The 232,052-nt window shown below is 52.2% G+C and overlaps 10 protein-coding genes across 22 annotated transcripts; 6 read left to right on the forward strand and 4 right to left on the reverse strand.

Moving 5' to 3' along the window:
* The first annotated feature begins 7,212 nt into the window (after positions 1 to 7,212).
* AGXT (alanine--glyoxylate aminotransferase) lies at positions 7,213 to 12,326 on the forward strand. Of its 2 annotated transcripts, XR_001292116.2 has the most exons (12): positions 7,213 to 7,520; positions 7,696 to 7,888; positions 8,218 to 8,282; positions 8,370 to 8,470; positions 8,676 to 8,746; positions 9,135 to 9,219; positions 9,605 to 9,700; positions 10,108 to 10,177; positions 10,349 to 10,444; positions 10,686 to 10,814; positions 11,337 to 11,513; positions 11,972 to 12,326. XR_001292116.2 is itself a non-coding variant. In XM_013939703.2 (11 exons), the coding sequence occupies exons 1-11, from the start codon at positions 7,266 to 7,268 to the stop codon at positions 11,442 to 11,444; spliced, it is 1,269 nt and encodes a 422-aa protein (XP_013795157.2). In that variant the 5' UTR covers positions 7,213 to 7,265; the 3' UTR covers positions 11,445 to 12,326. The 2 variants fall into 2 exon arrangements, 1 of the variants encoding a protein (XP_013795157.2); XM_013939703.2 differs by having other exon boundaries at positions 11,337 to 12,326.
* A 338-nt stretch (positions 12,327 to 12,664) lies between these two features.
* Positions 12,665 to 18,732, reverse strand: MAB21L4 (mab-21 like 4). The gene is given in 7 exon segments (XM_067302203.1): positions 12,665 to 12,757; positions 13,023 to 13,379; positions 14,982 to 15,135; positions 16,784 to 17,006; positions 17,844 to 18,375; positions 18,377 to 18,483; positions 18,624 to 18,732. Coding segments are annotated over 7 exon segments (1,575 nt in total).
* A 428-nt stretch (positions 18,733 to 19,160) lies between these two features.
* On the forward strand, positions 19,161 to 48,427 carry CROCC2 (ciliary rootlet coiled-coil, rootletin family member 2). The gene is made up of 34 exons (XM_067302204.1): positions 19,161 to 19,224; positions 19,564 to 19,740; positions 20,111 to 20,256; positions 21,769 to 21,942; positions 22,107 to 22,190; positions 22,832 to 22,896; positions 23,649 to 23,799; positions 24,459 to 24,718; positions 25,198 to 25,294; positions 25,677 to 25,838; positions 26,019 to 26,218; positions 26,311 to 26,493; positions 26,727 to 26,871; positions 27,293 to 27,439; positions 27,566 to 27,796; positions 27,874 to 28,067; positions 28,325 to 28,452; positions 28,542 to 28,711; positions 28,978 to 29,145; positions 29,410 to 29,544; positions 32,181 to 32,324; positions 34,313 to 34,551; positions 34,696 to 34,855; positions 35,235 to 35,402; positions 35,634 to 35,985; positions 36,091 to 36,227; positions 38,398 to 38,518; positions 38,802 to 38,965; positions 39,671 to 40,111; positions 40,183 to 40,332; positions 41,408 to 41,599; positions 46,305 to 46,475; positions 47,190 to 47,309; positions 47,394 to 48,427. Exons 1-33 carry the CDS (start codon positions 19,161 to 19,163, stop codon positions 47,271 to 47,273), a joined length of 5,604 nt encoding a protein of 1,867 aa, XP_067158305.1. The 3' UTR covers positions 47,274 to 47,309; positions 47,394 to 48,427.
* Positions 48,428 to 51,339: 2,912 nt separating this feature from the next.
* On the forward strand, positions 51,340 to 91,617 carry SNED1 (sushi, nidogen and EGF like domains 1). Of its 6 annotated transcripts, none has more exons than XM_067302077.1 (33): positions 51,340 to 51,603; positions 66,197 to 66,484; positions 68,494 to 68,634; positions 70,077 to 70,239; positions 71,938 to 72,063; positions 72,321 to 72,434; positions 74,303 to 74,416; positions 75,261 to 75,374; positions 75,523 to 75,639; positions 76,094 to 76,219; positions 76,545 to 76,649; positions 77,174 to 77,287; positions 77,700 to 77,816; positions 78,507 to 78,623; positions 78,738 to 78,854; positions 79,166 to 79,279; positions 79,362 to 79,535; positions 79,752 to 79,865; positions 81,042 to 81,155; positions 81,807 to 81,920; positions 82,043 to 82,156; positions 83,049 to 83,345; positions 85,014 to 85,197; positions 85,308 to 85,420; positions 86,514 to 86,792; positions 87,307 to 87,451; positions 87,790 to 87,872; positions 88,770 to 88,856; positions 89,211 to 89,327; positions 89,861 to 89,951; positions 90,300 to 90,383; positions 90,657 to 90,694; positions 91,133 to 91,617. In XM_067302077.1, exons 1-32 carry the CDS (start codon positions 51,397 to 51,399, stop codon positions 90,691 to 90,693), a joined length of 4,341 nt encoding a protein of 1,446 aa, XP_067158178.1. In that variant the 5' UTR covers positions 51,340 to 51,396; the 3' UTR covers position 90,694; positions 91,133 to 91,617. The 6 variants fall into 6 exon arrangements, with proteins under 6 accessions (XP_067158178.1, XP_067158179.1, XP_067158181.1 ...); XM_067302078.1 differs by having other exon boundaries at positions 89,864 to 89,951; XM_067302080.1 differs by having other exon boundaries at positions 83,283 to 83,345.
* Positions 91,618 to 91,782: 165 nt separating this feature from the next.
* On the reverse strand, positions 91,783 to 95,124 carry MTERF4 (mitochondrial transcription termination factor 4). The gene is made up of 3 exons (XM_067302205.1): positions 94,740 to 95,124; positions 94,459 to 94,643; positions 91,783 to 94,272 (listed from the first exon to the last, which is right to left on the reverse strand). The coding sequence occupies exons 1-3, from the start codon at positions 95,122 to 95,124 to the stop codon at positions 93,859 to 93,861; spliced, it is 984 nt and encodes a 327-aa protein (XP_067158306.1). The 3' UTR covers positions 91,783 to 93,858.
* A 1,983-nt stretch (positions 95,125 to 97,107) lies between these two features.
* Positions 97,108 to 117,379, reverse strand: PASK (PAS domain containing serine/threonine kinase). The gene is made up of 17 exons (XM_013939697.2): positions 117,129 to 117,379; positions 115,784 to 116,019; positions 114,583 to 114,753; positions 113,030 to 113,170; positions 112,325 to 112,459; positions 111,329 to 111,622; positions 110,799 to 110,961; positions 109,698 to 109,872; positions 107,202 to 108,511; positions 106,359 to 106,540; positions 104,185 to 104,352; positions 103,254 to 103,379; positions 102,536 to 102,670; positions 100,823 to 101,022; positions 99,304 to 99,437; positions 98,147 to 98,293; positions 97,108 to 97,669 (listed from the first exon to the last, which is right to left on the reverse strand). Exons 1-17 carry the CDS (start codon positions 117,298 to 117,300, stop codon positions 97,470 to 97,472), a joined length of 4,089 nt encoding a protein of 1,362 aa, XP_013795151.2. The 5' UTR covers positions 117,301 to 117,379; the 3' UTR covers positions 97,108 to 97,469.
* Positions 117,380 to 118,683: 1,304 nt separating this feature from the next.
* Positions 118,684 to 136,852, forward strand: PPP1R7 (protein phosphatase 1 regulatory subunit 7). Of its 3 annotated transcripts, XM_013939688.2 has the most exons (11): positions 118,695 to 118,758; positions 119,406 to 119,483; positions 119,646 to 119,768; positions 124,876 to 124,931; positions 125,891 to 125,956; positions 126,577 to 126,707; positions 127,616 to 127,778; positions 131,583 to 131,699; positions 132,713 to 132,817; positions 133,772 to 133,858; positions 136,473 to 136,852. In XM_013939688.2, exons 4-11 carry the CDS (start codon positions 124,899 to 124,901, stop codon positions 136,647 to 136,649), a joined length of 879 nt encoding a protein of 292 aa, XP_013795142.1. In that variant the 5' UTR covers positions 118,695 to 118,758; positions 119,406 to 119,483; positions 119,646 to 119,768; positions 124,876 to 124,898; the 3' UTR covers positions 136,650 to 136,852. The 3 variants fall into 3 exon arrangements, with proteins under 3 accessions (XP_013795140.1, XP_013795141.1, XP_013795142.1); XM_013939686.2 differs by lacking the exon at positions 119,406 to 119,483 and having other exon boundaries at positions 118,684 to 118,758; XM_013939687.2 differs by lacking the exons at positions 119,406 to 119,483; positions 133,772 to 133,858 and having other exon boundaries at positions 118,684 to 118,758.
* Positions 136,853 to 141,269: 4,417 nt separating this feature from the next.
* Positions 141,270 to 159,805, forward strand: ANO7 (anoctamin 7). Of its 2 annotated transcripts, XM_013939682.2 has the most exons (25): positions 141,272 to 141,450; positions 144,995 to 145,155; positions 145,369 to 145,515; positions 146,462 to 146,528; positions 147,047 to 147,204; positions 147,549 to 147,656; positions 148,091 to 148,227; positions 148,825 to 148,882; positions 149,263 to 149,373; positions 149,611 to 149,776; positions 150,503 to 150,593; positions 151,220 to 151,316; positions 152,031 to 152,174; positions 152,262 to 152,399; positions 152,767 to 152,865; positions 152,968 to 153,070; positions 154,053 to 154,164; positions 154,784 to 154,838; positions 155,143 to 155,240; positions 155,499 to 155,650; positions 156,434 to 156,639; positions 157,059 to 157,201; positions 157,879 to 157,969; positions 158,082 to 158,201; positions 158,462 to 159,805. In XM_013939682.2, exons 3-25 carry the CDS (start codon positions 145,402 to 145,404, stop codon positions 158,555 to 158,557), a joined length of 2,664 nt encoding a protein of 887 aa, XP_013795136.2. In that variant the 5' UTR covers positions 141,272 to 141,450; positions 144,995 to 145,155; positions 145,369 to 145,401; the 3' UTR covers positions 158,558 to 159,805. The 2 variants fall into 2 exon arrangements, with proteins under 2 accessions (XP_067158189.1, XP_013795136.2); XM_067302088.1 differs by lacking the exon at positions 152,767 to 152,865 and having other exon boundaries at positions 141,270 to 141,450.
* HDLBP (high density lipoprotein binding protein) lies at positions 159,650 to 201,384 on the reverse strand. Of its 3 annotated transcripts, none has more exons than XM_067302085.1 (28): positions 201,293 to 201,384; positions 181,904 to 181,971; positions 181,238 to 181,350; positions 180,140 to 180,288; positions 179,369 to 179,584; positions 177,506 to 177,712; positions 176,810 to 177,025; positions 175,769 to 175,975; positions 175,446 to 175,553; positions 174,795 to 174,899; positions 174,280 to 174,358; positions 173,442 to 173,581; positions 173,035 to 173,139; positions 172,662 to 172,775; positions 172,237 to 172,323; positions 171,950 to 172,081; positions 170,852 to 171,070; positions 169,782 to 170,003; positions 169,332 to 169,550; positions 168,524 to 168,662; positions 167,563 to 167,717; positions 166,816 to 166,920; positions 166,071 to 166,205; positions 165,466 to 165,609; positions 165,095 to 165,280; positions 163,451 to 163,567; positions 162,879 to 163,007; positions 159,650 to 162,163 (listed from the first exon to the last, which is right to left on the reverse strand). In XM_067302085.1, the coding sequence occupies exons 3-28, from the start codon at positions 181,311 to 181,313 to the stop codon at positions 162,077 to 162,079; spliced, it is 3,798 nt and encodes a 1,265-aa protein (XP_067158186.1). In that variant the 5' UTR covers positions 181,314 to 181,350; positions 181,904 to 181,971; positions 201,293 to 201,384; the 3' UTR covers positions 159,650 to 162,076. The 3 variants fall into 3 exon arrangements, with proteins under 3 accessions (XP_067158186.1, XP_067158184.1, XP_067158185.1); XM_067302083.1 differs by having other exon boundaries at positions 180,140 to 180,294; XM_067302084.1 differs by lacking the exon at positions 201,293 to 201,384 and adding an exon at positions 186,505 to 186,536 and having other exon boundaries at positions 180,140 to 180,294.
* A 176-nt stretch (positions 201,385 to 201,560) lies between these two features.
* SEPTIN2 (septin 2) lies at positions 201,561 to 224,483 on the forward strand. Of its 2 annotated transcripts, none has more exons than XM_067302089.1 (13): positions 201,561 to 201,637; positions 204,242 to 204,275; positions 205,652 to 205,772; positions 209,016 to 209,102; positions 209,977 to 210,100; positions 211,651 to 211,785; positions 212,109 to 212,226; positions 214,420 to 214,521; positions 214,837 to 214,982; positions 216,302 to 216,385; positions 218,994 to 219,051; positions 220,949 to 221,061; positions 221,474 to 224,483. In XM_067302089.1, the coding sequence occupies exons 2-12, from the start codon at positions 204,267 to 204,269 to the stop codon at positions 221,051 to 221,053; spliced, it is 1,089 nt and encodes a 362-aa protein (XP_067158190.1). In that variant the 5' UTR covers positions 201,561 to 201,637; positions 204,242 to 204,266; the 3' UTR covers positions 221,054 to 221,061; positions 221,474 to 224,483. The 2 variants fall into 2 exon arrangements, with proteins under 2 accessions (XP_067158190.1, XP_067158191.1); XM_067302090.1 differs by having other exon boundaries at positions 201,570 to 201,627.
* The last annotated feature ends 7,569 nt before the right edge of the window (positions 224,484 to 232,052 follow it).

Raw genomic sequence — 232,052 nt, forward strand, 5'->3', positions numbered from 1 at the left:
CGCCGCCCGCGCTCGGGGCGCCGCGCCCGGCCCCCCCGGCCGAGCCTCGGGGTCCCGCAAAATGGCCGCCGCCCCCCCCGGGACCCCCGGCGCGGACCGACACGGCGGCGCAGCCCCGCCGCTCGCCGAGGGCCGCGGCGGCAGCAGCAGCGACCGCGCCGCGCCGCCCCCGCCCCGCCCCGCCCGCCGCATCGCGGGCGGCTCCGCAGCGGCGCGGCCGCGCAGCCACCGCCCCGGGCGCGGCGCGGAGCGGAGCTGTCCTCCGCGGCACGCCCTTACCTGTGCCCGGCTCAGCGGGTCGCTGCGCTCAGCCGCGGGCGGGGGGCGCCGGCATGGGGCCGCGCCGAGCCGAGCCGAGCCGACCCGAACTGCGCCGAGCCGAGCCGAGCCGCGCCGCGCCGAACCGCGGTGCCCGGCGGCTGCGGGCTGGCAGCGGCTCCGTCCCTGCGGGTCCCCGCCCGCCCCGCCCCCCGCGCGCTGGTTGGCTGCGGCCGCGCTGCCGCCAGAGGGGGGAGCGGGGGGGGCGGGGGGATGGAGGGGAACGGAGGGGGGGGGGCGCGAGCCGGTGATGGAGCGGTGACGTCAGCGCCCCCCGCCCGGCCCGCGCTGCGGAACCGCCGCAAGGGCGAGGGAGCGGGGCGGGGCGGGGCCCCCTGCGGCGCGCGCGCCCCCCCCCCCCCCGCCCCGCGGCGTCACCTGGCAACCGCCCCCCGCCCGGCAACCGCCCCCCGGGCTGGGCCCGGCCGCGGCGCCGGGAGGGAGCCGCCGGTGCCTCAGCGGGGCGGCGGGGTCGCACCCTCGGCCCCTCCCGCAGCCGTGGCACAGCCCGGCTCCTCCGGCTGCTTTGGGGGTCCTGCCGGGGGGGGAGCAGCCTCACCTGCCCCCCGCCCCTGGGCCGCACCCCGGCCCGCCGGTCGGCGCGGAGCTGAAGAGCATCACGGATGTGCCAGCGGCCAGTGACGCTGCTGACTGCGGGCCCTCCCGCGTGCAGGGCAGAAGCACCAGCGGCTAAAAATAGCTGAAAGCTCCAGCTTTTCCGTCGTTTTCCCAGGGATGAGCCGTGCCACAGCTGCTCTGGACCAGCCTCCTCCAGCCAAAGCAAAGGCCTCCGCGGGGCCAGCGCTGCCACAGGCCCCTCACCCGCAGCCGCGGGCAGGGGGGCCGCCGCCTATATGCTCCCCTCGCGCCTGGGGCCTGGCCGGCCGCACACGGCACCCGGGCTGCGAGGTGGCTGTTGGCCGCGTGCTGCGACGGCCGGTGTGGCAGCCGAGGCAGGGGGAGGCCAGCTTTCGGCAGCGGCACGGCCGGCTGAGGGGCTGCCCAGCTCCCTTAGGGTGCTCTGGGCCAGGGCCAACCAGCGTGGGGAGAGCGGGGCAGGGCTTTCCGCCCGCCTCTCCTTGCGGAGGTGACGCCTGAGCATCCGCTGTGGGGATGGAGACCTAGCACCCCCGTCCTCCTTGCCGTGATCATCCTGCTCCCTCAGCTCCTCGCCTGGAGCTGCCCCTCACCCTCGCCAACGCCAGTGTCCTCCAAACCCGGCAGCTTGCCAGCGGTTGCTTCTTTTAGCATCTGTTAAAGATTTTCTTCCACTGAAATAACTGATTAAACCTGATAAAACCACCCTGCCCCTCTCTCCCATGGAGCTGTCCCCAATCTGCACAGGCAGCTGTCAGCGTGCACTGTCCCCCTGGCTGGACAAGTTCTCCTGGGCCACCCACTTGCATTTGGAAGTGAAAATGCCGGCACCCCAGCCATCTGGATGGAGGTATTTAGACCGACAAGGAAAGATTGTATCTTCACTGCCAGCTGTTTTGAGTAGCACATCACAGCTTTTCTATTTCCAAGAACAGCGCCGCTGCTCCTGCTCAACCCGTAATGGTGGTCAAGAAATAAAGTGCCCCACTTCCCTGCCTCTTCACAGTGCTTAGAGGTGGGAAGGTGCTTTGTAGCACAAGCCACGCATCTCCTCCCCTGTCTTTTCTGGAAGACTCTCTGGAGGACAGGCAGGAGAAAGGTCCTTCAGCTGCCTGCCTATATATCAGGGCTTTCGTTTCTGTGATTAAGTGTTTCAGGGCAGAACTTGCAGTGCTGCAAGCCTGGATCTAGCAGTGACCCCAAAGCTGGAGACTCCCCTCAGCGGAGGGAACCAGTCCTGGCTGGAAGGGGCAAACAGCCTGGGCACGGCACCAGTGCCACATCCTGCACTGGGCAAACCTCCAGCTAGCGAGGCTTTTTGCTAGGCGGATGAAGAGGAAGGATATGAGACAACCAGCGTTATTGGACTAGCGTCTTTGAGATCCCAGCGCGCTCCCAAGAAATCATCCATCAGACATCTGTTGCAAGATTGTTCATATCAGAGCAGTCTGACCCACTGGTCCCCAGCAGAGGCTGGAGAGGGGATTGATTATTACTCACTTGGCAAAGAGCAGCCGCTCGGCAATGGGAAGAAAGGGAGGGCGGAAGAAAGAGGCTTGAACGGACCACTCTGAAATCACACCAGCTTGACTCTTGCCTCCCCTTGACTGCCTGCTTCAGATGCGAGCTGCTGCTGAGCCTCCCCTGCCTGAGGCAGGGAGACATTTACAGGAGGAGACAATTTAACAAACCTGGAAAACATCTTCTTGCCTACACCCCCTGCCTAGAAATCAATGGCAGAAGTTGCCCCTCTCCTGACATTTCTCATTAAGCATTTATCGAGATGCTGTTGTTTCTCTTTTTCAGGTTTTCCATCCTCCAAGTTGAGTCCCCGTGGGATCCTCACAGTTCCTGGGTCTGACTTCGTTCCTGAAAACCTTGGCTTCTTCCCCCTTTTTTGCACTATGGGGTGACCCAGGGCAGGGGGAGTGAGCGAGCACTCCCGAACCAGGCTGGGGGTAAATCTGCTCTGCTTTGACACCACTGCTTCTGCTGCACACCCACAGCATGGATCCAGAAGCCATGACACGCATGTGGACCTGCATGTGAACACATGCCAGTTATAACCCGTCCGATGGCAGTCCTGACATGGCCAGCCCACAGTTCTGGCACAGGACATGGGGTTGGTACCTCACCAGGGGATCTGTTATAATAAAGGACTTCAGACTACCCCTCTTTCCCTGGAGTACAAGGTGAGGTTCACATTTGCACAGAAGCCCCCGATAAAGGCACAGCAAGCAAGAGCTTGACAGTCAGCAAACAGATACAGGGGCCCCAATGTGCAAGCCCTTCCCAGCAACATTTCCTTCCAGAAACCACCAGCTCATTTGTATTTTAAATCATGATATTGTCCCAGAGTGCCCTGGTGCGAAGGCCAGGAAGGCCGATGGGGAGGAGAAGCCTGCCCTTCCCTGGTGAGCGAGGCTCTGTCCACCCCGAACTCCCTCCTTGCTGCAGCCCAAGGCGTGAGGGCACAGTGGGGAGGTGAGTGTTACTCAGGTGCCAGCTGTGTTTTTGTCTCCACTGATGATGGCTTTAGCCGCACGGCCCTGTCACACCCCATTGCCAGCCGTGTATTTGGCCAAGCTGGGTCCTGGTGCCCCACAACAAATTCACATAGCAGAAGGCACCTGAGCACCACTCTGCCTCTCGTTGCTGGCCAAGGGACAGGTTTTCTCTCCCAGCCCTACCTTCCTACCTCCATACTTGCTTCCTGCCTTGAAGGAGCCGCAGCAAGGTGGGGGACATTGGGACTTCTCCTGGCAACCCAGAGCTATGGAGAAGGCAGAGCAGTATGAAAAAGGAGGTGGGACAGTGTTCCCTACATGGCTTCCACCATCCATTTTTTACAAGCAGAGTGGAGCCTCAGGCTAGGTCTCTCCAGCCTGGGTGCCAGGGGACATTGCACATGCTCTACACTCTTTTGTTGGCCTTTGGGATGTGACAAGGTGTTGTTCCTCAACAACCCCTCTCATCCTCACTTCTGTAAATGAGGAACCAGCAGCAACTGCCAGGCTAGTAGCTATTTCCACCATCTGTGCAGCAACACAAGCTCTCTGCTCCGACCTGCTCCAAGCTCCTCTCGGAGAAGAGCAGCTGGCCGGTCACAGCACGCCTCAGGCAGCAGCACTCTCACCATTCAAAGAGGCGCAGTCACCTAGCCCATTAAAGGCCCCACGATGCAGCTGCCTGATGGGGTTTGGGCTGAACTTTTTGCCCCCAAGCCCCAATGCAGGAGCACCTAAGCACATACCAAAGTCTTGTACCTAAACAGGTCTGAAACATATGCCAGCACGCTCTGCTGAACAGGTAAAGCCATGCAAAGTGACGGATGCTGTGCAGATCTCATCTCTTAACCAAGGAGAAATCTAGCTGGTGAATCTGGAAGCAGAACTGAGCAGAGCTTGTTCTCCACAGCTTATTGTACCTGCCCCAATGCAGGAGGCAGAGGCAGTCTTCAAGGCCAACAGAGCTAGTCAGCTATAGACAGATCGTTTCTAGACACGCTTTGGTTTGAGTTGAAGCAGAGTTTAGTACATCCCACTAAGGCAAAGCCTGCACGTTTTTTCATCTTCATTAATCTCAGCAGATAAGGGCAATAGTCTGCAGGGAAAGGCCTGGCCGAAACTGCATTTGCAGAGGATAATAAACGGGATCGTGTGTTTGCATGGCGGGGGGCAATGTGCCAGCAGCAATCGCAGTGGCACAGCTGATCCTGCCCCAGACACCTCCTTTGGCACCAGCAGCCCCAGGCATCACCCCCTGCCCTGCAGGCCAGGAGAAGGGGCCGGATGGGCTGCCCTTACTGGGACACACGGACACGTAAGGGGAAGGGGCTCCCTGCCTCCTGCTGCAGATCAAAATGCCAGCCCCAGGCACATGCCATTGAGCCATGCTGCCACAGGGAGCCCTGACCAAGCAGTGTGACTGCTTACGGTTGCACTCACAACTCAGGGAGAAGAGTTCCTCAAGTGTCATCTTAGCCAGCCACCCATGGCAGGGAGATGGACAGCCCCAGCAGGGGCCAGGGCCATGGCAGCCTGGTAACACCGAGTGACAAGTCACCTCTCCTGCACCAAACCAGCAAGCTTTTGGGGACTTTCCACCTCATAAGCATCATCTCCAGCCCTGAGTTGTTGGCTCACAACTCTTCAGGGAAGCACCTGTAGAGCTCGGGGCAGGGGGAAGGGATGGGCAGAGGTTCATGGAGAGATGCAGCCAGTTGCTGCAAAAAGCACATCTCTTAGCATCTTTTTACAAGACAACACGCAGGTCCGCGCTACTCTGGGTTACTCCTGCCCGCTGCTGGCTGAGCAGGGACAATACTGGTCCCAGAGGAGATCAGATCAGGAAGCTGGAAGGTGGCCAGGGAGCGAGCGCCTGGCTCTGAGCCACAGTCCATTCATCTGCCGGAAATGCAGGAGCCTTGCCAGCTCCTCGCGGCCGGGGACCCGCTCCCAGACCTGCCGAGAGCCTGCAACGGGCAGCTCTCAGGGTCATGGCATTTGCGTTTTGGAGTTGATATGACCCATGATTCTCATTTGTGCGAGGAACATTATGGGCTTCAGCAGAGCCGTAGTCCTTCACCCAGCTTTGGGCTGCATAAAGGAGATCAGAATCACTCATGTGGAAATCTGGCACAGCTAAGAGGGAGCTGCCTTGGCTGTTGACAGGCATGGCATGACGGACGAGATGCACGTGTGATGGACCATGAGCATACGCGATGGACAACAGGCACACGCGCTGGATGATGGGCACACATGACGGATAACAGGCACAGCATGCTGAACAGCAGGCACAGCATGATGGAGGACAGGCACACACGATGGAAGACAGACACAGCATGATGAAGGATGGTCACAGTGTGATGGATGGTGGGCACAATGTGATGGACCCCAGGCACACATGATGGATGACAGACACAACGTGACAGATAATGGGCACACAGGACAGAGGATGGGCATGCTGCGATGGACCATGGGCACACATGACAGATGACAGTCACAGCATGACGGACAATGGGCATGGTTTGATGGACCACAGGCACACTTGACAGGTGTGGTACGTTGAACAACAGGCATGCTTGTCATGCAACATCAGAGTGTACTGTAGGACATGTCACAAGACCAGTGAGCTGGGCCGAGCCTGCAGGAGCATGGCTTGCTCCAGGAGGGTCTGTGGCTGCTGCAGAGGCATGTCCGACCTCATGGCTCTGCTCTTGGGCAAATCATCCCAACACCCAGTCTCCTCTGAGTGGATGGCACTTGGCCAGGCATCCTTCTGCAAGGCTGATCCTTGGGCATGGGTCAATGATTGATAGACCTGTCTTACAGTGAGGTTAATGCAGAATATGATTCTGTTTTGGGTTGGATGTAGTGGTCACACTGGCTGTTAGAGACTCATGTCCACGTCAGTGAGCAGAGGTTCACAGCCTGGGAGGGCTACACGCCTGCAATGCTGGAGGTGTCCCGACAGTGGCGGCTGTGCCAGGGCCAGTCCTGGGGTGCATTTCCCTGGGCATGGTGGCAGGGACCCTGTGAGCAGGGGAGCCTCTCTCTGCCTCCTCTCACAGCAGGGCTCCCACCAATAAGGCGTTGGAAGTCCATCAACCATCTTCTGCTGCCCCCTCAATCTGCCTCCCCATCTCAGTGGGACATCCCCTCTGTGGACACCTGGTGCCCAGATCCCACTGGAAGACCCCAGTACCTTCCCTCCCTCTTCCTCTTGCAGGTGAAGAAAAATGGGATTGCCCATCAAAGTAAAGTACAAGAGCTGCTCAACTTCCCCCAGCTCGTGGAGCACATGAGCGGCTCATGCCATGCCTTGCTGGGACACGGCGCAGGGAGGCACGACCTGCCCTGAGCCCTGGGGTGGACAACATGCTCGGTGTGCACGCTGTGTCTGGCAGCATGGAGACAAGGGGGTGGACTGCAGCCCCGGGCATTCATCGACCTGGGGCCAGAGAGAGCCACCTCGACCCATGCTGAGCGGTGGCTTATGCCATGGCTGTCGCAAGGGGCAGGCAGGGGGACCGGCTGTGCTGCCAAGGTGGCTGGAAAATGCTGGGGACATTTGTCTGTGGTAGCCAGCCCTGCAGGCAAGTGTTTCCCGGGGTGTCTGCCAATGGTGCCACCAACGTGCAGGGCGGATGCACGGAGTCAATGAGGGGCAGATGCGGCCCCAGAGGGAGATCACCTGCAATGAGAGGGCTGAGGCGGTGGGGCTGGTGTTAGTGGCACATTAACCAGGAGATGAGGCGGCCGGGGGCAGAGTCCGTGCTGGTGGCGGGGAGAGCACCCTGCCCCGGGGTCGGGGTCCGCGGGGGTTGCCGGACTCTTCTGGCCGCGGCGATGCACAGCGCAGCGGTGCGGGGTGCCGCGCGGGCCGTGCCTGCTGCTCCTCTCCTCCCGGCTCGGCTCCGGGGGCCACCGCAGCGCACCATGGCTGCCAGCCCGCTGCGCATTGCCCCTCCAGAGCGGCTGCGCCAGCCTCTGGCCGTGCCACAGAGGCTGCTGCTGGGGCCAGGGCCCAGCAATGTGCCCCCTCGCGTCCTGGCCGCGGGGGGCCAGCAGCTCCTGGGCCCCATGCACCCCGAGACACTGCAGGTGAGTTGCCTCCTGGCCCTGCCTGCCTCCCCTCCCCTCCTCATCCTCAGCGTAACCCCGCTACGCAGCCCCTCACCCATGCCGGAGAGCCTGTCCTGCAGTGGTGAGGTGCCTACAGGGCTCAGCCGGGACAAGGGCTTTCGTAACGGCACCGGTCTCTTGCTGCCCACCACAGATCATGGACGAGATCAAGGCAGGCATCCAGTACGCCTTCCAGACGCACAACCCGCTGACCCTGGCCATCAGCGGCACCGGTCACTGTGCCATGGAGGCTGCCCTCCTCAACCTGGCCGAGCAGGGCGACGCCGTGCTGGTGGCCGTCAACGGCATCTGGGGCGAGCGCGCAGCCGACATCGCCGGGAGATTGGGTATGCCGGGGGGCAGCCGGGCTCCAAACCGCACCAGCGTTGCTCAGGGTTTAACTGACTGCTCACGGGGTGGGATGCCCTCGCCCAGGAGATCCTGCCCGCTGTCCCTGTCCTGGGCTGCCATGGCTGGAGACACTGCTCGGGGGTCAGCAAAAAGCCCCGAGTGATGCCTCTCTGCTTATGGTAGTTCATGGGTTTTCCACTGGGCAAATTCCCAGGAGGCCAGACCCTGGCCAGTGGCTCCACTCCTGGTTAATATGTGACTTATTCCCCTGTGGAGCAGGAGGAAGGGCCGAGTCTCACTCTCGCTCTGCCCAAATCCCTTCCAGGAGCCAATGTCCATAAGGTGCTGAAGCCCCCAGGCGAGTACTTCACCCTGCAGGACATTGAGGAGGTGAGTGCTGGTCGCGGACAGCAGGGTTCCTCCTGGCCCACCAGCCCCGGAGCTGAGCAGTTCATCTCCGTCTCTCTTTCCGTGCAGGGCCTGGTGCGGCACAAGCCCTTGGTGCTATTCATCACCCACGGCGAGTCCTCCACTGGCGTGCTGCAGCCACTGGAGGGGCTGGGCGAGCTGTGCCACCGGTCAGTGGGCAGCGGGTGTCTGTGGGACCCCAAGGTGGCAGCCCGTGCCCAGCTGGGCATCTGGGACTGGAGCAGGGGGATTGATTCGTGACACATGGCCTTGGGGGGCTGGGACACCCTCAGCTGGAGGAAGAGGGGAGGGAGGAAGGGCGCAAGAGCAGGAGGAGGTGGCAGGAGGCCAAGGCTGAACTCTGTCCTCCCTCAGGCATGGCTGCCTGCTTCTCGTGGACTCAGTGGCATCGCTCGGAGGGGCACCCATCCTCATGGACCAGCAGGGTAAGAGCCATGGGTGCTGTTGGGGGCACCTGGGTAGACAAGAGGGTCCCGCACACTGGGGGTTCAAGCTGGGGTGCAGAGGGGGAGATTGAAGCAGGATCAGCTCCGCCACCTGTCAATCCATTCCAGTGACACTAGAAACTGGTCTGGCTGTGGCCAGACACCTTGTGGCCATTTCCACCCCTCGGTGGGTATGGCCAGAGGTGCCAAGGTGTCCCTCAAAGGGGGCCAAACACAACTAGGACCCCGCAGCACCTGTGACCCACCCCATGCTCCCCGCACACCACTCACGGCAAGGCAAAACGCAAGCAAGACCTGGGGGACTCAACACACGTCTCCCGCCAGGGAGTCCCTGGGTCTCTGAGGAGTTTTCTCTCCTTTTGTGCAGAGATTGACATCTTGTACTCAGGGTCTCAGAAAGTCCTCAGCGCCCCCCCTGGCAGTGCCCCCATCTCCTTCAGTGAGCGAGCCAGGTAAGCGCAGCCCCGTCCCCTCCATGGGCACTGGCCGTGGAGAGCGGGAATGGGGCAGGCCATAATCCCCTCTCCCTTGCCACCCATCTGATCCAGCCCTGCTAAGGAGAGCTCTCCCAGCACCGGGTCTGCTGGGCTCAGATCCAGGACCTGTGCCGGCTACATCTCCACACAGCGATGCCGGCCCTGGGGCTGGCACTGAGAGCTCTGCAAAAGCCGCTCCCTGCTCCATGCTGGCCCTGGGCCCGGAGCTGCCCTGGTATTCATTTTGAGGAGGCCCTGACACAAGGCAGACCCACAGCCTGGAGCTGGCATGGGGAGATGGGGTGGTCCTTGCTGGGGGATCCCCAGGGTCCAGCTCAGGCCTTGTGTTCTGCTCCACCAGGGAGAAGATGCTGAGGAGAAAGACGAAGCCTCCCTCCTTCTACCTAGACATGGGCTGGCTGGCAAACTACTGGGGCTGCGATGGCAAGCCACGAATGTGAGGGGAGGCCATCCCGGGACAGACGGCCATGGGCATCCCAATGCATGTTGCTTCCCTTCTCCCAAGATCCTCCCAGTTTGCACCCCCTCTTCTACCAAAAGAGCTCTTTCCCCCCACCCCTGGTGCCCAGCATGGGTCCCCTCCCCAGCACAGCCTTCGCCCAGCTGGCGGGTCACCTGCCCTGCAGGGATCGGTCACGCCGGCTCCTCCACGCAGGGCTCTGCCCCCTTTCCCTGTCACCCCCACCCTTCTCGCGGGCTGCCCTGGGTGCTTCGCTCCCCTCCATGCTGGCTGCAGTGGAGGTGGCAGAGCCTGGCTGCACCTCAGGCCCTGCCACGAGCTGGAAGTGCTGCTCCGCGACATGCCAGGGACGAGCCCACCAGGGTGCTGCTTGGGTTTTGCAGGTACCACCACACGGCGCCAATCAACAGCTTCTTCAGCCTGCGGGAGGGCTTGGCGATGCTGGCTGAGCTGGTGAGCAGCACCCAGGCTCGGCGCGGGGAGAGGGAGAGGGCAAAGCCCCAGGGGATGGCAGAGCCCGGCACTGCTTTCATTACTGGAAGAGTCTGGGTGAAAGAGCGCGCACCTGGAGGTCTTCGGCAGCAGTGGTGACCTTCTCTCTCTTTTATGGCCACACCGGCACAGGGCCTGGAAAGCTCGTGGGAGCGCCACCAGACCAACTGTGCCTACCTGTGCAAGGGGCTGCAGGACCTGGGGCTCGAGCTCTTCGTGAAGGAAGAGGTAGGTCTGGGGCAAGCCCATCCTGCTGGGACTGGGTGCATGAGGACACAGCATCATTCCTCTACCAGAGACTTGGCCTGGGTGGGTTTTGATGCAAATACCCCAGTGGTTTCACAGATGGAGAAGAATATCCCAAATTTTCCCTGCCCCGAGATGCTTTCTCCTCCCAGGCTGCAGGGCTCCTGGGGGACTGGAAAGTGGCCAGAAGCTGCAGATTTGACCCTGTTTCTATCTTCTCCAGAAGGCAAGACTTCCCACTATCACCACCGTCAAAGTGCCCGAGGGCTATGACTGGAAGGAGATCACGGCCTTTGTCATGAACAAACATGCCATCGAGATCGCTGGGGGCCTGGGCCCCTCAGCAGGCAAGGTGGGAAGGGTGCTCCTCTCCCCACTCCACTGCTCCAAATTCACGCTGTGGTCCCCTGGCAGACATTGAACCCAGATGCTGCCAGAACCCAGATTCCGCACTGCCAGAAACAGGCTGCATCCATCAGTAGTGCGCTCCGAGATGAACTGATGGTCCTTGGATGCTAGCTACATACACCTAATATACGGTCATATCCAATTGCCTGCAGCAGGGCACATGAGTTCTTAACCCTACAGAACTGCTGCAACATGATTGAATAACTGCACACATAACTAGTGGGGTGACATCTTTATCATCGCTGAGAGGAAATGCACATTAAATACAAATGAACAGGAGGTGCACGTGCATGCACACACGCCCCCATGCACAGCTGCTCCCTTGCACGCCCCTCGCTCTGCACCGTGGCTGGAGGGAGCCTTTGCTCTGCTGCCAGCGTTTCTGCTCTGCAGAGGGGAGACGGGGGGCCAGGGCACAGCCCTGAAGGTCTGTGCTGCAGTGAGAAACCTGTCTGTCTCCTCCCAGGTTCTTCGAATTGGCATCATGGGCTACAACTCGACCAGAGCCAATGTGGACCAGGTGCTCCGCGCCCTGCGAGACGCCCTCCAGCACTGTCGCCAGAGCAGGCTGTGAGCGCCCCGTGCCGCGGCTGCAGACGGGGTCCAGCCAAGGTGTTGCTCCCTCCACTCCCGTCCTCGGATGGTGAGTGGGCAGAGGGGCTCCTCTGGCTCCCCAGGAACCCGGCAGCAAATGCTGCAGCACCCGGCAGCCAAAGCGGAGTGGCACAGACTGAAGGGGAAGGAGAAGCTGGCGACGATGGCAGGATCTGCCAGGGGAGGCAAGAGCTGCAGCTCGGCAGCCAGACAGCCAGGGCTGTGTGGGACCTGTAGGGCTGGGAGGGAAGAAGGACAATATGGCCAGTCCTTGGCCCCAGTGCCGTCAGCTGCACCGGCTGGCAATGTCTCCCAGCATTGCAGCGCAGGACACTGGGCCTGCATGTGTGGGTGGAGGGGTGGACAGCGCAGGGGACCCCGAACCCGCACCCACGCTGCCCGGGGAGCCATCGGGCAGGGTGAGGCCCACAAGAGCAGCATGTCAGTAGGACACTGCGCAGGTGTGTGAGATGTGGTTACATATCCTTCTTCCTGTCCCTCTTGTAGGGTTGCTTCTCACACCCAATGCCCTGGCCCCCTCACCTCCTCCGTTCACCCTTGCCCCAGGGCATGACAGCCCCACTGCAAGCTGACTCTCAGGCCAGAGGCAGGATCCACCTTCTGGTCCCTTCCCCTCCTGTCCCTTTCATCACCATCGCCCTTGGCTGGTCCTTTCCTGAAGCGCAGCAGTGCAGAACAGCCATATTCTCAACAGCAAGTACCCAGTGATGTGAAACACCTGTTCCAGAGCCCAGCTGTAACTGGGGGAGCTGACAGGCCATGCACCCACACCCAGCTGTGACGAACATGTGCTCGTTCCCTGGTACCATCTTTCCTGAATAAAGTGACATAGCACCATGGGGCTCCCTGACTCCTGTAGCTTGCTTGGGCTCTCCGAGCTGTGAGACGAAAGGTGCAGTCAAAAGAAGCACCACAAGGGCACACCCTTGCCCAGCACAGGGCAGCTTGAGAGCCGTCTGCAGGAAGGAGGCAGAGAGCTGGCTCAGGCTCTCCAGCTGTCAGAGGAGAGAAAGGTTTCTTGCCTGTGATCTTTCCTCTTCTGGTGACAATGTATTAAGGTCAGCCACAGCCTGATTTCCCTTCTCCCTGCAGGGAGCTCGGGGTGCTGGCAGAGAAGGGCCTATGTGGTGAGGAAGGCAAATGGGGAGACACTCGGATGGGCTGGCAGTGGGGCCCCACTCAGCTCTGGACGGGCACTTCTCTCTGGGCCTTGGACAGGAGCTGGGACATGGCCGAGCAGCGCGCATGGTCCTGGATCCGGTACACCTGGAACTGAGCAGACACATGCTGGGAGTGAGGGGAGAGGGTTTGCTGCTCTGCTTGAGCACAGAGCACTCTGGGTGAGTCCCTCTGCAGCCTCCCACAGCTGCCAAATGCCACAGTGGGCTGGGCAGCACATGCCAGCGATGGCCAAGGGCAGGGGAGCTCTTGGAAGCAAATTCCAGCACACCCTAAACTGCCCAGCCGTGCACTGCCTCATTTTGGCAACACCAGCCAAGCAAAACCCCTGGGGTCTCTGGTGTCCCCTCCCAGTTACCTTGCTGAGCAGGATGTCGAAATAGGCTGTGCCCCAGTAGGCCTTGTCCTTGGCTGGGAGCTCCAGGAGGGCTCTGATGCCGGGATCTGCCCGCAGGCCATCAGTGTGCACAGGGAGGCCAAAGTGGAAGCGGAGGAAGCGACGGGGGTCCCAGGCAAAGCCCTCCACCTTGCAGTACAGCAAGCTGAGGTCCAGAGGCTCTCCTTGGAACAGGTTCTCCTCTGGGTGCAGAAAGTGGGGTAAGCATCGAGTGGCCAAGCAGCAGAGGAGGATCACCAAAAGCCTGTAGACCGAGCCCTCCAGGTCCTGCCAGTCCTCTGGCGAGGGAAACAGCTCTGTGCTCCACAGCAGCACCATCTGTGGGGAGCGAGAGTGGCAAGGGGAAGCTGTGGAGTGCGGGCAGGGCTGGGCTGCAGTGCCAAGGGGACTTAGGCACTCTCTACAAAGACTGTGCCTTCAAATCCCTTGAGTCACCATGCAACCATCCCCACACGCATGGAGCTGAGCTCTCAACACAGATATCGCATCTGGCTGTGCTCAGCATCCCAGTGACATGATAGGACTGTACAGTCTCTCTGAGCTGTTGCTTCAGCTGCCTGCAGACTCAGGCTGACGTCCCTGCATCCCCCTACTCTCTGCTCACCTTCTGAAGTGTTTCTTCATCCCGCAAAGAGCCTCTGTTTTGGCTCTGAGGCAGACAAGACTCTACATCTCAGCTGTGCAGCAGCTCTGAAATGATGCGCACAAGCCTTCCACAGACAGGAAACAACATTAAAGCACGGGGACTGCTCACAGTTTCCATGTCACATCAGCTGTCCACAGTGTATGTGAACCCTCTGCAATTACCACATCAGTTACCTTGTCACTGTGCTGAGAAGTGGCCCAATGACCGATACTTTCTGGTGCCAGATTGTAACAGAAAACACATACAGGGACAAAGCCCAGCATGGCCTGGACCAGGTACATCCCTGCTAGCTCAGGGAGGTCTGTTTGTCCAGCCAGGTTTGTCGGAAGGAGTTGCCTTCTCCATTCTATGGTCCCAGGGCTGTAGCATATCCACATGACAACAGGGATGTCTTAGCGCTGCTGCCTTTACTTCCTCACTCAGTTCAAGAAAACTTTCAAGGCTCCGGCCAAGTAGAAGAACTAGGGGGAAACCCTGCACGTGGTGGTGGGGCAGCCTGCATTTGATCAGAAATCAAAAGAAGATGCTTTTTGAAGGAAAAAGGCATACTGTGTCCTTTCTTAATTGCAAAAAACACAATCTAAAATAGAACCCAAGGGATTTGGGTTACTTTCAGCTGAAACCATTCTCTTGGCAGAAGACAGCTTTGCCTGCTTCTCCACCTCCACCCCAGCGAGACACCACGAGACGGAGCACACCTCGATTGTGACACCAGGTGCCACCCCCGGCACAGCCCTTCCTGACCTGGCAGTGGCCCAGAGTGCTGCAAACAGGTTCAGTAGGGAGAGAGGGTTTGGTCAGAGAAGGAAATGCCACCCTCAGCCACGCGCAGGCACCTCCCGGCATGCCAGGACACAGGACAGCGTGTGGCATGGCAGGCACAGCAATGCCATCCCCAGCACTGTCCCTGAAGACATAAACTGTGCCAGAGGAGCTCTTAACACTCCAGGGTCTTTTGCACTGGAGGTTGCTGGTTCAATCCCCCAAGTGCCTGCTGTCTCCAGAGAGGGTAGCGTGCACTGGAGAAGGATCAAAGCACTCTAATCGTGGCCAGCAGCGTGCATCCTCTCTGGATGTAGCCATGGGCTGATATGTTCCAATATACTTAAATTGCTCTGGCTTTTTGTTTGGGCTCCTCTTCCAGTGGCAAGACCTCACTCAGCCTCAGTGAGGTCTGAGCCTCACCTCTGGCCAGGGAGCAGTTCTGGCTCTGCCCACACCATGCGTTTAGCTGGGAGAGCTACACTCCCACAAGCTCTGGAGGAAGAACCTACCTTCAGGTGGTTGAACGTGAGGCCGCCTTTCTCGCCCTCCTCCCTCCAGTCCTCACAGTTGACCTGGTCGAGCAGACGGAGGCTGTCTAGACGGGGACCCTTCAGAGTGCCCACTGCATGGAGCAGCTTCAGGACTGGAAGGTGATTGGAGGATCTGTGGAGAGAGGAAGGCAGAAGGCTGCTTTTTGGCACTGACGAATGCAGCATCCCATTTGGGTGCCTTGGGAGACAAGATACCTCAGAGCAGAGACCAAGTGTCGAGATATTGGCCTGGCTGCAACCAACAGCCAGCACAGCCAGGCCCCCAGCAGCTCTGGGGACAGAGGTTTGAAGCAGGAGCCTCCTGGGGGCTGGCTCCCCCACAGATCACAGGAGCCGAGGGCAGTTTGCCCCCAGCAGCCATCCAGCCCCAAGAGTCGCATGTGGCTTTGCCACAGCCTGGGCTCCGTCCCAAACCTCCCAGGAGGATGGATCTTGGCCTTGCACCATATGAAGTGCAGGGACAGGCTCACCACGGGCACCAAAGGACCCAAGACCCCAGCCAGCTCCAGCCCAGCAGCTCAACATCACCAAGCCCCGCAGACTCCCTCAGCCACCCGGTGTGGTCCCAACCACATAGCGTCCCTAAGCCACTTTCTGCAGCCAGCCCTGGCGAGAAAGGAGGGTGGAAGGGAGGACCCAGGAGATCTGCAGCGTAACCAGGGTGCTGCCGAGCAGCTCCTGCATTCCCAGGAGGGACCAGGGGGTGAGGTGAAGCAGGGCTGTGTTTCCTTATACAGCAGCTCTGCGTGTTTTGGGGAGTGCTGCAGGCTGTCCCAGGGGTGAGGCTGACCAGGCGGGGTTGGGCTGGACACCCAGCTTGCGCCCAGAATAATTTGGGCTAGTGCAGGCGGTTGCTCAGCCCCTCCTCGGGGCTGGGTAACTGTGCTTGCAGGCGAGGTGTGTGTCACCCCAGCTCTTTTCCCTCCCACAGCCCACACTGGGACGCATCTCTGCCTGCTGCTATGAGATGCCTGGACTTGTTCGCAAAGCCCTAGCAAGATAGTTACCACCCTCTGCACTGCTCCTTCTGAGGCTCAGCTTCCGGGAGCAATTTGGGGGCCTCCCCGGATGTCTGAACACCCTGTGTGGCATGTCCTGTCTTGGGAGGGTTCGGCGTGAGAGCCCAGCCTCTTGGGAATGTATCATACACCCCATGTCCCCCAAGGCCAGCACAGCCCCCACCAAGGGCTTTGGGGGAGCTCTGCAGAGCCCAGAGCTCGTCCTCCTTCCCAGGCCACCAGGCAGGAAAATCACCCTGCACAAGGCTGAGAGCATCAAACCTACCCTGGAAAGAGGGGTGTGCTAGGGAGGGACTCCACAAGGAAAGGTTCCCCCATGTACTCCCCCACCCTGGGGGATTTCCCAGGACCCTGGAATAGCTCCCAAAGTCATGGAGGGCCTGGCCTTACCCTGAGCTGCACCTGAGCTTGGGTGTTTGAGCTCAGCCAAAGATCTTGGCATGTTCCTGGTACTGAGCCCTCCGGTGCGGATTGCATTGCCCTCTTTCCTGGTGTTGCCTGAAATTTGGCTAATGTTTTTTGCACTGTCTCCGCCAAAACGGGACAGTGGTTTTGATCACAATTTTAATGATGAGGGGGTGAATTCACCCCAGCTGGCCACAGCATACTTCTACTTTCCCACTCATTTCTGCATGCTCCCGGGAGCGCTGCCAGCCAGGGGCCCCCAGGACAGATGGGACATAAGCATGGTCACCGTGTGCTGTGCATGTGACCCCATACAACCTGCTGTGCGCCACTCACCTCCAGCAATAGGGAGAGGCAGGGACGAAGTGGGCCTCTTGCATGGCCTTCCGGAGGCTGCCTTCAGGGAAGCCCCTGTCACTCCGCTGCCTGCCGAGCTCAAGCCACTCCTGCTGCCTCCTCACCACAGGGATGATGTTGAAGCAGATGGTTTTCCACCCGCCACGGACCAGCAGGGACAGCTCCATGGCATCTTCCTTTAAATTTTCAGCATTGAGGTCACCTAGACACAGAGAGTTCAGCCACATCAGAGGAGAAGGCCAGGTTCTCCTGCAGGAGGTTACCACAGCCAGTCCTGCAGGCTGAACCAGGTGCATGCCGCAGCACCCACAGGCTCGTCCCACCCCATTCAGGTCACTCCTTGCCAGTGCTGTGGTTTGGCTGCAGTTCCCAAGAGAAGGCCATTGATCAAACCCCTGTGTGGCCCTTGCTCGGGAAGGATGAGCCTCGCTGCAGCAAGGCTCGGGGTCAGGCACAGCAGGAACCCAGGCAAGCCCCAGTCAGCAGAACAGTTTGGTGGCAGAACGGTGCCGAGAAAGACAACATGATCCAAGAAAAACCAATCAGGAGAAGGTCTCAGGCTGTGGGGATAGAGGAAAATCATGAAGGGCTCTGACTTGGCCAAGGAGACAGGAGGGGATGGTGGACTGCCTGGTGGGGCTGGGTTAAGAGTTTTTGAGACCCTCTAGTCCTCTAACATCACCTCTTCTCCATCAGAGCCAAGACTTACGTGAAAAAGAGCATTCAGAGACGGAAAATGTGTAAAGATGCCAATATGATCCCCACGGGCGTTCCCGGTGGGGCCCTTCCCCACCACATCCTTCCCAGAGACAGTGCTCCCGGCTGGGGCCCACTTGTGTGCAGGACCAGACCTGCGCCCCAGCCCCGGTCCAGCTCCGACACCCTTCCAGCTCACCCTCTGAGCAGCCTCCTCCAGGGACCGGAGCGATCTGCTGCCAAGGAGCTTGAGGTAATGCACAGGGACCACCACGGAGCCCAGGCCCCTCCATCCCGGCCGGAGGCGGCTCCCGGCCAGGGAAGCCCCCGCTAGCTTACACACCTGGCTGAAGGAGGAAGTGGCGCTGGCAGTGCACGATGGCCGAAACAAGGAGCTCTTTCAGGCGCCGGAGGACTTTGCCCGGTACCAGGCACCCTGTGCCACCTGCCTGCTCCATCACACCCGAGGCATCTGCACTGGTCCAGTCCTTCAAACCGGTCTCCTGAGAGGGCACTTCGAGGTAACAGGCGCCCGCCACTGGACGGTGCCCGGGTACCGCGCTCTCGCCTGGGCTGTCTCCGGGCCGGCATGCCTGCGCCCGCAGGGCGTTGCCATCAATCCGCAGGGGCACCTCCAGGGTGACGGCATCCTCGGAGGCGCGGAGGGCGAACTCGAAGGCTTCCAGGTTCCTGCAGTAATCCACGAGGAAGCGGGGGTCCCGCTCGTGGACGTGCTCCAGCAGGGTCAGCAGGATGTCCTCGGCCTGCTGGAAGCGTTCCACCCGCTGCCCCTCGCGGGACAGGATGACGCCGAGGTAGCTACGCCAGCGGGACACGGGTGCTGCCATGGCCGGGAGCCGGCACGGCTCTGCGACGTTTCTGCTCCGAGCAGGAGCGGAAATATGTGGGCAGGGCGGGGAGCAGGCGCCGGGCGGGCGGGCGGAGGGAAGCTCCAGCGGGTGTTTGCCCGCGCCACGGCACTGCTGCAGGAGCACTGGGGCCAGCCGTGGGGTCCCAGCACAGGTGTCCCCCCCCCCGGCAGCGCCGAGCTGCCGCCTTGGCCAGCCTGTGCCGCCCGTGGGCCGACCGCCACGCTGAGGGGTGCCCGGCTGGTGGGTCGCACCGGTAGGACGCCGTGACCTGCCGGCCGTGGCTCTGCAGAGCACCGGGGGCGACACGCGGCCCCCAACGCCCCACGCTCGCCCCGACCCCTGAGTGCCGGCAGGCGCCATCCCTCCCCCCGTGGGGGCCTCAGGCCTCCCCTGCTGCCCTCCCACCTCTCCTCCCTCCTCTGCCAGGGGGAAGGGGCGAGGGGCCGGGCCGGGGGCGCCGAGGGTGGGAGACACCGGGCTGCCCAGCCCGGCCCCACGCGTGGGCTCGGAGGGGGGCGCTGGCGGCCCCGCGTGTAGGCCCCGCCGTCCCCATGGCAACGCCGCGGCCTCGCGGTCGTCAGGGCAACGGCCGCGGGCACGCCGTCTCCACGGCAACGGCCGCGCGCACGCCGTCTCCACGGCAACGGCCGCGCGCACGCCGTCTCCACGGCAACGCGGCGGTTTCCCCCCCCCCCCCCCCCCCCGCGGCCGCCAGGGCACCGGCGCGGCCTCGCGGTCGCCACGGCAACGCGGCGGCCCCCGGCGGCAGCGGCGCGGCGCGGCGGGCGATGGGCGAGCGGGACGGCGGGGCCGCGGCGCTGCGGCTGGAGGCGGCCGTGCAGGTCGGTGAGGGTGAGGCTCGGGCTGGGTGAGGCCCCCCTGCCCCCGGCGGGGTGTCGAGGGGCCGCGCTCGGCCCAGCAGGGTCCTCCAGGGCCCGGGCCGGGTCTGTGCGAGGGGGCATCGCGCACGCCGTGAAACGTGTCCTGAACAGGGGGGGGAAAAGCTTTGCTCTGCTTTCTCCGGTGACGCGTTTGCTCGGCTCCAGCCCCTTCTCGTGCCCGGGACGGCAGCCGCAGCAAAGATTCGGTTGCGACAAACCAGCACGTTCAGACCCCAAAACACTTGGCTGAAAAACTCGGAGCAGCAGGGTAGCCACGTCGCGGCAGCGCGAGGGCCAGTGCTCCCGCCAGCCAGGGCTTTGCTCTTTCAGAAGCTGGAGGACACGGTGCTGAGCCCCGCGGCCAGCAAGGACGACAAGGCGCTGCTGGTGCGGGCAGAGGGAGGCCGCGCTGCCCCCACGCCCATCCCTGCGAGGATTCGCCAGATCCTCACGGAGAGCCTGGCCGAGGAGGCCGCCCCGGGTACGGGCCCGGGGGGAGGCTTGGGCAGGAGTTTCGGGCAGGCGTCCAGCCGGGGGGCACCTTGCAGGCGGCTTTTTCTGGGGTCTCTTCTCCACCCCCACCGTGCACATCCTCCCTCCCTGCCTGCTGCTGAAAGCATCACTTACACCGTTGACACCGGGCAGATCAGCTCAGAGGCTCGCCGGCTGTGCAGGAGACAGGGTGCCACCGTCTCCTGGGCCACCCCTTTGATGGTGGTGTGTGTGCAGAGGCTGGGAAAGGCCCTTAACCCCAGGGAAAAGCTGTGCTGCCTCTCCAGGGCACCCGCTCTCCTGCTGAAGCTCTGTGCGCACCATGGGAGCTCGAGCATCCTTCATCCCTTTCCCTCCCTCCCCAGTGATGTGGGAAACCCCTTCTGCAGCCAACATGCAAGAGGAGAACCGGCTGCTGCAGAAGGAGCTGTCACGCCTGGAGGACCTGCTGGCGCACACCCGTGCAGAGAGGGACGAGATGGCCAGCAAGCACCAGGCCATCAGCGAGCGGGTAAGTGCAGGGGCGCAGCAGTTCCTGGGGCAAGGAGTGGTACCTGGGCCATCCCAGAGACATGCGGGGCTGTGCATCGGCACCGTCCCCCTGGAGCAGGCAGAGAGGGAGCACTGGGTGTGGAAATACATGTGCTTGGCTTTCCAGCACTAGCAAGGACAGTCCCAGCTCCACATTCCTGCCGGCAGCACCTGGAAGAGAGGAGAGGGTGGTGGGGACAGCAGGTAGCTGTGGCTGGAGGACATGTGGGCATTACCGGGTCCTGTCTGGAGCTGGGCTTTTCATCCTCATCGGGAAGCTGGGGAAGAGCTGCATCTCCAGTGAAACCAAATGACCCCAAGGGGTATCTGGTACTCTACAGCCCCTTGGGAGCAGTGTCGCCCCTCGCCTCGCAACCACCTACCCCACATAGCACCAGCCAGGGCCTCTCTGAATTTATCCCCTCGCCACAGCAGCTACACCAAACACAAGTGACGTGCCTCCAGGGCTCTGTCCTTGCTAAGCAGCAACCCAAACATGCTCTGGCCCCTGCGCTGCACCTAGCTCACACGCTGCACATCCCCTCCCACGCCGCAGGCCTTTCTGTGTCAGCTCCAGACATCCTAGCTGGGCATCACACACATGTGGTCTTAGAGGGGGCATCTCTGGTTTTCATAAAAGACTGGGGGAAAGGCCCTGGCAAGGTCACGTATGGCCATACACCTCTTAGCAGTAGCTCAGCACACAGGCATCACCTCCATGGCCAAGGAACTGGGCGCAGCCAGTTGCCAGTAAGGTCTAAAGTGAGTCCAGTAGAGCGGAGCTTGTCCCCGCTAATGGATCTGACTGGGCTAGGACCTGTTGTCTGTGCCTGCTCCTTGCTGGAGCACGCATCCATAAATCATCTGGGAACACAAACAGCCCAAGGGCCCTGCTCCACCACCCTCCTCCTGCCGCAGCAGCCCGGGGTATTTGCGCTGTGTGCTGCTTTTAACCCTGGCGCTGCCCATCCAGGCTGTGTTTTGTGGCTGTGCTCTGACCATAAAGGGTCTTGTTCACCTTTCCAGGCCTGAGAGCTTCCTCAGACAGGCCTGAACCTCAGGGCTGCCCTGCCTGTTTGCGTTTGTACAGTAGCTATCACAGCTAGGGCTCCTCAGCAGGGCAGAGACTCCCCTTTGTTTCCAGACAGCCTTCCTGGCTTGCTGGCTGCATCTTTCTACATGCCCTCAGTCCTCCGGCGTCTGCCAGGATTACCCTTGCATGCCGGGAAAGGGAGGCGCGTTCTGCGCCGTTCCCTTGGAAGGAACCTCGGGTGGCTCGGCTCCCCAGGAGCAGCGCCAGGTCCCAGGCACCTCGCTCACCTCGCCAGCCACGCTGCTCCCCAGCTCCGCAGCGCGTCCCCTCCTTCCGTCGTGACTGAGCGCAGGAAGGGGCTGGTCGTGCCGCGAGGGCGGTGGTGGAGGCCCCGCCATGCCCGTTTGCAGGGTGCCTGCCTGTGCACACCCTGAGCTCTGGCCATCTCCATGTGGGCAGCTGGAGAAGGCGTTGAGAGCAGAGGCGGCCCAGCGCGGGGGACAAGGCAGCCTGGCCCTGCAGGAGCTGAGGCAACGCTTCGAGGGCGACAAGAAGGCCTACAAACGCAAGCTCCAGGCTTACCAGGATGGCCAGCAGCGCCAGGCTCAGCTCGTCCAGCGGCTCCAGAGCAAGGTACGGACTCAAACCCTGCACCGCAACCAATACAGCACCACAAACACAGCCTCAGCTGTTGGCCAGGGGAGGCGTGGAGCCAATGCCTACTCTCTCCTCCACCTCTTTCTCCTCTCCACCTCCTTTTTTCCCCTCTCCTTTCCTGCCTGTCCCTTTTGGCCAAGGTTTTGCAGTACAAGAGGAGATGTGGGGAGCTGGAGCAGCAGCTTCTAGAGAAAACCTCAGAGTCGGAGCCTCGAGAAGAGCTGGTCAGTACAGATGGGCTGCCCCGGCAGGGGTGCAGAGCAAGGCGGGAGGCGTGCTAAGCCCTGACCCCAGCTCTGCCACTGCCCCGCATAGCACCATCCTCACGTACACTGTGTGCCTCAGTTCAGCTAGAGAAAATGGCCTTGCTGTTAATAATTACAGCCTGTGGGCTGAAGGCAGGCTCTCCAAGCAGGTCAGGATGGTTGGATAGTGCCCAGGCCCCCTGCAAACTGTTCCTGCCCGTGGTCAGAGCAGGAAAGGGAATGGGGGAGGCTCTATGGCAGTGGGAAGTCCCCTTCCAGGAATCAGTGTGGGAAGGAAATCACAGCAGAGCACAGGCACGGGCTGTCTGGGATCCTGGGAACACTTCTGGGGAGGGGAGAGAGAGGCATGGGCCTCAGAGTTGGGTCCTCAGGGTTTGCCCAGGCTTTATATGGCTCAGGTTGTTTGCAGCCCTTTTATATAGCCCAGACAAGATTTTTGGATTTCCTGCAGTGGTTTCCAGTTCCTCTCCATGCCTCCTACAGTCTAGCCTGGCTGAGGAGACACCCTTGGGGCAGGGGTCTGTCCCTCATTGCCTCCCTTTCCTTCTCGTGCCTTCTCCTGCCAGCTGGAGTCCAGGGAGCCCGGGGTGCTTTCGGAGCGGGACCAAGGCCGCAGCTCCAACCTGGAGATCACCCTCATGCATCTGGAGGATGAGAAGCAGAGGTGAGCAGGGCCCAGACCGCAGGCACGGGGCTCCTCACAGCCTGGTAGATGGCAACGCCAGGGGCTGGTGAGCCCCCAGTAGGTGGGCAACAGGCTCTGCATCTCCTTGCCCAAGCCCTGTATCCCCAGCCAGGTGTATCTGTTTCCAGTTTCCAGTCCCACCCGGGCAGACTGTCTGGTTCCTCGGCGCTGTCCTCAGCCCCATTCGGGGCTGCATGCTCAGCTTGTTCTCACCCTCGTGTGGGGAAGACAAGCTGGCTTGTGTCCCTCAGAGCTGAACGTCACATCCACGTGCAGGTGCTGCCCCGCAACAGGGACCCCCTGCAGCCAGCCAGCAAGAGGCAGAAAGGGGACTCTTCTCTGTCATGCTCCTGGGTCTAAACCCTCCCTGCCTGGACTCAGCACAAGCCTGTAGGGGTCCAGGCAAGACAGAAAAAGCTCCTCAAGCTACTGGGACCTGCAGCTCTGCTTCACACCGCTGAGCAGTTGCAAAATCCACATGGGGTCTTCCCTGCCTCTGGCATTAGGATGTTTGAGGAGCAAGGCAGGCCCCAGAGCAAAGATGCCCCTTCTGGAGAGTGCAGACCCCAAGCCAGGCAACAGAGATGATTGCCCCAGGTGCATCAGGGTGAGGAAAAGAGGGCAAATTCTGAAGACCGCCAGGGTTTCTCTCCCAGGGTGGCAGACCATGGCTGACCACAGAGCTCGGACTCTTGACATTCACATGCTGGTGGGGCTGGTCTGTGCACTAGGAGCGCCGGTTTGTCACAGATGAACTCACTCCTGCGGGAGCAGCTGGAACAGATAAAATCCTCCAACCAGCGCCTGGCAGGGGAGCTGGAGAAGGCCACAGTGGACGTCCACCGCTTGAGAGGCGAGCTGGAGCAGTACCACAGCAGAGAGGTGAGGCCCTGCTCTGGCTCATTCTCTAACCTGGGCTGAAACCTTCCTGAATCACAGGGACCTCGCGGGTCTGTGAGGTGATGCAAAGACAGTTATTGGACAGGGAGAGACAGGACAGTGCCCGGTGGGCAGATTGGCAGCTGGTGCGGAGGGCAGCTGGGGAGCCATGCCCTCTCTTGGCACGGTGCTAACTCACCCTGCAACTTGATCCTCGCATCCTGCTCCCATCCCTGTCAGAGCTCTGGCACCTCTTGGAGGAGCGAACGCGGCGAGACCCTCCTGCTCTGGCACCAGGCAGCCTCGCTGCGCGGGCGCTTCATGGACCTCCGGGCTGTCACAGAGAGGTGGGTGCCTCAAAACACCCCTCCAGGGAAGACAGCCGCACAGGAGTCCTGCTGAGGATGGCCTTGACACATGGAGCCTGGGGAGGGTGGGAGGCAGGGCCTGTGGGTGCCAGGCAGGGCAGACAGACCCCAAGTCCAGCCTCGAAGCATATTTCCTACCCTGACCCAAAGAGGGACCTCTCTGTCCTACACCTCAGGGTGAGGACACAGCCAGGGCTGAGGGAGTCACAACCTGCTGCAGGGGAGCAAGAGCAGAGCAGGGGTGCAGAGCCCTGTGCAACTGAACAAGCTGGGGATGTTGCACCAGCACTGCAGAAAGCCAAGAGGATGTTCTCTCCCATCACCAGAGATCTGGCTGAGGCAAGGACAGACATGGCCAGGATGGCACGACGCCTCCACACAGCCTGCCTTAACCTGGACTCCAACCTCCGCTTGTCCCAGAGCCACACCGCCTGCTCCCTGGAGAAACAGACCCTGCACGGGGCGCGCTTGGAGCAGCAGCTCCGGGACAAGGTCCAGGAGATGATACAGCTCCAGAGCCACTGGGATGGAGAGAAAGTGGAGCTGAACTCCAGGTAAAAGAGCACTGACTGTGGTCTCTCTCCATGTGGGTTGTCTGGAGGATCTGAGCAGCAGGTACTAGGGCAGAGCTCAGGCAACAGGCCTGGGACTTTGGCAGTGAAACTCCTGACTCACTGCCGTCCAACGTGTGGGGAACTGGGTGTGCATTATGGACAGCACGTTTCTCTATGGGCCAATGTCTCCGAAACAGGCCCCTTAGAGCTGCTGACACCTCCTTACATGTTCTTCCTGGAAATGACAAAACAGCGGCCCTGCAAAATAGCCTCGCATTACTCAGGAGATGGCTGTTTACAGGAGCTGCCAGCAGCGGGTGATTCATTTTCCTGCGGTGCGATGTCCTCATACGCTATGCCTGGCCCATCGTCCCGTTCCATCCCTTTGTGCAGAAGTTGTCGCCTCTATGCCAGGGGCTTGCGCGATCCCGCCTGCCAGGCCCCTGCACGTGGCATTCACGGGGCCCCCTCTCTTTCAGGATAACAGAGCTGAGCCTGCTAGCGGAGCGGCTGAAAGAGCAAAACATGGAGAAGGATGAGTCCCTCGCCCGCCTCAAACTAGACATCCAGAAGCTGGTGCGCCCGCCTGCGCCCTCTCCGTCCTGCTGGCCCATTCCACGTGCACCCGCTCCCTCTGCCCAACCCTGCCACTGGCCTCTGAGGGCCTCTTTGTCTTTCAACACAGAAAGCTGCTACCGTAAGGGAGGCAAAGGAAGGCGAGAGTGAACCATTGCTGTGGGCACCGAGTGGCTCTGCTCAGGTGCAGGTCTGGCTCCCACTCTCCGCTCTGCGGTGGGGCCTGGGGCGTTCTGGGTTCAGGTCCCCCACCCCTGCTTGAGTGACTTGGGCTGGTTCCTTAGCCTGTCTCCACGCCTCAGGGTGTCTCACAGCTCCTCCCCAGTGAAGCTTCGCGACAAGACCAGGCTGGGACTCATGGCCTTGTCTTCTCTTTCCACAGTGCCTCTCACAGGACGGCAGGGACAGGGCAGCAGAGGAGGGACCCAGCAGACGGCTCTCCCCGCTGCGCTCCAGCTCCCCGCAGCACCGCCAGGTCTCACCTACATGGGAGCATGAGGCAGTCCTGCAGGCAGCTCTCCACCAGCACCAGCAGCTTGAGCAGGTGAGGGGACATGCAGGGAGAAGGGAGCTCCGGGCTGGGCCGGTGGAGCCAGTGTGGTGGCAGCAGGGACAAGATCTGTCAGGCATGGAGCCCCGGGATGGAAGTTTTGCTCCACTTGCCGTGGCAGCCCTGGCACAGGGGACACATCCAGCTGGATCTTCTCTCTCTCTCTGTGGGCAGGAGCTGCGCTCACAGCTGGAGTCATCCCAAGCTGCACTGCAGGCAGCGAGGAAGCGGGCGAGTGAGTGCCAGCGGGAAGCGCAGGAGGCAGAGCGGCGGGCGCAGGAGCAGCAGCGAGGCCGGGAGGAACTGGCAGAGTCCCTAGAGGAGTGCGAGCGGGACCTGCAGCGCTGCAAGGCCTCTGCGGAGATGCTCAGCCAGTGGGTGCTGGGGAGCAGAGCTGTCGGGTGCCCTGGGCGAGCCCATGGAGGGACTGCAGAGCTCAGCCCCGCTCCTGGCCTTGTCTCCTCAGGGAGAAGCAGGCTGTGGAGGCGAGGGTGGGCAGCCTGAATGAGGAGGTGGACTCCTGCCGCCGGGAAGTGGCCAGGCTGACGGCTGCCAACATGGAACTGCACAGGCACGGAGCCCTCCTGGAGGAGCAGAAAGAGGAGTTGGCCAGCGAGTGGGAGAGGAGCCGGAAAGAGCTGGAGCGAGGGTGAGTTCAGCCGGGCCACTTGGCTGCAGCCACCAGCAAGTCAGCACCCACCCATGGGCACAGGGCCACAGCAGGCAGCCCACCCCGAGGGCCCTGTTCCCAGTGACGGGGAGGCCAGCTCTCGCGTGAGTGCCAGCTGACAGCTCACCCTTCCCCAAGCCAGCGGCGCTGCTAGGGACAGGCCTCATGGCAAGGGTTGTGCTCTGCCATTCGCGTTTTGCCGCCCCCTCCAGGCAGCAATCCCTGGAACAACTGGAGGAGAAGGCCTCAGGCCTGAAGAAAGAGCTGCTGGGGGTGAAGGAGTCGCTCAGCCAGGCCACGTTGGCCAGGGAGGTGCTGGAGGGCGAGAAGGACAGCCTGAGCGGCGCACTGAGGAAGGTGAAGCGAAGTGCATCCCAGGAACCTTGGGTGGGCAGCTGAGGAAGAGGCCTCGCAGTCCGGCTGTCCCTAGCATGGCCATTGCTCCTGCCTGCTGTCCCCCCGCATCCTCCTTCCCCAGAAAATGTCTGTCCATGCATCACTTATCTCAGATGCTTTAGATGCGAGGCGTTAGCTGTTGTGGAGCATTTTGTAGGAAACGCACTGTGTCCGAAAGCAGTATATGGCCAGCGTGTGGCAAGGCGTTAAAGCTGTGCCGGCTAGTCCAGGCCTGTGAGGCACAGGGCAACCCCTCGCGCTTGGCTTTGCCTCTGGCAGGCACCAGCCCCTCTACCTTGGCCACTGTGCCATGTGCCATGGCTGCAAGGGAGGGCCCCCGGCTCTCCTGGGTGACAAAGCTGGGCTCTTCCCCCTCCTGCAGGCTGAGGCCACCTGTGCCAAGCTGGAGCTGGCCCTGAACAAGATGCAGCTGGAGGAAGCGGAGCTGAGAGACTCGCTAGCCAAAATGGCTGCCCTGAATGAGGGCCTCGCACAAGACAAGGTCAGCCTGAACGGCACCGTCCTGCAGGTAATGCACACCCGCACGGCCTCGACACCCACACACCTCCTCCGGCAGAGGACGCAGGAACTCTCCTCTGGGACTCCCCGTGTCCTTCGTCTCCCCGGGGTCCTTTTCCCACCACCTTGCTTCTAGCTGGAGGAGGAGAAGAGCTTGCTGATGGAGCGGCAGCAGGAGCTGGAGCAGGAGCGTGCCAGCCTACGGGAGCAACTGGCACAGCTGGAGCGGGAGCAGGCCCAGGCGAGCGCGGCCCACCGGAGCCTCGAGCAGAGCTGGCAGGCAGCGGAGGAGCGCTGGGGGCGGCTGGAAGGAGAGCTGCTGGCCACGCACCGGCACAACGCCCAGCTGCAAGAGCAGCTGCTGCAGGTACAGCAGGGCCCCTTGCCACCACCTCGACCCCGGAGACAGTGGCTCCCACTCTGCCTCTCCTCTCCCACCCACAGGCGAGTGGCCAGGAGCAAGCACTGGCACAGCAGCTAGCTCAGAGCCACCAGGAGACAGAAATGCAGGCTGCAGCTCTGCTCCAGGCCCTGCAGGAGAAGGAGGACCTGGCCAAGGAGATGTCCAGGCTGGCAGTACAGCTCACGGCACTGGAGAGGCAGGAGAAAGGCCTGCTGGAGGAGACAGAGGCTCTACGGTACTGCCTGCCTCCTGGCTCCTGGTGGGAGGGCTGCCCAGGGCTGGCTCTGCCTCTTGGGGTGTGAGGCCATGGCAAGAACCCCCAACACCCCCGCTGCCCACCCAGGCTGTTCCCACCTTTCCCAGGATGCGTCGGGGTACCTGGGGGTGCGTCGCATTGGCACGGCGGAGAAGAGACAGCCTTGGCCCTTCTCTGGGGCATGGAGGCAGGGGTCCCTGGCAGGGCTGCCCGCTGAGCAGGCTGCTGCGTTGCAGGGCCGAGAGGGACTCCCTGGAAAGCAGCCTGTTCGAGGCGCAGGAGCTGGCGGCCCAGCTGGAGGCCCAGAAGGAGCAGCTGGAAGCAGAGAAGCAGAGCAGCGAGCGGTGCAGGCAGCTCCTGCGAGGTACGACGTGGCCTGCTCAGCCCTTGCGCGTCCTCCCCTTGGCGTGGCAGAGCAGCGTCACTGAGCGGGGACACCCACGTGTCCCACAGCTGAGGTGGAGGAGGCGCGGGAGGAGCTGGTGCAGCGGGAGTCCTCGCTGAGGTCCGAGGCTGAGGCGCTGAAGCAGAAGGCCACGCAGGCCGAGCAGGAGAGGCAGGTAGCCCTCAGGGACCAGGCACTAGCCCACGAGGCAGAGCTGGGACGCCTCCGCCAGGAGAAGGTAAGAGCCCTTACCCCTGTCCCTGCAGCGCAGGACCAGCACACGGCTCCTGCCAACCCCGCATAGCAAACAAACAGCCCTGGGCGGAGAGCTCTGTGGCCAGGCCTGGATCCTGCCTGTACTTTGCCTGCCAGACCTTCTCCCCGTGGGGAGTTGTGCTTTGCCCAGTGCTGTGGCTGGGCAAATGCCTCTGTATGGGGAATGCAGGGCACCAGGCCGCCCCGTGCCCTGTGCATCCGCTAGCGGCTTGCTCTGCTGTGCTCCAGGAGGCCCTGACGGAAGCAAAGGCAGAGGCCATTCGCCGCTTGCAGCAGGAGAAAGAAGAGCTGGTGTCCAAGCACAAGGCGGAGAAGGAGGAGCTGACAGAGGCGATGCGGAGCCTGCAGCAAGAGCGGGACGAAAGCCTCCTTCTGCTGGAGAAAGACAAGCAGCAGGTGAGCGGGGCAGCGCTGCCAGCCCACCTCTCAGGCAGCTGGGTGCTGCGGGAGCCCCGTCGTCTGTGCCTGCTCGGGTCCTGGAGTCCACGTGTCAGGGAGAGCAGTGCCACACACCCTCAGCCACCTCCGCTCTCGCCGGAGGTCACCATGGAGGGAGCCATCAGTGGCTTGACCATGGGGCAGGGAGTGAGGCCTGCTCCTACCTGCCACCCCCTCAGCATGTGGCATGTGGCCAAAGGCTCTTCTTGCTGTGGCTTTCAGGCTCTGTCCCGGAAGGAAGCAGAGAAGAGCTTCATGTTGGAGAAGCTGGGCGAAGCCCAGAGGGAGCTTGCGAATGCCAGGATGGAGATGGATCAGGTCAAGCAGGAGGCTCTCACCCGCCAGGAGCAGGATAAGGTGAGCCCAAATCCTTTCCACATTCCCAAAGTGGCTCAGGACCCTTCAGGAAAGGCTTAAGGACCTGCCTTTCTTAGACAGAAGCTTACAGTGGAGAGGACTGGCAAGGTCAAAACTAATAGCGCTCAGTGAATCCACATGGCACCGTCTCCTACGAAAAGATGGTTGGAATTGGAGTTGCAAGTAGAGGCTGCGATAGAAACGCAGAAAAGAAGGAGGCGTGCTTGCGCTGCAGCATGTGCTGTAATCCGCTTGTAAACCCACTGGGAGCTCTCGCAAGCGCTGGGCGGTTTGGCTTGTTTTTCCAATCTGAAATGCGTGCCTGGGAGCAGCAGGGATACAGGGGGGTCAACACTCAAGAGAGAGGTTCAAAGGGGGATGTGCACAGGAAGAACACCCCCCCCAACACAAAACAAACAGTCCGTGGAGGGTAAGGAAATCCAGCCAGAATGAGTTTGCAAAGCGTTGACATCAAAGGTTGTTTGGGAACCAAATGCAACTGCATAAAAAAACGCCTTCCCAAAATTCCTGTAACAGCCCTCCCCACCTCCAGCCTTTTGCAAACCTCAGTGCAGGCTACAAATAGTATGGCAGCAAGCAGGGAGGTTTTGGACCCCGGCTTTCCTCTGTGCAGACCTGCTCTTCTGGCCATCCCTGGCAAAAACCATCCCTTCCGTGAGAGATGATGCTGTGGGCATGAGGAGTCCCCAAAGCATCTGCCTTGCTGTTTGCCACTGCTGCCACACACACCCACACTGTAGGGCATGACATACCTCCAACTGCCAGCAGCAGCCGGCCTTTCAGGGATGAGGACGCAGGCCAGGGAGTGGGAGAATAAAAGCCCATGCACCCACCTCCTCCCTTGGAGGCAATGCCAGGCTGGCAGGAGGGCCTTTCTCTCTGCTTGGGCTTCATCATAGCTCCTCAGCGGGAGATGAGGCAGCAGATGACAAGGGCTGGGACACTCCACCCGGCTCCACACCAAGGAATGCAGCCCCTCTTGCACATCCCAGCCAGGACACGTCTTTCTGATAGTCCATTCGGACCTCGTCCTACCCTGGCCAGGAGCAAGGACAGCTGAAACCACAGGAGACATTATTCTGCGTGACCTGTAGTTCTAACTCTCTAGCACATGTCCAGGGCTTGAAAGGCTGACTTGGCCTCAGCATGAACGCTCCTCAGCCCTGTGCTGAGGCCGAGCATCTGAAGGGCTGAGACATGGATTTCCCCTGTCACTGCTCTGCAGGCTGCTCTTTGTGGATGAGAGCAGCTCTGCTCAGGAGAGAGTGGGCTACAACGGGCGCAAGCCACACCAGCATCTCTGGAGAGAGCAGGCTTTGTAACGGCAGTCCAGAAGCCACCCTCCAGCACTTCACTCTCATGCTGCATGCATAGGCTTGGGCAGAACGTGCATGGAGAAGCTTGCGCCACCAGGAAATATTTCTTTTCCACCTGGTTCAGGAAGCAGCAAGCCCAGGGCAGCCGGAGGGGAGCTGTGCAGAGCCCTTCCTTCCCTCGGCCTCGTGGCAGGGAGGACAGCCATGTGGACAGAAGCATGCTGAGCAAGAACATCTTTTGCCCTAGCTACCGATGGACAGGGCAGTCCAGCAGCAGACCCAACGAGATCTTAATCGGACTGCTCTGAGCTCACTGCTCCGAGCTAAAGTAACTGATTTTACCAGCCCTTGGTGTGCCTGTTCCCCATCCGCTCAGCCTCGGTCATGGTTGTGGGGCTGTGCCTCAGGAAGACTGTAGGAAGCTGGATCCAGTGTAGAGGAAGCAGCAAAACATTGGAGGGATGAACCTGGCTGTGGGGGCAGGCTCACGGGATGGAAACCTTGGCCAGAGCCATGCCAGGGCAGCAGGGCGAGAGCGCGCAGCCAAGCACAGTGAAGGGAAGGGTGTTTAGGGAAGAGCAGGGAAAGGTAACCAAGCAATAGGCTCAAACTTAGCACAGAAACTTTTTAGGCTAGACATCAGGAAAAATTTCCTAACAATAAGGTCAATTAGACCATGGAATAATCTTCTCAGGGAAGTGCTGGAATCCCCATTGCTGGAGACGTTCGTACTTGGTCTAGACAACTCAGCCGGGACGTTCTGTAGGGAACGGCTCGGCGCTGGCAGAGGGGCTGGGCTGGATGAGGTAATAGGTCGTTTTCCATCTCTGCATTTTATGGTTCTACGAATTTTAGCTCCATTAGAAACAGGAGAGAGCAAAAAAAAAAAGAAAAAAGAGCAAGGGCAAGCGAGAGAGAGGGAAAAATGCAGCGACAACTCAGGCACAAGAGAATGGCTCAAACAGCATTCAACATGGAAGAAAGGAGACCCGGCGTTTCCCTTCTGCCTGCACGACCGTCCGCAGGGTGCACCGAGCCTGAACAGCTCCTGCGGCAGGAGTCAGCCCTGCTTCTCCTCCACCTCCCATCCAGCCATGCCGGTTCCCCAGGGCCTGGCAGAGGTGGACACCTGGGTCGCAGCACAGGGGCAAGGGAGGAGCTGGGCCGTGTTGCCCAGGGGGGTAGTGACGCCAGGGGACAGGGTGGCCATGCGTGCGAGCTGTTTGGGGCAGCACAGAGTGGGCGAGGGGACCGCAGCAACCTCCTGATGTCTCTCACCCCAGCTCTCCCCTCCCTTAGGATATGGTGGCCAGCGTCACCAGGGAGCTGAGGAACCTGCAAGCCCGGTTTGAAGACGCCGTGGCTGCCCACCAGCGAGAGGTCAAGGGCTTGAATGAGCGCGTGAAGGAGCTGGTGAAGGAGAAGGCGGCCGGGGCACAAGAGGTATGCGTTGCCCGCCCGCGGCAGGCTGAACACGGTGGCTCTGCCTCACTCCTGGCTCTAACATGAGTCCAGGGGGGCCATGAAGCCGCACGGAGCCCTGCCGCAAGCACCCCGGCGCCTCGAGGGCCCCAAGAGTGGGGATGTGGGCCAACGGGAGGCGAAACGTGATGCCCCTTCCCAGTGGGGCCTGGCTCCTTTGCACGCAGCTCTGGGAAGTCAGGAGTCAGCATCGGAGCAGAACGGCCCCCAAGCAGAAAGGGCAGGAGGGGATGGGGGGAGAGAGGATCAGGGGACTTAAAGAGGAAGAGAGAGTAATTTAACATGACAGGCTGTTTATTTTGGCAAAAATGGTCTCCTTTCAACAGATTTCAAAGCCCAACCCCGGGGTTGGAGGGGGGGACCACACAGACAAGCGAAAGAGTGGGGTTTCGGAGAGGGGGTTAGAGGGGCACCCAGACCCCGGAGCTGGGCCGGGCTCTCCAGGAAGACGGCCCTGCGAGCGAGGCGCGCGGAGGCAGGGTGCGGGCCGGGGGGCAGGCAGGGAGGCGGTGGGTGGAAAGGGAGCGTTTCGGGACTAACAGACTGAGTCAAGGGCAGAGAAACAAAGCGAAATCCTAGCAGGCGCCAGCCCCAGCCTGCTTATCGCCAGGGGAACCGTAAGGTTTTTCGTAGCCTTTTAACCGGAGAAAGGCTCTCGGGAGCCGTGAGGGCACGCACGTGAGTCCCCGCGCTCCGAGCGCACGCCTGCGGGCCCTCGCGTACCCCCGCGCAGCCTCCCTCCTGCGCGCGGTCTCACCGACGCTCCTGCGTTTGCATGTGCGCCCACGCAGTCGCCCAGGCCCGTGCCCCTGCCCGTGCGCACGCACGCCCATGAACGGGCTCGCCCGCCGCTGTGGAGGTACCGAGCCGCGCGCCCGTGCTTGCCGGCACGCGCGTGCGCGCGTGTTCGCTCGCTCCCCTACCCCCTGCTCCTTCCTCCGGGCCAGGGCTCAGCTGGAGTCTTGGCTCCCCCAGCGAAATTTCTAAAGAGACTGTTTATAAAAAAAAAAAAAAAAAAAAATCTAGTAAAGAAATAATTATTATAATCACATTAAGAGCTTTGGCTGTAAAAGCCCTGTGAGCGGGTAGGGCTGCCTTAGCAAGGAAGGAGCCGAGGCTGTTAATGGCAGGGAGTGTGGGGGGTGTTTTCCTGCGTTCTGCTCTTTTTTTCAGTCCCAGTCCACACACACCCCCCTTCCTCCCCTTTATCCTGGGAAATGAAAACAATTTATTTAATGATGGATCGTCCCTTTCTCTGGTCACTGACCTTCTGGGCGAATTTCTGCTGAGCTCAGCGGAAAGCGCGAGGCTCGTTTGTGGATCCCATCTGGGGCTGGGGGAGGGGAGAGGGGAGCTCACCCTCATCCTTCCCGAAAACACAGCAGCAGTCCTGGGGAGCGGGCTGGAGCCGCCGGGCCGGCAGGGAGAGTCTGCACAACATCAGGGCTTTTGTGCGGACGTCGGCTGGGCGTCCCTGCAGCAACGCCCCAGCCCACGTCCCTCGCCTGGCCCCCATCCCGCTGTGCTCCAGGGGCAGGCGCAGGGGGCTGCGATGGCCCCGGGAGTCCCCTCATCCCATCTCCTTCTCTCTCCGTAAGGCCTGGGGGGCTCTGGGAGGCCCGCGGGGGCTCAGGACTGAGTCGGGAGATGCAGGTCTCTCCCCAGGCTGGTCTGCTCCCCGCTCAGCGGTCTTGCCCAGACACACAGTCAGAGGGGACGGGAGCAGACCCTGTGCCCCCCACCTTGGCACACTCCTCAGCTTTCCCCCAGGCGTACATGCAGATCCTGGGCTCGGCACTTCCCTGTCCCAAAAGAGCTTCCCCAAAGCCATTCGTCCCCGCTCTCCTCTCCACTGAGTGGAGGAGCCCGGCTCCAGGCTGGCAGCAGGAGTCTGGCCAAGGACCAGAGTCTGGGAACCTGGGGCTAGGCACGGTGTCTCCCTCCCCAAGGCTGAGCAGCTGAAGGCACAGCTGCGCCTGGCTGAGGATGCCCACACTGGGGCCCGCAAGGAGCTGGCCGACACGCACCGCCGGCTGCGGGAAGGGGAAGAGGCCCGGGAGCGCCAGCGCAAGGAGATACTGGATGTCCGCCGGGCCGCTGAGGATGAGAGCCGGCAGAAGGAAGCACTGCAGAAATCCAACACGGAGCTGCGAGCCGCTGTGGTGAGAGCTGAGAGTGAACGGATCAGGTGGGCTCCTCACACTCGTCGGGCACCGCTGCCTTGTGCCAGGCTCCGCCAGCGCTGCCAGGCACTGGTGCGCAAGAGGCAGGACGGGGCACTGGGCCCCAGCAGGCCCCTTTGCTGGTAAGAAAATGCTCCTCTTGCCCACAGCCTCCAGAGAGCCAAGGAGGAGAAGGAGCAGAAGGTGGCTGTGTTGGAGGAGGCCCGGGCTGCTACTCAGCGAGAGGCAGGCGAGCTTCGGGCCAGCCTGCGGGAGTTGGAGAAGTCACGGCTGGAAGCGCGCCGGGAGCTGCAGGACCTATGCAGGCAGGCAAGTGCCAGCTGGAGACCTGCTGGGGCCCTGCTGTCCCCAGCACATGCATGGTGGCCAGCCCAGCTTAGGAGCATCCCAGCAGGGCCACCAGCACATACTGACAGGCAGCACACTGCAGTCCCACAGTCCCTCTGCCGTCCCTTGCTCTATCCTCATTGAGCCCAGAGAGGGGCAGGCAGGGCCAGACCTTCTCCCTGGGGCCCATGGCTCCACTCAGTGCTGTTTTCCTGGCTCTGGCCAGGAAAGGACTGGAGAGGATCACCAAAGAGTGCTTGCTGAGGGGCTCTGACCCCATTCCTGCTCCTTGTCACTCCCAAGAGCCTGGCACAGCATTTGACCCAGCTGGGCAGCGAGTCTTGAGCCTCTTTGTTTGCAGGTGAAGGCTCTGGAGAGTGAGAACAGCAAGAAGGGCAAAGAGGCCACTGAGCTGCAGGCCCGGATCCTGCAGGAGGAGCAGCACCGGCAGCAGAGCTGCCGGGAGGGCCGGGAGCTGAAGCAGAGGGTGACAGAGCTGGAGAGCAGCCAGGACTGCGCACACAAAGAGGTGGGCATGCCCTGAGGAGGCCACCAGGCTTCCTGGAGAAGGGACATGCTATCGTCCAGCCTGGGGAGGAGAGGAAAAACTCATGCCGCCTGGCAAAGTTACATGCTCTGGGCTCTGTCCAGGTGTGCTGCAGTGTGTCTGCCTCTGGGGAAGCCCCCAGACGCTCCCTGCACGTGCAAGGCAGGGTTCACACACACATTGGTCCGGGCGCTCTGGGTGTTTCCCCACCAGGTGCTGGGCCTGCAGAGGCGGCTAGCAGAGGTGGAGAGAGGGGCCAAGGCCCGAGAGAAGGACCTGCAGGGCAGCCTCAACGAAAGCCGCAGCCGCGAGAAGATGCTGCAGGACGAGCTCCGCAGCCTGGAGCTGAAGCTGCAGCAGGCCAACGGGGCCAGCGATGGCCTCCAGCTGCAGCTCAGCATGGCCGAGGGACGCCTGCGTGGCTTGGAAGCAGAGCTGGAGAGGGCTGAGGCCTCCAGGAGGGCAGCGGAGTCGAAGCTGGGAGGGCTGCGCTCGGCCCTGCGCCGGACCTTGGGGCTGGGCAGGAGAAGCCCCTCTCCGCACCGGGCCAGCTCCCCCACGAAAGGTCAGCGGCAGCCCTGTTGCGGAGCGAAGCCTGTCGCAGCCACGCTTGGGCGCACGGGCTCGGCTTCCCAGGAGGCTGACTCCATCAGTGTCTCCATGTGCACAGGCCCGGAGAGCTCTGCACCCACCCCGGGGCCACCTCCTCCCTTTGGCTCGCCAACGGCGGGTGACATCGACCCCGATCATGTCCACACAGCCTTGAGGGACTTCCTGCAGGAGCTGCGGGACACCCAGCGGGAGAGGGTAAGAGCAGGTCCAGCGCAGGGCTGCCCTTGCTTCAGCCCATTGCTACCCACAGTGTCATGGGCTCTGCACAAGCAGCTGGAGCTGTGTCCCACAGCTGTGGGCGCTGCAGGCCCATGGGGAGCTGGAGGATCATGCTTCCCCCACATGCTTTCTGAAGTAGACTTTAGCCCTGGGGTAGGTTACAGAATATCCAACACGTTGGCGGATGCTACAGTTTTGTTCCTCGTGTCCCCTGCTCCTTTCTCCTGCTCCTCTGTCCTCACCTCTTGCTCCACATGCTCTTACCCTAAAGAGCTGAGCAGCTTCCCAGCACCCACCCTCTCCTGCCTAGCCCTGGTCATGGGAGGGAAGGAGAGGGCTGAGCGCTGGGATGGGGAGCAGGGGGCTGGAGCAGCATTTTCCCCAGCCCACCGGGGAGCTGCGTGTCCTGGCTGCTGCGCACAAGGCAGAGGAACGGTGCTGGCGAGGGAACTGGGGATGCAACATAGTAGGGAAGCAAGGGGAAAGTTGGATCACCCGCTTTCTCAGCTTGGGGTGGCCATGGGAAGTAGTTCTGTGACCTGGCCAGGAAAGCGGGCCAGATACAGGATGCCAGGCCAAATGGGGACACATGAGGGCCTGGATTAGTCCTTCCAGGAACGGCCGTCTCCACACACATCTGAGCCAGGCAGTTTGGCCCCCAGCCAGTCCTGTGGTTTGCCAAGTTTTACCCCCTGGGGAGAGACAAGCCAGGGGAGCAGCCGGGAAGGGGCAGGATCACACCAACAAGCTACATTTCTTTTCATTAAAGAGTCAGCCACTTCCTCTCTGCCACCCTTAAAGTGCCTTGGCCTGCCCCACTCCTAATTTTCACTGCGGGGGAGCAGTGTTAGTGCCAGCAGTGGGTAGCGCTGGTGATTTACACTTGCTGTCAGCACCCAGCCCACACTGAAATGCATCGCCTGTGCCGCCCCAGGGCTCCGCTGAGGCCCCCAGCTCCGGGTGCAGCACCGTGTCCCCATCCCGACCCCGAGCTGACCTTCGAGGCTTGGATGGAGCAATCCATCGTCCGGCCCACTCCCCTTTGGCCCTTCCTCTGTCATGTCCTGTTGCTCAAAACATGGTTCTTGTAAAAATGCATAAATATTTACACAAGAATAATTTAAAAAACATGCTCTGTCAAATAATCAAAGCACCAGAACATCCGAAGAACTTTCAGCCAGATTGGGAAATCAATTATTGCTTTATGACTCCACGCTGTGAAGTTAGAGGTGTTCTCAGTCGTCCCCAGCCCTTCAGGCTGAGGGACTTGCTGGTGCTGGGGAGAACGTCTGTATTCAATTGCATTTCTCCATTAACGCTTACAGAAGTGACGCCACTTGGGTTTGTGGGAGGTTTGATGTCTTAATTAATATCCCAGTTGCTGTTTTTGGGATCACAGCTGAGGGAGGCTTTCACTTGCGCCAGCTGAAGCCTCCTGCTGTCTCGGGCTCAAGGCTGGAAGAGGGTTGCCCTCTCCCAGCTGGCTCCTCTACTCCCCAGAGTCAGCTGGGAGACCTCACCAGGCACCAGTTTCGGTCTCACATCCCAGTTTCTGCCCTGTATCCTGCACCAGGACCTGCAGGAGCCCAGAAACTCCAGCAGTGCCTTGGGCCAAGCGTTGCCTGACAACGCTGTGACACTGAGCCCCCCGTTTTCTCCCAGTGCAAGTCTTGACGCACGCCTGCAGTCAGAGGTGTGCTCAAGCACGTCGAGTTGTGTGATGGGGCCAGGCGAGGCGTGTTGAATGGCAAGGTGGAGGCGTGTGCTAGCCCATGAGTTCCGGATGCTGTGGGATGGTGTGGGGAGCTCCCCGGCAGGATTAGCCAGTGCTCAGTATATCCATAACACCTCGGTGACCTCTCCTTTGTGGGCAGTGGGACATGCCTGCACTCAGAACCGAGGTCAAGCGGGTGCCATGCAGGAGCCAACATGAAGCAATTCAAACTGCTGGGGAGGTGAAGCCACTGTGTAAAGTCTGTGCTCGTGAGCCAACCCCAAGGTGTTGTGCTCCAGCATGGAGACACCACAAACCTCACTCTGCCAGAGGTCTCTGAGCTACTCTGAGAGCCCTCGCTCTACTTCCACCACTGCTTTGGGGGCTACCCTCTTCTCTGCTTGGAGCCTGAAGTTATTTCCTTCCCACCAGGATGATCTGAGGATTCAGGTGATGAACCTGAGCCGGCAGCTGAGCAAGACAGAGCAGGCCCAGGAGCAGACCCATGTGCGCATCCTGCAGCTGCAGAAGTCGCTGGCTGACTCTGAGGAAGGCCAGTCTTTCTCTTCTCCCTCCTCTTCCCCACAACTGCCGGGCACAAGTAGTCCCTGCCTGGCAGGTTGCCACCGGCAGTGGGAGCAGTCAATGAGGCACACAGATGGGGCAGGAGCCCTTGGTCCTGGGGTTGGGGAGGAGCCCCATGCTCACAAGCCACTCTCCATGGAGGGTGGATAGGTCTAGACCACGCTGACCCCATGGGGACACTGTGCGGGGACAGCCACCATCCCTCTTGGAAGCATCTCTGCCAACCCCAGCCTCTCCCCGGCTCCCCACAGGCAAGCGTGGTGCGGCCGGGCGCCTGAGCAGCGTGCAGCTGGCTTTGCGCCTGCAGGACGAGGCCATCCGGAGAGGCGAGAGGGAAAGCCAGAGCTCTGCGGAGCGCGTGGCTGCGCTGGAGCACAGCTTGCAGGCCTGCCGGGACAAGAACCGCGAGCTGGAGGTGGGCAACGGCCGTGGCGAGATAGGCACCCAGGGAGCAGTGCGGTGGGGGACGCGGCGCTGCCTAATGGGCAGAGGACAAGCTGGAGCCCGTTTTATAGGGTGGCTGTGAGCAACAGAGGTCTAAGCAGCCCACATATGCCCCCCATCTTGTTTGCTTAGGGGCAGCAAGTGACCGCACATGGCAACGTTTGTGCTAAAGCTGCCAAACCAGAGGCTAAGAGCAGGAAGTTTTTGCCCTGTGCCTCCCCCTGGCTCCTGGGCTCTGCCCAGCTGGGCCGGGATCGGTTCTTCCCAGGGTAAACGCTGCTGGGCTCAGTGTAAAGGCCCCTGGGCTGCCAGCTGTCCCCATCATGCATCCCATGCATGTCCTGTGCCTGCTACGTGCACTCAGAGCGGTCCCCTTTCTCTCCTTCATGCTGCCAGGGGATGCTGCAAGCACCAAGGTAAGGGGCAGCTCCTCCGGGACAGAGCAGGGCACACGGCTCCTACGGAGCGGGGCCGCCGGCAGGCAGCGTGCCACAGCGTGGGCACGGGCCAGACCGCCATGGCGAGGATGACTGCGGCACAGCTGGGAGGGAGGCAGCGCTGGCACGTAGGGGCTGGTGGAGGTGGGGGCCGTCGTCCGAGCTGGCGACGGTGGGGGTGCGTGGCAGACACGCGGGCATGAGCTGGGCTGGCGCAAGGCACTGTTGGGGCCCCCCAGGACGAGGTGAGAAAGCTGCAGGCCAAGGAGGCCACGCTGGAGAGTGACAAGCAGAGGCTGGAGGAAGTCCTGGAGGCCGCGGAGAGCCGGGCTGGCAGGCTGGAGCTGAGCCAGCGCTCAGCCGCCGGAGAGCTGCAGCGTGCCCGGCTGGGCCTGGCCGACCGCGATGCCGAGGTCCAAGCGCTGCAGGAGCAGGCAGCGCTCCTCCGCCGGCAGCTGGCCCACAGCGAGGCCCGAGCAGGCACCCTGCAGCAGGAGCTGGGCCGCCTGGGCCTCTCGCTGGCCCACACCGAGGGCATCGAGAGCCACCTCAAGGAGAAGGTGCAGAGCCTGGCGCAGGCACTGAGCGAGGCTGCTGCAGGGTCTTCCGCCATGCAAGACAGCATCTCCCAGCTGCAGAAGGCGCTGACAGCTGCTGAGCGGGACCGCCGGGGGCTGCAGGTGAGGAGAACCCGGCTGCAGCCTGGGGAGGTCTCAGCTGCCTGGCCTGAGCAGGACAGTTGTCTCCCCAGGAGCGGCTGGACTCCATGCGGCAGGCACTGGCGGACTGCAAGAGGCAGAACCGCAGCCTGATGGACACCGTGCACATGCTGCAGGGCCGGCTGGCAGAGCTGGAGCCGCGCTGCAGGCACCTGGAGACCCAGCTGGAGCATCTGCAGGAGGTGAGGGGGGACTGTGGGATGGGAGCAGGCTCCCGTCTGCCTGGGGACACCCTGCCTAAGCTCCCTCCCTCCAGGGGAAATGTCCAGAGGCTGGTGGGAATCAGGTGCCAAAGGAGTTGCCTTGTTTTCGCTGCTGCAAAGCAGAGACGATAAATCTGGCACCTTTTCTTGACCTGCCTGGCTCAGCGTGGGGAGTTCATACCGCTCCAAGCACTCTGGGGCTTCTGTCTTGAACTTCAGCTACTGCAGCAGCATGACTTGAAGGCCAGAGTTTGGTTGGGGGAGAAGCAACTCCAGACGGACTGTAGCATAGAAAGGGATCGGGTTCATGTCAAGGAAGGGGAGAGAGTCCAAAACAGGGAACAAGAAGGGCGAATTGGGGTAGAAGGCAGTGGGCAAAGCCCTCCACGGGAGAGCGCCATAAGCTTCTGGGTGCAGAAATGGTGTGCCGGGGAATCAGATTTGCCTCTATCAAAATGCTCCCACATCCACTTTTCCTCCTGCTTAGCCAAGCCACAGGCTGCTAGAGGAATGGCTGTGTTTCCCCCCAGATGTGTCTGCATTTTAGAAATGGGGGGTTAGGCTGTACATGTTTATTAGGAGATAGAAGGCTGCCAGAAGGAAGAGGAGGCACGAGGGGTTAGTTTTTGAGAGGAAGGGCCCAGTTTGCCCTGGTGTAATCAGTCACTGGTAATCAGCATAACTACAGCTCCTGGTCCTACATCTTGGTGGTGCCATGTCCACCTGCCCCACCAGCAAAGCAGTGGGTCCGGAGGCTTTCCTGCCGCTCCTCATAGAGGCAGGGGAAAAGACCCTGAAAGTCTCAGCACCTGGAAAACCCCAGCCCCATTTCTTTCCAATCACTACCTTCCTTTAGGCTTCGACTAGCTTGGCCGGGGCAAGGTGAGGGACACATCCCCACGGAGGGCAATGTTTTCGAGACCTCGTTGCCGTAGCTCAACTGACTCACAGTAACCAGAGCAGCTCGGGCGGGCCTGGTCCCAGGTGTTCGCCCCAGCACCCGCGGCGGTGCTGGGCTGAGCGCCGTGCTGCCTCTCGCCCCTGTGCACTGCAGGTCGTCCGCCGTCAGCAGCAGAGCGAGCAGGAGGCCGTGGCGGCTGCGCGGAGCGCGCAGGGCGAGAGCGGCGCGCTCCAGGAGAGGCTGAGCGCCCTGCAGCGCACCCTCAGCCTCCTGGAGGAGGAGAGCAAGCGCTCGGCCTTCCGCCCGGAGAAGGATGGCTCTTCCCTGAAAAAGACCCTCGCCAAGGTACTGTGCAGGCAGGAAAACCTGCACCCAGAGCGTGACGTGTGATGAGACCCCCGCGCACCCGCACTGCGGCTGGGCTCCGGCGTGCGGGGAAATAAGGAGGCAGATCACGGAGTTCCCATCGCCAGAGGTTTCTAAAGCCAGGGCTGTTTTGGGCAGAGCTCGTGTCCCCGAGCTGATGCAGAGCATCCTGCTTGGCAGTGCGGGCTTCAGAGTGTTTCCCACTCTCCAAAAACCCTGCAGTACTGCACTGCCCGGTGCTGGCCTTGCCTCTGCGCTGTGGTCTGCTCTCTCCTTATCTGTACAGCACTTAGCACCCTGCGGAGGGTCTTTGTGCCAGAAAGCTGTCCCTGCCCGCTGGCCCCAAGCCACAGCTTGGGGCTGAGGCCGGGCACAGGGTTGGGACCCCTCTGCCTGGCGCGTGAGAGCTACCTCGGCCCGGCGCTGGTGGCGGCAGGGAAAGGCGAGGGGTGTGAGAGAGGGGAAGCAGGCTCCGCGTGTTCCCACAGTCACATAAAACCGAACGGACAGAACCACGCAAGCCCGAGAGCTCAGGCAGCGCTTGGGGAGTGGGAGAGGGAGCGCGCGATGTGTGTTACAGTAACCTCTGTATTCTTGGCCACCCTCCAGTCACTTCCCACCACACGCATTTATGTGCATGATTAGTGTTCTTGCATTCTTTGAATGCAGGCCAGATAATGAGTTCAAAACTCTTCATTAAAATATAATCTCTTCCTCAGCTCCCACAAACACACACACACACACACGCATACGCGCATACACACACGTCCCTCGGCTACCTGATTTCCTTTCCTGCCTAGAGACAGAGCTAATAATCCGCTCCCAGGAGCCGATTCCCGTTGGAAGGAATCATTCGTGTCACACATATGTTAGGGATCAGCAGGGACACTCTCTGGACTTGGCCTAATTAGCTGTAGCGAAGGGGGAGAGCAAAATCCAAACCATGTGCTTGGGCCCTCTTCTGAATTTAATACAAGCAATTTTGCGCTGACCTGCTGGACCCTCCACCCAAAAACACTGGCGTATAAAAGTTTCTGGATATTTAATAGGTCCCTGGTCCTTTCTTGCACTCCCCCAAACGCATGGAGCCTTGTCAGGGAGATGTGGGTAGGCCGTGCTTTGTTTTCTTTCCCAGTGATTTTACAGGGTTGGCTTGCTTTTCTCCCCTGTGCTTGGGGGCAGTTGATTTGCTGTGCAGCCCCATGGGCTGTGAGCGGCAGCAGCCTCGTGGGAACTGGCACAAAGGGAGAAAGCCGGGACTCAGCAAAGCAGGAGATTAACTGCTGGCAGGCCCCAGAGTCAGCAAAGGGCTCAGAGCTCTGCCCCCACAGCCAAGGTCTCAGCTGAGCTTTGATCAGGGGCTATGGCTGCTTTGACCCTGCTTCCAGCTCCTCTGCTTGTTTGCCACATGGGACCCTGGACAAGCAGCATCACTTCCCTCGATGTGGCTGTTCTTATTTGGCATAAACAGGTTCAAACAGGCCCTTTGCATCCCACCGCTTCTCCTCAGATGGCAGGGTGACTGCATGGCCCTTGGCTAAAAATCCCCCTTGCAAGCTTTGCTCTGGGCTGGTTGGCCTCTCTCTTCCTCCAAACCACAGATACTTGGATTTACCAGCTCCAGGCTCCTTAGCTGGTCTCTGCTAAGGCCAGGTTTGCTGTGCTGATGCTTGCTGGGAGGCCCCAGAGCTGCTGAAGACCATGGCTAGGCCTGGGCACTCATCGCAGACTACGCCGGCATATCCAGCTCTTTCCTTGGCTAAGTGTCGACTGAGCATTTGGGCCAACCCAGTCCCCTAAAGTCTGGTTTGCCTCAGTGCTGCAAAGACACATTGCGATGTTGATGAGAGACGGGCTCGAGGTCAGCCGAAGGACATCTGCATCCATCCCTCACTCCTGGAGGAAGTATCAGCCTTCCTCCAGAGCAGCTTTACAATGTGCGAGGGTGTCCCATCGCAGAGCCCTCCCCAAGCCAGCGCCTCAGCAAGCACGGCACCCACCGGCCTTGTAAAAACCTGCCTGCGTTCACGTGCTGGAGATGATACTGCGTGTGCAGCGATGGTGTGTGCATGCCAGGGACTGCGGGAGCAAAGGATGTGCCCTGTCTGCTGATTGGGTTGGTGCGTGAAAATCCCAGGAGGAAAAATCAGGCCTGAACACTGCTGGGACTCATTTAGAGAAAGGCATTCCTCTCTGCTCTGCTGATGTCTGGTTGTGTGTGCCAGAAAGGGGCACGAGAAGCCCTCGTGTGAACTGGGCTGCTCATCTGGAGCAGGAGGGGTTGCAGGAGCCACAGTGCCCTCCCAGCTGTGGGTTCACAGCCCTACTCTTGTCCCGCTTGAGGATTTACCTCCACATGGATGTTGATCTCTGTTCTGTCCCAAGCAGAAGAGATGTCCAGGGCCATCTCTGAGTGTTTGGGAGGCTGAGTCACGCATGGCCTTCAAGACTTCCACCTGGGGCTGCCAGGGTGGAAGGTGAGCGATTCCCACCCCAGCATGATGGCCCAAACCCCAGCACATCTCCTCCCTCACGCTTTGCTGCCTGCCAAACCTGGTTGCACTCACCCTCCCACCCTGGGATGGGCACGGAGGGTCCCAGCCCCATTTTGGAGGCCAAGCAGAGGACACATCTCCTGAATGCAGCTCTGTGGCAGTCCTGGGCTGACAAAAGGGGCATTTGCTCCCAGGAAGGGAGCAGGAGGCCATGGCTAGAGCTTGTCCAGATGGTGCGGGAAAGGACTCCCTTTCCCCCCACACTCCTCCCCAGCCTTCCCAACAGTCCAGCTTTGCATCGGGTCCAGCTTTTGACCCAGAGGAAATCACTTCTGGCGGTGGCCAACAGCTGTTTTCCTAACTCAGTTACTGCTTTCAATTTAGCGTCCTGAGGAGTGTAATTCAGACAACATAGTAAGACCATTGTCATGTTTTTCCGTGTGAGATGGAAAGGCTGCTTGGTGGGCCTCGGTGTGTGCCTGCAATTTGGGAACACAGCTCCGCAGAGGCTCTCCCCATGCAGTCGCCTTCCCCTTCCCAAAACCTGCTCTCGCTCTGGCTGAGGGCAGCGGGGTTTGCCACATGGTGCCGGCCCTGCCAGCACCCGTAAGGAAAACCCAGTTCCCATGCAGCCCGCAGACACACGGCCAAGAGAAACGCCATGCGGCTTTCACCAGAGTGCTCTCACAGGTGGACATGAAGCAGAGTTGTGCCCTGAAGGGACCCCTGGGCGAAGGGGACAATGTGGCCAGTGTGTCGCCTGGCTGGAGAAAGCATTTGTGTCCCGTTGGGCATTCCTGTCCCTCATGTTCGAGCTCACAGTAGGGCCCATCTGAGGATGGGGGATTTGGTACCTGCCCTGCAGGACTGCTATGGCTCAGGAATAGATGGCAACAGGACCATGAGATGGGTCTTTCAGGAGCTGGGTTCAACCCCAGCTAACAGTGTTAGCAGGACCAAGCTCACCCTCTCCACTCAGGGCTCAGCTGGGACAACCTGTCCTGAGGAAGGCAGAAGACTGAGCAAACAAGGGGACTAACCAGCAAGTCCTTAGATGAGGTGGGCCCCATTGCCTGCAGCACCCTGCACCTTGGAGCACCAGGCTACTCAGGTCTCCACTGACGTGGGAGGAGGATCTGCCGGAAAAGCTCTGGCCTGCTAGAGCCATGTGGGGATCGGCAGGGCTCTGGAAACCAGGTTTTACATTCCTGCTCCAGCTTGCCAGCAAACAACCGAAGCTTCCCTCCAAGCCGGGGCCCTGGTGGAAGAGGTGGTCAGCCAGCAAGGCGGAGAGGTGGGCTGGTGGCCTGGCACTGCTTGGCGTCTGGCCGTCATGCCTCCGAATGGATTTTCTAAGGGCAGAGCCGAGGGTGATGGGAAACATGAGATGTTCCTGTTGTGGAAAAGCAATGTTGCTGGCTGGAGCCGTGCATCGCAGCGAGCATGAAATAGCTTTGTGTACGGTGCCCCTCCATCGCCTCCTGCGCGGCCCGTCCCCCGGGCCGGGGGAAGGGGAGAAGAGACTAATGTGTTCCAGAAGATCAGCTGTAAATGGCCGGGGAGGGTAATTCATATCAAACTCATAAACCCTTTATTAGTGTCTCAGGGGGGAAATCCGGATGTGGCCGTTTATTTATTTTGGATTTCGCTTTTTTCTCTTTTCCTTTCAACATTTTCTTCCAGGAGATTTTTAAAGGGACAGGGCTGCCTTTCCTTTTTCAGAGCTTTTATCTTTCACCATAGGCTAGCTGGGGACAAAACGGCCAGGCCAGGCCCAGCACAGGTCCCATGGGCTCAGTGCCCACTTGGAACTGGCCTTTGGGGAGGCTGCTCGGCAATGGGACGTTTGCCCAGTGTCACTGCTGGTCTTGGGGCATCCTACCACCCAAGTCCCTTGCCGTGGTGTCTCCATGAGTTGGACATCTCAGCTCCAGCCTCCAGAGGCACGCTGTGGGGCTTTGAGCCTGTAAATGCAGGGAGGGGGCAGGTCCTGGTTTCCCCCGAAAGCTGAGATATTGCTCCCCAGAATTGCAAGTCGGTGTCCCCATATGGGGACCAGGTCAGCCCTGTGCTAGTCCTTGCCCCATGGGGTGGTGACGTGCCAGACCCTACCCATCACCTCCCCTTGCCCTGCAGCATTCAGCATTGATCCCTCTTCGCGGCAGGACTGACCCTTCTCCTCTTGGCAGGCCCGGATCACGGAGCTGGAGCAGAGCCGCCCGCAGCGGCTCATGGGGCCATCCTCTCGCCATGGCCCAGGTCTGGAGCCAGAGGGCCAGAAGTCACGCAGCGCCCAGCTCCAGGCCGATGACATGCTGCAGAGAGCCCACGGGCAGCACCTTGAGGGCTCGGAGGAGCAGGTAGGGCCCTGGCACTGCCGGGGAGGAGGGGTGCCTTGCGGGCGTCCTGCGCCAGGCCAAGGCACAGGGGTGCAGGCCCTCCAGACGGTGCTGCTCTGCCCTCAGGGTGTTTCTGAGCCCCATGGCTTTGCCGCAGGCTGCTCGCTCCCTGAGGTTACAGAGCAGCGCAGCAGAGCAATGCCAGCCCCACAGCATCCCTGCACCACGCGTGGCAGGAACAAGTCCTGCCCCTCTGGCCAAGGATCTAGGTGGCTTGAGTCCTGCTACCTGCGAAGGACTCCTGGGCAAACCCACGCTGTACCTCAGTTTCCCCCAATATACAGAGAGGCAATGGCCCCGTGCACCCACCTCCTGCTGCAGCGTGTGGGTACGCTTGTTGGAAACAGCTGAGCAGAAGATGGGTGCATTTGTAGACGCATCAGTCAAGGTATTTTCTAAAGCTGTTGAGTCTCTGAAGACCTCTGTAGGGCCTTCAGAGCACAGCTCTGGTCACCCACAAAGAGGAGTTCAAGCCAGGACAGGCTCCGAGCAGCTGCCAGGAGGAGCTGGGCTTGCTGGCTCAGCTCTGCAAGGCTCAGCCCCAGCTCCCAAAAGCAGCACTGCAGCACATGAGGGGAGGCCCGCTGCGACGCAGCCAGCCCAACCAGCTCAGCAGAGGCGGGAGCACCGGGCCATCTGTGCCACTGCCTCTCAAAAACCTCCGGTAATCCCCAGGTCAGCCTTCTCAAAGAGCAGCTGGACCAAGACAAGCGGAAGAGGAAGACACCCATCTCTCAGCAGCTCCAGAGAGGGAAATGACCTGGAAATAGCTGTTGTGCCCCTGCATGCTACCTGGTAAGGCCAAGCACCCAGAGCCACCCTTGGGCAGCAGCTCTGTGGGTCCCGCAGGCTGGACTTCTCTGTCTTCTCCTTTGCTAGGATGCCCCAGAGCCTGGCCAGGAATGGGGCAAGCAGGGCGCTGCTCATCAAGGTGCTAACTTCATCTCACGGGAGGATGGAGCTCAGCTTCCCGATCTGTCCAGCTCCCTGTCCCCACTCCAGCCCGTCTGGGGTTTGACCTCTCCAGCCCCTCACACTTTCCCAAATCCCCCCCACCTCTGCTCCAGCTCTTTTTCCCCTGGATTAGGCTCAGGACAACCAGTCCACAGGCAGCCCTGGTGGGCAGGCTGGCAGCGGGGGAATTATTTCCAGCAAGAGGACCCAAAAGCACCCTGTGCACCCCAGCACCCGACGGGAGCAGGACGCAGGCCTGCGTGGAGCCCTGCAGGAACTGCTGGTCTTTTCACGCGGCGGCAGGTGGCTGGGATTAATCCAAGCCAAGGCATCTTGTGATGCGCTGGCCCGAAACATGCAGAAGTGTAAAATCGGGCATCCTATCCACTTGTCGCCTAGAAAATCCCTGTAGAAATCAAAGCGGGGTGGTTCCCCAGCAACCGCGACGGCTGTCTTGGGACTGCTGCACCCTTCACCTGTTAGCATTAATACACATTTTTTCCCCATTAATGTTTGTTGGAAGTGGGGGTGGTAGCTTTTTCCTTACTTTTTTTCTCAAAGCCTGGTTTGTTTAACCTTAAATGAGGGGAGCAGGTTTTCCCAACAGCGTGCATGATGGCAGGCCTGGCCCGCTGGTGCCGGGAGCGGCGGCCACCAGCGCCGGGCTCCCCGGGCATCAGAGGCTGCGAGCAGCCAGGCTCCCAGGACAGCACCACCGCATTTCGGGCCGGGGCCCCTGGGCTGCAAGCAGCGTGTGGGCGAGGATTTGGGAAGCCCGCAGAATACCCTCGCGTTGATGGCAAAGCCGGGTCCCCGTGAGGCAAACTTTCCACGGTGGTATCCACATAATCCCTGGGCTGTTGATCCTAACTGAGTCCTGCTGTTGTTTTCTCCTCTGTTTCAATCCTTACATAATATGTTCCTTGGCCCGTTTTCAGTATTAAAATGTACCTTGCAATAATTACAGTGGAGAATATTTATATTACATTTGTATGGAATAAAACATAAACTCTTTGGAACCGGGGTTCTGATTTCTGTGTCTTCCAAGCATTGGGAGCTGCCGACGTCCCTCCCCAGTTTTACAGATCGCCAGGCCCTTAGAAGTACGCGGCGAGGCTGCGGCTTGTGGCTGCCGGCGTGCCAGGCAGCCACAGGGCACCTGCACCAGCGTGAAGATCGGGCTCTCTCTAGAGCTTTTTCCTCCCGTCTTTCCTCCCTTTCAGCAAGGCCAACATTTACCCCTTGTATCCCCCTGCTTCGCGGGACTGCCCAGGATGGTTATTTCATGCGAGAACACTTTCTCCGGGTAAATCAGAGCAGCTCCATCAGACCAGGAGGGAATTTGGCCCTCTGTCTCCGATGGCACTGTGCCACCAGGGGATGTGACCCCCTGTTTAGTGGGGACAAGCAAACAGGTTACGGGCTGAAGCTGGAGGGGGGCCGAAACACGGCGGGGGACATGGAAGACTTTACACAGAGCTGCGGGAGTGCCTGAAAATGGGGTGCAGGAGGGGATGAAGGGCACAGAGCTTGATGCTGGACGTAGAGTGGAGATTCGCCCAAATCCTCAAGGACAGGGGATAAAACTAATCCTCTCCCCACAGCCTGTCTGGCAGGGAGCGACGTGGAAAGACCACGGTGCCAGCCCATCCAGCAGCTCCTGCGCCGGCAGCGCGCAGCGCCAGCAGCACAGCCAAAATCCTGGCAGCGCTTCTGGTCCCGAGAGCTCGCCCAGGTCCCAGCCATGCAGGACCCCTCGCTGGGGAAACGGCTTCTCCAGGAGAACAGGCAGGAGCCTTCGGCTGAACCAAGTGAGGACACGCCGACACTACGGTGCCCGGCACGGCCCCAGCGCTGAGGGCTAATCCGGGGAAAGGGAAACCTAAGGGGAATTAGGATTCCTTGCTGGTCTGTTGTTTCCAAGATTGTGGGTTTACAACAGCATTTCTTTCTTTCTTTTTCAAGCTCCAGCTCTTGGAGTCAGGTGCCAGGGGAAGGCTCCCAACTCTCATTTAAACTGTAAGAGGCCGTTTCCCAGCTGTCTGGCTGCAGGAAAAGATGCTTCTCCAAGCCAGAGGAAAGTGGGAGCAAAGCAAAAAGGGGCTTGTTTGTTTGTTTGCGTTTTTTGCAGTGGTGATGCTTAGGGCAGCCAAGGTCCGAGGAGTGGTAAGTGGCCGCGTGCATGGAGCTGGTACCACCCTTGCAGCGTGGGCCTGGATTTCAAGCAGCGCAGGCTCGAAGCTGCCTGCTGCCAGGCAGTGATTCCCCCAGGAGCTGCCGGGGGGAGAAAAGGTGACATGTCTTTCTCTTCATTTTAGATTAAGCCAGAGCCTGACTGGGGTGGCTGCTATCTTGAAATAGCCGCTGATTGCTAAAACCCCCTTTTTAAGCACCTGCTTGGCAGCAGCCGAAGCGGAGCAAGGATGTGCAGGCGGGCGAAAGCAACACCCCCGCTTTAGCGATGGGGAAACCGAGGCACGCCACCAGGGCGCAAACACCCTGCGGTGGCCGAGCAGCCCGGGGCAGAGCCGAGCATCCCCCCGCTCACGCACGGTGCCTGGCTTGTACGGACCCCTCCGTGTCCAGCAGCCCGGGGCCGGCCCCAAGGGGGGCTGGGGGGCCGCCTCAGGGCTGCGGTTGTTAACTGCCTCCAAAAGCAGCAGCCATTATTAATAATCAATTAGTGATGCGCAGAGCATACACGAGCTGTGCTTTTTGTACCAAATTAAAGGCATGTTTAGGCCTCTTCACGGCTGGCCTCGCGCAGTTTTTCTAGCTCTCTACCCCTCTTTGCCAGGAGAACTTGAGCTTTCTTGATAAAATGATTTGCTGATGATAAATGTGGCTTTTTTTTCAGCGCAGACAAAGAGGCTCTTGAGCCTAACGCGTAACTTAAAACATCACATTCCTGAAAAGAATTTCCTGATAATATTTTTAGCACCTGAAAAAAAAAAAAAAGGGAAAAAAAAGCAAATAACAGCAGTGCTGCCCCCGCCCCCGCCCCGGCCTCCTTTTTGGCCTTTGCCTGCGGGCTGTTTTATAAGAGCGGAGGAGGAAAGTCGCTGCCCTGGGCAGTTCTGGGAATTACCCTCGGGAGCCGGGCCGGCAAGCCGCGCGGCGCCCGAGGCAGCGGGGCCCAGGCCGCAGCGCAGGCCCCCTCCTCGGCGGGCCGGGCGCGGGCCGCGGCGCGGAGTCAGAGTTTCTTGGGTGGCTGCGTTTTTTTCCACGCCAGAAAGGCGAAACCCTGACGAGCCTTTTCCGACTGCGCGGGCCGCGGGTGAGGAGGGAAGGGGCAGCCGGGCCCAGCGCCTCCCAGCCTGGCCTCTTTCAGCCCGGACCGGTTCTCCCCCCCCCCCCCCGAGGGCTCCCCAGGGGCTCCCGGACCGTGGTGCCGCCTCTGCCCCCCCCCTCCCCCGCCCCGGGCCCCCCGGCGCCCCCCGGGCCCCCGCGCGCCGCCATGACAGGACGAGCCCTGCCCGCCCGCGCGGGGGCGCCCTCCCGCCTCGGCACGGCCCCGCCCCCTCATTTGCGTCTCTCCGCCCTGAGGCGGGCCCCGCCGGGCGAACCGGGCGCCGGTTGGCTGTCGGGGCGGGGATATGCAAATTTGGCGAGGGGCGGGGCGGGCGCCGCGAATGAGCCCCCCGCGCCTGCCCCGCGCGGCCCGGCGCGGGCACAGCGGTGCGAGCTGGCGGCGCGGCGCAGCCCCGGCCCCGCGGCTCCCTCGCGTGGGGCTCCCCGCGCCGCCGCCGCTTCCCCCCGCCCGGGCCCGGGCGCCCTTCTCCGCGGCCGCGCCGCCATGTCGGGGCGGCCCGTGCCGGCGTGAGCGGCGCGGGCGGGACAAGCCGAGCCGCCGGGCGGGAGGCAGGCAGGGCAGGCAGGGCGGCAGGCAGGCAGGCAGGGCGGGCGGGCAGCTCGCGGCGCCGCGGCCATGCGGAGCCTGGCGGGCTGCTGGGCTCTGCTGGTGGCCCTGGGCGACTGGCTGTGGGTGGGCGGCGTCGTGCCGCTGGCGGACTTCTACCCCTTCGGGCCCGAGCAGGGCGACGCCGCCACGCTGAAGCAGGACGACGGCGGCTCCGAGCTGCAGCCCATCTCCGTGCGCTTCCCCTTCTTCGGCGCCGGGCACACGGGGCTCTACGTGAGTACCGGCCGCGGTGGCGCCGGGGCTGCGGCCGCTGAGGTGGCGCCGGGGCGGGCTCAGGCGCGGCGCGCAGGGCTCGCGTCGAGGGCTTCTCTTCCCCGCGGCGGCGACCGCCGGCTCTCGCTGCTAGGAGCTGCGGGGAAGAGGAACCCCGGCAACCGCTGGGCTCCCCCCCCCCCCCAGAAGCCGCCTCCCTCGCGAGGGCGTCCTGCGTGGCCGGGTCGCGGGCGAGCGTTTGGGAGCGGAGCGGAGCGGAGCGTCCGCCTGCAGAGTCGCGCGAAGGGGTCTCGGCTGGGGCGCGGGGAGCGTGAGCCTGTCCCCCCTCGTGCAGCGGGGTCGAAAGAGCCCTTCCCGCCCGGCAGAGCCGCCCCCACCCGTGGATCAGTGACTCCCCGCTAACTGGGACGGGAAGCTTCCCGATTGCCGGTGTGCCTGCTGCATGCCAGGCGGTGGCTGTGGAGCAGCCTCGCAGGCATCGTGCTTCTGTTGCATGTAGCCTTGACGTGGTCTGAAGCCTCTCCCAAGAGAAGCTCCGTGCTCTTGGGGCAGCTTGGAGCCTTGCAGACCTCGGCAGGACTCTGTTGGGAGCGCGGAGAGCCCTTCACATCCATCTGCCGGGATTCTTTCAGCTAGATCAGGCAGAAGCAGGGAAGGGCAGGTGGGTTGAAACGTGGGTGGATGAAGGTGGGAATCGGCTGGGAAGCTGTCAGGCTGCAATGGGCAAGGGCAAACCTGGAGATCCCAAGGTGAGGAGTAGCAAAGGTGCCCCTGGAGGAGGAGAGGAGGATTGGGGGGCAACTTCTAGAGTTTCTTGGCTGTGGAACACTAAGTCACCTGAGAGCCCAGCCTTTGGCGCTGCTAAACCTGCAGATTTGCAGAGGAAAGACTAGAGAAGTGTGGAGGGATGATAGAGCCCCACGGGTTTCCTGTGTAGGGCAGGAGGGAAGGGGAAGGAGAAGAGATGGGAGCAGTTCCTGCAAGCTGTGTGGGGACTGTTCAGTGGGGAAAGAAGAGGTAGCTGATGGCTGCTGAAGGCAAGTGCTGCCACTGCAATGAGGGGTAGACATCGGCAAGGAACAATATTGAGATGAGCCAACTGACAGGTAAAGGCAGCCAGGGGAAAACCTTCCCTCACTGAGGCAGGTGGTTTGGGTGCTAACAAAATGGGTGGCAACACCTCTCTCCTCCTGTGCCAGGCCCCCCTCTGCCTCTGTGGGGCCTGACCCCCTCTGCTTGCACCAGTGGGGCAGGCAGAGTGCTCTGCTCTGCTCTGGGCTTGCTTTGAGTGGCAGCCCATCCGAGAAGCCTTTGTAGTGGGGCTAGGAGCTGAAGCCCCAGCTCCCTGCCCAGATGTGACAGGCCTGTAAGCTGGGCAGCCTGTGTCTCCTCCTCCCTCTTCGTTTTTCTCAAATCTTTCTCTTTTCCTTTTCTTAATATCCAGCCTGAATTGTTCCAAATGCATCTGGATTTAATTGGCGGTCAGCTGGATGGCCACAATTTGATTTGGAGCATCAAAGTACTAACAGGATGCTGAGAATGAGAGTGTGTTTGGTGTGGAGGGAAATCCCAAGTAGGAGACCTGCAGGGTCCTCTTAGGCCAGGGAGCCAGGCTCAGGAAGAACCTACCCCTTTATCAGCTGAATGGCTTGAGACCTCTGGCTTGGCAGAGGCTGGGTCAGGTAGACCTGACAAGGATCCTGGCTCCACTGTGCTTTGGATACTGGACAAAATGCTGACACATGCCGAGGAGATCTCCGGGCTGAGCAGTGGAGTTAGTCATATCTGGGAGCTGGCATCAGAGCCAAAAATACCTGAGCCTCCCAACACCAGTCGACTGGTGAAGCAGACCTCAGGGCTCAGTTCCTGGAGTGGCGCGCCGTGGAGTTAACCTCAGGAATTGCCTGTCCTCCCCGCCAGCAGAGCTTGAGTGTTGGCTTGGCCGCTGGGTAGTGGAGAGAGCCCAGCGTGACCGGAGGAGTGTGCGTTGCGGGGCTGGTGGATGATTCATGTGTGTGAGCTCAGAGCACACATGCTGCAGATTCTGGCTGGAGCGCACCGCTGAGGGGTGGACACAGTAGGGCTTTGGGTGAGATGCAGGATAAACAGAACGGCCCTTTGGGTTTTGTTGTAATGCGATGCCTGGGAGTACTCGGAGCTTGGCTGGTGACTCAGATGCCTTCCGTTCCCTTCCATGCAAGCGCAGCTCGTTTGTCTTCCTTTCTTCTCCTTCCCCTCCCGTGGGCTGCCCCACACCTGGAGGGACTGCCGGGCTGCCGCCTCCCCCTCCCTGCGCGACGCAGGGGAGCGGGCTGCCAGAGGGGGAGAGGCTTCTCCCGTTTCTTCCCAGACTCCAAGCCAAGCAGAGGGGAAAGCAAAAGTGCAAATAGAGAAATAGGGTCTGGAAGCTCTAGTCAGGCCTGGTTCCTCACATCCCCTGCGCTCATTTGCATCTGCCTACCTGGTCCAAGCAGAAGCAATGTCCTCTTCCCCTTATGTGAGGGGAGCTGCTGTCCTGCCTTGCGGCAGTGCATGGCTCTCTTCGTGAAACCAGCCAGCCGGAGATCAGCCCCATCATCAGCAGGGGAGTGTTTCATCGGCAGGGTGACTAACCCCGAGAACTCTGCTGTCCCTGAGGTAGGCTCTCCATCACTTGCAGACTTTGAGACTGGATGTTAATCTGCTGTGGTGGAAAGGTTAACAAATCAGGGCTCCCTGGTGGGAGCCTGGAGCTGCGTATGCTTGGGATTAGATAAAACATTTCCTTCTTGGCCTTCTAACCTCTGAGGCTCACAGGAGGGAGGTTTCTATACGGACTCGATGCGAAGGCCAGCAGCTCACCTTGCGTGCTGAGGTTCCTCTTTCAGAGAGGCAGATCTTTAACTCGGAAGCATGTCTGTGAGTTCAGTTCTTGCCTGGAGTCCTGGGGTGCTCTCCCAAACTTCCCAAAGATTGCCTCGACTCAGAGTAAGCTGTCGGGAGCCCAGGATGGCCTTTGTGGAAGGAGAGCCCTCCCTGGAAATGCAGTGTGCTGCTGCAGCCGGTGAGAGCCTCTGCCTGAGCTCAGTGTTGTTTGAAAGCTCAGGGACTCTCTAAGACTGTGGAAATACCAGTGCTGGAGCAGATGTTGTGAGGCTGCTGGACTGAGAACTGAGCGACAGATGTGGAGCGTGCCTGCTAATCTACATGTGAGAGTCATTAATTGAACTGGGAGGATACATTGGCATCTCCCGAGTTCCTAAAACTCGCGTTTCCTTTGAGGATATTAAAATAGAGCCTTCTGCTTTCCATGCTGTTTCCACCACTGAGCGTGCATCACCACATGGTTGCTGGCATCTCCCCCAGTGCTCTCCCTGCGTGACACCAACCCCACAGGACTACGGCTGCGTGCGGCCAGCACTGCTGCTGTTCCCCAGGGTGCAGGCACAGCGCCTCTGAGCGGACGTGCCAGCATATCCCCGATCGGCTCGGCACAAGGTGGGCTCTGTTGCTGCGTCCGGGTGAGTTCTCAGGAGCTGCGTGGGTCCCTGGCTTGGTGACTGCAGTTGCCTTCAGAGGAACTTAAGCACGTGCTTAAATATTGCCAAGGGAAAGGTATTCTCTGTTGTGTGTCTTGGGCTGGGAGTCTGGGAAGTGGTTGTAAGGAGGAAGGGTGTGACTCAAAGTTAAAAGATAAAGTTTCATGCTCAGCCTGCAGCAGTCTTGCCACAGGACTTGGGAGTCCTCTAGCCTGCTTCTCGACCAGGACAGGCTTTGTTCAGGTTAGAAAATCTTTCAGCAGCCTCCAGCAGAAGGAACCCCGCAAATGCAAAGTCTGATCGTGGAGGCATGTCCTCGTCCCTCCCACCTTGCTGGCCAGCGTCCAAAGAACCTTGTTTCCTGCTGACACCAAAAACACCATGTTTAAACCAGTCCTCCAGGGCGATGCGAGCCAGGATATTTCAGTGATTGTGATGCCTCTGAGCCAGGCTCTGATAACTCCCACCCAAGTCAAGTCGCAAAGCCCTGGCCCTGCTGAAGCCAGCAGGACCTAGCAAATGAGCAACTGCTGCACGTACCCGTCGCCTGCCACTAAGCATTTGCCATGAGTTGAACGGGCAGTGTGCTAGGGAGCTGCCTTTGGCCTCTAGCGCTCCGAAAGCCAATGATGGTGGTCAGGAGGGTCCTTGAGTCAGTGAGGGTAGCCAGAATTTGGGGAACTCCCTTGTTCCGAGAGCAGAACGGTGTTCCTGAAGGATGCGGTAGCTCAGGCTTTAGTGGGGGCAGAAGTGGTGCCTGGTCGTAAAGCCTGTTTTCTTCAACAGGAAAACTTGCCTTTTTTTCTGGCAGGAGCTCTTGGCTGTGGTCCAGCCACACGTTTCCATGGGCCTAGATGGGGCTTGTGCCCTCCTTTGGGGTCTACCCTGAAGATGTCTTTTCTTCCCAGTGACAGGATCATGGAGGAGCTGGTGGGTTTTTCCCCTGAGACTGCAGCTGGCAGGAGGAGATCTCTGTGTTTGCCTGGGAGGTCGGACTGGACAACCTAATGGTCTCCGCTTTGGAGCCGCACCTCGGGGAGGGAGTTAAGCTGACCGTGCGGTTCTGGGCTCTGCTGTGTCAAAGTGAGAGGGAGATTGTGCAGGCTGCTGGGCTCGGGGGGACGAGGTGCCTGAGGAGCTGGGAGCAGCCGGCGGGGCTGGGAGGCTCGCTCGGTTCCCGAGCAGAGCGGACAGGCTACATCTGTTTTCAGAGGCCCTCTCCCAATTCCCTACCGTGAACCGGCCCGGGTGGGGGAGGTGGGAGGCTTCCTCCTCGCTCGCTGCAGCGCCTGGCTTATCGGCTCTCAGGAATTCCTCCAGGCTGCCCCCGTCCCCAGCACTCCTAGGAAGCGTAGCCGGGGGGAAAACAACGCGCTCCTCCCGGAGACCCAGTCCCCCGCTGCAGGCAGAGAGGAGCTGCCTGGGGACGTGCCAGCACTGGGCATGGCCCCGCTCTCCGGAGACGGGGGCATCGGTGTCGGAGGGCTCGCTGGGGATGCGGCGTGTTGGCCTGGAAGGTGTGTGCCTCTACCTGCCAGGCGGTACCAGCGCGGTGCTGGGCTGCCGCTGGCGCCGGTGTGCCTTGAGCATCCTCCAGCACGGCGTGCTGGGGAAGCTGGCTCCTCCAGCTTTCACGGCCAGGACAGCTTCACGCTTGAGGCTCGTGCTGTCATCCCTGTCCTAAGAGAGCAGGAGCTCTCCTTAGCCAGATGTTGTACCCCGTTGCTGTCCCAAGGCACGTCCCTGTGCTAGCATCCTTCTCTTCAAGGACTTCCCAGAGGTGCTAGGCATCTTTTTCTCTTCCTCTGCTTGTCCCGACTCTCTTTCTCTCTTTTTTTTTTTAACCTCAGCCTGCCTTTCCCCGGGAGAAACTTTCCCTACACCGCTTGGTGGCCTGGCCTCGTGTCCTTCACAGCACAAACTCTTTTAGCCTAGGGCTGCCCAGGGAGCAGGATTTATTCTTCCTTAGGGTTTTCCCCATTTCTCTGTTGGGTCCGCTCTCTTTGAACGGCCTCTTGCTGGAAGTGTTACACAGTGTAGTGAAGGCGGGGGTCAGTCCTAAGCCTGATTTTCGCCTGTGGAGTATTTTCAAGGCCTTTCGTTGCAGCCCAAAGCACACGGGGATGCAGCCGTGCCTAGAAGCAGCTGCCTTTCGGCAGCAAAGGCAGAAAGCTCAAGCCAAACACGGTGAGAGTTTGAAAGACGCTGCCCATTTGGAAAAGCCCCTTCCAACAGAAACTGTGTCCGTCATTGCTGCTAATGTCTCGGGCCCCAGCCCTGCTAGCACATACCTCACCTCGAGGTGAGCCGGTCCTGGCAGCTCCAGGCACTGCAGCCAAGCACGTTTTTGTGTCCTTTGTAGGACTGGAGCCTGCAAAGTCGGTAAAGAAGCAAAGTGAAGGAGGTTTGATCTGCCACTGGAGGGTCGTGACTTGCTGTGCTGATAGCACGTGGGATGGGATGCCCCTGGCGTTTGGCCCCTGCCCCTCGTTACGCCCAGCAAGCTCGGCGCCTCAAGGCTTGTGCGTGCAGCGTGTTTCTCCATATAGCTGCTGGCAAAAGACCTTTGTGGACATCCACACGGGGCACAGAAGTGCTTCCACGGCACTGAAAGGAGTCTCGGCTGTCGCGGGCGTGCTAATGGTCCCTGTCCCAGCACAGGCTGGGGAAAGCAGGAGAGGACCTGAGCCCGTGGCTGGTGGGGGCAGTGCTGCTCAGAAGGGGCCCTGCCTCTACCCTCCCGCTGTGTGCCCTTGCTTATCACAATATTTTTCTTCTCCCTTTTGGGAAGGGAGACAGCTAAATCCCTCAGGGCAGACTGGAGGGTGAGGGGTGGAGGAGGAGCCCTGGGAAATGCCGTGGTCCCCTTCGTGTTTTAGGCTGTGTTGACTTTGAGCCCCGGACGACAGGCAAAGCTGCATTGTCTGAGCAGCCGGGGTTGTTCGCGGGGCTCTGCGAAAGGTTGCAAATTCCTGCCCTGTTCGACTCCAGCCCTGGGGGACTCCGAGTCCCTGTTGGTATTGCCCTGCCTGGGGGATAATTGGATTAATCCGCGGGATTAGGGCGTCTGAAGTGGTATGCCAGGAGTCAGCAGGTGGATGCCCGGAGGGCTCTTACTCGGATGGCTTGCGGGGCGCTCCCCGGGGCCAACCTCGACCTGGAGCTTGCCTCCGGGAGCGCCGAGCCGTGTCTTGACGCCTCTAGGACGCGTTAAGGCAGGAGAGCGAGGGAGGACGGGAGGGGTGCTGGAGGAGGAGGAGGTTCCTCTCCCCTTTGCGAGCCTGTCGATTTAACGAGAACTCGAACCCGGCAGACACAATGGGGGCTGTGTGCTCGCAGAGATTAGGAGCCTCTGGCAGCCGCTCAGCCCCTGCAGTTGTGTCAGGGCACGAAAATGCTTCACGGGCCTTTGCGTGTAGCAACATCCCAGCGGGGCTCTGGCCAAAAAGGTGAGGTTCGCAGTGCTCGGCGAGGCGGGCGAGAGGTGTGGATGGGACCCCAAAGGTTTCTCACGGTTGGGTCATGCGCTCCAGGTGGCCAGGATAGTCTTTGGGCTCATGGCCACTTCTAGAGCTGAGCCCTCAGCCCTTAGCTGCTCTCAGGAACTGCAAATAGCCCTGACTTTACTCAGGTGTCCAGGAAGCAAGGTTTCCAGCCTGTTTCATGCAAGGAAATGAGGGAATCGGGTGCTCTCAGAGGCTAGAAGGTGGATGGGGTGATCTTGACTGGGAGAGACAAAGGGGCTCTGGGGCTCCATGTCCGCCTGGAAAGTCTCCAGCCCTTCCCTTCATTCAAGTTAGTGCCTCTGTTTTGGTCCCTGCCAGGGGCTTCTGGTTCTAGTTTTTAATACAACTCAGAAAGTAGGAAGCTGACCACTGTGGAAAGTAGGAAGTGCCACTGTGAGGAGGAAGGACCTTGTCTGTGCCAGCTCGGTGCTTGCGTAGGTATGGAGCTGCCAGCTGCCCAGGGTGGGAACTGCTGTGCCTGTGGGGACAGCGTGATGGGGAGCTGAGCCTCTCCTTTCCCAGCCCTCCTCGCAAACCCCGGAGGGGAGCATGCCTTTCCCACATCGCACGCCTTTGGGGCGCTCTGCCTCCTTATCGGATGCCCGTGTTCAAGCAGCCAAACATCCAGCTGCTTTTGTCCCCTAACGTCTCAGGCCCTGCGTCTCTCTTCCCCCTGCCACCCTGCTTGGGTCTGCAGCAGCCAGGCGGCGAGAGCGGCCGGCAGCTGCAGTGGAGCCAGCTTTGCCGGCGGTTCAGGCTCCGATCCCGGCCAGGGTTGTGTTGTGCTGCTCTGGAAGCATCATGGGGTTAAGCCTGCTCCCGTTGGGATTAGCAGAGCAATTGCCACGGGGCACAAAGCCGACCGCAGCAGCTCGGCCGAGGAAGGAATTTTTGCCCACGCACAGCGTTGCACAACGGGCCAGGTGTGCTGAGAGAAGGGGCCCGGGGAGGAAGGGGGGCACAGTGCACAGGGAGCTTGTTGCATCCTGTTTGCCTCCCTCCCGTTTCTCAGGTGGCTCTCCACGCGACCCACCAGGCCCTCAGCCGTTCCTTGGCCTGGCAGGGATGAGTCTGAACTCGGCAGGCACAGGAACTGGCACCGCACGCAGACACTGCTGCGGAGGGAGCTGGGTGCTGAGCTCGCAGAGCACGAGGAGGAGGCAGGGGCGCGGGCAGCGGGGGAAGCGCGGAGCGATACCGCAGTGTGGCTGCTGCAGTAGAAGCAGCCACCTGAGGTTTTCAAGGGCCTCTCTTGCTCTCTTCCCTTCGTCCCAGGCTTCATGCAGCAGGGTTCGCGAGGTGACGTGCTTGAGGGCAACCTGGCGGTGATCTTGGTCTGCAGCCCAGGCTCAGCCTTCTGCAGCCCCTGGGTGACCTGGGACCATGTTGGTGGGCCATCTCTTCGCCAGGTGCCAAGCCTGCACAGGAACGGCAGGGTCTGGCTCCCCATGGGGGATGGGCAGTGAATCCAGGGTTTGAGGGCAATAAAGAACTGGAGGAAAACATCCAGTTTGGGAGCCTGAAGGTTTCACTCCAGCTCCTGCTTTGGGATGGGGTGAAGTCTTGCCCTCTTGAAAATATGGTGGAAAAGCCAACATCACAAGGGGTATTCACTTTCTTTCGTATGTTACCCATTTTCATGGGCTAAAACACACTCTGCCCAGAGGAGACCTGCTATCTCAGGCATGTGCCAGCCCTGCCCAGCCCTGGTTGTGCTGGACGTTGTGGGGTGCCGTGTTCCATGGGCCTAGGCCCCTCTCTGCCCAGGGGGGCCCAACCAGGCTCCCACCCAGCGCATTCGTGCCCCTGGGCATGTGTCCTTTGGGGATGGAGGAGATGAAGGTGAACTCGCTAGCATACAAGTTGTTCTGTGGGCAGCAGAACCACAGAAACCCGATTTTCTTCTGTTGAGATGGGGGAGAGGGGAAAGTGTGCAGATGTGGACTCTTTTTGGTATCTAGTAAGGGTTGCACTTACTCTCTGTGTGCCCAGTGTTCAAGGGCTATTCAAGGGCAGCTTGATGTGTGTTTCAGTGTCTTGGCAATCTCTTCCCCTCTCCCAGATTTGGCCAAAGTTGACCAGCAATTCAAAACTGGCTTATGGGACAGACCAACAACAGAGAGTTTGGTCTCCCAAGGTCTACTTAGGAAGCCAGGCTAAAACTCCCTTTGCTGAGGCCTCTACATCTATGTATGGCTTTGTAACCCCACCTTGGGTCTTCATGTGTTTGCCATGAGTGCCCATGGTAAGCAGGAGTTTACAGGGGTGCCAGAAGCTGCTTGTTCTGTCCCCAGCTGGAGATGTGGAAATGCCTTTTCTCCTCGAGGACATCTATCTATTCCTTATTCACTCTGTCAGGAGGCATCTGGTCTAGGAAGTGTTGAAATACCAGGTGGGGCTGCTCTTCTATCAGTGCTTCTCCACCAGTTTCCAAGGACTGCTTCACCTGCTGGGTCTGGACTCAATGCACTCGGTTACACACAGTATCTTTGCATGGCCCACAGGCAATGCTGAGCTGACTAGCAAATACCTTTGCATGTGGCACTGGCAGCGAGGGTCTGTCCCACACAGCCCTTCTGCTTAGAAGCATAGGGCTGAGCATCAGCTCGGTGGCATCTGTTTGAGATGAGCCTCATGAACAGTCTCACTACAGGACAAGCCAAGACACTCCGACACATCATCTGGGCTAAGTGCAGGAGTTTGTTTGAACCTCACTTGTCTGTAGCCTGGTGATTTTCCCAAGGAAAAAATACCAGCTCTGCAGTCAGGTGGAAGAGGTCTGCTTGTTTGCAGTGCTCATGCTGTGATGCCATGCTGACTTTGCGCAGGGAGGCTGGGCCACAGAAAACACGAGAAGACCAAGACACAAGGGCCCAGCTAATTTGCGGGGCATTTATTTGATCTTGGACTTCTTGGGTTTGTTTGAGGCTTGTTTGTTGGGATTTTGACTTTTAGAGAAAGATTAGATGGCTGTGCTGCAAGGTACTGTACGAATCCGCAGCAAGAGGAAGGCCAAGTCGAGAGAGAAGAGATTGGGGGAGGAAAGAGAGGCTTGAAGAAGCCAAGTGACATGCCAGCTGTCTCCTAACAAGTCCATAGCGGAACCAAGGCTATACCTAGGTCTTGGAGCTCATCACCCTGCAGCTGAGCTGTGGGGTCCCCTGAGAGTGAGGGGGTGGGTGACGGGCAGAGGGACTCTTACCTGCACAGGCAGCACTGTGTGTTTTGCTGCAGGGCTCTCAGCGCCCTGGCACGGGGCCGGTGCAGAGCTAACCTGCTCTTTCCCAGAGGTCAGGCGCTGGCCCTGGCCTCAGAACATGCCCTAAGCCATGTGCTTGTCACAGGGAGAGGTGACAGTGTTGGGGGAGCACCCCAGGTACAGGACAGGGACCTCAAGCACGCATAAAATAGCCCTGCTTGCCATGAGCCTCCAGGACCAGAGCTGGCGGAGGGGCTGCGGCAAAGGGGTGAGCCTTGCAGTCAGAGGGCGCGAGGTGGCTGCACCTTTGCACCCATGGGACTCCCCGGCGGAGCGTGCGGACGGATGCCCGGCTTTGCAGAGGCAGCTTGCCCCCCACCCCCGGCACAGGCATCTGCACGGCAGGCCTGCTGCTCTGCGAGGAGCCAGCAAGCACGGCTGGCGAAGCGGTGCCCTGGGAAGCCAGCGCCCTGGGAGGGTGGTTTCGCACGCCGATATCTCAGAGGAGCCCAGGGGAGCCGGGTGCCTTCCCTCCGCATGACCGGTGCGTGAATCTCGAGTGCCGAGGACTCACCTGGAAACCTTGACCCTTGAGGCTTGCCTCTAAACCCCTACCCCTCCTTCTTTAAAAGAAGAAACCTTGGCTTCGGCTCTTTCCCATCTTGCTTTAATAATGGGTAGAACGTTCCTCTGCGGACACGAAACGGTTACGAAGGGTTTGTGAAACGGGAACCGTATTCCCCTTGGTCATGGCAACAACTGCCCCGTGCTTGCACGGAGGGCCCGCCTCGCGCGCCCGCTGTCCGGTGGCTCCGCGGCACGCTCCGCTGACGGCAGCCCTCTCGCTGGGAACCTTTGTTAGCAGCCCGGAGAGCCAAGCCAGCGCAAATTAACTGTGTCAAAGCTTCCCGGGGCTGGAAACCCTTCTCGGGGACTGCGCGCGTGGATCCTCTCCAGGCCGCTCCGGGTGGGACTAAGGGGATCAGGAGTGCAGTCGCAGTGAGTTTAGCATGGTTCCTGATGTGACGCGTGTTCCCAGCTCCTTTTGTAGCATCTAAACGTGATGCTGCCTCCTTTCTCTGTGTGTGCCCAAGTCTGTGTTTGCTGTGTGGGCAGGGACTTTGCTTTCCTGGGCAGGGACTTGGGTCTCTGCTTGAGAGCCTCCTCCCCACCCTTCCGCAGGCCACGCGAGAGCCCGTTCCTCCCGCCAGGCACCCATTTCCTACCCCACTAGCCTGGTGCACAGCCCCAGCAGTTGTAAACGCAGCAGGGTCCGTGACCCACTCAGATTTCCATGCTGGAGGCCGCGTGGCCGTGCCGTGTCCCCGCAGAGAGGCCACCTGCCCCAGCAGCGCTCCACGTAGCGCATCTGTGCAACCAAAGCCAGGAAGCACAGCGGGACCCGCTAGCAGAGAGGCAGCCCCTCACAGGCTGGTTAAATCACTCCCGCGCACACTCTGGGCCCTCGGCTGTTCTCGGGGCCAGGAGGAAACTCCCTCATAGCTCAGGTTAGACGTAGCGCGGTGGCACGTGCTGGGGTGCTGTGTGCTCCTGCACGCCTTGCTGCTGGTCGCGGAGAGCCCTGCGGGCAGGGGGAGCAAAGAGGACGTGCCCGTATGCAGCAGCGACCAGGCAGCGCAAGGAGGGTGAAAGCCCTGCAGCGTTTGGTGTGTGGCAAAGAGCTTGTAGGATGTCCTCCCGAGCCAAGTGGGGGCCAGAGCATCTCCCTTTGAGCCCTTTCCCCTTGCTGCCTCTGCTTTTTCACGAGAATTTCCCCATGTCAAGAGAGGTTTTTTCCTGCCTTTCCTCTCTTGCTGCATCCCAAACCCTGAAAATAGCACTCCGACCACATGCGCTGAAGGCAGAGGCTACTTCCTCCAGCTGCATCTTGTCTCCAGGCAAATGTGTTAAAAGCCCAGGGTGATCTCAGCTCCCTTTGGGAACCTCTCCATCCGCTTTCCCCTACCCCCAGGGTGTTGCCTGCATAGGATGTCCCGTGTCTGGATGTTTTCATGCCATTGCAGAGCAGGCGAAACTCTGTTAAGTGTCCTTTTATTTATTTACTTATTTTAATGAACTCTCTGAAGCCTTGAAGATCTGCTTTTGGCCTAAAGGCGCAGATTTGGTACTTTCTCCCCAGCTGCGGCATGTGTCCCCTGTGACCCGCAGCCATAAATCAGGAGCACTGTTGTTGCTTTTGCAGCGGATGCCACGGGTTGGAAGAGGCTGCTGCTAGACACGAGAGCTCCCTTCCTTCTCACCCAGAGCTGACGTTCATGCAGCCTCCGCCGGGCTAAAAAAGGGTCAGGGCTGAGGTCCCGCCTTGGAAAGCCTTTGGGCCTTGAGCTGAAGCAACTCATCTTAATCAATGCCCCTGTGTTGATTTATGCCCGTGGAGGAGCTGTCCCCAGCCCGCTCCTCGCCGGAGCCTGGTGCTTCCCGCACAATGTTCCTGTGATTCATGGGCTGGGCCTGAATTCCTGGGCCATGACCAGCCTCTCGCACACAGAAAATTGCTTGAATCCAAAGTTTGCTCAAAAAGGCAAAACAAAACCCCAAAAATGTAACACCTGCATTTCAGCTCGAATTCCATCTACAAACAGCGTTCAGGCCTATTTCCCCTGGAATATTTTCACTGTGGGTTTTGATTTGGGCCAGAGTTCAGAGCATTCGTGGTTTCTCCTCATTCCTGAGATGTGAGATGATCTTTGTAAAGCACATGGCAGGGAAGGAATTAGCTAAGTAAGAGGGGGCTTCATTCGCAGGGCTGGTGGCAGCTTTCACCCTAGCTGGGGCTGGCTCTCCCGTGCTGCCTTTTCTGCAGCAACTGCCCGGTAGCACATTCGAGCTTGCACCCAGGATCTCGCTGGCTGTTTCCAGCCTGCTCTGCCACTCACTGCTCTGGAAGGCTGAGACATCTCAGCAGTCTGCAGCACAGGGCAGCTTCCCCAAAGGGTCACAAATCCTGTGATTTTAATTGGCACAGCTAATTAGTGCTGGAGAACGGCTTTGCACCAGCTCGGAGCCTGGTTGGGGCCTGAGGACTGCAGAGCACCTTGTTTGCAAGCCTGCGAGGGTGGTTGCTCATCCCCATGTGTCTGGCATCCCCAATTTCAACAAGAGCAGTCTACAGAGGTGCTGCCTGCAGAGGCCAAGCCAGCACCTAGGAGGCTTTTGATGGGATGGTGGTACCTGGTCACGTGGGGAAAATGAGCTGATTAGCTTAGCCGCTCGTTAGCTAGCTTGGAGCACCAGGAGAAGAACCACTGCCCCGTCCCTGCCCCTCAGCCCCAGGGCGGACTGGCTTCACCAGCTGGGTTTATAGCAGGTTCTTCTGCCTGTGGTTTCCTAGGAAGGGTCGCTCAGACACTTGCATCTCTCTCGCCGCTGCTCAGGGCTTTGAGGCCTGGCAGGGAGCCCTGAGGTTGCGCCTGAGAGCTTGGCGTTGCTTTTGTCCCTTCGCTCGGGGAAGGCAAGGGGACCCGTGTCCCCGAAGGAGAGGAAGAGGAAGCGCCTGGCAGGGGCAGCCCGAACGGCCTGGGCGCCGTTTGCTTAAACCGCCGCGGCTGCCCCAGTTTTCTCAGCTGTTCCTGCTTCCTCTGGCCCGTCTCCGGCGGGAGAACAGGGCCCGGCTTGTTCAGGCTGCCTCCGCGGACCCCCAGGCTGGCCGGCCCGCGCCGCCTTCCCGGCGAGCGAGCGAGCGAGCGAAGGCAGGAGGCGGGGGAGGCCGCTTTTCCCGTACGGGCCGTCGGCGCTGAAGCGAGGGGCACGTCTGCGCTTCAAAGGGCAGGAAGGGGAAGCGCTCCAATATTTGTGGAAGGGGGGGGCGGAATAAAAAGGTAAAAAGTGCCTCTAAAATAAGAATTCAGTCCCTCGGCCCCTGACTGCAGAGGGAGGGCAGTGCTGGCGCGTCAGAGCCTGAGAACGTCCCCAAAGAAGTGTTTGTGCTGCTCGGGACTGGCTTGCGTTGTCCTTGGTGTCTGCTCCGGGGATTCAGGCAGCCTCCAGCGCCTCGCCGCGCCCTCTGGACGTGCGGCACGCGCCCTCAGCACAGCCGGTGACAGCCCCGCCGTTGCTTTTGGGTGCCCCTGCCCTTTCGCGAGGGATTTGGCTCTGTCCCGGCTGCCCCATGCCCTGGGGCGAGCCACGGAGAGCGGATCCCGGCGGCCTGGAGGCGACGCCACGTGCGGGAACGGTGCCGGCTCGAGCCCAGGCCCGCTCTGCTCCTCGGAGATCCCACGGAAAGCGCGTGGCGGAGCAGAGCTCCGAGCGAGGGTCCCCTGTTACGCGGTGACTCTTTCGCCACCGGACCGTCCTTCCTGACTCTTCGTTGCTGTCATGCTTGCCTCTTTTTTTTCCCCCCCTCACAGGTTAACAACAACGGGATCATCTCTTTCCTGAAAGAGGTTTCCCAGTTCACGCCAGTCGCGTTCCCGATTTCCAAGGACCGGCGCGTGGTAGCAGCCTTCTGGGCGGATGTGGATAATCGGCGGGCAGGCGATGTGTATTACCGGGAGAGCAAAGACCAGGCCATCTTGGAGCGAGCGACCAAAGACATTGCACAGTATTTCCCCGAGTTCCCCGACTTCTCCGCACAGTGGGTTTTCATTGCTACCTGGTACCGAGTGACCTTCTTCGGGGGAAGTTCGTTCTCTCCAGTGAGTGGTTGGGGCATTAGCGTGGGCACCGGCGGGTGATGGGAAGCAGGTACACCACAAAATCCTGGACGGTCCTGAAGTGCCAGAGGCTGATGCTCTGTCGCTGGCCCTGGGTGAGCCAGGAGAGAAGAAGCTGGAGACATCCTCCTCTCTGTGTGCAAGCCCTTACAAATTAGGGGCAGCTATTTAGGGATTTTTTTTTTTTAAAGGAGTTTCTGGTGGAACCATAGCTTTGGCACCTTTCTTCTACAACAGCTTTGCTCATATAACATCAAATTGCTCCTGTCCCATACCTTCATAATCATGAGTGGGACTAAACTGAATCCAAAGACTCCACTCAGGTTGAGCAACCTGAAGGCTCAGCCCATTGCAAAGAAAGCTTTGTGGCACTTCTCCACTCTCCCCAGCTGGGTGGTTGCATGTAGCTGCCACCAGACTGCTCGGTGTATTCCACTGGCTGACATTCGCCTGCCGCTGCTCGCTGCAAAGGTACGGGGTGAGTGCCAGGTCTCCCAGGCACAAGTGCCCTTGCTCGCTCTTTCTCAGGGTGAGTTTGCATGTGGCCAGACCCAGATTGGGGTCCAAAGGAACTGCAAAACATCCTTGATGGCCTCTGCCTCTTCCCACACTGGACACCCCTTTATATCAACCATTTGCCATGTGGACATCTACAGCTCAGTTAGGTCCTAGCTGAGCAAAAGGGAATGCTCCCCTTTTCGTCTCATCTCCTAGATGTTCGGGTGAGAGGAACCGAATTGTAGAACTGCCTGCATTTTCCCAGTGACTAGTTGGGGGTTAGGGGCAATGAACCTGGTTTCTACTCTTGGCCATTCTGGTGATGCAGTGGTCGTCACCTCAACCCTGTTTGGTTCCTTGCTGCAACAGAACAGCACCTGTAGCACCAGCTTTGCAAAAGTAACTCCCATCCCTGTGCCCTTTTGAGGCTGGGAATCACTGGTGTCCCCCTTCTCAGGCAGCTGGATTGCATTTGCCCACCTTTGACCATGCTGAGGTCATGTGCATGGAGTCCGAATGTTGGACAGCTTACGAAAGTTGGTCTGAAAATTTCTCCCTGAATTCTTGTGCTTTCTGTTCCCCTTCACTGTAACGCATCTCTCCTGGATGAGGCTACCCTGTAGGGCTGAGCGCTTGCAGTAATCCTTCCTGGGAATCAGCTAAAGAGACTCGGCCAACATTATCTAGGACTTATTTCTAAGCTCTAGGGATCCAAAGACAAATGTATGTATTTAAATAAAAGATTTCATATTCACCCTGGAGAACCTAATGAGACCTCTGCCTTTCTTCTAGAGATCTGAGAAAGGCGTTGCAGCCATACACCACTTTTCAGTCCCCTTTCAGACCGAAGTAGCCCCATGCTGGCTGATCTGCCTTTATATGTGATTGCTGCCACTCAAGCTGTTCCTTCAGTAATGCCACTAGAAACTGGAATTTCTCTCCAAAAGGATTTGCTGCTGCCTGGACATTGGGGTCTCTTAGTCCTGAATCCAGATGAAAAGTCCCCAGCTCACAGCTTTCTGCAAACTGAGGAAGTTGGCACAAAAACATGGAAATGCTGCTTTTTGACACCGCAACAGAAGTGAGCCGTTTTGCTGCTCCTGCCCAGGCAGCTGGCAGGAGAGCTGGGACACCAGAACGCAGGCAGGAAGGGCCTAGCGTTGTCACTCCTACCGTGCCTGTGGACACTAATGTCAAGCCAGCCTGAAGCCTCTTGTGTTGGATTCCCGATGGAAAATTCTGCTGAAATCTCTTTCTCTCCTCCTTCCCCAGTCCCTGAGGAAAAAGTAATTAAACCAAACAACCTGCTCTAGTAGAAGAGGATCAGTGCTAAAAGAGACACCCCTCTGCCAAATGTTACCATCTTCCCAGTCAAGATTTCCCTCCTCGATGATTTTATTTTCTGTCCTCTCCTTTTTTGGACCACTCATTCCTTGATCATGTTCCTTTCTCTCCTTCCATCCCCTCACTGCTTTCTCCTCTTCTTCCTGCAGGTAAACACTTTCCAGATAGTCCTCATCACAGATGGCAAGCTCTCCTTCACCATCTTCAACTATGAGTCCATCACCTGGACCACGGGTATGCACGCCAGCAGTGGGGGGGACTTTGCTGGGCTTGGCGGCATCGCAGCTCAGGTAAGCAGTGAATACAGTCCATCGCTCCCAGGTAGCACATGAGCCCTACGAGCCCATTGCTGCTGTATGTTTTTACTACATTTTTTATTTGTTACTGGCAGCACAAAGCAGCCAAGGGATTTTTGGTGGTGACTCTGTTTCTCCCTCCTCTCGCTTTTTTTTTTTTTTTTTTAGTTCTTAAATATCCTTGTGTTCTCTCATTCCCAAAGCTGAGACCATATAGGGCACTTTGTTATAATGAAACCACAGTTCTTTTCCTTGGCTGCTGCCTCTTAGTTCCTTTTCCTTCCTAACCTCAGACTTTAAGAGCAGCTCGGCAGCTGCTGCAGCCAGCACAGCTTTCACTTGTATTTTTATTTCATCATTTTGTGTTGTTGTGTTTAAGAAAAAAAAAAAAAAGCAGTACCCTTTCGGATGTGTGAATTTACCACCAGTTGATGTGTCCTTGGCTCCCTGCCTGCAAGTCTGCAGCAAGCAGGAAATTGCAGGTGTAAAGGAAACGGACACGTTTTGAATCCCAGAATTCAATAGTGCGGATTTTATGGATGTAAACAGAACAGTAACCGCACACCTTGGAAAGTGGACAGCACTTCAGGAACACCCCACCCTCACACCAGCCAAAGAGAAGCGGAAACCTCAAGGGGAAAAAAAAAAACCCTCGCCCAGTGTCAGTCTGTTACCGAGTCTGCAGAAGCGTGCTGCAAGCTGGGCCCGGGGTGGCCAAGCGCCTTTGCTTTTACGCCCAGTTGTTGTCCCTGTGCGTGGATGAGGCTGATCACACGGTCGCCCCGTAGCTGAGGTTGGAAAGGATCTCTGGGGATCGTTTAGTGCAACCCCCCTGCTCCCATTAGGGTCAGCTAGAGCAGGCTGGCGTGGTGCTCCCTCTGCTCGTGGGTGCACCAGATCCCCTCGTGGCAGGGAAGGATCATGTCCCCATGCTGTGCTTTGTACCGCTCTCCCCAGGAAGGCGCTGGTGACGTCCAGGTTGGATCGAGCCTTAGGAGGGAGTTAGGTACCAAAATTCCCAGGCCAGATGAACTGGTCAGGCTGATCCGTGATGCACCTTGCACGAAGGAGCCCTCCCAGGCTGTGCTCCGGCCCTGCCAGCTTGTAGTGTCACCTGGCCACACGTGTCCCCATCACGCACTAAACAGTCCTGCCGTGGCAGGTGGGTCTCCCCACAGAGACAGAAGAAGGTCAAAGAAGTCTGGGTGGTAACAGTCTCGTGTGGTCCCTGCAGATACCCCATCCGAACAAGCCTTGCGCTGGGGATCCCGTGGCCTCGGTGCTAAACGAACAGGTTGGCGAGCCTGTCGAGCAGGGCCATGATGCTGCCAGCAGAGGAGCTGAGCTCCCGCAGTGAAGAGCCCTCTCGCCTCCACCCACCTGAGTTCCCTTTTTATGTACTGATGTCTTTCTACTCTCTGCCCTTGTCCTCCCAGGCAGGTTTTAACGCTGGTGATGGAAAGCGCTACTTCAACATCCCCGGATCCCGCACTGATGACATCGCTGACGTGGAGATGACGACAAATGTGGGTATCCCCGGGCGCTGGGTGTTCAGAATCGATGATGCCCAGGTGCAAGTGGGGGGCTGCAGCAATACAAGTAAGAGGACAGCAGTTAGGTTTATTTAACACCCAACCCAACCCCAAACTGTTCTCCAGCCCTGTCTTTCCCTGCCTCGACCCCCACCCCCATCTCCCTCCCCAAGGGGAGAGAGCAGCAACCCATGGGATGGAGGAGACTCCATCAAAGGGCTTGGGGTGGGAGGGAAGGCAGTGATGGGGAGACCATCCTTGGAGCCGCCAGCCCTGTGCACGGCTGCAGGAAGCCCACAGGGCATCAGTGGCATGACACAACCAGTGGGAGCTGTTTTCCTACTGCTTTATGCCCTGGGATTGCCAAACTTGTTTGGGGCCCGGCCATTTGTGCTGCGGTCAGTCATGTTGGGAGGCCGTGGCTGAGCGTGGCTCTCTGGGGGTGCCGGGTTGGTGACAAGGAGCCCTGGAGAGTGACAGTACAGAGCTGTGCCCGGAGGAGAAACACTGATCTAACTGAGGAAGAGGCAGGGCCATGGTCAACCCCAGCCAAGCCACAGAAGCGGGGAGAACTTCTCCCTTCTTGCTACCGGGCTGAATCGGGCCTGTCTTCATGGTGGGCCTGAAGTGACTGAATGGCCAGCCCTCTTCCCAGGGTCTGAGGAAGAGCTGGGGCTGGGAGGAGGCTGGCCCCGCACGTGCCGTGGCAAGGGGCTGCACCCAAAGGCTACCTCTGTACTGGTACCCCAGGGTGAGAAAGGGGCTGGAAGAGCAAATGGGGAGGGAAGGGAAATCTTCAAGATAAAAGCAGGGGCAGCGATGCCTGAGGAGCAAGGAGGGGTGCTGGGGAGGAGGTTAGGGCGCACGTGTGGCATTTCATGGGCCCCACAGCCAGGGCAAAGCACGTGGGGCCAGCACCCTCAGGGAGGTTGGTCCGCCCCAGCCGTAGATTAGTCCGTCCCGCAGGCCCAGAGACCTCAGAGGTGGCTCCTGCCCGGGGACGCCGGCAGCGAGCAGTGCGGAGGGCAGTGCCTTCAGCCGGCCGCAGGGTCCCGTGCCACCGCGGCAGCCCGCGGGGCTCCAGCGGGGCCGCCTGGCCTCGGCGGGGGATCGGGGAGCGTGGCCACAGGAGGGTGGGTGGGTGGGTGGGCGGGCGTCCTGGGAGGGCCGGGCCGCGCTCTGCGACTGCCTGCCTGCCTGCCTCGGGGCTCTCCCGACACATCCCCCGTGGAGCCACTGACCTCCTGTTCCTTGTCCCTGTTCCACCCTGGCTGTGTTTTCTTACCTGCTAATCTACGTGTGTTTTGTATTACCTGTGGGTTTGCTTTATACAGGTTCCCCCGTCCCTCTTTCCCTTCAGCCCCGTGATAAACAAGGGCTGGCCGTGTAACGCTCCGCGTTTATCCTCTCCTCCGCCGCGCGGGACAGCTCCCCATGGAGCTAACCCCGCGTACCCCCGTGCCTCTCCCCCTGCTGCAGCAGGAGTAAAAGCACTTACCTCCCTCACGGGGAGCCTGTGAGGAGCAAATCCTGCCCCGCCGCGAGGCGCTCGGCCCCTGAGGGCTTCCTAAGCACCCTAGAGAGCCAGGTTACGAGAGCGAACCTCACGCACGGACAACGTGGCGCTGCCGGGGGCCTGCGGATGGTGCTGGCGAAGGGGCCGGAAGGGCACGGGGACGGCCCCCCGGTGCTCGCCTCGCCGCAGGGCAGCGCGTGAGCCCTCCCGAGGGCGTGCTGTTAACGAAGGGCCCGCCTGTCTCCCCAGCCTCCGTGTGCCTGACGCTGCGGCCCTGCCTGCACGGGGGAAAGTGTATTGAGGACTGCATCACGGGGAATCCCTCCTACACCTGCTCTTGCCTAGCAGGCTTTACGGGAAAGAGGTGTCATATAGGTGAGTGCTGCCGCTGAGCCCTCATCTCTGTCCTTCTGCTTCGAGGGCCTCGCTGCAATCTCCCCTACCTGTGTCGCCCCGGCAGTCTGGAGGGAGCAGGGTCCATTCCTGTCTGCCCGGTTCATGCCTTCCAGCCAGCATCACCGCTTGCAGCAGGGTCGCTTGCGGCCGATCTGTGTTTTCCTATGGCTGTTTCTTTCTCTGCCAGGAGGAAGCTCTCCCTGAGCTCCTGTCCTCCCCTCGCTACTCTTTTTCAGATGTGGACGAGTGTCTCTCCCACCCATGCCAAAATGGAGCCACCTGCATCAACAATGTCAACAGCTTCAGCTGCTCCTGCCCTCCGGGCTTCAAGGGTGCCAGCTGCGAGATCGGTGAGTGAAGGGCAGCTGGGCAGCCCTGCACGGAGACGTGGCAGCGGAGCGGAGCGGGTCAGGGCAGGCTCTTCACTGCACTTGAAGAGATCAGTGTCCGTCATCCCAGCAGGTGGGAAGGGTGGGAGTGCTGGGCATCCTGGGTCTGGCTGTAGCGCTGTGTTGCCTCCTGCCTGCAGAGTCTGGGCCTGAGGGCACCTGGAGCCTGGGAGAACGTATCCAGCTGCATGAGAAGGAGATGCGTGCACCTTGGTGCCTCCTCTTTGTAACTGGATGCTGTGCAAATGGATGCAAGGGAAAAGCTCAGGGCTGTGATGCCAGGCTCAGCCCCAGAGGCAGTGGAGAGGCAACCAAATGGCCTGTTCTCAGGTGCCTGCTATTCAAGGGGATTGTGCCCCCTTAATGTCATCTGCCTGCCGTGCCCACTGTTAGTGCCTGCAGGTGGGGAGGGGAGAGCAGGGTTTGTCTGGGCCAGCTGGGGAAGGGTAACTCTTAGACACTTTCTAAGAGTCCAGACTAAGTGATGACAGCCAGATCCTCTCCTGCAGCCTTTCTGCCGTGCGTAGTGGCCAGCTGCTGCTAGACCCATGAGTGCCTGTAGAAAAGGGTCTGCTTGCCATGGGAAGCCCCAGGCTGGGGGGTGCTGCTGCTCTGGAGAGGCTCTTAGATGCCAGGGTTCATGCGGCCGGCGGGAGCCGTGCCGAGCGCTGCGACAGGCACCGAGCGCTGCAATCTTGGATTTCAACTTGCTGAAAGCAAAGGAAACTTTGCTCTGGCTGTGAGTGCTTCCTGCCGCTGGCAGCCTGCTCCGAGGAGAGCTCATCTCGGCATTGCTGCGGGAAACTCTCCCCGCCACCTCTCCCTTATTGAAACAAGCTGGCTGTTAGTACTTAAACAGAAGTCCCAGAGGCCCCGCTCTGTGCGAGGCTTTCGCAGGTGACAGTTTGGTCCCGAGCCCTTTGAAGTCGCTGGGAACTTGCCCAGTCTCCTTACAGCCTCGCGCCCGGCTCATCTCCTGATGAGTCAGTGTTAATCCAGACAGCAACATCACCAGGGAAAAAAAGTCATCTACCCGGCCCTCACAGCACCTCTCCGCTCCTGTGGGCGGGGGGACGGCAGCAAGGGCTGATTTCCAAAGTGCTTGGTGAGCGCTCAGGGAAGCGGGAGCCAGATTTCCACAAGAGCAGATGGAAGTCTAGGTACCACAAATATGGGAGAGGAGAGGCGAGGACAGCGTCTGAGCTCTGCGGCCGGGATTCCCAGGAGCTGCCTCAGAGCCCACAGCCCAGGCCCGCAGTGGCCTGCTTCCCCCACCGTCGGCCTCTGCTTGCCGCCGGGAAGTGCTGCCAAGCGTTTGGCTCCCGGCGAGCCTCTCTTCTGGTGGAGAGGGAGCGCAGAGAGTTTACTTTTGGGGAAGGGAGAGAGAAACACCCAGTGTCTCACACCAGCATCCAAAAAGAGAAGCTGGATGAAAGGGCTGCGCTGTCCAAGGGAGGGTTCTTGTCCCGTTTGTGGTGCCAACTGTGTGCTGTGCCTGGCTCTTCCCACCTTGCACATCCCGAGCCAGCCTTCGCAGGAGCAAGGGCGACGGGGAGAACGTGCTGGGAAGGCACAGAGGTTGCTGGAAAGAGCTCCAGCTCGGGATGCAAGTGCTGTCCCCCACTGCAGTATGTTTTGGGCAGCTCGGATTTGCTCCTTCTGCAGCAAGCAGAGTGGGAGGCACAGCACCTCTCCCCGCTCTCAGGGTCTCTGCTCGTGGTGGGTTCGGTGTTGCGGCCTGGGTGCGTGGCCTCACTAGCAGAAGATGTTTTGCGCTGGTCCTGCGCCTGGATTTATTCCCCCTTCTTTTCTTTGGTGTCCCGCTGCAGAAGAGTCGCCGTGTGAAGCCAAGGTGTGCCAGAATGGCGGGAAGTGCCAGGTGGCAAATGGGACCGCGGTGTGCTTGTGTCAACCGGGATACATGGGAGAAGACTGCGAGACAGGTGGGGACCAGCGGGGCAGGAGCCGGCACGGGAGGGAACGTGACATCTCATGCTTCAGCATGCTACCTTCCCTCCCCAGCTTCACCGTCTGGCCTTGTTCCTCTACCCCCAGCTGTATTTTGGGGAGGGTAGAGGTCTGCATCGCTGTTTACATGGCACTGATTTTGCAGTGCATCACCTTCCCCCCTTCCAGCCTAAAGCACCATCCTTGTCTGCCACCGCTGACAAGTGGAGAGTCCTAGGGGAGAGAAGGGGTAGTGCTTACATCCCATGGATGAGGGTCAGGAGCAAAAGTGATGATGGCTGCCTGAGAGGGACGCGATAAGAAGGACAGGATGGTCCCTAGGAGTGAGAAGGATAGCATCTGGGAAAGGCAGGGCAACGTCTGGGTGCCTCTGCAGGAGCGTTCAGGGTTGTTCCCTTCGAGGCCGTACTGAAAGAGAAGCGGGCTGGAAATCGAGTGCCTGGCAGTTGGTTTAAATTCCAGCAAGAGTTAGGGGAAGTGTGTGTTAACACCCTGCCCCAGCGTGCTGACCAAGCAAGCAACAAAACAGTCCGGAGCTCCATACGTCTGCAGGCAGCTGGTGTTCCTATGGGTAGCGTGCGGAGCAGCGGGGAGGTTCAGCGCTCCCCACGGGCCCTGTGGCACGTGCAGGGCAGGAGGGGAGACCTCAGGGAGGGGGAGGCATTCCCCTGGAATGGGCCTTAGGGCAGCTCCCTGGGAAAGCGCTCTCGTCCGGATATGTCCAGCGGTAAGAGCCAGGATGGGAGCAGCTAGAGAGAGCCGGCAGCTGGCCGATGTCTGAGCGCGTGTCTGATCAGCCCTTCCTGCCTTCCCTTGCAGAGGTGAACGAGTGCGAATCCAGCCCGTGCCTGAACGGAGGGCACTGTGTCAACCTGGTCGATAACTACACGTGCGTGTGCCTGGAGCCCTTCGTGGGACAGCGCTGCGAAATAGGTGCTTGCTCCCTCCTGCTCCCAGGGGCAGCCCATGGCAGGGGCTGAGGCTTCGTCCCCAGGGCGTCTCCGGCCCTCTTGGCCCTTGCAGCCGCTCTGTGGGGATCCAGCCTGCAACCCGGCTCTTCTCACTGCTTTCTCCCTTTTAGATCCTTCCTCCTGCGAGGACCGGAGCTGCAGGAACCGGCAGACGTGCAACTACATCCGTCCCGGACGCTACATCTGCACGTGTTCCCCGGGTTATTACGGCAACAACTGCCAATATGGTGAGCAGAAGAGCACCTCATCGGCTAGCGTGGGCCAAAGCAGCTCGGCTGCAGGCAGTCAGGCCAGACCTGGCTCAGAGGCCCTGGGGCATGGAGATTAGACACCAGGTTTCCTAAGGGAGGTGGTTGTAGCAAAGCTGGGCTTTGTGGCAGGAAGATACAAAGGGCCCGGCCTTCCTGAGAAGGAACTAGAGAGAGGCTGCTTCAGCCATGGGTCCTGCCAAAAGCCTTGGTCGTTGGAGCGCTGGCAGGCAGCAAGCGCAGCGGGGTTGTGGTGGGGCCTGGGGTGAACTTCCTTCCTTCACAGCTGCCCAGTCGTAGTGACCTGCAGACTGTTTGGAAAGAGGCATCCCTGACATTAAGCTGTCAGACCAGATTTGCTCCATGTGCCCTGGAAACAGTGTTGTAGCCCCAGGCTCACGCTTCTCCAGCTCAACCTCTTTTCTGCCGGCAGGTGGGCCCCGGGTGCCCAGCGCCTGCCTCTCCAACCCGTGCCAGAACGAGGGCAGCTGCCTGGAAATGGAGCAGGGCTACGTCTGTGAATGCCGGGAGGGCTACACCGGGCAGGACTGTCGCGACAGTGAGTACCTGGGGTCTTTCCAGTGGGTTGTCGCATCTCTAGGGGAGCCCTCCCAGGTGGGTTTGCCTGTTCCCTAGCAAGAAGCAGCCCCGGCAGAGCCCATACGTAGCTCCTGGGCTGAACAGTGGTCCATGTCTCCGAGAAGAGGCTGCTAGCACAGCACCTCTTAGCAAGGTACCACCTGGACATCTGACAAGGCTTGTGGCAGCAGTTCACCTGAACTCCCCTCCCAGGTGACATCCAACGGTGTCACTCGGCTACCCAGCCCCATGAATACAAGCCCAGCAGACGGGATCCTGGAGAGCTCCCTTCTCATCTCTTCCAGAGCTGTCCGAGGGCTGCGAGTGCCGCAACGGGGGCAGCTGTCTGGAGGGGAACGTCACCATCTGCCAGTGCCCACCAGGGTATTTCGGTCTCCTCTGTGAATTCGGTAGGTGAAGGCTTCTTGCTCAGTGCTCAGACTTTCTGTGTTTGCTCCCTCTCCTGGATGTTAAGGCCAGCCAGACTCCAGGCAAGCACTGGATGGCTCGGCCTGTGCCCAAAGCTAGCATGGTGCCTTGGTGCCATGGGATTGCTCTGAATCTGAGCCACATATGCAAGATGGGGCTGGGGAACACTGTCATAGAAACACCTCCTCGGGGTGAGGAAACAACGCCTCTGTCTCTGTTGCTCCACCTGGAGTCGTGCCTTCCCCAGCTGCTGGACCTAGCCTAGCTTCTCCCCACGGAGAAGGAAACTGTAGCCTAAACACATGCTAGCTCCAGAGCTCTCTGTGCATCCAGAATAGCCCTCGCGATCTGCGTGGGCTGCAGGGTGGGGACACCTCTCCCGACTCCGCAAAGTTAAGAAACTCCTCTTGCTGACCTGTTTCCGGCCAGGAGGCCCTGGCTGCTGCGTTGTTGTTCTACCGCGATTTAGCTAACAGAGGCGGGCTCTTGCCGTGTGTTCTTACAGAAGTGACCGCCACGCCGTGCAATGTGAACACGCAGTGTCCGGACGGCGGGTACTGCATGGAGTATGGCGGGAGCTACCTGTGCGTGTGCCACACCGACTACAGCACCAACCACAGTGAGTCTGCTCGGCAGGGACGCAGCAGCGGGGAGGGGGGTGCGCGCGAAATCCAGGGGTAAGCACAGGGCTTATCCTGCGTGGGGTGAAAGCGGCTGCAGGATCTGTACCAAAGAGAGAGGTGTTGCAGGAGTGGCAGGGTAGAGGGCAGAGCTGAGGTCAGGGAAATCAGGGCTGGTGTTTGCTGGGGGACATGAGTACTTCTTGCTTAGCGCTGACCGCAGCCCACCTCCGTGCCTGCGCCCCCAGCAGCATGGGCTGGCTGGATGAGCTGTGGCCACGTCGGCTGAGGAGCAGGTGAAACGCACCGTGGGCAGGATCCTGTTCAAAACTATCTGCGCGTTACCCCGGGGGAGCAGCTCTCACACGCTGCTCATACGTCCTCTGTGACACCCCGTGTCTGGCTTTGCAGCGATGCCGTCCCCCTGCGACTCGGAGCCCTGCCTGAACGGGGGGTCCTGCGAGGTTCATGACGACTCGTACACCTGCGAGTGTCCTCGAGCCTTCCTCGGCAAGCACTGTGAGAAAGGTACCCAACACAAAGCTCCCCTGTTAGCGTGGGGAACTGCAGGTGGGCGGGAGAAGAGCTTGGCCCCGTGTCGGCATCCGTGGAAAACAAATGACTGCACACCAAACTGAGGCCGGAACAGGGTGCAAAGTGGGTCGTCCCACCTCGCAGAGTGGAGCGAGGATTGCCTGGCTCCTTTCAGGGCCCCTGGTGGTTGCGGCAGCCAGTCCGGCTGCCTGTATTTCCCATACCGTGGGTGACTCTCAACCTTTGGTGTTCAAGCCTTTTACTTGCCTGAGCTACAGGCCTCAGGAGCAGCAAGGAGCCCCCTAGCACCTGCGACGGCTCCGTGGTCCCCGAGGCCCCAGTACACATCGCTACATAGCTGTCGCTTTAGTTGCTGCTGGGGTAGGAGCCAGATGTTGTTTCACAGCACCACTAAGGCCGGGAGGGAGCAGGACTGGCCATGCTTTCAAACCCAAAGGGTGAACTCCGGCGTGCTTGGACCCTTCGCCAGCATGGTCTAGTGTTCCTCGGTGCTGTGAGATTTGGGCGTGCTCAGCTTTCTCTCAGTTAGACCGAGCAAGTCACCAGACGGGTTTCAGCAGGGTGTCTGGGTCGCCGGCTGGAAGAAGTAGCCCTCGAGGTGCGGGAACTGGCCCTTCCTAAAGTGCCAGCGGGCAGCTCCTGCTCTCCATGCTCTCTCTGCAGCCAGGCCGCGGCTCTGCAGCGCTGCGCCTTGCCGCAACGGGGGCACCTGCAAGGAGGCCGACGGCGAATACCACTGCGCCTGCCCCTACCGCTTCACCGGCAAGCACTGCGAGATAGGTACTGCCCTGCAAGGACCTCACCTGGTTCTCCGGCTGCCTCCCTCGCCCGGGGAGGAGGGAGGCGGCATCATCCTGCTCGCTGCTTAACTTTCCTCGTGCCCTGTGCTCGCAGGTAAACCGGACCCCTGCGCCTCGGGGCCCTGCCAGAACGGGGGCACCTGCTTCCACTACATCGGCAAATACAAGTGCGACTGTCCCCCCGGGTACTCCGGACGGCACTGTGAGATCGGTACGTGCGGGGAGACGAGCTGGGTGCCCCAAGCGACGGGGCCTGGGGAGGGAGAAGGGGCCGAAGGGTGAGAGTTATCAGCTTGAGCCAATAGCCGCAATCGGCGCTTTAGCAGCAAGCGAGCCTCATCACTTCATTTGAACCTCCTTCCCTATAACTTAAACCGGGCTGGGGCTGCAGAGACCAGCCCCGCAGACCCTACTCCTGCTGCAGAGCAGGGCGACGCTGGTTTGAGGGGGGAAGGTGATAATTCTCATTTCTGGGCTCTGCCAGCTCTACACCCATAGCAATTCTCTCTGCTCTTCCTGCAGTGCCTTCTCCGTGCTTCCTGAGCCCCTGTGAAAACGGCGCTACCTGCAAGGACCTTGGCGGGGACTACGCTTGCACGTGCCCCGTGGGCTACGTGGGGAAGCACTGCCAGTCTGGTAAGGGCCCCGCTCCTGCCACCGCGAGCCGGGAGCTCGAGGAGCTTCTGCCACATTCGCTCGTGCCCCTGTGTCTCCGCAGAGATCGACTGCGGCGTCCCCAACGAGGTGAAGCATGCCCAGGCCTCCTTCAACTCCACCAAGGTGGGCTCGCTGGCCGAATACCAGTGTGAGCTGGGCTACGCCCTCAGCCAGCACAACAACCCCCGCGTCTGCCGTTTGCAGGGTGTTTGGAGCGACCCGCCAGAGTGTGATGGTAAGGAGCACTGGGAAGTAGCTGAGCGCTTGGGGCACCCGTCCCAGCAGGCTGCTGCCCGGTCCCATGGCCATACTTGTTACCCTGGCCTGGGGAGCAGGGTACTACTCTGGTCCTCCCCTCCCCACGTCTGTGGGCACAGCTTTCGGAGCACCCCACAGCCTCCCAGGTTCTTTCCTCCCTCTGACTGGCTCTCCTCTGCCCCAAATCCTGCAGAGATTGATGAGTGCAGGTCCCAGCCCTGCCTGAACGGCGGCCTGTGCAAGGACCGCGTTGCCGAGTTCCTGTGTGTGTGTGAGCCGGGATACACAGGCCTCCACTGTGAGTTGGGTAAGAGAACATGAAGAATACCCTCCGGGGCCACGATGAGGGGGGGAGGAAGAGTCCCGGCTCCCCTGGGTGACCATAACAAATCCTTCCTCATCCACCGCCCTGTAGGGAACGGTGGCAGCGTGTGAATTACATGTTCAGGAGCTGGGCTGCCTAGCTTGTGTGCACCAGCTTGAATCTCCTGCCTGTGTCTGATTAGCCTGTGGTGAGGCCTCCTCTCCTGGAACCAAAGTGTTCCCCTGTGTGAAGGGATCCTGCAGCCAGCTCCAAGATGTGTTAGCAGGGAGACACTGCTCCAGATCAGGTAGAGGAGTAGCTGAGGCTGTGAAGGGCACATGTGCTACTTGAGTCTTGCCCACCCACGCTAGTGGATGCTGCATGGGCATCTCCATTGCTGACAGGGCTGCAGAGGACAGGGCTGAGCTGCTCAAAGCCTGCGATCCCAGGGGAACTGGGTCCAGATCCCTTGGACAGCTTTAAAGTGCCTCCCTCACCCCCAGATTCCTGCTCCTCACAGCAGAGTTTTCTGGGGAACATTTTCAATGCAATACGCTTCATTAAATGTGCTGAGACTGCTTGAAGAAGCCCCAGATTTCAGGTCTGGGTGAGAAGTGTCCCACATGGCTACGAAGTTATTGGCCAAAGGGGGAGATGCTGGAAAAACAGCTTGAAATGGTACATCTCTGTGGGGCAGAACGAGAGAGCATTCCCACCGTGGCGGTTCCTGAGGCTTGCACGCATGTGTGTGTGCATTTGTGGTCATGTGCATGCTCAGCCGTGCGCTCTTCAGTGCCGGCTGAAGGGGGACACAGAGCACAGTGACTGGTGGGACACTGTTGCAGGTGTCTCTAACAAGGTTCCTATGGGGGCTGTAGGCACCCCGTGATGCCTCTCAGCACCCAGACTTCCTCACGTGTCCTTGCTGGCCCGTTCCCACCTCCTGCCTCGTTATCCAGCTGTGGCCCACACAGGGATGGCCTGCGTGGTGCTGGGGACTTCTGGCAGTCCCAGGAGCAGGGCTGTTCCTGGCCAGCAGGCTCAAGTAACGAGTCATTTGGGGAGGGTCTGTGCCCTGCAGCAGAAACACTGTTTCTCCAAACTCTCCTCCCCTGTCGCTGGCCGGCGCTGGCCCCGTTTCTGCTCTGAACCAGTGCGTTCCCTGCCGCCTCTCAACAGAAATCAATGAATGCCAGTCGGACCCCTGCAAGAACGGCGGGACCTGCAAGGACCTCCCGGGGTCCTTCACTTGCGACTGTCCCGAGGGCTTCGTGGGGAGCCAGTGCGAAACAGGTAGGGACTTCACGGAGCAGGGCCCTTCCTGGGAATGCTAGAGGCTGTAATGTGGGCAAACCCCAGTGAGGGGACGCAGCCAGGGCCTGCAGCAAGGCAAACCGCTGGTAGCTGGTCCTGGGAACCCCACAGCTGGTGTTCAGTCTCAGCCAGCCCGAACAGATGATGCTGGGGGCACCTTGGCCTGAAGGGGCTCCTGTCTCCCCGAGTGCTGGCTGCTTGTGACTACTTACCTGTGGCTTCTGTCCACTCGGAGCATGGCCAAAACCAGTTCAGCTTGCCCTGGAGGGTTCTCCGGTGGGGAGGGAACGGCCCAAGTGAACGGTTCGCTCTGTCGGCTATGGATCTACTTTCAAAGACTTCACTCCCACTCCCGGCATCTGCTGGGGGACAAGGCCACCGCGGCATTGAGCCAGGGACTGGGGGTGCTGTAGCCACGAGTGTGGGCTTCTGCTGCAGGCCTTGCTGTGGGCAGGTGTGAGGGACCAACAGGCTGTCTTTGCGGGCTGTATTTAACCTCGGGTTGCCTGGCTGTCCCTCTGCCGTCTCGGGAGGTCACTGCTATGGCTCATGCTTTGGAGGTGGCCCCCGTGTGCTAGGGCTGAGGGGCCTTCTGCAGGCGCTTCACTGCGTGCGTCCTCTCGCCTCTAGAAGTGAATGCCTGCGAGTCAGGCCCTTGCCAAAACGGAGGGGACTGCGAAAGCTTTGGAGGCTCCTACCTGTGCGTTTGCCCGGAGGGTTTCTTCGGCTATCACTGCGAGACAGGTGAGGCGGGCTGGAGGTGGGCACAGGTACTCGGCAGCTCCCTGCGCCCCGCACGGGTTGGCCGGCAACTGCTCGGGCCTCCGGCGACGTTAACGCCGCCGGGTCTGGCTTTCCTCCCGCAGCCAGCGACCCTTGCTTCTCCAGCCCGTGTGGGAGCAGAGGCTACTGCCTGGCCAGCGACGGGAGCCATAGCTGCACCTGCAAAGTGAGCTACACAGGCAAGAACTGCGAAAAAGGTAAAGGCCCTGAGCAGCGGCGCCAGGACATGGTGAGGGGCTCGACGCCAGCGTGCCCGCCCTGCCCAGCGGTGGCCGTGTCTCCCGCTGCCGAGGGGCTCACGCTGGGGCAGGGCCACCCGTTCTCAGAGACCCGAAAGCTCAGCCATCGGGGACCGGCAGCGCTCCTCAACGTGGGCAGAGCTTGGAGCTCGCTCAGGCCCCATCGATTCCGAGGGCAGATGCCAGCAGGGCCCGATCGTGCTAGGTGCTGGGCAAGTGCTGGAGGTGCTGGGGCGAGCACGAGGGCTTTAGGCACGGGAACACCTGGGACAAATCCCTCTGGGCTCCTGGCAGCGCAAGCGCAGCGTGGGTCAGCCAGGCTGCGCGAGGAACCGGCTGGGCACGTGCTCGCGGTGCGAAGGTGATCCCGCAGGCGTGGAGGCCAAGAAGTGTGATTAAAGCCTCCAGCTGGGAGCAAAAGCATCCCCGTGGGTCTCTAATTTGCTTTAACTGATCCTTGCGGGGAGTTAATCCAGAGGAACGTTGTCTGACGTGTCCCCGTGTAGACCAGGCCGGGAAGATAGCGGACAGCACACATGTGGCGAACGCTCAGTTCTCAGCTCTGCCGCACGCTGGCTGTCCCAGCTCACCTGGGCTTTCCCCGGAGCGTGCCCAAGCCCGCTTGGGTGGCGGGCTCTCCCGGAGCAGCCCCGGCGCTTCCTGCGCGTGCCCAGCACCCAGCACGACAGCCTGTTTGCGGCCGGCGCCCGCAGGGCCTTCTGTAAGGTGCAACGAGAGAAGGAAGGGGCCCCGGCCTTCGTCCCCGCTGCTCTGCATCTCGTTGCCGGGGTCTGTTCTCTAAAGATTTATGGCATTACCTCTCCCCTTTGCTTTTGCCCACACCCTGAAGAATTGCTGCCACCAACCTCATTAAAGGTGGAAAGGGTGGAGGACACTGGTGTGTTGATTTCTTGGCACCCGCCTGAGGACGCAGTCGCCAGGCAACTGATTGACGGCTACGCCGTGACGTACGTATCCTTCGACGGCTCTTACCGCAGGACAGATTTTGTGGACCGAAGTCGTTCTGCCCACCAATTGCGGGCACTAGCCTCCGGCAGAGCCTACAATATTTCTGTCTTTTCAGTCAAACGCAACGTGAACAACAAGAACGATATCAGCAGGCCTGTCGTGCTCACCACGCGCACTAGTGAGTAGCGTCTTCGGGGGAATTCGGTTGTGAGTATGCACGCCCCTCGCAGACACGTAGGCTCGCGCCGGGACGCCGCAGCCTGCCGCGGAGCTGCCGGCCCGCGCGGCCTCCTTGCCGCCTCGGGGCCCGCCGGCTCCCGCCGCAGCCCCGTGCCTCCCCAAACCCCGTGCGGACGGGGGCACGTCTGGGGGTGCTGCCCTGCCACCCCGCTTTTCGTGCCCGGGAGGCCTGCTCCAGCCTAAAGCCGGGCCTCTCCCGCCGGACGCGGCGTCCGTCCGGTGGCGCGGCCCTGGAGTCCGGCCGAGGGCCTTTGGAAGGCCCAGAGGCTTTTCTCGTTGCTTCGGTCAGGAAAAGCAGCGTCTCGGAGAGCGATCAAGCTCCTTAGGGCTCTCCGAGCGCCTCTCCGGAGGCTAAGGCAGGGGGAACACTGCCGAGCCCTGTTTGGCAGGGAGCGCCGGGGACGGTTGGCACCCGCAGCGTCACTTACTGTTTATTACCGGGTGCAGGGAAGCAGCGGGATTTTGCAGCTCCGCGGCGCTGCTCAGTGCCCTGCGCACGCTGCGCCCCGGGGCAGGAAAGCCCCTGCTCACAAAAGTCACGTCCAGCGGGGCTCGGCACGGCAGAACCCCCCAAAAGGGCTGAGGACCCGCACAAGGCGGCAGAGCCCCCCGCTCCTCGGGGCGCGGTGACGTTGGGGCACGGCCAAACCAGCAGGGCGGTGGCGATGCCGCCGCGCGGCAGGGCGAGGGCCCCGCTGTCCTCCCAGTGCTGCCCAGCCCCGTGGGGACAGACAGATACCGCTGTGCCCTTCGTAGCACGTGCGTCGTTCCAGGTCTGACTGCACACGGCTAAAGCAGAAATCGAGGGCAGGCTGAGGATGGAAGGGGTCAGACCTGGAAAAAACCCTCGAACGAGAGGGCGAGGACAGGGGGAAGCGTACGGGCCTTACGGCCTCCCCGGTGGGCTGAGAACGGATAAAGCCACCTGCCCGCCCAGGAGCAGCGAAGCAGACACGAGGCCGAGGTGCTGGGCTGCCGCTGAGGTGCGGGCTCGCGGCCGCAAGGTCTCTCGCAGCCTGCGATGGGGTTTGAGCCAGGCCAGGCCAGGCCAGCGCGCTGTGCTCCGTTCGATCCCGGCCTGCCCGTGGCTGGCACGGAGGCCTGAGGTGGAGGAAGAGGGCACCCCAGCAAGCCCCCGCTGCGGGAAGGCCACGCTCCCAGCTCCTAGACCGGGGGCGCCGAGCATGGCAGGAGGCAGACGGGCAGACAAAAGCTCTTCCATCCTGCCTTCGTCTCCCTTCCACCCGCACAGGGCTGCCTGAGCCAGAGGGGACCGACAGCCGTGGCGGAGGGACGAGGGACCAGGCTGGGAGCGCTCCTGGTTCCCCTCTCGCTTGTGCAGGCAGCAGTGGGGAAAGGCCCAGCAGTTGGTAGCGAGTCCGGCAGCTCAGGTTGAGCGGCACTGAGCTGCTCCCCTCCATCCGAGAGCCTGGAGTGTGACCAGGCTGGCAGCTCCGCGCTAGGAAAGCTGAGCAGGAAAGGCAGGCTAGGACCCCGGTGGCTGGTGTGTGAGAGGCAGGGGACAGGGAAAGGGACGTGACAGCCCACACTTATCAGCTGCTGACCACAACGCTCTCGGCTTCTGCTCCCTGCTTGCTCCGGCCAGGACCGCGTCCGGTGGAAGGCTTTGAGATCACGAACGTGACGGCCAGCACCATCACGGTGCAATGGGCTCTCCACCGGCTCAAGCACTCCACTGTTAGTAGGGTGCGTGTCTCCATCCGCCAGCCTGGTGACCTGGAAGACCGCACTGTGGAGCTGAACAGCAGCGTGGCCAAGTACACCTTCCTGTGAGTGCCGCGGGCAGCCCGGAGGGCAGGGGTGAGCTTGCACTCGCCGAGGGAATGGGTGGTGATGGGATGAGAAACTCATCTCTTCGCATCTCCTTCCTCTTCTCCAGGGACCTGCAGCCAGGAGAGAGGTACATTGTCCATGTCACAACGCTGAGCGGCCTGGGCACTGAAGATCACCCCTCGGAGAGCCTGGCCTCAGCCCCCTTCCACGTGTGGACAAGTGAGTGGGGCCACGTGTGCCCTTAGCCTTGGGGTGGGCACTAGGTGCTCCCTCACCCCTGCAAAGGGGCTGCGCACCAGGGGCTCGTTCCTATGTCCTCCTGGCAGAGCCTGGCTCTGGGCATGGAGCAGGGATCCCAGGGCGCGATGGGTGCTGGGCGGCAGCCAGTAATGGGCAGCAGGAAAGTGCCACTTGCGGCTCAGGGAGGAAAACGTGAGCAAGCTGTCAGCCCGCTGGGCTAGCGTGGCGGGGCAGGTGCCACCAGCCCACGCAGCATCAACTGCCTTTCCGGCCCCTGTGCAGCCTCTTCCTGCCTGTGCCATGATGGCAGGACGCAGCTTGGCACCAGCGCGGGCTGGAAACCACAGGGCACAACAACCCGTGCTGGTGACATCTATCCCAGGCCCTTGGCTAAGCTTGGCCAGGACACCCAGACCAGAGGGGAGACACGCTTGTCCTCTGGCCCCCATGGAGGTGTCTCCACACTACCATCAGCCCCGGGGTAGATCCCAGAACAGCCCAAGGTCTATCAGCACCATCTTGAGCACCCTGGTCTCTACATGGATTGCTGCTTCCCCCAGCACTGGCAGGCCTGGCCCCACAGCCCCGTTGGGTGCCCCCCGCAGCACTGCTTCCAGGGATGCAGGCAGCTGCCATGGCTTGTGTCCCCTGGGAAGGGGAGGCGATGTGCCTGCACAGCCTCCCCCACCGGATGTTGTTTACGGGCCAAAACCAGCACGAGCTCAGCCCTGTGCAGAGCCCATATAGGCCTGACTCATCCCCTGATTTATGGCAGCCTGAGGGCAAGCGCCAAAGCCAGCTGCTAGTGTAGAGCAAGGCTTCTGCCCTGCTCCCTCTCCTTGCTCAGAGCCAGTGCTGGGTGGCCTCCTGGCCCCTCTTCCCAGCTGGAGCAGGGTTGAGGCCTGCTGAGGGGCTTTGCAGGTGAAGAGCTGCTGGGCTGAGGCACAGCCAGGCAAGGTAGGGCCCCGTCAAGCTTGCATGGGCATTGAGGTGGTGTGTAAGCAAACAGGGCGGTCGCTACTCAAGGACCCCAGCTCCAGCCCTCTTTCTCTCCGCTTGCCTTCTCCTCCAGGACCTCTTCCTCCAAGAAACCTCACCGCCTCCCGCGTCAGCGCCACCTCTGTGTACATGACGTGGGAGCAGCCGCCTGCCGGCGCCGTGGAGGGGTACATCATCAACGTCACCACCGCCCAGAGTGTCAAGAGCCGCTACGTGCCCAACGGGAAGCTGGTGTCCTACACTGTGCGGGACCTGCTCCCCGCACAGAGGTACCGCCTGTCTGTGACAGCCGTGCAGAACACGGAGCAAGGCCAGGTGCACAGTGAACCCATCCACCTCTACATCACCACCCGTGAGTGCCCAGCGCGCTTTCCAGCACCCCTGGGGAGCCCTGCACCAGGGCTGGGGTGGAGCAGGGTGGTAGCAGGTTTGCTGTGGTGAGAGGGAGGAGATGGGCTAACGGGAAAGGCAAAACTGGTCAACTGAGAGCAGGCAAAATGGGGCCCGAGGACTTGCTGCTCCAGAAACGGGTGCCTGCGGCAGGCTGTTGGTGTGGGACGTAGGCCCCCTGCAAAGGGAGGCAGCAGGTGCTTGATGCTGCCTCCATCACCAACTCACAGAAGCAGAGTTACAGCTCGGTGATGCTCCATGGGGGGGGGGAAGGACCAGCACTTGCAACCCAGGTGGTGGTGCGGGCACGCGGAGGGTGTGCACGCATTTCAGACGGACATGATGCCTCCTGAGCACGCCCGTCCCCAGAGAGCCCTAAATGGCACGCTGGGGACAGGAGGACCGGCCTGACGCTCTGTGTACTGTGCTGACTCGCTGGCCCCCTCCGGCTAAGCCTAACCCTTTGTGGTCTGCAGTGCAGAGGGATGGGACTGCAGAAAGACGATGGAGCCAAGGTGGACATCCCCGGGTCCTGCGCAACAGGCTGCCCCCAGCCTTCCTGCCTGAGCTCCGCTTGCTAGCAGATCACGACACGGCTGAGGAGCCCTCGCCAGCCCCCAGGTAGGTGCTGGCCTGGCAGCAGCACCCCCAGCCCTTCCATGAACGCTTGGAGCAAGTGTAGTGAGGTGTGGGGGGGGGGCTGCACGATGAGCACAACACACAGAAACCTCATGCCAGCAGGGGACGCATGCGCTCTCCCACTGCCAAAGTACCACCAGAAATGATCTGTCCTTCCTCCTTCTGAATGGTGACAAAGCAGAGCCCCTGGCGCGCTGCTGCCCGTGTCACACCATGCCTGCATCCGCCTGCGAGCGCTTTATCCAGCTGCCTCCCGTGCAGGCCCACAGGGCGCCTGGGGCCCCGCAGCACCTCACAGCCTCGCTGCTGTCCTTTCCCAGGTTCACCGAGCTGGTGGACGGCAGAGGGAGGATCAGCGCCAGGTTCGGCACTTCGCTGAGCAAATCCATCACTGTGAAGACACGTAAGTGTTCTGCTCTCTTTCTAGCCCCGTCTGTCACCCAGTGCCAGCTCCTCCCTGCCTCCCTGCCAGGATAACAGGGCAGGCAGCTGCGGGGTTGGGAGGTGGCAGAGGAGGACAGGGCCCCAGCGCCTCTTCCTGGGCCGACCCAGCGTCTGTGCTGCTCACCAGAGCCCTCCCCAGTGGGACGGGTGACCCATGGCAGGTCAGGGAGCACATGGCCAGAGCCGGGCCGTTGGTGACGGGCAGAGACGCATGTCTGAAGCCAGTGAGGAGGGGAGCTGGGCAGGGAAGCCCAGGAGCAGCCCCCGGTTTGCCGTGCCAGCAACCATGGGGATATGGACACCAGCCCAGGAAGTCCAGCCAGGCCCAGAAGCCCAGCACAGGGGGGGTGGCTGAGGAGCCCAGAACACCTGAGGGCAGCCCAGGGCTCCCTGCGCATCTCAGCTCTGCCCCAGCCCCCTCAGGGGTTAGAAGCTCATGGCCCTCCGGGAAGGGCTGACGGCTGGTGTGCCCAAGGGGCCCCGGGAGAAGGTGAGCAAGAGAGGACGCAAAAGGGCAGCACCCTTGAAGGCAGCCGGGGTGAAGCAGCCGTCTGAGTTGCCAGCTGCAACTGGTGATGCTTTTGGCACAGACGAACTCGGAGGGCTTGTTGGCAGGGCTTGCAGGCAGCTGGGGGGGGGGGGTTGTGCACCTCCGAGCAGCCCGGGCGGCCAGCTGAGCTAAACAGAACGGCTGGGAAGGGCTAAATTGCTGCCTCAGGCCTGAGGAGCCCCTGCTGCCGAGGGCAGGTGGGTCCCCACGTGCCTGCCGCTGCAGAGGGGCTGCCTGGTGGCAGGGCTTGACGGGCTTTAGCTCTGGCCCAGGTTAGAAGTAACGTTTAACCCTTTTATTGCCTAGAGCCCGAGGCTCCAGTGAAGCTGGAGAACATCGAGGAGGCCAACCAGGGCAGCCAAGCACTGCAGCTGCTCGAGGCAAAGAGCAAGAGTAAGTGGGGGGCAGGCACGGGCAGCAGGGACCCAGCTCAGGCCTAATCCCCAGCCCGGCCACTCCCCCCCCCGCTACGAGAGCGGGAGCCCTGCTGCCGTCCCCACGGAGCTGGCTCCGCAGACGGGCCCTCCTGGGGCGGGAGGACAGCCACTGCCCTCGCTACCAGCCTGCCCTCCTGCCCGCTGCTCTCCCTCGAGGCACGCGGGCCACGAGGGGCACTGCGCGGGCCTCTGCCGGCTCCCGGCTCCCTGCTCGCCCCCTCGCCGCTCTCTCCAGGAGCGCCGCGGCTCGCCAGGGTGCAGCTGCGGCTCAGCCCTTGGCCGGCGGCTGACAGCAGCACGTGTTTTGCAGGCAGCAGGCAGAATTGCTCCACAACCCCCTGCAAAAACGGAGGGACTTGCGTGAGGGGCGCCGAGTCCTACCACTGTGACTGCAGGCCAGGCTTCAAGGGCAGGCACTGCGAGCTCGGTGAGTGCTGCGCCGCTGCCAGAGGGCCGGGGCTGCCTTCTGCAGGCTGGGGACGGGGGCCAAGCCTGGCAGCTGTGCCAGCAGTAGGGTCCCCCATGCCACCGGTCACCACGCGCACCCACTGCCAGAGCCCGGCCTCCTTCTGGCTGAACTGATGCTCACGGTGCCCACGGTCTGCCGGAGAAGGCTGCTCGGTGCCAGCAGCAGGGCAAAGGGCTGGGGTCTGCGAGCCCAAATCTGGAAAGAGCGGATGGGGGAGCGCAGGTCCGCTCCCCGACTCTGGCTGAGCCGTTCCCCGCCACCAGGCAGCCTGGGCTGGCAAAGGCGCGTCATGCTCCTGCCCTGCCCCGCAGAGTTAGCCTAGCACCGTAAGGCCGGGGCTCTGCTTCTCCTGGCAGGCCGGCTCCAACTGGTGCCGAGCTCAGCCCTCCAGGACAGCGGTGGGGGAGCCGGGGGGCCTCGCCGGCCCCGGGGCACAGGCAGGCAGGACCAGAGACGGGCTTGCTGATAGCTCCCCTCTCCTGTTCTCCAAGCAGCCTGCAAGAAGGTGCCACACTCGTGCACGCGGCTGTACTCGGAAACCAAGTCATTCCCCGTGTGGGAAGGAGGCATCTGCCACTACCTGTGAGTACTGCCTGCGGGTTGTGCTCCCTCTTCCCCTTGCGCTCGGAGCCCAGGGCTGCGGGTAGCTCCCTGCAGCTCTGCTCCGGGGAAGGGAGAGCGAGCGTGAGGCTGCCCCAGAGCCCAGCTGGCAGCTTCTGCGAGCTGCCTCCCCCCCCAGCGCTGGCTGAGCAGCCTCGCGTGTGCCCTCGAGCACCTCGGGCTCCCCCGCCAGCCGCATTTCAGGGCAGTAACAAGGGAAACGACAGTCCTGTAATGGTGCTGCCCACCCGCGTGGCAGCAAGGTCGGAAGGAACCAGGCAGAGGTCTTGCTGTCGTTCCCTACAACGCGCTCCTCTGCTGTGTGTGCAGGTACAAGAGAGTCTACAAGGTACACCAGGATATCTGCTACAAGGAGAGCTGCGAGAGCACCGGTTCCAAGAAGACAACCAGCAGGTACAGCCAACAACAGTGCTCCGAGCGTGCTGGCCTTCCTCTAACCAGGAGCCAGGCTCGCCGGAGCGCGTGCCTGCCCGGAGCCATCCTGCACGCTCCAGGGTGCTCGGCTGAGGGGTGGGCTGGGAGAGGGCTGCCGGCACCCCATGCAGAGCTGCCGCCGGCAGCCGGTGCGCTGCGTGCTCACCGTGGCATGTGATCATCTGAGCGCCCGGCCGCGGCTCAGACGGCAGCGCAGCAGCTCTGATGGTTCGCTCCTTCCTTCTTTTTCAGAAAACAAAGCAACAGTCACACACTGAAGAAGCCATAGAGTAAGTACCTGCTCCAGGCCCTCCGCAGACATGGGTAGGGACACCTCCTGCCCAGGGTGGCCAAGCCCCGGGCTGCCTGGGCCCCTCGGAGGGAGTCGGGCAGGAAGGGTGGAGGCCACAGTGTAGTCCTCCGGGCTGTCCAGCAACTGTGCTGCTCAGGCTCATGCGCACAGGTGAGGGATCCCGGTTCTGGCTGGTGTTGAGGCTCTACTTGCCTCCATCCCAGCATTGCAGCCCTGCGGCCAAGATATTCCTGCACGGAAAGGGCCTGGGCTCTGGCTCTCCCATGCAAGACAAAGGCTAAAGCCTTGGGGACAGCAGGGCTCCTTGTCCCAGCCCGAGACGGGCACGCGGGGAGGAAAGAGGCACTACTGGGCTTTCGGAGGAACCGCAGTGCATGGGCTGCCGCCAGCTCCTCCTCTTCCTGCTCCTTCACAGGGCTCAAAGCGGTAGGAGCTTCGTCTTTCCACATCTAAAGGCTTTTGAAACACCAGGAAGATCAGCTCTGCTCACCGGGTTGACCACGGCGGGGGAACCTTCCTACCTGGCGTCAGACCTCCCTCTCCTCCAGCCTGTTAGGGACACGCAGCCAGACCGGCACGCCGAGCAGCCGCTTCCTTCCCTCCGCCTGGACCAGCAGTGCCTTCGCTCTGGCTCGCCTCGGTCCGGCCGCCTCTCTGCCCCCCGCGAGGAGCCGAGCGCCAGCGTACCACGGCGGCCGGCTGGCTGCCCCGCGAGGTGGCCGGGCCCCGCTGGACCCCGGCGGCCGCCCTGGGCCACTCGCCGGCTCCTGGCTCCGCTCAGGCACCTGCGGGGCTGGGCCCGGCTCCCCGCCACCAGCATCTGCACCAACCTGTTTCGTAATCCAAGGTTATAAGTTACCTATAACCCCCAAATAAAAACAGTTTAATGCAGACCAAAAAGCCTTAGCCCTGACCTGAAACTTGGCCCACAGAAACCCGGGGGGAGGAGATCTTCCCTACATAGGCGAGTTGGAAATTGTAAGCAACAGGCAGAGCAGCGAGGGCAGCCGAGGCAGCGGCGGCACGGCCCTTTCTCCTGGACTCCAGTGGGGGGGTTGTGGGGGGGGGGGGGGGAACTTAAGGCAGCTTCCACTGCCCTCACTTTTTTTCTTTGCTTTGTCAACAGTCCTTGGTTTTAACCAAATTTCCAGCTCAAAAAAGCAGTCGAGCACCTGAAAAATAATTAAAAGATATCCCCAGAGGAAAGTTAGTCAGTCGAGGCATGAACACCACACTTGCGCTGATACGAGTTGTCACATTAAATGCCAAACCAGTGCTGGGAGCAGCCTCTGCTCTGCAAAGACGAATGCCCCCCCCCCCCCCCAAGCAGCCTGCAGCCTTTGCCTCGCCGGGGTCCCCAAGGGGGGCCAGGAAGCCACCGCTGCGCTGTTAGCGGAGGAGAGGCCCAGCACGTAAGGTACCGCGGCGGCCGCTCCACTGGATGCAGCCGAGCAGGCAAGGAAAAAGTTTAGCTTAGAAATGTTCCTAGTTTTCGCGAGTTTGTATGACCACACTAGTTAAACCATAGATTTGTGTATTAACATACACGGTGTATATGCTAAATTAATACATACCAGAGATATATATATATATCGTAGTTATGGTATAGAGTGTTATTTCCTGAGCAGGGCGGAGGGGTGCGTCCGGCGGGAAGTTACCCGCGGCGGAGGGGCTGCCCGGCCCCGCGTGGCCCTCGGCGCGAGTCAGGCCTCCCCTCCCACTCTCCAGCTAGCGATGCAGGGACCTCTTACAGATATAGTCCTGTAGCCAAGAGGATAATACCGGAGTGGAACAGCTCCAGGAGTTTCACCACTCCTGGCAGGCATCTTTCCCCTCCCGGGAGCTGCGGAGAGCCGCTTGGGCCGGGACAGGAGGAGCAGCTGCCGAGGAATCCCGGCAGCAGCCTGGCTGCGGAGGAGGATGTGCTGGGAAGGCTGGGCCAGCTGGAAAGGGTGAGGCTGCCTCCCCTTGCCGGCTCCGGCCACGCTCCCCACGAGCGATGGGGCCAGCCCCGCCGCCCCGGAGGAGATGTGCGGATTCAGAGCCGAGCCATGCCTCAGCCGCCGCTAAGGTTTCCCGAGCCGCCTTCCCAAAGCTGTCCTCCCACGCTGCCGTCCCACCGGGTGCAGCAAGGCAAGCGCAGGGGTCCTGTCCTCCCACTACCCTTCCTGCGGCCGGGAGGAAGAGGTAACGCTTGCCTGAAAGAGTAGGGCAAGGGGGGGGGGGAGCCTGTATTGGCCAGGAGGGGGGCATTTGGGCCAGATCCTCCTTATTTTGGGGCTCTGGGCAGGAAGCGTTTGTTCCCCCTGCCTCATCCCGCAGGACTGGCTGCAGGGGAGCAGGGAGAGGGCAGCGATGCCGGGGACCTGCACGCGGGAGAGGCCCGTTTCGGGGCAGCCCCTCGGCCAGCGCTGCCACCAGCCTTCCCGCGTAGCAGAAGGGAAGAGCAGCTCCCCAGCGCCGTCCCGTCCGGCGGTGTCGCCAGCTCAGCGCCGCTGCCGGCAGGGGTACTGCAACCCGCGTCCCGGCGGCATGCGGCAGCCCTGCCATCTCCCACGCCAAATCCAGCGCAGCATGTAACGCAGCCAACAGGTTTTAACCGCGTCTTTGAAATAAATGAGTTGTTTTGTTTTGTTTTAAATAAAAAACACTTTATAGAAACTGGGTATTTTTTAAAGCGGCCGGGGAGGGAGGGGAGGGGAGGAGGAAAGCAGGTCATTCGAGTAGCAACAGCAGCGCCCTGGGGTGCGCGGGTTCGCTGCCCCGCTCGGGCCCCTCGACGGCTGGAGCCTGCCCCCCGCCAGGCGCTTTCCCCTGCCAGCTCCGGCCCCAGCTCCTACAAGTCCCCGTGTCCCTGCAGCCCCCCCATTTGCGCCCCACATCGTCACCCCCCCGCCAGCCACCCGCCACAGCAGCGGAGAGAGCGGAAGAGGCACCAGCCGTATAGGGCCTGAGATTTATTGCTGCTCCTCGGCTGGGCACCAGGCGCAGAGCCCCGTGGTTGGCAGGATGGGAGCAGGCCCCCCCCCGGCCCTGTGCAGCCCCCACGGCTCTTGCTCACATTTGGTGGAGGCCCAGCGTGACCAGGGAGCATCGCAGCTCTGGCCTGCGGCATGGGAGACCTCTGGGGCACTTGGAGCATCAACTCCTCGTGCCTTTGTTGTCCGAGTCTTTGTCTCCCTCTGCATATAGCGCATCCCTCGCTTCCTCCTCTTCTTCCTCCTCCTCTTCTTCCTCCTCCTCTTCTTCCTCCTCCTCTTCCTCTTCCTCTTCCTCCTCCTCCTCCTCCTCCTCCTCTCGAGCCAGTAGCTTCTTGAAGACCTCGTACTCCTCTGGGGTGGAGCGGGCCAGGCTGGCCAGGAAGTCTCCTTCCGGGAGGTGAAGGATCGCCTTCAGTTTGGGGTTGTTGTTCTGGGTCTGGCCTTTGTGAGGGGTCTGGTAGAGCCCCAGGCGCTCCAAGAAGACGTGCCGGCTCCTGAGCTCAGCGAAGGGCGTTTGGAAAAGGCGAGCCTTCACCATTGCCTTCTGCTGGACCCCCATCCTGAAGTAGGCATACTGCAGGCAGGAGGCAGCGCTCTCGCACGCAGCCCGGGCCCACGGGAGAGCCCGGCCTCGCACGGCGCTGCCGGCGCGGCGGAGCGGACGAGCCCGCTCAGCCCGGCCGAGCGCAGCCACGGAGCCGGCGGCCCCGAGCGCAGGCAAGCGGGCCCGGAGCGCGGGAGGCCGCGGGCCTCCGCTCACCTGGAAGTGGTGCTGGAGGCGGCGCGGCTCCTGCAGGAGCACGCCGGGGCTGGCGTGCAGCACCTCCGTCAGCTGCGGCGCCGTGAAGAGGCACTTCTCCCTCAGCAGCCGCACCACCGCCTCCATCTGCTTCCTGGGCACGCTGAAGAGCTGCGGGCAGCGGCGCAGCACCCGCAGCAGCCGACCTGGGGGGGGGGGGCACAGCAGGGCATGGGCACCGCGGCCGGGGGCCCCCGAGGCGGGGGCCGGGAGCCCCGAGGGCCGCGCCGGCGCCGCCGTACCTTGGTCGAGCCCCAGGCGCCGCAGGTAGCCGGCGCGGGCCTCCAGCTGCTCCGCCGGCAGCCGCAGCAGGCCCGGGCAGCCCTCCAGCGCCCGCAGCGCGCCCTCGGCGCTGAGGCCCAGCAGCAGCAGCTGCGCCGCCGCCCGCTGAGCGCCGGGGCCCGGCTGCGCGCCCCGGAGCCGCAGCGCCTGCGCCTCGCTGAAGCCCAGCGCCAGCAGCGGGCCCAGCTCGCCGCCGCCCCCCGCCGCGCCGCTCCCGCTCCCGGCCCCGCAGCCGCGGCGCGGGCAGAGCGGGGCGAGCGGAGGCGCCGAGAAGGGCGGCGGTGCCGGGCTTGGCCGCGGCCCGGCCTGCGCCTGCCGGCAGCCGCGCAGCAGCCGTCCCGCCATGGCCCGGCGCGGGGAGGAGCCTGGCGGCGCCGCCCCGCCCCCGCGCCGCGCCCCGGCCCCGCCGCCCCGCCCCGCTATGCTACGCCCCGCCCCTCTCCGCCTCGCCCCGCCCCGCGGCCTCCTCGTCCTCCCCCCTCGCCCACGCGGGCGGAGGCGGCGGGAGCGGAGCCGAGCCGAGCGGAGCCCCCCCCAAGTCGTGCGTCCCCCCACATCGCGTCCCAGTCTTTGCTGCAGGACTCCATAAAGTCTCCGTTCAGTTCCCATCCTCTCCCCTGCTACACCCAGCCGCTTTCCTGCGCCCGTCACCGGCTCCCTCGCTCCGTGCCCTCGTCGCAGAGCGGTTGGGATCGGAAAGGAGCGCTGGAGATCATCTAGCCCGACGCCCCTGCTCGCGCGGGGTCACCTAGCGCACCTTGCCCGGGATCGCGTCCGGGTGGCTTTTGAGTATCTCCAAGGCAGGAGACTCCACAACCTCTCTGGGCAAGCTGTTGCAGCGCTCAGTCACCCTCACAGTGCCGAAATGTTTCCTCCTGTTCAGACAGGACTTCTGCTCACTGGATCAACCTCCCACTTTCATCCCTGCAGCGGGGAAGGTTGCAGATGGATTTCAGGTCGAGAAACAGTGGGAGGGGGGGAGCCGCTTATTTGACCTGCAAGGAAACGGGACGAACAGCAAGCCCCCGCAACCCCTTGTGCTCGGTTCAGAAGGCCCCTGGGGGTGGGAAAGGCTTTCCCAAATTAAATGAGCAGACAGCGCTGCTGAACAGAGCCAGGGGCCATGTCTACTGCTATTAAGCCACATTTAAGAAACATGTACCCTTTCAGACTTTTCAGAAGAGCGTACTGTATCGGGGAACTGGAACCTGAAATCAGTCCTACCTCAGTGCCAAGATTAAGCTCCAGAATACATTTTTCCATGAATTCAAGCAGTTAAGTGTTCGTGTGTAGCTAACAGAAACACAAAAGCTGGATTCAGAGTTGTTCTCTTAATATTTTAGGTGGCATTAAGAGATTTGATTATTTTTATCCAACAAAGTCCTTTTGTTTCTCTGTATCTCATTGTTTCTCCGTATCTCACTACAAAAGTAGATATGAGAAGTGATTTTATTACCTATATGTCAATATTTTGAATGGGTCAAACACAGTTCTCTTTGTTGAATCTAAGTTTTCTTTCCAATATCTTTGTCTTGTCAAAATCAAAGAATATTTTCCTGCAATTCTTTTGAGGACCAAGAGAGGACTTGGACAAAAAATAGAGAGAGAAAAAAAAAATAAACACATCATGAAATTCTGTATCTGTTTTTGAAGTAACAGCAAAAATTTTGTGCACACGAAGTCCAAACAACACCCAAATGGCAGGCAACAAACAAGACTAAGATGTTTATTCATTCACTTTGAGGAAAGAGGGAAACAGTATGTATAAAAGTAAAAACAGCCATTAAAAATATAATCTGAATTCTGAACAATTAAAAACAAGGCATTAAAATCCTTCACTTAGAGCTTTAAAACACAGCCTATATAAACATATATTAGCTAGAAGCTTTTCTCAAGGAATCATGTAAAAGCAAAGCAGTTCAAGGCTGCCCTGCCTAACACCGGGTGCAGAACATCAGAGACGTCAGTGAAGATTTCCTGCTCCCTCCTTGCTTGCCTGCAAATACCAGCGTACACCTTGACCCCTCCAAACTCACAGCACTAGTAATTTGCCCAGGACAAGAAGAAACATTGTTCTCCAACAACCCCATCGCTGCCTGGGGCTCAACAACCAATTTCCCGCTGACTGAACAAGCACACTGAAATGATCCCTTCAAGATGTCTCTGTTCCCTCGGAGCACTGAGGGGCTCCTCAGCAGTGAAAAAGCAACCAGGCCAGATCCTGGACTGTGATGGACCTCAGAAGTCTAGTTTAATAAAAGATAAAGATGGTCAGGACTTACTACTGAGTCCTCAGTTCCCTGGGTCTTCTGCTACAGTCAAAACAATACGTGCAACCAGTATTCAAGACTGCATTTGCCGATTTCTTTATAAGGATTAACAGCAAGTATGCTTTTGTGTGCATCCAAGGATCTTTTCTGGGGAAGAACAGAAACAATTGAGGTAAGATCAACAGTTTCTGCATACCACAGTTTAGAAAAAAAAAATCAGTTTGATTTCAAAGGTTCTCCCATGAGACTACAGAAAATGGTTCACATCACAAGCCTCTCTTACAGTGTTACTGCACTTTGGAGTTCTCAAAAACTCCAATTTTCTACAGAAGGGAAGTGCTTAAAATTAATTTCTGTTAGTTCCTGAGTGACAGTATGTGTCCTGCGGTAAGTGAGCTATCGTTCCACAGGAAGGGACTTCTACTGCAGAGAAAGACTGCAGCGATGCCCACGACCTGAGTCCTGGCCCTCGGAAGCAGCGGCCGCTCCTTCCAGGTGGGGATCTGCATGCTCATGGTCGGAGGCGTTCAAGCGTGGCTCACCCTGCGCACGAGGAGCCGGGAGGGGGTGGCTGTCTCCGTCTGTGCGCTCACCAGAACCATTTCTGAATCCACTGCTTTCTAGGGAGGAAGAGAAGCATATAGGGATGAACTACAAGTCCCACTAGTCAATGGGCATAACTTCAAACTAAGAGCATTTAGGTATCAGAAGATGATTCTTCCTTTGCATTCAGTCAAACGGCTATAATTCCACATCTCCATAAGCGCTATGAGCTCAGCTGAAAGCTGATCTGGTTGGAATATTAGCCAAATGATCGGAAATTGCAGTTCTAGGAGGTCTTCCTTAGCCTAGGCTGTCAATTCCTAACAGCTGCAATTTCACTCACGGGCTAACAGGACACACAATCTGCCCAGTTCATAGCTGAATTGTCAGAGGGAGTGCTGCAGGACACAGGATGGCTCCCCTCCCACCTCCTGAAAGCAAGGTGCTAATGTGAAGTTATCTTGCTAATCCCAGTTAAGCCTTTTCATAGAAATCCTTCTTCTGTGCCTGGAGGGTGTGAGTGGAGGGAGAAAGCCTTCAGAACAGTGTCTCACCTGCCTCAGCAGAGGTGTATACTTCTTCCCAAGTATAATTACCCAGGTTCACAGGCTGCTTCAGCCAAGGATCCTCCACCAACTTCGCTAGAGTTGTGCGCTGCTCTGGAACAGGATGCAAAAGCCCAGCAATCAGACTCATGAGACCTGAGGAGAGGCAGCAGTAAGAGGAAGGGATCAATCTGTATATTAGGTATGCTGGGAATGCAAGACATAATTAAAATCTGAATTGCTTAAATCTGAACTACAAATCCTCCCCATTAATCCCTTGCGCAGCACGGTTCTATTCAGATATATTCACATGTGCTTAGCTCTGGGAATGATCTGAGATTTCCAGGTTGTAAAAAGAGCAAACTGAGAGCAAAGTTATGACACTGGGGGAGACAGGTGTGGAAAGAAATGCCAGGGAGGCAACCCTAACTCACTGTTTCCAAGCCCAGTCTTGTCTTGCAGTCACTTGGGGGGCGGGGGTCACATGGGATCGTGTTTGATCTGTGATTAAAGGTGCACTTAACATTCATGGAAAGCTTCAAGAATTTACCAGTTAACTGGAGCCCACAGAAACCTTATAAACATAGGGCCACAGAGAGAGAATCTATTGATGAAGACTTCATTAGCCTGACATGCAATTAGTTTCCTATACCTCCAATGGATGGCAAGACCAACCGTATTTTTTTCCTGTGAGATCAACCCATACAATTCATTCACAAGTTATGAACATTAACAAATTATCATCACACACAAAAGTAACATACTATTTGTTGGCAAATAGTTCAAGTGAGATGAAACTGGATTAGAATTATGCAAGGGCCATTATAGACCTTCAAGTTATCTACTGGACTGAACCTTCCCATCAGACATTATTTGCTCTGGTTTACTCAGATATAAACCTCACTGAAGTTCAACAAATTGATAGCTCAGTTCATCATAATAAATGAATAGTCTGGAATTTGAAACACTAAAACTATAGTAGATAGCTACTATTGTATGCATAAAGAACTGCAAAGCTTATCTCAAAAGGATATCTTTGCCTCAGGGAACAGCTTTTTAAATCATTGCAGAGCACATTTGGAACGGTTTATCCAGTTTTCCCCTCTTTCTGCTCATACTTTCCTGAGAGATCTGCCCCTTTAGAAGAGGAAATGCAAAGAATTCACCTTCTGACACAACCTGAGGAGGATTCAGGACAGCTGCCATGGCCTCCTCCAGTTCACAGAAGGGATTCTCTCCAAATATTAGGGTATAAAGGGTGACACCAAGTGACCACATCTCCAGCTCCGGTCCTTGGTACCTATGTAGAGATGCACAAGCTTGCATAAATTCAGGCTGCAAATATACAATTGTGTGCTAAAGAATGTAAAAAGAAGAAGAAGAAAAAAACCCAAACAGTTGCTAACCCTTGTTTCCAATTTTTAGCATAGGAAGTTTATGAGAATTCTAATAAGGTTCTCACATGTTTCTGAGAAGTCTGTATTATCTTTCTCCATGAAAGAAAAATAACCAAAGATGGTCAACCAATTTCAGCTGATGAGTATGTACAATACGCACCTAGACTTCTTTACCCAAATGGAGAACCATTTATCTATATGCATAGCAGGTGAAAAGAGGACTTAAGTCTCCTTCTTTTGGATCATCAGCTGAAACTATCATTTAAATATTTGAATGGAAGAGTCGACATTTCAGTGGAGTTCTGTTTGCCATCCCTCTCCAAACAGAAGTTATTTTGAAATAAGTATTGAGATTCCATCTAGTTCCCAGCAGTGGTTTCCTCTCCTCCTTACTTTTCTCACTGTTAAGAGGAACTCCCTGGAGGACCCATGAAAACAGCTGTGAAGGGAGGGAAAGATAACATACTTGCACATACAATTAATATTTACCATCCTGGGATGGTAAAGCTTCCTTTCAAGAGTGGGTATGAGGCTGCCAGCCTCAAGATAGAGAAGAGAATATTTGGAGAGGAGAGAATAGAGAAAAGACAGCTGAGACTTGGGCAGCACATCCAAGATAGCTGCAACAAAAGAATCCTGGACTTTAGAGGAGCACAAAATCAAAGAGGAGACGAACAATGATCAAACTGCAAAATTTCACACAGGGAAGCAAGCAAAAAGACGGGAGCAGAACAGATGAAAGTGTGAGAAGAGAAACAGGATAGACCATCTTTTTCCAGAAATACAAAACACATACATGCTAAGGGGCAGCCACTATACGGCAATACTTGCTTATACCACCTCTCTAAAACAGCATCTACTAGTAGAGACAAATCGGTGTGTTCATACACAGGTATGAAGGGAAGGTTATCAAGCTGATGGGCGTATTGTGAAAGATCAAGGAGGAAAGGACACATTCAAGTCACAACACAACTTGCCTAGACTCTTCTACCAGGCTGGAAATGAAAATCATAAGCTTGCTCTTGCCCTCATCCATGTAGCAGGGCAGACATTAGTACAAGGCTGTGCACAGCAAGAAAGCCTGTCAACAGACTCAGTCAGCAACAACTGTTTGTATTCAAGCCTTTACAAGTAATTTCTGTCACTGCAGTGCTCTAAATCTCACTGCGGTTTTCTGTGGTGTGGTTAGATACTCTAACAGACTACCAATATCGAAGCATTCCAGCCCTGCGCACACGCATTTTTGACGACAAGGGGCACAAGGATGACTTTTCAGAGGGTGACATACGGTTTGCCAGACAGCACTTCTGGTGAGCAGTATTCAATTGTCCCACAGAAGGTGTAAAACAATTTGCCAGGTTCCAGGTAGGCAGCTGAACCAAAGTCCACTAGCTTAATCATGAAGTCTTCAGCAATGACAATGTTTTCATCCTTGATATCTCTGTGAAGGATGTTTCTACAGTGGAGATACCCCACAGCTGATACAAGCTGAAAGAGGAGGAAAGAACCAGGTTTTAGCGCACAGAGATATCCTTCTGGACAATCTACATGGTAACAGAATTCCAATAGCCACATTTTGGGTTAACACTATATAAACAAGATATAGATCCTAATTTTGATAACTGCATTCGAACTCAGGAATGGCTGTCAGCATTGCTGCAATAGGTATTAATCACAGTGCCCTTGGGCTTGGAAAAGCCTTAGTTTGCCTTCATCTCACAAATGGGCAGGATGATGGTGTGCTGTAGTCACCATGTACTTATTGTTTCAGTAAGAAGCATCCGTGCTTACTCTTACAATCCTGCAGGTTATTTTATTTTTATCCCAGCTTTTTTTGGAGGGTCCTTTGATTTTTCCAGAAGGCTATTACTGTATGCCTCAAATACTGCAGGATGACATAGCATTTAAGAGTGAAGTTTCATAATAAACAGTATACTCCTCCTAAATCCCATTCTTCTTTCTGCACGATTCATGCTATAATGCCATAATTAAGAATAGCAGCACAATTACATCACCTTGGAAACAATCTTGATCCCTACCACAATACATCTCAGCAAGAAAAGCAGATAGTTAAGGGAGAAAAGTTTCTATTTATAATACAAAGCTCCCTCTGCAGAGAAATATTGTAGAGGTATGAAGTAACAAAGAACCCCTATAAACTCAAGGCCGGTTTAAGAAAAGGGCTTATCCATCGGAAGTATATAGGGACCACAGACTGCAGTCTGTGAACGCACACTGCACAAGATCACGCAGACACGGAGAAGGTGCAGCAGTTAGGCTGTCGCCAGTGTCACAAGTGAGGGGGTAGAGGTAATTCTTGCATACTTTTCCTTAGAGCAAGGCATTTACCCCAAAACACATGAGGGGGAACTACACGGGGACTGCTGTTGCGAACCACTCTGCAACGAACGAATCACAAGTCAGTTCTCAGGCAGGCTCCTGACTCATAGCAAATTGCTTGAGTTATTTTGCATTATCCCACTTTCAGATCCAAGATAACTCCTTGATTTTAAATTTATTCAAAAGAGCAGAGCTCTTTATTCCTGTAATAAATCTAAAACAAGCATTGATCTAAGTGAAAATGTGACTTTTAGTGAGGCCTGGGGCAACTTCTGTGAGCCTTCCTTCTCTTCTCCAACAGCGAAGTAGATGCAGCTGCCACACGAATGGGCATCTTAGTGACTGGGGGTGTGCGCTGCCACAGGCACTGCCAAGAAGTGATGGCTTTGTAGGAAACCCTCACCTGAAGTAAGACTCTGTAAAGGTTTCTGAGTTACAGGTTTCTAAGTAAACCTTGGAAAGGTTTTGTAGGCAGCATTTCAGTTTACAGAATCGGCCCTACAGACCACTGAAGAAAAGTTGTGCAGTTACTGAGCACAACCCTGGGAATAGACCAGTGCCTACTGATTAGCCAGTAATTCTTTTGAGTGAAATAGGGTCCCAGTTGTAATATTAATGAAATTTTTCCTGCATATAGCAAATGTACATTGCCAGCTCTCACCTGTCTGAACAGATAGCTTGCTAATGGTTCATCCAAGTCAGGCTGATTATCAATGAACGTAAAGAGATCCAGACCAGATCCATGCTTCTCCATCACCAGCTGGAAGAACTGTTCATTTTCAAATACATCCAGTACCTACAAATAACAGACTCTTTTTACTGCGCGCTTCAACCTCAAACTGCTTTTACAAACATTGCTTCCCTCTTGGGAGACTTAGTCAAAGTATATCATAATCTTTGAAGTCTCATTTCACTGAGCACAAATATTTCTTGAAGAGAGCGCAGAATTAAAACTGAAAGCAGAATTAAAATCAAGAGGAATTATTTTTCTGGGGAAAAAAAAAGCAGAGAACAGAAATCAAGATATATATCCAAATTATTTACTGAACTACTAAATGTTCAGACATGACAGCATACTTCCACTGCCAAGGTATATCCTATCATCTTGAAATAATGCATGGGCTTTTTTTTTCTGTTAGACCCACACTTTCGGATCTGTGTTTACATCAAATGCTTTAGGCAAAAGTCCCTGGAAGCAAGTGATAATGCACTGTAACATACCCTCCAAAACAAAGCAGGATAACGAGGTTTCTTCAATTCCTCAAAAGGCAGATGTAATATGAGACACTTCCTCACTCCCGAAGAGGAGCATGAGACACTAAGCATTCAAAGGAACCATCTGATACAGTTCAAACTGCATTTGCTCTGAGTTACTGTACCTTAATGATACTGGGGTGCTGCACCTTCGACAGGATTGCAATCTCTTGAGTAACTCTCCCTAGATCAGGATCATCCACCCAACAGTCCTCAAACACTCTCTCCTTCCAGATGAACTTTACCACAACCTACACAGAAAACAACATTTAATATTGCCTGCAAAAACATGGCTTTAAGTATTTGGTAAGTTAATTTCCCAGAAAAATATTAGTGACCGATATTACTACAAAGCTAGAAGTAAGCCAATACGCACTGTTTATACTATTTCTAAATATACTTGAACTAATTGAGTCCTAGAAGCCAAACACTACACATAAATGGAAGATATCCATCATTCATGTCATTTTTATTGGTGCCCTGAATTCCAAGGACTTTGACAAGCAAGCTCTCTTTTATCAACTCAATTACAGCAGTAGTAACCTCTGGAAGAGATTTACAGTAGAGAGAAATGAGTGGTTAAACATCCATACACAGAAAAAACAGAGCTTGCCTCTCAACACCCAAAATACTTCTGCTGATAAAGAGAAGGGTCCCATAATCTCCACATGACTATTCCACTGTAAAGTAACCACATCCTTAAGTCTTGGCACAAAAAAGACTTCGGAGTTTGTCGTTCTCTTTAGTGAACAAAGATTAAAACGTGTAATTCTGTTAAGCTCAAAGTAGACTTCTTTCAGTGGGTTAAATTAGCTACATGGCCAGCCTCATTCTGTACGCATTGCCTTAGATAACAGCTCATACGTTACATCAATGTGAGCATTTCACTATCCTGTTTTCATAAGGTTAAAGATTTCAGATTCATGTTCTAAACAGAGGAAAACCCCAAACTACCAAATGGCAGGTTTTAATAGCTTAGTTTTTACATGAATGCTCTAACTTTTCAATTTCAATCCTAAATAATCATTACAATGACAGCTAGAAGAAATATTTAACCTCCTCTTGATCTTTCTTGCACCTGGCAGTCCAGACAAAGCCAAAAGATCCTTTGCCGATAAGGCTGAGAGTGTCGTATTTTCTTGCATATTCTCCCTCGCAAGCCTTTAGTCTTTCAAGCTCTTCAGCTCTTCGGGAGTTCTCTAAAAGTGGAGTTGATCTGATGGCCTAGGTATAGATAAAAAATTAGCAAGAACAGGAAAATGAGCAAACCACAGAATATTGTTTGTAAAATGAAGTAAACACTGAAAATTAAATACACAGCCACAAGAACAACTAAAGAGAGCGATCTTTGCTTTTGATAGCAAGAACTGTATATTGACTTAACCATCACCATATAAGATTATTTAATTCAACAGTTTGATTTCAACAGCTACCAAAACCGCTAAATTCAAGAAAAAGGAAAAGAAAACCGGAGAATTTGCACTTTAGGTACTTGCATAAAATTCTCTATGTAAGTAGGAAAATAAAATCATGGATTTTCAGCAAATGAACATTTTATTTGATGAATAAAAAGTAGATTACTTTTGATGCTGTCATTTTTCCAGGTAAGTGTATTCTAAATGGACAGAACTAAAAAGGTGCTTTAAGCCCAGGCAATAAATTTGGCAATTTCTATTTGCTGCACTAACCTAAAATGATTTAGTGTATAAAGGATATTTAACTTCCAGTGTTTAAAGAACTCTCTGGTAAGAGAGCATTTTAGTTCTTTAGAGCCCTCTTAGGGGACAAAGAGAGCAAACGAGTTTAAGGAACACCCCAGTAAAATCCATTATGAGGAAACACCACAAGCCTTCCTACTAAGACCTGCAATTCTGCATGAGAAATTAAACACAACATAATTTTTTCTTGCTTTAAGTATAGGCCTTTGGGTTGTTTGGCTCAGTGATCAGTAAGTTTCTCCACCAGAAGATGGCATCTGAAGTGCCCGAGAACAGAGTATCGTTATGACAATCACATTATTCCATACTAAGAAGAAACATAACAAATGTCATGGGAGAATTTGTTTTCAGTAATGAAATGTGGATCTACATTGCTCCATGAAACAGTGAAAACTTCCAATATTTAATCATACATGTGCATATATATACACATACATACATATATATATATACACACACACACACATATATATATATGGAAAACAATTTTCCAAAGGAAACCCAAGAGCCACCTTGTTACTCAGCTCTCCAAGGTCTTACAAAAAATATTCCAAACAGCAAGACTTGCCAATTGACTTTAGCTTTTCACTCAGATATCTACTTTGTCTTCCAGATCACTGATTAAAGCAGGGAAAACAAAACAAAACAAAATAAAACACAATATATTTCAGTAAAAGGCAGCTTCTCAGAGTATGATATAGTTTGGAACTATCGCCGCTGTACATATTACACATATGATGTCTAAATATGCGTGTGTATGCACACACACGTGTGTATGTACATCTCTGCTAAAGTCATATAAAATCCAGCCACATAAAGATTTAGGGCATGCATATTCAAGGAGTCTAGAAGATCACCTTTACTCATTTCAATTCATCAAAGATACTATTTTCCCTCTACAGCTCTGGTAAAAGTACTGTCAGCTTTACATCCCGTTACTAATTAAAAAGCAGGTCTGAGGAGTTCCATGTTCAGGCTTTATGGCACTGGCACATGCACCACTGTTCACCTACACAGCAGCAGTTCTCTGTACACCACGTTGAATGCAGCGTCCCAGCAGGCAGCTAAAAAATGCCGTTTCCTTTTGTTGACATAAATCGCTCTGAAAGTTTTTTCAGCCTAGTATTTCCTTCTTTAATAATGTCATGTCACTTGTGTCAGTCTGATTACATTGATTTAAAAATTAATCTCATTACACTGGTGCAAATCTCTATTGTAAAGGTACTTAAACCAGTCTAAGAACAAATTGAAAATTAGGTGCTTTTATTGTTCAGATTGGGGAGCTAACCACGCTGAACCGAACACACACTCCCAGAATAGTAATTTGTCCTTTTCATGGCAACCCCCCCCACGCACATTTCTTTTGACATGCAAACAGAAAAATAAGGAAACAGCAATATTCCCTACCAGGCCATGATATTATTACAATGTGGAAAACTTCACAACCTCAGGTTCAGCTTGACAACCAAGCAAGAGAAGCGCTCAACATTATACAATAGTGCAGTTTCTTACTTCTCCAAGACTGTGTGCAGAAAGATCTGCTATAGACTGGGCAGAGCTCGCTAGACTGGAGAACAAAAGCTGAGTCTTTGTTGCTGCTTCTTTCTGGCTCTGTAGAAAGTCTTTCACCACCCAGACACAGAAGAGTACAGCAGGGTCCTGCAGTTCTACCCGTTTCACTTCAAAGGCTATACCTGTAAAAACAGGTGAGTGAGTTAAAATGGTGGAATGAAACTTTATTGTTGAATGAGACCACAGAGCTTCCATTTGATTTGGGATAAAATCCTGAGCTCTTAACAAAATGAATTTCTTCATTTTCTCCATTATTTCCTGGGGGGACACCTACTCACCAAGGAATCAGAGGAAGGCTGCAAAAGTGCAGGTATTCTAGAGATACTTAGAGGTCACCCTTATCATTCCCTCTTTAATGGGGGGGGACGACTTCACATTGTTATACCAGGTGACATAAATTGGGATTTTATACAACCAGCCACTGAATTGCGCTGAAGGAATGAAACAAACACATGCCATTACACAATGAAATACAAGTTTTACAATGGAGTTTAAATTTTTTGTTCAAAACCAGTTCTGAGGTTCAAAGCTTTCAATCATGTTTTAAGAGTATTTTTCATTATTCTATCTGGATTAATTTTTAAAGTAACTTTGTCTTTTGTAACACTTGCTCTTTTATTGCTCTCTGAGTAGACTCAAATGCTGTTTCTCCTCCCAGACGCTAAAGCTTCCTTCCTCCCCACTGTAAGCTTCTAAACCAGAAATGTCTGCCTTCTGCAAAAGAGTGGGTGAAGAAGTGTCCTGGTAAAAGTTTTTGGAAGAGGAGAAATAGGTTTTACTTACTTAATTGAGAACCATCTTTGTGATAGCAATTCCCAAGGTAGCTGCCTTCCAGGATCTCTGAGCTCAAAGGATTCAGCCTTCCTTCTTGTTTCACAGGGGTAGATGTTACTTGTACCTGCACATTTTGCTTCGTATGCAACTGACAGTCTTCTTCAGGATTACCTTTACTGTTCAGTGGATTTTTGTTCAGGTTGTCCACCGCAGTCTCTGCAAGAGTTTCAGGCTTCGCAAGCAATGCTTTGGAGGATTCTTCAGAGTTTTCCAAATGCCTTGTGGAAGCCAGCCACCCAGACCCATCTCCTGTGGCAACACTGTTCAATAGCTGCTTTTCCTGCCCAGCTGAAAAAGCACTGTCCTGAACTAGCAGATCGCCTTCAGCGGAGTCCACTGCATTAGAGGAGGACACACCTGCAAGAGCTGTAGCAGCGCCTGAGCAATTGGCTGAGTTCTCCTCTACACCAATATTCAGATCCAGTTCCTCGAGGCCATAGCAAATGCAGTTCAGCTCAGTGCCTGATTCTTTAACATCTTCAAAGGTTGTGGCAACTCCCGGTGCAGAAGCACCGGAAGCTGTTGTATTTCCTGAACGAACAACATGGATACTATTTCTTCCATTTGTGAGGAAAGATGAAGCATCATTTAGCATGCGGCTTTCAACTACAGTGTGCTCAAGACTGGAATGCTTTGCATCACACGTCAAGTTTGGTTTTGACAGCTGCTCTGTAACCACGTGGCTTTGAAAGTCTTGAATGCAGTCAGGTGCTGCCCCAGACCGTGGTTCATCTAATGTTGGTGTCCCAAATGAGATACAAGTAACATCAGAAGAAGGCTTAACCAAGCTATTGGATTGAGTATCTAACACGTCTTCTAGCCTAGAACAAGCAGGAGACTGGGCAATGTTTGCTGAAGAACCTTTTCCTGAAGTATCAGTGAAGTGCTGATGTTTCAGCAGTTGAGAAGGTAACCTAGAGATCTCCTGACAGTCTACTTCGTTGAGGTCTTGATGATCAACTTGTAGTTGGTTAGGTGAGCTACTAGTCTCACTGGCATTCCCTTGCGGGGTCACAAATGCACCAGATAGTGGACTATCACTGCTTCTTACTGGCATCTTTCTGTTCTGACCTAAATCTAACTGTCCTGAATCAGACGACATGGGAAAAACCCTTGGAGAGGGCATCTTTAGAGAATTATCTGATCCTGCAGTTTCCATGGTTCTGCATTGTTCCACTGCTCTGACTGCGTCAGGCCAGCTTTCAGGTGACATCTCTCTATGGTGGGCTGACAACCCACCAGCAGCAATGCTGTCCTCCCTGCAGGGATTCAAAGTTATTAGTTATATCATGATGACAGAAGAATGAGAAAAGAGTCATCTGTATGCCACCCACTCTTCAGGTACTATGTTGACTATTTAAAACCTGTACCAATCCTTTTCTTTTTAAGCTTAAAAGAAAAAAGGCAGAAAGCACTTGGTACAGGCATCCAAAATCATAACAAATTCCAGCTTTACCAAGCAGCTACACTTGAACGGAACTCTCTCCCTATGGATTACTTCCTCCTCTAACTCAATTTCTAAATATATTTCACAGTTAATTTACCACAACAAAAAGCCACTACATGTGGCAGGACACTTCTAGTCCTGAGAAGAGAAGATCCCAGTTGCTTTCTCAATGAACCATGGTTCATTGGAGCCCACTGCACAAGGCATTTTACCAACATTTTTATTCATAAAAATAAAGAATAGGAAAACAGTCCAGGCAGCAGAGCGCTCACTAGGATATGAGACACATATGCAGAAGAGCACAAGGAAACAATGAGTCAGCATCAGTCTGCTTAAAAAGCAGCAAGGACAGTGCTGTAATAGCTCGTATATTAAGAAAATGCAGTACATGTTTTCCAAGAGTTAGAACTGTTAAAGGTGGAAGGTTTAAAATTTCACTTAAACTAAACCGTGTGCACCATATAGATACTTCCGCAGAATTTCTAATCTTGTAACAGGAAAAAGACCTAGAAAGGTGCAATAAAAATGTCTGCGCTATAGTAACATAAGTACTCTGTTTTAATGGATGACATGACAGTTACACTGACCGTCAGGAGGAATATTGTTTAGAATTCATTCCAGATAGCGTGACTTCAGTGCAGTATTAGCTGGCGGATACCATGGAAGGAGAGAAACATCCATTGTTTCTGATCTAGTGATGACAGGACCTAATTACCTTCCCCAGCCTAGGTGAAGCATTTGCTACCCATTAGGGATGGGACTCCTGTAATTTTACAGTTGTAGACTGTACAGATCTAAACAAAAATCCAAGGTAGGCAAAACTGAACCAGTCTTGCAAATGGCCCTTGGGTTCCAAAAAGAACAAGTGCAGAAGGTTCTTGTTAGACCTTCCTCCCAAATATCACAGAGCTTTAGGAAAAAAAAAAAGTTTTTTTGTTGTTATTTCCATTAGAGGGCTTGAGTTTTGGAGGCGAGCACATAGTCCATGAAATGCCTACCTACTAGTAGTTGTGGATGAGACTTCAGGAGAGGAAGGAGAAGATAAGAAACTGCTCCCACTCTTTCGCTTGGTCCCAGTATTTATTATCTTGTCTTCTCTGTGTCTTCTTTCTAGGTTCTGCTCTTCATCTCTTGACAGAAGGCTTGTTGAAGATGAAACCAAATGGCTGTTTCCTGTACCAAACAAGAAACAAAACCATACCAATTCAGCCCATGCTTATCAGTATATACAGCAGTTAAAAAAAAAAAATCTGGGAACTGCATTGCTTGTGTTATCCCTAAGACATGGGGTATAAAAGACTTGACTGAGGCAACAACATGGCCCGAACATGAGCACTCCACCATAGGAGGAGTCTCATTAGGTCTGAGAAGTCACATCAGGTAGTAAACTAAACGTTTTAGGGCTGCTAAAATTTGCTTTCCTATCAAAGCTATTGGATAGGTATTAGCCTTCTGGGTTAGTTACTTTGATTAAAGTTCAGAGACCTAAGAAAGGCTGATGGCTATACAGAGACTGGAAATAAAGCTATTATACAAATAGCAGCAGCAAAAAAGGTCAAAACACACATACACTCCCCATTCCAAATGCTAAGAAATAAAAAAAAAGTTTTAAACTGCGTTTGCATAACTCACTGAAATTGCAGGACAAAAAAGCAAATAGCATATAGTCCAAACATTTTTAAAAGAAAGACAGAATAAGAAAAGGACTTCCTTCTTTCCTCAGTGACAGAAGATCAAAAAGGAAAAACAGGAGGTTACAAGATGTAGTAAAACAAGTATTGTTATACCTGCAGAAGAGAATAAGTGAACAAATATAGATTAGAACCTAGAACAATCCTTCCATTTGTAAATCTGAGTGCCAACGTTTCCTCACTGAAGAAGTGAATTACCTCTGGAATACAAAGGCTTCACTTCACCAAAGAGTTATTTAAGAATTTGCACATTGTCTGCTAACTCTTCCTTGTTCCAGTAGCAACTGTGCATTGTTTCCAATGCAGCTGTGCATTTCTAGGCAAAGAAAGAACTGCATAGACATAAATTGCTCTTACAAAGCACACTCCCACATTCAGAGGCAACTCTCTCTTCTTTGTTCATTTTACCTTTGTCACAGCAGCCAGAGCCAGTCGTACGGCAGGCAGCAACACCTCCAAAGACACCTGCGCTTTCTGTTCCCATAGAGTCGTCAAGGAGAGGTAATGGCAAGGAGCGGTCATTGCTTCTGTCCATGTTGTTATAGAAACCAGGGATCAGGAATGTAATGTTCTAAAACAGAATGAAACCTTATGAAGCCAAGCTGACTCTCACCTGTTGGGGGCAAATGCTAACACTCCGTGTTGGTGGACCTGATGCTCATGGACAGCCAGGCAAAAACAATCCACCTCACTGGTGGAGAACGTACGAGTGTGCAGCTTGCTTTGGACTGTTTGAAGTTCATTCCAGCTCCTTGGCACTGCAAGACTTAGCAATAGCAGCAAGAGAATTTGTGTGTTATCCCACAATTCACTTGCTGAACAAGTGGAACACCGACTTTTGTGACAGACAGAACTGAGCATTAAGAGACTTTACAGCTCCCATGGATGCGCTGCCTGACATAACAGTCATTTTAGGGAGACTAAAATTCCTGTCTTACCTTTCCCAACAGTTCTTTCTTCTCATAGCCAAACAGTGTCAAAGCAAAACTGTCCTTGATGCCATGGATGGTTCCATCTGGCTGGAGAGTAATAATGCCACTGATGGTGGAAAAAACCCTGACTGTAGCAGAATAACGATAGTCTGTGAAAGAGCCTTCTTTTTCTGTCTGTGGAATGCTGTTTCTCTGCACTGCAGCTTTGTCCTCTTCTGGAAGGCTAGCTTGCAGCTTTAAACTGAGAGGAAACGTGTTACCCTCTCTGGATCGACCTACAGATCTCTGGATCCTGAGGTTCTAAATGCAAGCAGACAAACAAAAAAACCCTAAACAACCATTTTATTTTTATTTTAGTATTCATATAAAGTTACACAGGAAAGTTCTTAGGAAAAAAGGACAGAGAGAAGGAGCAGGCAAAGAAAAATAAACGAATCCTGTGAATATCGAAATCAAAGCCTGTTTTTTTAAGGATTTGTAACCCAGTGTTGAAATCCTGTAAGAGCATCCTGACTCTGAAGACAGGGCAAGTCCATGCTGCAGCCTTTCGGCAAATGAGACATCAATAAGGCCTCTTTCATATACCTAGCTGTCTTTCCCCCGCCCCTGCACACCCCCCACCATGCCATTTGCAAGATCTGCATATTTTTTAAGCTTTCACCCTTCAGACAAACATAACTGAAATTGGCCACAGAATTCAAAGAAGCATTAGGGGGCTGACAGACACAGCACGGTTCCCTAAAGAAGCCAGGCTTCTCATGGAGTGCAAAAAAGCATCTTTCACAAGGACAGATCCCAAAGAGAGAGGTCGGGGCTTGGTCTCATCCTTAGTTAGAAAACATCCAGGCAGCAGCCATCTAAATAAGCAGCACACTCTGTTTCAGGGGACTTGTGCTTCTCTCTGAAAAGGCTTCCTTTTGTTATATAAGGAGGGAAACCACTGTGCACCTATGGCCCAGGTGGGAAGAGTATGGAAGAGCCTGGCTGAAGCTTATACCATACCTTTGGGATTTTTTTGCCCAGAGGAGGGATCTGTACAGAAGGAATCAGGTCCTTTATGTTGAGCCCAATTACTTCTTCCAACGATGGGTAACCATGGAGATGGGCAAAAAGAAGGTCACATGATGTAATCTCTCCCTTGGGAAGAGAATTTACAGGACTATTTTAATTTTAGCATTTTAGACATAATCCAGTCAATCCTCTAACAACAGCTTCTGCAAGCATCTACTCAAATGGCAGGAGACATCCATGAAGAGACAGCAGAATTAAACAATTGACTCAGTAAAAGCAGACATGGTATAACGCAATGCTTCTCTGACACTATCACGCAGAGAACCCACCCCTTGTCAGAGGCGAGAGGCAGGAGAGTCTAAGATTCCTCACAGAATTTTTCCTCAGCAAACTGATTCCCTTCACAAGAAGGGCACCCCTGCCATAAATAACCCCCTGCCAAACTTCCACCGTTCCAATCTAAGATGTCCCTGGAGGAGGGACAGTGTATTTTAATGTGACTAGCTGCATATCAAGGTGAGCAGCATGGGAGAAATTTGCACAGGTCCTGTGCATATGATCCCAATTTGAGGCAGTACTATGCATACACTTAATGTTCATGAGTAATAATGTGCCCATGGAAATTATAAGATGCATCTAATTTGCACAAACTCTGTCACAAACTGCTGTCATTTGATCACTAGAAAAAACACTCACGTCAGCCCTGAAGGAAACAAAAGCTGAGAGTCTTTCCACCGGTTCCAGCACAACCACACAACACTGGTTGTCCTTGCTTCTCATTCGCCTCAGCCACACCGAGACAGGGATCTTCTCTTTGAGACGGCCTATAACATCCACCTTTCCATAGGAAATACAGATGCAATCATAATTTAAGACTGTGGTTATGTATCAAGAGTTTCAACCAAGAATAAGATATTGACCCAAGATCTCTCTCCCTCATTATTAGAAAAACATTGTGTCTTGGCTACTTGCTTTTTTTATTTTTTATTGGAAGAAACATAGCTTTAATACAGAGATGAAAAGGCTGGCAAATAATGCACTGATCATACACAGCATGATGTTGTTGCTTTTGTTTCCTCTCTCTCAACCCCAGGAAGACTCAAGGCATTACCTTCAGCACAGTAAATGTGTTAATCTAATATCTTACATTCAATAATAAGCACCATTCAGAGACATCTTATTTAAAGGAATTCCAGTAACCTGCAGTGTTCAAAACAGCAGCTAGATCCTTGATTTGAGTATATCCTATGATGCTAATGAATACTCCACATTACTAAGATAGTTCTTATTTTCAGCTGCAAGAATACCAGTTTAATTTCTTGTGGGAGAAGATTCTTCTCAAATCAGATGTTTACTCATCTAATAACCTGCAGTGTTCATATCAAGCCTTCTATCATTTTTGTGTGATCTTGACAGAATGGGTTTATGAATTACACAGCAACTCCATGACAGCCTATAAAATATTTGGAATTGCTGTAGTTTAGAGTCTGTGTCTTCATCAGCCATTTAATTTTAATTCTGTATTTCACTACTCAAGCTTGGATTTTTCTTCCCAAACCCAATCAAAGGCTCAGGAATATCAAGCTTTGAGATGCTGACAATTTGAGTACAAAAATAACACACCAGGAAGAATAGGAGCTCATTTTCCAAATATTTTCTAGTGACAGCTCACAATACCAGCAAAACAAAGTAATTTTTAGATGCTTCTCACACAGTTCTCTCATAAATAGCCCCATATAGGCAAAATATCAGTTCTGCTCTTCTGCATCTAAGATGTTTTGTCACAGCCATTTCACGGTCTTTGGTTGATGGGTAACTTTATAACATGTACAATGCAATTTAAGATAATTTTAAGGATATTCTAAAAGACCCAGACAATTGGGAACTTTTCAGTAATAAGTTTTTCTATGTTAAGCAATCTGTATAGTTTTTTGTTTGCTTGTTTTGTTTTTGTCTTTTAAATCTAGTGTCCTTTAAGCATTCATTTGATCACATCATCACGACTATACATGTTTGACAGCTGGAAGGATCTCACGGGTGCCTCCCAAACCATCTTTTAGCCTTTGAGCTCCCATATCTGCACATGTAAACAGTCCTACTTAATTGCCAAACGCCCATAAAGTTAACTATATCAGGAAATAATATTGAAAATGTCAAAAAAAGAAAAAAAGAAAAAAAAGAAAAAACAAACCCCTCAAACCAAAAAACATGTGTATGGTGGGGAATATTTGCCGCAACATTTCACGTACCACAGTTCCTGAAACCACTGATGTACATCCATCAGCTTCTATGTACTCCTCACCCACAGCTTCCACTACATCTTGACCGGATTTTGATATCAGATGGGACAGCTTTTGACCAATGAGTTCCTGACTACTGCATCCAAGCAGTTTGCAGGCTTTGTCATTGGCCACTAGAATCTACAAAAGTAGAAAGGAAAAAGAAGAAGAAAAAAAAAGATCAAACAAAAAAACAAACAGAAAAGCTGCAAGTTTCTTTAATAGATCATCATGCTGTTGCTTTAATGCCTTATAATATCACTTTTTCTCTCAGTGGAAATGGAGAGATCCTTTTTAATTCTGAAATCTTACTACTCAGCTCACTAAAACTTCTTGTTCTAGGACAAACCTCGCCCAGGCCTCTTCTTTGTTAAGAGGGTCTGAGACATTGCTTTCCCTTTAAGATTCCTGATTTCTAACCGCCTACCCCCTCCAGCCTCCTGTGTTGCTTAAATAATTATATCCACAGAGGCAAAACTACAGCGCTGCACTTTGAAGGAAAACCTGGGCTGGCCACAGAATATTATCCAGCCCTGAAAATGTGCAAAAATCACACAAATCGACATCCTTAAGCCTATTTACAGACCAAGTCAGGATTATGTGTCTAGCCTCTATCTCTTTACGATGGGAAAGTCTGAACTGTCAGTTCAAGCCAAAACTGAAGCAATGCTTTAAAGTTCTCAGTATTCAATTTCATACTAATGTTTATGCTCAGGACAAAAACAGAGAAATTCTCTCTTTCCCAGTGCAAAATGCATGATTACTGGGACAGACAGAGACCTCATGTCACCATGAGCCCATCCCAGTGAAGGTGCTTCCTTGTCACAAGGCTCAAAACATTTTCTGCTTTTCTCTTCTCCCCTCATGCCACATCACAGCTGCATTCTTCTTTATTCCCTTCTTCCATCTGAAAAAAGACTCAAGACATCAGTGCTTCTGATATTGTCTTGTGTACTCCACTAACTACAACCTACAGTGGAAATATGTGTGTTGTCAGTCTTTATAGAATTATTGAGCTTGAGCAGACTACAAAATACCTTCACAATTTGGAAACTGCCTACAAATACAAGCCAGGATAACAAGCTTTTGAGCCTGCATGATGTCACACCACCTATACTAGCTATGCATTGCTTTGTTTAGCAGTTAGTACTGCAACAGATCCAGCAAGTACCTCTGTTGTGTTGACATCCACTGTGAAGATGGCTTTGTTCGGATTGCGTGCAGTAGTTAAAAGGTGTTGGCTGGACTCCTCCACAATAAGGGCATGCAAAAAGGAACAAGAAGCAGGACTACCAATGGAACTGGAGAGAGAGGCAGAATCCCACTGAGCCCAAGAGTTCCCAATTTTGCTGGTACAAATGTTATGAGCCGCCAGTGAAGACAAACAGTAAGAGCTCCATTTCTCTCCTGTGAGAAGATAAAGATCAGCTATGTAGCTCTAGCAGTCTGCTACAGAAGTATTTACAGGCATGAATAAAAAAAAATTGTCAGATGAAACAGCCATCAAGTAATTTCATCTCAAAATATATGCTCCTAGAAATTACAAAAAAAAAATCCAAATCAATTAAACTAAAGATAACAGAAACAATTCTAATAAACATGTCTTTTTAAGTCACAGCCACTGGAACAATTAAACTCAGGTCGTGGGCTAGAAAATATTGCCAACATGCATAAAATTCAACCAGACTAGTCAATTTTCCTTTCGCTTAAGATAACAGAGTTTAAAGGATAGGTTTTGAATTCTCTCAAGTTAAAATTGTAACTGTTATTAAATATAATTACTGTAAGTGTTCAAGCTCTTTTTAAATACTGAGTTAGTCAGAAGCCAGTTAATTAACTATTCACAAGAGCTGACACTGAAATACCTATGCCCACACCAATGTTTTATGTTACACAGTGCCAAGGGATTGTGCTAAAATTTTCAGAAGTTCTGCCTGTATAAAATGTTTCTTCAGGTAGTGGCATCAGCAACCAAATGTCAGCACTCCATGCCCAAAAGAGCAAGCAGCTTTCTTGGGTAAGCCGTGCTGGAAGAGGCATTATGAACGAGTCATCATAAGGACACCTCTGCATTTATGCACTGCGTGCCGTATGGATATGTTGACCGTGATAAAACAGAGACATCCATATCTGGACATGTTTGAACTGAGAAGTTCTTCCCCTCCTTAACAGATTCTACTGTAATATCATTTTCCTCCCCATTTGGCAATCTTTCATGTTTTGGAATGTAATATTTAGACCACCAAGTATCCAGCAAGCCCAGGACTGCCTGGTCCAGTAGCAGCCAATAAAGGTTGCCCAGGCACAAGTACCAGTACAGAGGAAGCGTACAACGATGTGTCCCCCCAAAACTCTCCCAGCCTGAACAAGAGCTTCTTCTACAGCTGCTTATTGCTATCACCTCTAGCTTTGGGGAGGGGAAGGAGGGAGAAAGAAGATCTGAAACCATCTGAAAGAATAATCATCTTCTTCATTGACAACACGCGAACTCATTCATCTCAGAATACTCTGCTCACCAGACAGAGACGCTCTACGCCGGCAGAGTTCAGAAAGCTGACTTCTCTTGCTCTTGTTGGCCCAGGGGTAGGATCTACTTAGCTTATCGGAATCACTCAAGCGATGAAGGGCTAAGCCTGCTGATGAAGGCAAAAGGCCCTCTTCAGAGGAGCTGTGCGCCTCGGCTGCCATAGTCAAACCCTGGTTGCCATATCGCGCCTAGAAAGCCACCATCTGCAACAGAAACGTAACAAATTCAGTCAGGCCTACAGTCAGGCATTAACGCTCGCAGTACTGGCAGAATATGCCGTCTAATCCAAAGCACAGCCCTAAAAAGCTACGGCAAGACTAATTTTTGCATGGCCAGTCGGGTCTTTAGGTCTGTGCCGTTAACATCAGTGTGACTGCAATGAACACCAGCACACACGACCCATAGTATAACCCATGGTCCATAGGACTTCCCCACCGCATTTCTGGAGGAGCGACCAAAGCCCCCCACGAGCAGTCTCTCCCGCTTTCCGCTCATTTTCAAAGCAGAAGCAGGTTATTTCGGCAGTAATTCTCAACACCGATTCAGCAAGCGGCGCACGGCCGCCCGCACGGCCACCCTCCCCAGCCCACCCGCGGCGAGGAGCGCGGCGAGGAGCCCGGCCCGGCCCGGCCCACCCGAGTCCTCCCTCGGCCCCTGCACGGGGCAACCCCGGCCGGGCCGCCGCCGCCGCCGCCGCCGCCTCGGAGTAGTTACCACCGAGCCGCGGGCGCGAGGAAGCAGGAGGCGGGACTCTCCGGCCGCGCTGCCCAATAAGCAAAGGCGGTGGGCGAGCGGCACGCAGGGGAACCAATCAGACGCCGAGGCGCGGGGCGGCGGGCCGCTCGAACGGGCTAAGCCGCCCGCCGCGGCCGCCCGCGCGCTGCCGTTGCTACGGACGCCCGGGCCGGCGCCGACAAGCACACTGAGAGAGCCTGAGGGGAATGGGCAGCTCCCTCCGGACTCCCTGTCCCTCGCCGCAGCCCTCTTCGCGCTCCCGGGATGCCCTGTTGCGAGCGACCGCCTGCGGGCAGCGCCGGGGCGGGCCGCCCGCTCTCGCGGCCTGAGAGGAGGTGTGCGGGAGGACCCGAGGACGACAAAGCCCGACAGCCCTGTGCAAGGGCCAGGGTTGCGGCCGCGGCCTAGCAGAGCCGCTGGGCGGGGAAGGCCTGCAGAGCTGGGGCAGGGAACTCCTCCTTGTCGGGGGAGCCGGCCCCTCCGCAGGCTGAGGGCGATCCATGGAAGAGTTTGCAGGCGGCACGAAGAGGCCAGAAACAGCTCGCTGAAGCCCGAGGCGCGCGTGGTGGGCTGGGAACTGGCACCCCACCCCTGCGGCAATGCCAGGCGCAAAGGCGGCGTCCCGCTCCGCCCACGGGGAACTACAACTCCCAGAAAGCAGCGGGGCGCAGACTCGCACGCATGCGCGGGGGCTGACAGGAGGCCGATGCCCCGCCCCTCCCCCCACGGCGCACCGCCTGCAGTGGTGACTGGCTGCGGCGCTTCGCCAGCGGCGGGCTCTGATTGGCCGCGGCGGCCGTTGCGACGGTTTCCGGAAGGGGGCGGGGGGAGGAGAAGCAACATGGCGGCGGAGAGCGGAGAGGGGCCGCAGGAGATGATGGAGGGTGAGAGGCTGCCGGGGGCCGGCACGGCCGCGGCCGCGGCGGGGGCGGCGGGCGGGCCGCGGCTCGGCCGCTGTCGCTCGGCGGGGCGGCTGCTGGGCCCTCCGCGGTGGGGGGGGACGGCGGTGTTTGTCCCCGGGGGCGGCTGCCCGCTGGAGCCGGGGGCCTCCGGGCCGGGGAGGGCCGCCCGCCCGGGGCGGGGGTGCTGTTTGGGGCACGGCGTGATGCCCCCCTTGGGGCTCCACGCGCGGGAGGTGGCAGAAGCGGGTTTGTGGAGATGACCTAAAAAACGACGATAATAACAAGCGGCACCCTGGCATGGCGCTGCCTCTCCTCGGTCGCCCTGTGAGGGGAGTGGGAATGCTGAGGGTGCCTGTGCGCTGCGCAGAGCGAAGAGCCTCAGCTCCCCAGGGCCAGGGTGGTCGCCGGAGTCGTGGCCGGGGAAATGATGGAGCGATCACGCCGGGGAGACGGTTGCTTTATCTGCAGGGATTTTTTTTGAAGCCTTTACTACTTCATGTCATTGGTAGTGTTGTGCGAGATACTGATTTTTTTTTCTCAAATCTCTTTAAATGTAATAAATATAATTCCATCTCCGTAATCTTTGGATTTGCACTCCTTTGATCTAAGAAATTTCCTTTTTCCTCCAGTCTTCTTCCCAGATTGTTGGTTTTAGGAAGATCTGAAGGGAGGAAAAAGTGCATCCAAAATCAAACTAGAAACAAGGGGTAAGAGGCCTTTTATTTAAGACTAAACCTTTAATTTAGTTAACTTAGGATTTCTACTAACTGCATAGTGGTGTATGTGAGTCCTGGTTATTATATCTGCTTGCTGCTTCTCTGCCCCTCTCACAAAAGTAGCCTAAATCTGCTGTTATGTATCTTACGCAGTTGATAAGCGGATTGAATCGGAGGAGTCAGGAGATGAAGAAGGGAAGAAGCAAGCAGCTTGCTTAGTAACAGACCTCAGTCAGCAGAGCCTGAGAGATGAGCAGAATGGCGAGAACTCCACAGGTACCCAGCCAATCTAACTGATCACCCTAGGAAGGGTGGTCTTACTTACAGCAGTATCTGTGCATCAGTCGTGTGTGTTTTTCATAGCTATAATGTGATATGTGTGTTGTTAACTACACGAATCTTCCCTAAGGTAGTCATTGGTGGAACAAAGCTGCCTTCCTTTTATGGAACTGTTGGCATTAGACCTTTGGTTGGATGTTTTTTTTTCTATTATTATTTTTTTAATTTACCCATATGTGGAACCACACTTCTCTCTGAAATTTTTAAGATCAAAATGTGAAATATCTTTGTTAATACTCCTTTTGTGGAAAGGTGGTAGCATCTTTCTCTAGAAAGATGCTGCAAATGTTCATTAAAAACAAACAGAAACGGCTCTTTATATCTCTGCTTTAGTGTATGTAGTTATTTACTTCTAAATCCCCAGATTTGTTTGGAAGGCGAAGGAGACTATTTCTAGATAGAGCGAAGGAAGCTTTCATTTTTTTTGTTTATTTTTTTTAAGACATTTAAAAATTTTAAGATGTATCAAAATACTTGCATCTATGTGTTTGAATCCTCTTCATTTGGAACTCTTACTGCTATTTTTGCTGTTTATATTACTATAGCGTGGTAGAAATTCTGACAGGCTTTTTTTAAGCTTGTGCATGTTTGATAGTTACTGAAAAACAAACCTTTCTTGCTTAGGCTTTATCAAAGCAAATCCATCTCTGAAGACCCCATTTAGCAACATTATCTAAACTTCTGGTGCTGGTTGGTGGGTGTTGGACTAAAAAGAGTTAAATCCCTAATATGTGTAGAATTAGGTCTAGCTAATAAATCGAGATGTAATAGCATCCTTCTGATGCACATGTTCAAGTAACTATTGGTCTGGAAGTGAAAGTGAAATAATACAGCAATTTTTTCTGCTGCATTTTAATCTTTTTGACTGTTCCTCTTTTACAGATCCCTCTTAACCATGTCCCTTGGAATTTGCAAAAATATTTTCCAAACGAGTAAATTATTGTGAGAATTTGAACTCTCATTTTCTACTTAAATGATCTCTATCTAGCTATAGTTCACTGTTAACATATAGTTTTCTATGATTAATCGCAAAATAGTGATGATGTCTGTGAAAGTGCACGAGCACATCTTCCAAATTGTAGAGCCCAAGTACTATATGGCCAGCAAAACCAAGCAGATCAGTCGTTCATTGTTTTTTTTGCACACACAGAGCATTTTGAGTGTTCATTCAGCTAACATAGTTTAGCTGTGCATTTAAAGTTATATTTTGTATGTTGTTTCCTCTGGGAATTATAATATTAAAGGGAAGACTTCAAATGGCGTATTTTCATTACAAATTGAAGCAGGAAGAGAATTCAGATTTGGTGGGTGGATTATATTGGGAACTATTTAATTTAATGACTTTGTTGTCATTTCTTCTTCTTCCAAACTGGTAGGATTCAGGGAACGTCAACTAGAACAGAGACCAAGCAGGGGAAATAATTTTGGAACATCTGAGTTAGTTTTGGTAGCCAGCTTTTGAGTTGCCCAGTTGAAGGAAAATGAACAGTTTTCCACCCTTTCCACAGAAGAACATAAATAGAGAGAACTCAAGCAGCTGCAATTTCAAATTTTTCATTCAGCTAATTCTCTGAGGAATAGCAGCTCTGTTTAGGAAGCTTATAACTTAGCTATATATAATAATTTTCATGCATATGCAGTTAAAAAGTGCAGTTAGGCTTTTGGTTGCATCAATGCTTGTGATACTGTGGAATTACATAACTCCGTAGCTACTGTTCCGTATTGCGGAACTCAGGTTTCCCAGATGTAGCCTTTCCCTGCATCTGCAAAGCTGTGTAGCTTACAGGCATCCGTTGCATAAAAACTCAGTTAAGTAGCTTCACAGCTGGAGCAATGTTTTTTCCCCTTTGAGAAACCCTGCTACATTAAAAATTGTGGACATTAAAAATTTTTTGCCTACTTGAATGCTCGCAAGTGAAACTGCACTTTTGTTTGTAGAAATGTCTGTAGAAGGGTCAGTTTAGGGTTGTTTGTGTTTTGTATTCACTTGGTTCATAACTGAAACAATTTCTGTCTGACAATTCATGGTCAGTAAATCCACTAGAACCATTTTTTGCTTATCTGTTCTTTAGAGTAAAAATGTACATTGATGTTTTTGTACCAATATTGATTTATCTGTGTTATAAGTGTACAAATCTCACTGGTCAGACTGTTAGGTGGAGAGGATTTTATATACTGTACCTAAAGTTTATGAAAATCAGCTTCATTGCAGAAACATTATTGCCTTCGTGTTTAGGTTTAAATTGCTTTTATTGTTGTGAATTCAACGTATATATGTTTGCTATGTGACTCTGACTATTAGGAAGCACTGGGGCTTTGGTTTTGCACCTCTGGAGTTGTGTGCTTCTTGCCCACACTGACTCTGCCAGAACTATTGCTGAGATACCAGTCTTGTTAGAAGACTGCTGTTCTTAAAAGTCAGATAAGTTTTATTTGTCTTGCCTTTGCTATGGTAGCTTTTTAGATCTTTGGGGATTTGCTGGGAGTTTTCTGGAGGCAGTGGAGGTCTTCTATCCCATAATAGTCCTTCAGAGACTATCAGTTCCTTCATAGTAAGAACTAGAGTGGGGACTTGTATGAAGGAGGAGGGAATGAGGGTGTAGCTGCTTGTTTTTTTTTTTTTAATGTACTTGATTTAAAAAAAAATACACTTTTAATTGGATTTTTTTATACTGCCAACTTTTGATCTTTTACAAAAAACAAGTTGCTTTTAGGAGTATGCTTAAGGTATGTAGGACAGTTCAGCTTTGCTAGCAGAGAACTCCTTTCTTGCATTGTATCTGCACTGTTTACTCCTTCAAAGGTTGTGTGTGAAACACGGCATAAGCAGCTCAAGTGTTCTTGTGATGCAGAGTTTTATTGCTCCTTGAGATGCCACAGGTAACTTGACTTGAGTTATAAAGCCAGATGGGCGTTTTGTGCCAGTAAATTCTCTACCCAAATGCAGAGTGACAGCACCGCATATACCCAAGTGTTTGAGGAAAGCAGTGGCTGTAGATCATTGTTATGAAAAATCTCTCTAGAAACTGGTAATGGGCTTTTTCTTTCTAGTTGAGTCTGGACTACATCACCTTTAGTCCAGACTGTGGGTCCAGTCACTCAATATCAAAAGGTGAAAATACAAGGAGGAGGTGGTATTTTACTTGTGTTTCTGAAGTTCTCTCACGCTGAGCTATTCGTCAGCAGATCCTAGCATAATGTATTTAACATACTGCCAAAGCCAAATGCGTACGAGTAGTCTGTAGTGGACTGAGAAATATGTAATTTTGGAGAGAAGCTTGTCATCCAAAAAAGTTTGAAGAATAAGGTTTTTGACCAAATTATCTACTAAGTGCATTACTGGCTTTACTGTTGAACAACTTACAGGTCTCAAAGGGAGAAGTTCCTTTACCATGAACACTGTAACTTACTGCTAGTGCAACTTAATACAAGGGGATTTTTTTGTTTTGTTTTAATGTGATATCTCAGCTCTTGTTCTAAGCTTGGACTGTATTCCTGTTGGCCGTAAATTCAGCTAGGCTGCTTGTTTGTCTTGGAGCGCTCTGTTAGCAGCATCTTGCACCCTAGGAATAGGTCGAACAGGTGCAGCTTTGGTAGCAGCGGAGCAGTATATCCCACTCCTCTGCTGAAGTGCATCACTCCTGATCTGGAAGAATAATAGGGAAAAGAGAAGCTAAAATGCTGATAGGCATACATATTCATGTCAGTTTTGGTGGTGTGCACCACACCCACCAGCTTGTTTCACATCCTCAAAATATGAATTATGCTTCCTGTTAGTTTATGCTATATACAGCATTAAAAGACGAGGACAAAGGATTGCGTTTCACGCTTAAATTCCATGAGTCAGTTCAGTTAGGGCTCTTCCCTGTTTGAATGCCCAGGCAAGAGCAGTAGCCCAAATATAGCAAGGCAAATGACTCTGCGGAGCGACCGAAACTGTTAAGCCCTGCTATGCTATGGAAAATGCCAAGCATCTGGAGGAAAAGCGCTTGTTAAGCGTAGGAGATATTTGGCATTTATGTGGTCTTGTAGCCATGCTGGGCTATAAAAATAGTCATTATTTCCGGGTTAATGGAATGAGCTAGCATGTAGTAATGCAGGAGTTAATTCACAGTCTTTGTGCTTAGGACTGTGACTAAAGATTCTTGCAGTGTTCCCTCAGCGGTACATGCGGAGGCTATGCATAGGAAGTGGAAACAGGCTGCATGTTGTATGTTGGTCTTGCAAAGTCTAATTAGACTTTCCTTCTGAAATTCATGCAACCAGCACACCATCTTCAACAAATGGGAATCGGGCATGAATTATTCAGCATGAATTATTCAACATGAATTTATCCACTAAACTCCACTCCCTCTTGTGCTGTGCTAGAAGCACAGCAAATGTTGGGCTGCTTTCCAGAGCTGTAAAAGCATTTCCCAAGAAAATGTATGCGGTGTGATAAACAGTGTTTTCTAGCATATTAGTGAGTTCATTTAATAAACAAAAAAGGGAGATCCAGGCAGAAGTTTGCACAACAGTGATGTAAACGGGTGATATTAATGAATGAAAAGCTCAAGGGTGGGATTGTTATGGTGCTTGATCATACTTGGTGCTGCTCTAGACGGTATAGGTGTGCTAGGTTCATTCTTGGTAGCACTGCATCGGATTGATGAGAAGAAACACTTTGGATGGTAAATCTTCAGAGGGATGGTGGTGGGATGGTAAGGGAGGCAGGAAAAGGAATCTTGCCAAAAATCAGTCTTAAGCCAGCATTATTTACCCGTCCTACACGCGGGGTGAGTGAATTGCTGTTCTTTCTGTGCTTTGCATCTAGGCACGAAATCCTGTTGTTGAGGAAGCTTTTGTTCATGACTAGATGTCAATGATGAGAGCCAGATAGTCTGCTGCATTAAAAAAAACACTTCACCTGCCTCAACTGTGCATCTCATGTGTTATTTCTTCTGAAGAGCATTTGCTTCCTTTTTCTGTCCAATTGCTAGCCGTTGTAATCTCACCGTTAGCTATCATGGAGCACAAGTTTATAATGTATTTGCTTCTGCTGCAGGAGAAGCAGAGACGCCAGTGGACATGGAGACAATTAGCCTGGACCCAGAAGCTGAGGTGAGATAGATTTTTGCTCGTAAGGGTTTAACACAATATGAAGGAAAGGTAGGCAAAGGAAAGTATGAAACCCGGTTAAAAGGTGCAGTTCTTCTGAAGGTACTGGCTATCCTGATCCTCACCAGAATTGGCTCAGAGCTTTTAGACAAGAAGTAAAGGTGTTTTATTCTTATCCAGCAGCTGAAACCTTTCGTTAGTCATTTTGAACTTTAGAATAAGCATGGAGGCACTGAAAATGGGGGCATGCTGCAAGCATCAGTGGTGTGATACAAGCTTTTGTGCGAATATCTTTAATGAGCTGGTTGCTGCTGAAAGACCCGTGATTCATAACAGGCACAGCCAGTTACCGGCCTTACGCCTTGGTGTAGGCAGCTGCCTGAGCCTGTCAGCTGGTGGGTTGCTGAGCTTGGGTGGTGAGGTGCATTAGTTCTCTTTTCTTGGCTGGCTTGCAACACCAGAATATCTGGGGCTGGACAGTACAGATGTGCATCAGTTGATGCAGAGTTATATTCACAAAACTGTCAGTGGTCCCTGTTGATCTGAGGCCTGGAGCTGGAAATAGCAAAATTTGTCCCAGTTAAGCCCTGGCAAAGCAGGTTTGAGAATTTTATGCAGTACCTTATTCCTTCTGGACATAGAATTTGTCTTTCTAAGTAAATTCAGAATTTATCCCCAAAGATTTCTTTTGTTGAAACAAAACTCATATTCATGAAAGGGTCTCATTCTGTGGCCCTTTCACAGATAGGGTGTTTGCAGTTGAGAAGCTAAGGCCACGAGCTTAACCTGTGATGATAAAATCATCTGCCAAACCAAATCTTTACGAGCCCTTTGAAGGGCAGCTTTAATGAACTACATGGTTTGTAAGCCTATAATTTTCATTAGAACAAGGTGCCAGGTTGGTCTTTGAAGACTATTCTGGAACAGCTGCTGAATCCCTCTGACCTCCATTTCTCTTTCAGGATGTTGACTTGAATCATTTCCGAATTGGGAAGATAGAAGGATTCGAGGTGCTCAAGAAAGTGAAGGTAAGTCCTAAGGAATAAAGAATGTCTCTTGGAGCTGGAGACTTTGCTAAACTGACCTATAAGAAAATCAGTACAGGGTCTCCTTTTGACTGAGATCCTAATGAGTTCACTTTGTATATGACTGAAGAAGGTAGTGTTTACCCATTTGTCAAGTAGTAGTCAAAATCCTGGGGTTTCAGAAGCTGGTGTTGGAAGAGGATGAGATGAGGCAGCAGGGCTCATCCTAAGAGATGCATTCTGCATGTGTACAGCTGGCTTAACGTAGAATAATTTGGATTAGAAAGGACCTCTGGAGATCTTTAGTCAACCCCTGTTCAAAGCACATCCGGTTAGAGCATGTTGCTGAGGGCCTTGTCCAGTCAAGCTTTACTTCCAAAAATGGAGACTCCACAATTTCTCTGGGCCCCTGTTAGTGTTTGACCAACTTAATGTAAGAATTTTTCCTTTGATAGAGTAGGAATAAAACAAGAAAAGATTGTGTAAAAACAAACAAACAGAAAACCCTGACAACAACTTCATGGATAAACCAGAAAGCTTATTGTCTGTATTCCAAAGGGCAGTGTGTGCTGTCATTCTTATCCATTTTCCTGTTTGTTTTTAAACTTTTCCCCAACTATTAGACTCTGTGTCTGCGTCAGAATTTGGTTAAGCGCATTGAGAACCTGGAGCAATTGCAGACCTTGCGGGAGCTGGATCTCTATGATAATCAGATTCGGAAGATCGAGAACTTGGAGGCTCTAGCAGAACTTGAGTGAGTCGAGAGTAATCATTGGGCTTGGGCTGAGGGTTGTTTGTCACTGCCTGAATTACTCATGCTGTACTTACTCCTGGCTTTATCACACAGACCTTTTTTTGAGATTCGTTTGAGTGCTCTGTGAAGGACAATGTCTGTTGTCCATGGGGATTTGACTCGTGCGATAAACTAGTTTCATTATCCTGGAGCTCATTAGGGACAGCCAGCCAGCCAAAAACGAAATGTGCTCTGTGTAAGGCAGCTGGAGTGATAGGTGGTTGCTGTGATTTTCTACTCTGGTGCAGATGAGTTCAGCCGCCCCTTGTTACACAGAGCTCTTGCTGTCAGTACTAGGTTTTTTTATTCCTGCAGGAAATGACAAGGCATTTCAGATGCAATTAGTTTTTGTTTGTTTGGAAGTACTGTTCTGACTCAGCAAAGAAAAGCATGCAAGGAGTTGTGCTTTTCCCGGTTACAAGCACTTGTCTGAAGAAACATAAAATTGTTTCCACTGAGAATGAGGGAGGACTGACCTGCTTCCCACAGTTGTAACTGCTTCATGGTTGTGGGAGGCCTGGGCCTTGTCCTGTTAGAGGCAGATCTTCTGGATGCACGCTTTTCCCAAGAATATGAAGATTGGCTTCCTCCCACAGTGGCAGCTCCATAGCTGGGCATAATGATGGTTTTCTTTTGCATGTGACAGTGGGTTTTCTGTTTGTTCTCCCCTGACATGCCGCAGAAATATTTTGAAGGCTATATTTGTTGTCATTTATAGTAAAAGAAACGCCACTTTGACTCTAGCTTCAAGGGCTAGCAAAGTGCTTGATCTCTGCAGATAGTGAGGTTCCCCACCAATTTACAAGTGCCTCTCCCAAAATCATCTCTTCCTCCTGGACTGAAGAGACCTTTATTTTGTTTCTTCTCAGGATCCTGGACATCTCATTTAATGTTCTGCGACAAATTGAAGGACTAGATCGGCTTACTCAGCTTAAAAAACTCTTCCTCGTCAACAACAAAATCAGCAAAATTGAGAATTTAAGTGACTTACAGGAGTTACAGATGTTAGAGTTGGGATCCAATCGAATCCGGGTAGGTTCACTATACGAGACGTTAGCTGAAGAGTTTTGTGCTCTTTGGCTCGGGGTTAGCCCTTTCTGAAAGTGCACTGCATTGACTTTCACTTGCAGTTTTGCGCTTTTGATTGTTCTAGTCATTTAATGTGTAATTGCTTATTGCTGTGCATGCTGAATCCTCCAATTATGTATGCGTTTAGTGCCTGGCTACTGAATTACTGTTTATGAATTTCTCTTTAATGACCTCATGCAACTCCTGTGTGTTGCCTTTTGCAGATGAGTTTCCTCCTGATAGAGAGCCAAACCTTGTTTTCTCTTACCTTCCTACAGGCTGGCACTCTGCCTGCTTCTGTTTTATAAAACCTATTAAATTCAAATTTAATTCTGGTTTCAGATTTGTATGTATAATTGATAACTTGCTAGTTCAGTCAGTCTCAATCAAGAAAAAAATTATCCTGAGGCTTCACTCTGAAATGCCTCACAAACCTGATACTGCACTGCTGAGTACCCAGTTGGTTTTTTTACAGTATAATTTACGGCCTTTCCGATTGTGTTGATTTGAAACCTGGCCCACTTAAAAAGGGAAGCAGTTCTAGGTACTCTTCCTCCTGTCAATAAGGTATGCTTTTCTGCATTTTCCCTAATTCATAAGAGAATTGGTGAAACAAACAATGCAAAAGTCTTGCAGCATGCAAAGTAAACGATTATTTTTAAGAAACCCTTTCATTTATATTCACTTAAAAGAAATACTTCTAACAAATGAGTGTGTTCCAATCTGAAAATTATCCAAGTTGACATTCTTCAGTTGCAGTCTCATTTTTTGGAAAATTGCTTGTTGTGCTGAAAGAGCAAACTAGGAAAATATCTATTTGTCTTCTGTATTGTAAGGCCCATGGAAGCACACTTCTCTTCCTAGAAAAGAAAGAAGCTTCAGCTACTATAACAGCCTTGCTTCAGCAACTATAACAGTCTTTCTCTATATTAAGGCAGAAATGTTTGCTGCTTTTGTAGAGTGGCTAGAGTTTATCTTGCTCCTAATACTGAGTTGAATCCATTTCTCTTCCAGCTGAAGGAATTATTACTTTGAAATGAAATGACTTAAGGGAATAAATCTAGAGTGAGAGAACCTCAGCCAGAGGAGTGATTAGGAACCTTGTAGTTTGCATAGGCTGCGGGAACATGACCTAGAGAGATCAAGAGAGAGATATGCAGTTTCCTTAGGCAGGAACCCAACAGGCTACTGCTTCTTATATTTTGAAAGCTGTGTTAGACAAAACTTGAACTTTATTCCGTATTTAAGAATCACTACCTTGTGCAAAAAAAAAAAAAAAAAAGAAAGAAAGATTCACCTACGTTTCTGTGTTGATATTTAGGCAGTTCATTGCCTCCCTTGTTGTCAAGCCAAAGAATATCTTTGGAGCAACTTGATTATTTTTACATGTATTTTCTCAGTGTTGAGCCAGTGTATGTAAAAACAAACAAACCCCCAAAGAAATGCAACTCCTGTTGTTTGGGGGCAGCTAGAACTCTTTTGATATTTTCCTGTTGGAAGGGTAACCCAGCTACATGCCCTGCTTTTTGCAGCTGGGCCCGTCCTTAACTCTGCTGGGTAATAACCTACGCACTATCTGCTCAGGCAGTGTTCTCGGTGCAGGAGCGCCTCATATACTAATCTCCTGCGCATCAGCGTTATTGCAGTAATGTTGTCTTAGTCGCTTTGCTGTAAAACTCTAATCTTCCAGCATGCTTTTAGCCTGGAGTCAGTCGTGACTTACTAAACACTCATAGTTCTGTCTTTATTATGCTAATGCTGGGGAAGCAGAATTTTGTGTCTGAGCTGATGCATTTTCATGCCTTTTTTTTTTTTTTTTGCGAAATTGGGCTGAGGCAAGCGTTTCTTTATTTGCTGTCCTAATTCTTTTCCTCACATCTATCTGTTTCACGCTCTCACTTAAGTGTGGCTTTTTTGTAGCTTTAATTAGTGCGCCCCCCCCCTCCCCCCAAGGTTAATTCTTCTCGACATCCTCAGAACCGCAAGCATTTCTTCCCTACTGCCAGGACTGGAGGAGCTCCACTGAGAAACAAATCTACCTTCTTTCAAGGCCAAAACAGGGGTAGTTCCAAAGGCTAGAAAGAGTGCGAATCCCAGTATGTGCTGATAAACGGCTTATGTTGAATCTGTTGGCAATTCTGGGATAGATGTTGAAAAGTTCTTTCCTTTCCAAAGTGCATCTATAATATGTAGTGTGTGTGTGTTTCTGTCCATCTTCCTCTTCTGTCCCCTGTACATGTGTGTACACAGACACATACACATGTAGTGTGTGTGTTTGTGTCCATCTTCTATCCCCCACACGTGTGTACACATGCACACGCGTGTGCAAAGACATTGTCTGGACTTCGTGGCCTGTCTCATTAACACTACTACCCTCTGAAACTCTTTGCCAGGCAAGAAGAGTATGGAAAAACTGAACAGTCAAAAGGTACTTGAGCACAGATGCACAGCTGTGTGCGTATCTATTACTGTTTTTCTGTGAGCTGAAGTCCCTGTTTAAAATTCTCTTCTCTTCCAGCAGTTCTTTGCATTTGAGTTAAAGGAGGCTGTCCCCTGCAAAAATCCATGGTGTTTTCTTTCCTTCTGTTTGCAGGAGTCTTTTCTAAGCCCCTCTCCCTCTTTTTCCCCTTATATTTTCCTCTCTTTTATTCGTGCTTTCTTTTGCCCCTTCCAGTGTAAGTAAAGGATGTGGCTCTTCTGACACCTCACAGAGATTCTTATTGCCTCCCACTGAAGGCTGAGCTCAGGGCTTAGGTTGGTGTAGTGTGTATGTTGTGCTAGTAGCATGTATGTTTAACGTGTGTATCATCCTTACCTTTAGGTACACCCATGAGACAGTTAACCTTGCTATGGCACAGAAACTGATGTGCAGAGAAGCTAAACAGCTTGCCTCTGAGTTATGAGCATTGATGGTCAGGACTAAATTTGGGAATTTTATTTTCTCCTCCCAGATGCTCCTTCCATTCACTAGTAACAGATTTTCTTGTTTCACAAACGAATATCCCCTGCTCTGGATACACCTGATGTCCCTGAGAATGTCATGTCCAGCGCACTCTGAGCCTCTTCATTCTCTGCTCTTGCTGCCTGGATAGTGGAGACAACAGCCAGGACAAGGTGACATGACCCCTGATGAAAGTCAATGAGCAGTAGTGCCACGAGCCAGCTGTCGCTGCACAAAGCCCCGCACTTGCTCTGCTCTTGGGCTCTACCTTGTGCATGCTTTATGTTGTGGAATTGGCAGGCTTGTGTTTTTTCAGGAGTGCAGCTACACGGGTCAGGGTTGTAATGTGCTCTTTGTTGTCATCCTCCACTTGGAAATGCTTTCTTTTTCTTCTCATTGCAGTCCAGATAGTTCGTGTTTCCTCTTCTGAAATTCTGACACTTAGAGAGCACGTGTTCTAGATGTATTCAGATCACTGAGTGAAATGAGATGATGGTCCTCTCTCTGCTCCTGATGTGCTTCTTCAGTAATTGCTAGTAATGTGGATTTCTGTCCAAGTATCTTTATTTTTTGATGCACTGTGAGGATGTAAGGTGCACTTAACGTCTAAGGCTGCCTGTACAATCCAAGCTGGAGAACATCTTGATTATATAGTGTAAGTTTTAGAACCATGCAGATCAGGATAACAGACTGTTTGCAAGAACCAAGACATCTTAAGAAGGATGTCTATGCTTCTGCCATCTTAAAATGCCTCTCTTAGACTTGGTCATCTGTAGGTTGGATTTCATGTCACAGCAATAACACTGTCTCTTTTGGTCATTTCACAGGCAATTGAAAACATTGACACCTTGACTAATCTCGACAGTCTGTTTCTTGGAAAGAATAAAATCACCAAACTCCAGAACTTGGATGCGCTAACAAACTTGTCTGTGCTCAGTATACAGGTATCGATTCTACTTTGAACTCTTATATCTTGAAGGGATACGGGAACCACCTTGTAATTTAAGATGAAGCTCTTCTGAATCACTAGGTCTTCAGTGTTTGAGTCAAACTCCTTTACCTGAAGAAAGTGTGGCATTCTCTGTGCTGTCTTTTCACATCTTTTGATACTAAATGACACTGATAGACACTGATAAAATGAGCAAAACAAATGTCTGATTTTATGTGAGAAGGGACAGGAAATGAATGTCCATTCCAGTTCTTTCCTGAAATACTGTTTTCCAATGTATTACAGTAGCATTAAATGAGTTATGACAGGGAAGTCCTTATAACGGCAGTGGGCTTAATGTTGCTGCCGCCTCCTTGAAAAAGGAAGGTGTTTGAACAAGCCTGTGCTGAGTGAGATCTGTCCTTAATAAGCTTAGGGAAAGTTTATCCCCTTTTAAAGGGTGGGATAAAAGATTCTCAAATAACTTCTTTCCTTGTATGCCCCTCTCCTCTGTATGACAGCCCTAGTGCATTCTAATATTTCTTACAACTGTTGGTAAGAAAGTTATGCTTTCCACATGTTGCACCCTCAGTAAACATTTTATTCTGTATGATATACAGAATTATACATCGCAAAAAGTATTGGGCTCGTGCTTATAAGTGATGCAGCTTCCCTTCTGACCATTCCATTAAAAAGAACTCCAAAACAAATGTTGTAATTTATAAGCCTGTTGTTTCTAAATAGACCAAATGGAAAACTTCCAGGCTGCAGCTTTGGTGGAAAGGTCAGAGTCACATTCTTCCAAACTTGAAGACTTTGGCTTTCCCGGAACTTCTTGTGAGTTGGTAGTACAGAGATCAAACAAACTGAGCATGCTAGATCTGTGTGGGCTATGCTACCTCCTCTCTCCCCAAACACCAGCAGGCCATTTCCCCTTCCCAGTTATACTTCAGAGAAATGCTTTTTCTCAGTAATTCACTTGGGGTTTGATCTGTTTATAGTGGACTTAAACTGCTGTTACAATTTCAGAGCAACCGTCTGACCAAGATTGAGGGTCTGCAGAGCTTGGTGAATTTGCGTGAGTTGTACCTCAGCCACAATGGCATCGAAGTCATCGAGGGACTGGAGAACAATGTGAGCTTCCCACCGGCGCTCGCTAAGAGTGTGTCTGGATTGTTGCCCTAAAGCGCTCCCCGTGGGGGCTGGGCTTTCCTGGAAGTGTTTGTTCCTCAGCTTCCCCAGTTGCATGTTGGGGGCTAGTGAGCCTCTTGAAAAGACCACAGAGATCCAAGTATTTGCTATGTTAAAGTATCTTGCATATGTAAAGCCCTTCCAGATCTTCTGGAATAGAATAGTTTTCATGGTTATCTGGGGTGGGCTGGAGGGACGTACGGAGCATATGGTTAATCAGACAGCCTGGCTGATCTTCAGCAGGGGAAGAGACTGGCAGCTGCTGCTGGCTCTCTCTGCTTCAGTGTTTCAGACAGGACTAACTAACTAGGCGTCTTTCTCAAGAGGTGAGAGAGGCAGGCATCTGGCTTGCCCTCTTATCAGTATACTTTTCTAAGATTTCCGACGAGGATTGCTCAAACAGAAGCCTGTAGTGTTTTTGTTCTCGTTTAACAGTAGGTGGCATTGTAGGAGAGCAGAGAAATCTGTAACTCAGTGGATTGTGTACAAGGCAAAAAAGCTTTTTTTAATCTGTTGAGCTTCCTACTGCAAAGACTTTGTGGGTTGTTTTTAACTCTGCCACTCAAAAGGGCACTTCTGATCTGATTTTTAATGGATTCCTAATCATAACATACTATTGGGAAAGTGCAGGGTTTAGGACCATTTGGTTAGCAATTGCCAGCCAGCCAGTAATTAATTTCATTTGTGTTGCATGGCATCTGGGAGGTCAGTAACCAGCTTAATTGAAAACAGTCTCCCTGCTATATTTAGTCAGTGGGAACTCTCCTTGTGCTGCATGTAAACAGCTGGCAACAATGTGTCGTTTCTTCTAATAACTTTCAATTCTGGGCCTGAAAAAAGTGGGACAGAGAAGATGAAAGGAAATCTGGTCTAAAGTTCTTGTGTTTGCTTGTCTAGAACAAACTTACAATGCTGGACATTGCATCCAATAGAATCAAAAAGATTGAAAATATCAGCCACCTAACAGAACTACAGGAATTCTGGGTAAGTGCAGGCCGGAGCTGGTACCTGAAACGTCTGTGCTATGGCGAAAGGCACCCCTCTGATGGGGAGCGACGGGAGGGTGGTTTATTTCTTGGAGGACAGTGGCCCTTGGGGCTCTTGTAAGCTCTTTGTGTTCTGACGACTGCCTTTAAGATCTTACCAGTCCGCATGGAAAGAGTATGATTGCTTCCCCTGAGAAAAAGTTAAGCCTAACAAGGTTTTTGCAGGGCTTTGATTAGTAGTAACAGGCCTATCTCTACCTAGAATATAGATCCTACCTCCAACCCGTACCTGATAAAGCCCTGCTTATAATGGTTATAAAACATACTGTGTCCTACTTTTGCAGATCTCCCCTTTCTTTAAGTCAGCATGACTGTGAAATGGGAGAAGCTGATACTGGCTCAGCACCGCACCAGAGCACGCTGCCTGTTCAGAGCACATTTAGGGCAGAGTTGATGTGTTCAGGTCATTGTAAATACAAAGAAAACAAAACCATCTCTGGTTTACTTCAGTTCCTAAGTCTGTTTAAGGTTGGTTCTGTTTCCTTGTGGCATCCTAAACTGCTAAGCCCTTTGCTATTCACAACTCCAGTCAGGAAATGTATAGGGACTCCCTTCCTGAAATATCAGTACCCTGCTGTATTTGGGAGCTGCTAGTGTTTGGGGGAAAGATAACAGACCCTCATGAGTTGACAGATGCTTTAGCTCTTGTAGAGCTCCTACAGGTCAGGGCTGAGAATGAGAGTTGTGCTGCTTAATGCTTGTCATCTGGACTTTCAGTTATTTACACTTTTGGGCAAAGGCAGTGATAGAAGAACTAGAAAGCAGTTGCAAATGAAATCTATCTAGAGCCTGGTGTCTAGGCTCCTTGGACTATTTTTCACAACTTGGAGTGCTGCTTAGCAGACTGCTAGTGGTGTTACCTGACACCGTTTGGAAGGAAGGAAGGTCCGGAAGGAACTCTTTATATAACAGGAGCCGAGCAGCCTGTTTAACATGACATCTGCCAGGCAGTAGACCTGAGACAGTGCGGTGTGGCTGCTGTGGGACCAGCTGTGAATCTTTGCAGCTTCCTATAATCTTCCTTTTTGAACTCTGCTGCTGTCCTTATACAAGAAGGAGCTGTGCAGCTGTTTCCATTTGCTTTGCAGAAGGTAAAGGGAGGATCCTATCTTCATTGGACTACTTCTGCAAAAACACTAGTGCTTTAAAAGAGTACTTTGCCAAAGCAGAGCGTTGGCCAAGATCTGGTAGCTGTGTCCAGCTCCTTTCCCCAGCTGGACGTAGAAAATGCTCTCCTGTTCTTTTTGTTTGGGTTTTTTTTTTTCCACTTTAACACTTAAAAAACTTGTATTCTTCTTGATTAAAAAGCTAGGCAGAACTTTCTTTGGTATAGACAAGTGTTGCTTCTATTCATTTGTTTTCACTGACTGAAGAGGTGCAACCACATAACAAAGTTCTTTAACATCTCAAGGAAACAGAATTCCAAATCCTAGGTACTGCAGGAATCGTCTAAATTTTTCCCAGTGTTGTCTCAGTGGAGGAATTCAGACATCGGTCAGGTGACTTGCCTGAAGCAATGCTGGGATGAGCTATAGCAGAGTGAAGAGCTAGTGGATTTTCTTCAGAGTATTAGTCCAGGGTCTTCACTGAAAAAATGTCTTTTGCTGGAACACTGGCAGTCCCAGTGATGGAGCAGTTTTCTTTCACAGAACTAGACAGAAGGAGGCAGCTTGAGAAAATAGAGCTACTTATCTGCCGCACAACCAACAGGGTGCACAAAGTTTTCCATTTACCATGGGTGCCTGATGTGTGGAAGAACAGTTGTTGAGGGAGGCCAGAGCCACTGCACTGATTTTTAAGGTGGTATCTTTGTAGTAACTGCCTCTGCATCCAAGAGCAGAGGATGGCTGAGATCTCTAGGCTGGATAGCACATGGCCACCTCTCACATTTTGCTTCCTTGCTGGGCAGTTGAACTGTTCAGCCCCTTTCATGGCGATCTCTTTGTAGAGCAAGCCAGGAGACAGCTCCCATGCTGATGTGAGGAGAACCTGAATCAGGAAGCTTGGTGCCTTCTCTGGACTGCAGAAACAATTTTTGTGGGGAAATGATGTAAAGGAGAGGGAAAACAATCACTTTCAGATCACTTTTGGATCTTTGCTCACATTCCCAAAGACAAGTCATGGAAGTAAAGATAGATGTCACAATGGAAGAAAATCTTGGCACAAGTGTTTCCAACCCTTAAATGAACAATTTATGGCCTGGGACACTCTGTATAAAGAGAATGTCCTAGCATCTTGCTGGCTCTTTTCAAGTGTACCTGTCAGACCAGGTATGTTGTCTGTAGAGTGGAGCGTTTGACCTGCAGCCCAAGACTGTGCAGAAGTTGGTAAAGATTAGCAAGGCTTGGAGTGTGCAACAGAAAAGATTATTTTGGGTTCCAGAGGGAAAAGGATCATGTAATCAGGGACTTCTTACCTGCATTTGAAGATCGTACAGGTTACTGCCACTGGGTAATACTCCTCATGAGCAGCATTAGTCCAGCTAGGTTCTTGCTGACCAGACTTTGCTGGAAGTATTTGTTTGTGTGAGTGTGTGTATATGTGCTCTGCAGATGAATGATAATCTCATCGAGAGCTGGAGTGACCTGGATGAGCTGAAAGGAGCCAAGAACTTGGAAACTGTATATCTGGAGCGAAACCCCTTGCAGAAGGATCCCCAGTACCGGCGCAAAATCATGTTGGCCCTCCCGTCTGTCCGGCAGATTGATGCCACGTTTGTTCGATTCTGAACCTCCTGCTGCCCTTCTCCTCTCCTGCCCTCCTTGGAGAAATGTCCCTGCTGGGTTTTTTATCCACTTACCACTCCCTAGATCTTCAGTACACTGACGCTCGCAAAACAAATGGTCAATAAAAAGCACTGAATACAAGATCTTGTGTACAATGCACTCATTGTTTTTGAAATGTTGTTATTATTAAATCTTAACACAAGAGACTTCCTTGTGCTTCCGTCTGTTATTTATGTGGGAAGTTTTGGCAGCGAGTGTTTGCAACAGATAGAAGCATTTCTAGCTGGAGCCGCTTGCTGACTTCCATTGATTCTGTGATACATCTCCAGGTCAGTAACATCCTTGCAAACAGTGCTTTCCCTGATCCAACATTCAGATCCGGGTTCAGAGGTGGTCTGTAAAAATATGAAAAGACAGTGACAGTGTTGACGTGAGGAAGAATCTTATAAAGATGCTCAGCCAGCTTAGCAAATATGAGTCAATGCTAAGCATCTGCTTGCAAAACTCCAGGGTGTGTGTGTGTGGGGGGGGGGGGGTTAGACTTTCTATAGCAGTTCTTATCTGTGGGGAAACAGAGCTACAAGCTCATTACAGAGAGGGCTGAGAAAAATAGCTTGAGGTATGAAAGCTGTGTGGGTAAGGACATGCCTGGCTGAACTGCCAGCCTTGAGGAAGCCACCGGTGATATGACTTCCATATTTAAATGTAGAGCTGTAGACTGAGGTGAGAATTGGAGAAGGAATTAAAAAAGCAAGATTAAAAAGGGATCCTACTTGAGGAGATGAGGAATCTGGTCCATTCTTGCATGTTTCTTACTGGTGGTTATGACTCCATTTGCCTCTTGATTTCCTAGGATTTGTTGGAGCTAAGTACAGCAGATAGCAAGGCAGGTATCTCCTGCTTCCTGGGCTGCAGTCAAGGTTGTTTCCAATCTATTCCGGAATATAAGACTGCTGGATGGGGCCTGCAATCTGGAGTTTCAAAGCAGCTCCTTGATGATCACGTTGAATGACACCACTGCCTGAAGTGAAGCTGAAAGGTTCAGTAGACATTGTTGTGCTCTGTTTTGTTGAAAATGAGTGGACCTCCTATAGAGGGAGACAGTGATTTAGTATCTCTTCAAATGTGGCCTTCACCTTATGATTGCTGCCAACATCCCTTCACAGAAAGCCTTTGTAAAGGCCGCCTGTTTGGAGTGCCATGCAGTTGGATTGCAATTTTGAAAGCCCTAGAAGAGTGGAGAGGAATAAGATGTAGTCCTCTGTGAAGGACTCCGAAGTTTAACTGGCATAGCTCAAAAGGGCTTGCCGCTGATGTGGGAGGAGGCAGGAAGATTACCACAGTGTAGTAAAGGCTGCTGCTTATTACGCTGTCATACAATCTGTCATGAGTTGCTTGATCTCTGAAATGACAGTCATCACCTTCAGCAAGATGTTCAGTGCCAGCTAGAGCAGGCCTTATTTCTGACTGGAGTCCCTAAGCGCTTCTGTAAATACAGTCTGTTGCCTAGGGATTAGTCACTCCTCTCGCCGCAGTTGCTTGCAAGGCAGGTATCAAGATGGACTGTTTGGGGGCCAGGGCGGGTATTTGGCATTGTCTTAGTATCATCACTTGCTTATTATTAATACTTTTCAGCAGCTCTTGAGGAGGGAGAAGCTGTATATTCTCATTTAGCCCACTCAGTCGATTAGTATTGTCATTGTGCTCTCTTCCCCTACAGTCTGACTGCAGGAGCTGGGTTTCCTGGTGAGAGGTGTAAAGTAGGGCCGGAGAAGTAAAAGCTTGGTAAGGATAGATGATGAACTGTTGCCAGATGAGTGGGCCAGACTGGCTTGCAGCCACCTGGCCAACAAGGTAAGGGTTTGATGACGTTTTGCTACTGTCAATGTTTGTGCTCGGAAAACAAAATGAATCGTGTCCTGCTGCCATTAAATGCAGAGACGTGGTTTTGTCATTCCTCTACACCCATGCTTGATCTAGGCAATTGACCTTTGTATCTTCAGCATCTGAAAAACCTACTTGGAAGCGGTTACCATCTGCCGACATGTGTTTGTCTGACAGTTCTCTCTCATTGGTCCTGTGGAACAGCTACTGCCTGGGCCAGGTTGGTGTGGATGTTTTAACGTGTGCTAGCTGGATCGAGGCAAAGGCTGGGAGAAAAACTGAGTAAGCAGGAATAACTTGCTCTGCAGCAGGCTTGGGATAGATTTCTGCACAAGTGTATTTTTAACAGTGTTTCTATCCAGTGAACCTGTGAGGTATCTGGGAAACGTTTCACGTGTGGTCCATGGCACTTGTAAAGGAACATAACGGTGAAACATATATTCTACATATGAAAGCTGCTATTGTTAAAAGGACATACAGGTTTATCTGCTTTGCAAGTTCTCCAGTAAAAATGCATATTTTGCTCCTTTTAAAGGAATGGTTCCCTTCTCTCTTTTAGGAATTGGACCAAAACCAGCAGTAATGGGGTATTAGTTAGCGTGAGGTGTGCTGGTTACTGCACATCAGTCTCAAAGGTCTTGTTGGGCCACTGCCCACCAGAGCTGTAAGCCTTGTCCTCCTGCCTTGTTAAACATGGAGAAATATGTGAGAAATAATATGTGAGAAAGAATGAAAGGTGTGCTTGAAAACTTGCTTTTGGTGATGATTTGATTTATTCTAACCTGAACTGGATCTTTAAAAGAGATGGGTGAGTCCCTTCCTCTTCACTATGAGACCAGTAGTATTAAACACAAGTTTGTAGCCCTCTACACAAAGGGACCACTGAGGCACGATGGAGAATGTCCATCATACTGTCACGTAGCTTGTTCAGGTATGCAACTACGCTGAAAAGTGCCTCTTTTTGTCATAACTACGCGGAAGATGAAGATGACTTCATATCCTTACAGCCTGTGTTCACTTCTGGAAATGTGTCTCTTGGAGTCTGCCAATTAATCTTTTTCTGATAAGCTTAAAACACCACCAAGGAACACTGAGATTCGGCAGACCTACTGTCACACGCTTTGCTCTGGGAACTTCAGCTCTGTTGTCTTAGCTCTCTTTTTCTAGTCCTAGCCCAAGACTGCAAGGTAATCAAGGACAAGGGAGCGTGTGCCCAGGCCACTTAAGAGTCGTGATGAAAGTTAAGGCTCTGTTAAACCACTCTGACTTGCTTGCCTCTCAGTCAGCCTTTTTCTAAACTTCAAGAAACTTGCTGAAGCATGGCTGTTTCAGTGAAAGAATTTGGTGGAAGTTCTGCAGGGGCAACTCCTTATGTCTTCTGGCCAGGTAAAGACATGAAGGGGGGACCTGTGAAAGCTTTTGGAGTCTCCTGCTGGAGTTTCTGTTCGTGTGCTGCTTGGTTGGCTTTGGTGTCTCTTAATTCACTCAACGTCACGGTGCGGCTCCATCTGCAATTGTGATGCCACGGAAGCCCCCATCAGAATTCACCACTTGCACGGCCAGAGGGGGTAGGGTGACGCTGGGTCTGCCGGGGTGGGAGGCTGCGCTCGGCCATGACGCTGACTTGGGATTTGGGAGCGTCAGGCCTGCAGTCTGGCTGGGGGGAATCACTAAGGATGCGGGTTCACCTCATCCACCTTTGCACCTGCATCTGAGCTGCTCAGCCTGGGCTCCCTTCATGCTCAGTGGTGGGTTGGGGTAATTCATCTTGTCCTGAAGTAGATGCGTATGTTTGGATGAATTGCTTTCTACACCCCACTGCTATAGGGACTAATCTCTGCTGATTGTAGAAGTAGACTAAGCTGACTAGCTCATGTGTAGACCCCTGTGTTTTGGTGTCTACAGGACAGAGTCCTGAGCTGTAAAATAGCAAAGACGGCTCCTTCCAACCGTCACCTCCTCAGCCAGATCCCAGGGCTGTTGCTTGTCAGGCATGCAGTTGTTTCACTAACATGAGCTGGAGTGATGTGTCTACCTCTTGCTTACGCAGGGCCTTCATCAGGGAGCTGACCTGGGAAAAAGCCACCGCTGTGCGATGAGAGGGGGAGCCAAGTGCTCTGCTGCTTTACTGGGTTGCTGGGTGTGCACCTGATGTGCGGGTCCTTTGGTAAAGCCGCATCTCAGCTGGTTAGTAGCTGCTACCACCGCACACCTGAGGTGCTCTGTTGGCTGCTGGCTGGCAGCATGTAGCTTAGCAGACAGCACTTTCCATCAAATATCCATGAGGCAAAATGAGATGAGCTTTTCCTCTCCTCTCCCCAAAGCTGAAATGACAGCAATAACTCTTCTCTTGCACGTGTTAGATAAACACAGTGCTTAAAGTTTCACTAACACCTCAAAATCATTGTGCCTTGACCAAGTGAAAGAACTGGACCCACTGGAGCGCAAGAAATCTGCCATTCCTTGTTTCTTCTCCATGAAAGGTTGGCTTTTTGTGTGCGTGTCCCTGTGAGCTCTACTGAAACGCAGCAGCTCTGTTTGCTCAGGAACATGTGAGTTCCCACCTCCATCTCAAACAAAGGCAGGGCCTGCTAAAGGCCACTCATAGGAAGGTGCTGGAGACCTGCTTTCCTTCTTCCCCCCTCCCCACAAGCTTTATCCTTCTTGTACATACAGCCTGGCATTTCCCAAGACGGGAAACAGCCGTAAACCACAAGGTTAAAGCAATAACGTAACATTTCCCTATCTCTAGAAACTCAAGGGGAAGCAGGAGGCAAAGAGCCGAACCCAGGGCAGTAGTGCGGAAGGACCCCTTTGCATTCCACCTTGCCAGCACTTGATTCCCGTGTCCTGGGAGGAACCTCTGGAGTCCGACCACAGGGCAGCTGCGCAGTGCGGGTGCAGGGACCCCTGACATCAGGTATGGTAGAATAGCCGTGGTTTCTGATCCTGCTGCCTGCCTCTCAGCAGGGCGCTGGGGCAGGGATCTCGCTCTGGTTGAGCAAGGTTACCGGATGTGATGGAGTGGGTCGCAGGAGTGTCTGTCGCACCGGGTGCTGTAAGCTCCTGAGTGTTAATCCAGCTTTTCAGTGGTTCACCTTGCAGCTACTTCCTCATCACTCTGTTTCTCACCAGCTCCAAAGCAGGGCCAATAAGTGCCTGTTTCATGGACTGTCATGGGGATTGCGTGGAGTTTTTATCACGGTCTTCTTGCAACAAGGCACAGTTACTGCTTGGGAAGGGGCTCTGATGCAAGACACTCCAGAAAGTTATTTCTGGAGTCACTTGTTTTGCAAAGATGTGTGCCCATGTGCTCCAGATGTCAAATTGGCTTCTGGGTGTGCTGGAGGCTTCTTAGAGGGTGTATCAACTCCGGACTTTTCAGGACATTCAGATGCCAAAGAATTTGGCTCAAGGTGTGGAAATTTAGCCTGGATTATCCAAAGGTGCCTAGGGGATTTGGATACTTGAAAGGGAAGTGGAAGTTGGCACCTGCACCCTCTGCCTGGCTTTGCAAGGCTCTGCCCTAATTTCTGAGCACATTTGCATTTTTCCAGTTTGTGTGTGTGGCTGGAGCTTGTTGAGGCTCCAAGGGCTTCACTAGGTTTTTTTCCACTGCCCTTTTGAAATGTTTTTCACAACAAGGAAGCTCTCTGGTCGGAGGACAGAGCTTATGTGGGGAAAAGGCTGGGGCTGGTAGTGAGGCTTTGCATGGTGACTGCCCCACCGCTCGTCTCGTGTGCCGCTACCAGTCCAGAGCACAACAGGAATAAGGAGAGAAATTATTCCCCGGACTCTCCCACTCTTTCCCTGTTATAGCCTGTTATAGGCTGCACTGGCAGGCAACCTTTACTGTCTGCGTTGCTTTTTCTTAAGGGCGCAGCCCATAAATCTCCCTGAGTGCTGGCAGCAGCAGAAGACACGACATAGCTGAAGTCAGCTTCGATCTCAGGTAATACACCTTGGTTTTAAGTTATAGGATATTTTGCGAACTGCAGACCTGCTATTCTCCAGGATTTCTAGTGCTCCCTGTTTTTGTTAATATGGGTGCCCCAGCCAAAGCTTAGCTCTTCTCAGCCTGAGAAATACTGTGGACCTGCTGCAGGGGAACACAGGAAAATGTTACGGCTCTTGGCATTATTGTAGTTTATCCTTGACACTCTCTTATCTGGAGTGAAAAGGGCCTTAAAGCAGGAGAGAACTTCATGCCCTCACCCGAGACCATAGCACCTGGAACAAATGGTCCCTTGCATTTGAAACAGTTGTGCTGTTTTTTTCATCTGATGCTTTACCCAGTGGCCTTCACCGTTTTGTGCCTTGGTGCGCAAAACAGTGTGTACCCTTGTCATGATTAACTTTGTGTTAGCTGTGGTCCAGAAGTGTGTTCATTTTGTAGTAAGGTCCTCTCGTTGGTCGTATCCTGCAATTCATCGGTTGCATGATGGATTTTCACAGCGTGGTCACAGGGCCAAGTCCTCAGAAGTGACTTGGGATTTTTGATGTGCCCAGCTGGAGACATTTGGAATGGGCCTGATAGGTGCTGAGTGCTAATGTTCAGAAACTCAGGCTCTTCATGGCAGCTTTATGGCTCTTTATGGTCTAGGGCAGGAAAGGAGCACATTTTGTCTCCATACTAACTAGTCCTCAGTGTAGGAGTAAGAGGCACATCTTGTTTCCATGCTGCCTTTGCTTTTGAGGAACTGTGTGGTGTTTTGATGCTTTCAGATGAGCTTAGCAGGTTTCTTCCTCATGCTGTGCTGACAGCCAGAAAAAGAAGCTCTTGTGTCAGAAAAGCTATGTTGGTACGGGTTGCCAATGGCTTTTGCAAAGGTGTGTTTTGACCATGTTGCTCTTGGACCAGGATTCTTGGTGCACTGAGATGCCAAGGGCTCCTACAACTGTGCTGCTTACTAGGGCACTTCTAGTACAAACTATGTGCAACTCTGCTAGATGAAGGGGTTTTGTTATAATCTGAAACGAACCAAATCCAAATCCAAACCAGTAACATTGCCATGATTAAATACATATTGAGGAAAAAAAAGTCAAAGTATATATATATATATATATATATATATATATGTATATATATATACATACGCTTTTGAACACCACTGTGGTGTAAAGTGAACTATCAGTGACTCTAGAATAAGCAAGAGTCAGGACTGTAGCAGGTACATATTAGCCGTAACTAATAGTGTAGGTTGTTTTTGATGCAGCCACGCAAACACTTGTGCTAGAAGAAGAAAGCAGCAGCTGGAGGTAAAGGGAGGGTGCGACTGCAGCTTTCAGATGCACATCAGCTTCTGCTGACTTAGAGTGTGCATGAAGTTATTTTATTTGGGAAAGTGGGACTGTCCAGTGTATCTTCTTTTATATTGCCTGTTTTAAAAGTACCGGTAAAGAGCCATGTCTTTTCTGATAAGCAATCTGACCTCGTAACAAAGGCAAGTTCAATTTCCTAACTCTTTAGCAATGAACTCTGAGCCAAAGTATTAAATGCCGTGGTTGGCATGTCATGTGACAGTGGTAAAGAACTGGGCGTTTTGTTCAAACACAGAATCTGAAACTTAGTTAAAATAAGGGAAACAGGATTTCCCAGGGTAAGTCTCTTTTTCTCCTTAACTGAATCTTTTCCAGCCTCCTTGCCTGTTTTCTGATAAAGCCGGAAAGAATGGGGGCATGTTTAATCCACTGTATTACTGATAGAGCCGATTTCTTTGGCTGGCATCCAGTTCTTGCTGCTGGCAGTACTGTTTGCAGATTCTCCCCAGCTCTTTGGAGTGTAACTACCAAGTTAACTAAAACACAGACATCTGAATAGAAGAGAACAAAACTGACCCAGCAGATCTCGCCAGGGATCAACAACTGTCCTCACAATAGTAAAATACATTAACAAAGACCATACCGAGGTCCCCAGGCTCCATTTTTAGGTGGAGTATACACTAGAAGAGAATAATTCTTTCCATTTAGTGCATGTACCATGTTATCTCTGCCTGGTTTTCATTAATGTTAGTTCAGTCAACACCCCTGTGATTTACTGTTGCTGCCAGCTGAAGTAAGCTAACAAGACTGATCTTCCCCTTCCCTGGGTGTACTGTGACTACAGTGGCATCCTTCTGGTCTGTCCACCTCTGCAGAAGGCATCTTTTTTTCTTGTTATTTAAATCCCATATGTCTGAGACGGTGAAAGGCATTGCATGAGGTTATTGTATTCCTGTGTCTGCCACGTGTGAAGGATTTGAAGTGCTTGGGCAATGACTGGACCATGTTTTGGGCCTCTGTCCAGGGAACAGGCTGTGGTAGAGAGGGGATCCCTGGCTTTTGCATCGCTGGGTCGTGCTTGCTGATGGACATGCCTTTGAGCTGGGTAGTTGTGTGGGCAGAGTTATGAAAACTCCTTCCATTTAGTTGCAATGCTGACCAGTGAGGAAAAAATGCAAGAGAACTGGCATTTTCCTTACCAGGTCTTTGCTGGCTGAGCCCTACTTTGCCTTGACTGCGGTGGAGACACAGGCACTTGGACGTGGTCTAGGTAGCGATGTGAAGAAAGGACATTGCGTTTGGCCTAGATGAGACTGCAGACCATTGATTCCTTTCTGTTTTCCACCTGGAAACTTTCTTAATGGTAAGCAAAGTGGGATCCTGCATTTCCAGGGTCTCACAACACATGGGCAGGAGTTTCTGGCTGTGGGGCTGGTGGAGAAAGGAGCAAGACTTACTGCATCTCCAGCATCAGGCCTCTGATATTGTAAGGCTGCTTGGTCCTTTTTAAAGGGGGGGAGCTATGGCTCATCTATGTCATGCTGACACTCTCTCATTGTGTTGATTTGCCTCTCAGCAGCAGGAGGGACTACTGGCGTAAAGGTTCGCCATGCAGCGGAGGAAGACCATGGATGATCTCCACAGCAGCCTGGTAGAACAGGATCAGAGTAGCAGAGAAGCCTACTATGGCAGTCTGAACAAGGAGTCTGTTGAAATCTCCAAGGTAGGTGGCTGTGTCTCCTGTGGCAGCCCAGCCAGAGTCCCTTCACTGCAGCTGGCACTGGGGGAATGGTCACAGGGTGGCTCCTGTGAAGGCCCTGGGAGGATGTGGGACCCCAGCAGCTCTGGCATCCAAGGGCTGGAGCTGCCCCGCCACACTGAGGGTCCCCACTGCACGCTGCCGTTCCTACTGTGTGGCTGCAGCATGCCTTTCAAGTGAGGACCTGGGAACCCTGAGCCATTCCTGCAGGTAGGAGAGACACCAGGGCAGCTGTCAAAAGGGTGTGGTTGCCTTCTTATGCTGGGACAATCCCCTGCCCTTGTTGTTTGCTCTGTACCTCTGGGTTGCCTGGCTGCTGGGTCTGGAGAGATGCCAGCAGAGCACGCGGGCCCAAATAATGCACAAAACTCAGCTACTGCCTCCAAAGTGAATACAAGAACCTGCGTGACTGGGACATGTGAGGTACCATTCCACATGGTCCAAATGCTGGAGGCACCGAGGAATCCCAGTTCCTGAGGAATTTCTGGCTTGAAAGTCAGGCCTTGTGTTTACGTAACTCTCTATTTTGACCCCAAGTTACTTTTCCACCTACCTGCCCCAAATCAAATTATGCCCTTTACTGACAGCAATTTTCAATATTACAAGATTGAACCTCGAAGTAGCATCAAAATAGGATTTTCTGCATGGGAAACTCACCCCTCGCCCTGTCCCAAATCCAGCACAGCTTAAAGCCTTTGCTCTCCGGGAACCTTCTGTGTCCATGGGTTTGTAGGAGGAGGTCTCCAGCCTTGCCAGCAGCCAGCCCTTCTGCAGGGTGAACTGCTGGCTTGCCAAGCTGTGCCCTGTAGTGAGAGGGGTTGAAGGAGGCACAGGACAGGAGAAGCACTCTAGCCAGACTAGCTCTTTGGGGAGATCTGTACTCTTCTTGTCCTGTGTGTCTTATTTTTAGCTCAGCGACTCATCCCTGGACAAGCAGAGCACTGACAATGTCTTCAGCGATGGTCGCACCAGGATAGGTGAGGGAGAAAGGCTGATCTTTGAGGGACTATTTCTTTTCGTCTTGACAGGGAGGTTGTGGCTGCGTGGGGCCTGCTAGGTTGAGAGGGGTGGGAAAGGGCCTCCAATCTCCGTGGTTGGAGCTGGCATTAACAAGTGCTGTTGACTGCAGTTGGTCCATAGAGTGCATAAGACCTCCTGCAAACCTCCAGCAGGCATTGTCCTTCTCAGGAACTCAAGCCTTTCTCCTCTGCCAGATAGTCATGGTCCTGAACTCATAGCAGTAGGGTCTTATACCTTCCTGCTTCCCACACTAGAAACATCCAAGAAAGGTGGCTGGCAGCCCTTTCCAGACCAAGCACATTTTACCCTCTGCTCCTTGTTTTACCCACAAAACAAATGCCCGGCCCAGTGATTGCACTGAATCCTGTGCTAGTGGTGCAGGAGATGGACAAGAAGGATGGGGATGGATCTGGAAATCCTGCCTGCCACCCTGCCCAGCCATGGTGTGGGCATAAGCTCCATTTTCTTGCTGCAGACTTTGTCCTTGTGTGGGAAACAGTTCCCCGGGAACTCATTAAGCAGAAGGACAGCAGCGAGAACAAGGGTTTACGGGAGAGATCTGCCATTATCCACAAGACCTGGCGGAAGAAGTTCCTGGACAAGCTTCTTGATGCTGGGATCCATATGGAAAAGGTACCTGGGGATTTGACCTCAGTTTCTCTCCTGTGTGTTAACCACAGCCTTGCTCTGGAAGTCAGGAGAAGGGGTGCCAGCTCTGTGTCCGTGTTTCCAGGAGGCCTCTGCTGGGAGCCCAGGCCTAGCCGGGAGCAGAGCAGGAGAGCAAGGGTGCTGAAGGCCGTGCGGGATGTGGCACAGGCTTGTGCTGTTCTCCGCGGGTGCTGGGAGGGTCAGTTCTGCCGGGACAGGCACAGGGCCGCTGGGCTGATCCAGAGCAGCAGAGCTGCCTCAGGTGAATCCCACGGGGAGCTGTGCCAGTGCCACCGCAGCCTCCTCTCTGCTGTGGTTGCCCCTCACAGCACACTAGCCGCGTGGAGAAGAAGGTGGTGCATTACCTGCTGCTGAGTGCACCCTGGAGCGTGCTCTGCTACTACGCTGAGGAACTCCAACTCCGTTTACCGCTGCAGGTGAGGTGCTGAGCCGCCGTGGGGCTGCGGTGTCTGAGGCCCAGCGCTCCTTGGAGGTGCACGGTGCCCCCAGCACTCCTGGCTACCCCAGTCCTCTGGGCTACGGGCAGGGCAGCTCGCTGCAGTGAGCCTCCGTGAGGGGTTTGCATCCTCCTCGCTTTCTAGTGGGCCCAGCACTGCCCAGTCCCTTTTGCAAGACTTGTCCTGTGCAACTCTATTGGATCCCACCTCAAACCCCTTCTGAACTTCTTGTCCAGCACGCTGTCGCCTCCCTTGTTTCTGTCCCTTGTCCCCGAAGTGTAGGCTTCGATGTTCCTCACAGCCTCCCGGTGTGTTGTTATTCACCCTTTCTGTCCCATATTTGGAGGGTGGTTTGCTGCTGTCTTGTTACTGCTCCCTCTTCCTCCTGAGATTTCTTTGTCCCTCATGCTCAGGCCCTGCCAAACCAGGCCTCCAACTGGTCAGACAGAGTCCTGGGGAGGCTAGGGATCCGCAACATGATGGTTGAAGAGGTTCCCAACCTGCCGCTGGACTACTACACCTGCCAGTTCAAGGTGAACAAGCTGCAATGGTAAGAGCCCCAGGAGAGCAGGTGTTGGCTGTTCCTGCCACCGCTTGCTCTTTCTCAGGTTGGAATCAGATTCCTTCCTCCCGTACATGAACAACGAGGCCTGGAGCAATAGCTCCTCATCCCCACCAGCCTCTTCCCCGGAGCTTGCTCACTCTTGGAAAAGCTTGTAACCCCTGGGGCTGCTTTACCGCCCTTCCCCGCATGCCTGCGCCGTCGCAGCAGAGGGCCTGTCCGTTTGGCTGTGCGGCAGCAGCTCCATGGCAGCAGCTGCTTGCTGGCGCTGCCTGCAGATGTGGTAGGACCCTGCCAAGGAGAGGATCCCTGGTCAGAGGGGAGCACACAATCACTGACGGGGCGAGGGGTGCAAAGCCAGCATGTGTGTCTGAACAGCGCTGCTGAGCAGTGGCACTAGCTGACGGAGGAGTCGTGCCTGCCAGGACCATACCTTGCCTTCTGCCCTGCCCTGCCCTGCCCTGCCTGGGTGGTGTTGTGGTCATGGGAAGGAATGAGGGAGCAGGGCGGCTCGTTGCGTCTGTGCTGTGCCTGTGGGCCTCACCCAGCAAGTCCGCCCCGAGCTTCTCCTCTGTGTGGTTTCAGGTTCCTAGGGAGTGACAAACAGGATACCTTCTTCTCCACCACCCAGCGGCAGCAAATTGTGAGTATATCGTGTGCCAGAGCTGTGACTGCCTCTCTTCCCTGGTCTCAGATGGTCTGAAGGGTCTGAGGGAGAAGTGCTGTGAGCATAAATATTGTCACTGGTCAAGGGTGGGTGTCAAAGGCAAATGCCTGTTGGCCAGACCTGGGTTGCTGTATGTGAAGAACTACAGAGGGGAAAAAGGCATAAGTAGAAGCCCTCTCTGCTGTTTGGTGTTCGGGGGAAGAACGTGACAATGTTTCTGAGAGCCAGGCTTGGAGGCAGCAGCCAGAAAGCAGCTCTCCTGCAGCGGGTGGTGCAGAGCCCTCTCCCCGTCGCAGGGCTGGCTGTGTGAATTTGGCTGCAGCCCTGCTCATCTTCTCTCGCTTCACCCTGACCAGCTCTATGAGATTCTGGCGACGACACAGTACGGCTGCTCCAAGGAGAGAGAGGCTGGGGTGGACTGGCTGCTGAGCGAGAATGTCTTCACCGCTGCGTTCCCGCTGCATGATGTAAGCCGCGAGCCAGCTCCCTGGTTCTGCTGCAGCGCTGGTGAGATCAGCCCGGGGGAAGGCAGGACGGGGCTGTGCAGGGCATCTGGGCACACTTGTGTCCTGTTCAGGGCCAGTTGCAGAGAGGGGAAAAGCGGAGGCCTCTTCTCGGGCTAGCCACCCTCTGTGATGGGATCCAACACCCTGAACCAGTCCCGCCTCTGCTTCGCCTTGCTCATGCCATGAGTCTCCCTGCAGGGTCCTTTCAAAGTCCCACCAGAGGAACCAGCTCCCAGCAGCCTCAACCAGCGCCAAATCCTCTTCCAGTACTGGGCCAACTGGAGGAAATGGTACAAGTACCAGCCGCTGGATCACATCCGCAAGTACTTTGGGGAGAAGGTCGCTTTCTACTTCGCCTGGCTGGGTGAGTCCTGTATGCTCCAGAGCAGCCGTCAGAGCTCAGGCGGGCCCAGGCCTTTCACTGCTGAGAACAGGTCCCCCCCAAGGCCTGCTGAGGTCTCCTGTGTGATGCTGTCCTCCCTGTTTATGGCCTTAGCTGCAACTTACGGAACCAGTGAGCTGGCCGTGCCAGCCCAGGCTTCACACAGCAGCTCACATCGTAGAGACTAGCCAGAGCCTGACAGATACTTTGCCAGCTCCAGGGTCACCTTCAGGTCCTCCAAGCCCTGTGAGGTTTTAGGCTGGTGGGTATGCGGGGTGCATGGGCAGCAGTCGTCCTCAAGCCTTGCACAGTTGCATGGCTCCAGCACAAGACTTAGTTTTCTGATGTCCTCAGCTGTACCTGCGCTCCCCAGTGATATGCCCCAGTGCCTGAATGCATCCAGGTTCGGATTCAAGCATGACTTTTCGTTGGGCCATGGCAAGGGCTGTTGGTGAGCAGGCTGCACTTTGCACTCTGAAGGGCAGCGAGGGGCTGTCAGAGCTGCTTCTCTGGAGCTGTACTGGGCAATAGTGGCCTGAGAGCAGGCCATGGAGACAAGCTTGCAGGTGGCTTCCTTCCCCTGTAGCAGTAGCCTGACAAGGAAAAATGTTCCATCTATAATTGTAGCTACTCTTAGCTCAGAGCCAAAGGATGCCTCTGCGGAGGCCCACAGGACTTGCACTCTCTGTCTTCCTCCTCTCCCTCCAGGTTTCTACACGGGATGGCTCCTGCCTGCAGCGGTTGTGGGGACCATGGTGTTCATAGCAGGCATTTCCTTGATGTTTGATGACATACCTTCGTAAGTGCCCCCTGATCTCCCTGCTTGCCCCTTCCCCTGGCCTTCTCCAGCCAGACCAACCAGGGCAGGCATGTTCTTAGCTCCTGGAGTGGGGGAAAAGTGGGCCATTTGGGCCAGAGAAGCGTGTACACCCAGTGGCAGTCATGCTTGCTGGCTGCCAGAGCAGCTCTGCAGCTCTCGGTGCAAAAGTCCCGGCGAACGATTGAGTAGGGGGAGGGGGAGAGATGGACAAAGTGGCCCAGCCCAACGGTGTGTGCTTTGGCCTCCTCAGAATACACTGGAGAGACAGTATGGGTAGGTTTCATCAGCCCAATGTGCCCAGCTGGGGTCCGATCACCTGCTGGGTCCAGGCTAACCCTTGGCACCCCAAGACCTGACTCATCAGGGCCAGACTTTAACGAAAGAGAGGAAAGTTCCCATGTTGGGGAGAAACATTGGCTGGCATTGCTGCTCAGTTTGGGGCTAAGCTCCAGAGCCCTAGTGTCCTGTGCTGCTTGGGGGTCTGGGTTGCAGCCCTGCACCCATCCCCGGCTGCCACCCAGGAGGAGCAGGGTCCCCAGAGCTGGGAGGCTGTGCGAAAGGCTGAGCCATGGCAGGCTGCTTGCTGCTCTTCCCTTTGCTCGTAGACAGGAGATCTGTGAAAGCAAAGAGCAGTACAGGATGTGTCCCCTCTGCAAGTCTTGTCCCTACTGGCAGCTCTCCAGCATCTGCAAAACGTTTAAGGTGAGATCCTGGTTCCATGGAGGCATGTAGGGCAGCTTGGGACCAGAAGTGGATTTCTCCATTCCCTTTTTAGCCTGTACCTGACTGCAGGGGATGCTCTGTCTCCAGCAGGGCCAAGGCTGGGAGGGTGCTGGGTGCCTGCAAGGCAGTTCTGCTCTTGGAAGCACTGAGATTTGCCCTCCTCACTCCAACTGACGTTAGAGCATGTCCCAACACATTCACCTGCCACCATCCCATCTTGCCTTTCCCACCACCTTCTCCTTCTCGGCCCCTGCTGTCCTGATGCTTCCTCTACTGCCTGTCTTCCCACCTTTCTTCCCTGGTGGATTCCCCCACCTGGCCCTACTCACGTTCCCTTCCCATCTTTCCCCATTGGTAGGAGACACCAAGCACGCTGGTACTCAGGCTGCCTGGTGCAAGGAGAGACCATGCTCTCTCACTGTGCCTCTCTTTTGTGCTCACACATGGAGATGAGGTGCGGTCCTATATTAGCTGCGTGGGCAAAACAGTGGAGCGTGTACCCCTGTGTGTCAACCTCCCTCAGGGTCACTCGGAGCCGCCTGTGTCACAGGGATCCCAACTCCTCCTGACTCCTCAAGTGCTGCCCACAAAGCAACTGCCCTGCAGTGTGCTTTGGCCAAATTAGACCTGTAGGACAGCAGCTACCGCCACCCTCGCCCTTCCCCTCCCTCATGCCCCTGCTCTGCCCTGTAGGCAGGCCGCCTCTTTGACCATGGTGGGACCATCTTCTTCAGCATTTTCATGTCCCTGTGGGCGGTGATGTTCCTGGAGTACTGGAAGCGGATGAACGCTTCCCTGGCACACCGCTGGGACTGCTCTGACTTTGAGGACATTGAGGTAGGGGCTGGCCCTCTGCAATGCATCCCAGAACTACATTGACCAAAACCACTGGATGCCTTTAACACCTTTTCCCCTCCTTCCTAGGAGCGGCCACGGCCCCAGTTCACTGCCATGGCTCCCATGACAAAAATAAACCCTATTACTGGGGCAGAGGAGCCGTATTTTCCCAAGCGCAGCCGCTGTCATCGGATTTTGGCTGGGTCGATGGTCATTATAATGATGGTAAGATCACAGGAGACTGGAACAGCAGCTCAGGTGGCTGGCAGGGCTGAACAGATGTTTGTCCCAGGGCAGTGGGACATGGTTGAATGGGATCAGTTTGGGAAAAAAGGGTGTGGGTTAAGCTGGGGATGCAAGTGGTCTAAACAGGAGTGTCCCTGTGCCCCAGTCCAGCCTGGCCTTTCCTGGAGCACCTTGGTTCTGTTATGAGTGCGTCTCCCCGCTAGCTCAGGGGGCACCTTCGTGCTGCCCTGGCTTAGCTGCATGCCCTGGACCTCCCTTGTAGCTGTTAATGCCTTAGGGATAACGGCGAGGTTTTCGTTCCCAATGCAAGCTGTGCTCCCTCACACCCAGTGTGCTGTGTTTGCAGATTGCCATAGTGGTGATGTTCGTGGTCTCCGTTATCCTGTACCGGGTGGTTGTTGCCATCCTGCTCTCCAGCTCAGGGTACTTCCGGTTTGTGGCTTCGGTAAGACACGGCCGGAGCCGCTCCTGGATTGAGCGGATCTGCTTTTTTTGCTGTGTTTGTCGGCCTCACTCCTTTGTGCTCTCCATGTTGCTTTTCCTGTAGGCATCTCGTATTGCCAGCATCACAGGCTCTGTGGTGAATCTGTTCTTCATCCTCATCCTCTCCAAGATCTACATTTCACTGGCTCATTTCCTCACCAAGTGGGGTAAGCTGGCACAGCGGGGAAGGCGCAAAGGAATGTGAATCCTTAAAACCCACTTCCCTTTTGCCCTTTGCGCAATAGTGAGACCTCAGAGAGTGTGAGCCGCTGCTGCTCCCATCAGGAGAGTCCAGCACCACTTTGCGAGAGGTGCAAGAAGGTTGGGCCTCTGTGACCAGCCTGGCCTGGGCTCCTGAAGTGGGAGCTGCTTGGAGGACACTCTTCATCAGGGCTGACCGTAGCAAGACCAAGGGACAGTCGCTTGGACAGGGGAGGGAGATGGAAGAGCTCAGGAAAGATGGATATAAGGCAGGGTGGGCAGGGAGAGACCCCGCCACACCCAGACTTCGTGAGACAGCACTTGTTGAGGGTTGGCGAGGGTCCTGCAAGCCAGACAGTGGTGCAAGGGAGCAGTCTTTAAGGGCAAAACAGCAGAAATAGCAACTGTAGTGCTGAGATGTGGTCCCAGAGTAAAGGCTGGCTGATAGTGGGAAAGGAGACAGGAGAGGAGGAGATCTGGGAAAGCAAGACCTCTGAAGTGCTTTGACAGCTGAAAAAAATGGGTTCAGGCTTTAACTTCTGCTCAAGATTTTCTGGTTTTGGGGATGAAAAACAGCAAACTGACTTTTGGGGCTTGGGGGTAAAAATGCACAGAATATTTTAGCTGTTTCTGATGTGATACAAAGCCTTTTTGTGTTGAGGGGAGGGAGAGATAATTATATATTTTTATCGGTGTGGGTCATGGCCCCCGGGTGTTTCTGGACTCCTGCAGTGGGCTGTGGATGTGCGGAGCAGGTTTTGGTGTTACCGCAGCGAGATGTTGGGACTTAGTGGGTACCGCTGGGCTCTGAGAGGTTTGTCAGAGTTCAGCTGGTCGGAGCAACCTCAGCGGTGATGTGGAAGAGCTGCAGGGTCGGCGCGTGGCACCCTGGAGGGCCGGGTGGGCCAGCTGCGTCTGCGAGCTGCTCTGTGCGCTTCCCACCTACAGAGATGCACCGCACCCAGACCAAGTACGAGGATGCCTTCGTCTTCAAAGTGTTCGTCTTCCAGTTTGTCAACTTCTACTCCTCTCCTATTTACATCGCCTTCTTCAAGGGCAAGTAAGGCCTTTTGAGGAAGAATAGGACTTCCCCACCTCCCTCATGTGCCAGGGAACAGCCTGCTCCCACCTATGTCCTCTCCTCTCGGGCACTCTGGGCTCTTGGGTTTTGCAGGGATGGGGACATGTCCTTGTAGGGCTGAAGGCAAGCTGGAGTGCTGCTGCCATCTTCGGGCAAGGAGCACCACAGCGGGGACAGACGGTCCTCCTCGGCTTGCTGGGTGCCCACAAAAGAGCGGGAGCCCTTGGAGGGCTTTTGAGGGGAGCAGGGCACCCAGGAACCCTTTTCCTTCATGGAAACACACTGCCAGGCCCTTTGCCCTCCCTTGGGGAGGGAGAAGAGGGGTCTGAGCACACCAGGAAAAGCCAAATGTCCTTCCTTCTGCGTCCCCTTCGTTGTGTCCAGGGCCCTTTGGATGAGTGGGGCTGCAGCACAGCAGAAAGGTGGGGGTAGGACTGAGCTTTTCTCCTGAGCCCAGTTAACTCCCAGGACTGCTTTGGATGTGTCCGTGGACTCCAGAGTCCTATGGAGAATGGGAAGCATCTGCAGCAGATAGGAGCAAGATGAGGAGAAGGGGGGGGGGGGTCTTGGGCTTATGTCTCTGTCCTGGCTTGCACAGGTTTGTCGGCTACCCCGGGAACTACGTGAACTTTCTGGGGGTCCGCAATGAGGAGGTGAGCATCATGCAGGGAAAGGGGGAGTTGGTGGTGTCCCCGCAGAACGGGGGTCCTTGCTGCGATGCAGGCACCTCTCCTCATGAGCTCCCTGCTCATGGGGTGTCCCTGAGCCACAGCCTGCCCAAAGGAGCAGCTTGCGGGACTGCAGCCCCAACCTGGAGCTGGTGCTCCCTGCTGGGTGCCTTCCCATGCTCAAGGTCCTCTGCTGGGCCTGCCTGGGCATGGAGGGGAGTCCCGAGGCTGGGCTCTTCTGCCTGCTGGATCGGGCTCGCTGAGGGGGCCCCTTGCTCTCCCCGTGCAGTGCAGTCCGGGTGGGTGCCTCATCGAGCTCGCGCAGGAGTTGCTCATCATCATGGTGGGCAAGCAGATCATCAACAACATGCAGGAGGTGGTCATCCCGTAAGTACGCAGCCCCGCGGGAAGCGGGACAGGCAGCGCAGGCTCTGAGCCAGGTGGCAGGAGCCAGCGTTGCCGTGCCTGGGGCCGTGCCAGGGGCACGATGGTGGGGGAGCAGGGTCCATCTCGCGCCCCATCTCAGCGCAGGGCGAGCCCTGAGCACGAGCAGCGCATGGCTGCTGGGCACGGGCACGCTCTCCCTGGCAGTTCAGTCCCCGGCGTGCGGGCAGCCCCACAGCCGACCCTCTCACGTTCCTCCAGGAAACTGAAGTGTTGGTGGCACAAACACAGGCTTGACTCCAGCAAGAAGCTGGACAAGGAGAGGGAATCAGTCCGGGCAAAGGAGGCACCCTGGGAGAAGAACTACCAACTGCTGGTGTTCGAGGGGCTGTTTGATGAGTACCTGGAGATGGGTAGGAACCCTAAGCCTGGCCTCGGGGTGGGGAAGGGTGCTGGGGCCGGTCTGGGACTGGGATGTTGGCACATGGTGAGGGGATGGGAGCAAGCAGTAGTGGGAAAGAAAGAGCAGCAGGGAAGGGCATGTGTCTCCTCATGCCGGCCCAGGAAGGCTACGGAGAAACTCCCTGGAGGACTGGCAGCCCTGGTGTGCCAGGGCAGCCTTGACACAAGGGACCCACTGTGGGAGCTTTCCCCCCTCTCCCTGAGGAGCGCAGGGAATCACAAGGTGGCAGGGGGCAGCGGGACAGGCTGCTCCCCGCTGCAGGGGCGGAAAGGAGAGGGGCTGTCGCCTGCCTTTGCTGGAGACCCGTCCTGGCGAGGGCTGTGTCTGCCTTCTCCCTGCTGGGCTTGGATTAAGAAGCAAAATATTCCACAGGAAGCCTCTGACTTGGGCTAGGCTTTACCCTGGAGCCCGGCCCAGGCTGTTCCATGTCGTGGCTTCCTCTGCCCGGAGGAGGCTCTCCTTCCTTGCCTCCCTTCTCGCAGTGTCTCCTGCTGCGGCTGGGTGGGTTTAACCCTTCCCTGGCAGGGCCCCGGCTTTGTGCCTGCGCAGGGGCGGTGGGGAGCCCTGGAGGGTCTTGCAAAGAGAGAGGGGGGAACCTCTGGGCAGCTCTGGGTGCTGGTGAGGTGGGAGCAGTGGGAAAGGGAGTGGGATTTGAAGCTGCAATCACTGCTGCCACCTCTCAGCACCATCTGCCTGTCCCTCCCCTCTCCTCCTCCTCTTCCTCATGGCCCAGTCATGCAGTTTGGCTTCATCACCATCTTCGTGGCGGCCTGTCCCCTGGCGCCCCTCTTCGCCCTGCTCAACAACTGGGTGGAGATCCGCCTGGACGCCCAGAAGTTTGTCTGTGACTACCGGCGGCCCGTGGCCGAGCGGGCGCAGGGCATCGGCATCTGGTTCTACATCCTGGAGGTCATCACTCACCTGGCCGTCATTAGCAACGTACGCCGGCACCGGGCTTGGGGGGCGCCGCTGCCTGGGCAGGGTGGCTGCGGTGCTGAGGGCTTGCAAACGGCCGCAAGTAGGAGAATTAGGGAGAGCTCGTGTGGCCACTGCTGGAAGCTCAGTGACAAGGGGAGCTGCCCAGCGTCCAAGGGTGGGTCTGCCTTTGCAGAAGGTGCAGTTCTGGCCGCCAACGATGGGAAGCTGTCACCATTCAGGGCGTGCAGCCTTGCTTGGATTTAATTGAGGGGCAAGTGCAGGACAAGGCACTATTGGCAGCGAGCTGCCATCGAAGATGAAGCAGTGTTTGTGTCTGGTTTGTCCAGCTGAGGACAAGGAGAGGCATGGCGGTGGTTTTGCCAGTGGGGTTGGCTTCCCTCAGGCTGCAGGAACCTGCATGAAGCATGTCTCCCTCCCAGGCGTTCCTCATCGCCTTCACTTCTGACTTCCTGCCCCGGACATACTACGAGTACGTCTATGACAGCAGCCTGCGCGGCTATGTGAACTTCACCTTGGCGTACGCGCCATGGGACTTCGTGCTGCACAACAATACCACGTGCAGGTAGGAGCCCCCTTCCCACTTGTCTGGCACCTTTTTCCTTCAGGTTTGTATTTGCATTTCTCTGCCAACGCCGCCTCCTCAGCAAGCAGCGAGTTGAGCACAGCAGCTTTTAGCCAGGTCCAGGTTGCCTACCTGCTCTCCTAAGGTGCTTGGGGCCCTCGGTCATCCCAGGGCTACCTCAGCACATGCCAAAGGCACCTGTGGGCAGACTGCTTGCTTGGCCTGACCTGTGGCTGGATGGGAACCTTCCCCAGATGGGCAGGGCTGTGGCATAAAGCCCATCTCTCCTGTCCCAGCTGGATGATCCCCCCCATCACCTCCTCCTACCCTTGGTGTAATGCACCTGAGCATTTGGTAGCGATGATGATTGCAAAAGCTCCCCAGTCGTGAGGAGAGGCGCTTTGTTTAATTAGGGGAGAAAATGTCACAGCCTCTCTGGGGAGGCAACAGAAAGTCCCCTGGGGCTGAGCTGCCTGCTCCCCTTCGCACAGGACTGTGCCGGCCCTGTGCTGAGGCTGGGAAAGGGCCGGTCTTGCTCTGCTGTGACACATGGGGCTGGGAAGGAGTGCGGGCACTGCTCTCTCGGGGCCGTGATCAGATGGTGCTTGCAGTAATGTATGATGATGAAGCTAGACGGGAACTAAACAGACGCAGTAACGACTGTGTTGTTCCCACAGATACAGGGCATTTAGAGACCAGGATGGCAACTTGTCTTTGACTTACTGGCACCTGCTAGCCATACGCTTGGGCTTCATCATCGTGTTTGAGGTATTGCACGCAAGCTGCTGGCTGCCAGCTTCCGCAGGGTGGCTCAGGGCTGGTGCTGGCGGGGTGCAGACGTGCCAGCTCTGCTAACCTCTGCCGCTCCTCTCCATTCCAGCACGTGGTTTTCTTTATCGCACGTATAATTGAGTTGCTGGTACCTGACATCCCCGAGTCAGTGGAGGTCAAGGTGAAGCGTGAACGGTATCTGGCCAAGGAAGCCCTGGCTGAGAACAAGGTGCGCTGCCCCACATCGTTGTCAACAGCGAGCCCGGCCTGAGCTGGCCTCTGTGAACGAACGCGTGCGCTGCCCCTGGCTCGGAGCCCTGCCTCCGTGCGAGCTGGCTGCCCAGCTGCAGCTGGCTATGCCTCCTCCTGCCCTGCCTTCTTGCTTTGAACGTGCTTAGAGATACAGGCTAAGTAACAGGACAGCCTCGGAAGGAGCCAGAGCAGAAACTCGACTCGTGCGAACACCGACTTCCTCTTTCTTTGACCCAGGTCCTTTTAGAAAGACGAGACACAAGATGCAAGGCCAACGTCTCGGATTCAGCAGCAACCAGGGACTGGGAAACCGAGCAGGACCAAAGCAAGTAAGAAAGAGATGCAGCATGGCCTGAGGCCCTTGGCCCTGTGCCAAGACCGGACTACTTTCCACCCTGCTCCTCCTTGGGACAGCCTGGAGCCACAGGCTGCACGTGAGCCTTCCCTGCTTGTTTGGAAAAGGCCTGTTCCGCCACGTGGGTGTTTTGGGAAGGCTGCTGTTAAAAGTGGCAAGGGGGAGGGGGGGCTGGCTCTGGGTATTTATCCAAGTTCGCAGTGTTACAGTAAGTTAAATCCACTGCTACATAAACGAACTAAGTGAATTAAAGGTGGCTGGACGCAGTTCCTGGGCTAGTGACGCTCACTGATGGCGCTCAGTTAGCCAAGCGAGGGTTTTTTTGCCTGCAGTTGCTGCTAGGTTTGCCGGTACAACTGGGAGTTCAGCTTGCGTCCTTTGGGGGTGAGCGAGCTTAGGGCCGTGTGTTTTTCTGGAGAGGCCATTGCTCCTCCTGCCTGTTGTCCTGGCTGTTTACCTGTAACTCAGACTTGGAGATGGCGGGTTTGCTTCCGTCAGCTCTAGCAGCTACATCAGGAAAGGCTGAGCTGCTGCTGGGAAGTGGAGGGCTATGGAGACACTGTGCGAAGCCTAGAGGTGAGCGGTGACCCTCCCGTACGGCAGCTGAGCGGGAAAAGCCCCCGAGCGCAGGATTGCTGGTGGAGCCCAGCAGCCCGGCAGTCCTGCCCGGTGGGCGCTGGGCAGCAGCGATAGCTGCAGGAGGCAGGCGAGAGGGTCTGGTTAGGGCAGCAGGCGCGTGCCTTGGTGCTACGCAGCAGATCAGCGAGCAAGAGGGATGGCCTGCTAGCGCCTCCCTCTCCTCCCCTACGCTGACAGCACCACCCCACCCAGGTGCTTGCAGATAGCCACCTCACCGCGAGGATGGTGCAGTTTCCACCACTGCTGGGCCCTGCCCTCGCTGCCACCCTTGAGCCAGCTGTTTCTGGTGTTAGTCCCGCCTCAGCAGGGGTACAGCCATAGCACAAGCCCATGCGCGCAAGCTGGAATGCCTCAGCCTGGGCTAAACCCAGCCCGAGAGTGCTGCTTTGGATCTCAACCCACCGGCAGAAAAAATATCCGTGACACTCCAAGCTGTTTCAGGTTTTATTTTAGAATTTATAAAATTCCAGTGTCATCCATACTCATGAGCCTTTTTACATGTTTGCATATAGTCTCCAAATTCCAAAGTTAAGGCCAAGGGATCATTGCTATGGAAACGTACAATATGGAAGACGTCAGAGAGGAAATGGACACATGCCACAGTCTGCTGCGGAAGGAGGGTGGTGGGGGACAGTACTAGGTACAATCACTTCATGACCTTCTTTAGAGTGGAGGGTCGGGCTATGGGGCACAAGCCCAGACGGTGGTGCCCCAAACGTAACTCAAGCCTAGCTGTGCAACTGGTGAGTGGACTGGGGGTGGGGGTGTAAGGGGGGGGGGGGTTGTGATAGGCTTGGTGACATAGGACAGACCTAAGCTACAGGGGTAATAACCATTTTCTGACAGACTCGGAGGGGAGGGTGTTATCCTAGTTCTGTCTAACCCACCCCGTTAGCCATCTCCCGTGCTGGAGGAAGGCCCCCCCCCTCCCCCCGCCCTTCAAGGGGCAGCTTGGGGCCCTGCAACGGGACCTGCTCAGTTGAAGTCATTTCTTAAACTTACTGATAGCGCCGTGAGGTTTTGGTTCTACTTCTGCATAGCAGCCTCTTCCAAGAAAAGCTAGAGCGGGAAGGAGAAGCGTTAGCATTTCAGGCCTGTCTGACACGGGGCTGGGGGGGTTGCGGTGCTGGGAAAGGCAAAAATACGGGGCCCGGCCTTCCAGAATTTGGGCCTTTGCCCTGTAAGCAGCACTAGAGAAGAGAGGCTAGGGACTCCCGCTTGTCCAAGAGCTGAAGCAGCTGGGATAGAGGAATGGCTCAGACTACAACCTCTGTAGGAGCGAGGCAGGGAAGGCAGGAGGCAACGCAGGACCCTCCCCCCCAAGCCTCCTGCCTCTCTCCACAAAGACATGGTTTTCCTCTTACTGGCTGGAGGAGCTTGGACACAGCCTCCTCGGAGCAAGGCATGGCAGTGCCTAGGCGCAAGCAGCCCACAGTACAGAGCACGGATCACCCTCTACTGCCCATACGATGGAGGCCTCAGGGAGGGCTCGACACGCCACACGGTCGGTCTCCCATGGTTTCAGTTCTCCGCTTACACCAGAGCAGATGTCCGGCTCACAACCTCTGCAGCTGGACGCTGCGGCAAGGTTGCTCCTAACACCTCAGGGCTAACTAAGCCCAGATCTCCCAGCTTCACAGCCTGCGTTACCGTAACTGCTCTCATCTTCCTTCCGAAAGAGCTCCTGCAGCCCCTCAGGGGACACAAGACTCCTCTCGCTGCTCCCCTGGTGTTCTGCTCTGGATGGCAGGGTGAGAGCTGGTGCAGCTGCTTACCCACCTCCATCAAGAGGCCACCATCATACTGACTTTTGAGGTAGAAAGAAGGCAACAGTAATAGGTGTCCCTACCGCTCGTGCCTAGATGCCGTAGCACTAGCAGCAGACTACAGCTTCTCACGGCTGTGCTTCCCACCAGCTTCTCCTGAGTCATGTCACCACAGCAACCTCGGTTGACCCAAATCTGTCCCATCCAGTAATTTTGTCATGTGTTGGCTCACCTGCCTACCCACGCGGCTGTTGGGAAGAGCGAACGAGGGAACTAGGAGTGGGGTCCTTAATCACACGTTGGAAGACTCATCAAGCGTGCAGGCTGGGGCTGTGCTCGGTGTGGCGCAGGGGCACGCTTGCTACGCACTGCACTCAGAGGTGTTTCCCTGCCCAGGGCAGCCTTGCGTTGTTCTGGTCCCTTCCTTCTCTGCTGCCTCTACAGCCTACTGAAGGTTTTGTTCCTTTAAAAAGCAACTTTCTGATCTTTTAGATTATTTTTTTAAGCTCTTCCCACAGTCAGCTATCAGCATTAAATGAATTTTTGGCAGTTCAAAGGAAAAAAAGTTGATTGCACTCTACAACGGTAAGGTAAGGCCTGGGATAAACACAAAGGAAAGAGGGCAAACGTTTTGGCTTTAGAAAGTCAAGGAAATTTATTTCCTGAGGTCATGAGACAGGAAGTAGATTCCTAGCCACAGTAAAGGAGGTCTCCTAATGAAGGCGAGAATGCCTAGTAAGACATGCTCAAGAGAGCAGATTGCTCTGCTAGCGCTTGGGAAGCTGCAAATCTTAGCCACTTGGAGTCAATTATGGAGTTTCTAACGAAAACACGCACATTTAGTGTTCGAATCTGAGTGGAAGGCTTGTTCCAAAGGAGGAAAGAATATCCATCAAGAGATGAGGGTGGGTCCTAGCCACGGTGATAGCTGAGGGGAGCAGGATGGGGTCTAGCACTCCAGACACCATTAGGAGACCTCTTGGGGCAATTGACTTGCGCTCCAGCCGCTGGGTCAGATTTCAGACAGGAAGTATTTGTGGCAGGTTAGTGTCAGGTCAGCGGGCTGGAGGAGATGTTTCTGCTTCCAGGTCATTATCGTTTGGGTCCCCAGGGAAGAGTCTTGGGGGCCACTTGAGCCCCAAAGCTGGGGAAGTCTTCAGAACTGCTCATATCTGGGGCCTAAAGCAAACAAAAAGGGAACAAGTTAAGCTCCTGCCCTGCTGCAAACCTGCATCGTGCCCCTGAGCTAAGCAGAATTTCTGACGTCCCATGAGCAGAGATAAGGGGCAAGGGCAGAACAGGATCGTTACGTCCTTCGGGCTGCCCAGGATTGACGGTCAAGCCTTCAGAGACGGCATTGAGCGGAGTGGGGATAGAAGCAAACAGTAGGCGGATCAGGGGCTCTGAGAGCCCAACCTCCGTAGCTTGGTTGCTGGTGCAGGGTTAGGCTGGTCCTGCAGTAGATGTGGCAGCTCCGGGGCAGCTGAGGACGGAGCTGCCACATATCCAGCTGCAAACACTGAGCCAGTTCTGTGCTAGAGCAGAAGAGTCAGAGGTGCTGACCCCTAAAGAGAACGCAACCTGGCAGGACGGTTTTGGATAAGGGCTCCCCACCCGCCTCAGCTCTGCAGTGGAGCAGCCAATACGGGCAAGGCGTTTGGAGGAAGGAGGCAGCAGTGCTCTGGGAGCTGGAGAGGCAGAGCCCACGCCTGCCCTCATGTGCCACAGGCCATGGAATGCAGCGGGGCCTCTCACTGCTTGCTCTGCCTGCCAAGGAAGGGAGAGCGCTCCGTTTCCCCAGCTGAGGCAGGAGGGCCAGATCCCAGAGCAGCTCCTTGGCATAGGGTGCCGCCACTCCCCATGCCCCCGGGTCTTTAGCAGAAGCAGCACTCACCTTTTCGTTGTTGACGGTGGCCCAGGGGGCATCTCTCACCACGAAGCCCTTGGATGGGGCCTTGGACTCTTCATGGGAAGAGGGCTTCATATACACCTGCATTGCCTCATTGTCCACCACATCTGCAAGCTGCAGCCACACAGCCCAGTTAGAGAGGAGATCTTGCTAGTTCTCTGTACTGGTATAAAGCACCCCTAAAGTACATCTCACCCTGCTGCGACCTATCTAAGGTCACTAGCTTGTTCTACAATGGCTGAAAACAGCGTTTCTCTACTAGGTGGAAGCCACCACATCCTAGACTGCGACTGATGCAAGCTGCAGCTGGGCAAGCACTTGCACATGCTGCCAGTTACAGTGGGGCCAGACCTTGCATTGCTTCACAGAACACAGCCCAGGGCTCTGCACCCTGCGGTTTGAGCGACAGTTGCACATGAGGGCTGACTGCCACCTGCACAGGGTCTGAGTTCTCCAAAGCCACAGTAGGAAATACCAGACGGAGCTACTCAGACATCCAGCTCTGCGATAGAGGAAGTCCTTGCTAAGCCCCATGCAGAGATTCGCTAAACACTTACGTATTCTTCCTCCAAGTTCAGGATGTGATCAATAGCTTCTTCCACATTCTCAGGGAGCCCTGTCACAGTCACGCAGTTGGGGTCAGGAGCTCCGCTCTGGGGGAAGCGAATATCCACCTGCAAGACAAGGAACAGGAGAGGACTTACCCCTGCGCATCTGAAAAGCCAGACACTCCCCCAGACCCCCACCAGTAGATCTGCAGGAGAGAAAAGCCCTGATCAGTTCCCTGCTGCAAGTCCATTTAGCAGCTCCACAGTCCAGACAGGGGGGGATGCCCTAGAATATGCCAGGCCCTGGAGCCTGTCTGGTCCCCCCGCAAAGGAAGACAGACGGGAGTCTTCAAGTCTGCAGTAACAACCCACTTCCCCGCAGCCCCTGCTGTTCTCACTGCCCAGGGCCCCGCTGCTCTCCCACCCCACTGCGCAGCACCACTTGCGGCAGAGGCAGAAGATGCTCTCTGCACTTCCAGACGGCATCCTCGCATCACTCCTAGCATCTTTGCCATCAGCATGAGGCACAACAAGCTTTCTAGCTCCTCCAGAGATAGAATGCTTCTGGCTGACAGTCGTTTTATGGAGCTGGCAAAGCGTTCCCCACACACAGCACTCGAGCTCTCTTACAGCTCTGCCTACCAGATGGCTGCGGGGAAGCCATACAAGGGGACCAAAAGCTGCTCACTTGGGAAACAAATGGCCGCAGTCACCAGTTTGAACACTCCTCGGTTCAACAATGAAGCCCAGCCAAGATGCAAGTCCTCCAAAGCCTATTCACTCCCAATTTCCATTACTCACTGCCCTCTAGTAAAACATTCTGCTACTGCCATATTCAGGGGCCCAGGCTCCTGCTTTTTCCAGATTGAGCTGACTTTGACAAAGCCTTCAGCTTCCTGTAGCCAAATCTGGAGCCCCGAGAGTGTCTCAAGAGAATCAAGAGAGAAAAAGAAATCCAGAGGATCTCCTTGAATTCAGCTCAAGCTGAAGGAGTCTCAGTACAGTCCCCTCCCACAGCACCCCAGCAACAGTCCCGACTTTAACTCTGATTACTTTAACTCCAGTAATCGGAGCAGCTGACACAACCATCCCTCTCCCAGGGAGAGGTGATCCCATACCACCTGGGACACCACCTGCAAGAAACCCACTACAAGGGCTTGCACAGAGGGACATGGAGTTCAGTGCTGTTTGCAGGGCTAAGCTAGAGCACAAAGGAAGCATTTCCAGGTTCCTCTTATGACTACACTTCCAAGCAAGACGGGAACAGCTCAGCTCCTCCCTGCCTGACTTCTGGAGAAAGAGTGACTCACAGCAGAGGTTGTGTGGGGATGCTTGAGCTGGTGACTGGGTATGGTGTCCAGACAGCCCAGCTGCCTGGGGCTTACCAGGGTGCCCCAGCCCTGGGAATTCTGCTCACGTGTTTGTAGTGACACAGCTCCAGAGGAACAGGACACCACTGGCTCTTCTTCTGTGCCTGTTCCAGCTGGAGGTACTCAACAGGCACAAGATGTGAGGACCAGAAGGCATGAACCTCACACTCCTGAATGTAGCCTGCAGCACCAAGCTGCTGCCAAGCCTGCAATGCATGAGCAAGCAACACCACTGGGCACCCAGGCCTGGCCCAGCCTGGTGGCCCATGGTCCCACCGCTCACCTTGAACTCATCCATGATTTTGCGGATGGCTTTGCCGCGCGCACCAATGATGCGTGCATGAACACGATGGTCCAGCGTCACATCCTCCGAGACCATCTGCTCCAGCTCACCAACGATCTTCATGATGGCATCCCGGGCAGCCTCGGCATTCTTCTCATAGCCCGTGATGGTGATCTGGTCCTGGGCCTGGGGGCATGGGGAGATGTATGAGTGACCAGGCCCACAAGCAGCTGAGCAATCTCCTTTTTGCTCCCCTTTATTCTCCACCTCTTCCAAAGGCAGCACAGGGAGGTCAGAGCCCTACAGAGGATGCTGTGCTTCCTATGCTCAGAGACTACCAGCAGCCCTCCTTGTGCCCCCTCTGCCCTCACCTGGCTTTCATCATCCTTGTCAGGGAACTGGATGTTGACCTCGTGCTCTGTGCGTATCTGGGTGATCACTGCTCCCTTTCTTCCAATGATTTTAGGGTGATACTTGGAATCCACAGTGACCGTCAGCTTAAAGCTTCGCAAGGCCTGGAATGGGAGAAGCAGAGTGAGGCACAACAGCAGGGAACATGCCACAGCTGGTACAGTCATGTCCCTCCAAGTCCCAACATTTCCTTCTGGCTCAGGTGCCCCCCTGCATGTGCAGGGCAAATTCTGCAGGGTCCTGCCTGAGCATACATGGCTACAGAAAAGTATCCATCTCATCCATCAGCTGGGGCTTTGTGTTTTTGCCAAGCCCAACAGGAAATTCCAAGTGGCAAACAACCACCCAGCTCATCCCTCACCCTCGAAGCTGGGACAAGGATTCACTGAGAGAAGATACAGAAGGACTTCTAGCACCGTGAGGTTCCCACCCTGAAGTGTCTGAAAGGAACATGGGGTTGTGATAAAGCCCTGGGAAGTCCCAAGTTTCCCCTACGGTAGAATCCAAAAGCTCTCCCCTGTCAGTTCATATTAAAGAGGCCTTACCCGATCCTCTTAGGCCTTACCCTATCCTCTTGCTCAGCTTGCAGTTCCTTCACTCTTTCCAGTAGCCCAGCCTTAGCACGGTCCAAGTTGGCGGCCAGCCCAGTGATGGTGATGACATCTGACTGCAGCTCAGGAGCAGGGACTTGGATGTTCACCTGAGCAACAGGTACCGACTGTCATTTTGTACCACTACTCAATGCAGGTCGGCTCCTCACTGATCTCCCCTGCCATCAAGATCAGCCCCCACCCAGAGAGCCTGACCCCTGTTTCTCCAGCCACCACCTACACCAAGCTGCTTTGCTGCAGGGCTTCAGCTCCCAGCAGTTTCTGTGCCAGCCTGGAGAGGCTAGAGAAAGAAACACATCTTCAACAGCGCTGTCTGCAGCCAACCTGCATCAGTCCCAAGAACAAGAGGCCCATGGTAAGCACCATGGGCTTCTGGGGAACTCTCCCAAACAAGCAGGCATCGCAGAGCTGTCTCCCATGGCCAAGGAGGGAAAACAACCCTCACGCTGGTAGGGAATCCCTGCAGACCTCAACAAAATCACACAACATTCATGGCATCACGCAGCTTCAGTGCAAAAAATACCAAACCCCAGAGCCAGGGACTAAATTACACAGTGATCGTTTTCTTATTGCAGAGCCTGCATTGCCATGGTCAAGCCATGACAGTGCTGAATATGTCGCAACTGGTTGCTGACACCACAAACAGTCACTTACTGACGCTCCAGGACAGAGGAGACCACAGGAAGGGCACCGACTTACTTCAAACTCATCCATCATTTTGCGGATTCCACTTCCTTTCTGGCCAATGATGTAACGGTGAAGATCAAAGGGAACTTCCACCTCAATGGTGACAGGAACCAGAGCCTGCAGGGGAGGGAGCACAGTTTAACAGATGAAAGACTTCTCTCATCCCACAGCTTGCCATATACTTGCCCAAAAGAACAGCTTGCTAACCTGAGGTACATTCCCATGTAGTCAAGGCATAAACTCTAAAGGGAGAGAGAGCAGCTGCAAACACGAAAATGACCTGTTGGGTGTTAAAGCACCTTTTCCAAGCAAGCAATCCTATACCTTCTCTGCAGACATAGCCTGTTTTCATATCCCTGGCTTCCACCTAGCAGAGACTCACAGACAACATCACTGCTACGACATGGTACCTTGTCTATGGCAAGGTCTGCTAAAGTTTGAATGATGCAGCCTCAGTCAGACTGTTTCTCTTTCCAACCCTGCTCCATAAAACAAGCATGTCATGCTTTTATGGCAAGTATCTTGGGGCTGCTTACAGCTCTGGCAACTGCTAGGTCAGGCCCCACGATTCAAGCCACCAAGCTAAATTACAGAGCAATAGGAGAACTTCCCCTGGGTGGTCTGCAGTTAGGGTCAGCGACCAGCTCGGTAGCAAACACGGCTGGATAGTTTTATTACCATCACTAAAGCTCACAGTGAGCTTTTTGCATCAGGGCACCATTACATTGCAGGCCTAAGGGGCCTTGGAAAGCCACATACCTGCAGCGCCTCCTTTGCTGCCTCGCACTTCTCCCTGCGGCCAGAGATGATGATGATGTCACACTTCTTCGGAGAGCTGGGGTCTGCATCCTTCCCGTCCTTGCCTTCCCCTCCCTCCTCACCGTTCTCCTGCACAGCTGGCTCTGCAGCAGGGGCTGACAAAACGGAAAACCTCATGTTAAATGCGCAGAGTCCTCTCCTTGCTCAACATCTCCCCCTCCAGATCTGCAGGCTCAGCCTGGTCTTTGCCACAAGAGGTCAGATGCTACAGCCTCTGTGGAAGAGGTCACTCCTGGCACAGGCAGCCTGCCGTGGCTTAGCCTGGACCGAGCAGAACCAAGCAGAACAAGGACATCCATTGAGACAGTCTCCTCTACACAGCACGGATATTGCCTTTGCCTACATGGAGAGGGCCTGCAGCTGCACAGCACAAGTAGAAGCTGCGCTCCTGTGTCAGCAGAGACAACAGGTAAGGCTGGCAGCTTCTTCACCACCAGGGAAGTCGACCAGCACATCACTGGACATTACAGCAGGGCAGCTGATGCTAGGCCAGACTATTCAACAAGAACAGGCAGATCAGGCCCCAGCCAACAGGCCCTGGCTGTGCTGGATTCAAGATACCCAGCAACGAGAGCATGAGAGCTCAGAGAAGCCCTGGCAAGCCTCTACAGCAATGGAGCAGCAGCAGGTTCTGCTTTTTGCCAGGTTAGGTCCTCATGCTCCCTGTGCTGTGTTGAGAACAAGGTCTGCAGTTTCACCTTCCCAAACTGGCCCTTTTTCCCAAGATGACCAGGTTGATGCTGAGCCCGAATTAAGGACACGGCAGGGAACACCTAGGGTTACTTCTCCACAGATTTTAGCTAGAACATCTCCACTGATACGTTAAAAGCCAAGATACTATTCTACACTACACTTATGTGATCTCCCCAATTACCATGTGAACATGCATCCATGGGTATACCTGGGTTCTCCTCCCTGTCAGGGAATTTGATCTGGACACCATAGTCCCGGGTGATCTGCTGGATCCGGGATCCTTTGGGGCCCATAATGGAGCGGTGGAACTTTTGTGGGATGGTGCACTCGATTGTCACTTGAGCTTCCTGCGAGAAAGCAGAGTTGCTCTATCGTGATGCAGCCACTTTCACACCAGAATACAGGATGCTTGCACATGGTGAAATCCATAATGGACACGTGAAGACATAAAAGCTGGTGGCAGGGGAAGAACTGACAGTTTCCTAGAATCTTTCTTACTCTCATAGGAGTTAGTGTAGGATTTCTTAACAAAAGCTGTCTCCAACCCATGATGTTAAGGGCTTTAGAGACCAAAGCTCAAGCTTTCTGTGACCCTGAAGGGGAGGAACAATGCGGAGAAAGGAAAAAGATAAGAAAAAAAGAAAGAGAGGGCACAAGTTTGACTGCTGGCTGCTTCCAAAATTCAGTGCTGAGAGGATAGGAAAAGCCAGACAGCAGCCACTGCCGAAGACCCAGCATGGAGAGGCACAAGAAGGCTCCAACCTTTTAATGCCTAGAAGCACACCAAGGAAGAGCCTTCATTTCCACCCCCAAACACCCTGGGGAGTGCAGAGGAGGCAATTCCTTTGTACAGCTTTGTCATTTTGGAGCCAGTAGCTCTTCCCCAGCCTGGGATCTAAAGCCTGCAGGCCCTATGTTGCCGCATGACTCGTTTATATAAAGCTTGGCTGTACACAGGTTCAAGAAGGGCACTGCTGAAGCAACAAAGTGATGAAAACAGCTTTCCTCAGACATACCAGGTCCTCGATGATCTCCTGGATGCGTTTCTTCGCTGCCTCCACACAGTCCTTTGCTCCCTTGAGGGTGACTTTGTCGCTCTGGGTGCCAGAGCGTGGGAAGCTGACCATCACACCACCGTACTCATCAGCGATCTCACGCAGAACTTGTCCTCTCCGGATGACAAAGTGGCGGTGGTGCTTAGGGTCAACCACCATGGAGTCTTCTACCACATTATCCTGCCGATAGATGACAATCAGTCAACCCTGCCTGTTCTGGGGGTAATCGCTAGTTTGTTGTGCTCAATGGCAGTCAGAAAACCCTTACAACTTCACTCCAGCACTGACAGCATGGAGATCTTTCTGAGCTCCCGTGAAGGGCAGCACATGGTTTTAGGACAAGCAGGTCCTCCACACTGACTCACTGGCACCTGCTACAGGTATCGGTAGAAAAAGAGAAGTAGTTCTCACCAGGTTCTTGATGAGGGCCTCCAGCTCCTTCTGTGCCTCCTTGACAGCCTCCTCGGTCCCCATGATAGTGATCAGCTCCTGATCTTTGTCCTCAGAGGTTGGGAAGATGATGCGGGCCCCAGTGTTGTCACGCACCTTACGGATGTTGCCACCGCCTTTACCAATAAGGAACTTGTGGTATTCTGGCTTTGCACGGAGGTCCACAGTATAACTCTTTGTTTGCTGAAAGGAGTCAGATAGCCAGGGGACATGTCAATATACAGAAGATATATGTCCACACCAGTAGTGTGTACAGTGTACCTGCACACACACATACACACTGTTTCAAGAGCAAGGTAGATACAGTCTCATGTCCAAAATCAAAGGTATGATGTCTTAAAGAGAAAATACTACATGAAGACATCTGCAGGGCTGAACGGCTATCTCTGTACTCACCATGACTAGTGAGAATATGAGCAGAAAAGACTTCCCCTGAAGAAGGGTCTGACACTCGCATGAGGCAGCGTAACCATTTGCTGACTGACTGCTGTAAGCCAGGCAGCAGAAGCAGCTGATCAGGAGAACTTGTATATATGTACAAGTTGGAAAGGGGTTTCTTTTGCTAATAAAATCACCAGCTAGTCACAACTCAGGGCAAGGTCCTGTAACCAGGGGCTCTCAAACCCAGGTTCATGCAGTGATATAGAAGAACAGTGACAAGAGCTGGAACTTGGGAGATCAAAAGAAAAAAGAAAAAAAAAAGGAAGGGAGATATGCAGGGAAAGCTGTTTCAGGGGAGTGTAGTTACCTAACAGCATTTAAACCCCAGGGGTAGAGGCCCTTTTAATACATTCCCAGCCTATGGAAAGAAGTGTTAGAGCCATTTCTTCTGCCTGTGGGGGCGGAACTCATTGTCATAGGGATGGAAGCACATTTTTCTTTTAATTGTCCCAATTGTCCTCAAATCCCTCAAAAGATGATGGAGCTGTCTAATTCCAGAGGTTTCCCAGCAGGCAGAAGGGATCATTTCAACCCCAAAAGAGAAAGGGCTGGCCAAAACAATCTGCTTCTTCCCCTAGGACAGGGCTAACCTTCTCCTCTGCCAGGTGCAGCAGCTGTTTCTTGGCTTTCTCCACATCCTGGGCTGGGCCCCGGATGGTCACGGTATCACTGCCAGAGCCCTCTGTGGGGAAGTGAATGTGGACTCCACCACACTCCTCCATGATGGAGCGGATGAAGCGGCCTTTGGCGCCAATGAGGGAATTGTGCAGCTTGGAAGGAATAGAGACCTCCACCTCTGTGATGTTGGCCTAAAAGAGAACAGTGTCAGGCAGTTAGTCAGCTGCACAAATGTGTTTGTCCCCACTCAGCTTACCACGCAACCTCCACACTGCTAGTTTTTATATACAGCTGTAAGAAATACCTGACTAGAGAGGTTTGAGACCAGCTGCTGCTGACATACGAGCAGCCAGAGGCAGGCGGGACAACATCACCCCACAGCACAGTTAATTTTAGAAGAATTATATCTCTTCCCCAAGAAAAAACACCACAAATGCAAAACCATTCTCTGATCAAAAGATCACTGCACCTGTATCAAGGAGTCCATCTGGAGGTGCAACAGCTGCTGTCAGCTAGCGCATTACATGGGAGATGGTGGTGGCGTTCAGCGAGCTCAGAGCTCTCAAAAGCAAGTACACAAGTCTGCAAGCACTCAGAGGAACCACTCGCCTAGCTACTGTGGAGAGTCAGTCTTGGGAGATTAGTCTCCCATCAAAAGGCTTTCATCTTAACAACGTAGCTCAGTTCCTTGCTTCGTTCAAGGTGATAAGAGTTGTCCTCGTTAATGCTGAGTGCAAGATATTTTTAGTCCCCTTGATCTCGGCTAAAGCATTGCCTTCCCTAGTTCACAAATGACATTTCAGAGGGACAGCCCTACTTGCATCCTGGAAAGTTGGATAAAGAGACTTCTCTGAAAAAAAGTGCCAGATGACACAGGCCTAAATCACAGCTCTCTGGGCAAGGAGCTACAGACAACTTTTGCTAAGAACTTGGGGTTAAGATTCAAGAATGCACTGAGGTGCGTGTTTTGGTTCCTCCCTGTCCTCCCCCATTACAGCCACTTCTGTGTTTATGCCTTTTAGCAACATTTTCAGGTCCCTTGTCTGCAACAGGGCAGTCATTTCACTTACCAGCTCCTTCTGGATGGCAAGAATTCTGTGGCGAGCAGCTTCGCAGTTTGCTCTCTTGCCTGTGATAACAATTGTCTCCGAGTTGCTGTTCTCTGCTGGGAGATCAATTTTGGTGTTGCTTTCTTCACGGATCTGCCACAAAGAGAAAATTAATTTCAGAGGTGTCCCATGTCAAAAGAAAGCCCTTGGAAGTTACATTTTACCAATGAGCAGGAGACTGCAGTGAGTGGGGATTTAGCTGCAGGCAGAGACCATACTGAGCATGGGAGATAGGAAAGCTATCTCACCTTCTTGATGTTGGCACCTCCTTTCCCTATGATGTTCTTGTGGAATTGTTTGAAGATGGGGACAGAAATAGAAAAGCTGTTTTCAACCTAAGGGAGAAAGGAAAGGAGAATTGAAGATTACAATGTCATGACAAGCCAGGCCCTGCCCCAGGAACTTGATAAATGCAAGCTTTTGACATTAGGCTTAGACCCAAGGCAGTTCTCTGTAGAAGAGACTTGAAATAATGAGCAAAAGTGTGTCCCTTCCCATACTGCCTCCAAATAAGAGGTATTACCCTCTTGCCCCCATCCAGCCAGAACAGTGCGCGCAGTTCCCTCATCTAGAGGTGTTTCAGCCCCAGCTAAGCTATGGTGACAGTAAGCTGTGCTTTATTCCAGGGCTACCCAGGTGTGTAGGACAGAAGAACACACAGAACTCCTCTTACCAGGTCTGCCACCATCTTTTGCATGTACTTGGTGCACTTCTCCACCTCGTTCTTGGGACCTCTAAGTTGGACGATGTCGCTCTTGTGCGCGGGATCTGGGAAGTTGATGATAACCTGCAAGAGGTGGTCGTTTAAAGGCAAACTCAAGCAAATGCAAGAACTGCTGTGTGTCAGACCTGTGCAAAAGCCTGGGATCCTACACATCCTCTGTCCCATTTGGAAAAGTGTAGCCACGTTAGCAGCTTCTGGCCAAGAGAACAGTCTTCTCATGCATATTAGACACAGAGTCACTAAATTTACAACTTCAGCTATAATGAGACTGTTACCAGAGTAGGAAACATCCCGTCCGGGTTCCCCAACCCCATCCCCTTACCTCTGGGAATTTCTCCCGGATTTCCCGGATCCGCTCGCCTTTCTGCCCAATGATGGTCCGGTGGAATTTCTGCTCAATGATTAGGTCCTTGGTGCGTTCATTTTCCTGATGAGGATACAGATTACAGTCGGGTTTTCAGCAGGAGAGCCACAGAGCTTTATGTACCAGTTTGCTGCCTGACAGTTTTACTTGTCAGCAATGTCTGTCTGTTCTCCCCTAGACAAAATTCATTTTAGGTTGACAGAGAAGGGGTATGCAAGGGAATAGAGGAACAGATCTGTGAACAGGAACTTACCTTTGCCAACAGATCCAAGAGCTCAAGGGGTGAGGGGGCACACACTTGCACCAGAAGAGGTCACAAGGAAACACAAGAGCCCTAACTCTGTGGCCTCCCAAGCATCACTCACCATACGGGAAGCGAGTTCCAGCAGCTCTTTTTTGGCCTGTTGGACCCCCTGTGGGTCTCCTTCAATTCTGATCAGGTTGCTCTTCTCATTGTCCGGGGGAATGCGCACAGACACCTTGTAGAGGTCCTTGATTCTGTTAACTTCAGGGGAAGGAACGTGGTGACACAGTCTGCTAGGCCAAGGCTGGCAACAAAGCATCTTGATATCAGTACTCAGAGGTTGTTTAAGCAGTAAGCCAACCTCTGAGAAAACACCAGTGGGCTGGGCTTGAAATAGGGACAGTGCCTCTCCACCTTGGAGTTCAGGGAGAGCAGATCTGTGTTGCACAAGAACCTGCACAAATAAGTACTGTAGCATCTACAGAGCCAAATGCCTGTTTGCCAGAATGAAGCATCAAAAGATCCTCCCTGAACAGCAGCACGTTTAGATCAGAAGATGGTCATTTCATTTCTGACCCCATCCCCATCTGACCCCTGTTCAGAAACTCACTGGCAGATTTCCACTGCCCCTCCAATCTGCTGTTAAAATGTAATTCACGTTAGCCACAGAGCTACTTGAAGGAAAGAAAAATTTAATTCTCCAACCAAGAGAAAACTTCCTCCAGGACATGGCAAAATCATCTCATCACTGTTCAACCTCCCAAGATGCTATCACAAATTAAAGCCACCCCAAGGCCTTACTGACCATTTATCTCCTTGGGCCAGCACTGCTCTAGAAGAACAGATGAAATGTGATGGAGACACCAGCTCTGATGAGTTACAGAACCCTTGCTATTGTCTACTAAATATCGACAGTCCAAGGAAGGATTGCAGTGCTGTTAGAAAGGCACCCTACTTACTGTTAGCTCCGTTCTTGCCAATAAGGTGTCGGTGGAATTTGTGGTCAACGTTGATTTCTGCATAATCCATCCGGTTGATCTGTAAAGAATTGTACAGGGCTAGGTAGGGAAGGCCATCACTTCTCCTGCCTTGTGCCCTGAGTAACTGCCTATTGCCGGTATTGGCACTGCCACTCCAGTTGCCAGCTGCAAACACTCCTCCTACTACTGAGCAGAGTAGAAACACTCATTGAGCTGAGAGTACCCTGTCTGTGAAACATTTAAAGGGATTTTTTGCATCCCTAGCTATGACTGAAAGAGAATTCTCCTTCTCTGCAGCAAAAGATTTAAGACCTGGTGGTGCTGATTTTTAAGAAAGCTATGGACAAGTTTTGTAACCGAGTGTTTCACTCATCTGCCACACAACTTGCTTCCAGTAATCATGCAGATGTGATACATGTGTCATCATCCCTGCTCTATTGCCCCTTCTCCCCCTACATTCCTCTTATGTACTGGAAGTAGTAACACCAACTTACCAGATCCTTGACCATGACTTCAATCTGTTCCTGAGCCACATTCACATCTTCTGTAGGTCCTTCCAAGGTGATTTTATCCTCTCCTTCAGTGAATTCGATGTGAACCTTTAGACAAGGCAAGGAATTCAGTAAGACTTTTGCAAGACAGGTCAGTGCTGTTAACCAGGCCTACACTACTCATCTCTGCTACTAGGAGATGGTTTCTTTCCCACACAGTACACAATCACGCCTGTGTTTTCAGAAAGAGGTAACTTACAATTCTGGCCATACAACAGTGTCCAGAGCCCAAGGCTCTAGTTCTGTCCTGGAGTCTGCAAGGGCTTTGGAGAAACTAGTCACATGACCTTTCTCCAGATATCATGTAACTCACAGTGAGAAGCCTAGCCAAATTCAACATTTGCAGGTCCACTACTACATCAGTTCTCAAACTAGTATCATATAAAGCTTCTTTTGGAGGGCTCAACCCATCAGCGTAACTCAGAGTGAGTAGTGTTTGTAGCAGGAAAGAGAGGATCTCTTAATATTAAGATCTGTGTCACTCCCTCCCTGGTTTCTCCCATGCTAGAACACATTTATCCCTTCTGCAAAGAGTGATACAAGCTAAACCACATCTTACAGCAGAGAGCGCTAAGCTAACCAGCTCATCCATACCTTTGGCATCTGCTGAGTTATTTTGGCCAGGTTTTGTCCTTTCTTTCCAATAATGAAACGATGAAGCCAAGAGGGGGCAGAGACCGAGGAGACGGTAAAACTGTTGGCCTGAGATAGAAGAGAGAAACTGTATGATGGACAGACTGGAAGAGGTCTTCACATAAGTTCAGTTTCAATTTCTCTCTACACTGGCAACCTCAGTATTGGTTTCAGCTAAGCAGCATCTCTAACAGCCCAGCAGAGACCCCCCCACACACTTGCCAGTACTAAAGGATACACCTTCATGCAACTTTTTAAGAAGGCCTACTCCATCTTATCAGTACCTTTGCATAGACTTCGGTCAGTGCTTGCCCAAGCTTTTCAGGCTCGCCACGCAGTATCACCGTCTCCGAGCTGCTGTCAGTGGGTGGGATCTCGACCGAGACTCCAGTTTTCTCCAAGATCTCCTGCAGGGAATTCCCCTTGGGGCCGATGACATACTTGTGCTGGGACTTCTTCACCTCCACTGCAATGGTGGTAGTCTTCTTTTTCTGTAGGGGCAGAGGCACTAGGGCATCAATCAAAAGGGGGCTGAGAAGGGCAGGAGTGAAAGGAAGGGGCAGCCACCAGATGCAGTGAAACTCTGCATCCAGCAAAGAGCAAAGCAAAGGTGAGCACACTCGATCCGAAGAGCCCTAGCATGATTTGGGTCACTGCCCACAGAAAGCCTTGTGCTCACAAGTTCACAGGTACAGCTTGTACTCAGTGGCAAACTTTCTGGGACACTACACGGAGGAGACCACATACACACGCATTCTTGCACAACAGGGCTCAACACCCAGCTGTCCCCCAGGCAGTACTGTAATGCAACACCATGTAGGCTACCTGGCTATAAGCCGATTATCTCTGTTGAAATCCAGACCAGTACAAATATAGTCCTAACCATGGGGAAGAACAGCCCAGCAACCCACAAGGATATTCATAGCAGTGTTGACTGTGGAGAATCAATACGTGAAATTCATTCTTCAGCAACTTTTACTTATTGTAGCAACTTTGACAATATCTGCAGGCCACCATTGCAGACTTCACACTTCATTGCCCAGTAACACCTTTGTGAACAAGAGCCAAGGGAGCTCTTTGTGGTCTGCTGATTCGCAGGACACAGAAAAGCAAAACATCTGTCACCTCCCTGGTAGCATGACCCCAAGTCCCACTCTTCTGGGGAAGGACGTGGCAAGACCCAAGGCCGTGTGCTGCAAGGGCTGCAGAGCCAGAGCTGACATGAGAAGGATGCAATGGAGAGATGCACAAGTAGAACAAGAAGGGAAGAGGGAATATGAGCATGTGGAGGGAAGATGGCAGGGGGTTTTATGGACTATCCATACCTTCTCCTCATAGATCTTCTTAACACGAGCCACGGCCTGGGCTAGCTGCTCCTTTTCTCCTGTGAAGACTATCTCCGTCTTGTTGACGCTGGGCGGGGGAATGTTGATGCGTGTCCCTGTGTCCTGCATAAGTTCGCTCACCAGCTTGTTGTAAGGGCCAGCAATGAAGGGGTGGTACACTTTCTCCACATCCAGTCGCTCCACGGCACGCTTATCCTGGAAGAGCCCAAAACAGACCTCTGTGGGTACTGTCCTCCACGAAACAGTCTCTGCCAGACACAACTAAGTTCCCAGTGCTATCCTCCTCGACACTCTGGCCCAAGCACCCTTTGCAGTCTGCAGGCTGGTAGATCTCCACCCATTTCAATCCACAAATCCTGCTGTTGCTACTGTTGTTACTGTTGTTATATGGCATTCATCTCTAACATCCTGTCTTATCTCACCTGGCACCAAATATGGTCATTTTCAAACATGAAAAACACTTATCTGGCTTCAGGGATGGACAGAATGGAGAACCAGAAGTTACAAAACCTGGCAAAGGTGCTCATACAGGCAGTGGCACCATACGTGTCTTTGTTCAGACTAACATGCTAGCCGCTGAATGTGCCCAGGGTGGCTACAAACACCTAATACACTGTGGAGAAGAAAAACGCCTCTCCAGCTAACGTCACGAGAGAGATCACAGTGCTCAAGTACCTGCTCAGCTGAGATCAGCAGGATCTCGTGTCGGGCTTTCTCAATCCCTTCTTTAGTGCCGGTGATCTTGATCTGATTGCTGGGGTCATCCGGGCGGGGAATCTGGATTTTGGTTGCAGTTTTGAGCTCCAAGTCCTGCAGCTTCTCGCCGTTCTTTCCAATGACAAAGCGGTGGTGCTCCTTGGGAATGGCAACTGTCGCTGAAGCCTGCAACACAGAAACCAAGCATCTGTGAGAACCTTCGTCCGCACTGGTAGATCCACAGGGACAGAGCCAGGGAAACCAAGTTAGATGCTGCTTGGCAGCACCCCTGAGGAGCAAGAACAATCCCTTCCAACCACCTTCAGTCTGAGGACTGCCACTGTACCAGAATAGTTGGCCTACAGCGCCTATATGCCAGGAGTCTAAAATCCACCTTTCCCCCCAAATCCTTTGGTTTGCTTGAGACACAGGAATAGCTCCCTGAATTAGCAAAGGCTTTCAGGCACAGATGAAGAGGTGCCAGTCACCCAGCACAAGCCACAGAAGCAACACCAGACAGCAACTGAGAGGGTGGCTCAAGGATGGAGTTTATCCAAACTCCAGCATCTGCTGCTAAGCCTACAGAGAGCAAGACGCATGGTCCGATGCCTAGGAAACAGAAATTCAACACCAGAAACCCATTCCAGCAGGCAGACAGCTAAGAGGTACTTACTGCTATTCACTGGAAGATGTCTTCAGTGTGACATATGCTGCTCCTGGGAGCAGTTCTAGAAGGCCCCTCTTAGAAAAGGGGTCCTAAGAGCTTCTCTCAATCTACCATTAAAGGGCTGGTTTGTAACAGGGATTATGGACTTCTTCCCTTCTTGTTGTGTGAGTTTTTACTAGCTTGGTAGCTTTTGATTGCTGCCATGCTCTTTATGCCTGTGAACATGTAACTACGAAGAGTAATTAGACACAAAATTCAAACTACACTGGAAGAATCATGAAAAAGATCATTTGGTCTTCATCTCTATCTCTTTCTACTGAAGCCAGCCAAGCCTAGGAGAAGTTGAGAATACAGACACACCTTTCAGACCTGGGGCCAGGGCAGTAGGAGGTGTATTTGGGGACACTGGGTCATGAATCTACGGTAGTACAACCTGAAGTATTTTTCCAGATGCACATTATTTAGGGTTTGTCCCGTTCTCTTCCCTCTGGCAGGGTATGACACATGGGCTGAACAGCACTGAAGCAGATACTGTATTAACTATTGCATTAACTACCTTTGACATTACACCTTAATGCACCCTACGAGAACTGGTTGTCATATATCCCAACAAGAAATACCATCTTGATTATGAACTCAAGAATCAGAAGGCGAGATATCAAAACCTACACAGCTGAAAGGACAAGCAACCGAAACAACGGGGCTCTGGCTCCCTACCAGTGTGGCTCAAGTTACACAATCCAGAACCCTGATATGAAGCTTTCAGCCGTACCTCCTCTTTCCTCCCTTCTTCCACCCCTCTACATTCTTCTCTGTAGGAGTTCAGAGAAGGCACAGTCCCATTCTCACAAACTACTAGCTTTGTGTGAGGGGCCTGCACCCCCTCCAGCAGCAGCACCTTAGCACAAAGTCACTGTTTGCAATTCAAGTGTTCAGAGACTGCAGACTCCACCCTTCATGCAACACCATGGCCTGTAATTAGCTTTGAACCCTATTTTAAGCCTCATCTCCATTCCAAATTGCCAATTGTGTGCTTTGAAAATATAAGGCAAAGCTGAATTAGTCATCTAATAACACCTCTTCAGCTTATAAGCACACACACCCAAGGGTCTCAAAGCATCCGCGAATCTTGGGGAAGAGCAAAGACAAAGTGAGAGACAGTTAGATGTCCTCACCTGAGTCTGCAGCCGAGCGACAATCTCCTTCCGAGCCTTCATGACTGCTTCCAGCTTGCCAGAGACCATGATTGAAAGGCCCTGGTCCTTTGCGAGAGACAGCTCCAGGTGAGCTCCTGTCTTCTGCATGATGTCTAGGCAGATCTTGGCCTGCTCGCCTTCTCCAAACTGGTTCATGTCCTTGTATTTCCTCTCCTCCAGTGGCACATGAAACACCTGCTCAGCCACAGCATAGATTAAAAAAAGGACGCAACAAGCAGTCAGTATGCTTTTGAATACTATAGCATCTCCTTCCGTCTTCACCATACTGGACTAGCAATTCCCAGGCTTGCGCAACCCACCAGCCTTTCCAGTGGAGTAACCAGTGGTTCCTGGGGCAAGTGTGAGAACGCTGCAGCAGGCAGACTGTCCCACTCTTTAGGTGTCTTCCTAAAGCGCACCTTGCACAGGCAGGCAAAAGTGCTAAGCTATGGGGAGAACACTAACGGATTAGCATTCACTGCTTGAACTCTGCAATCCTCCCTTCAGGCCTGCGCCAGCTCTTTGTGGAGTAGGGATAGAGAGTGTCTTCTGGACTGTTTCCTAGCACATCCTTTTCCCTTCACACTGGTCCTAGCTCCCACCTGTAGTCTTCCTCATGCCCAGCAGGGATATACTGCAGAGAGGCTGCCAATCTGACACACTAAGGATTTCACATGGGGGAAAAGCTTCACTTCATCTACATTCTGTGGGGAGGAAAAGAGGGAAGATAAGACACTTGCTCCCACCAACCTGAGTGATGACGGAAGCCTTTATTGGTCGAATTTTGCACCAGGGCCCAGCAGGTTCCTGGGCAGCTTCCAAACATGGTGCTTTCTCAGGGAGCGGAGGGAAGGCTTCCTTGTAGGTTGGAGGATCATTCTCTTCTTCAGAGTTTAAAGCTGTAACTAGGATGAAGCAAACAGGGTAGTAAGATGCTCTCCAGGCAGAAATGCCCCTATTCATAGGCAGTGTAAGTGTATTTAGGCATGACTAACAGGGGAGAGCAAATGACTTGTGCATTACTATTCTTCCTATTACAGTTATGCTTGTGGAGCAGCCAGGTCTGGAGCACAACTGACCTAAGTACAGCACGGGCTGCAGCAGACAACCCCTGCCCAACTGGTCTTGTCCGAGCAAGCATGATGGGTGCAGGAAGAGGGGGATGTGCAAGTGAACAGTGGCAGCAAACAGCATATTACTGCCAAATCTGCAAAAAGGGGCTTAATTAGGGGAAAACAGGCTAAGCAGAAAGAAGTAAAAGGAATGGAGCAAGGCTGCAAATCAGAAGATCAGACAAAAACCTGCCCAGGAGGAAGGCAGGGAGAAGCACTATAGCTAGGACAAACTGCAGGGAAAGCCTGGATGGGGACTGTATGTTTGACTCAGTTGTGCACTGGGCCATGCCAAGCAGGCCAGCTCGCTGCTGGAAGATGGGTGCAGAAACCCATCAGTAAGTCAGTTAATACAGTTATACCAACTTCCATCAGCACCTGAGTGAGCAAAGGAAGGAAGTGACTGATCCCATGAGGCTCCTTTGCAGCCCAGAGCCCCACTCTTGCATGTATCCTGTCGCACAGCCAACAGCATCGCTTGTCAGAGCTCTCTGGAGATCTAAGGTTTGCCTCCTCGTGGCTCTGCACTGTGCAGGGTAGGACAAAGCGTCGCCACTGTTCTGCTGCTGGTGGAAAGCCAGAGTTTGGTGGGCCACCAAACTGGGAACGGAGAATTCAATTTCTGCAAACTTGTGGGGAATCGGGTGCACAGAGCGAGCTTAGGCAGCAGCAGGGACCTTGTCCGAGTAGTCTGTGTTGAGAGGCATGTGACAGGGACTCGACCGCGATTTCTCACCTTTCACCTGCTGCTGAGCCAGGCCGCTGCGGTGTTCAGCGAAGCTCTCCTGGGTCAAAACTGCCACGGAGCTCATTGTCGACTTCCCACCCACACACAATCCGGGTATGCCACTGGAAGAGACGCAGGAGGCAGCACCATTACCGACCCCATTCCAGAGGCAGAAAAATTACTCCAGGAAGACAAACTGTTATTAAACACTCTTCCAGTCAAGCCCTGGTAATGGGTCCACAGCCCCACGTCAGCTCACTGCACTGGATGGGAGCCCGGGGGGGGGATACTTCCCCACAGCACAGTGTGCACCAAAACCAGAGCTCCTCATTCAGAAGGGAGGGGATGTGCAACCTAAGAAGGTCACTGGCAAGGGGGAGAACAGAAGTTGCTAAAGCATACTCCCATTAATCTATCCATTGATTGAAGGTGTATAATTTTTAAACGAGTATCTGAAGGTCTGGACAGACAGCCCAAGACCATTACGTAACCCCTCCCAGCTTCCCCCCACCCCCCAAAAAAACCCATACAGGCCCAGGATGTGGCCTCTTCCTAAAGAAAACTCATTTAGGTGTCTGAACTCCCACTGATTGGGGATACACTCAGAAAACCTGTTTGATAAGCAAACAGCCCAGCAACAACAGGATCTTTGGCACCTCCAGAATAGGAACTTACCAGCTAAATGGTCAGTAGCCAGAGAGTCCGTCCTGTAAGCTGCCCGTCTGTCAGCCTGCCAGCTTTCGCTTTATAGAAAAAGAAGAAAAAAAGGAAAAGCATATTTATGTGATTGCTCCAAGACAACAGGAAAAAATGACACCTCCTTTACTGTAACTTTCAAGAGAGCACTGTCTGTACCATGCTTTAAACTTGCATCCTATCCAAAAAACTCTCATATTGAATCACATCTCACTCTACTTCACCTGTCATGTTTTACTACAGTTACAGGCGACACCACCATCTACTTAAACCTCACAACAGGAAGCCTGAGGTAGCTACTCCTGCGTCACCCTGGCTACAAGAGCAGCCATCCTGCATCAGACAAAAATACAGTCGATCAGTAACAGATGTGCGAGATAGATGTGAAATTTCAGGGTTGCAAGCAACACCATCAGCATCCAGTCAGAGGAGACTAACAACCTGAAAATCTGCCAACAGCACTGCCATCAGTCAGAAGTTAGGAATGTAGTTTAGTGGAGCTTGGGTGAATCAATGCAGACTTCCTCACAAACCAAGGCAAACACGCAGGGCTCTCCACACACAGCTGCTGGCCAGTCTACCTCTTCATTTTTTATTGTTATAAGATCATGCACCAGGCACTGAACTCCGTCTCCAGGCCTAAGTCTGCAAGTCGGAAGGAAAAAAACCACACTGGTTTACATGGACTGTTTCAAAGACACCCACAAGACAGGACCAGGAAAAAAATAGCCTGTTGTTAAGAACTTTATATCCACTGAACCTGGGTCTGCAGTGCCACTGAAAGATTGTTTAGGAACACAAGTCAAAAATTTAAAAGCCACTACAGTACACACTCTGCCAGATGTGCCACAGCTCCTTCTCTCCCCCAAACTGCTTATATATGCTGCTGTAGGGCTGGCAATCTCCTAAAATACAGTGCCTCTCTCTGCTCATGGGACAAAAGGTCCATCTCCTACACCAGCCCTGCGGTGCCACTCAGAGCATCTTCTGAACAAGTCCTCTACCACCACAGTTGAACTCAGATGCTCTTCAGTAAACTGATAGTTACCATTTCTGGCCTTGCCAAAGTGTCAGAAAAGCCTCCCCAAATGCACGTGGTCTCTAACGCAGAGAGGTGACAGCACGTTTCATCGTGACGCAGCAAGAGAAGGTGACATGCAGGAGGAGAGGAGAGAGAAGAACGCGGACAGCAGTATCACAGCTGAGCTGTACAGGCCTGATTTGCACCTCAGTGAAGGCCACGTGGACTATGTCCATCTATTTCAACGTGTCTTGTATCAGGCACGAGATGAAATCACGTGCACTACCAAAGCAACGGAGCTAATGTTACAATTAACCCTCTGAAAATCCTCTACTCCAAGGGGACAGCTACCAGCACAGCACTTTTGTCTGAAGCAGAGCTTTTGCAGCCCGCAGAGGTCCTGCCAGGCACGTGCCGGTATACATGAAAGGGCGGCTAATAATCTAACCTTGGAGAAATCTTGAGTTCTCCTTGCCGCTGAGATGCCCGTGGTTGCACTGAGGATTACACCACCACACTGATCAAGCCGCCACAGAAGCGAGGAAAGGGTGTTTAGCTGCACTGCACCCGTCCCCGACTTTTTGGGAAAGGCCTGCAGACTCAGCTATCGGCTCCACTCCAGCCCGTTGTGTTATCATCGAGGATGCCGCCACCTCACGGCAAGCCGCAAACGAGGGCAGGAGGCAGAAGCGTCCCAGACACCAGCAGCAGCTGCCAAGGTCTGGCTAAAGTCTTGCTAAGGGCATGGATGTGCTCATAGCTCATTTTTCAGGAAAGCACCGCCTGGCTCAGTCTGCATGTGCTCTCCTCCTTGGCGGTGGAGGTGAAGGATGAGAAGTCAGTGCGCTACAGCCCAATATAGTGCCTGCCCGAGAGCCATAACCTCAAAGCACAGCTGTTGGTTTCGCCATGTCCACGCCAGCTGCAGAGATCTGCCTCGCAGTCTACACCAGAGAAGAGCTAGACATTCAAAGAGAAATGTAAGAGCAGGGTTTATCCGTGTGAACTTCTGCTTCACCACCCATACAGCAAGCAAAAAACAAATGCTATTAAGCTCCAGTAACCCCAAACATATGGTATACTGCAGGCCTCAGGAGTTCATGTCTGGCCAAAATCTGAAGCGGCCATCGGAACGGTATTTCAAATATAACATGAAAACCAGCAGCTTTGGCACTGCATCCAGAGCCTACAACTCCTCGCCTTCCCACTTTTCTTTTCGAAACTAAGGTTACAGCTACATCACGTTAGCATGCGGCTTACTGGGTCAACAGGTTTTAAGCTGCCAAGCAGTCTGCAGGGCTGGCTTTGTGCACCAAAAGAAGTTTCAGAAGTTTACTGCGCACTTCTTAAAATAAAGAGAACGAAATCATCCCAAAGATAGCCTTTAGCAAGGGCCAGACTTAACCACAAGGGAAACAGTTGCGTGAAAAGAAACAAACGCAAAGCCGTGAGCTGTATCAGCAGGACAAGCGGCACTTGCGGATAGGATCAGCAAGCTACGCGCTACTGAAGTCTGCATTAAAGCACAACGCTAATATCTTGTTAATAACTAGAATCGGATGCAACCAGAACTCGCCCAAAGCGACACAAAAATCCTCGCTTTCTAGAAACGGGATGGCTCGCCGAGAAGCGGCTTGGCAGCCGGAAACCAGCTTTATTGAGCAGGGGAGATCGGGGAGGACGGGCGGGGGGGGGGGGGCCCCTCGCCGGCGGGACCCGGGTGCCGGCAGCCGGTCACGGGTCCCCCCGCGGCGGCCACGGCGCCCAGGGGCGGCCGCGCGGCGAGCGCCACCTCAGCACTACCGGCGGCGGGGCGGGGCGGGGCCGCGCGCGGGGCGGGGCCGGGGGCGGGGCCTCGCCTTAAAGGGCCCGGCCGCGCCGGCTGTCAGCCCGCGCCCCGCCGCCACGTCCCTGCCGGCGGCCGCCGCCGCCGCACCTGCCTGCGGCCGCGCACGCAGAGCGGCCCGGGGAGTTATGGACGCGCGCATAAAGTCAGGGGCTGGGCGAAACGCGGGGGGAGGGAGGCGAACGAGCACGGCGGCACGTGGGGAAATTTAATCAGCTCGTCAGCGGGCCGGGGAGAGCCGGGAGCGCTGCAAGGCGCCCCGGGCCGGCCGCGGAGATCAAATTAGACGTGAGTTTGCAACGCGATACAGCGGCGGGGGGGCAGCGCAGCGCAGCTTTCCGGGCGGCGAAGCGAGAGCAACCACGTCAGGGGAACGGCAGAAAGGCGTCCTGGCCTCGGCCTCCAGCGGGAGGCCCGACCCGCCGGGCCGGTGAGCGCGCGAAGCCCGGCTGGCGCAAGGGACGCGGTCAGCAGGGCCAGCGAGCGCCGAACGGAGCAAGCGGGTGCCCCGGAGCGGTGTGCTCACTCGGGGCTGCAGGCGGGAGCGACAGCAGGCTGCTGGCCCCAGAGCGTCCCAATCCCCAGCAGAAATATGCGTAGGGATCGGCGGCCGAGGCTCGTCCGAAAGTCCAGCACGAGCGCTTTCACGTCGTGCGCACACGCGCCTGCCGCTGGTACCATCCGGAGAAGCAGGCCCGGGCTGGGGCACGTTGGTGCCTGTCGTTGACAGCGGCCTCACCGCGCTCCTGTGGAAAAAACCAAGCACCCAAGGCCCGGCCCCGCACGCCTCTTATCACAAACTGAGCAAAATAGGTTGATTTGACCAATCCCCGCTACTTAATAAAAGGTTATTCACCTTGGGCATTTTGCAAGGCTGATCTGGCACTGGACAAGTGCCCGAGACAGACCATTTTGGTTCAGGCCTCCAGACGGCTCAGTACTACGTGGAGCCTCCCCATGATGCCCCGGTTCCACTCGGATCCTCACTGCTGCTCTTGTCCTCTTCCCTGGAGGAGAGCGGCGACCCTCTCCAGCGCACGCCCGTCCAGATGTCCCCCTCTGCGCTGCCTTCCCCCCCCCCTGCTCCCCCGAGCCGTTCACCGGGCGGACGTGGAGGATCAGCCTGACCGTTAGCTCGACGGCGCTTCCAGCCTGGGGTGGGTCTGCAGACCACGCTAGCCAACGCCAGGGCGTCCTTAGTACCCGGTGTGGCTGCGCAAGGGTCGCCGCGGGCCCGAGCGGTCACGTCGGCACCCGGCCCGGGTAGCACCTCGGTGACGGGGCTGGCGGCGCCCTCCGAGCCCTAACCGCGAAGGGCCCCGCCGGGGGGGCGGCGGCGCTGGCCCCGGCCCCATCCCCGGCCCCGTCCCGCCGCCAGCGCTTGCCGAGCCGCCTCCCCTGCGCGCCGGGGCCGCGGCGGTGACTCACCGGGCCCGGCGGCGCTTGGGCGAGCGGCGGCCCCGGAGAGGAGGCCGCGGCGCCGCCGGACTTTGCGCGGCCCAGCCCGCGGGAAGTTGGCCCGCGGCTTCCCGGCGGCGCTGACACGTCGGTGCCCGGCGGGAGGAAGCGAGGCCGCGCCGGGCAGCTCCCCCCCCTCCCCGCTCCCGCTCCCCGCCGCCGCCAGCCTCCACGTCGGCGCCGCGGCGCGCTCCGCCCGCGCCCCCGCGCAGCGCGGCCCCCGCTGCCCCCCCCCGGGCCCGGCCCGCAACTTACTTCGGCCGGTGCCCTGCTCGCCCGCCCTGCTGGAGAAGCCCCGCAGCGCTGCCGGGAGAGCGGCGCGGCGCCCTCCCCGCGCCTATATAGGCCGGGCCGCTGCCAATCCGCGGGCCGCACGTCAGCGGGACCTGCCCCTCCGCGGCCGCGCAGCGCAGCGCAGCGCCCCCCCCCCCCCCCCCCGCGCGCGGGGCCGGCGGCGCGGGGGGCTCCGAGGCGCCGCGGCCCGGCCGAGAGCGCCGGCGGGCTCGGGGCGGCCGCACCACCCGCACCTCGCGGCGGCACCGGGCGCAGCCGCCTCCAGCCCCGCTCTCCGCACGGCGACGAACCGCAGCGGCTCAGCCCGCAACAAGTGTTTCCGGGCCCGCGACCCGGCCCGGGAGAAAGCGGAGCCCGGAGCCGCCGCAGCGCCCAGGCCGCGCAGGCCCGGCGGGCTGCCTGAAACCGGGGGGGGGGGGGGGGGGGCGGCTCTCCGGCGACCCCCCGCGCCGCCCCGGGCGCCACCTCGACCCGCTCGCCGGAGCGGGAGATCGCCGACGTCGCTGCGCTTGGGCTCCGTTCAGGCTCAGTGAGCTCAACCGGCTCACGGGGGCTCCGGCGAGTCCTCAAACCGCAGCTGACAGGTGGCGAGCAGCGAAAAACCTGCGGTTTCTGCCGGGCCCCCGCACTCCGGGGGGGAAGGCGAAAGCTGGGGCTTAAGGCCGAGGAGGCTCAAGCCTCCTCCTGGTGCACAGTCCGCATCGAAGAAGGAGTTACCTGATGCTGGGTTGCAGATAGCAGAAAGGGCAGGCTAAGAGGAGGATTAAAAAAATCCCCTACAAAAAAACCCCTCTCCTTATCCTGATCTATAAATTGGAAAGGGGGAAGAGCAAAGGAGGGAAAACGCAAGCCAGCAAGCCCAGCACCCTCTCTTCCCGGGGAGAGGATGTTTATTAGAGTTTGTGCGATATAGATGTTTTTAATTATTAGGCCGGCACCCTCAGGGAATGGAAGAGAAAAAAAAAAAAATCACATCAGTGTAAAAGTACGTGGAATTTGAACCGATTCTTGCATTAGTATCGTCTCTGCCCATTTTCCTACATAAAATTAGTTTTCCTCATCATTCATAACTCGCATTTAGTGAGTGATTTGCTCATTCATGCCCTGCTCTCTCCTAGACGCTGGCAAACTAAACGCAAGAACCTGCTTTGTAGAGCTCTGACCGCAGAAATTTGAGGTCTCTGCAATAACTGCTTTTGATTACACGCAGTAATTTTTAGAGATATTCAGGTGATGTATTTATGGAAACACGGATGGTATTTAGCCTTAGGTAAAATTATGATTACTTATTATTATTGAACAAGAGTAGATTTCTCTGTTTTTCCTGTGGCTGGGAGGACATCATTAAAGTACTTGAACTCTTTGACACGAAAACAGTTTATCACGGTGGATAAAAATGTACCTGTGGGTGAAACTGGGAAGTATTTTAAATGGAGAAGGAGAGCAGTAGTCAAGAGTTGACACCCTGCCCAGGCACCAAGATGATGCATCTTCTCTCTCCCTCCCAGTCGCACAAGTTTGTTGGTCTCTACAAAGCCGGAGCGATGCTGCACTAACCATCATCCCAGAAGCAAGCAACCACTGCTGCAATGTCATATATGCTCTAAGACCTGGCTGAGGCTCCTCTGACAAAAAAATTAAAGAATTGTCTAGGCTGTGGCTGCCAGCGGTACCTGAGAAGATACAGATGAGCACGCTGGTGCCTACTGAGCCAGAGATCCTTCTTGGCACGTGTGAAAGCAGAGCTGCAGGGTACCCAGGCGAACTGCAGCACCTGTAGACTTTGGACCCCTCTGCACCCGGGCAGCAGCTGCAGGGGGGGACGAATGGGGGGTTGTAATTTGGGACTTGGATCTTAGCGCTGTCCAAACCTCGCTCTAGGTGCCTGATGCTTTTCTGGTGCTTTCCCTCCCTGCTGTTTATTCCCCCAGCGCAAGGCAGGCAGCCTCCTTTCAAAGCTCTAACCTCGCTGCACCCAATTAACTCCTGCGCAGGGAGGAACCGCCGCTCTCCGTGCCGGGGGACCTGGGGAGCATCGGAAACCCCAGCCCAGAGCATCTGCCCAAAACGCCACCACCTTTCTCCCCAAACTCCACCTCATTACCTGGCTCAGCAGGGCCCTCTGCAGGGACGTGCCTCTGGGACAACCCCACGTCCCGCTCCGGGGCGCAGCGTTGCTACAGCCGCTGCGCACGGGCGTTGCTAGGACATTGTGGGTTTCTGGCTTTTATGATAGTTTCCACAGCCCTTGAAGAGGGAATCCTCCTCGCCTGTTTCCGTAGCTCTTCCTTTGCTTGCAGCTGGAAGCGGTGAGAAGGACGCCTGCCGGGCTCAGAAGTTTCTCGAAGGCCTAGTGCAGCTCACTGCGTGCCACCCTCGAACAGCGATTTCTGCTGGGGGAAACCTGCCACGGGCTGTTCTCCACCGAGGAAAAAACGTCTTCCCCGGAGGAAAGGGGTAAAGGGGAGGACAGCCCGCCTCTCCTCCCACACTCACCAAGTATGGAAACACACTGTGAGAGCATAAAAACACATTTTAGGGGCTGCTAGGAGGCCTATTTCAACCTGCCGCTCCTCCTGCCTGCGCAGCACTGACCATCCACGTCCCACTCCGTCCCTCTTCTCCGACAAGGCAACGGCGGGTGTGGGCAGAGAGGGGTCTGGAGAGGCTGCTCAGTGCCTGGTCTGGCAACTCGCTCACAACGAGAGCGGTCACACATCCAAAATAATAAAACAAAACGGATGCTTGTCATGGAGATGCATGTAAAACACATCCAGGCATGAGTGTTTGGTAGCTGAGGAAAAGGGAGACAGAAGAGGGTACCAAACCCCTCGACAAACATTCACGTGCCCTTCTTCCAGCATCCTGTATTTTGGCTGTGCCAGGACAGACCCTGGTTTCACGACTTGGAAAAGGGAACCTCTTGGAAAGAGCACCAATGCACCAAAATGCGATAGGAAAGGTGAAGGCCGGGGTAATGCTCAGCTCTCGCAGCTTATTGAACCACCAGATCACATCACTGGGCTGAAGGAGGACACAGGAACGGGACCGGCAACAATATAAAACTCAAACGGAGAGAAACTTAGCACTGAACAGGTTTGGGGTTTGTTTTCTGGAACACATGACCGACAGCCCGAAAGCACAGGTTGAAGGATTAAGCAGCTTTCCCTAATCACACCACCCCAGGACTCCTGGGGAGGGAAGAGGAAACTCCGCTCCGTGAACCACTGCAGCAAAGATCACAAAAAGGTTGGCCTTTGCTGGCACATTCACCCTCGGCTGAGCTGGGATTTTGCAAAGGGTTTCTTCTAGCCTGTTCTTACTTTCTGTTGTTATAAGAGATCCCTATTTTTCCTGCCAGAAATGGCAAGCCTTATTTGGAAAGCAACCCGAGTACGCTTTAGAGTGTGTGCTGTGACTTTACTTCCTGTTATATATAACTCCAGATTTCTAAACCAGAACAAATAAGCACCCTTTTTGTCCTCTAGGTGCTTATCCCACAGACTAAAGTCACGGAACAACACAAACCACCCCCGAAAATATCTGTTGCAGCACATCTCTCACCAATGGCATGAGAGAAGGAGGTGGTGGTGGGGGAAAGCGCTTCGGATCAGATGCAACAAAAGGGGAAGAGGATTCAGGGTGAAGGGCACTCGCGAGCCAGAGAGTACTCAAGTTCTCAGCCAAGGAAAGCAAGATATGCCTCTTGGCTCTGAAGCTATCACTATGGCTTGCCAGGGGATCTTCCAATAGAGTATTTTCTTATTTCTACAGGAAAGCCTTTCTCAAATTGGAGTTAAGGATCAGATTATAGGGATCATTCTGTTAAGAGAATGAAAAGAAGTGATCATAAAAGTGGCTGAAAGTGGGTCCACATCCCATATGTCTCGGTGGCTTTCAGACCAGATTAACTTCATTTCCTACGAGGAAGGAAACTTCCAGAGACATGCAAGTTGGCACCTCTCTTCCCCATTCACATATTATTACTAGTAAGAAAAGATTCTGTAGGCCAAATTCTGCCCCCCCCCTCCCATTACACTTACACAGCCCCACAGTCTTCATGCACCTGCTGTGAATACCCGAGTGGAGAACTGCTGGTAGCAAGAGAAAAGTCCACCAGAGCCCGTACACTAATGCCAACTCCAAGTATTTAGCTATGTTGCGAACAAGGGGAGAGGTGCAGAAGGAAGATGTGCGACTGCACGTTTGTCTCACGTAACCCAGGCAGCAGAAATAAGGGGTCCCGGGGGAGCGAGACACCATTTGCCTCGCTCTCCTGGTAAACCTCCGCTGCTGATAGAGGACAAGCCTCTTGCACCAGCAAGGGAGCTGACCGGAGCCTGAAGGAAGGCGACTAACCTCAGCAGGCCTCTCAGGTTGAAGCGGTTGTTTAAGACTTATGTTTTTCCTGGGCACTCTGACAATAAAATTATGCAACTATCAGCCAGCAACCAATGCATGCGCTGCCCTTCAGAGGCTATCGCAGGGCGCTGCGTGAAGTGGGGCAATCGAAACAGATAGGAAGAACAGGAGCGACTTACTGGTCTGGACGGGGTTCTACCGTGAGCAAGTAGCACCAAGCCTTACGACGGCAGAGAGCGGAAAAGCAGCTAGTTAAGGGGTAAACATGCATGTTTTACACCGGGATACTGTGAAGAAATCAGGTTTAGTGGTTAATGCAGACCAACAAGTCAAGAGGTGGGAGCTCCTCTCTTAGTTTTGCTGGTGATTCGCTGCATTGACCAAGGAAATTCTCTTGAATTCTCTCAGCTTCCCTAGCTGTACACACGCAATGGTCTTGACTGACTTTGCGAACTTCTTATTTCATTTCAGGTTGTTCAGAACGCTGTGATCCTTGGAGGCCAGGTGCTATGGCAAGACAAATACCATTTCAGAGATGACAAAGAAAGTCAACGGACAATTTAATAAAATCAATCTAAAAGCAAAACACAAGGAGGACACAGAGGACAGGTCAGAGGCAGTCCTGCCACTTACATTGAGAGAAAAACTTGATTATGATTTTGCATGAGCTTGACTTTTAGGAGAAGTTCGGATTGCAAATAACCAAGAAAAAAAATGGAATGAGATGTAAATAGAAATATTACATTCAGACTGAGAACGACTGAGGCGAATTTTCTGCCTATGTTTCAGAGGTGGTTACAGGCAAGTTAGGAAATCGAAGAGCTTGTCAGACTAGGGGAAAGTTCAGGTCTTCTGCCTTTTGGAGCCAAAAAACACTTTAAGATGAATACTTTTTAAACATGAGGGGCAAAGTGAAATAAAGTATCTTCCTGTGGTGTGTTACATGTTTACAGTGAAGTGAAACACTGACTTGAGTCAAGAGTGGGAAAAGATTCAGAAAACAAGCTCCCCAATATATCATTTGGGAAACTAATAGCATAGAGCAGCAGGGTATGTGTGTGTGCGTGAAATCACAGAAATTCAGGATATCTGACACGTGCGCTTTTTTAGAATCACAAAATAATTCAGACTGGAAGGGATCCCTGGGATCCAAATCCAACCTCCTGCTCCAAGCAGGATCAGCAATGAGATCAGACCAGGGTGCGCAGGGCTTACCCAGGCAGGTCTTGAAAACCTCCAAAGAGGCACAGGCTCTTTGGGCAACCTGTTCCAATGCCTGACTATCCTAAAGGTGGAAAAGTTTTTCTTCCAGTTGGAACTGCTCGTTTTGGCTGTTTTATGCTGATCCCAACATGCTTTTTCATTTAATTACCACACTGTGTGCTCATCTTACACAGGTGCCTTCAGAGTGGTGCTGCAGCACTGTTCTTCTCTGCTCAACCAGCACTGCAGAAAAGAAAAAAAAAAAAAAAATCTCCCACCAATAATTAGCCAAAAGCTATATTTCAAAGGCTGTTTGGATACCTGCAGTTAAATATCACAGTCACCCAAGAAGCGAGGATTAGGAGATATCACAGAACAAAGCATGCACTATTTCCTTTCTGTTCTTCAAAAGGAAACTTTCACTTCACCCTCCTTTGGCTGCTGGGTTGGATTCTTTTGTTTACCTTTTCGGTGTCTCTTGTTCCCTCTCCCTTGGCAATTGCAATTTAAAATGAACATGTGGCTTAAAAAAAAAAAAAAAGATGCTGCCAGCAGCTCTCATGCACCACGTATTGCATAATTTGGAAATACAAGGGACATGCAAGCCCTGAACTTGCCTTTTTTTGCATTACCTGTCATATATTTCGGAAATCAAAAGCTTACCCTGTCCCTTAGCTTAAATCTGCCACTGTGCTCCCTGATACACTCCTACAGGTATTCTTAGGCTGACGTTTTGCAGGGCAGAATTTGAGGACCTGCTTACCGCAGTTTACGGAGATGACAACCACTCCGAGCTTAGTTTAGGCAAACAGATGTAGCAAATGAAAAAAAAAGATTAAAACTGGCAAGAAAATAAATGAGACAACCCAAATGACATTATTTACAGGGGAAGGGAGGGTGACGTGCAGGGGATTTGCAATTTAAGCATGGAAACTGTAAGCAGACACAGAGTTTTTATTTTTAGTCCTGTTTAGCTACTTTTATTCCAGGTCTTCTAGAGAAAAATCTAAGCAAGGTTGCTCCTGGCTCCTTGAAAGATTTTAAAGGTTACTCAGTTACTAATATTTATTGGATAATGAAGAACTAAGGGAATGCTGGAGCTCCATTTTTATAAACTTTATATGTCCTCTGGTATGCTTTTCTTGGAGTTCCAGTTCCCCAAGTCACGTGACTTCACAAGACTCTCCCATTTTGTGCCTTTTTTTTTAAATTTCTATCTTTTGGTTACAACGAGCAATTTGAAAGTGTGAGCCATAAAAGTCGCATCATTAGGATGAATAAAACCCCCCAAAGAACTAATAACATAATTAAACTTGCAGGGAGGCTAATGATTTGTTCGTAGAGGGAATCATTTAAAATTGCAGAAACCTTCAGTTTGGCAACACTTCCTCTGAAAAAGGCAATAAAGTCGCTATCTGATTACAGCTGCCACTTTTTAGAAGCGATGAGAGGAGCCCAGCTCTTCAAGCACAGCCTTCCCTTTGTCCTATTCATAGCACATGCAACAGGGGCTCAACGTATCCGCAGACAAGCACTAATTCCTAATCTCTACCCGGCCAAGCAAACGGCTCTTCATGTGTTAGGCAGAATTACATCACGGTGATCCAAACTGACAGTGAAAAACCCGGACAGTCTTCTCTTCCAAATCTGCAAGGCCATTCTAAGCCTGCGATGAAAGGAGAGCGAGAGAGGTGGGGAGACCCGAGTAAAGCTATTTCCACCAATTGCTACAAATAATATTATTTTATGCTTAAAACCTCTTTTGATAACGGACTCCTTTCCAGTCCCACCCTGCTCATCTTCAGGTTTGCTTTGGAATTAGAAGGGTATATGTGCCATTTTAGGTAGAAATTTCTCGCTTTGATACTTCAGGCTTTACAGTCCTCCACCCACGCGCTGTTATTGTCTCTTCTGGATGAACAGAATAGTGCCCTGAGCAGTAAGAGCTTCCAAATATAATTGGGGGGGGGTTAAAATTTCTTATATTTCCAAGAACTTACAAACTTCTCTAAACACTTGTCGTTTGCTCTCTTTTAGCCACAGCTCTGCCTCAATCAGCGGAGCCAACAACTCGGCATTTTAATTGCACGGAACTATTTATAAGAGCAGGCATAGGACTTTGTTTTTTTTAGCTTGCCCCACGCTATTTAACCAGTTCTACTTTTAAGCAATAGTCACGTATTTACACCACGCTATTCTCCAGGGATTGAAAGGGCCCCTGTAAACCCATGCGGCCAATTCTAAGGAGACCGTAGCAACTGCTGAGGTACTCGCGGTGAAGACACGAGCGTATGCAACAACAGGCCAACTGTAACACGCTCTTTTTTCTTTTTTTTTTTTTTTTTCCCTCACCCCACCTGCTCTGTGAGTTGTTCTCCCTGGCTTTCCTTTCTCCTGCTCCACCGCTGGTTTACGTTCTGCTTTATCACTTAAACAGAGATAACAGCAAGCTTACTTTTAACTGCGCAGTGGAAACTATCAGAGGCTGGTTTCCAAAGAGCAGAGCGCCGCTCGCCTCTCTGGGAAGGGCAGGGGAGGTCAGACAACCCACACAGCCTCCAGGGCCCACTGGGGAGGGACAGACAGACACCCCCGGCTCCTCCACTCCTCACGCAAGGTTGCAGCCAGGGCAAGCAGGAACGAGTCCAGTTCAACAGCTCCTGGCCTCTCGTCCCAGTGGGGCTTTCTCTGGCTTTGCCTCTGTCCCTTCCAGTAGGGGCATCTTGCTTGTATCCACTCTGATCCTTAATCTCTTCCTTTTTCCCGACCTGACCCATATATTCGTCCCATGCCCTATGTCCCTGTTCCTACCATACAGCTGCCCCTAGGCTTTGTTTGTCACTCACCTTTGGCAAATATCCAGTTTATTTTGTGAAATATCCAGTTTAATTCACAGTACCCAGAAGCGCAGGGATAACGCTACGGGAAGGGAAGCAGCAAGTGGTTCTGCAGGCGGAACCATCTGAATTGAGCAACGGACACCAAAGTGCTCAGCAGTCCTCTGAAAGAAGCCTTCAGGGATTTTTCAGAGAGCGCACTGCAAAGCCATTGAAAAAACAGGCAAGCAAAACTAGCGGGGAGGGGAAAACAGGGAACGATGCCCTTGCTACACGCCAATACCCTAAACCAAGTCTACGTTTGAATGACGCAAGATTATTTCAGTTATCCAATCTCTGAAAAATATGCCAGAGCTTAGCTTTATGAAAGCTAGCCCTACCTGCCTCAAATGATATTTATTACGAGACCTGAGGCCAGCGAGCTTCCTTTAAAACACCAGTCCTGACGTGGACCTTACCGCCTGGTCCATGCATGGGTCAGAAAGCACTTCTATGGGCTCCGCCAGAGACACCACCAAGAACTTATCAGCTTAATCCTACAAGGAAAAGGCACCAAGCTGAGCAGTAACAGCCAAAACACCACAGGATTCGAAGTTCCGTCCTCCCCCTAAATCAACAACTAGTTGCTTGGATTTAGGACCACAAAGTCTGTAGCTACAGCACAGCAGTGCTGCATATATCAAGCCAATGGCACTCCTTTCCAGCAGTTTTCATTCATGGATGTTCCCTGTGCAGATAAAAAACATGGTGTACGTGCTAGTTATACGTATGGATGCTCTTTGTGCTTACTAGAATCATCCAGATTTTGACAAATGTTTACATGCAAGTCACTTGTGGAGTTCTGTTCAGTTGTTTTTTTCCTTCAACGCTGAATAAATCTACTGGCTCCATCCCAATGCATTTCCAAAATGGTTCTTTCCCAACAGTGCAAAATCCGTAGAAAAAGAGACAGAACTGCTGCTGGAAAACACCTCCAGACATTGCACTGCTGAGCATAAGAGAATCTGGTACTACTTTCATTTTGTATCAACAAATAAATCCATTTTATTTTACAATTAAATTAAGCACCACTGTTTAAGGGAAGTTGCGTGAACATTACTGAGCTATTCAACAGTTTCAAAGTTTTCCTGTGAACCTTCATTTCTTCGTTTCTTACAGGTACGGAGCCAACCCCTTCCTTTCTTCTAGCGCTGTTTTTCCACTGAAGTTAAGCTCGGTATGATTTCCTCTAAGAACCCTTTCGCAGTTTGGCTTTTCTCTCAGGTCTCTCCATTTTTCCGCTAGCTGCTTTGTGAGCATCTCTTCTGGGGCTCCAGCTGGACATAGCTCCTTCGCTCGGCCTCCGCGGCTCACAAAAGAGCGACATGCTTCCGCCGCTGCCTCAGCAACACGGCCAGCCCCGGCGGTACGCGGAGCTGCGAGCGAGGTCAGCCCTCGGCCCCAGCGCTGCCGGCAGCCCGGCTCGGCCCGCCTGCCCGCTCGCTCGCCTCCGCGCAGACCCCTGCCCGCCCCGCGGCCAGCGCTCCCGCGCGGCGCCGGCTTCGCGTTCCGCTCCTGCCGAGGGCAGAGGTTTCTTCTCCAGTCCGACAGCTGCCAAAAGCGCAATTAAAGAGGCTCGAGCCAATTTCGCTTTGGCAAGAGCATTGCTAGGAACACGATAAGCCAAACGACAAGGTGTTTGGGTTTTTTTCCCCTCTTCCCTCCTCCTCTCCCCATCTAAATACCACTACCGGTTTGTTTAAAGTAGTAAGAAGGAATCCAGCTGGCTTTCTTACACAGATGCGTGCGCGTGAGCGCGCCCCCCCTCCCCCCCCCCCCACCTTCTTAGGAGAAGCTACCTGTTTACCCCGTCGCCTTTGCAGAAGCAACATATTTAACCTTCCTAAAACACAAGACAAAAAATTATGGTACGCTTAGATTAAAACCAACAGGTTTTTTGATGCAGCTGAACTCCAGAAATTACCACTCTAATGCATGAATGTATCTAAGTTATTTATACTTCTAATAGATCTACTAGCAATTTTCAGAATATTATTAGACATCCTCGAGGCTTTACAGATCTCCCAGATGCAAGATTCAGCAAAACTGAACCAGTGGTGGAAGACAAGGATGTCCACCAGCAAGTTCAAAGGAAAGCATCCTGATTGCGTTATAGCTGCTAGAAAGGATTCCAGTATTTCTGTGAGACTGCTGGGAAAATACCAGAGCCTGTGTAGTTAGAAACACCAAAAAAGAAGAAAAAAAAATCACCTAAATGAAGGAAAACAGAACCACTTCAGCTTGAACAGATACAGGTTTCTCATGAAATAAAATAAACCCAGAACACTCACCACAGCCCAACTACTTTTACTTGTTAGAATTAAATCCTTAAACACAGAAATCTTCCGGCAACCCAAGGTCTTTTATACACATGAAATATTCTAAATAAAGAAGCTCCCCCCCCTCTTTGGCTAGAACTTTTCCTCCTTATTTATTGATACGTCTTTTTTCAACCCTCCGTAATGTGAGATTCTCTTTCACTGAAGTCACATCATGGGAGCTATGGGATGTTAGCTCATAGAAGGAAGATGGGGAAAAAGGTCACTAGAATTATGAAGCATGCAGGAGCTTTCCATTTAAAATGGTAATGTAACTCATGAGATTCAAACAGCAGATTTTTAGGACATAAACAGTCCTTCTTTTAAAGCTAAAGGACAGCTAAATAAAGCCACAAGCTGAATTCTCTCAGGTATAAGCCCACAACCAGGGTAAGCCTGTAACCCAAAATTCTTCTTCTAAAACTAGGAATTTCTAAAATGAAAAAGGCGCTTGAAACAAGCCCTGGAATGGAAATCAGGATGCTAGCCTCTTGCTTGAATTACCAGCCTAGTATGAGCCCCCCAGGTGATGAGACCAGCTGCGAACGTCTCCTCAGCTCCTCTGTAATTCCCTCGCCATGGGTCCTATCCAACCAGGACCCTCCCTTCCACTCCAGATGGAGTCTCACAGCCCGTAATAAATAGCTCAGCCTCCCAGTAACACGGGCTCCATGGAATAGCTTCTAGACCAAAACCAAACAAAGCCAGAAGCAAAACAAAAAGACACCAACAAATACCGCCGCACTACACAATACAACGTAAAGCTCTCTTCTTTCAAGGTTACGGTAATTAGAAAGAGGAACAGAGGCCTAATCCTGCAGCTGGGCTTTACTCTCCTATCTCTTCTTTATCGATTTTGGTATTTTAATACAAATAACACCTACTTAATTCTTGCACAGGCCACGTTGCAAAAGTTTTATAGGCTCCGGGGCCCTCCGTAATGCACTCTTAGACAAGTTAGACTTGTTATATCCTGGGCAAACATGCCTTCCTCGGCCCACTTTAAAACTCCCTGTCGCAACTACTTCAGCGGTGCCTGCCTTTGTCAGGCTTATAACAGCAGTTGCAGCGGGGTAACGCTCCAGAGAGTATGCCATTACTGTGTTTTATCCAAAGGCTTGCCTTTCTTGTTACGGTGTCTTGCCAGACCATGCTCGGGTGCCTAGGCCCGCTAAGGAGGAGACTGGCGCTCTGTAACTTAGCTCTTTCTGGCTGCTAGGAAAGTGCAAAGGCAGTTTCTAGACCCCGTCTTTACCGCTTGCCGGTTTCGAAACACCCGCAAGGACACTCGCCAGAGTCTTGCTATTTCACTTTAAGGTTCATTTTATAAGCTTTGCACAGTATATTCCTGAACACAAAACAAGGTTGAACCGCTGCTGAACCACATTTTTTAACAGAAAGAAACAATATTTTCATATAAACCTTATATTCTACAGAAACTGTTGGTTCAAGTAGTCAGATACCCTCCCAGTCGTGATGACCAAACTTTTTCAGCCACACACCCACGTTCAGTTTGAACAGGAAGAAACTATGACCTGGTCTCAATGTCACCATTTGCTATTCTAACCATTTTGACCGGCAGTACCTGGATGAATTCCCAAAATACTCACAGCAGTACAATGCTCAGTGCATTTGTACCAGCTTAACATGCTTCTGCACGCAAAGCGAAATGCCCATATTGGGAATGGCGGTATCAGTTCAAATATTTTAACTGATAAAAAGACATTACAATCTACATTGAAAAGATGCGAACCAAACCTGCTGGCTTGTCTGAGATGGTTCTCCACATTGATACCCAAAACAGCTATGAAATCCAAGGTTATAGATCTCTCTTCTACTGGACCATACTGTCTTCATTAGCTTAATGTGAATTGAAAGAAAGACTAGCTACTTGACTAAGAGCAACTGCTGTTATTCAATTAAAAATAAGCTACTATGGTTATCATGTTGCTGGGTATAAGCTCATTCCAATCCAGGATCACAAGGGAATCTCTTCCCTTTCCTCTCACCTCCTCCTTGATCATCCCAGGCTAAAAAAAAAAAAAAAAAGAAGACCAATGATAAAGTGGGGAACATAATAACCTCTATAAAAGGTAGAGTCATAAAATCCTCACCATTTCCAGTATGAAGGAGGGAGGGAAGAGAAAAAGGACAAGAAATCAGCTTAGCTTGCAACAAAGAACTAGACAGGAGTGTGCGTGTTGCACTAGCAGGAGTGAAACACTGGAACAACTTATACAGGACAAATACAAAGCACTCTTCCTTAACCGCTTCTTAGAAACCATTTAGAAAAGTTCCTTTATAGAACAATCTAGGTCTACTAAATTCTGCCGCAGGGGCAAAGCTCAGACTAGAAAATTGCAATGCCCCTTCCAACCCTAGAGCATAGGCCTCCGGATACTGTTACCTCCATGTCTAGAGCTTTTCCTGTGTCTGTCATTCTGATCTGTGAAAAGCTATACTATGGTGGGCTTTTTGGAAGGAAAAGGATTGAGAATGTGAGTAACCCTGCCTATGATCTGGGCCATGTTGCATTAAATTCTTTGTACAAACAGGAAGATTGTTGTTTCTAACAGCTTAAATCTAAACAGACAAAGGTCTGCAGATACAGAGCTTTGACGGACGTACAGCTACAGATTATGTTACTGCTTCCTTTCCTGCCCTGCCTCTGATGTATATTCCTGTACCAGAGGCAGGGATATCCAATTCACCTGCGAATCTATACCTGGACCATCAGTTTTCAGTCCAGGTTGGAAAAAACAAAACAAAAAAACCCACACACAAACAAAAAAGCCCCCCAAAACAAGAAGAGGGAGCTCTTACACTGTTAAAATGTCTTCTGACTGACAAAAAACAATTGGGATAACTCAGAGCAACAGTACAGGAAATGGAGACTAATTCATTTGGCAGCAGCTTCCCCAACCTTACTAAACAGAAAATATGCAATAAAGCAATACAGCACATACCAATGTGCAAATTTTTCTCTCTCATTACACAGCATTATAGGAAAAGAAGCGACTCTCAAACTCCTTGGGACAGTGAATGTCTTTAACCTTCACTTCCCAGGCACAGAGCTGTGGACTGGGATTCAACTCCAAGAACTTGAACTAGAGGTATGAATTCAAGGGCCTTGCTCATCTTATCAGTTAAGAGCGAACCGCTGCTGCTGTTACTAACATTCCCAGCACAAGCTGTCCTCTTGCTTCTCGCCTTCCAGCAGGAGGAACTGCTCTTGCCAGCTGGGAATCCCCCCTCCCGCTGCTTGGGGAAGGCCAGCATAGGGAGAGCTGGTTATCACGGGCCAGATTATTTTATCTGCAGCCAAGCCCGGCCCAGGCATCACCAACGCCTTGCACTTAACCCTCTTCAGCGCTGCTCGCTTGCTGGAGCGCTCTGCGCTATAAATAGCCTGCAATAAAATTATATTGCAGAGCTCGGCTAGGGAGTAACCCAGCAAGGAGGCAGAATCTCCCCGCCGCCACACGGAAACGCTCGACTGCGCCTGAAGGGCCAAGGGCGGAAACGCGGCTCCAGCGCGGCCCCTCGGCGGCCGCCGGAGAACACCCTCCGCTTGCCCGGCGGGGAGGGCGGCCGCCGCGGCGAGGGAAGCGGCGCATGACTCATGCCTTTTGCCTCGCCTCGGCCGCCGCCGGGCCGCTCCCCGCCGCCGCCGCCGCCGGGCGGGGGAGCCCCTCTGCGCCCCCCCGCCCCGCCGTCTCGATGGTAAGGGCAGGAGGGGGCCGCCTGGGCGGCACGTGGCCCACCCCGCGCCAATCGCGAGGGCCGCGACCATAGAGCGAAAAGGGGCGCCCGCTAGACATTCCGCCCTCGGAGCCCGTCTCTCTGCTGCCGCCATCTTGTTGGAGGAAGCGGAGCCCGCCCGGCCGCAGAGCCGGGCCCCGCTGCCCCGTCCCTCTCACCTGAGGCGTCCCCCACCCCCCGCCGCCCCCCCGCGCGGCTGCCGCCACCGGGCGCCGCGAACGGTTTTACCTCTAGTAGGCCCGCAGCGAAGCCTATGCTGGGTACGAGGCCGAGGGGCCGGCCGCCATCTTGGTAAAGAAGAGGGATTTGCGTGACCTACCAACATAAGGGTGGTCCCTCCCCCACGTACCCTTGGCCGGGCCGGTTGCTATGGGAATGGGGCGGGCGCATGCGCGCGGGCCGCGGCGCTGCGCCTCCCGGCCCCGCCTAGAGGGGCGGGGCTCCCCGCCCCGCGGCGCGCGAGGTGAGGCGAGGCGGGACGGGGCCGCGCGGGGCGGCGCGAGCGCGCGGGAGCGGCGGTTGGGCGGTTGGCTGCGTGCGGTGCGGCGCGGGCCGGCAGGCAGGTGAAGTGAGGTGAGGGGCGGTGAGGGGCTGCGGGCCGCGGTTCCTCTCAGGAGGGGCGGGAAAGGGCGGCCGCTTCCCCGGCTCTCCGGGGGGCTTTTGGCCTCTCGGCGGCCGGCCGGGAAGCTCCTCTGGGCGCCCCTCGGGGATGCGCCGGGCGGGGAAGGGCTGAGGGAAGGGCAGGGGTGGCGGTGGCCGGGAGGCGCCCCGAGGAGAGGCTGGTGAGGCGGAAGCGGGGCTTGGGGGGGGGGGGGCTGGGGGGAGGACGGGCGTTCCCGGGGTGCGGCATAAAGAGGTAGTGGGAGCCGCTCGCCGTGAAGCAGCGAGCTGCTTTGGTTTCGTTGTGGAGAGGCCAAGTCACATCCTGCCTTTCTCCACGTAGCTCAAAGCCCGCACAGGTCACCTAAAAGCATAAGCTACCCCAAACGTCACGCGAGGGTTTTCAAAGATGCAGTTTCCTGTTTCTAGAGAGGGGGTGTCAAGACAGCGAGTGAGAGTTAAGGCAGTAGCTCCAAGTGTCGTTTACACACAATACTCCAGACGATGCTTTCCTGTGAAACACCAGCTGTGTCGCTTGAACCGGAGGCTAAGGAACATGACTGACCTGCTCCAGAGGAAAATCTGGACTGCTCGGAGACTGTGCATTGCTGCATGCGTGGGAGAGTTCAGCCACTGGCCTTAGGGGAATTCGATGTGAAAGATCTTTTGTGAAAGATTTCTGTGCTAGGTACACATATCAAACCCTAATGTCACCCGTCCAGCTGCTTAAATGCCTCTCTTTCATTGCCCAGTAGCTGTGAGAAACTTTCCTCCACTCTTAGAAATGGTTGGGTGGAAGGCCGTGTGAATTAGAGGAATGTTCTTCTGTGTTCTAGCAGGATCTAGCTTTGTTTGGCGTTGAAAAGCTCTCATGGAGAATAGTTAAGCGGAGATCAATGACATCACTCAGCAGGAAACACTCTCGGAAGGAAGAGTTGTTATCAGAGCAATCGTGCATGAAGATAAAAGTCTCACAAGTAACATCGCCAATAGCTGAGTGCTTCATTGCTCATAGGCTGATTTGTTGGCAGAAATACAGACGTTGCAGATACCGGCTTTTACTTTTAGAAAGAAATTTCAGCTAAAAAATGCATTGCCTCGTTTTTATTCTGTCTATGAATGTAAAAAGGAAGACAGATTTTTGCCAGCATGTTCAGCTTGATGTGAAATTATACCAAATTGCTTCAATGCAAAGGTCTGTTCCTCCCAAACTAAATGCTCTTTGCAAAAGCCATCTTGAAGGCCAAGCCAGATGGTAAGTGTCAGATGGAAAGGAGGCCAACTTTTTTATGCCAGGGAGAAGGCAAAGTTGGTTCAAAATTGGTGATAATTTTTGGCAGCTATGACATTTGCTTCTGGAAACTACTGTATCTGTAGCAAGAAGTGCTATCACCTGAGGTTTATTAAGACACCCCATTTTAACTCACCATGATTAGTTCTCCTTTAGCAGTTACTAATCCTTTTGTGAATAAGGAAGAAGTTAGTTCTGAGGACAGATTTGAAGGGATTAACATGATGACTTTGTGAATGTAATCTTTAAAATTTCCCTCTTCAGGAGGGGAGGTAGTTGCAAGAGCCAAGGGCGCTTGGAAGATGGAAAGGGTCAGATGATGATAATTTTAAATCTGTAGAATGAAAGTGGGAGTCAGCTAGACAGGTAAAAGAGAGTTATAGTATGCGGGCTTTGTAAGTGGGAACAAATACCCTTTTTGTAAAAGAGGTCAAGCGGGGGAGGGGGGCTGGAAAGGGGACTTGGAACATTCATCTGCCAAAGATACAGCATTTGCTGACGCTTTTATATTGTTATAGCAAACTATACCATTTCTTGAAATCGTGTAAATTTGGCAATAGAAGTTCTCTTGTGTTGTCAGATCTCTGTTCTTTGAGAGGCTTTTCTTCACGGAGATGTCAGACAAGAGTTTTTTGGTTTTTCTTTTTTCTGCTTTGTATCTCAAAGTGATACAGCTGTGTCTGAAAAACTTATCTTGGCAACAAAAGTTTAAACGGATGACTGAATTTGCGAGCATCCAGATCAAAGGGGAGGAGAAGATGTTTCATTTTGAAGCTGTCTGTAGCTCTTTGTAGCACACTCCAGCGTTAAAGGAAATGTGGAGGGGGAGGAGCTTTAAGAAGAAAAAATCTGCATGTGTTGTGTTTTTTAAGCTTTGAAAAAAATGTTTCCTGTGAATAGTAAGATGTCTTTTAGCAATGTATTTGGTTTGATCAGTTTCTAAAAGGTGTGAAAACTTTTCTTTTTTTCAGGCTTCAAAATTGCTTGTCATTTAATTAGTGTCTTTAGCACTTCCCATTCATATTGCTTGAATTTGCTGTCCATTGATGTTGATAGGAATAAAATTCTTGATGGTTGCTGAAAATCCTGCTCCTCATTAATACTGCAGATTCAACTACTGGTGTTCTGTGAGAAATTATTTGCACTGTTTCAAAATCTGGACATCCAAAATAAATTCAAGGGCCCTCCTTTAATTTTCTGCACAACAGTGGAGATTATACTTATGTTTATTGCTTCCCCCCCCCCCCCATATGATCTGTAATACACTGAAAAACATTTTGTTTCAGATTTGTTCCGGACCTTCTGTTAAAAATGTCCAAGGTAAGAATGATATTTCCCTATTCAAATGTTACACTGTAAAACTGATACATTGTTTTTAAGTATTTGTCTTCAAGCAGGGAATATGTAATTGTTACATTGTGTTTGATGGTGATGTGTGTTCTAAAGTTTGGGTGTGTAAATAAGAGAATTCACTTTTAGAAAACACAGTATTGAATGATTCAATAATGTAAAACATGCATGCAAGTACTTTCCTACATGTAGTATAAACTTCTTTGGTGAACTAATAATGCTCCTGACATCTGCTATTTTGGTAAGGGAATGGCACAGAAACTCCCTGTTATGTTTTTGCATTGAAACTTCCATTCTGCTACTGTTTTGAGTAGGAATAATTTAAGAAAAGAATGTTCTTAGATTTAATTTCTTGTTTGCATCCTTATTCCTTTACTAAATAGAGTCAACTGATCTGTTTATTAAAATCCCATTTAAAAAGTGTGGTAACTTGATTACTTAATACCATTACTGACATGATGTATGGTATTCAAGCAATTCTTGGTTCCGTGCATTTGGTATAATAGGTAAAACTTCCATGCTAGCTTGTTGGCTGTGGAAGGAATGACAGAAAGTACTTGAGTAATGTATTCAAATAGGCAAGCCAATAGGTCTAAAGATTTCTCTGCAGTATTTGTAGTATTGGATATCTGAAACCCTGTATTGTATTTTTTTTTTTCCTTTTTAAAGAGATCTCTAATCATGACTTCCAGCAGATGTCTACCAGTTCATGAGCAGATTTAGTGTTTTTATTTGGATGTGCTAAAAACAGATTAGAAATAGTTCCCTTTTTACTTGTATACATCAGCCCTATCCACAAGCTTTTTTAAATTTTAATTGTGTATGAAAACACTATATATAAAGTGTATGATTAGCAACTGCACTTCATACTTTAACTAAATAAATGTGTGAGTGTTTTTTTTGTTTTTTTTTTTTTTTGCTTGAAGTGTTCTTGGCTGGATAGTTGAATAAACGGAATTTTTTTTTTCTTAGTTCAAGGTGCATGCAGTTGATCTATCCTTCGTTGTGAAACCGCTTAATAATGTGAACAGCCCTGTAGTTTTCTCTCTGTGTGTCATATAGTTTCAAACCGTATGATTTAAAGTGTTAAATGTTGGAGAAGTAGTCCCATATCCCAACATTTCCTGATAAATGGAAACAGCTTTATTTGTTGTTTCTTTAAAAGTTCTAGTGAGAACAGTAAAGAGCCAAAGGGGGATGGACTTCAGGGTGCTAAAAGATCCACAAATTTTCTGATTTTCCCAAACCTTTCTTTGATTATAGTTTATAATATTTGAAATAACTGAGGAAAGCAGTAATGCAAACAAGCATGTCTTATGTCTTATTTTATTTTATTTTATTTTTAGCAACAGCCTGCTCAGTTTACCAATCCAGAAACCCCTGGCTATGTTGGATTTGCAAACCTTCCCAATCAGGTTCATCGGAAGTCTGTGAAAAAGGGGTTTGAATTCACTCTTATGGTGGTTGGTAAGGAAACATTTATAGTCTTCCTCAAAATTAGTATTTGCTTACAGATAATTTGGAATTAAAGTGAATATTACTTATACTGTTGCAAGCCTTCAGATAGTATCCAAAAGCTCGTCTGTACTGTAGCATTTAACTTTCTTTCATAATGTATTAAGTCGTGTATTGGTTGTTCTCCACATTACAAACCATGCTTGAATACATTAAGAATTTTGTGAGTGAAGCGAAGAAATTGCGTTTTGCACTCCAGTGATCATTGCTTCCTTCTTTTCTCCCTAAGAGTGTACATGTATTCCATTTAAAATTTAGCTTAAAACTTTTCTGAGTTTTAATACAACCTTTTTTGCTTACTTATTTTGGTTAAGAGAATAGTGTTAAGAAGACCATTCTATTTAAACTCTTTGTTATATTCATATAGTTCAAAAGAATCTGAATTCTGGTCTCTCTACCCCTGCTTTCCTCCTCTCTAAATATTCTTGTGAAAGAAGAATGGGAACTGGATTAGCTGGTTTTGATATGAGCTTTTACTTTTTAAATTAATATTGGTTATCTGTTAGCAATTATAATTTAAATCGGAATTCTATTAGGCATTTCATTGAGAATCTGTGTGGATATCAGGAATGGAAAGAGAAATCAAGTATGTTTGCAGAAAAACTTGATTTTCTTAGAGTTCTGTGTTATTTTTGCAAATCAAATAGACTCCCAAATCAGTAGTAAAAGTAACTTGGGCATCTTCTATATCTTGCCTGGTAATGCTGCTTGGGAGCCGTAACTTATGAATTTTGGTGAATGAGCTCTGTAATTCTCACCTTTAAAACAGGCTTTTACCAAAAGTACCCTAATAGAATGGTTTAAATACAATAGGATTCTTTCTTACTGTCATCGTAAGTAAATTCCTTTTGTGTGTTGCATTTGCCCAAGAGATATGACTGGAAATGAGCAGGAGAGGTGGGAAGATACATGACAGTAAATGTTTAAGTTCTTAATTTTTTTGGATTACAATAATTATGGAAAGAGTCTGTCCTCAAACCCGTCATTAATTTTGCCAAACGACAGCCGCAGCATTGCTCGTATCCTGTTTCTTACAGTTCAGTGCTAGATAGAGCTGGCCCCTATTTTGGTCTTACCAGAATTTTATGGTAGTTGTTTACTGTTACCTGGGGTGAGGGGGAGGAAGGAAGAGGGAATGGGGACATGGAAGTTAAATTCGGTTACACTGCTTGCTAAATGTGTCTTTTCATTGCTCAAAATCATTTTATTTTAGCTTTGTTGGATTTGCTTAGCATAACACCATAGTGGATACCTTATAAAATCTAAGGGTAAAGCCACACTTTAAGTACATGTTTCAAATTATAGTATCTACTTTAACTCTTTGGAGTTTACAGTTCTGTGATCCTAAAAATCTGGACAGTTCTGAAAAACAAAGATGTGTTTTATTCAGTTGTAGCTAAACTTAATTTCCAGAGGTCTTTGAGATTAATTGTGAATAATGCCATATAAAACAGCTCTGGCCAAAAGCTGTGTAAAATTATATAGACCAAACAGTTGTCTCTTCTTTCTTGAGGGAAAATAACATGGTATCAGAGTGAGGGAAAGGCTACCAAATTTAACTCTGAGACATGGTGGAGTTAACTTTATGGTAGTTATCTGCCAGTATTCTAAGGGATAAATGAAGACTACAGTGAGAGAACCTGGGAAAAAGTTCCAAAAACTGTACTGAAAATTTAGAGCGACATTTTAAGATACCCTAAGAGAGGGAGGCAGTAGATTAAGATAAAATAAACTATGCTTTAAAACGTTGGTTATTTCAACAGTTTGGAATGTGAATTCTTTCTGTTTGACATATGCATAGGGGTTTAAGTCTTTTCTCTTGTGGGTGATATTGTAATGTATGCATTGAACTGTACTTCTTTATTAAGGCGACACATTTCTTAGTTTCCATGCAGGGAAATATTTCTTTAAAAGCTATCTATAATGACAGAGTCCTGACCAATGATTCTTCCTTTTCTCATTGTTTTTTCTGCTATTGTTTGTCATGGTTCTTGAAAATATGAACTAGGGTTTGTGATACTTTATCTGCTTGGCTGTGTTGTTCCGGAGAAATCCCAGACACTTGTATTTATCAATAATTTCATATTTATTCTCATTATTGAGCTATGCTTTCATCTAAATAGTTATTTTGCTTGAGATTCAATAAACTGTGGCCAGTTGTTAGAATAACTGCTCTTTTCATTAATCCTTGATGGTGACAATGAAAACTGATTTGTTTTAGATGTAATATTTACCTAGACTGAAAGTATGGAATGTGTCCCTGGTTAGAATCAAACTTTTTTTTGATTTTGCTGAAATGGTGGTGCCATGTGACTGTTGAGTTAGTCTGACTGCACGTCTCTTCCATTGGCGAAGGCTGTACCGCTAAAAAGCGATCTTAAAAATAGCAGGTACTGGTCAAATCTTTATTTAAAAATAATTCCATATCTTTTTTTCTTTTGTTCAGATAGTTTTGTCAGATTGCTGTTGCAGAACAAACTTTGTTGCTTAGAGGGACTTGCTGGCCTTTTTTACGCTGTGGACATTTATTCTGATTGATATCTTGATCTTTAGCTAATTAGTTGCTTTTTGAGCTTTCCTGGTGGCTCAGTAGCCCTAGAACAGAAACATATTTGTGGTACACTTTGGTAACGCTCAATTTCAGCAGTGAAAAAATTGCTCTGTGTGTATACTCAGTGGTGGTGTCATATTCCTCCTCCCTCAGGTCCTTGTATCCCCTATTAGCATAAGAAGCAGGCAAAAATCACACCTTATGACGGCTGGCTGTGCAAAAGTTCAGCAGTGCCTTTTGCACTGTTTAAACTGATTATATAACCTAGACATGATCTAGCTTCTCACTGTATGTGATCTTTATTTTCTAGAGTGACAGCAGGAAAGCATGTCTTAAACAAATCATGAGACATGGGAAGGAAGTTTTAAGTCTAACTTTAAATTGATCACAAGTCCCCTTGACTAGCAGATTTAATTACAAATCCTCAGTGAAAGCTGTGATGCTATAAACCTGAGATGTGTAAGTTGTTATCTAACCTTTTTATGCAATCTTTGCTTCTAATACAAAATTACAAGCTTTAGACCAAAATGGAAAGATTTATTTACATTTAACATGAAAAAAATATATGGTCAGATGATACAGTTTGGATACAGTTGAGATTAATTATGTAAATATACTGAGCTTGTCTTCGTATTGAATCACAGGTGAATCTGGATTGGGAAAATCTACATTAATAAACAGCCTGTTCTTGACAGATCTCTACCCAGAAAGGATAATCCCAGGAGCAGCTGGTAAACACACTTTTCTTTTAGTTTCTCAGTTCTTACTGAAAATTTTTGGAGTTCATTGTTTTTATCTTTGGATTTTAGTAACAGCCAGTTGTCATTTCTAGCTATAATAGTTTATATTGCATTTTCTGATACCTGAACTGTCAGATACTGTTGTTTCTCTGAGTACCAGTGATGAATATCAGGTAGTTGTCATTCAGTCCTTTGGTGTGGTCAAGAATCATATTGGTACCTAAAAGTCTATCCATTCTTTTGCTTTTAAAATGTCATATATATATATATATATATAAGCATTGTTTATGCTTGTTTGGACTTGCAGCTTGATTCCCTTGCTTTGGATGGTTATTTTGTGACTGTTCGTCTTCACCTCTTTTTCTTCCCCTGCCCCTTGTCCCTGTTTATTCTGTTAACCAAAACATACAATAATCTGACAAAAGAAAATATTGGAAGAAAATAGAGGATGGTGCTACTTATTTTTTTTTCCTCTTTGCTACTTTTGAAAGACTTATTAAAATAATTTATCGTGTTAGCTGACAATTACTTATCCCTTTCAATATTATGGAAAAAAATCCCTTACATACAATTTAGTATTGTTCCCCAGATTACTGATTACCTACAGTTTTTCTTAGTTCTTTTTACCTCAGTTTCTGTATTAGATTTTTTTAAAAAGTATGAAATTGCAAATAATTATCAAACAAAATCTTTCAAAAGAACACAGATGCTGTGTCTCGCTGTGATGTTATCAGGCCTTAGAAGGTTATCTGTGGAATAATACTCATTACACAATTGCAGCTGCCAGTTAGTGTTTTTAATTTTATCTCAAAGTGATCTATTCTTCTAAACTCTATTCTGAAAGATCAAATCTGTTGTCTTTTAGAAAAGATTGAACGTACTGTGCAAATTGAAGCCTCAACGGTTGAAATAGAAGAGAGGGGGGTGAAACTACGTTTGACAGTTGTGGATACACCAGGATATAGTGATGCTATCAATTGTCGAGATTGGTATGTACACAGAGTATATATTGATCTATGTACGAAGACCGTCATCCATTTTGTGTCTGTCTTGGGGAGAAAAATAAGTAACTGAAGTGGGACTATGTTGATAATGATATGCAACTCAAAGCAGACAGCCCAGGTGGTGACAGTAGTTCTTTTAATATTCCTTTTCAGAGGAAGAGTGAATGCTGCAGTGATTATACTGTTAAGTCATTATCTCCCTTTTTTTGTGTGTGTGTGTTAGGTTATGTGATGAATCTGAGGTGTGATTTCAGAGAGATGGGCATGTTTTACTATTTTGAGGAAGCTTGATTTAGGTGTGTTTACCACTTCAAATTTAAAAATGTTCTAAATTGTTGTGGGTTTATTCAGATATATTAAAAATAGTCATCAGTAACTTCCAAACAATTGGAATAAATGTGATTTGATATTTAGATTTTTTTTTTCCCCCCCTTAGTTAACCTTCTGAAGTTTGGAAGGGTATTAAGTGAACTGTCTTTGACATTTCTTTTATAGTCAGAAAGCAGTGGAACCATTGAGGACACAAGAACTTCAACAAAACTCTGAGAAAGTAGTTCATCTAGTCTTTGGTGCACATAAAAATCCACCTTTAGATCTTGTCCACATTCATTTGAGAATTCTTATCTTCGAGTTTGAGGTTTTGACAAATTCCTGTTATAATAAGTACTGAAAAATAATCTTGAGATAGTCTCGGCTGCGCTTCAGCCTGCCTTCTCTCTAAATTATTGCTGGTCCACCTCACCGTTCTCATTGCGATCTCCTGCTGCACCCCGCCGTATCTTCCCCCCTGCCATTCCGCCGTCAGGAAAGCTTTGTTTGGGATCTGTGCTTCATTTCTAATGTTGATGCACATCCCTTAATTGGGAATCAGAAGGAATGTCTCATTTATTTATGCCAACGTCTGGGTATATACTTTTTTTCTTGTCTAATTTGTCTGTCCAGTAATAAACTGGTATTCCTGTCTATGTAGCGTGTGGTATTTATCCTTGGCAAATATACAGTAGAAGGAGTATAGCTGTTCTCCCAAACTGAACAGCCTTTGTGTCTAAGCTAGAGTGGTTCAGAGAGATGCAACTCAGAGCAATAATGATGCAAGATTCTGGCGTTTCTGCAGCTCTGTTGCAGCTGTTGGCAGGGTTTGCTCTTGCATCATCCGCAGTAATTTGGTGTGTTAAATCAATTTGGAACAAGAAGCTTAGATTATCTTGAGCATGTGCAATTAATTCTAGTCAAAAGATAAGTACTAGGCCAAGAGAAATTTGCTTTAGAAGTTAAAAAAAATATATATATATATATATATATTTATAGTGCACAGTATATTTATAGTGACAGTTGTTTGTTTGGATTTAAATAATATGCTAAGATATCTGCTCTTTTACGTTAATTTACTGATGTAAGAGTATTAATCTTCTCCATCAACAGGTTGGTTCATCAACAGGGTGTGTGATGTTTTAATATTACCTTTGAAAGATCACTAAAATTGTTGAGCATTTGGGAATGAACATGAGTTCCTGAATCCATATGCTTTTTTACAGTTTTAAGACCATAATCTCCTATATTGACGAGCAGTTTGAGCGATATCTGCATGATGAGAGTGGTTTGAACAGAAGGCATATCATAGATAACCGTGTTCACTGCTGCTTCTATTTCATTTCGCCATTTGGTCATGGGTAGGTATTTCTCTGTCATTTTGTTTTTGAAGTGATTTTACTTCAGGGGCTTGGTTTTGTGCCCACTGACTTAAATTTTCAGAATCAGATTGCTATTAGTTAAGTATTAGCGCTGCTGGAGTTAATGAATGCATCTTTTCTCTCTGCGTAAGGAGAGTGTGCGAGGCTCTGCATATCGTCTAATATAGATATAAATAGCTGTAATTAATACTTTGTAATCCAGGGAGTGTTTTCTTTTTGAGCTATTGTTCGTGTTGATGTGAAAATCAATCGGTCATTTAGATTTAAAATCTGTTCAACTTTTTTTCATATTTTAATTTTAGACTTAAACCATTGGATGTTGAATTTATGAAGGCCATACACAACAAAGTTAATATTGTACCAGTGATTGCAAAAGCTGATACACTTTCTCTGAAAGAGCGAGAGAGGCTAAAGAAAAGGGTAAGTTTTTCTAGCTTGCAGAGAAGTGTTGGACTTTGGTTATAGCAGCATGGTCACTGAAGAGAGGGGCTTTTTAATTCAATTTCACTTCATCCTAGCTAAGAAAAATACAATCTTATGTGCACAGGGTAACGTTATTCAAAATCATGAAGAAAACATATACAGTTTGATATCTTGCAAGTTCCTTTATTATGTCTTTAACTGAGAAATTGTCCTTTAAGTGTTGCCTGTAAAATGGCAGGTTGGTTACATTTAAGATTATACTGTAAGTGAATTTTAAAACTTTTAAAATATTTAAATGCATTTGCTGATGGTAATTGCTCCCTTACCAGTTTGATCCATCCCAAAGCATCAACAGTATCATCTGCATGTATTTTTTGCCCAGTCAGAATTCTGATGTTTGAAAAATAGGATTTTCAGAGATTTTTTTTGATCTTTTTGTATGTTCCTCTCTCTGCTGACACATTCCAATCCTTTCTTCCATAGCCCAGCCCCCTTAACAGTTTCAGTCTTGCAGGACTTGCTGTTGTATTTGGGGGTGGGGGGGTGAAATTTAGAAAAATGCATTAGAATTAATTTGCCAGAGGGCTCAGCTGATCCAGTCTTAGCTATTACATTTAAAAGTTTATCTATTATTTTTTCAGTTATTTTGAAAATCCTTATAGGTTTTTTTATTTTTATTGCAAGTTGGGTAAGTTAGGTATACTTTACTTTGAAATAGTTGTTCTGCTAGCATTCTGCAGAAATAGGAAATTTTTTTTAAGAGCAAAATTTGCATTTCTGGCAACTGGATTTCTGCTGCAGATACCACTCCTAAACTAGCAGTCAAGAATACAGGAAAAAAAGTGTTAGTGGTATTTGCAGCTCTGTTTTTTAAATCCTTCTCCCCCCCCCCACCTCCCAATAATAATTTGGGAGCAAGAGCAGGAGTTTTAGACTTTTCAAAGCAATTATGACTTCTGTGTCAATGCTTTCTCATTTAAAAAATTGCAAAGGATTAAAAAAGCAGTAGAGCTTAGTTTCTTTGTGTGTAATCCACACAGGACAGTGTTTTTTGAATTTTGATTGATTGCAGGGAAGGCCCTTTCGTTGGAACACTACTGAGATAGGCACATTTAAGCAGTTTTAAAATGGTTAAACTTTTTTTTTGTTGTTGTTGTTATTATTTGGGTCTCTCTGTTGATTGCCTGCTGTATGCTGGGTTCAAAACTGTTCCCATTTAAAGTCAGCTCATGCATGATTCTTTCTTGGCTATTCTGCTGCTATATTACATTAAAAACTGGAAATAATTACTGAGCAGTATTAGGAACAGCTTAAATTGGAGGAAAAGGGATGCTCATCACCTAAATTAAACAGTTTTTCTCTCTTAATTTGCATCTTGAAAGGAGTAAACTGTGTTCTCATCTTGAACCAAGATGTGAATGAGCTGAGGTAAACAGAAAGCAAAATACATTTGCATATTAAAAAAAAAAAAGTGAAATAAAACAAGACTGTTTGAAGTTGGGGACTTCTACAATGGAAATAAATTTTCAGTCCACATGGCAAATAATCTTGGTACCACAAAGTTAAAACTTCTGCAACTGTTTTTTGACTTTTTAAAAATCTCTATTCACGCTCAGAAGAGGAACTCGGTTTTCTTCTCAAGTAAAATTGAAGTGTAGTAGTATTCCCTGAGCAAGGGGAGGTAGTGCTTCAGTTTTGGCAGTTGCAGCTAGTGTGAAACAGAAACAATTGGGAAGGAAGAAGTGTTGTATTGTTTTATAGCTTTGTTTAAAATTAAACTTCATGGCTAGTCATAGATGTAATTTTGGGTATAATAAAATATCAGAGACTGAACAATGTAACGCTCTATTGCAGATCTTGTTTCTACACAACAGTCAGTGTTACTGAATAGATATTCTCTTGAGGGACATAATGTTAACATACGGCAACGCGCGCTATTGTCTGCCTGGAAGTCTGTGCAAAGTGGTTGTTGAATATCGTGATGGAACATGGTGTTTAAAAACAGATACTTTGCAAGTAATTTGGATCAGTAAGATAGGTCCAAATTTCTCAACGGATGGTTTGTGTGTAACTGATTAACTAATTTTACTATAAAACTTAGAAGTTCTCACTTTACACATATCACAAAATCACATAGAATCACACAATTACACATATATTATCTCCATTTCTTATACTTTTAAATCTCAGATTCTGGATGAAATTGAAGAGCATGGCATCAAGATCTATCACCTGCCTGATGCTGAATCAGATGAGGATGAAGATTTTAAAGAGCAGACGAGACTCCTCAAGGTGAGACCGGCTTCACAGGTTACATACATAGATGAGGCAAAGGTAGTATTACTGTATCTTTTCAGACTGCTCACATGGCTTTAAAAGAAGTTACGTGCTGTGAGACCTTGAGACCACTGTAGCTCTATGCGTAGGCTTCCCTATCTAGAAGATGGTGATAACAATGATTTTTTTTTTCTGTAAAGTGTTTTGACAGCTTCAAATTAGCATTACAAACTTATTACCACAATAAGCTGTGCTGAGCAAAACAAGAGTTGTTCACGGAGTTCTTTTTGTTCTAGTTCATTCCTAGTAACTTTTGAATTTTGCTTTCAGACCAGTATTCCATTTTGTGTGGTGGGATCCAATCAACTGATTGAAGCCAAAGGTAAAAAAGTTAGAGGTCGACTCTACCCATGGGGTGTCGTTGAAGTGGAGAATCCAGAACATAATGACTTCCTGAAGCTGAGGACCATGTTAATGTAAGTTAGAAAATTCCAATTAGATATTAGGAAAAAAAAATTCACTGTGAAGGTGAAATGGGTCCCCGGGGCCTGGAGAGGTTGTGGAATCTCCATGTGTGGAGATGTTCAGAATTCATCTGAAGAAGGCCCTGAGCAACCTGATCTAGTGGGCCCTGGCCTGAGCAGGGATTGGACCAGATATCCTCTAGAGATCCTTTCCAATCTGAATTATTCAGTGATTCTGTGAAAATCCTCATCGTCTAATCCCTTTTTTGAACACAGTGTAGTACAGCTATACAGAGCCCCAAGAACATAAAACAGGTTGAGTTATGCCTGCTGCTTGTTTAAAATATCTGTATCTATATATCTGCAAAGGACTCTACACACGCTCGCCCACCCACCCCCCCACCACGCTTTGTTACGCAGCGTCCCCTGACACCCCCACCCCGCACACACCATGCTTTGCTGCTTAGCTTCCCCTGCCCAGGGCTGCTTCAGCAAAGGCTTCGCCCAGAGGCACAGCTTATGGCTCAGGGTCCAAGGTGGTGGCCCTGTGTGCCTTTTATTGCACCAATTTAGCTTAAGTTAGCTTTTAAATTAGCACATTAAACAGCTGCAGACACTGAGCACGCTAGTTTTTTTGTATCGTCACGTTTTTTGTCAAACTGCAAATCTTCTTCCCGTTCAGTCTAACTATATAATGAATACTTGCACATAAATTAAAATCATCTGGGTTACGTCAGTGCAGTTCATCAGCTGCGTAAGGCCTACTGGCACTAATGGGATGTCTGTGTTAAAAACATTGCTGTACATGTGGCTTAAGTTCTCGAATGGACTTATCAAAATGGCATTCAGCTCTGCAATGCATGCGTATGCTCTTCTTTCATAGCAGAGCGTGTAAAATTATTGGAACTCCTCTTTTAAAAGAAGAGCTTTGGAAGCGGAGTTCTTGATAAGTGTGGTGTGCTTATAGAAGGTGACGTGTTAGATACGTGCCAAGAAGCTGTTTAGTTTTGATGCCATTCAAACAGACTGTGTTTTGATGGGGAGTTGCTTAAGAGTGGGAAGGTGCCTTTCACGTCTTCCCTGCAGTGTTCTTTGTGTATTAGCGCACCCACTGCTGGTCCCTAGAGCTTGAACAGTAATATGATCCAACGCTGCTGGCTGTGACTTCCTAAACTAAGGAGAAATAAACATTTTAAAAAATCATGTAGATGATAGTTTTACAAAATTGTATTTTGGATCAGTTGACCCAGTACAGTGCTGAATGTGAGAGCCGCTTGAGCAATCTGGTGGAACACGTGCGTGCTATTTTTAAATTATTTTTCTTCCTCCAGTACCCATATGCAAGATCTTCAGGAGGTGACCCAAGATCTTCACTATGAGAACTTCCGCTCTGAGAGGCTCAAGCGAGGCGGCAGGTTGTCATCTCATGGTTATGTGCTATTTCTTCCTCCTCTGAACTTTGGTTTTCATTCTCTCTCTCTCTCTCTCTCTCTCTCTCTCTCTGGCCTTTTCATTGCTAGGAATTGGAAAATCATAGGCAGCTCTGTAGTTCCAGCCAACACCAAGGTCCGTTGATCAGCTTGCGCTTAGGAGTTGAGTCTAAGAAAAGCTAGTATGCAAATCTGAAGAAACAGTTGTGAAATTAAAAGAGTATAGTTAGATCTCTGCTGTGCTTAGGGCTTTAACACAGTTGGATTGGAATGTTTAAGGTAAATAAGTAGAGCAGATGTGTATGTTAAATGGCTTCTAAAAATATCTGCAAGTTAAAAATCAGTCCCAATACATTAAAAATTTTCTTTTCAGACCTGTCTGGACTGTGTCCTTAAAAAGAGAAACTTATGTCCTACTGCAGTGCTTTATTCAACATGGTGTAAATAACTAATTTTCTTTGGAGAGCAGTCATAGTATAATGCCTTTCAACACTGTTTTGAGCTGCGGTGGGTAGGGCAAGTCTATCCTGGTAAGAGAGGCAGGCAGAGCCCCCCGTTTTTGACTAAAATGACAGGGTTTGTAAAGTTGAGTTTAGTTCTTGCTGAAAACTGGGTGTTCCGTGGTCTAGATTTTTAAGTTGCTTCTCTTATTTCAACCGCTAGAGGGTTTCATAATTGCACACTTCAGTGGGTTTGATACACTTCACAAAGCTTTTTTCAGCGTGAAACTCCCCTTGTTGACAGAAGTTTTATCCCCTGCTTAGTCAGTTTTCAGGAAAAAGAGTTTGTCTCTGCCTGTAGCATTGGCCTACAAGTTCAGTTTTCCCTTCAGGCAAGATGACATGCTTTTCTTCCCTGTTTTTTTCAATCCTGTCTTCTTAAGTTCAAGTTAAAACAAAAAAGATCTTTGCCAAGTTATGGTGTCTGTTATCCAACAGATATAATGTCGCCTAAGGCTGTGCAGAGTTAAAATAATGCTTACCAGTTTTAGAGGACTTAAAGCAGCCTCACCCAAGGACCTGCGACAGTAAACTGCCGTTAAGTTGGGGTATCCTTGTGAAATTAAAACATGTTTTTGTATCTGGTTTAGTTAAATAGGATGTGTGTCTTTGTTGTCACATTTCTGAGATGGTGTTAGGATGTAGTCATGTTTGTTGTACGTGAGGGTAGTTTGTGGGGGACCTGTTTCAAATTTGCACCTATCCCACTGGCAGTCCTGGGTAATTAGTGCTTGTTGATTGTATTCACTAGTGTTCCTAGAGGCTTTCAGGCACAGAGGGGATTTTTTTGACAATCTGTTTCTCTGTTAACCTTTTAGCAAACATCCATTCACTTGGTTTGCACTTTTGATAGCACTTTTATGGTTAGATTTATTAGTAGATTTTTTTCTCACTGCAACTTGGGGTAGGAGAAATGTAGTAGCAGAGTGGTAGGGAACATAGTGCCTCCAAATGCTTTGAAGTTCAGTTTCTCAATTTAAAACTGGGATGTCCCACTTAAGCAGTAGTTTGCTTAGATATTGGTTGAAAGCATTTGCTTATTTTTAACAGGAATGATCAATGTTTGTACTATAATTGTATATGTTACACAAAACAAATCTTTTGGAATTACTAAAATATAGTAGAAAAATAATCAACCTTCAAACTCGAAGTGGAGAAGGGGGTAAAAGGCTCCTCCGGTTGGAAGATATGTACGGCGATTACGTTGCTTTTATGGGCTTGGTTATAAGTGACTTGTACACATGTGTGCACATGCAGAGTAGCAAGTTCTCTCAAAAGGTAAATGTACTCATTTGTTCAAGGATTGGCATTTTGTCTGAGTACGATACTATACTAAACAAAGGATTAGGGGCTTGCTCTCTTTTTGTCTTTAGCTGTTTAAATAATTTGTCTTACTCTTAAAGCTTTTCGTAAGTAATGCGTGCTTTTTGGATCCTTGATAGCAAATGTGACTCATAAAGTCAGAGGTGAGATAGAACTGCATCAAAGGAAGGTTCTGCCTCGGGGTAGCCATGCTTTCAGATTCACAGTTTCCTAAAGCACTAAGTATTTGATATGTTGCTTCCATGTTTTTGCTAATAACTTGTCCAGCATTATCCTGAACTTGCATTTTGATTTAGCTGTATTGATTTATTGCACCAATGGAAAAGAAAAAATGAGCTGTTTGTAGTATTTCTGAATTTGATGTACCTGTGTGGTACTCAAATTACAATCAGTTAAGGTAATGTTATGCTCGAGTAAACTGCTATACTTGAATACTGTTCAGAAATAATTTTCATTCATACTTATATCGGAAGATCTGGCATGTTCTAAATTCACAGAAGCCTTTTTGAATCTTCTACTTATTCTGGACTTAAATTGCTGGAGGAGTAAGGGGTAAATTGATGTTTTGCTTGAAAAGAAAGAAAAAGTTTAATATAAAAATTTATTAAATCTGTGTGGGGAAAATGCTTCAATAAATTCTCTGTGTATTATCAAATGTTCACAAATAAGGTGAACATCTATTCTGAGAGCCTTTTTTTGTCAAAGCATTCAATAGAAATGAAAGATCCAGCATGTATGCATGTTGCTAAACAATATTTGTCTTATCTTAGGAAAATAGAAAATGAAGAAGCAAACAAAGACCAGATTCTACTTGAAAAAGAAGCTGAAGTAAGATGTCAAAACTCTGTACTCATGTGGTGGGGGAATTTTATTCTTTTACTATTTTAGGCCAAGTGATTTACATAATCTTGTTAATTTTTAAAGGGAAAGACAGCAGAATTTGCTGATATAAAGTTATTGAAGATGGGATAACAAAACAATGCAAAGTGGTGTAGAAGAGTCTCAGAATACTAATTTACTGGAACAAATGGAATCTGATTTCATACAGTGGAATCCAGCATGACATCAGTGGATTTAATGCCCGTTACAGGGGAGGGAGAGCTACCCTCACACATGAGAAAAAGCTCTGAAGTTAGTAATCGCAGATCAGGGAAAAGTCAGGTTAGCACTACCGCAAAGGAGGCAGCAATGTTAAGAGTTGTCAGGAATAATGAAGAAAATGGAAATTATCATTCTGCTACTGTGATAAATCCATAATGCATAGCTCAAACACTGTTTTCATGGTCCCCCTAACTCAAAAGACGTATAGCTGAGACTAGAAAAAGTACAATGAAAAGTGAAGAGTGGGCAGAGAGGCCGAACTGGAGATCTGAAGCAGCTGCTGTATGAGATTAGGCTAATATTCTTGTTGGGAAGTGGATGACAGAAGGCAAGGTTATAGTAAGGAGCTTATATAATCATGGATGGCAAGATGAATAGAAAACCACAAAATAAGAAGCCGGTCACATCTAACAAAGTTAACAGGTGGCAGATTTCAAAGAGAAAAGGTACTTTCAACACAGCCTGTAAGTTGTAGAGGTCATTGGCGTGGAATTTTGTGCATACCAAAATTATAGATGAGCTCAAAAATGCTGAGACATGTTCACAGAGAAAGTAAAGCCAGCCAGTGCTCGCTAAACACAGAAATAAAATTTTTTTGGTTTAGAAAGTTCTAAAGATGAAGATTTCTAGAAATTGAGATAGTATGCACACAATTGTGTGTGCACCTGGATCTTGTGCTTTTCCATACATCTGCTAGGAGCCAGTGTTGGAAAGAAGGCTGAGTTAGATGGACCTTTTGGTCTGTCCTGGCACAAGAAGACCCTCAAGCCTCCGGCTGTGGTCTTAGTGGCTATCAAAGTCCAAAAGATAACCAGAAAAAAAATGAAAAGGGTCATCATCCCAAGGAATGTGAAGAAAGACATTGTAAACATCTCACAGCTTTAACTTTTTGTTGTTGTGCTTAAATTTTTGGCCTTTGACATTTGAAGTGTAGATGCGTGAAGGCAATTAAAACCATTTCAGTAGCGAAGTTGACTTCCCATCTGTCAGGCAGTTTGGTACTGTAAAAGAATTTCTAAGTGTTGTATACGTAACATGGCTGAACTAATCTCAGTAGCTGAGTTATATGATTACCCTGTATTTAAAGATTCCAGTACTCTAAAATTAAGCTTGTTGGAATTCAAACATTTTTAATAATGCATACGTCTCCTTGGATGGTTTGCCTGTAATACTTGCTTCCACATGGTCATTACTAGCAAGGGAGTCCAGAAATATTCCTGACAGTTTTTTTCCAACAGATACAGGTGTAGTTGGAAGGACATAAACGCAGTCTACAACCTGCTTTTCTTCTGACTAGCCTTGGTAACTGTTTGTTCAGCATTTCAACACTAAGTCTTACGTATTTAACTTCAGAGAAAGCAAAGACTTCCATTTAAGGATGCTTAAAAGTATGGTCCTAAATTACAATAATAAAGCCTGTTCATTTCAGTCAGTAAATTTCCAGCCTCTTAATGGACAAAGCAATAGAAAAAAACACCATAACCTGAGATTACTGCCCATCAGATAAACCTAATGCAAATGTGTGTGCTTTCTTTAATATAAATAATTAATAGTGTGGTGGCAGTGAAGAATCATACTCTGAGGCAAGGTAAGACTAAAGGATTCCCCTGTGCTACCTTTCCAGCTTCGTCGCATGCAGGAGATGATTGCGAGAATGCAGGCGCAGATGCAGATGCAGATGCACAGTGGAGAGGGAGACAGCAGTGCAGTTCAAGGACACCATGTATAAAGTCTTTGGTAAGATGTTCAAAGAGCTGCCTAAAGGGTTTTTCTTTTAGTAATTCATTAATGTGATTGGTATTATGAGGTTTTGGAAAAACATTTACAAGATCAGTCTGCATATATTTCAGTCCTCGTGGTAATTTTTAATGTTTAACTAGTGTTTGTGAAGTGAAATGGCTTGAAGCCTAACTAATATTTGTGCAGGTGCAAATATATACATTCAGTTTTTCCAGAAAGTCTGTAGAATGTGTGTTGGTAAGAATTATGGAAGGAGTTTTTAAAACTGTGTAAGCAGGTGATTCTTAGACTCATGATGAAGTCATTGTTTCACTGTGACTGCTAATATATACAAGTTTTCAGTTTTCTAAATGTATAAGTAAGAAGATAGCTGATTTTTTAAATTGTATTTTTCTGTCTCCTTTTGCAGATTACTTTATACCCTGTTAAAGTAAACATTCTGGAGTTGAATTATGATGGTGTCATACCAGAAAGGATGCCTTTTGCTCAACTTGTGGCTTGGAGTTTACTTTAGAGTTTAATGTGGAAATGCATTGTGGTAACTTTTGTGATATGTATTTTATAACATGTAGTCAGTCAGTATTTTATATATCATACACATATGACTTTTCTGTTTAGTAATTCTTATATTGAGCTTATTTTCAATTTCCCGTTGTATTAGGGGTACAAAGTAGACACTGAAACTTTTCTAGCCTGACATTGCATTAGTTGATTTTTACTTTTTTTATATGGCTTATTAGCCCCCTGCTTTTAACTTCTCATTACATTTAGAAATAAACAGCTGTCAGTGATGTCTTGTTCAGTGGTTTAATAGTCACCTGATTAGGGGGTCCTGCAACGCTGATCTTAATTTTGTATTTTTTGTAGTGTTTACAGATTTGTGTCTGTGAGATACTTGGCCCTTTTTCGTTCCTGCTCAGTGCAGCAGGTGATTTCCTTGCCCTCTGCAATTATCTAATTAAAATTCAGGCATGCCTTGTGTCTTAACAAGAAGAAGAAATGCCTCTTTAAGGGGCACACTGTATTCTATATGACAGGCGTTATTTCCTTCAGATTTAACCTTGAGGGAGGTATCATCCTTATTGCTTCCCTATGATCTTCTACTCTATTGCAAATACTTTTTAAGAGTTTCTTGTAGATCAGCATAAATCAATGCTATTCTTTTCTGGCATCACTGTAGCAAAAAAAAAACTAGAATAGTGCTGATATTGGTAAATGAAGTGAACCCCAAAGAGCAGTTTTCTATGCATAGGTGTTTCCTGTATTCAAAAGCACAATAAGCTACATAATTCTTACTGAATTTTCATACTATTTTTAGGGCATTGCAAACAGTAAATTTTAGTATAAAATGCGTACTAGCACACTTCTCTTCTTTTAAAGTGATCTGTGCCTGATAGGATCAATGCAAACTGTATTTTAAGGTCCTGCTCCAAGATGGAGTTAGCAGTATTACTTTTGAAGCGACTCTGATATGTTACATGCTTTTTTAGGCCAAGGTCACTTTCCTTAAGGCTAATAGTAAGGGAGACCTTTTTTTGACCTTGGCTAGACCTTTTCAACACAGAAAGGCTTGTATGGTAGCTGCAGCACATAATAACAGCTATAGTATACAGCTACATATGCGGTAGCTGATAAGGTAAGCAGTAATATGCCTTGCTTGGCTTTTCTACTGCTTCTGATAAAGCCAGAAATCAGATTTCCTAATGTAATCTGTTACAAAACATTGTTATCTGAACAGCATATAAATAAATAGAATTACAACCTTTTTCTCTTCTTTAAGCTCAGGTACAGTAGTGACTTTTATAAAAATAAATAAATAAAATTTTAACATTCCTTTGAAAAAAGGAATAGGACTTCTACAGTTAACGTATATTTTCAGTGGTACTTAAATGGCTAGATTAAATATCAACTTGCTTAGTAACTGAAATTTTTATCTTCCCGAAACTACTGTTTGTGAATTTTTTTTATATTTGAATCTTTATAAAAATATGAAGTAAAATCCTCCATCATAGGCTTTGCTAGGAAGCTCCAGTGCTCTTCTCAAAAGCAGTTATTCTCAAAGTTTTGCACATTATTCATTCAGTCTTCCCTCACCCTGACAAAAATAAGAACAAGAACCTTTTTATATTTTTAGATACATAGAAGTATTAAGTCCTGTTTTGTCAAATAAGTACATATTAAACGTATTTAGAAATGCATGTTTTTTCCATATTTTTGTCTTGCCTTTCCTAAACAACTGTAGAAAAAAAAATTGCAATATTATCATAAAATAACATTCCACAGCACCTTACTTCTTTCTAAATCTTTTGACACATTCCGTGAATCAGTTGTCATAAATTTGCCAAAAGAACTCATTAGAAACTTAAATCATTAAGTATTTTGGAAAGTCCCATGCTGTTCTTCAGTTGCAACAACTCTGGTTTTGTTTTGACACTGCAGCATTTGTGTGCTTTTAAGCTCTTTGTCTGATATCTGTTGAGTATTTTGGATATAGCATGCTCCAGATGTTGTCCACTTTGCCAAGGAGAAAAACTCCACGCCGTTTTTGGCTTTACATACAAGGTTAGTGCAGTATTGTAGGCTGCAATAGTACTGCGGACCAGTACTTGAAGAAGAACTGTGAAACCTAAAACGTATACAAAGGGGGACTAGCTGTACGTGTAACCCTCTGTGTGTGTCTGTTTGTTAGTCTCTGCCTGGTTTTTCTACTTATGCTAACGCGGGAACAAAAGCAGGTTGTCCATGCATTTAGTGCTGTATTACAGTTTGGTCACTACCTGTGGAATTGCTTTAGGCAATGTCTTATTCTTTGAAATAGTATATATCTATTAAAATATTTCATCATGATGAAGTATTATGGCTGATTCTTATGCAAATAGTTTTTGATTGACGAATTCTAGCAGGAGAAATATTTTCATATGTTTTTTCATTGGAAAAAGCAAGTTTATGGCACTTGCTGTTTTAACTGAAATACTTAGGATGGCTAATTGCTGCTTCTTTCCAAGTCTTTGGGACAGTCATTCATAGTGTGCCTGACATCTCTGAAGATCTCTTTTTTTTCCCCCTTCGCTTTTCTTATGATGCATTTGCAAAGCTAATTGTTTCATTCAGTGGTTTCATGGCAAGATACCAAAAATGAGACCACCTTTCTCAGATCCTTTTTCAGATAAACTCAATTACTGGTAGGAGAAAGGCTTGGAGCCAAAAGGTAGATGTTGCTTACTGAACTGGCCACAGTTCTTCTGTTACAGCATTGTTATAGTTTCTATTTTAGGAGTCAGAATGCTGTTATTTTAAATTTGTAGAGCTTTATATTTGGTAGCTAAAATGACTTGTTCTTGATACAAAAACTTTACTGTTACATTATTTCTTATGTACTGCCATTAGTCAAGACTATAATAAAAGTGCTAAAATATACATTTTTTTCCTATCTGATTCCTTGTTTTAATCCACCTTAGCAATATTAGTTAGTTTGTGGTGATACATTCTGAATATAAAGGAGAAATTTAGATTTGAGTGAAAGGGAAATGCATTGCTGAAACTGCATAAAATATAGCTATTAAATATTGCATGCTTTAAGGTTATTGGTACAGTGTATTTCCATATGGGTATTCCCAGAGCTCCCAAAGTTCTACCTATGGGATACTACTCTTTCTGCAGCTCTCACCAAACTTTTATGTCTCTTAATTATAATGTTAGCACAGAATGCAGCTACTTGTTGTGGATGGTGCTTTAAGTATAAGAGGTCATCATGTTCTCCAGTGAATGCTGCTTAATTTCTGGAAACACGAAGGGTGTTTGATCTTTGTACTAGACATTCCAAAATAATTTAGGACTCTCAACTTTCTGTGAAACTACTTCAGCCAGTCCTATGGCTGTCACAGATTAAGAGCACGAGGCTGTGTCCTTGTTCTTGGATTCCTGAGGTAAACGTGAATACCAGAGGATTTTATGGCAGTCCTTTGAATTTGAAACGTGTCACTTTCTCATGCGCCCTGCTCTGGACAGCTCACTTTGGATGGCTGTATCGTTGCTGGGAGGTGCACATTGTGGAGTCATATCATTCTACACGGCGGGTAAGACTTCTGCCTGTTGTGAATCTTCATATATGGCTTTAAAGTATATTTGTTTTATTTACTTCAAGCGTTTAGTGTAGGACTGATACATTTAAGGAAGATTCATCTTCAGCCTGTAGTGAAGGGAGAGGTAGGAAAGCATCCTTGAGTATGTCAGACCTACTTTTTTGAGAGAAGACTGTTTTTCTGTGTACTGATTGTGTCTAGAGTTTTCAGAATGGCAAGCATTCTGTCAAGCATAGAAGACTATTTCATGGACTTCAAATCGAAATCTGGAAAGGATTGATGGAAAAGAGTTACGCTAAAAGTTGCACAATGAAATCCCTCCTGGAAAACTTATTACAAAAAATCTTCCAGGTTTTCTTACCAGGTATGCTGAATGCTAAATCACAGCAGACAAGTCCTGCTTTTTTCCAGTCACCCATAAGAAAGTGTAAGGATAAGTATACTTCCATCTGCTATAAGGAAGTATATTGCAGTGAGATTGGGGTGAGCTGAAAGCTTAATCCAAAACCAGTCATAAATGTTTCTATATTGGACATCTAGAACCAAAGAATAGAGAGAATCTTAAATTGGAACTGGACTGAGCGTCCTACAACCCAGGCCTCATTTCTGAGGTGTTGCTACTCGTGTGAATTTTGAGCAGACCATTGTGCCCCTGCTTCTTTCCATTATTCCCTTATTTTTAGACTGCAAGTTCTTTAGGCCAAGGAACTATTTCTCATTATATCTAGGACAATGGAGACCATGGTCTTGGTAGCATTTGGGCAGCCCCTGCTGTAATTGAAATTTGCTTGGAGATACATTTGGCTGCTAAAATCTGTTAGTTTTATGCACATAAAGGAAAACAATGGTGACTGTGGCTGAGGACCGAAATAGCATGGCAGAACTGACATGTAAAACCCCTCACAAAAGTGGGTAAACTTATTGTAAGCTTTCTACTGAAAAGTGTATGGATTAGTGCCAATGGTTCCCTCAGATCTTTTGTGTAAGAAAAAAAAGAGAGATTGGCACTGCTAAAAATATTGAATTACAATATTTTAATATAAATATTATTTAAAATCATGACCAGCAAAATAAGTAACTACTCATGTTAAAGTGTTCTTTGGTACACTGGCTTACCATTAACAGCGCTAGGAGGAATTTTACGCTAATGCATTTGTGTAGGCAGCATGTCGACACACGTGTTTGCATGTTGGAACAGACCTTACTTTAACTTAAATTTGCATAAAACAGAGCTATCACATGGTTTTGGAGGAATTGCAGGGCATTTTTAGTATATGGCTATGCTGATATATTCAAAGTTTTTACATGCAATAAGGTAATACAGCTGAATATATTTGGATGCAAATTTTCAGTGTAACTGCTTTCTCTTGTGCATGTGCATCTTTCCCTTTTTTTAGTTTTCTCTCTGAATGCATTTCTCATCCAATTGTCCTTCCTCTTCTATAAACATTTCTTCTCCAGTCTTTTCTTGACCCTTCTAACTCTTCTTCAACATTCTTAAGATTATTGTCTCCTGGTCGTATTTGTACCCTTCAAAAGATTTTCTCTTCTGTCTTTAGACTGCCCTTTCCTTGGTTCCTCCATTTGGTATACTGCAAGTTTCCATCATTCTTTTCTTATTTCATCCATACCTTTGGGGTAATATTTTTTCTAGGTTCCACTTTTCCTGGTTAGAATGACAGTGGGTTGCCTACAGCAGTGATCCCTTTTTCTGAAAATCTGAACAGAGTGGTTGTAGTTTGTGCCCTGGCCATCTTGCTCTTCAGCAAGGAATGAGGAAGGAGATAATTTAGAGCCTCTTGTGTTCCTGTTTCAGGTCATTCTGAATATTAGGATAACTGGGCTGGAGATCAGATTTACTCCACTTGCTCCTAAGCTTTCCATTTAGTTGACATCTGTGGATAAATTAGTCATACCTCTCTCTCCATAAACACTCTAATGACCTCAGAGAGAGGTAGATAAGCGACTGAAAAGAAAACTGTCTTGTGATGTTAGAAGAAAAGAATGTTTGGCATTTCATTAACAAACGCTACCAAAGAGGACTATATTTAACCTCTCTCATTACAGTGCATATGCACCGTTTACTATCCTGGGCAGCAATATCAAAAAGTCTAGTGCAAAAAGAGCTGGAGTGCTTTATTGCTTTATCTTCCACCACAGCTGGAAAACAGTAGGATATCTTCACAAGACTCTGAAGGAGATGATGTTCAGGCTCATGAATTGTAACTCTGATGTCAGTTGAATCACTCTATTGTTAACAGCTGAGTTGACTGCATGAGTGCAGATGAGTGTACTGTCTTCAGCTGACTGTCTTGCACCATGCGGGGTTTACACTGTGGCTGACCAGTCAAATATTGCCTGGATCTTGTTTTCTGAGCGCCTAGCATGGAAGTGGCTGGAAGAGGGTCACTTTATGTTCCTGTTTCCTTGGCACTTGGTGGCATTCTGGCTGGTGTATCTTGCTTCTCTGTCCTGAAGGAGGAATCCCATCAAAATTCTGCTAACATGTTTCACAAATTTAGTAGTTAAAAAAAAAAAAAAAGGGAACCAAATATCTGCAGGCTCCCTTTTCATGACCTGTGTTCTAAAAATAAGAATCCCCCGCCCCCACCCCCTGCACTCCCCCAAGCCCCAACCAGTGTTTCTTTCATGCATTTCTCCGGATGTTTTGTAGTAGATCCTGAAATGTTGCATGCTCTATGGAAGTATCTGAAATAGAGAATAAACAAGGCTGTTAATTACTGATAGTCTGAGGAATATCCCAAAAAGCTGAGTAAAGGAAGCAGGAGACCTGCATGGATGAACAAGGAGCTCCTGGCAGAACTCAAACAGAAGAAGGAAGTCTACAGAAGATGGAAGCAAGGACAGTAACCTCTGAGGAATATAGAGACATTGTCCGAGTATGCAGGAATGGAGCTAGGAAGGCCAAGGCCCATCTGGAGTAATATCTGGCAAGGGATGTCAAGGACAACAAGAAGGGCTTCTTCCAATACATCCGTAACAAAAGGAAGACTAGGGAAAATGTGGGCCTGCTGCTGAATGGGGCAGGGGCCCTGGTGCCCAAGGACACAGGAAAGGCAGAGATCCTGAATGCTGGCTTTGCCTCAGTCTTTAGGGGTGAGACTTGACCCTCAGGAATCTGAGACCCTGAAGACCAGAGAGAAAGTCTGGAGCAAGGAAGATTTTGCCTTGGTGCAGGAGGATTGGGTTAGGGATCACTTTAGCAAACTGGGCATCTACAAGTCCAGGGGCCCTGACAGGATGCACCCACGAGTGCTGAGGGAGCTGGCTGATGTCACTGCGAGGCCACTCTCAATTATCTTGGAAAGGTCCTTGCAATCAGGAGAGGTGCCTAAGGACTGGAAGAAAGCCAATGTCACTCCAGCCTTCAGAAAGGGCAAGAAGGAGCACCCAGGGAACTACAGGCCAGTCAGCCTCACCTCAGTCCCTGGGAATGTGACGGAGCAGCTAGTCCTGGAGATCATTGCCAAGCACATGAAGGACAAGAAGGTGATGAGAAGTAGCCAGCATGGATTCACAAAGAGCAAATCACGCTTAACCAAGCTGATAGCTTTCTAGGATGGAATGACAGGCTGGATAGATGAGGGGAGAGCAATGCCTGTTGTCTCCCTTGACTTCAGGAAGGCTTTTGACTGTCTCCCATAACATCCTCATAGGCAATCTGAGGAGGTACAGGCTAGATGAGCAGACAGGGAGGTGGATTGGAAAGTGGCTGAATGGCAGAGCTCAGAGGGTTGTGATGAGTGGCGCAAAGTCTACTTGGAGGCCAGAAGCTCGCAGTGTACCTCAGGGGTCAAGACTGGGTCTGACACTGGGTTCCTACTGGCAGAAGCTCTTAAAGGATTCCTGCAGTGGAAAGAATTAAAACATTCTATAATTGAACTTGCTGTAGAACTTTTCCTACAGGCAACAATTCCAGCGTCCGTGCTCTTTTAGGCTATAGTGAATTTCTTCAGAGACCTAAAATTAACATTTCTGCTAACTTACCACTGTCTTAGAGCCCTTTTCCCACCATATTTGTCACCTTTTTCTGGAGATGGTTAATAGTGGTTCCGGGCTGCAGTACATCATCCTTTGGAGTCAGATTGCCTAGAAAGCAAAAGGGTGGGAATGCAATTCAGTTTACCAGTGAGGCATATTTTCCCAATGTTGGAGCAACCGTTGGTGTCGTAGCTTTGTCCTCCTGGACTAGCTTCTCTGTGTGACGACCTGCTGCTAGAGCACATAGGCAGACTGTTACAGAGCACAGTATTCTTAAGGATCTCTTCATCATCCAAAAAGGAGTGTGCTCTGTTTTCAGCCTGTGAATCCTGTTGGTGTCAAGGTTGGTATGATGCTGAAGTCAGCCTGTTGTCACAGTAATCTGGTGAAAGCGTGCACAGTGAAATCAAATTTGGCATAATTCTGGGTCAAGTCCAGAACCTGGGAATGGAGGGAGTGTGAGGAGAAAGAAAAGGTTTGTCTAAGGAGCTGATGGATGGCCGACTGTTGACAGTGCAGTCCAGAGGCGATAGGGTTGTCTGGCTCTGGCTCATAGCAATTTAAGGGTGTGTCCAAGTTTCAGGTGTGTTGGGGAGTTTCTACAGTGTTTAGCAAGGCAAGATCTTCTGATGTAGCTGTAACTTTGCAAGTTGAGTTTCGGTGCTTGAAATACAGTAGACAAATGAAGCTCATTTCCGCCCACGGGAATGAGATCCTGTAAATCTAGCAAGACGGAGAAGGTGTCCAGCTGTCTCAGACAGAGAACAACATGCTTTTCAGAAACTACCTCTGGCTAGAGCAGAGGCGGTCCAGCAGACAGCCTATTCAGCTCTAAGAGACAAGTCCCACAAGGCAAGGGGTGCAGTGCCTTGATTGCTGTGGGAAAGATGGAGCTCCTTGACAGGGACAGAATGAAGAGAGCTACTAACTCTGCTAAGCCTGGGGCTAACTTCTGCCCATTTTGTTTGAAACCCAGTCTAAATGGCTTTGTAGAACACACACCTAATTATTCATGCTCTAGTCTCAGCGCTCCTTGGACCTTAACTTCGCACACAGCCTCTGTGGTGGTGTAACTATGTCAGGTTTAATGTATGGCTCAATCCCACCAGGGGTCCAAGTTGCCAGATACAAATTTCTGCTTAACCACATAAGTTACGTGAAGGAAAGTAATGGCAAAAGGTCAGAGATATCTGAGTTACATGACATGGCAGCCACTAGCAGCTTCCCTGTATTGAGCTGTCTTGCTGGAAGTGCCTCACTCTGGCAGTTCTCCTCCATAGCTTATTGAGAAACAAACTGGAGCTGGTGGGGCAAGGAGAAGGAATCACCTCACCTTTGTAAGCTGATGCCAAAAATTCCTGGGAAAATTCCCATGTAGGAAACAAACAGGAGCTCCAAAGTTATGTGATGATAACTCACTGTATTCTACAGAATGAGTAAATAAACACACCCTGAAAGCTGATGCAAAACGCTCATTAAAACAGATACTGCGCTGCTTTAACAGTGTCTTTATTAAAAAAGGGGAAAAGCACTGAGAGTAAAATGCTTTGTTTAGAACATGCCCTCTCCTGCACCTCGTAATTTGCAATTCCCCTGTTATTTTAATATTGTTGTTTTTTTCATTCATTTTTACTTTTAAAGTTTTTTCATAATGGAGAGCCTAAAACCCAGGCCAAACCCTTCCTGTAGTGCTACTTGCCCAAAGTTCAGAGCTTTTTTTCCTGAAGAAAACATGTGCTTTGGATCTGCAGTGGTCTCTTAGTGAAGCAGTTAACTTGCTGACTAGCACTCTACTTGGGAAGTCTGTACTCAAAGCAAGAAAACTGGTTTTAATCCTCCTTTCATGCCCAGCAAAATAGGTTCATGCTAGCTACTTTTTCTGCTTTGAAATATGGAAAAAGCGTTGCAAGAATGGGAGTGCATCTGTAGCGCAGCTGTGTACAGCAGCTGGCCATGGTCCGCTCCTCTGCCTTTAGCATCGGTAGTAGGTTATGTTCTCTAGTCTCTGGCCCAAATAACTGGAACACTTTTTTTGTTTGTATTTGGGGGCAGAGCAGGAAATCTAACAGTTTACTGTTTTGCTGGAAGTCCACCATTTGGTTACGTCATTTTTTAAAGTAATTTAAGGCAGCACAGTTAATCAGCATTACTGAAAACCTCAAGTAGGGTTCATTTGGCAGGAAAATAATCAGCATGCTTACTGGGAAGTAGTATCTGTAGTTGCTTGATTTTCCTTTTTATTCTGAAGTATTCTGTCTACCAAACAGGACTAGGCCTTCTCCTCTTTCTTTGATATTTAAGCTTTTTTTTTTTTTTTTGTAAAACACACATCCTTATGTTTGTGGGTTTTGCGCAGTTCTGCAAAACAAAATACACAATGCTAACACGTGACTCATGCCAAGCCATTAATATTTCACCAAGACTTCACCACCTTACAGAGGTGGTCTTCTCTTCTTGTCAGATTTTCAGATTTTCAGAGTAAGGGGAGAGGGAGGGTTGCTTTTTGCTGGTTTTTTTTTCTCCCCAAACACAGAAGTATTTGATGTAGGTCTTGGAAGCCCTGTACAAGTCTTGACTGGATCGAATCTTGTGCAGCTCCTTGGAAGTAACAAATACTAGCCTGATTTTAGGGATAGGAGCATTAAGTGAACTTCAACAGCAACAACAACAACAAAAAAAGTGGGGTGACTCCCCATTTTATCTGTTTATATTTGCTTTCAGGCCATACTGCTGCAAACATACTTTTAATAATGATAATCTCATCATGTAGGTTTTATTAACAGAAAAAAAAGAAAAGTAAACTGCATAGTTGTAGAAAATTGGTCTGTTTGCTTAATTCTTAGGCTGCTATGGTCACAGGACCACTAACATCTATTGAAAATCTTCTAGGATTCATTTTAAAGC

The sequence above is a fragment of the Apteryx mantelli genome, chromosome 9 (genome assembly GCF_036417845.1).
Source record: "Apteryx mantelli isolate bAptMan1 chromosome 9, bAptMan1.hap1, whole genome shotgun sequence".
NCBI classification, from domain to species: Eukaryota; Metazoa; Chordata; class Aves; order Apterygiformes; family Apterygidae; genus Apteryx; species Apteryx mantelli.

Bases quoted from the DNA above. Each gene is read 5' to 3' on its own strand.
- AGXT (XM_013939703.2), top strand. From the start codon at position 7,266: ATGCACAGCGCAGCGGTGCGGGGTGCCGCGCGGGCCGTGCCTGCTGCT. The intron at 9,701-10,107 runs GTGAGGGGAGGC...TGGGTTTTGCAG, and splicing joins TGCGATGGCAAGCCACGAAT to GTACCACCACACGGCGCCAA. The intron at 10,178-10,348 runs GTGAGCAGCACC...ACACCGGCACAG, and splicing joins TGGCGATGCTGGCTGAGCTG to GGCCTGGAAAGCTCGTGGGA.
- CROCC2 (XM_067302204.1), top strand. From the start codon at position 19,161: ATGGGCGAGCGGGACGGCGGGGCCGCGGCGCTGCGGCTGGAGGCGGCC. The intron at 26,219-26,310 runs GTGGGTGCTGGG...TTGTCTCCTCAG, and splicing joins TCTGCGGAGATGCTCAGCCA to GGAGAAGCAGGCTGTGGAGG. The intron at 28,068-28,324 runs GTACTGCCTGCC...GCTGCGTTGCAG, and splicing joins GAGGAGACAGAGGCTCTACG to GGCCGAGAGGGACTCCCTGG.
- SNED1 (XM_067302077.1), top strand. From the start codon at position 51,397: ATGCGGAGCCTGGCGGGCTGCTGGGCTCTGCTGGTGGCCCTGGGCGAC. The intron at 79,280-79,361 runs GTAAGGGCCCCG...GTGTCTCCGCAG, and splicing joins GGGGAAGCACTGCCAGTCTG to AGATCGACTGCGGCGTCCCC. The intron at 87,452-87,789 runs GTAGGTGCTGGC...GTCCTTTCCCAG, and splicing joins GAGCCCTCGCCAGCCCCCAG to GTTCACCGAGCTGGTGGACG.
- MTERF4 (XM_067302205.1), bottom strand. From the start codon at position 95,124: ATGGCGGGACGGCTGCTGCGCGGCTGCCGGCAGGCGCAGGCCGGGCCG. The intron at 94,644-94,739 runs GTACGGCGGCGC...CCCCCCCCCCAG, and splicing joins GCGCCTGGGGCTCGACCAAG to GTCGGCTGCTGCGGGTGCTG. The intron at 94,273-94,458 runs GTGAGCGGAGGC...TCCTGCCTGCAG, and splicing joins GCCTCCAGCACCACTTCCAG to TATGCCTACTTCAGGATGGG.
- PASK (XM_013939697.2), bottom strand. From the start codon at position 117,300: ATGGCAGCCGAGGCGCACAGCTCCTCTGAAGAGGGCCTTTTGCCTTCA. The intron at 104,353-106,358 runs GTAAGAAACTGC...ATCTATACCTAG, and splicing joins CTGCACACAGTCTTGGAGAA to GCCATCAGATCAACTCCACT. The intron at 101,023-102,535 runs GTGAGAGCTGGC...CTCCTCTTTCAG, and splicing joins CAAGCTATCTGTTCAGACAG to CTTGTATCAGCTGTGGGGTA.
- PPP1R7 (XM_013939686.2), top strand. From the start codon at position 118,716: ATGGCGGCGGAGAGCGGAGAGGGGCCGCAGGAGATGATGGAGG. The intron at 119,769-124,875 runs GTACCCAGCCAA...CTTCTGCTGCAG, and splicing joins GAATGGCGAGAACTCCACAG to GAGAAGCAGAGACGCCAGTG. The intron at 132,818-133,771 runs GTGAGCTTCCCA...TTGCTTGTCTAG, and splicing joins TCGAGGGACTGGAGAACAAT to AACAAACTTACAATGCTGGA.
- ANO7 (XM_013939682.2), top strand. From the start codon at position 145,402: ATGCAGCGGAGGAAGACCATGGATGATCTCCACAGCAGCCTGGTAGAA. The intron at 149,777-150,502 runs GTGAGTCCTGTA...CTCTCCCTCCAG, and splicing joins TTTCTACTTCGCCTGGCTGG to GTTTCTACACGGGATGGCTC. The intron at 156,640-157,058 runs GTACGCCGGCAC...TCTCCCTCCCAG, and splicing joins ACCTGGCCGTCATTAGCAAC to GCGTTCCTCATCGCCTTCAC.
- HDLBP (XM_067302083.1), bottom strand. From the start codon at position 181,313: ATGAGCTCCGTGGCAGTTTTGACCCAGGAGAGCTTCGCTGAACACCGC. The intron at 172,324-172,661 runs GTAAGAGGAGTT...TTTCTCCCTTAG, and splicing joins AAAAGATGGTGGCAGACCTG to GTTGAAAACAGCTTTTCTAT. The intron at 166,206-166,815 runs GTAAGTCGGTGC...CCTGTTGCTCAG, and splicing joins AAATGATGGATGAGTTTGAA to GTGAACATCCAAGTCCCTGC.
- SEPTIN2 (XM_067302089.1), top strand. The intron at 205,773-209,015 runs GTAAGGAAACAT...ATTGAATCACAG, and splicing joins ATTCACTCTTATGGTGGTTG to GTGAATCTGGATTGGGAAAA. The intron at 210,101-211,650 runs GTATGTACACAG...GCTTTTTTACAG, and splicing joins GCTATCAATTGTCGAGATTG to TTTTAAGACCATAATCTCCT.